This window comes from Phyllostomus discolor, chromosome X, assembly GCF_004126475.2.
Source record: "Phyllostomus discolor isolate MPI-MPIP mPhyDis1 chromosome X, mPhyDis1.pri.v3, whole genome shotgun sequence".
In the NCBI taxonomy this organism is placed as follows: Eukaryota; Metazoa; Chordata; class Mammalia; order Chiroptera; family Phyllostomidae; genus Phyllostomus; species Phyllostomus discolor.
In genome coordinates this window covers 7,760,528-8,048,885 of record NC_050198.1, presented here as the reverse complement: position 1 = coordinate 8,048,885, position 288,358 = coordinate 7,760,528, and the positions used below count along the sequence as shown (strand labels likewise).

The window sequence follows — 288,358 nt, the reverse complement described above, 5'->3', positions numbered from 1 at the left end:
CTTAGTTTCAGTTTCCCCAGAAGGAGACCCTGAGACAAGGATTCAACTGCAGAAAGTTGATTTGGGAGGTGGTCCCAAAAACTCTAGTTGGAAGTGAGATAGGGAAGGAAAGGCAGCCAATAAAAGGTGCAATCTTACTCCAGTTACTACTGTGGGCAACTGGAGCTTAATCCCACTTGGGAACTTTGGAAACAATATTGTACACACATCTCAGAATTATGCCACCGAAGAGGAGGGGAACTTGAGGTCTGTGGAAATCAACTCCCCTGTCATTGACTGACACTTCCCTTGGATGGCATTAATGCCCTCACAGTTCTGGCCTTCAAAGTCGTAGTCTCTGCCAAAAGACGAAGGTGCTAGGAGTTGGAGGTCAGGTTGAGGTGCACCCAAATGGTGAGAATTGAAGAAATATGGGCAAGGGCCTGACATTATCTGCTGTACCAACTAAATCAACACACCAGTCTGTAGAGCTGGAATCTACATTTGAAACAAGCTCCGTGCACTACAGTTGGAGAACATAGGGTATTAAGAAAATGTAGTACAAGTGGGATTAGATGTCTAATTTTCAAATGCCTTCTGTGAATAAGAAGACATTCCTACCCTAACATCCATCCCCCACCCCAAAAATATCCAATTTTAGTAAGCCCCCCTTTTCTTAGGATGAAAGTATAAAACTTAAATCTACCACTCACCAGTATAATTCCTGAACTGAATTTTCATTTTGTACCACAGGAGCTATTTTAGTCAAACCCTGTGAACTTAAATAGGGAAAGTGATTCATTGGCATGTAAGGTCCGTTTCATGTTGATGTCAGGATGGAGAAATCAGATGGTGCTAAATGTTTTCTCAGGTCAATACTTGATGACTTCATAGCTTTCAACCAGCAGTTTTAATGGTTCAACATTTAGCACTCAAATCCAAGAGCTTTTTGCCAGGTCTTTGTGATGGGGGAGACAGGGGGAGACGCTATTGAAAGGTTTTTTCAGAAGGTTAGTTAATGCACTAGGGCATGGATTTCATTACATGGTCGCATAACACTGAGTGGCAGAACATATAGTCTGCAATCTAAAAATAATTACTGCTCAGATGTCGATTAACCAAGGGTTGGCCCTGAGCCGGACTTTGGAAATGTGATGCTGGGGACTGAGAAAGCAGGTTCCTGGGATCCTGATTTTTGCTAAGACTGCAGGTTGGGAGGGAATATAATCAAATTCCTGCTACTGGAATTCTGACTCACTTTTTCTTTTCTCCCTAATCATAAACTACCCAATATCCATTGGAGTTTCAAAGCATTAATAATAGAGGGATGTCACAGTCCTTGTTTGCTAAAGTCAGAAGCCATCTTATGTATGATACATATCAATGTAGATTATTATTAATGCTTATCTGTGGTGGATGCCATGCTTTTTCTAAAATACTGCCCTTCCTAGAAGATTATAAGAATTGAACAGAGACCAAGGGAAAAAGAGAAACTAGTCCAGGATGTGGAGCTGAAAGTTCTCCTAAAAGAACCAGTAAGAAATGCTGAGAGGAGGTAGGAAAGTGAGTACATGCATCTGAGGCAGGAATCCTGAGCTTTTGTCCTCTACCAAAGCACTGACCATACTGTCTCATCTTTGTCTCTTTTCATGCCTCTCTCTCCTCCCTTCTGCCCCCATTGAGAGTTCCTTGAAGGCAGGGCTAAGTTCTGCTCATTCTTGAATTCTCTCTGCCTGGCATACAGAAATCTCACACTGCATTTACATAGTAAGGAAGTACCAAAAGGAAGGAAGAAAGGAAGGAAGGAAGGAAGGAAGGAAGGAAGGAAGGAAGGAAGGAAGGAAGGAAAGAAGGAAGGAAGGGTAAGAGCCAACTGAAAGAGCTCCCAATGGCCAAAGCTGTAACAGTTTTTTTAAAATATATTTTATTGATTATGCTATTAGTTGTCTCATTATTTATCCCCTTTATTCCCCTCTGCCCTGCACCCCCCCCCACCATCATCCTCCCCACTTAGTTCATGTCCATGGGCCATACATATAAGTTCTTTAGCTTCTCCATTTCCCATACTATTCTTAACCTCCCCCTGTCTATTTTGTACCTACCATTTATGCTTCTTACCCTGTACCATTTCCCCCATTCTCCCCCTCCCTGCTAATAACCCCCTATGTGATCTCCATTTCATTCTGTTCCTGTTCTAGTTATTTGCTTGGTTTGTTTTTGCTCTTGTTTTTAGGTTCAGTTGTTGATAGTTGTGAGTTTGTTGTCATTCTGCTGTTCATAGTTTTTGATCTTCTTCTTTTCCTTAGCTAAGACCCTCTATCATTTCATATAATAAGGGTTTGGTGATGATGAACTCCTTGAACTTGACCTTATCTGAGAAGCACTTTATCTGCCCTTCCATTCTAAATGATAGCTTTGCTGGATATAGTCATCATGGATGTAGGTCCTTGCCTTTCATGACTTGGAATACTTCTTTCTAGCCCCTTCTTGCCTGTAAGGTTTCTCTTGAGAAATCAGCTGACAGTCTAATGGGAACTCCTTTGTAGGTAATTGTGTCCTTTTCTCTTACTGCTATTAAGATTCTCTCCTTATCTTTCATCTTGGATAATATAATTATGATGTGCCTTGGCGTGTGCTTCCTTGAGTCCAACTTCTCTGGGACTCTTTGAGCTTCCTGGGCTTCCTGGAAGTCTATTTCCTTTGCCACATTAGGGAAGTTCTCCCTCATTATGTTTTCAAATAAGTTTTCCATTTCTTCCTCTTCCTCATCTCCTTCTGGCACCCCTGTGATTTGGATGTTGGAACATTTAAAGTTGTCCTAGAGGTTCTTAAGCCTCTCCTCCTTTTTTTATTTTGAATTCTTGTTTCTTCATTCTGTTCCAGTAGAATGTTTATATCTTCCTTCTGCTCCAAATTGTTGATTTGAGTCCTGGTTTCCTTCCCTTCACTGTTGGTTCCCTATACATTTTTCTTTATTTCACTTTTCATAGCCTTCACTTTTTCATCTATTTTGCAACCATATTCAACCATTTCTGTGAGCATCCTGATTATCAGTGTTTTGAACTCTGCATCTGGTAGGTTGGCTAGCTCTTCATCACTTAGATGTGTTTTTTCTGGAGCTCTGATCTTTTCTTTCATCTGGGCCATATTTTTTTTGTCTCACCACACCTGTTACATAGTAAGAGTCAGAGCCTTAAGTATTCCCCAAGGTGAGGCAACTCACATAGCTGCATTGTGGCGCCATATGTGGGGGAGGGGTCTTAAAGGGACCAGTGCTGCTTGCTAGTCTCTCTGCTGGCTTTCAGTCACTTTGTCCTCTACCCACAAGTAAATTAGGCCCGTCTGGTGCTAATTCACGGTTGGTGGGTTTGTGTACATTCTAGGATGCTGTGGGTCTCTCCAACAAACTCTTCTGTATAGCTGGGAGTTTCTCCTGCTCCCTCAACCCCCACAGGTTTTTTCAATCAGAGGTTTTGAGGCTTTATTTCCCCCCACACTGGAACCCTGGGTTGTGTGGTCTATCTCACTCCCCAGTTGTCAAAGCGGAAACAGTTTGAACAAAAAAAGTAAAGTAGTATTAGATTATATAAGTCAAAGTATGAAATAAATATTCATGAGTCCATACTAATAGAAATAAATGATTGAATAAATTAATAAGTGAAGAAAAAGAAACAAGTCTTTCATGCAGAAAAATTTAGAATAGAATCTAAATTTTATAGATACTCCAGCCTAAATAAAGTATACCATAACTTCCTACTCCTTAAGTGTGGGCTGTCCTCTTTGACTTCCCTTCAAAGAGGACAATGTGGAAAGGGGGAAAAGAAGAGTAACCTTGCATTGGAGAGACCTGACAAACACTACTTTAGCCAGATGGCCAAGGTTAACATCAAGTTATTAACCAAGTCATTACTTCTTTAATATAATATGATGAAAATGGCACCTTGTCTCTGTGGTATTCTGCCCCAAAACTCAAACCCCAGTCTAATAATAAAAAAAAACACCAGACAAACCCCAATAGAGAGGCATTCCATAAAATACCTGACCAGTCCTCCTCAAACTTCTCAGGGTCATCAAAAACAAGTAAAGTGTGAGAAACTGGCACAGCCGGGAGGAGCCTAGGGAGATGTGACAACTAAATGCTATGTGGTACCCTGGATGTGATCCTGGAAAAAAAAAACATTAGGGGAAACTAAGGACACATGAATAAACAATGGGCTTTAGTTAATAATCATGTATCAATTTTGGTTCATGAATTATAACAAATGTATCTTGCTAAGGTCAGATGTTAATAATAGTGGGAGATGTGTGCAAGGTAGTGGGGGAGGTGAGCTTAATAGGAACTACCTGTGCTCTCTGATCACTTTTTCTGTAAATATAAAACTTCTAAAAAGTAAAGTCTATCAAAAGGAAAGAAGGAAATAAGATTAAATGGGAGGGGAAAAAAAGGAGATAATAGGGTTTAACTCTCTGCTATAGGCCATAGGCAGGCCTGCTAATGAAAATGCGTAGTAGCCATAGATGGAAAACTCCTAGGGACCACAGTGGAGGCACAGATAAGAGGCAGTTCCCCCGTGGTGCTCCAGCAAAAATTACAGGGACCAAATCTGGGTGTTAGGCCTGAGTGAGGGGGCTTGCTGAGTGCAAGACTTGTGCTTTATTTGGTTGTACAAGTTGTTTCTGAGTGCAAACATGGCTGGATTTTAAAAGGCAATAGACCCACAATTCTGGGCTCCTCTGGCCTTAGAGACACCTCACTCTTGGACCACTAAAAAAAGCAAGAGAAGTGATGGGGCACTGCATCTACATATCTGCATTCCTATCTCCTGGATGTTGTTGGCATGGCTTATTAGCTGATTTTGGAGAAACAGAAGTAAAAGTAACTTTGACTTGAGCTCAAGTTGTAAAACTCGCTCATCCTTGCCACCCATATGGGAACCTGGCCTAGTCCCCCTGTGATTATGGACTAGTTTGGACCTGGGGTTGCTTCACCCAGCAACTACTGCTATCTTCTTCCATTCTGAATATCTGGCCTGACCAATGAAACACTATCTATTAAGGGCCTTCTGGGTGCTGGCACACTTTCCATGTTATTATATTAATACTACTGTTTATGCAGTGGGGTTGTCTTTCCCCACCTGGAGATGAGAATTTGATGTCCTAGAAGGAGTTGTCATCACACTGTTAGATGAGTTAAGGGCAGAGTTTATCTTTACACTTCCCCATTGGAGGGACAGCAGAGTAGAAAATGAGTGATCACAAAAACACCCAAGCCCCTGGTAGCCCCACACATTCTCCAATCTGTCGTGATACCTCCTTCTGCCCCACAATCCTGGGTAATTCCCAGATCAGTCAGATAATCTCATACAGTGATTAGCCTAACTATGGCCAAGAGTCAGAGATCCTTCATTTTATTGTAGTTCTGCCATTGACTCATTAGAGCATTCCTCAGTGTTGATGCTGACAGGCACACTCCACTGTGGTAACACCACAGAAAATGCTGATGAATCAGTCACATCTCTTTGTTCCATTCATTTTGATAATAACCAACATTTATATGACAGTTTGCAATATTCACACAAACCTTACCTAACTTAATTTTCCAAAGAATTCTCTGAGATAACCAGAAGTGTTGTTACTGTCTCCATTTTGCATAGGAGGAAGCCAAGGCTGAGACATATTACCATAAGCAGCTTGTAACAAACTGACATAGTAAGAAAGGCAGTAAGTAAGGGTGCAGGGAACCTAGCCAATGGCTCCTCCTGACACCTGTAGGAAGCAGGGTAATAGTGTGTCCTACAGAGCCCTCTCTGCTCCTTTTGTAAGTTCCATAGATTGCATTTTTTAAATCTCAAACTCGTTTAAGTCTACAAATTGGGGTCATTGTTAAAAATGATGAAACACGTTCAAAATTACTTGTCCACTATGATACAGCTAAGAAGTTCTCAGCAAGAATGGAGATCTAATAAGACAATATAACTCCTGTTCTTCCCTCTCACAGTCGTTTCTTAAAGTGACACTCTCCCTGGGTGATATCCTTTGCTCCTACAGCTGTCCAATCTATCTCTAGCCCAGACTTCTACTGAGCTCCAGTCTCATTTATACAACTGCCTGCTGGAAATGTCCATTTAGGTGCTACACATACAGCTCCAGGCAAACATTTCCTAAACTGAACTCAGTATACATCTCCCAAACCTGCTCCTCCTGGGCCACTTCTACCTGCATTTAATAGCACCACAGTCCAGTCCATTGCACAAATCAGAAACATGGAAGTTCTGTGACAGTCCTTTCTCTCTTTCACCCCTACACCCAATGGGTGAACCTTCTCGATTCTTTCTCCTGAACATGTCTCCAATCACTCTTCATCACCCCAAATCTCTCAATCTTTATTCTTTATATTCTGCAGTAGATTCCCCAGTGATCTTGCCTCGAATCTCACCCATACCTCAAATTCCTCTCTTCCTGGCAAAGTAGCCCACCCCCCCAGATCTGGCCCTGCCTAGCTGCTGTTCCAACCTCATTATCCTCACTTTACATCAGACACATGGTATTCCAGAAAATCCATAGTATTAGTACATCCAGTCCACAATCATGAATTTTCTGCCTAAAATGCCCTGTCTTTACATTCAAGACTCCGTTCAACAGCCATTGTCACTTCCTTATGAAGCATTCCACTCCCCAGGGAAAGATGATTACTGTTTCCTTTGTAAAACTATTGTACCTTGAACTTGTTAATATTGTGTCCCTTCTCACAATTATTTGCTTACATACCTTCCCTCCACCAGTACTTACTACCATGCTGGGAGAACAAAAACTAGGCCCTACTCATCCAAGCCCAGCACCCAACTAATAGGGGGCACTCCACAGATGTGCACTGAATGTATGCTGGAATTCATGATCACTCAATTTTAGAATCACTGAAGGAAATTTAGAAGGAATCTAGTCTATTCCCAACACTCATTTTACAGATAATGATATCAAGGCTCACAGAGGATGTGAATTGCTGAGTTACATAAGTATTTGGCAGCAGTGGTAACAAATCGCTTAAAATCTCCTGAACAGGTTCCATCCTTTATCAGCTCTTGTTCCATGATTCCTCACTGCCTTTCACACTCAAAGTAGAAAAGCCATTGCACCTGTCAGTATCTTTGTTTCCACTCATAGATGACAGAAATTACTAATGCCTTCCCTCTCTACAGTACAGGGATCTTATTTAACTGTGGATGAATACTGTCTCTAAAAATGCTTTGACTTCACAGAAGAAATACACCACAGCTGAGACTCAGCGGCCCACCACTTTGATTTCAACTTCTCAGTTTATTCTCTCGCTTCCTCTATTGACTTTTCCTCCCATGCAGCCGGCAGGCCAGCAGAGGCTGGAGGAGAAAGAGATTTGTGATTTCCTCTTCCACTCCAACTCCACTTAAGGAGAAAGATATTGTAAATAAAGTAAGACAAATGTTCCTGTACAGCAGTAGTAACAATATTGTCATTGATCAGAAGTTCAAAATTAGAATAAAAGGGCGTTCAAGTTGGAAGTCTTGGACTGGGAATGCTTATGACACTACTCAGAAACTCCACATCCTTTCATATGCATGTTTATAAAATAGCCTGCCAAACCTAGGAGATTTTTTTTAAATTCTGACACTCTTGTAAGAGGGAGAGTAGGGTTAACTTGAAAAAACACTGTCATAAAAGACGAAGAAAGGCTGTGGAAGTGTTCTAGATTAAACAAGGCTAAAGACATGACAATGAACTGCAATGTCTGATCCTATACTGGGTCCTGTACTGGAAGCAAATGATGCCAGAAAAGACATTATTGGCTCACTTGACAAAATTAGAATGGGAACAAATTATCAATACAAATATGTTGTATCAGCATTAAACTGACTGAAGTTGATCACTCTATTATGATTAGGTAAGAGACTTCCTTTCATTTAGGAAATTCACACTGAACTATTTAAAAGTAAATGCTCATGATGTATGTAAGTTACCTTCAAATATTCAGAAAAACATTGTGTGTACATGTGTAGAAAGAAAATAATAGATAAATAGCTAGATAATAGGTGATAGAGAGGTAGATATGGAAATATAAAGAAAATGAGGTAAAATGTTTGTAGTAAGTGAACAAGTAAATCTAGATAAAGCATATACAGATGTTATACTATTTTGTTCCTGCATTTTTCCAAATAATAGTTTTTTTGATCATGTGATGGATCAAAAAACTATGGTACATTTACAGAATGGAATTCTATGCAGCAGAAAGAAAGAAGGAGCTCCTACCCTTTGAAACAGCATGGATGGAACTGGAATGCATTTGTGATATTAAGTTCCATTTACTGTATCTCTATCTACCTATATCTATCATCTATCATCTATCTATTTTCAGTAATCATGCACCAGCACTATGTTAAAAGCTACAGGAATTAAAAAGATCAATTGGCATAATTTGGATCAATTTTTCTTTAAATAGTTCATTTCTAGCTCAGAAGAGAGGACATAAACACGTAAAAAAAAGATACATAATAATAAGCAGCAAATGCTGAAAGCCAAAGGAGTAGTAGCAACAAAAGAAAAGACAAAATGCGATTTCAGGGTTTTAGAAGGAAGATGGAATTTGAATCAGGGCTGTGAGTGGGCACCAGGTCTGGAAAGAAGCAGGAGAGGGGAAAAGACACCCCAAGTGGATGGTGCAGCGGAGCCAAGGAGTGTAAGTGGGAAAGCACACTGTGTCATAAACAGTATGTTTTGAGAAGTTTCATGAGGGCGGAGGCAGCAAAGATCAGAATAGGAATGTAGGCTGGGGCCAACTGGAGACACCTGAAAATGTCAGGTTAAGGAGTTTGGACTTTATTCCAGAGGTCAGCAATCCCTTTAACCTGGCTGACCTCTCTTTCTTGTGGACAACACAGATAAAGCTGGGAGTAGGCTGTGCCAATGATTACACAACAGATACCAAGAAGGTCTCTCTCAAAGATCCTACCAAGCAGGAACACATTTGAAAACATAACTATCTTTTGGGAGCTGATTTGGTACTTATTGCTCACAACTAAGTGCACTTTAATCAGATAATTATATATCTTTCCTTTAATAACACATGGCTATTTTCAGCTACATTGTCAGCCACATTGAGGGAGTGGAAATTTTTAAAGAAGGACAGAGAGCAGTAATTTTGGACAGAGTGAGGGGAGACTGAGAGGTTAGGTATATTAGTCAGAGTAATTACGGTAGCTGCTGTAACAAAAAAAACCTCAGTGATTTAACAAAGTAGTTCTATTTCTCACTCATTCATGTCAAAGACATGAATGGTACAAGTGGAACAGCTCTGCTTAGTAGGTCCTCTGTAACTGATGACTCAGGAATCCAGGCACCTGCTATCTTGTGATGCAGCTATCTTAAACACATGGCCTCTGAAATCATCATGGAAAAGAAAGAGTGAAATGATGATCACATCAGGAGTTTTGTTACCAGGCCTGGAGGTGATATATATCATTTCTGCCCATGTCTCAGAGCCTAGTCACTTGGGCTCAACCAGACTTCAAGAGCCACTGGAACATGTAGTTGTTTTGTGTGCTCAGGAAGAGGAAATGAGATTGTGAGTTTTGGGTTTCCCCAAGAACTAACTCTGAGACAAGGATATGAGACAAGGTTAATAGCGTAGGTGAGTGCTGGTCTCGGAACACCTAGGGAAAAGAGTAGGGAAGTGAGACAGAAAGAAGGAAGCTAATACAGAGCATGTTAATGACCATACTCTAGTACCTCAGACTCAGTCCAGCTGGAGACCACTGGAAAACAATATAAAACAAATATAAAACAAGCATTGTGTTATTCCATGTGAGAGGTTAGGAAGCTGAGATATTTATCCACCAACTTCTGTTCCTTGTCGGTTGAAAGCTATTCCCTGAGAAGTTAATCTCTGGCATTTCTGGCAAGCAGACACACACGCTTCAGTGGCCCAAGAAAGTCCCCTGCAAAGAGTCACATGTGCTTATGGATGACGCCAGCACTGTGTACCAAATGGTAGTGCTGAATGCATTTAAAAGGGATATCAAGAGCATCTGCTACAGTGAGTGCCCACCTGTAGCCTCTAGGCTTTCTGTGCCCCACAGTTAACCCTGATCAAAGCACTTCTCGGAGGCCAAAGTACAGCCTGAGGCCATGGCTGTGGGGTGAATCCTAGAACTGCATTTTCAACAAGCTTCCCCATGGGTCAAGGCAGTCCATTTACAGACGAGCATTCCATTCAGAAATACCTCTCATTTTCTACTTAAACTTCCTTCATCTCACTTCTCTTCCAAACTTCTAGTGAAACCACTCTCCATAAGCCCACCACTGGCCTCCCGCTTCAAATCTCAGTCTGTTCAAGTCCTCAATTTAGTCACCTGACAAATGTTATTTTCTCCTTGAAACACTTTTCTTTCTTCTATGAATCCCCACTCTCCTCAAACTCCCCCTGCCTTCCAAGGTGCTCTCTCTGCACCTAATAACCAGAGAAACTCACTCTTCCTTGGAGGTCCACAATTGTTCCTGGTCACCACACCTGGACTTTGAGAAGAAACCAGGACTGGTAAGTAGATTTATTGGTAATGGCTGCCTGAAGCCATGTGTTGAGAAGGATTTTGAGGCCATATGCTCAATGAGCTATGTCTGCCACGGGTGTTGACATAGGAAATGGCAGCCTGAATTCAGACATTAGTCAGCTCTCCTGTAGATCTTTCTCAAGTTTCCAGCTTACATGATCTCCCTTGACAATCATATCTACTCCAAAGGTATTAACTATCATTTCTCTATAGATGCCACCTAAATATATATTTCTATTTGTGACCTTCCTGAGAAGTTCCAAACCCATATTTCCAACTCTTTGGAGGGCATATTAACTTTGATATTTATTTTTAATTGCAATCTTATCTATTCTCCATGTCATATGAGAGCGTCATCTCAGCTTAGAACCTTAGCAGCATCTTCATTCCTTTAATATGTTCTCATCACCTTTCCCTATCATTTACCATGCTGTGCAACAAATTGTATTAGAATTATCTGTTTTATTCTCTGTCTTCTCAAAAACAGTGTGGATTCAGTGAACAAAATAACCAGATATAACTCATCTGGTACCTCAGTTTCCAGAACTGTTTGTAGTACAAAGTAGACACTAAGTAAGTGTCTGAGGTTACATTATGTATTTACATATATAAACAATGCATGTGTTTATATATGTAAATTGAATATATAAATTATGTATACATATATGTGTTTGTTTTGCTCCTTCTCTTTAACTCTGACATCCTTCCCACCCCACATCTCCAGTCTATCACTATGCTCTGTTCATTCAATTGCTCTGCAAAGATATCTACCTATGCCATCTCCATTTCCAGCCTCTTTATTTGCTATGTGTTAGGTCCCCTGTAAAACAGACTCTGAGGTAGAGATGTGAGTACAGGAATTTTTTAAGAACAACACCTATGGAGGAGTTAGGGCAGCAGGGTTGGACAAAGGCAGGAGTTGGGCTGCAATACAGTCACAATAAAAAACTCAGCTTTCAGGGAGCTCAAGAGCTGGAATGCCCCTTCACAGATATTCCAAACTGAGGAAGGTATCTGGGCCTTTATAACCACCCTCCCCTGGCACTGACCAATCATTGGATATAGAGAAAGAATGTGATTAGGGGCAAGCAAGATCTCCTCAGGTAAGTGTAAGGCCCAGAAGGAGACTCAACAGACATCCATCAGCCACCAGTATTTCCCACAGCTGGGGTAATGAGTGCCTCAGTTCTGAAATGCAGATCTTGGAAGCATACCACAGCATCCACTAGACTGCTGGTATCCTAGATCATGCCTGTATGACTTCTTGTCTACCCAGCTGCAGGCATTGCTAAACAGTCTTACTGCCCCCAACCTCTTTTTTACAATCCATCCTTGCTCTGTCACCCAGACTAATTTTGCACAGATCAATCTGATATGTTCAAGAGTCAACAGCTTACTTCACAGTGTACACAAATCCATTTGTGCGGGTGGGGGAGAAGCAAATATACATATAATTATATAATATAAGTATAATATATATTTGCCCGTATATGCATAGAAAAGTATCTTGGGAAAATACAGAGACAAAAAGTAGATTAGTGGTTGCCAGGAATTGGGGAGAATGGGGATGGAGAGTGACTGCTAATGGGTGGGGGGAATTCTTTTTGAGGTAATGAAAATGTTCTGGAGTTAGACAGTGGTGATGGTTGCACAGCCTTGTGAATACACTGAAGCCCAATGAGAACTGTATACTTTAAAATGGAAAGTTTTATGGTATGAGAATTATATCAAATTTTTTAAAAAGTATCTTAGAGTTGACATATGAAAGTGATAGCAATGATTCTATCAGGTTTCTATTCTTTGTGTTGAATTGGCTTCTTAGATTTTTCTATAAGTGAACATATTTTTTGGAAATAATTTAGGAAGGATAACAATTCTCCCTTCAAAATTACTCTTCTGATTTGAAATCTTTTAAACTTCATCCCTACAGGTGGAATGAAGGCAAAACTCCTTGCAACATAGTTCAGGACCTGTAGGAGCAGGCCCCAGCCTGCTTTGACAGACTCTTATTTGTCATTCCCCCATAACTCTCCCTGACTTTGGCCACTTCACGTTTCTTTATTTCATGAATGTACCCTGAACTTCCTGCCTCAGTCTTTGTTCCCCGCTACTCACACCCATCCCCTTCTTTATCTCCTCTCCCACCTATCCCAAACTGCAGAAATATTTCCAGGGCCAGATCAAATATCACTTTCTCAAAGCAGCAATTAAAATGTCTCTTTCTAGCTTTGCTAACACTGTGTTTGGCATCTGTTTTTATAGCACTTGTTACATGCTGCCATTTTATATGATCAATTGTGTTTTTCTCATTAGGCCAATTCACTTTTGATTCCATAGTGTATACAACACATAGAATAGATATTCAATAAAATTTGACTTGATTTTTTGTTTAAAAAATTTTTAAATGTAAATCCACATTTACTCACTTACTCAGCACAGTTTGATATCAGGTAATGTGATACTTCCAACTTTGTTTTTCTTTCTCAAGATTGCTGTGGCTATTCAGAACCTTTTGTGGTTCTATATAAATTTTTGGATTATTTATGCTAGCTCTGTGAAATATGCCATGGGTATTTTGATAGGAATTGCATTGAGTCTATAGATTGCTCTGTGTAGTATGGACATTTTAATGATATTAATTCTTTCTATCCATGAGCACAGTATATGCTTCCATTTATTTGTACCTCCTTCAGTTTCTTTCTTTAGTGTCTTATAATTCTCTGAGTACATTTCCTTTACCTCCTTAGTTAAATTTATTCCTGGGTATTTTTATCTTTTTGAAGCAATTGTAAATGGAATTGTTTTCTTAGTTTTCTTCCCTGATAGTTCATTACAGATGTATAAAACTGCAGCAGATTGGGTGTATTTTCCCTTCCCTTTCGGCTCAAAGATTCTCTATCTTAAAACATCCAACTAAATAGAAGCAGCAGTGCTTTTATTGGTTTGAATTATTAGGTATTGCTTCAGTTCTCCATTCCTGTATATGCAAACATCAAAGAAAGAATTATGGGAAGTGTGATTTCGGTCATGAATATCCCAACAGGCTTTAAAAGCATGATTGTCAGTCACTAACTGAAAGTTGATCTTGAACAGAAATAAAATGAAATCACCCACTATCTTTGAGTTTATTTATTTTAGTTTGTATTGGAGGAAGGGATGCTCTTTCTGTGTCTGCAGTCCTTATTGGAAGCATGGCAATGGAAGAGGTGTATAAATTTTGTATAATTAATGAAAAGGAAGAGAGGAGCTGCCATTATTACCACTGTTGCTATGGCCATATCATATTAAATCAGGATAGAGGAGGTTACTGAATCAGCTTTTCAAATAGGGCGTCTCTTCATGAGACATCTCTGCCAGTGACATCAGCAGGAACACCAAGTACAGAGTGTCCACTGGAGAGAACATACAAAATATTCAAGATTATGATGATCCTGTAAATCAAATGGCCCTGCTGTGCCCTACTCAATGCTATTTCTGTCCTGTGTGAAGTGTGTGTCCTGAATTTGATTACTATCTTTAACTCCATTCACCCACAGTGCAGTGTGTGGATGCAGTGAGGGGCTCCAATTAGGACCTGAAAATCCACTAAAGTGCAATTGAACCATAATGATTTGAAACAGAAATAAAGCTACAGAGAGGAAGAAGGATGTGAAGGCAACTCATTCCTAATTTCCTGCTGAGGGTGAAGGCACCACACAAAATGAAGATTAGGAAGCCAGGTTTCTGAGACAGTCCCAGATTGGAGTTCAGGTTCTGCCATTGCTCACCATGTGACTTTAGGCAAGTCTCTTATCCTCTTTAAGCCTCAGTTCCTTTATCTGCAAAAAGGGAGTACTGTTGAAACAACCTCAAAGGTTTAACTGAGGAGAAACAATTCCTATGTAAAACACTTCACAAGGTGCCTGGCACAAAGTAAGTGCTCAATAAATGTGAGTTATATACATTTTTAAACTGGAAGGGATTTAGGGGGTCATCCAATCCAAGCCACTCATTCAGAAATGAAAAACAGAGCAACAGAGTAGACAAAGATTACATGGCCAGTGGCGCATTCAGGGCTGATTCCTGTGCCTCTGCATTATCCCTCCACTTGCACACCCTGCTGCAGCCTACAGCCCTGCCTACCCTCTTCTACCAAGTGGAGCTTCAATACATAACTGGGGTTTTTTCCCTTTTCCCTTTCCCCACCTCAGGCGCAGGGAACTCTGAATGGTATAGAATTTTGTAATGCAGCACTCACTGCCCGCTCACTTATATCTGCTGCAAGTGTCTCTGGGAAATAAGATATTGGCAGGTTGGTCCAACAGCTGCTCAGCCTAGAGACCACAGCTTATTTTGGTCCATTTATGTTAACTCATCTGTCTTAAGCTCTTTGTTAGTGACTCACCGAATACTGCTACCAAAAATATACACCAAAATCCAAGAATCATTCATATGAAGGGCAAACTTCTTTCTTAAAATACCACATTTCTGCTGTCTTGTTTTTATGAAGTTTTTGCTTCCTCCCGCCTCCACATCGCATTTTCTTCTGTCCTTCCTTCCTCCTTTATCTTTAATCACCTTCAGTGGCATGGAAGCCGGATGGTGAGGTCAAGGGAATTCTAAAATGGGCATCAGAAGACCTAGTTCTGATAATGGCCTGGCATTCTTTAGCCATAAAAACCTAGCAAGCCACAACTGGTATGTGAATCAGTTTCCTTATCTGTGATATGGGAAGGTTGTATTAGCTCTACAGTTCCCACCAGCTCAAGTGCCAATACTTTCTCATTATTTTTCAAGGATTCCAAGCTTTCAAGGATTTTCATCTGCCATATAAGAAAAATTAATATTCCCCATTTTCTATTAATTGTAGGTATACTCAACCTAATTAATATATAGCAGAATCAGTAAACAATAATAAATAATTTTTTTGATTTTAAGAATCAAATTGACTTATTAAGATGTTGCTGTTTCAAAGACTGCGCCCAGGGTTATCACAGGAAAATATGCCATCTTTGTTAGACTTGGTGAAATATTGAAAATGGTTCATATACTATGTCATATATTTAAAAATAGACAGATGTAGGAAGACACACATCAACTTCAGGATGATGCTAATTTCCAGGGGGTGGAAGAGGAAGGAGAGGGGGAGAGGGCCTTAAAGTACATCTGTAATATTTCATTTATTAAGATCTGAAGCAAATACAAGTAATTATTAATATGTTGAATCTGAGTGGTAGAATAAAGGCTGCCAATTATTCATGTAATTATTTCTTTTTGTGTTTGAAACATTTCAAAATCAAACATGTTGAATTTAAAATAACATCATCAATCTAAATTCTTATACATTACTGGTGGGAGTGTAAAAGTGACACCTTGGAAAAGCGTGGCAGTTTCTTAAAAAGTGAAATCTACACCTATCATATGACCCAGCAATCCTCCTCCTAGATATAGACCTAAGATAAATGAATACATACAGTCACAAAAATATATGGGCAAGAATGGTTAAAAGAGCTTTATTCATAATAGCCCAAAATAGGAAGCATCCCAAATGCCTAATAAGAAATGAACAGGTAAACAAATGGTGGTGTATTCATACAATGGAATAGTTAATGATAGAAAAGAGAGAACTCCTTTTTACCATAATATGGATAAATCTCAAAAAAAGCATGCATAGCAAAAGAAGCCAGATATAAAGAATCCCTTCTGCATGATTCTATTTACATGAAACTCTAAAACCAGGCAAAATGAATCCGTACTGATAGAAATCAGAACACTTGTTTATCAGAAATCAGGTGGTTGACTATTGGGGGAGGAGACTGCTGGGAAATAGGTACAGGAAATTTCTGGAATAAGGGACATGGCTGGAGGAAATACTTTCATTGGAGTGGCAGTTACTCAGGTGTTTGTGTTTATCAAACTAAACTCTTCAAATTGTATATACAAGATCTGTACACTATATATACATTTTACATCAATTAAAAGAAAAATACCTAAAGACTTTAAACTCACATACTATCCTGATGGACTCCCAGGAGCTGGAGGGACCTTGGGATAGGAATCAGCTCTGGATTAAGGATTCCTGCATTCATTTTCCTCTATGAACAGTATAGGATTTTACTCTATTGCTGCTCACTCTCGTTACAGATGAAGTCTTTCTTTGAGTATATCTTTCAAAGGCGATGTGGTATAGTAGAAAGAATACAGGCTTTAGAATTAGCTGGAGCCCTGGACTTGAGCCTCTGCTCCAAGGCTCACTGGCTGTGTGACTCTGGACAAGAAAGTGACCTTGCTGGTTTTTTTTTTTTTTTCACCTGTGTGCAAGAGAATGTGAAGCTTACTTCCCAGGGTTGTTTGGAAGATTAAATTAGATCACACGAGCAAAAACGTATTGCACACAGCCAGGCTTGGCACAGATGCTCCATGTATTCTGGTTTCTTTTTCTTCCTTCTTTTACTTTTTATAGACCCTTCAGAAAACGGAAGTTTCATATCTCCTCCACCATCCCAGTTCAAATCCTGAGGATCTGAAAAATAGCTTCCTTGTTCCTCCTCAAGTGCAGCAGGCAAAACTGCCACACTCGGGTTCTCGCAAAAGGAGCCCACTGCCCCATGTCCCATGACTTTGAGGATCTTCCTCTCTCTGTAACCCTCAGCCATACCCTTCCCCACAGTGCAGGTTCAGTGAGGTCAAGGGACTATGCCTATTCAGAGCCCATGCCCCATCTAGACCACATCCTGGGTACTCAGGATCCATGAATATGCTGCCCAAATGGCCAAGAGCTGGCTTCCAAAGCCAGCCTGGTCCCCTTTCCTGGGTCATCTTCCCAAGAATAGACTGTGTCATGAGTGTGCACATCCCTAGTGCCAGGGAACAATCAGAGGGCACCTGATAGGGGCTGTATGGACAGAGCTTGGATGTGCAGGCAGTGCTGTCCACTCATATTGTGAAAGACCCCTCATGGTGATGGGAGAATCCTGGGGTGGGAAGAGAAATGGGGTGCACCCCTGGTGCAGAACCCTGAGGAGTCCAAGAATTTTACATCTAAACCTGACCTTCCAAGCCAACATTGAAGTATATTAGTCAAGTTTAGATGACAGGTTATTTTTTATAACTTTTAACATCTACATATGAAGTTCATGGTCCACCATTTGTTCTCTTGCCCTGCGATTCACAAATTTTAGGGACAGGCGTGCTGAGCACATTCCCCTCTCTAGACCTTTGCAGTTGGTGTTCTGATACCTAGAACATCCTTCCCCCAAGACATCTTCTTGGCCTCCCCCTTGATTTCCTTCATATTCACCCTTCCATCTTCCCTCTTCACTTCTCTAATCATCATGTTTCAAATAGCTCCCCAGCCCTCATGCCTCTATGCCTTTGCTATAATTTTTTTATTACAATTTGATATTTTATTTGTTAAGTGTCCAACTCTTCCATTAGAGTATAAATTTCAAACCATCAAAAATTTTTTCTGCCTTATTGCCTACTATATTCCCAGCCCCTAAAATAGTGCCTGGTACATAGGCAGGGCTTGGCAACGTATTTATCAAATTAGTGCATAAATGAATTCATGAATGGGTTTTGATTCCCATGCCTTGTTCTCTATTCTGGTTCAAATATTTTACATTAAAACCAAGAAAAAACAAAAACAGTTTTTAATAGGCCAACTCACTTACATTTTAGATTTTATTTTGGTTTTAATAAACCAACTGAATACAAACCTCCAATCTTCAAATTTTCTTGCTCTATTTTTACCATTATGTCTGTTCTTATTACAGAGACCTCTGGCCCCTTAACATCGCCTGCTTTCTCTTCATCTATCAGCCTTCCTCTGTCTCCCTGTCCTTCCCTCTTCTTTCTAGAATGCATCACACATTATTTCAACCATTCTTTTGCCAATAGCCTCAAGTACCTTGCCCTTTTGCCTCGCAAAAGCCTAACTCTGGATCAAATGAAGGAACTTTTCTATTTCTACACTTTAGCTACATCAAAAGGTAATAAATTAACAGAAGTAGCAAATGATCTAAAAAATAATAATTTATTTCCTGGCCAAAACCATTACCTACCAACTATTACACATTCTTTACATGGCTAAAATTAAATATGCAAGTCTTCCATGGCATTTAATTAGCAATTTGGCAGAAGGCAAATGCTGCTCTACTTTCATTCACAAAATTTAGCTTAATTACATTGCATACCCCTTTCCAATCCAAAATCATTTGTTCAAGTCTCTGGTTAAAAAAATCTAAGGTAAACGTTACATCACTCTTGAAAACCTTGAAACTCACACAATTAACACATGGTCCCTCTTTTGTTTTTTTCCCCAAACTGGCATAACATAACTTCCTTAGTCCTATTTTGTAATCTCTTTACAGAAATTCCAGATCTCTTTTCAAAAGACAATTAAGTAATAAAGCAGAATATAACGGACATATACTGTGATTGCTACTATGTTTAAAAATATACATGTACCTGGCTGGCGTGGCTCAGTGGATTGAGCACGGACTGGGAACCAAAGTGTCCCAGGTTCGATTCCCAGCCAGGGTACATTGCTGGGTTGCAGGCCATAACCCCCAGCAACCGCACATTGATGTCGCTCTCTCTCTCTCTCTCAATCTCTCCCCCTCCCTCTCCCTCCCTCCCTCCTTTCCCTCTCTAAAAATAAATAAATAAAATCTTTTAAAAAAAGCCTTTAAAAAATATATATATACATGTGTATGGGCAAAGAATAGAAATGATAGCAGTATTAAGAATATTCTTTATTTTTCTTAACACTCTGAGATTTTATAATATTGTTTTCACAACAAAAATGATGACAGGGTAGAAAGTAAGGAGAGAAAGCCAATTTTACTGCACAAAAGATATGATATCCTTGAAATATTCAAATTTATTTTGAATTTCAAATCAGCATTTGGTGTCATTGATACCTAGAAGTGGCCATTTCTCTGACCTTTAACAAATGTCCTAAATAAATCAAAATGGTCACAGTAGGACAATTATAATCCTGGGGTTTTAATGTCACATGCATCCTACTTATTACAAATGCCTTTGCAGCCTTTATTTTTTTTAATCCCAGAATACAGAGAATTTAAGCTATTTTGCATGATCCCAAAATCTGGATCAAGTTGCAAAAGAAAATCACTATAACCCTTCATGAAAAGACAACTATATTTTAAAGATTATAAATAATAGATGTGTTACTAAAATTACCTCATAATATATACATATTGCTTTTCCAAGGACAAAAAATATCGAAACGCAGAGTCCAGAGACTCAATTCTTGCATGGGAAACATGTCTTTAAAACTGGAGTCTCTAAACTTAGAAAAATGAAGAAAGGGCCCTACCATTCCCTTTAGGTCCAGGTCTGAAAGAAAAAAAAACAAAAACAAAACCCAAACCCTCAATGTTCCAGTAAACAAATGAGGTGAATAATCCATTTATGATAGCACTAATTTTATGAGGTTTCTTTCTAATCAACACAAAAGTAAATCCTAGACATAAATGCATCTTGCTAGTGGTTTCTCCATAAATAACATTGCAAATCAATAATTATGTTCATTTCCTTAGGAATACCTTAATTATCCCACATCCCACATTCTTGCATAGAAATGTGAGTAAAAACAAACAAAATTAAATAGAAAACATTCTAGCATCCCAGTAGACTCACTTCAGATATATCTTTCTTAGCAATTCTATCATTGTTATTTAAATGTCTTTTTCAAACATACCGGCTCATTTATCTTAAGGAATCCTTTGAGGGACAAGAAGACTAAATTAGTACAGCTTTTTATCACTGTGCTTTTTTTTTGCCACTGTGCCTTTTAATAAAGAATAATGGTAAATTATAAAGATTTTTAAAAATTTTATTGCTGTTCAATTACAGTAGTCCCCATTTTCCTCCCACTATTCTCCCCTGTCCTGCACACCCTCAATCCTCACCCCTCTTGTCTTTGTCCATGGGTCCTTTATAAATGTTCCTTGACTTGGCCCATCCCCTTCTTTCCCTGTTATCTTCTCCCCCTCCCCTCTGGTCACTGTCAGTTTTTTCTTTATTTCCATGTCTCTGGTTCTATTTTGCTTGCTTGTTTGTTTTGTTGATTAGGTTCCACTTATATGTGAGGTCAATATGGTATTTGTCTTTCACTGCCTGGCTTATTTCATTTAGCATAATAAATGATCAATAGTAACATGCCTCTACTAGCACTCAATTTACTCCAAGAGCAAGTTATTCATTGTTTCATTTATTTATTGTACTCCTTTATTTGCTACCAAAAATTCTTTAGAGAAGAAATAAGAGATTAAAATGAAAATGAAGTGCACAGGAACATTTGCAAAAGCAGCAGCAACAATGTGCCTTCTCTTTAGCATGCTGCTGCAATCATTTCTTAGGTGGCCAGCTTACACTCTGTGTAAAGCACTATTATTAAGTAATAAAGCATGAGCAGGGTGAAGGGTGATGGAATAATTCACACTTACCACTTTGTACTCCTTGAGCTCAAGACAAGGAACAGCTTTGCTATTAAATGTGTGTTATTAAGCAACTGTAAAGAGTCCTCATTTTTAAATAACAGCCAAAGAAAAAGAATCATTTCTAACAGCTCAGAAATCTACTATCATATTTTTATGTACATATCTTTCAAGTAAAAAGTAAATAGCACTCGAGAAAATGAAGCTAGCCCTGGGAGAATCATGATGGTGATTCCTCAACTACCTGTGGTGTGTCCTTAGGGCACTGGGCTTCAGTGTGGGCTGGTGTGTTGCTTTTGGCTTCTTGCTACTTTTAGATTTCCATTTGTGGTGGTAATAAAAGGAGAATAATCTAAAGTATTTTTATCAGGATTCACGTAAATTATTGAAAATAATATGTGGAACTTCACAGACAAGTTAGGGAAAAGTTTAAGGGCCACTGGTTTAACAGTTTCAAGTGCAATATGATTAACTCTCTTCAGCCAGCATGTCTTAATTTATCAACAAAATTCCCTTAAAGGCAAAGGGGTATAAACACTTAAAATTCTACCATCACCCCACACACTGTAGTCTGGGGGCTTGGTTCAGGTCAGACGCAGTGTCTTCTGGGAAGGTTGCCCCAGAAGCAGACCGAGAGATGAGGATTTGAGGAGTTTATTCAGGAGGTGATCGCAAGAAAGCTGGGCGTGTGTGGAAAATGAACCAGAAACGGAAGGAAGTCAGGAAGGAAGTCAATCGAGAGTGCATTAATCAGCACTTTGCCTCGGTAGGTATGGGGCCCAATCTTACTGGGAAGCTCTGGGAGACAGTGTAGAACATAAGTCAGTTTCCTTTCCCCTCCCCACTCTATTACCCTTGCCCACCAAGGTCAAGGAAACTGGGATATTTAAATTACAACTTGCAATCACCATTATCTAAGGTGGCAAACACAAGGCCCCGGGGCTGAATCCGGCCCTCTACCTTGTTTCATCCAGCCTGGCAGCTTGTTTCTACTCAGCGGCCGTACCAAGCTCTCACTTAAACTGTTAAGGAGTAGTTACATGTATACAGTCCTAAAGTTACATTCGGCCCTTTGAAGGCAACCACTAGGCTGATGTGGCCCCTGGTGAAAATGGGTTTGACACCCCTGATAAGGGCTGTTCCCAGGATTAACTGCCTGATGCTCTAATCAAGAGAAAGCCCTCAGGTGGAGAGTTGCAGGTGTTTGCAATAAGACACCAACACACTTCTACAGGAATGGTGGGTGTCATGGGGACATGGATAGTACCCGAACAGTAAGCTGCACTCTGCAAGCATGAAATTCCTCTCAAGACTCATAATTCATTATAAAAATTCACACTAATTTTGCATTTAATTCCATTATAATCTCCAAGTTAAAGTGATGCTCTAGGAATATGAGCCATATTTATCCTATGCCTTCAGTACCGTGCCTGACATGCCTTTGAGAGCCTAGGGTTACCACCCTCCAGTTTTGAGGAGATGAAGAGCAAAGGTAAATCAGCTTCTGGCTACACCCATTTGGGGAATTGAGGAGGAGCAAGCAATCTTCACAGGAACTTCTCTGTACAGGCTTCACTAGGGAGTATACTGAGTCAATGACTCCTCCCACTTTGATTTTCTGTTTCCCATGGAACTTTCTACTTCTTCATGGAGGCCCATAGTGTCTCAGCTTTGGCTAGCCTCCCTCTCCTAGAAGCTGAGAACTCCTCACCTTACATAGCTAATTCTAGCCCATCCTTCGGTAGTTCTTCTGCCTTAGTTCAGGCACTAGGGTATGCATTAGCCTTCGCCCCAGACTCCAGTTCTGGAAACTGTCTCATTTCCAAGACTCTGTCCACCATGTGCCCCTGCTCTAATATCCAAGTTCTTTCTTGGTTTCTGTGTCTGGATTCCTCTCTCAGGAACTGGCTTCATCCCTCAATCCCATGTAGTACTTGGGCTTCATCCTGTGTTCATCAGGTCCTTGTTATGAGTTGAATTGTGCCCCGCTCCCACTAAAAAAGAAATTCATGTTGAAATTTTGACCCTCATCAGAATGTGGCCTTATTTGAAACATAGGATCTTTACAGAGATAATCAAATTAAAATGAGTTCACTAGGACAGGCCCTAATTCAGTATGACTGGTGTCCTTGTGAAAAGGGAAACTTTGGACACAGAGACATGCATAGAAGGAAGATGATGTGAAGAGACACAAAGAGATGACAGCCTTGGAGAAAGGCCTGGAACAGATCTTTCCCCCACAGCTTTCGAGGAACCCTGCAGACACCTTGATTTTGGACTTTTAGCCTCTAGCACTGTGAGAAAATAACTTTCTGTTGTTTAAGCTACTCAGTCTGTGGGTGATTTCTGATGGCAGCTCTAGCAAACTTATACAATCCTGTTACAATACTCCAGCAGGAGGCCCTGCTACCAGCTTACCCTAGCTGCCTGTCTACCTTGACTCACCCTTGTCTCCCCTCCACAGATTTCCTCTAAATGTACTTAAACCCATTCATTAGAACTCTCAGGAATCTGCCCCTAAAATCCTAGGTGCTTGCTGCTTCCCTGGAATACATGTTTTTACTACCCCCTTTGGATACTGTATTTTATCTGCCAAACTCGATCTTCTCTATTCCCAACACCCACTGCTCTGCCCCTAGCAGGAAGGCCAAATCTCAAGTTTTAACTTGTCAATCTCCCCCCATACAACATTGACTTAATGGCCCATGCCGTATTGAATCATAGCATATGATCTTCCATACATTTACTATCATAGAATATTGGCTTTCTAGGCTCCTGGGTATTATTGCCTATTCCCAGGGCTTAATATCTCTAAAATAAAGTTACTCATACTCATATCTTGACAAATTATATGTTGTTTCCACCTCTCCCCTGTTTAGGAGACCCTCTCCTTTTATCTTTGTTAATATGAGTTAATCAAGTAGACGTAAATCAATGTTGTTCTAAAATTAAGAGACACTCTTGGTAGCAAATATCATTACCAAAAAAAGTTTCTATAAATGTCAATGACTATTTCTCCAGCATGGGAGAGAAAATACATTTATTAAAATGCTCTAAGAACATATCATTTGTTACATAAGAAGTAAAGAAAAAACTAAACTGTGGCTTCAATTGCCACTTTCTTAGCGTACCACAGTAATGTTACTACTATTTTAGTAACATTACCTGATCATGTAATTCTGGTGTAGCCTTGGGATATTCACTTTCTTTGCTAAATAGGAAGGGGCACGATAGGCCATAGTGTACCATGGATCCATCTTTGTATGTTTTCCATTCCTTTTACATTCTCCTCAGTGTTGTTGTTGAGTTTTCTGTGTGATACTGCAAGAAGGTGTAGATTATTTAGTATTTTTCAGCTATTATACAATATACTAAAACCAAATTATCCCCCACTTTTTATTGCCTATTCCTAGAGTACTCCATTGTACCCACTGATGCTGTTCCCTAAGGATAAAATGTCATGAATTTGGTGTTCATTAAACAGGAAGGTTTACTGTCTCTTAGTAGCTTGCTGAATCCTATGGTGAGGTAGCCTGAGAGGAAAATTAGAAGTTGCTTGAAATCATAATTTGAGTTAGACTCTTGTTTGGAATGTTCTGAACAATTTTTCTAACTCAGCTTTGAGTCATTCTTAAATTTTCTAATTGGGTAAAATAATAGCATCATACAATATAGAACCAAATGAAAGCTGAGATCATTAGTCTGAACCTCTTCTGACACAGGGAATGAGAACAAGCTCAGAGAAAGAAAATGGGTTACCCATACTGCAAGAATTAAGTAGTATCAGGGCTCCAGAACCCAAATATTCTATCCTGAACAAGAGATCTCTGCTCTGCATGTAGAGTACATACATCTGAACATAACCAACTTTAACAAAACTGTTATATTAGTAGATTTATCTTCTAAGCATCATCCCCTGTGACCTGAGCTTTTCCTCTCTCTTGAGAAGACTTAAATTTTCCATTACCTAATCTCCTTCCCAACTCCTGTCTCAAGGTTTCTTGTCCAGAGTCTTAAATTTGGGAGCTTCTCTTCTGTGTTTGGGGTGGCATCCAATTTAATCAAGTCACATGATAGTGTCAGATGGCTTCACGTTAAGCTTTCAAGTATGGATTCCCTACAGCATAAGTACAAGTTCATATGATAATTGAATGTTATGATTCATCTTTACAAACCATCTAATTATCTGAAGAAACTGGTTGTGGAACAAGAGTGATGAAATCTTCGCCCCTTCAGATGGATCCACTCTCCATCTTTCTCTACCCAGTTACGTGCTCCTGGAAGCTGACCTGTATGGACTGCATCACTGAGCTCCTTTGTCTTCTGGCTTCCAATTGGGTTTGAAGAATGTGCAGCATCAGAGGGCAGGAAAGACAGGAGATTGGGGTATTGACTCCCTCAGCTCTGTCTCTACAGAATCTCTACAGGTTGGCTGCATCCCTCCACTAAAGACCACAGCTACTTTCAGACAACCCAGACCACACATGTAGGTCCCAATAGCCACTCCCCCTCCTTGCTCCTCCAGGCCTAGAAATGGTAACAGTTTCTCAATAATACTACATCCAGGGTAATGCACTATCCCTTTCTGGTTTCCATAACCCCTGTGGATGCTTTTATAAGTAGCCCATCTATCAAACCCTCTTCAGTTACCCAGTTTGAATGTGCCATCTGTGTCCCGGCAAGACCCTGACAGTCAAATAGGACATTAAATAATTTGACTAAGTAATTTAAACATTCTTATATTATAATCACAAATGTGTACATTAAAGAGCAAGTGCAAAATATAAATTTATTGTTCTCTGCTAAAGGACATCTCTGTGGAAAATTTCAGGATGTGCTGACAAATGTAATCCTCTTTCTTTAAGGAAAATTTATGATAACCAGAAGGCGATTAGAACTTTTGCATTACCACTTCTTTTCTGGTATTTGGCTTCTAGTGAAAGAGGAAGAGGAAAGGAGAAAAATGAAAAGAATTTCATGCAAGAATTCACCTTACAAAAATGTTTTCAAATTATGCCCTGAGCTCAGAATACTTACTCTCCTTTTCTAAAAAATAATCTGGTATTCACATTTAAAATGTTTTCCTTTTTACATTTCTATTCACAAACATAATTTTATTAAAAGTCATACATGTGATCATATAACAAGCACTTGGATTTTTTAATTTTTTCTTTTTTTCTTCTTTTCCTGTTCAGCTTCCTTTCCCTCCCCCTATCTCTTGCCCCCATCTCTGTCATTTATCCCTCTTTCAAATAATCCATGACAGCAACTTAGTCTCTACTTGATACATATTTTCTCCAACATCATATTTTATACACACACACAAACACCTGCACATATACATTTAAGGGGTTGTTTTGATCATTGTTTTAGAAAAAGGTGATTATATTATACATGATTTTCTGTATCTTGCTTTCTCATTCAAAAACACCATTTGGAAATACCCACATTAACTGGGATACATCTCATTCGGTTTTTTAAATTGATTGTACAATATTCCACTGAATGGCTATACTATAATTTATTCAAGCATTACCTACTATTGGACATTTACTTTAATAACCATCTTTGCCACTAGAAGTAATGTGTCTGTGTGTACCATGTATGTTCACAATTGTTCTTTATTTCTAAGAGTTGGATACCCTGAAAAGGGATGACTAGATCAAATGGCATGGCTATTTTCAGTTTTAGTAGATGCTGCCAGATTGTTTTGCAAAAAGCTGTAGTAGGTCAAATTTCATCCAGCAATGAATGAGAGTTCTCTTTTCCCTGCATTCAGTCAGCAATAAGAGTTATAGATCCTCTTAAATTTTGTACCTGTTTCTGGAGCAATGTCTTATTCTTTTCTTAATTTGCCTTTCTTTTCGCTAATAGCATCTCTTCAAGTGTTGTTGACTATTAAGATTTGCGCTTTGGCCTTTTTTTCTATTGGCAGAGAAATTATATGCATAAAATAGAAATATAAAAATTTTGGGACATATAGGTAACTATAATTTTTGGATACTTATCTTCAAATTACCTATTCTTCAAAGAATATTGTTGATACATATATAGTGTAAGCTGTTCTAAATTTTTAAATATTTCTCTGTTGTTGAATAAAAACATATGCTCCTTTGAGAACATAGGTCAATAAATTATTTCCAAGAGTGAGTTTTGAAATAATTGCCTCTTTAAATTTGTTGCCCATTTTTACACTGAGTTAAAAAGTTCTTTTTATAAAATATATTATGTATGTCTGCTGTTGCTAATGTTTTCCTAAATATACTGTTTTTTTTCCATTAAAGTTACGGACATTTTTATAAATTTATAGTCAATTATACCTGGGCCCAGTTTTATTTAAAAAGGTCTAACCCACCCACCCACCCTACCTGCTACATGTAATTTCCTAGATTATCTAACAGGATGTTTATTATTTATTTTTAACATTTAAGAGTTTAACCCACCTGAAATTTATTCATGTGTACAATATATAAGGTCCAATTTTATTTTCTTCCAAATGCCCAAGTCAATTAAGCCTATCCCATGTATTTTCTTTTTTTATTTTACAGAATTTTATTTTTTATTTTATTTTTAAAATTTATCATTGTTCCGTTACAGTTGTCCCACCTTTTTCCCCATTGCTCACCCCTACCCTGTCACCCCACTCCCACAGTCAATCCCTTCCCATTGTCTGTGCCTATGAGTTCTCTATTCATGTTCCTTTGCTTGACCCCTCCTCTTCTTTCCCCCATTATGTCCCTCCTCCCTCCCCTCTGGTCACTGTCAGCTTGTTCTTTATTTCCAAGCCTCTGGTTCTATATTGCTCATTTGTTTGTTTTGTTGATTAGGCTCCACTTATAGGTGAGATTATACAGTATTTGTTTTTCACTGCCTTGCTTATTTCACTTAGCATAATGCTCTCCAGTTCCATCCATACTGTCATAAAGGGTAGGAGCTCCTTCTTTCTTTCTGCCGTGTAGTATTCCATTGTGTAAATGGACCACCATATTTTGATCCACTCATTTACTGATGGGCACTTAGGCTGTTTCTAGCACTTGGCTATTGTAAATAACACTACTATGAACATTGGGGTGCATGGGTTCTTTTGAATTGGTGATTCAGGATTCTTAGGGTATAATCACAGCAGTGGAATTGCTGGGTCAAAAGGCAGATCCCTTTTTAGTTTTCTGAGGAAATTCCATACTGTTTTCCACAATGGCTGCACCAGTCTTGATTGCCACCAACAGTGTATTAGCGTTCCCCTTCTCCGCAACCTCTCCAGCACTTGTTGTTTGTTGATTTGTTTAGGATGGCCATTCTGACCAGTGTGAAGTGGTATCTCATTGTGGTTTTACTTTGCATCTCTCTGATAGCTACTAATGCTGAGCATTTTTTCATGTGTCTATGGGCCCTCTGTATGTCTTCCTTGGAGAAGTGTCTATTCAGGTCCTTTGCCCATTTTTTAAAATTTATCCCATGTATTAAATAGTCCACCTTTCATACTTACCTGGCAGGGGAGATACCATGATCATTGGGAGATACCATGACCACTCCCAATATGGGAGATCCCCAGATACCTGGGAAGGTGGTTTTCCCAGGGCGAGGCTTATCCATTGCATTCCAGATGTGCTGACCCCTGCAATTTCCCCCAATGTGGGGAACTAGACTGCATAATTCATGGTAGTGGGGGACAGTGTTCATGATTTCGCCTAAATGAAGAAATAAATAGCCCATCTTTTCCCCATACTTCTTCCTTCTCTTACATTGCTCCATTCTCTTTCACAAATATATCTCTCCCACATTCTCCATTTTCTCCCATGATTCTCTGGTTTCTTCCACAGTTATTTATCTCTTCCAAAATTCATTATGTCTCCCACAATTTTGGTCACTCCCAAAACTTTCCCCTAATTCCTCATGTCTCCTGCAATTCTATGTCTCTCTCATCAAAATTTCTTCTCACATCATTCCTTGTTTCTCTTGCAATTCTCTATTCTCTCCCAGAATTACTTGTCATTACTAAAGTTTTATATATGTTGGGATCTTTTTCTGGACTCTCTGTATTTTTCCATTACACCATTTGTTTACTCTTATTCAATTACCATATTAATTGGGTCTTGTAATATTTTCCCTATCTGGCAAAATGTTGCCCCTTCTATTCTGATATTTTCTTTAAAAATACCTTGAAAAAAAAACAAAAAAGAAAAAGATAAAGAAAACACCTTGACTCTTCTCAGACATTTACTCTTCTACCTAAGGAATACAGGATATTTTGCCCTGACTGGTGTGTCTCAGTGGGTTGAGCATTGTCCAGCAAAGCAAAAGGTTGCCAGTTCCATTCCAGGTCAGGGCACATGCCTAGGTTTTGGGCCAGGTCCCTGGTTGGGGGCGTGTAAGAGGCAGCCAATGATTGTTTCTCTCCTTCTCTTTCTCCCTCCCTTCCCTTCTCTCTAAAAATAAAAATAAAATAAAGAATCCTTTTTTAAAAATATGAGAAATAAAGGACACTTTTTTCAGTTTTTTAAAAAGCATACAAAAATTCACCTATTGGCATTCTAACTAAAATTAATTGAATTAATATATTAATTTAAAGAAAATCAAGTTTTTTTATATTATCTCCTCCAAGATTAGAAGTGTCTTTTCATTTGGTCAGATCTTGTTTTATGACCCTCAATTCAAATTTATAAGCCTTGTATAGTAATTCTGAATTTTTCTTATTAGCTTTCTCTTATGAACTTTCTGTGTTTTTTCTAGTAATATAAATAGAATAGATTTTTTCCATTTCCTTTTCTAGGTACTGATTGCTAGAAAAGAGAAAAAAATGATTGATTTTTAAAATATATATCTTATTTTCATGGGTCAATTGAAGGAGTGCTTTATATAGAGAGTTGGGGTAATAGCCCTCCAGGTAAAAGGAAAAGAGCGCAGACATACTTAATGAGGAGGGGACATGCTTAATTAGGCAATAAATAACAAAAAGATCACCACGGCTGTAAGTAATGAGCAATGGGAATAGCGGAATAAAGTAACACAGTCAGAGAAGTAGCAGTGAGCAAGGTTACATAGTACCTAATGAGCTGCATTGGGTTATCTATTGTTACATAACAAATTACCTCAAAATTAGCAACTTAGAACAATAATAAACATTTTTTACCTCATAGTCTCTGTGGGTCAAAGATTTGTCAGTCATTTAGCTGGGAGGTTTGGGTTCCTGGTCTCTCCTGAGGTTGCAGTCATCTGAAGGTTTGACTGGGACTAGAGGATCCACTTCTAACACGGTTTACTTACAAGAACATCAATTCATTTCCTACCTGATATCTGAAGTAAAACGTTGAAGTGTGTGCATAGTTATCTTTCTCTGACTATTTTCCTTGGCTCCTATGTTAATTTTGAAAGACATGTTTTGAATATGAACCCATCTAAATGTCAGGCCCTAGCTACAATGTCATAGCCATGTACATTTCTAAAGCCTATAACTATTCTTTTTTGGAAACACATAGCATTTATGAGATCAAGAGGACAGTGAAAAAAAAGAACCGTGAATATTTTAAAGCAGGAAATATGAGGGGCCTCCAGATTTTTTACAAAATCTCTTTGATGAAATACTGCATGTAGTTTCTACTCTATTGCAAACATAATAAAAGGCAGTATCTCTCAGCATGGAGACTCTGTAACATCTACCAATTTATAAAAGGGAGGCCTCATGTTTTATTAAATGGGAGTAGACTTGGCTGGAAAAAATTACTCCATCATTAAAGAGCTTAGTCTCTCCTTTCAGAATTAGGTTACATGTTTGGTCTTAGGGTATGACCCTACAATTTACATAAATTGTTGTTCTATATTTTTCTTTTTGTTTTATAAAATTTATTCTTGCCCTGGCTGGCATAGCTCAGTGGACTGAGTGCAGGCTATGAACCAAAGTGTCGCAGGTTCAATTCCCAGCCAGGGCACATGCCTGGGTTGCAGGCCATGACCCCCAGCAACCACACATTGATGTTTCTCTCTCTCTCTCTCTCCCTCTCCCTCTCCCCCCCCCCCCCCTCTCTCTCTCTCTCTCTCTCTCCCCTCCCTTCCCTCTCTAAAAATAAATAAATAAAATATTTTAAAAAATTATTCTTATAGAAAGTAGAGCTGCTCACAGCAGTCAGCTTTCTGTGGACCTTCCCTTGGTCAAACCTGCTGGACTTGGAGAGTAATAAAGAGCTCCAGAGCCAAGAGATAAAAGCAAATATCAGAAACTACATGAATAGTGAATCAGTCAAAAGTAGAGAGAAGGCAATGTTTCTGATGCAAATTAAAAATTCCAGAAAATATCCAGGGTCCATCCAGCAGAACAGTTGCCAAGAAAAAAGTATATCAGTGCAATGAGAAGGATATCTAGATCTTTTACACTGACTGCAGCTCTGTTTTTGAGAAGAATAGTTCATTAGGATCTATCAAAGCCCAGATACTACATCTCTTATAATTATCCAATTTCTTCTCTGTGTAAGTCCACCCTCATCCACTTGACCTTCTGGTAAGATATTTCTAGGTTCACCAGAAAGGGAGTACCTTGGAGAGAAGACTCTGTGGCTCAAGTCACTAGAAATGTCTACACTCCTACATGAATTAATAAAATTTTCATCTGGTTCACAAACCAGACTCCTATAAATTTTATTTTATGGTTTGCTGGAACCTGACTGCTTCCTAGAGCAGGAGGAAATGAAGTAGCATGCTATTGTTTCTTTTCTCTCTCATTTTATATTCAAAAGGAAAATCAATACGTGAATGTTAAAAGCACTTCAAAAAACTTTTAAAAATTCTTGATAAATATGGATGGAGAAGTTTGAAATAGGAAAAAGTATGAATTGTAGGACATTGCTAATGAAGCAAAATTTTAAATTAAACACATATAATAACCTAACATGCTAACAAACTTTTGTAAATGTAAGATGTGTCAAATTTACTTTATTTAGTAGATAATTCATGTCTAATTAGCTAGAACCATTTCATCACAATCAATTACACAAATACAGAGTCCTTCACCCCTGGTAAATCCCCTCTATCTCTGTGTTGTAGGTAGTTCTCTCTCAGCTGTAAATGAATAACACTCAAACTAAACCTGTTTAAGTAGAAACAGGAAGTTAGGATAAAGATTTCATACAGAATCCAAAGTCAGAAATGTGATTGGCTGAGCCTTAGACACCTGTAGAGTAAGAGACATACTTGGTGAATTCTATCATACTTCTCTCTGCTTGGCTTTATCCTTGTCCCTTGCTGCAAAGGGACTGTCTCCATGTGATGGAAAACATGACTAGCAATGAGTTCAGAGCCTTACATCTTACTTTTTCAAATATTTAAAGGCAGACTGGTCCTTTTTCTCATTTTCTGCTCTAAAATGTTGGTCTTCAACGCTGATTAGTAATTTGACTTGAGACAGGTGATCATTTACTGACCAAACAGATGCAGCCATGAGTGAGCTCATATTGTACTGGTATTGGGGATCCTATGATAACCAAGTGGATGGAAAGGCAATTTCAAGAAGACAGGAGCTAAGGTGATAATCCCAATATATGTGTGCTATCTCAAGTATAGGTATTTTAGGGGGATAGATCCATAAATTCCTTCAAATTTTCTAGGGATCCTGACCTCAAAATATTTAAGAACTACTGCCTTAGAATAACATATGTCCTTCAACATTCTCCCACACCAGGGAAGCAAACATATACTCCCTTCAATATTTCTATACTATATTATTATTTAAACTTTCTTAAGGCTTATACAAAGTAAATAAAATAAACCCACAAATTCTAAATTATTAAAATCAAATTAGTAATTTTATCATGCCAGAGAGATACATTTCATAGTCAATCTCTTGACACTGTTTGACCACTTTTCTAGCTATGTGTTATTATTCCATTTACTGTAATGGGAAGCACCAATCAGGTTAGAAAAGAATCATTATTGTGTATGTGATCTTTGATTAAGGTCTAACAATGGTAGTTCCAAGATGTGTACTAGTAAGAAATGGAGCAAGAACTATTTTGGATTGAGAACCAAAACTCAACTAGAGAAGCCCTTGCCTCTGTCCTTGATTACTCTTAATATAGTTTATAGTTAAGGATTTTCCCCAATACCTGAGCTTCTTCTTAAGGTAATAATGTCTGGAAACTGCATCAACTCTCATGACCTCCTTATTCAGCTTTTATTATACAGTCCACAAAAAATTATGTCTTATTGATAAACTTGGCATACACACTTGATAAAATAGGCAGTTTTCTGTACTAATCTAAAATCATGTCTGAATAATATTCAAGTTAATGTAGATTATATCATATATGACTACACTAATTGTGAAACATTATCTTATAATCCAGCTGTTTTAGCCCAATTCATTGTCTTCATAAACAGAGACAAAATTCTGAGATTTTTTTAAGCATATAGCTAAAGGGTTAGTAGATATGGAAGAAACACCTCCTTTTTTATGAAATATTGAAGTCGATTTGTAAAAATACTGTTTATTTGTGACTGGTAATACCTGTGATATTATAACTAAAGTTAATGGGAAAATAGGGGTCAGATTACAATCAATTTTGATAGATCTGTTATTAAATAGGCAATTGAAGTAGTAATGAGATCTGAAATGAACTGGATTTTAGACCTGGCTTTACCTCCATTCCAGTTTTGTGACCTGGTTATTTAACCTCTTTGGTTATCAGCTGTCAAATGAGACTGGTGACCTCCCACTGAGCTATCTTCCTGCTGTTACATCCTAAAATCTTATCTCTATCAACTATATTAGATTTGATAGCAAATAATAAGGACCCCAAATAACTGTGGCTAAAACAAGTATAAACTTATTTCTCTCTCATGTAAAAACTGAGAAGTAAGCAATCCAGGGCTGATATAGCAGCCCTGCTTCACAAAGTCCCCAAGAACCCAAGCTCCTTACAATCCTAGAGTTCGACCCTCATCCTTGTGATTTAAAATAGTGACTAATGCTCCAGTCATCATACTTGTGCTTTAGGCAGCAAGATGAACAAAGGGAAAATAAGACAGGAGGCAAAAGGCACACACTGACCATCTTTTAAGGAAGATTCTTGGAAACTACCACCCATCATTTCTGCTAATATTCCATTGGCTACACTAAGTTGCAAGGGAAACTAGGAGATGTATTCTTCATGTTGGGTAGTCATGCTGTCAACTACAGATGGGGAGAGTGGTTATGGGGGCCACCTTGCAACATCAGTCATATACATTGTCTAAAAAAGAATCACGGATTGAGCACAGGCTGGGAGCCAAAGTGTCCCAGGTTCGATTCCCAGCCAGGGTACATTCCTGGGTTGCAGGCCATAACCCCCAGCAACCGCACATTGATGTTTCTCTCTCTCTCTCTCTCTCTCTCTCTCTCTCTCTCTCTCTCCCCCTCCCTTCCCTCTCTAAAAATAAATAAATAAAATCTTTAAAAAAAAAAAAAGAATCAACACTTCTAAAAGAGTCACAGTAAATCTCATTCAATATTTAGGAGTAGAGTTATCTATATCCATAGGATTTAAGACTTTTTCTATTTCAATTCACTTCAATAAACATTTCATTGTTTCCCTTTATCAGTCATGTGCCAGGCTCTGGGCATATAAAAATAAACAAATCAGGCTTAGTCCCTGCTTTCATGGGGCTTACATTAGAAAGAGGAAGATCACAAATAAGTAATTATCAGTGGGACAATTGTTACATAAGCAAAAGAGGAGAGTGCTTCTATATTTGTGACAATTTATCCACCAATTTTTCTAGACTGTCTGCACAGGGGAAGAAGATTGTATCTGTTACCCATATTTGTCACAAAGACCAAAAAGGAGTTTTCTATATTAACCAGTTCCTCATTCCCCTATCTTCTTTCATGCTCTTTCTAGCAATGTTGGGAAGTTGCCTGAGTTCAGCAATTTTTCATGAAACTCTGATAAATTACTGGTCAGTTTTTACCCTGAGAGTCCAGCATGTTAAAATCTGTGTTCATCTTAATATCTAAGAGGAGAACAATGATAGTGCCAGAGATATTTAAGAATAGGTTTCCTTGACTTTATATTTGTGAAAGGAAGAAGGCGTGGGAAAGATTGCATCAAGAATTTTACAACTGCCCTGGCTGGTGTGGCTCAGTGGATAAGGCACTGGCCTGTGAACAAAAAGGTCATAGTTTGATTCCCAGTCTAGGGCACATGCCTGGGTTGTAAGCTAGGTTCTCAGTAGGGGCTGCACAAGAGGCAACCACACATTGATATATCTCCTCCTCTCTTTCTCCCTCCCTTCCATTCTCTCTAAAAATAAATAAATAAAATCTTTAAAAAAGAATTTTACAACTGATTGGACATGTTTGGGAGAATTATATTGTATTGAGAATCCTCCTTTGTTAAATATTATTTAATCAGAATTTGCTATTTGTGTTTTTGCTTTCTTTTAACATAATTTTATTGAAACTTCATCAAATGCATATTTTCCATTAATCACTCACTACAAAACAAGCTGTCTGCTACCTACAGTACTCATGTAGTCTCACACATGTATACACATATGTGCATAAACATTATAGAGAGACTTGACAGAGTTGTATACATAGTAATGTGTTAAACATTTATGTGTGGAATGTCATTTTAAATAATTTTTAAAGTTGACTTTAGAGAGAGGAAAGGGAGGGGGAGAGAGAAGGAGAGAAACATTGATTGGTTGCCTCTCACATGCACCACTACTGGGACCAAACCTGCAACCAAGACATGTGCCCTGATGAAGAACCTGTGACCCTTCAGTTTACCAGCCAGTGCTCAACGAACTGGGCCACACTGGCCAGGGCTGGAGTATAGTTTTTAATAATGATGAAAGTTGGCTACAGTGTTCTTCATATCACTTTCCTTTAGACAGGCAACTGACTTTTCTTTGGAAAAATCCTTCTTTCTTTCCCATTAAGTTGCCAAGGGGTCACGTGGGTATAGAAAGTGTTTAGCCACTGTACTGGGTTAAATAGTGTTGTCCCAAAATTCATGTTCTCCTGGCCCCTCAAAATGTGGCATTGCTTGGAAATAGGGTCTTTGCAGATGCATTTAGTTAAGATGAGGTGATACTGGATTAAGAAGATCCCCTAATTCATTAACTGGTGGCCTTATAAGAAGGCCATGTGAGGAGACAGAGACACACAGGAAGGAACACCATGTTAAGATAGAGGTATTATTGGAGGGATGCATTTATAAGCCAAGGAACACCAGGGATTACTGGCAACCAGCAGAAGCTAAGAGAGAAGAAAGAAAAGATTCTCCTCCAGAACTTCCAGAAGAAATCAATCCTGCCAACAACTGATTCTGGACTTCTGGCCAACAGAACTACAAGAAAAAAAATATTTTGTCTACATATGACAGCAGAACTGTTGTGGTCATCTTGCAACCATGATATGACAAGCCTGAGGACCAAACCAATTATCTGAGAATGGCAGAGTAAAAAAATGGAAAGAGCCTGGGTTCTTAATAATATTGTCAAGTCATTGAATTAATTAACCATGCATTTTACTTTTAGTCCTCTTATTGTATACCATAATAAATTTCCTTATTCTTTAAACTTATTTTAGTTGGGTCTTCAGTTCTTTGAAGTAAAAAACATCCTGATAAGCTACCCCTGGTATAAATACAAAAGGGTAATACTTTAGCTTCATTTTATGTTAACTAGACTATTGTGCATTACTCTAAAAGCTTAACTATTGGGATAAAAAGATGAATAGAATTGAAACTGCATGAGGAGGAAAAATTCTCTCATGCAAAGTAACTTGAAGAGAGAAAAGATTATTCAACTTCAGTCAAATGTTTCTGTGCAGATAATCCTGACATCAGTGGTACTGAATTATTTAATACTTTCTTCCACAATGTCACTTACAAGCAATGTCTCCTGCAGTTCAAGATTAAGAACATCTTAACTTTACATTTCATTTACCCTGGTCACATAGTTTTCAATTATACATTTTCCACATTGGCTATTCTTCAATTCCTCTTTTCAATATATTAAAACTCTGCTTTGTTGAATCTGACCAAAATACAACAGAATACAAAAGTATATGCAAAATGCAAGATACAAAAGTATAAAAAATGCAACATACAAAAGTATAAAAAATGGAAATAAGTAAGCAAGCACCCCCAAATAAATAACCCACAGTCTAAAATATTGGTCTTGCTGTACCAAAAAGTCAATAAAGCAAGTAAAAAGAGCAAAAAATGACCAGCAAACTATGGCAATAAAATTTGTGAATAGTTCTACTAGATGAAAAATATATTAAAAAGTATTTCTCTCTGAGGTGAAGGTGTTATGGCATTAATAGAATTGGTGAATGAGTTTAGATGCTGAGTAGAGGCTTGAAATAGTACCAGGAAAAGGCATAATTCAGCAGCAAGGACTGTAAGATGAGAAAGAATAAGTAAAACAGAGCCAAGGAGGAAGATGAGATCATAAAAAGAGTCTATTTGAGGTTCAGTTCTGAGATTTATATGATTAAAGTGAATTTTTTTCCATTTCAAGAACTGGAATTATGTTGAAATGAATTTTGATAAAATTCACCATTTGAACTTTCTGAATATGAACCCATAATTGCTACCTATCCATTATATAGAACATACCCATGGAATTCTGCTGGCTGAATTAGTCATGACTCATTGGTGTGTTTTTGGAACACTTAGATATATTGGTTGCCTGAACATTTCAGGCAGCGTTGCTCAAATGTACCTCAATCAGAACACTGCAGTAGTTTTCTCCATTTCTAATTAAGCACTAAAACATTACAAAACACTTAAAACATTTCATAAAACAGATTTTGGTGAATTATGTTTTATTTATTCCAAAAGAATTTGGCAATAGCCTCACTAAGACAGTGCTGGCACTGTTTTTAATGTTAATGATACTCCCCTGTCAATAGAAATAAATATTGACTTGGCTATTTATTCATTCACTCAACACTTATCAACATCCCTCTGTGCAAAGCCCTGTAGTAAGCCATGTGGGAAATATTCTGATGAATCAGACAGGATTCTGCCCATTCTAACATCACAGTTAACTTGGGAAGATAAAACACGTACATAAATGACTATAACATGAAATACTGTAGAAAGTAGTAAATGCTAAAAGAGATGTGGACATAAAATTCAAGGAGAGTGAGAGTATATTGCTATCAGAGAGGTACTGGAAAGTCTTTGTGGAGAAAATGCATTGATGCTGAATTCATTCCATCCTTCAAAAAAAATTACTGGAAAGGTCCCAGCCCTCACAGAGGTTGCAGTCCAACATGGAAGACAGACCAAGCAACTAAAGATTTGAGAGTAGAATGAGTGCTCCAGTGAAAGGGAAAGAGTTTGGAGAAATCAAGAAATAGAAGTGGGGCGATGTGAACAGAGTGTAATGAGAAAAAGGTAGAATGATAGGAGATGAAGTCAAAGGGTAGGTAGGGTTCAAATCACATAAGACCATGTAGGGCATAGGAAAGAGTACTTTGAGAAACCGCTAAAGGGCTGAGCAGGAGGGTAACATGATCTGGTTTGCATTTTTAAAAGATCACTATGGCTGTAGGGTGGAGAAAGGTTTGTAGCTATGTAAGAATGGCAGCAAGGACACCTCTCAGGAGGCAAATGGGAGAGTTCAGGTGAGAGATCATGGTGACTATATTCTATTGGTAACCAGGGGGATAGAGAGAAGTAGATAGATACAAGATCTATTGTGAAGATAGAGCCAGAAAGACTTCCTGATGTATTGCACATAGAATGGGAGGAGAATAGGGGAATTAAATATGACTCCTAGGCTTTTGACTTATGAAGGGCAGTGATATTTAATGAAATTGAGAAGGCCTGCAGAGGGAGAGAGGCTGAGAGGAGAGAAAAACAAGTATTCTAATTTGACCATGTTAAGTTTGAGACATCTGTTGGACATCCAAGTGGAGATATCAAGTAGACAGTTACATATACAAATCTGAAGCTCAATGGAGACATTAGGGCTGAGGATGTAGATCTGTGGATCATTAGCACATATGTGTATTTAAATCCATGGACCTGGATTAGATCAAAAGGGAGAAAGTGTTGACAGAGTAGAACAGAGACCGAGGACCAGGCACTGGAGCACTTGAAAGATAGATAACATTTTGATAGACAGAGATTAGAAGGGCATTTAACAGGAAGGAACAAAGTAAACAAAAGCTCAGAGACAGGAAAGTGTTTAGCAGAAGTGGGGAGGCATGGGTAACACATTTAGTGAAAGTCTGTAATAGATGTCAAGTCCTAGATTTGTTCCACAGACTTCACTGAAGAATTATGGAAGGCTTTTAATTTGTGAAGCAATTCTGCTCCTGATAATGTCCACATGGCTCCTTTGTGATCATCTTTTTCTCTATAACAACTATATATGTTGGACAAAATTTTTTTGAGTCTTTTATTGTTTGTGCTATTACAGTTGTCCCATTTTTCCCCCTTCACCTCCTTCCACCCAGTGGACAAGATTTTTTTTTAAATCCTACCTGAACACACTGGACAGCAAATGAAAGCAGGCAGATGGTGGAAGGGGTCAACACTTGAAGGACAGCATCAGCTCTTTGTGAGTTTCCCATATTTATTTTACAACTTTTTGCCTGGAGGCAAGTCCCAGTCTTCACCAAGCAGGGCAGCTAAACTCCCAGTCTTATTAACTTGAAGTTAAGAATTTAGAGAGAGGTGGTGGGGGATGAAAATCTCTGAATGGAAAGAGACAGAAAGGAAGTACTTTAAGTTCTGTATTTAAACTTTGCTTAAATAGCTGGCTGATCCTGGAAGTACACATGTGCAGGGCAGAATCCAAGAAGCCTATGCAAGGTTTAAAAAAATCTGAACTAAGGTTTCAGCTGCTGCCCACCATGGGGGAGACAGTTTGGAATTTGACCTCAGCCAAGTTAACTGCCTGCAAAAACAAACAAAAAGTTCCTTTGGAGGAACAGAACAGAATCCAGAATCTCTAAAACATGTCATTTACAATATCCAGGATAAAATCCAAAATTATTAGTCATATGAAGAAATAAGAAAACATGACCCATACTTAAGAGGGAAAAAAAAAACAATCAGTAGAGAGAACCAATGGGGATGACCCAGATGTTGAAATAAACAGTCATAAGAAAATATGCTTGTAATGAATAAAGCTAAGGAGTGAACACATCACTCTGTATCTTAGAAGAATGAATTTTAAGCCATGGTTTAAGATTAATTTAAGGATGCAGAGGCCAGAGATGAGGGAAACAGTATGGAAGCTTTCATAAGTGAGTAGTTCTACAGCTATAAAAAGAGGGAAAATGGCAAAAAGTTTCTTGGAAAATATCATCTGACTGACTATGGGAAGAAATGAAAGGATGAAACTGACAACAAACTGACAGTGACCAGAGGGGAAGAGAAAGGGAAATAATATGAGAAATAAGGGAAAGGGACATAAATGAACATGAATGAGGGACCCATGGATGGAGCGGTTGAGGGGGGGGGGGCTTGAGGGTGGGAGGTGGGCTTGGGTAGGGCGGAGGAAAGTGGTGGTGGGAAAATGGAGAAAACTGTATTCAAACATCAATAAAGAAAGGGGGAAAAAAGAAGTGAAAGGAATCAGAGATGACGCTGAAGTTCCAAGTATGGCTGACTGAAAGAGTGGTAGTACCACCAATTGTAATAGAAATATCAATACAGGGTATAAGGCTTGGATATTTGATGATAATGTTATCTTTCACAATATTGTGTTTGAGGTGTTAACATGATATCCCAATAGAGTATCCAACATGGAATTCCGTATTCAAGATAGAGCTATGCAAAAATCAGAGTCAGTGCTAGGGAGAGTAATTTCGAGTCATTCAATGTAGATGTGATCATTAAAATCACTATGAAATTGGATTCGATTCCCAGGGAAACATACATATAGTTAAAAGAGAAATAATATGTATTAGTTATCTATTGCTATATAGCAAATCAAAAGTGCTTATGACAACAACCATTTTGCAGCTCATAATTCTGCGGATTAGCAATTTGGGCTAAGCACTTTCCCTCCTCTTTCAGGGATTGAGGAAGACACCACACAGACCTTCCCCCCATCCCCACTCAGTCCCCTCAGTCTCTTTCTCCCATTATCTTCCACCTGGGCCAGGCAGAGAAGGGCAACTCCTAACAGCCATTGGTACAACAGCTTGTTGGTGCCTCACTCTCCTACTGTAAAATGGGTATCCATAGCCATTGGTGGGACACTTTGGAATGTCAAGGGGCAGGCGTGCAGAGCACAAGTCACACCAGAAACTGCTTTTTATGTATTTTTGTATAAGGACTGCTTTGGAAACAGGTGTATTTTCCTCCAGTCAGTTTTAATGAATGGCAGGACTGCATCACATGCTATACAGTTCAAGGGTGAGAATTTTCTAATATACCTTTCTGATACTAAAACAAACAAACAAAAACATTTATACTGGCCTCTTGTAGGCTCACTTATGTATCTGCATTAGCCTCCAGATCAGCTTTGCTAACAATTGTCAGAATTGTGTTGAAATGGATTTTGATAAAACTCACCATTCAATATTATGAGTATGGCTCCATAGTTGCTACCTATCCATTATGTAGAATGCCCATCTTTCAGGCCTCATCTGAGATGGCTCATCTCTGCTCCATATGCTCTATCATCCTCCAATAATCTAACCTGGGCTTATTTGCATGGGTCCCAAGAGAGCAAGCAGAAATGTGTGTGAACTCTTAGAAGTCAGACTTGGAACCAGTAGTATATTGCTTCTGTCTCATTCCATTGGCCAAAGCTAATCATCAGGTTGGCCCAGATTCAAGTAGTAAGGAAATAGACTCTACACTTTGATGGGAAAAACTGCAAAGTCACATCACAAAGGCATGTAGATACAGAAAGAGGAATAATTTATGGCTATTTTGCAATCTACCATGTAGTAAAAGAACTTTGTATTTGCACACCCATGTTTCATAGAGGCATTATTTGCAATAGCCAAGAGGTGGAAGCAACACTAAGCGTCCACTGGCAGGTGAATGGGTATATACATGCAGTGGGATATTATTCAGTCTCACAACAGAAGGAAATCTATATATGCTACACATGTATTGACCTTGAAAACAGTATAAGTGAAATAAGTCAGTCACAAAAGTCAAATATGTTTCCACTTGTATAAGGTATCTGAAATAGTGAAATTTATGGAAACAGAAAGTAGAATAATGGTGGTCAGAGAGAAGATGGGAACTGTGAGTTGTTGTTTAATGAGTACTGTATGGAGTTTCAGTTTTGCAAGGTGAAAAAGTTTTGGAGATCAGTTGCACAATAGTGTGAATATACTTAACACTACTGACCTATACACTTTAAAATGCATTATGTTATATATTTGTATCACAATTAAAAATATTTTTTAAAGATAAAACTTTGATGCCCTGGCTGGCATAGCTCAGTGGATTGAGCAAGGGCTGCGAACCAAAGTGTCCCAGGTTCAATTCCCAGTTAGGGTACACGCCTGGGTTGCAGGCCATGACCCCCAGCAACCGCACATTGATGTTTCTCTCTCTCTCTCTCTCTCTCTCTCTCTCTCTCTCTCTCTCTCTCTCTCTCTCTCTCTCTCTCTCTCTCTCTCCCTCCCTTCCCTCTCTAAAAATAAGTAAATAAAATCTTAGTAAAAAAAGATAAAACTTTGGACTATCTTTCTTAAAAGATAGACCTTCCCCCCACCTTTTGGGGAGAGGAGTAAAAAGAGAACCAAAGGAAACAAGTTTTGCCCAGTTCAGAACTAATGGAAACCAGTCTAGCAAGTGGAGTTTTAAAATGGTTCACTTCTGTCTTTAAGGACCACTATCAGATAAAGGGTTCTAGAATGTAGCCTTTCCTTGGTGGAGGAAAGAGGACAACATCTGCTCTTGTGTCCTCTTCTCTCCAGGACTCGAGGTCACATGACTCTTCAATTATCCAGGTTTATATCAGTGGAAATTCCAATCCCAGATCCACCTTCTTTTCTCATTAATGCCAGCCCCATCTCCTGATGCTGGACCTCAATTCTGGTCTCTTGGTTTCTCGTCAAATTGATTATTCCCTATTAATAGGGGTTAACAGTCTGTCTCCAATCCTTCTCAGAACCACAGCCCCATCTTGCTCCCAGAGAGTAGACATTTCTGAGAGAGTGATACATACCTAGAGTGGTTTGAAAGTTCTGGTGCACTCAGGGACTTGTTTGCTGTGGGCTGTCCTTTTGCTGCCAGAAAAGAGACCCTTTTGCCATCCCAAATGTCCACATTTGCCTAGTTTTGCCTTGCTCTCTGCTTGCTCACTCATTACATTCAGTATGTCTTGTGGCCAGCCCTGGATCCCTCCTTTGTACCTGAAGCTGCGACAGATGTTAAACGTCAGGGAAATAGACATCCCAAGATCCAAATTGGATACCAGCGTGCAGTGAAATTTAAAAATCACCAAATTTCCATTCATAATCAATTGTCATAATTGTCTCAAAAATGTACTTACAATTGGCTTGCTCAAATTGGGATCCAAACAAGGTCCATGTATTACATCTACTTGTGTCTTTTAGTATAAAACACTACCTCTTCCCCCTTTTTATTCATTGCATTGACTTGTTGCAGAAACTAGATCAACTAAACCTAAAGAATATATCATATTCAATATATATGTCTATTTGCTTGCTCCTGATGTTATTTAATTTCTTTCTCTTGCCCCTTTTTTGCCTAAAACAGAAGTTAGCTCTAGAGCAGCACTGCTCAGTAGAACCCTCTGCCATGATGGAATGTTCTATAACATGCAGTGATACTGTAGCCACTAGCTACAGTGAAAATTGACACTTGAAATATGGTTACTGGGACTGTGGAACTGAATTTTTTAATTTAGTTTTATTTTACTTAATTTAACATTTAATAGTCATACGTGACAAGTGCTACCATATTGGTCAGTGCAACTCTAAATGGCTTGATTGAATTGCACTTTAGGTTTTGTTCTATCATAATACAGGCCAGAGATGGTGAGGGCCTGAACCTTGGGGTGGAGGGCGGGGGTGATGGAGTAGGAGAGTTTGACAGAATATAGAATAGAAAACGGAATCAACTGTCAAATAATGTAGAGGGTGGGACAAGAAGGAGTATGGTAAGATGACAGGCTGAACCCTAGATTTCTAATTTGGTGAACTAGATAGGTAATAATGCCCCAAACCGCCTTGGGAAGTACAGTAAAAGAAGTCACTTACTAAATAAAAAACTAAATTGGCCCAAACACGGACCTCCCAGACAGAAGGAAAGATTTGGGAAGCCATAGCATAATTTTTTCACTTTAGTCTAATAAATAATGGTGAGTGCACACTCTTCTATACTATGGGGAAATTGCTCATGTAGAATTGTCTGGATTCCACAGACCTATAAATAAAAATCAGGGATTATTTTGCTAACATTGTGTTTGATCTGAAAAAATTAAATTCTAGGCTCTGTTCATATCCATTTCAAACATATTCCAAATATCTTTCTATCATTATTTGCCCCTATTGCTTACAGGGATGTATCTATTATTTTAGGAAATCCATAACAGTTGATACAGTGGTTTCAGAAGTGAAAAACGCTATGCGAGTATATGAGCAAAAATCTTCTCAATGGTTGTATTAGTTTGCTAGAGCTGCCATAGTAAAGTACTACAAACTGGGTGCTTTGAAACAACAGCAATTTATTGCTCATAGTTCTAGGGGCTAGAAGTCAAAGATCAAGGTGGCAGCAAGGCCATGCTCTTTCCAAAACCTGTAAGGGAATCCTTCCTTGTCTCTTCCTAGCTTCTGGTGGTTTGCCAGCAATCCTTGGCATTCCTTGGCTCCGTAGATCCATCATTCCAATCCTCTGTCTTTACATGGCAGTCTCCCAGTGTTTCTGTCTTCACATAGCCATCTTCTTATAAGGTCACCAGTCATATTGGATTAGGGGACCACTCTGTTCAAGTATGACCTCATCTTAACTAATTATATCTACAATGACCCTGTTTCCAAATAAGGTCACATTCTTAGGTACTGGGTGTTAGGACTTCAACAGTTTACTGTGCAGGGACATAATTCAACCATGACAGTGATCTAAAGACTCATTGTGAACTACAGAAAAGAAAGTTTTCATTTGAAAATTATCTTTATATTGCTCTTTGGAGAAACTGAAACTTTCTTTTTTTCAAAATGACATTCACAGAATCTTGCTGTCTCCCCAAGGTGAAATGAAATAAAGAGTAAGAAAGTGATATGACATGAAGATAAATTTAATATAGATACTTTGATAAATACTTATCAAATTATAGTTTATGATAGGCATTTTCCCCAAGAATTTTCATGAAATGTTTTGAAAGAATTAATTATAGTGAAAACCATCCATTCTTTATCAGAATAAAACACTAACTTTTGGTAACAAAACCTATTGTTAGAGTGAAACAAGATAATGCATGTAAACCATTTAAGTTTGCAAGTACTCAGTAGGTGTTAAATGCCAAAGAACATAAATGCATATATACATAGCCCCATAGCCCATGGACACAGACAACAAAGAGTTAAAGGGGAGCTGCTGGGTGGAGGGGGGCTAAGGGGATGAAATGGAGAACATCTGTAATAATGTCAACAGTAAAAATTCTATTAATATATATTTAGTATTCTTAGGAGTGCATCAATGATTAAAGAAGTGAATACGCATGAAACACTTAAAATACTGCCTGACACATAGTATATACTCAATAAATATCTAGCTGTTACTGTCAACATAACCATCATATAAGAGGATAAAGTGTCCAAAATTGCCAATGCTATTTCCAGTTGGTTTATTCTTGCTTACACATGATCTCAACATTAAATCTAGATTCATTAGATGGGATTTCTTAAAATTCAATTTAATCTATAGAATCCACCCCTTATATTATTTAAATTTGATTTGATTTCTCCTTAATAAAGGAATTCCTTAATGTTTATTCCCCCCAAGTTGTTTATTTTACTAGTTACCAGGAACATGACTTGAAAATAAGCTACTGAAATCATAATTGAAGTGTTGTTTGTTTGGAAATGTACCTCATTAGCAAATTTAGCATTACTAATCCACAGCCAGTTTTTCCAGCAACAGACCTCATCTGATGCTGCCTCACTCACGGGATTTTTGTGACTGAAGCTGCCAATTTCCCAAGCATAGAGATTTGGGGTTGAGCTGGTGATCAAGAAATAAGACTTCCATTTCACTCCATAGTTTCCCCAAAGTCACTTCTCCAATTGAGGTCTGATTATGAGCTAGTCTTAAATGCAAGTCACTAAAAAAGTCAGGGTTTTTTTTTTTAAGTATCTTCTGTAGCTGCAGACTCGAATCTACATTCAAAAGCACAAATATAAACTTTTTTTTTTTTAAAAAAGAACATAACCACAATAACAGCCATGTTCTTAAACAACAGTTTCATAAAGTTCTGGGGTTTTATTCATAGTGATGAGTAGAACTGGTGGTCCTCGGGTTTTTGCTTCAAAATGGCTTGTGGATTGAAAAAAAATTGAGAACCACTGCTGTAACCAACCAAACTAAATTGATAGTTATAAAATGGGAATGTTTATCCTCTGAAGGAATACTTTATACTGTGATTTTTGGTTAATGTTAAGGCTGCCGTTTTAATATCAGTTTGAAAATAAGTTTATAATGTGTTATTGCTCTCTCATGAATAAGTGTTTATAAACAAGAACATTTAGTGGATCTTTACTGTTCTAGTAAAATGAAAACTAAAACACACAGACACGCACAAAAAACCCCAGTAGCTTATTAAAGCTCCAAAATGGCTTCTAAGTTCCTTGTCAAGTCTCAAAGCCCCATAATTCTTTCCCTTCAAACAACTCTGAAATAAAATGACACCTCTAAGGATTAAACATTTTGGAAACCAATAAAAGAAAACATTAAAGCATGTCTGACACAGACCTCTCCTCCATACTTCCCTGTTCCTCCCATACTCCCAACATAACTATGAGTCAGATAATGTTAACTTTGAATCATACATTTGTTAGTTTCTTTTGAGCATAACATAAACAAAGTTTTGATCATAGCCTATGAGGCAATTGACCTGTAATCATTTGCATTTCAACATATGTGGCTTGAAAAACAGAACAGTAAGTTACCCTACATACTCTTTTGTTGAATTCCACAGGAAGTTACTCACTATGGTTTGTGTGTATGTGTGTGTGTGATACAAGAGTGCCCTAAAGAAATAGATTATACCATAAGGAAATGCTCACATAGCAAATGGAAAGAAATAACTTTCAAGAGTGACGTATTTGAATTACAATATGCATGCAGGAATATTCCCTTTCTGAAACTGATAACAATAGCACCATTTATTTTTTTTAAGATTTTATTTATTTAATTTTAGGCAGAGGGAAAAGGAAGAAGAAAGAGGAGATAAATATCAGTGTGTGGTTGCCTCACCCACCCCACTCTGGGGACCTGGCCTGCAACCCAGGCATGTGCCCCTAGACTGGCAATGGAACCTGCAACCTTTTGGTTCACAGGCTGGTACTCAATCCACTGAGCCATACCAGCCAGGGAAACAATAGCTCCATTTATTGAGTGCTTTCTAGGTTGCAGGCACTGTGCTTAATGCTTTACAGACATTATCTACATTTAACCCTCCTAACAACTCTATAAGGTGGTTATTATTATCGTTATTTTCAGATAAGGGAAACAAATCTTATTCTGCAAATATTTGTTGAGCAACTACTCTGTGCCAGACCCTGTTCTAGGCCTTCAAGTTGAAGTTTGGAGATGTAAAGGGACCTGGAGTTTGGACATAGACCTGTCTCTGCTTTTATCATGATCCCATACTGCCTAACTGGGAAGAATGTTAAAGTAAACATTTCAAGTATTCATATCATAGAATGTCTCCCCCTTAGTCCCTTACAGATTTTGTTAGCATCTTTCATCATGTGCAACTCTAGAATCATGGAAATTTATGGAGTGATCTTCCTAGAGAAGATCATTAAATTTGTATTCTCTCAAATAGATGTAGATATTCCTGTTGTCTCCTGAGATGTGTGCCAATGAGGAAAATATTCTTAATTTTTCCTTGGGAAATTTCGAAGAAAACCCTAGGTTCACACACATGAAAGACATGTCACCATGTATTTTGTTTCACTGTTGTCTTACATGAGATAAAGTTTGAGTCTAAGCTGTATCGTTCTTTCTCTCTGGAAAGAGTTAACTACAAGATTTCTGGAGTGAAGGTTTCTCCCAATACACTGCATTTGAGATGCACTTCAATCTATTAATGTCAAAATGGAAGTTTCTAGTGATTACTTTTTCTTTTTGTGTGAAAAATAAACATGCACTCATAGACGTGCACAATGTGGTGTTGATTTCTGGGGAGAGGAGGGTGTACGAGGACTAAATGGTGATGGAAAAAATATAATAAAGATTAAATAAAACAATAAATATGCTTCAAATAGTGTAAAGGGAAAAAGCTTTTTCAGAGAGGTGACGATTACACTTTATGAGTTTTCTATAGTAGTGACAAACTCATATGTATAAGAGCTGTGAATTTTGGATGTATGTGATGTAGAGCCATAGTTAGTCATCTTGGAATGTTTCCAGACTGATGTAACTCCATTTTTTGGAACAAATGTTATTTTGTTAAGTAAATGCCCATTTAAGCTTGTATACGAAGATTATAATTATAGCAGGAAATTGTTGGAGATAGAGGAGGTTAAATGCGGTTGCCCTGTCATACATCAAGAATGATTTCATGGAAATCTAGTCCATATTTTTGACTGAGGTTTGCTCTTTACCTTTGCTGTAGTTTCAAGCAATAACTTTCCAATATTTTGGTTCTGAGAAGTTTATCTGTATGTGTATGTGTGTGGGCTGGTGATGGTGACATAGAATCAGTAGGTAACTGAATCAGCCCTTTCCGCCGGTCTTGCACAGAGAAGTCCAAAAGACAGTGTAATGTGAGGATACCACATTATATGACTTGTAGGAATACATAAAAGGCTTTAGTGTTAAAGGGAAGTTCTAAGGCAGCACTGTCCTATAGAACTATAACGCCAGTCTTGACAAATAAGCCACATAGGTAAAGATACATCTTATAGTAGTCGCATAAAAAGTAAAAAGAAACAAGCGAAATTAATTTTAACAAAATATGTATGTAACTAAATGTATTCAAAGTATCGCTTTACTATGTAGTCAATATAAAGATTATTAATGAGATACGTTACATCCTTTTCTGTACTAAGTCTTTGAAATCTGGCGTGAACAGTACACTTGCAGTACATCCAAACTGCAACCAGCTAACCTTATTTTAAGTGCTCAAGAGCCATATTGGCCTGCACAGGGTGATCTCTAGAGGCAGCTATTCTTTGAATAACTACACTTAGAGTTTTTCTTTCTTGAACAGGAAAAAAAAAAGTAATCCTGCTCAGAACAATATCAACTTCTATGTTCAAATAATTCCTTTCATTGCCACCTACAAGAAAAATCTCCCAGCCTCATTTGATTTCCCCAAATTCTTCCAGCCAGAGACAGCAGTTGCACCCACTCTTGCATTTAATGGAAGAAAGAAACAGCCCTGACCTGGTAGGTCAGTTTGTTAGAGTGTCGTCCCAATACACCAAGTGAGTTCAATCCCCAGTCAGGGCACGTACAAGAATCAACCAATGAAAGTACAAATGAGTGGAACAACAAATCGATGTTTCTCTCTCCCCCTGAAAAATCAATGAATTAAAAAAACTTTAAAAAAGTTTATTGTTAACCAAAAGAAAAAAATTGCTTTGTTTTCTTAGGGGCAAAAGGAGGGATAATAGTGTTTTTCTAAATTCACACATATTATCAAGTTGATCTTACTCGTAAGACAGCTAGCTGTTCAAGTGGTACTTCAGCCCATTATTAACAGTTCATTTAATGCTTAATTCCCGCATAATTCCCGCAATGTGAACACTATTGACATTACTTTTGCAGGTCAATTAACTTTGTTTTAAAACTTATTCCTTTAATCCTCAAGGTAAAAAGAAATGAATACAAGTTGACACTGAAATCAACTTTTCAGTATACAAACAATTTGATTTATTTCAAGATTAGTTCATTCTTTGAATGGAGTAATTAGCATTGAACAGTGCCGGACACGCAATAATTGTCTGAACTACGTATGTTTTTACTAAAGCAAGAATGTTAATTGATCACTGTGTGGGTGGCTAATTTACCTTTCACCAAATTGACCAACTTCTTTTTGCTATAGGAATGATAATTTGGCTTTGCAATGTAAATGAAAGCTAAATTAGGTACTTTGTACACAAGCGCAAAACAATACACAACTCATCTTCAAACTTCTGCAAGCTGGTTTTACGTCAGGAATTACAGAGACTGTGCTGAGTTAGGGTCCAGATTGGATTTGCAACACTCGAATCAATTATGTTGGGGGACGTGACAAATTCACGACCTAAATACTCCCCACCCCCTAGACCACGCTGAGACTGCCCAGATGTTGTTCCTAGGCTTCGGGAGAGGGAATGCAGAGGGGATTTCCGGCCCCCTCCTTGGGCTCCCTAAACAGATGGAACCTCCTCAGGTGGCCTGTGCCAAGGGGCGCGCAGACGAAGGCCACAGAAAGAGCCCAGCACCTAACTCTCTCGGACCCAGCGAGAAGCTTTGCACCACCCGCCAGCTAATTGTGGGGCTCTAATCTCATCCTCACACCTGCATTCGGAAGGAAGGCGAGGGCTCTTTAGGTGTCTGGGTCCCAGGACGATGAAAGAGAGCTGTTAAAAGGCTTGCGCCCAGAGCGCAGCGGGAGATGCGCTTGGTTGCTGGGCGTGGGAGGCCCGGGACGCCTAGGCCGAGGCCTGAGGGAATGAGGGTACTGGCCGGCCCGGAGAATTCTCTTTACTTTTTTTCCTTCTCTTTGTAAGGCGATTAGCCAATGGCTGCCCTAGCTTTCCGATCGGCCGGGCGACTTTTACACATTTCTGCCCGGGCGCAGTGAGCTCGCCAGAGCACCTGGCACGGGGCACTCGGGTCGCAACCCCTGTTCCCCCGAACCCACTCCAGATGCCCAGGCCTCTTCCTACGCTATCTCCTCCTCGTCTAGGGCGCCGCCACAGTCCGGGGATTGGGTTTCCTTAACTCTGGGCTTCCCTATCTTGGGAAGGAGGAGTTAGAACTCCTCCCTCTTTCCCCCTCCTCCACCCACGGCCTGCCTGATTTTTTTATCTAATCTTTTATTTAAAGTCAACAGAGTAGCGGGAACCCCGGCTCCTGCCAACAAGATATTTTAGAATAATTCCCCAACCTCTGCCGACAGTCGCCGTCAGCCTTAAGGAACCTTCTTGTTTTCTCCTTCGTGAAGAAGATATAAGCAGCAAGGAGTGGGGGGGGGGGGGGGGGGCGGGGTTAAGGACTCTGCGGACTTGGAGGGGGGCGACTCATTTAAGACGAATGAATTCCAAATACTAAAAATATGACAGAAGAGTGTTAATTTGGAAGGACTTGAATCAAACCGAGAGCCAAACCCTCAGGGGGCTCCCGGGCACGAAGCCTTCAGTGTACCGGTCGTGGGAGGAGCTGTGGGGAGGGGGGCAGGTGAATGAATGCCCAGCCTGTGATTCTACAGAGGGCGGGTCCTGGCCATTACGGGATGTACCCATAGACTCGGCATGCCCACACACACCCACGGAGGAGTCAGGCCGAATAGACACCGCACGTCCTTTGCCCGGTCCTTGACACCAGACTGCGCCCCCTGAGCCTTGCCCATCTCCCTCCCCAGCTGGGCGGGGACCACTGTTCTTTACATCCTCATGGAGCCTCCGACCTGCTCGGACCCAAAGCAATTAAAGGCTCCCAGCCTTTCCCCCCTCCTGCCTTTCCCCCTTTTCTTTGCCCCCGCCTCTCGCCGACGCCCCCAGATCTCTGGGGCTCGCCCTTCCTGAAAGTAGGCGAGGCCCAGAAGCTGAGGCTGGGGCGAGGAGGGAGGGTGGAGCAAAGCCTGGTGGCGGGGGCGTGTCTCCCCAAGCCCCGCCCCGGGTGCGCGCGCGGTGGCGGCGGCGGCAGAACCCTGCTCTGAGAGACAGGTACCGCTTAGGCGCCATGTTGTGAGCGGAAGTCGGGGAGCGCGCGGCGGCTGCTGGCTGCTGTTCTGCTGGGTGCGGGCGCGGGAACCGGCGGCGGGGGGCGGAGCTGTAGTCCCCGCGGCGGAAGGAGGAGAGGAAGAAAGGGGCGAGACCCGGTGCCGGGCAGCGGCGCGAGGCTCTCGCTTGGCGCGCGGGCGTCTCCAACTGGGCGCGCGGTGTTCGCGGGTCGGTGTCTACGCCGAGCCCTCTCCCGGGCAGTCGCTGCTGCCGCCGCCGCTGTTGCCGCCACTGCCGCCGCTGCCGTGGGGCTCGGGCGGCGACTGAGTGGGGCCGGCCGCGGGGCGGGCGGGGAGGGAGGAGGCGGTGAAGGCGGCGGGCCGGGGGGGAAGATGCCGCTGGCGCAGCTGGCGGACCCGTGGCAGAAGATGGCTGTGGAGAGCCCGTCGGACAGCGCAGAGGTGAGTGCAGCCGAGCGGCCGGGGCCGGCGCGCCCCCTCCCCTCTACCCCGCGGGCTGGCTCTCCTCCCCAGAGCTGGCCACTCGACCCCTTCTGCCGCTCGCGTGTATCCTCGCTCCGGGATTCCGGTTCGGGTAGTTGGGATTGGGCCGTTTGCCCTTCTATTGCACTCACCATCCCCTCCCCTCCCTCGCTTGGGGGGCTGTGGTGTGGTGGCGCGTGGGGTATGTAGTGGGTGCTGGGGCTTTGCAAGAAGCCGATTTAATCAAGTTTGCGTGGGGGAAGCGGGAGGCGGAGCGGGGTTTTGCGAGGAGTTGAGAAGTTTGGCCCTGAGGTTAGGGTCTTCGGTGGACCCTGGTGGCTTTGGGAGATGAGTGAGAGATGTGGATTGGGTTCACTGGGGAGCAGAGACTCTTGAGTCCGGCCCGGGAACGGGGTTGCTGCGGGGAGATGAGCGCGCGGGGGCAGGAACCGCCCAGGGCAGAGTTGGCGACCTGAGGGGGTTTCGGGTAAGGGGTGCAGGACAGCCAAAGGTTTTTGCCTCCCCCATCTGCTGCAGCGGTTTCTGCTGCTGCAAAGGAGAAAGTGGAAACCTGAGGTCCTCACCGCCCCCTCCCGCGTTTCTGAGGTCGCTGAGCTGGAGGACCCTGTTCCTGCGAGTTTAACTTGAGTTTCCTGACCGTGGAGGTGAGAGGGTGATATTCAAGGAGCTTAGCAGCCGCCGTAAAAGGCTTTCTGGTTTTCCTTGCCCGAGATCTGGTGACCGTCCCCGAGACACCCTCCCCAATACCAAAAACCCAAAGATACCCAGACAGGACAAAATAGAATTTCCCCGGACACACCGTAGCACTGAGCATTTCACCGCCGACCCCGTCCCAGAATCAACTCGGGGTCTGCGAAAATAACCCAGACAAGACCCATTCCAGGGCATCCGCGCTCCTCTCCGGAGTGGAAAATGAGTTCCTGATGGTGGCGCGTCTGTGATTCTTCCTTTTTGACTTTTTGCTGTCTTCTATCCCCGCAGCGGACTTTGGGGGATTACAGGATGATAGGCTGCGTGTGTGTAATAGTTACTGTGTGAGTGACCCCATTTCTGGAAAGCATGACTGAAACGCGGGGGTGGAATGGGGCAGGCTCTGATGAGTGGTGTACTTGGCGGCAGCCGCTGCCCTGCCGGCCTCCGCAGTGTGAGCGGTGGATAGGGTTACTGGTTACGTCAGTTAAGACCGAGGCTCAGTTTGATCTGAGATGCGGGACTTAATGTTCAGGGAATGATGGTGGGGAAGGGGAGAGGGATCAGTTCATATCGCTTTTCAATTTTTTCCCTAGTCACTTCCACTGCTGTATGAATTGTTTACTTGCTCTGCTCAACGCAAGTAGAGTTGTAATAGTGCTTAGGATTGGTACTTGGTATTTTGCGACTTGGATCGCATTTTAAAACCCTGAACTAAATGCTGTTCTTTAATAGGAAAGACGTCGATATGTGTTCCGAATGTTTTTTAAAAAAGGAATTCATGCTTTTAAGACTGGCATAATTACGAGAATTTAATTTAAAATTATGTTAGCCAGATTAATACTCTAAATCTTTTATAAGAAAATCAAATTTAGAATGTTAAATCATTCTTTGAATAGATAGTGTGAAAAAATAGTATTCAGGGGCTCTGTTAACCTTTTTTCCCTCTGAAATTTTTTTCATTAAGCAATATATCTAAAAGGTTAATATGTTCTCAAAAGTGCTGACCCTGTGGAGAGAATTTTAATTTGCTCTCAGCCTGATTTTTAGATGCAAATGTTAACATTTGCAACTCATAATCAGTCCACATTTCTGCTTGGCACATATCAATGTGTAAAAAAAAACATTTAAAATTCCATCTTATCCTTTTTCTATATATCATACATTTGGACAAGGAAGGCACAAAGCTGATATTTCTTTAGGACTGACTTACTATATGCCAGACACTATGTTACATGCTATTTCATTTTATCCTTCCTATAACCCAAGAAAGTAGGATTATGGACCCCAGATTAAGAAACAATCTCAGAAGGGCACAAATATTATAAATAGTAAATGGCAGAGCCATAATTCAAAGCCAGGTGGATATAATTCATGTGCTTTGCTTTATATGAGAGTAGCTGCTTCAAATCCTTTGTGGAAAAATTCATGGTATAAATAAATAAGGCAGTAGTTGGAGGTCATGTATTTTTTCAGAAACAATTACAGTACCTATTATAAGTCTCATTTGTTAAAGCCTAGTTATTTCAGTTACTGTCATGGTTTCCAGAGCCTGGCAGGTAGCATTACACAATTTGCCATTTTGAAAGAATTTTCTTGATATTCTGGCGTAAGTTATGGCAAACAGAGCCAGCATTGCCTAGATTTATTAAAACTAGATTTTAACAAATAGCCTTTAAATACTTTGTTGCCTTTGATAGTTCAACTGTTTCAAGTAAATTGCTTCTAATAAAAATTTGAAACATTGAAGCTAGTAAGGAAAAGGTTGAGAATTTTCATTCAGAAGTCTCATGTTGGACCTAATTATTATGCCTACTAATATTTCCTCCCCAGCAAATTCTTAGCAGAGAGTAATTGTATTTTACCAGACTAAAATTATTTTTTTAAATAGTCATTTACTTGAGTAGATAATCAAAATTTTTCTCTCCAGGCTAAAAGATTTCAGGGTTGTTCTCAACCAACTCTTGAAAGCAGAAACTTTTTTTCTCTGCATCCTCAGCATTTAACATAGTGCCTGGCATATACATATTGTGGATCCAGTAGATGTCCACTGAATGAATTATGAAGGTCAGGAAATCGGTGATTATCAGTCTTATCTCTGTTCTTATTTTAATCTTAGGTTGAAATACGAACAACTTGAACACACCTGAGTACCTCACCAAAATTACAGGCAGTTTCTTGATTCCTTTAGAGGGCCTTCCTGCTTCAAAACCTCACATAGGTCTCATGGTACTCAAAACAAAACAAAAACCCTTGTGGTTGAACTCAAAACATGGGTCAGAACATGATAGGCTAGAATAAGGCTGATGTTTAAAGAAGCAAATTTAGGATAATAAAGGAAGTACTATACTGAGAGTCAAGAGTAAAAACAAAATAGCTTCCTAAATACTCCAGGTGAATTCGGAACTCTTTAAGGAGTTATTTAAAGGTGATAAGTTTTTTTTTAATATTTGATTGTTTAGGAGATGGATTTTAAAGAATTGTGGCTATTTTGTTCTACAAATTACTTGCCACTGCTGTCAGGGACAATATTTACTAAATCATAAGCCTGACCTAAAGTGATACCTGTTTTGGAAAGTTTTAGTAGAGTAAGGATAAATGATAGTAGAGCTAAATATGAACAGTTTTCAAAAATAAAAATAGCCACCTTGAATTCCTTTACATAACAACTATCCATAATGCATTGAAAAAATAGTAACTACATATTTTCCTTATAAAAATGAGACCTGTGTGTTGGAAAACATCTTCAGTGGTTGTACAGCCATTTTTAACCTCAAAGATTGTATTGACTTCTACAGTATTTCTACCATATCAGTATTAGATTTCCTATTTTCTAGGGGAAAACATTCTCTTAAAGTATGGTCATTGATTTTGCAAAAAAACATGTTTTATTAAGTTTCTTTTCCTTTTCCTGTTTCATTTTTACCACCTTTCAGGTTTTTTTCTTTCCCCCAAGTGAAGATCTGAGGAGAGGACAGGTATTGTTACATGTCAACTGTCGAGTAACTGTGACACATTACTCAACACTTCATTGTTTTCAGTGATTATAATATAGGATGTCAGTCTTTGTTAAACTAAAATTAGGAAAGTTTGCTTTAGTTTGGCAGCTTGATCTAATACTAATAGGGTTGATCCAAAATGTGAAACTTCTTTGGTACATTTAAACTTTAAGAGAAAGAGATAAACTTATCTATTTAAAAAACAAGTATAGGCAGACTTTGCCTTTTCTTTAGTATGTTTCTGGAAATCATAATGAGTATTATCTATTTTATAATAGATAAGAGTGGCATAATTGGGATGTGTACTCTTGACCAAGGATATGACATTTACTAAATTATAGAATGACCAAAATTATAGCAGATCATTTATCAGAAGTCTGAATTGCAGAAAAATCGTTCTAAAGATTTTTTAAAAATTTATCATCCACTAAAAAATTCATACCATTGTGGTCATTGACAAGATTTGCTCTAAAGTTCCATGCTCAGGGACATGTGATCAGCCAAACTGGGAATGATGGGTGACATCAAGTGGCCCGGTTTACCAGTGCAGACCAGATGCTTTAGACCCAGTGGTTCAGATCACAGTGCATAATAGTGACATCTTGGTGGTCTTTTATCGGTAATACATGAGTGTGATAGTGCCTAGGTGTATATGTGCTTTGGTAGATAACGAGTATTCCCCAATTCACATAATAAAAAGACAAAACAAGGAACTATATTTTAAATCTTGGCATTAGATGCCCTCTCCCTTTCAGAGTTGATACAGTTTCCTCTATCATTTATCTGGAACATTATCAGATCTCAGATATTCTGATTTATCGGTATAATACAAAATAGCATAAAAGCAAAGGTAAAACAACTAATAATCTAAATTGTTAAGTAAAATGTGTTAACAAAAGTAACACAAATATAATGCATTTTGTAGAGATTCAGGATAAAATGTATACATATAGAACATCACTATTATGTAATACATTTGGCTTATTTTAAGCAAATACGTTAGTTACTAGCAGTTAAATTATTTCAACTTTACTTATCTCCTTAAAATTTGGAAGGCATTTTGTGGGATAATTTGGATGCATGGCAAAGAGTTAAAGAACATAGCTTTGGAGTCATAAACACCTGGGTTTGAGTCCTGGCTCTGCCACTTAATAACTTTGTGATCTTATGCAAGTTTTTTAATGTCTCCATGCTTCAACATCCTAGTCTGTAAACTAGGGATGAAAATAATATCTACCTCATGGGGTTGTGGTGAGAACTAAATGAAAAGCACTTGGTTCAGTACATGGTTTAAGTGTTTAATACGTAATAGTTATAATGAATCATCTCTGAGGAAGTTTTGCTTTTTTTTTCCTCCAGAATTAAGAACAATTAAAAACAATTGGCCGGTGTGGCGCAGTCTGGTAAACCAAAATATTGCAGTTCGATTCCAGATTCCCAGTCAGGGCACATGCCTAGGTTGTGGGTTGGTCCCTGGTAAAGGCACATACTAGAGGCAACTGAGGATGTGATATCGCTCTCTCGCTCTCTCTCTCTCGCTCTCGCTCTCTCTCTCTCTCTCTCTCTCTCTCTCTCTCTCTTTCTCTCTCTCTCTCTCTTCCTCCCTCCCTCCCTCCCTCCCTCTCTCCCCCCCCCCCCAAAATCAAGAAGCATGTCCTCCTCAGGTGACGATTGAAAAAAAGATTTGTTTGATCTATTTAAACAGAGCTATTATGATATCCGAGTATAATTGTGTAAGAATAAGGTGAACAGAAATCTCTTAAATCTTGTCCTTCTTTTATATTGTTACCCTCTTCAATATTGTTCTTTTTTTTTAAGATTTTACTTATTTATTTTTAGAGAGAGGGAAAGGGAGGGAGAAAGAAGGAGAGAAACATAGATGGGCTGCCTCTCCTACTTGCAAGGACCTGGGACGGACCTGTAACACAGGCATGTGCCCTGACCAGGAATTGAACCAGAGACCTTTCGCTTTGCCAGATGATGCCCAACCAACTGAGCCACACTGATCAGGGTTTGATATTGTTTTTAAAGAGAGAAAACAGATTAAAAAAACATTTTGAAGAATATGTTTGGAAGAAGGAAGAAAGGAAAGTATGTTCACATTTCAACATTGTTCACATTGGAAGGTGTCTTACAATCCATGGCATATCATTGATTAGGAGTAGACTTTTTCCTTAGTGATACATGAGATAATAGTGTTATCTTACACATAATGATGTCTTCTGATCAATGAAATGTGGTATATCCTGTCTGTCAACCTCTTGAAGAAAGTGTGTCCCTGAAGAAGCAGATAAACTCAATATATAGCACCAATAGGTTGAATTTTGACTTACTGTCTAAAACATACCAACAGAAAATATGTGCACAGCTTTTAATTTTTTTAATCAATTTTCTGTTAATTTCATTTTTAGGAGCAGAAATTGATATGTTATACCTACTTCTTCATTATTCTACACACATTTGTTTTGTTTCTTTGAATGCCATGAGTAACTGGATTTTCCTGTTTAGAAATATAATCCTTTGGATTTGATCTGTTATGTGGTATTTGCTATATAAGGAACTTTAAGTAGTACTTATAATATTTCATTTTTTAAAAGATTTTATTTATTTATTTTTAGAGAGAGGGGGAGAGAAACATCAATGTGTGGTTGCCTTTTGCACACCCCCTACTGGGGATGTGGCCAGCAACCCAGGTGTGTGCCCTGGACTGGGAATCAAACCAGTAACCCTTTGATTCTCAGGTCGGCATTCAGCCACTGAGCCACACCAGCCAGAGCCAATATTTTTAACCAAAAAGTCTCTGGAAATGTTAAAAGCATATTGGTGACCCAACAACCATCTCTGCGCCCCACCCCCCCCCCACCTTAAAAAGAAACAAAGGAGCGTGGCATAATCAATTAACTTTGGGAACTGTGGAGTTAAACAAGATTTGACCAATGTCTTTAAATGCATAACTTCTTAGAATTTTTAAGATGATGTTGTACCTGATAAATCTGCAAAAAGGATATAGCCCCAGCATTTGAGATCTGATGTCAGAACCCCTCTTTTTTCTGAGACAGTATAAAGTCTCAAAAGACACAAATGCATTGCAGAACACAGTTTTGGAAAGTCCAGTAAGTACAGTAACACGATCCAGTATTGCCTGGAAATGAGCCGCTGTGTTTATTTGACTGTATCAAGCTTTTTTCTTTAGCTGTCAAAAGTTTTTGTTTCATTTTAAATTGAAATTTTTGTAAATTGTACAACAATTTTCCATCTTAATAGTGAACTGAAAATTTAAAATAATGTAAACTTTTAAATTCAATGTTCTGAAAATTAATGGTCACCTTCTATCTTAAATATCAAACTAATTGCCCCTGCTAAATGGCCCTTACATTGACTTGCTCTGAAACTTATGTCTAATATTCATAGTTTTTAAAGACTTTCTTTTATCATTTACAACTTTATGCTACTGTCAATCTGCCTGCTTCTCCCATTTTTAAAAAAGATTTTATTTATTTTTAGAGAGAAGGGAAGGGAGGGAGAAAGAGGGGAAGAGAAACATAAATGTGTGGTTGCCTCTTGCATGCCCTCTGCTGGGGACCTGGCCTGCAATGCAGGCATGTGTCCTAGACTGGTTATTGAACTTCTGGTTTGCAACCCGTGCTCAATCCAGTGAGCCACACCAGCCAGGGTCTATTCTTTTTTTTTTTTTTTTAATTAATTGCTTCTAACTTGCAGTTACTAGAAAACAGATAGCTAGAGTTAATGATATTTTGATGTAGCCATTTTCAACAGATCATTAAAAAATGGCCCAATTACTGGTATTACCTAGTCTGCCTATTTACTTTCCTCTCTTGAAAGTGTCAGCTATGAAGGAATGTGAAGGAACTGAAAAACAAGCAGCTAGAAGACCAAAAGCTAGCCTATTCCCCCACCTGGAGTCAGGTCTCCATGTTGTCTTTTAGGTTGTTTTTTGGGGAGGTGGAGGAGTTCATGAAATAGTGCTAGTTTCCTAAATATTAGATACCCTACACTTATGTGTAAATCCAGAATGCTTTTATATTTCCTGTCATTCTTTTTCTTTGCTAATATAAATAGAATCACAGCAATACATAACAAATCAGATTTCCCATATTAACTAATATATCCATGGTGTCTTACATACCTTAAAAACAAAATATATTGTATACACCATGTAAATTGATTTTTATAATCTGACATGTGATGATGATCTCATCTTCAAATTTGACCTGGTCATCTAGATTTCTGAGAGCTTGGCCTCTAATCCTTTGGTCCATAAAGCTTGTCATAGGAAACTTGGTTCAGTCATTTGATATATGATAGGAGCAGATGTCAAATGATAGCCTGAAGCAAAAGATCATTTTGACATTAATAGATTGAAGTGCATCACAGGTGCAGCGTTTTGGGAGAAACCTTCACTCCAGAAATCTTGTAGGACCTACATCAAAAACCTCAGTTACCAGACTCTTATTTAACTTCTTCACATTTAGGGGCAAAGGTGTCTTCCTGAAAACCATATAAAATAACAGGAAAGATACACTTAAAATTTTTTTTAAACTTCTAGATTGGCATTGTTGAGCAGCCACTAGCCACATGTGGCTATTGAGCACTTGAAATGTGGCTAGTGTGGCTGAGAAACTGGATTTTAAATTTGTTTTTAATTAATTTAAATTTAAAGAGTCGCCTGTGGCTATTGGCTAATATATTGAACAGCATAGTTCTAGGTTACAGGATTAATACAAATTGAACCTTTTTTTCCTACACTGGTGTTTTTCAACTCTATCTTCTATTATTTATATATTAAAATTAATAAGCTAAAGCTTTTTTAAATGGAAAATATAGTTAATGTACATTTTCAAATTGAGGATTAATCAGTTTTGTTTTGTCTCTCTCTCCTACCCTGAAGATTTTGATAAGCCCTGCTAGGTGGTACATACCCCTCAAATCACCATTCTGCACTTTGTACAATTTCACTAGTTTTAGTGACATTTCTCATTCCAATGATAACACCAAAATATGTTGCATTGTTCACTATACTGTGCTATATTAACACTGGAAAGGAGGATTGATACATCTCAGAGACTAAGATATACTGAATGGCTTCTCTGACGACACACTTTCGTATACCCATTTGATTGAGGTAGACACAATTATTCCCAAACTTACTGATGAGGAAACTAAAGCCTACAGGGATTAAGTAACTTGATCATGGCTGCATAGCTAGTAAGTGGAGGAGGCAGAATTCAGACCCAAGTCTCACAGATTGTGAATTCCATTGGCTTTCCACTAGATTGCCCTGCTTAAGTTGAGTTATTCAGTCTAGATGAAATCTCCTACAGAGGAGAGAAGTTCCAGGTCATTTGTGTGAGCAGATATTTTTATGGGAATGTATAGGTAGAGTCAGAAAAATAAAATCAGTATTCTCCAAATACAGTGTAGGTTAAATAGGCTTTTGTGAGCTGGCCTGAGAAGCAACATGTGTGACACTGTATGGGAAAATGTTTTGAGATTTCTAAACAGTTATCTTACAAATGAACAGTTGAAACAAAAACTATGGTATTTGGAAAAGGGGAACTGCTTGGATGTTACTTAACAGCTCTCCATACAAAAGTGCCTACGTGTATGCTGAGTTACTATGCTCTGTTTTTTTTTTTGCAGTGTATTAAACCATTACCTCTTTATATTTGCCTCTTCTTTTCAGAAAAATCTATTTGACACTCCCTTAAAGTGCCAAAAAAACAGCATCTGGCTCAACCTGAAAAAGTTGCCAATTGTCTTGTTATAGTATAAGAAAAGGAAATTTAAAGAAAAGTTATAAAGTCATTGGCGTTTCTTTTTGGGGGGGGTTTTAAACATAGGTCAAATAGCCATTTAATCTTTTTAAAAATTGAGATGATTTACATACCACAAAACTCACCCTCGTAAAGTATACAATTCAGTGGTGTTTAGTATATTCACAAGGTTGTGCAATCATCACTACTATTTAATTACACAACATTTTTATCACCCCCAAAATAAATTTCATGCTCATTAACAGTCACTCCCTATTCCTCCTTCCCCCAACCCTTGGCACCCAAAAACCTGCGTTCTGTCTCTGTAGATTTGCCTATTCTTGACATTTCATATTAATGGGATCATACAATGTGTGTCTTTTGTGTCTGACATCATTCGTTTAGCATGTTTTCAAAGTTCATTCATGTTATAGTATGTATTAATGATTCCTTTTTATGGCTGAGTAATATTCCATTGTATGGATATACCACATTTGTTTATCCACTCATCAGTTAATGGACATTTACGTTGTTTCCACTTTTTGGCTATGAAGAATAATATTGCTGTGAACATTTGTATGCAAGTTTTTGTGTGATCATATGTTTTCAGTTCTCTTGGGTATATACCTAGGAATGGAATTGCTTTGTCATGTGGTAAGTATACATTTAACATTTTGAAAAACTGACAAATTGTTTCCAACTTGCTTGTATCATTTTACATTCTTACCAGCAGTATATGAGTGTTCTAATTTCTCTACATCCTCACCAACACTTGTTATTGTCCTTTTCATTATAGCCATCCTAGTGTGTGTGAAATGGTATCTCATTATTGCTTATAATTTGCATTTTCTTAGTGACTATGGGTGTTAAGGATCTTTTCATGTGCTTATTGTCTGCTTGTATACATAATTAACTCTTGAGTTACTATGTTACTGATTTGGGGGCTTAAATTGAGTTTCGTTCTAATGCTGATATAGAAGATCCTTAACTATGTTATGTACATAGTTCTCAGAAAATTTAGTTTCAGTTTGTGCTTTGAAAAGATTTCTTCACTTTTAGATGTGATAAATACAAAGCTCTTCCTAGTACAGTGATTTTTCAACTGGGTTAATAGAGTGCCATATTCTATGGAAGTACCTTAGGATACTTCATCACGTGGGACACCCCTTTCCCAGCCAAAGCAGAGTCCTAAAGGAACACAACAAAGAATTGAAGGTTAATTATAGAAAATTATAGAAAGAAAACAAAGATTGAAGCAGTAATATACAGGTACATAATATTACTGCACAAGATACACAGTAATGTTTTACTGTACATTTAATATACAGTAATTTATACAGTAAAATATACAGTATTATTTTTATTATAGTCTCCTCGGTTTTGTTATACTATTTTATAGTTATTTAATGCAACAATACATATATTAATTGAAGGTCAATCAAAACAAAAGGTCTAGCCCTGGCTGGTGTTGGCTTAGTGGATTGAGTGCTGGCCTGTGAACCAAAGGGTCACCAGTTTGATTCCCAGTCAGGGCACATGCTTGGGTTGCAGGCCTAGTCCCCAGTAGGGGGCGCAATAGAGGAAACCACACATTGATGTTTCTCTCCATCTCTTTCTCCCTCCCTTCCCTTCTCTCTAAGAATAAGTAAATAAAATCTTTTAAAAAATTTTTTTAAACCTTCAAAAAAAGGTCAAGGATATCTGGAATTAAATATGAGTTAACAGATCAATGAATTCTTTTCAAGAACTCATTTCTTTCAAGTGGAATATATAGGTATTTTATTCAAAGAAGTAAAAATGCACAATGAAATCCATGTTTGCCTCCTTTTCTTCAAGTTCCTGTTGGCTTTTGGTATAATTCAAGAGCAATATCACAATGGATGCTGATAGCAGTAAGGGGGAGAGGGTTACTTAAAGAGATAAATGTCACAGGCAAGTTAACCATAAGATTTCTCTTGGATTGTTGAAAAGAAGAGCTCATAAATGAGTTTTAAAGTGATCTTTCTCCCCTGGCTGTTCTGAGAGTGCATAGCATAGTACTAGGTGATGATGAATGAAATAGAATTCTTTCCTTTGGAACATTGTAATCTAAAGTACTGAGGTAGGCAGACAGTTGAAAAACATGAAGCAAACTAAATTAGCCAGGAATGATATAAATAAATGTAATTGGATCTTGAGGGCAAAATTTTGATCTATAATTTTATAGTAGTTTCCATAGTGCATTTTTAACCATAATGTAGAAAACTAGAAAATAAAAATTTTTACTCTCAACACCCAATAAAGTTACTTCTAACACACATGCACACACATACAGAGAAAGAGAGAGAGAAATAGAGCAAGAACCATCTGGTTCTGCCAAGGTAAAGGAGCCCTACTCCTCCGAGGTCCTCCTTTACAACTAAAACACCTCAAACATAACCCAACACACAAGCACAGGAATACCCTGAAAGGTGGAAACAAGAAGGCAGACGCCCACAGATTTCAGAACTCAAGGCATGATAACAAATAATTCTCTGGGTTTTCTTATTGTCTCATATATCCTGAATTGGCTGCTATAAAAGCCTCTAACCTAAAATCACCAATAGGTACAGACAAAATGGGCCCCAAGAAAAGCCTGTTCTCTTTAGCTAGATGACTGGGGAAAGGGTAGCCTTACAATAGTAAACTTTTTTTTTTGCACTATCCACCCTACTGTAGCCAGGTATCAACAGAGAAACACCTTACCCCAAGGAAGCAAGTGACAGTTGCCCAGATTCCCCCACCCACTAGTGTTGGCTGGGTAAATCAGGGACCAGGCCTCCCATTCCCTGCATAGCAAAAGCAGACAACACTTTGATTCCCTCTGCTGGGTGGTTTTGGCAGGGAGATCAGGGACCTGATCTTTCCTCATCCGCCTCATCCTACCCCCTACAGAAGGAGATGGTGCTTTCTGTAGGGTCCAGCAGCCAGTTGAGCCTTCACTCCAACCTGGAAGCAATGAGACTTACCGAGGTAGTGTAAGGCAGGGCTAGTCTCCACTAAGCCTTCCCCCACTCTGTGCCAGTGAGGAGCTGAGCCTCCACCCTCACCCAACATCAACAAAGCAGAACAAGATGGTTGGATGTGGGCTAGTTAACAGTGCTTTCCCCTCCGTGATGTCAGTGGCACCCACTGGGGAGCCGAGCTTCCACTCCCATCTGGCATCTACAAGGTAGAACAAAGCCGTAGATGGCAGGGTCACTTAGCACTCCATTTCCCCTCTCTCCTCCCCAGTTGTTAATGGAGCCCTTCGGGGAACTGAGCTTTCCACTCTACCTTACAGCAACAAAGCATTGTGAGTCAGCCCTGTGCTGCTGTCCCCCCTGTTGTCAGTAGGGTCTGTCAGAGAGCTGAACTTACACCCCTACACAGAGGCAATGAGGTGGTACAGGTTGGTGTCCCACTTTCGCTGGGACCAAGGGTAGAGCTGAACTTGGCATCTCACCCATCTGGCAAAAAAGCAGTGTGACTCATTGTTCCACTTTTGCCAGGGTGATGTTGGTGGAGCCCAGCAGGAAGTTGAACATACACACTCATCCTGCCCTCACACTACATCTCAACTGGTGGACAGCCTGCTAAAAAAAGATTAAATGGGATACAGAATCTTGTAATCTCCAAAATGTGCATTACACAATGGAAGACACTTACACTAAGACCCAGGAAAATACAACACAAATGAAAAAATAGTCAACAGATACCAGTCTAACAAGGATTTTAAAGCAGCCACCATAAAAATCCTTCCCTGAACAATCATAAATACATTTAAAACAAATGAAGTATTAGTCTCAGAAAAGAAATAAAAGACATAAAGCAGAAAATGGAAATTTTAGAACTGAAAACTACAATAACAAATAAACTTACATGGGATTGACAGAGGAATGGAGATGACAGGAGTTACAAAAATGAAGATAGACCAATAGAAATTACCCACTCTGAACAACAGAAAAAAGTAAATTGAAAAAATATGAAGAGAGCCTTAGGGGCCTGGGGGACATGTCATCAAAGTCTCAGAAAGCAAAATGTGGACCTGAAGAAATAATGACTGCAATATTCCCAATTTGGCAAAAGATGCAAGCCTTTAGAGTCAAGAAACTGAATCCTAAACAATATAAACCCAAAGTACTTCACACCCAGACACATCAAAATCAAACCTTTGGAAATGAGAAGTTGTTTAATGGGTATACAGTTTCAATATTACAAGATGAAAAAATTCTGGAGATTGGTTACACAATGTAAATATTCTTAACATGTTGAACTGTGCACTAAAACTGCCTCAGATAAATTTTATGTGTATTTTACTACAATTTTACAATATTTTAAAATCAAACTGGAAGTAAAGAGAGAGAATCTTGAAAGCAGCTAGAGAGAAATGAACTATTACCTTGAGGGGAACAATGATTCAAATGACAGGAGATCTCACATTAGAAACCATGGAAGCTAGACGAAATGGCACACTTTTTCAAGTGCTGAAGGAAAGTAACTGTCAACTCAGAGTTCTATACTCAGTGAAAGATTCATCAAAAATGAAGGTACAATCAAAGCAGTCTCAGATGAAGGAAAAAGCTAAGAGAATTTGTTTCTACCAGACCCTGAAAGACTACAGGTGGTTCTTCAAGCAGAAAGGAAATGGCAAAAGGATCTGGAACATCAAGAATAAAGAGATAAGAGTAACGTGAATTCTACACAGTCTCTTCCTGAAAATAGAAGAAGAGGAAACACTTCACAGCTCATTTTATTAGGCTAGTATCACCCTGATCCCAAAACCTAAAAATAGGACAGAAAATTATAGACCAGTATTCCTCAAAATATAGAATGTATAGTCCTCAACAAAATAAATCCAACAACATATAAACAACTATCTGGTGTGACCAAGTGGGTTTTATTCCAAGGATGTAAGACTGGTTCATTGTTCAGTGAATTGATGTAGATTGTGGGTTTAAATATAAACTGTAAAACTATAAAACTTTTACAACTTAGACATGGGGAAATCTTCAGGACAGTGGGCTAGAACCAGACATGAAATGCACAATCCATAAAAGAAAAAAAATAAATTGGACTTTATTAAAATTCACTTCTCTCTATGAAAAAGAACCAGTTAAAGGACTGAAAAGACAAGCTACAGATGGGGTGAGTATATTTTCAAACCTATATCTGAGACAGGACTTGTATCTAAATAGAATATATAAAGAACTTTCAAAACCCAATGGTAACAAAGACAAACAATGCAATTGGAAATTAGACAAAAGAGGTCAACAGACATTTCACCAAAGAGGATATATGGTTAGCAAATGAGCGTATGAAAAGATGTTCAACATGGTTAGCTATCAGGGAAATGAGCAAATCACGATGAGATACCACTACACATCTATTAGAACAGCCAGAATAAAAAATAGTGAAAATACCAAACGTTGGTGAGGATGTAGACAAGCTGATGGTGGCAATGTAAAATGATATAGTCTTCCTGGAAAATAGGTTGGCCATTACTTACATGACCTAGCAGTCATACTCCTGGGCATTTATCCCAGAGAAATGAAAATATATGTCCACTCAAAAGTCTGTACACAAATGTTCATAGCAGCTTTTTTGGTAATATCCAAAAGTTAGAAATCAAATGTCCTTCAATGGGTGAATAATTACCGTGTTTTGCCATGTATAATGCACTCCCATGTATAGTGAGCATCCACGTTTTTGGCCCAAACTTTTAGGAAAAAAAATCTTTTAATTTTTTGATTCAATTTTTTATTTCTATTTAGAAACAAAACTGATTATTATATTTCAGGTATTATTTTGCATATGGATACCATTACTGCTTTCTAGAGTTACACTTTTAACTCATAAACATAAGTAAAAGGATTAAAAACATTTATATAGATGCAGAATTAGTACTACCATGTATAATGTGCATCCTTATTTTTCCCTCAAAAATTTGGGCAAAAAAGTGCACATTCTACATAACAAAATATGGTAAGCTGCAGTACATCCACACCATCTAGTACTACCCAGCAATTAGAAGGAATGAATTATTGATACACACAAAAACCTGGATGAATCTCAAGGGAATTCATGCTGAATGAAAAAAAGGTTACATGCGCGATTGTGTTAATATAACACTCTTGAAGTGACAAAATGGTGGAAGTGGAGACTAGATAAATGGTTGCTAAGGTTAAAAAGAAGGGGGGAGAGAGGGAGGTGGGTACGGTTATAAAGGGGCAACACATAGGCCCTTGGTGGTGATGAATTGTCAGTATCTTTACAGTGGCAGTAGATATAGGAACCTATGCATGTGGTAAAATAAGTAGGATGTACACACATGAGAACCTGTGAAACCAGTGAAATCAGAATAAAGTCTGGGCATTGTACCAGTATACATTTCCTGTGTTTGACAGGGATTTATGTGAGATGAAACCACTGGGTTTTCTCTGTCTTTGCAACTTCCTGAACCTATAATCCAGGGGTGTCAAACTCATTTTCACCGGGTGCCACATCATTCTCGCCGTTGCCTCAAAGGGCTGAAATAATTTTAGGACTGTATAAATGTAACTACTCCTTAACAGTTAAGTGAGAGCTCAGCACTGCCACCAGGTAGAAACAAGGTGCCAGGCTGGATAAAACAAGGTGGAGGGCCAGATTGGGCCTATGGGCCTTGTGTTTGCCACCTGTGCTGTAATCATTTCTAATTAAAAAGTTTAAAAATCAAATCATTAGATAAAATCCAATGTCTATTCTCAATTAAAAATTTAGTAAAATAGAAATAAAAGGGTGTGTCCTTGATACTATTGAAAAATACCTCAGACCAATAGCCAGGATCATGCTTGATGGAGACATATAGGCAGTCTCATCAAAATTATGCCTGCTGTTTTCACCTCTATGATCTAGAAGAGGTTGCTATTGCAATTAGAGAAAGAAAATCAAAGATACTCAAAAGAAGGATAAAAGATTACTATTTGTAAATATATGTTTATCATCTACTTAGGTAATCTAAGGAAACCACTAAAAAGGTTTGTTAAAACTAACAATAGTCTAATAAAGCAGTATTATACAAAGTATGTTAAGCAATCAATAAATAGCTTTGCTAGGCAGAAACAATAATGGAAAGATCTCATTCAAACTAGCAGTAAAAATATTAAATGTCTGGAAATAAACATGAGCAAAAGGGTAGGAGCTGAATGAAACTCAGTTGCATTAAAGAATAATTTTAATAAATCAAGAGAAAAGCCATGGTTCTTTAAATTACTTGCAATAGGATTTGAGGTTTGTTTTTTTCTTACTGTTTTTTAAGAATTGAGGGTAACTTTTCCTTCTGTGTTAAATGTTCCCAGATTTTAGTTTTTAAAATTTCTTTTAATTATTTTATAGCTTATCTGAATAGTTAATACTAAGAATTTTTAGTAAAATGCTCTTGTTAATACTGTATGTGCATAAAATATGTATGTAGCTGTAATTAATCATGGAGTTGTAATTAGAAACTATATTTCTGATTACTTTTTCAGAAATAAGTCTTTTTGCCAGATTGTGTGTTTATGCTTATGGTAATTTTTAAATACACACACACTATTTAAAAAATGAGTGAGTAAGTTTGGATTTTTTTCCTGTAAACTGCAAACTTGTCTAAAACATTTTGTGTTAAGATACAGTTGAAGGATGGTGGTTACCAAAGGGGAAGTGGGATGGGGGGAGGTTGTAGAGAGTAAAGGGGATCAAATATATGGTGACAGAAAGAGACTAGACTTCGAGTGGTAAGCACACATTGTAATATACAGATGATGTATTATAGAGTTGTACACCTGAAACATATAATGTTATTAACCAATGATACCCCAATAAATTTAATTTTAAAAAAAGATACAGTTGAGCCCTGGCCAGGTGACTTGGTTGGAGCGTTGTCTCATATATCAAAACATTGCGGATTCCATTACCAGTCAGGGCACATGCCTAGGTTGTGGGTTTGATCCCAGTTGAGGTACATGTGGGAGGCAAACCAATCGATATTTGATTGATATTTCTCTCCCTTTCTCCCTCTCTAAAATCAATAAACAAATCCTTGGGTGAGAATTTTTAAAAAAGATACAGTTGATACTACACAAGAATTTTTCTTGGGTATTAAGCTCTGATTTATTGTGTATTTGAGCAAGTCCCATCCTGTCTTGTTTTACTTACAAGCTATTACTGCGCTCTTCTTCTTATTCATAGAGATGTCTGTAAGTCTCTATGTAAGTTAATTATATTAAGTGATTATTAGTAAACAGTTATCTTATCAATAAGGTAAGATGGTCAGTTGGGCAAACATTTAAGCACCACCTGTTTTACTGATGAGGTTCAGGTAATCTTGCCACAATCACATAGCTTGGGCTTTGAAGCCAAGCATAATGCTTATAACTATTTTAGAAAGGATGACTTCTTTAAGCCTCTAGTAATCAGAAGAAGTTATTACACTTGTTCCTGAGACTCTAAATTAGACAAACCAAGTAATGCATTAACCAGTTATCTAGTACTCAGAGTTTTAGCCCTATAAATGGAAGTGGACCCATTAGGGTAAGGGACTTACCAGAATCCCCTCAAATATTTATATTTGTCATTTTCTGTGGCAAGGTGAGCGAGAGGAAAGAAAAGCTAACACTTACTCAACAACCAACATGGCTAGGCATACTGAACTTTACCACAACTTCCGACATAACTAGCATCCAAATCTTGTGGAGAGAACTGAGATTCATGTTTAGTACTTGCCCAAAGTCATGCCTATAATAAGGGGCAAAGCCACGTTTTGAAACTTGATATGTCAGGCTCTAAAGCCCATGATCTTGTCTCTACACTGTGATTTCCCAGATTGTCTAATCACACGAAACATCTAAGGTGCCTGTAAAAAAATGAAATACTAGGCCATGTGGCTTCTGGAACTTGTGATTCATTTACGTTTGGAGTAAGGCCAGGTAATGTATCATTAACTGGAATCTTAGGTGATTCTGATCATCAGACAGGTTTGGGAAATACTGCCCAGTCTATGAGTACGAACAAGTGGGGTTTGAAGGTATTAGGAAGGCATTGAATAGGGCTGGCTGGGAGTAGACAGAGGCACTTAAAAAGAAAGTTGACACTTTAATAGTTTTCAATAGTAGCAAAGTAAGAATAGCAAGATTGGATTGTGTAAATTATAACATTGCTTTAGGTTCCTTAATCTTCACAGAAAAACAATGTTTTATTTTCTTTCTATTAGTATTTCTCTTTCAGGTGACAACATTTGTGCAGTCTGTTCTTTGGCGTTATTCTAGCTTACACTTGGGTACAAAGGCACCACTGAAGGATATAGATAAAACTGTTTGGGATACAGGAGAGAAAGAAGGAATTAGAAATAACATAAAAGAGCTTTAAATACAGAATCAGTAATTTCCTCAGGTGTAAAACCCCCACAAACTCTTAAATAACTTTAATCCTTAATGTCACAGGATTATAACATTTCCAAGCTGAAAGAGCTCTTGGGTATACACATATTTTATGCATGAAGAAAGCCACATCTCAAGAGAGGCTTAAGGGCTTGCCCACAGCAGTGGCAGATTTTCAAATACATCCTGGCCAAGGTTCCATCAAACTCTTATAGATTGCATATAAGTACCAGAAAATAGTGACTTTTCCAAGGTCACGCTGCTTTTTAGAAATAAATTTAGTGGCAAATCATGTTTGCTTTATCTTCCCTACGTTATCTAATTTTATGGCTTCTCCCTTTTTAATTGTCTTAGAATATAAATACAGTCAAAGGAATCTCTTTTAAAAGATTATACAATTTGAAATATTATATCTGATCAATGATATGTTAGAAAAATGAACCATTACCTTGTTACAATAGTGTGTTTAAATAATGGACACTTTAACAACATGTTGAAGGAAGAACTCTAGTTTTTTCCACTTTTTATTACAAAAGTTTTATTTATAAATAGAGAAAAAGGAACATAACTAGATGCCTATATGTGAATTCCAACAGTAATGTATGATAGCATTTCAGTGTAGTGGTATTAGCTTTGGATTCGGACTTGGGTTCAGTTATCTGCAAACTTAATAGGTCTGTGATCTTGAACAAGTTATTAAATATCAACCTAACCTTTTTTCTCTACATAATAGCATATCTCATTGTTTAATAATGATTAATTGGGATTCAGTGAGAAAATATGCATAACATAACTAACACTATACTTTGAACAAAATAAGCTTTGCATAAAATGATAGCTGTTATTAACATTTATTTCCTCGAGCCAGTAATATTTTACAAGAATATATTTCTGACCAAGTACTTTAGCTTATTTCTTTATTCAATCCTTAAATCATAATCAGAAAATAAGATCTGTATGATTCCTGCTTTTAAGAATTTTGAATTTACGTGGATTGAGCACGGGCTGCGAACCAAAGTGTCGCAGGTTCGATTCCCAGCCAAGCCACATACCTGGGTTGCAGGCCACAGCCCCCAGCAACCACACATTGATGTTTCTCTCTCTCTCTCTTCCTCCCTTCCCTCTCTAAAAATAAATAAATAAAATCTTTTAAAAAAGAATTCTTAACATCTGATTTAAAAAAAAGAATTTTGAGTTTACTTTATGGTCTAGAACACAATCAGTCTTTATAATTTCATAGGTACTTGAAAAGAACCTGTATTCTTTTTACACTATAAAATTCAGTATCTACCTATTTTAATATAACTTACATCATATGCTTTGTCCTTATTTTATTTATTATGCTAGCTGATATTAATGTGGTAAAGTTTTCCCTTCTATTTTGTTTCCATTTATTTCATGCTATAGTCCCCCAAGTATCTTTTCTGTTTTGTGGTTAGGTTAGTCTGTGCTTAAATGTTCAATATTGTTTTGCATTTATTATTTTAATGGCTTATTTCAAAAAAAAAATAATTTGCCAACTATAGAAAATCTGAAAAAGAGAAAGAAACAAGGAAATGACACATCTTTACCATTGGTATGAAATGTCATTATTTAAAAATTTAAATGTGGTTAAGAGTAGGGGTTTTAGAATCAGATTTCAATTTGAACTTAGGCTCTGCTTATTCACCTTAGACAGGATATTAGGTGTTTTCATTCAACAAATATTTATTGAGCACCTACTGTGTGCCAGGCATTTTCCTGGGGGTTGAGGACACAGTGCTTAAAAAGATAGACATGCTCATTTTGGCTTAATGTCTTCACTTGTAAATTAGTGATAATGCCTTCACAGAATTGTCAGAAGCATAAAAAATGATCTATAGTACTTAGTACTTGCGTGGTGTGTGGTAATTGCTCAGTAAATGATGGCAATTATTACTGTATGTATTAAGTACTAATTATATTTTTAGTCTAAATTAAGTGACCAGCTTAATCAGCTTAAGATTTTTGTCTCATAGTTTATTGTTGGCCTTAATCTTACAAACACTTGCTTTCTTTTTTATGCTTTTGTTTCATTTGGGTTCCTCTTTAAACTAGTAAGTGATTTTGTGGGTGTTTTTCACCTTTTATAACCTAAGACTCTTAAAGTTTTTGTTATCAAGCATTTTAAACACATGCCACAGTAGAGAGAATAGTGTAATGAACCACCATATTCCCATAACCCAGCTTCAAGAATTATCACCCCCCAACACAAGTCCTCTCTTGTCCTCTCCCTAGCTCCAGTGGATTATTTTGAAGCTAATCTAGATACATCAACTTAGATGTAGATATTCACGTTTATATTTCTTAAAATATAAAGACTTAAAAACATGTAACTACCATACCATCATAATTCATAAAATCATCAATAATTCTGTAGTAGCATCAAATATACAGTAAGACCCTTAATCTTAATTAGATACTTTAAAGTTTACATTTCTTATATTTGTTACGTTTGGAATTATTTCATTCATCTAAAGTTTTTATTTTTTACTTTTGTCATATGGATTGTTTTGTTGAGGAGATTTTGAAATAATGAAGAAAGAATTATGGAATTGGAAAGACCTGGGTTTTCTGCCATTCACTACTCTGCTAAGCCTTTGGTTCCTCATCTGTAAAGCAGGGATGATTAGACCTACCTCATGTCGTTATGGTTGAATATAATGCCTGCGTAAAGTACTATTCAGTCTCTGCCAGTTATTATCTTCTAGTGATTTGGACTGCAATAAATAAATAGAATTTTGGTTATTGTGTGGTTTTTGAAAACACTGCAAAGTTTATATTTACTAACGAATTACTAAAATAGTGGCTTTTAAATATCCTTTTAGGAAAGACAAAATTTAGAATCTTTGTTTCTCCCTTCTTCCACTCTTATTTTGAGTCCATACTAATTTAGCCTGAGATGACACATCTTACCTTTAACTTTCTCAAGTTTTACATTGTTTATATACTATATTTGTTTATTCTTCATTTGACCATTGCTGTTTTAGTGGGGTTAATTATTCTCTTCAGTGATTTCTAGAAATTAAATTGGTGTCAGTGTTCTTCACCTGGTCTTTCCTACCTCAGTATTCTTGAATTCTTATTTTGATTCTCTTTCAATGGTCTAGGGCACACCTTTGAACAATTTATGAAAAAAAGATACTACCAGGATGGTAACATTTTATAAGACTTTGCAGAGCTGAGAATAATTTTGTGGCCTTTGTATATGAAAAACTAGGACAAGGTATAAAATTCTTAGATCATAATTTTTCCCTTTCCACTCTCAGTAAGTCATTACTTCATTGTCTTCTGGCATTTTATTATTGCAGAGGAAAACTCTAAGGTCAATCGGATTTTAGTTCCTTTGAAAATAACCTATTTTTTTCTGCTTGTATGCTTGTAGGGTTGTATCTTTATCCTTGAAATTTAAAAACATTTGCCAGGACATGTCTTGGTGTTGATGATCTCTGTTGAACCTTCTCAGTCTCCAGTCTCAGGTATTTTTTTTTTTTCCGGAACTGGAAAGTTTTCTTGTACTTTTGATTGATTAAACTGCTCTGTTTTTTTTTTTTTTTTTAGGAACATCTGTTATTCATAGATTATTTCTATGTCTGTCCTCCATAGTTTTTAAATCTTTTCTTTCATTTCCTTTTTCATTTACTCAAGTTTGTCCTCCGTGGCATGGATTCCGTTTTCTGCAGTGTCAATTCTAATACTTGCTGTTCACAATGCAGATTTAATTTTGGCTACCGTGTTTTCTTTTTTTTTTTTTAATTCTTATCTCAACATACTCTTGCTTCATAAGCAGAATTCCCCTTAGGAGTACACTCCAAAAAACATGAGGTGGATTCAGGCCTAAAATGTATCTATTTTCTGAGACCACAACCACAGGACCAGAAAGGAAAGAAAAGACTCCTTAAAGTGAAGATAACCAGAGTTCATTCCTACTCTTGTCTAGAAAATAGAACAGTCTTGAGTACTGGCAGGCCTTTAGTTGCTGCAGGAATAGCAAAGCAAGCTTACGGGCACCTTAACTAGAATAAAGGGATTATTCTAATTACATTGATTGTTTTTTATCTTTATAAATTATATAATAAATACATATAATTTGGAAAATACAGTACAAAGAAGAAAATCCTATGACCCAGGTAACTACTGATAAAATTTTATATATGCTTTGCCAGTTACATGCACACATTTTGGTGGGGTACAAAATTGGGGTCCTACTATGTAGTTTTTATCCTTTTCAATTTAATATACTGCAAGCATATCTTTGCATCATTAACTTTTCTTTGAGGCCCTGGTTTTAACCATTGCATAGTATTCCTACATATGAATAGATGTATTATGATTTATTTAACCAGTCCCCTGTTGGTCATTTAGATTGTTTTCTATTTTTCAGTATAATGAGTATGATGACTATCACTGTACATAAGTCTTTATGCACATCTCTGATATTTCCTTAGGATAAATGAGGAGCTGATTCTTAATCCTGACACATTGGTAAGGATTATATACCTTCCTTATTAAGAATTTAAAATGCTTGTTTCTTACTGTTTCATTGTGATTGCATAGAAAGTTTTTGGATTCTGAACAATATGATGGTATCTTAACTGAAATTTGAGAGAGGTTTCTAATGCCTCCTCCTCAACACCTTCATGGAACTCCTGTTGTATAAGCTTTGGGCAGGAAAATCATTGCTGATATCATGGAGTTTGGAAGGCAAATATACTTGTGGAAACTTGAAGATGGTATAAAAAAAATGTGGCCCTTGCTCATTTCTACAACCTGGGTCTCCAACTAAGGCTCTGGACCCTTTCTTTTTCTCCTCCCTTCCTCTTATTTCAGGCTGTTGTTCTCTGTGAGGAATTCTTTTCTCCCTATGTTCATATGTACATTTCATTTCTAGGTAGGAAGATGTCAGTATCTGGTATGTCCTGCTAAGTTAAAATTAGCATTTATCAATCACAGATAATTTTTTTAGTCCTAGTATATTCGTACATGATGATCTCCTACTGAACTCAGAGCATTTTTAAAAATTTATTTTATGTTTTCTTCAAAGGTATCAAGCAGCAGCCTGGAAATATACATTGTTTAACATGACATTACAACAAAATCTGTTTAGTGGGGTTACTTAAAATGAAATTTTAAAATGAAGTAAAATGTTCTTATTTTTAACATTTCAGAAATTTCCTTGAAATTCTTGGGAATATTCTAGAAGTCCTAAATCCTTGATTAAGAATTACTGATTTCAATTGTTCATCCTCTTTAATTTAAACCAGGATAATGATCTTAAGTGATAAATTTATACCACAACATTGGAACTTATTTTGAAAATAATTCCTGCTGTAACTCAAGCCAGCAGTCTCCTTTATCTGATTTGCTCTGATGGGACCCATATTATACATTGTACCCATATTGTACATTATCTAATTTCTGACTTTTACACATTTCAGACTAACAGAGTAAAGTGTGATTAGAATTTTCTAACCTTTCCCAGTATTTCACATAATATTTGCATATGTACACTCTGCCAAGCTCTGCAGTTTTTTGGCTGGAAGGCATTATAGTGGGATGAGAGAGGATAATATATTGCCTCTCTTTTAAACTATTCTTTTTTGTCTGTTCTCATTCTTTAGCCACATTGTATAAAATATACCACACATATGAATGATTTCTTTGGCAGGAAATTGGCTGTACTAAGTGGTGAAACAGGTATCTCCACACTTTCCAGTACTTGTTCACTGCATTGCATTAGAAGTTAAATATAGAAATGTAAATGTTACACAGTGAAATGAAACAAAAGAGGGGACAGGAAGTAGCATTTACTGAGGCATCTGCTGTCCCTTGGTGGATCCTTTTAATTACAACATGCCTATGAGGTAGCTATTATATGCATCTTACAAATGAAAGAAACTGAGGCTCAAAATATAAGTAACTTACCCAAAGGTGGATAACTACAGCATTGACAGTACTGGGATTTAAACCTGGTACTAGCCAAATTCAGACCACCTGTTTTCTCTCTTTCGTAGAATTAGAGAAATACATTTTCCTGCTTAATAGGTACTATTTCTTGAACTTTTAGAACTATAGAAATTGCAATGAGTCTGACTGATGGTCCATGTAACCTAATCTCTAATGAAACCAAGGGTCATTTTTCAAAAGGGAAATTTCTTAGCTGCAGAAGTAATGTGCTCATTTCTAACAGATAACATCGGAGTCCCTGTTTCGATAAAATGAAACAAAACATTTGTTGAAGTAAAGGTGCTTTTTTTGATAGATCTTTGTACAGATCCTGCACGGGTATGTAGAATTAACATTGGCCTTCATCTTTTCCTGCTTTAAAAATTAAATTGTTCAAAAATTTAAATCTTTGCTAAACTTGGAAAGGAAGGAGATAAATATTTTTGCCAAAAGTAGAGCATAAAATACCTTTATAACATGTTTTCCTCGATTTTTTTTTCTTAGACTGCTTTGTTAGTATATTACTATTAATTAGCTGGGTGAGGAGTTTAGAAAAGAAAATGTATTATAAAATATATGAATCACATGAAGCTGAAAATTGTGAAGAGACTGATTTCTGAATTTGGAATCTAATCTATAGAGTCTATAGCAATAGATCAAAACTGGAAAAAAATGAAGCAAAATTTTAAAATAGGGCTTTATTCATGAGGCAGAGAATACATGGCTTAGTTGCCGTGTAAATAAAGAAGATGAGGATTAATCAGCAGAAAACTAAGTAGGACTCAGCAATGTGTTCTGGACATTCCAAAATACTGCATAGGTGACCTGCATTAATATAGGTTATTATCTAGGACAGAAGAGGTGATATGCCGTTTACTCTGCATTGGTCATATCAAGGTTGGAATGTTCATTTCATGCAAGTCTGTATATCACCCTTTAAGAAGAATTGGATGCATGCTCAGAAAGAAGATGGTCTCATCTGTCTAAAAGGAATGTTTGAAGGAACTTGAGCTATCTAGAAAAGAACAGACCCAGTTGGAGTGGTTTGTAGTTATAGCTGTAGATTTACTTGCTGTGACTTGCAGATATAGTGTAGGCAAGGTAGCCATCATATATTAGTAACTCTCTTAAACGGAATTTGTTACTGAGGAAAGTTACTATATAATAAAGAATTTTTTTCTAGCAGCCAAAGCTTTTTCTGAGATATGGTGTAGTCAGCTGCCTGCTGAAGTAGTGCATTCTTGTCTTGATAGTGTTCAAATATAGATGAGAATGGGATAGAAAGAACTGAAACATATGATGTATATTTGGAACAGAAGACCTTTAAGATCCCTTACCAACCTTAAACTTTTTGTGGTTTTAAGATCAAAAGGACTTTATGGAGTATTATTTTAACCTCATGAATTTACCTCACCTTAATAATAGTAATTTGCATTGGTATAGCTCTTTACAGTTTATAAAGTGCTTTCTTAGGAGTTAACTCAGTTTTCAGCCTAAGGATAACCCATTGGCTAGGCAAGGCACATATCCTCATTTTGAACAGATAAAAATAATAGGAGAAAATCTGAACTGCCCCAAACATAAAGCTTATAAGTGGCAGACCTAGGACTCTACCCCTTGTCCACCAATTCCAAGTTTAGTGCTATTTCTGCTGTACCAGTTTGCCTTAAAAAGTGAGTTATAAGTTGTGATTCTTGTTTTACACACATGAAAGTTGCCAGGAGTAGATGGTTCTCAAATTATATCCCCATGAAAAATGTAAGTGTAGCTCAAGTTAGACCAGGGGTTCTGAAAGCCAAATAATAGGGAAGCTGTTGAGCAGATTATAATAGAAAAAGAACTCTGTATACAATTAATGAGCAAATCCACTTTGGGTTACTAGATGAATGATGGTAACATTCACTAAGATAGCAAAGATAGGAGAAATAGCAGGTTGGTGGGCCACAGAGCAGGTGATTGAGTTGAATTTTGGACAAAATTAAAGTAGTTAACATTGATTGTTAACTAAGTGCCAGGCACTGTGCTTAGGGTTTTATATCATTTATGTCATTTAGTCTTTACAGCTCTCTGAAGATAAGTCTTTGTAATTGTCACTTTCCATATGAAGAAACTAAAGCTCAAAAAATAGTTTAAATAATTTGCCTGAGGCTTCATAATTAGTGCAAGAGCAGAAATCTGATCTAAATGTCGGACTCCAAAGCCAGTGTTCTTAAGAACTAGTTCTAGGTTTATCTGGGATATCTGAGTAAAGATAATCAGTATTCAGTTGAAAAATGGCTGTAGCTTTTAGGAGAAAGATGTATCTTAGAGTTGAGTCTTTAACATAGAAATAGGGCCTCTGAAAGTGTCTTGGAAAAATAAAGATTTTATACCTGTTCCTCCCCCTTTTTTTTGCATTTTGGCACCATTTCTGTACTTCATAATATTGTATAGGCATTTCCTAACTTAGAACATACTCGGTGAGTGTTTGAAAATGAAAGGTACCCTTTCTATGGGTTAGTAGACTTGTGAGATCCTCTGGAATGGTGGCCGTGTTTATTAACCTTTCACCTCCAACTTGGTGCCTAGAACATAGCATGAATGAAATGAAATACATGGATGAATGGATGAATAATAGGAATGGATAGAGTAGAGAGAGGAGTTCATATTTCAGAGCAGATGCCTCATGTGGGCTATAGGGTAATGGATGGTTTACCTTTTATTCTCCAGTTGATAGTGCTTCAAAGATGGTTAGCTTAGATTCTTGTGCATTTGTTGAATATAACAAGTAGTCAAGCGAATTCACCTCTTTTTCAAGTAAGGAAACTAGAGAAGACGCTATATGTTCCTGACTCTGTTTTATTTTGTTTTAAATTATACACAAATAATACATATTCATTGAAGACATTATAGGCACATTAGAAAATTCAAACAAGCAAAAAACAAACATAAATTTAAATTGTCTAAAATTCTACCACTCAGAGATAGCCACTGTTAACATTTTGGTGTATATCCTTTTCAGAGTTTTCCCATAGAAATATATACATTGAATCATGTATATATTTATCTAAAATGGGATCATTACAATCCATATTGTTTTGTAAACTGCTTTTTCACTTATTACATGCAACTGTCTTTTCATGTCAATAAATTACATCTTTATCATCATTTTTAATGGCTGCATAGTATTCCATAATGTGGATTGTACCAAATATATTTAACTGGTTCTCTATTGGTAGGAATTTAGATTTCCAATTTGAAGTTCTTTTTTGGAAAAAGTTATGGTGAGCATTCTTGTATGTATGTACATCTTTGCACACTTGTCCATTGTTTTAAAAAATAAATCAAAGTGATGGGCCATTTCAAACATTTGTTTCTTTTTTTTTTTTAAGTACAGACTTATATTGCCTTCCTGAAGGTTGAGCTGATTTACACTTTCTCCAGCAGTTTATCCTGAGTACTCTTTTCCCCATAATAGCACTTGGTGTTACTTTTTCTGTAAATCATTACCAATTTGAAAGGCAAAGGTGTCTTTCAATTAAATGCATTTCCTTGATTAGCACTAAGGCTGAACTCTTTTTTCCTTTATTGCTCATTTCTGTTGAGGTCCATCGTTTTTTTCTTACAGGTTTGTAAAACAAAGCTCTTTATGTATTGAAGATACCAACCCTTTGTCATATGTTGTTTTATTTCTCTTTGTAATTAATTTTTGTGTGTCTGGCAGAAGTTTTAAACTTTTATGGATTCAAATGTCAATTTTTTCTTTATGATTTCCATCCTCCTTACCCCATAAGTATTATTCACCTGTATTTTCTTCTAATACTTGTATAATTTTATTTTTGACATTTAAATGTTCAGTCCATCTGGAATCTATTTTGATGTAGAGACTAGCTTAATTTTCCCCCCAAATAATTAATCAGTTGCCCTGATTAATTATCAGTGGAGTTGGAATTTAGAATGTATTTCCCATACAAAGTATTGTAAATGCAATTTGATGAGGTTTGAATAGGACCATTTGTAATGCATTTAACTATTAAAATAAACTCAAGGGTTCCCCTGGAAAGGTAATTATCATTTATTATATCATTTCCATGGAAAAGTGTTTTTATAGTTTAAAACAAACAATTACATATTAACTTTTTGAAGCATAGCTTATTGCAAAGTGGCAACTGCATACTTATATGGTTGTTCTGTACTTCATTAGAACCCTTCAGGGGTGAAATACTCCTATATGAATTTGTTTTGTCTGCCTTCATTTAACTTTAACTGATGTGAGATCTGTTTTGGTAACTTTCTACTTGCTGTGCTTTTCGCAGAATGGACAGCAAATTATGGATGAACCTATGGGAGAGGAGGAGATTAATCCACAAACTGTAAGTAAAATATTGTATAATAAGAGATATAGATAAAAAAGATACCATAAAATATAAGTATTCTTACTTTTAAGCCGAGTAAAATGACAGTTTTATGGTATTCGAAATTTATTGATTGCTTCCACATGAATTTTACCAAAATACATTCTTGAATATGCCAGTGGCATTAAAAAAAACTGATAAGACTGATCTTAAGAGAATGAAAAACAATTGCTTTATATTGTTGACAAGTTTTTATTAGTACCTTAAATCTTAGTATTATTATTTTTAATCTTATTATTTTTTAAAAAAAAAATTTAGTCCTGGCTGACGTGGCTCAGTGGATTTGAGTTCCAGCCTGCCAACCAAAGGGTCCCCAGTTCGATTTCCCAGTCAGGACTCATGGGTTTCGGACCATGTACCCAGTAGGGGGCGCACCAAGAGGCATCCACATTATTGATGGTTTCTCTCCTTTCCTTTCCTTCTCTCTAAAAATAAATAAATGAAATCTAAAAAAAAAAAAATCCAACTAGCCATAGATTTATTAGAGGCAAGTTAATAAACTGTCTTCCTCTGCAAGATAACAGTTGTTAGCAGCTCAGGTATTATTTTCTTTTTCTTCTATGCATAGGACAATTGTTGTTGATATTTACAAAATATATATATTCTGCAACTTACTATTTTCACTTAATGTCTTAAACATCTTTTACGACAGAAAATATGGATCTACATCTTTTAAATGGTTGTATAATCTATATTATGCATGTCCACTACTTAATGACCATTTTTTGGACCATAAGATACACCTAGGTTTTAGAGGAGGAAAATAGGAAAAAGATTTTTGAAACAAAAAAATGTGGTAAAATATTTAATAACATAAATAACATAATATTTCACCAACATAAATGTAAACAGAACTCAACAGCAGCATTAATGACCATTATTCCTCCCAAATGGGAAGGGGGGTGTCTTATAGTCTGAATACTACCATAATTTTCCCCTGTTTATTTTTGTAAACATGTGTTTCATTAGGATATAGCCTTAGAAAAGGATGTGCTGGAAAAAAGGGTTTGAACATTTAAATCTCAGTAAACACTGCCAAATTGCCCTCCAAACCAAAAATTAATTCCAGTGTAGAATAGGGTATGGTCAAACAGGATATTCAACATTGAATATTATCAGAAATTATTTTACGCCCTGGCTGGCATAGCTCAGTGGATTGAGCGCGGGCTGGGAACCAAAGTGTCCCAGGTTCGATTCCCAGCCAGGGTACATTCCTGGGTTGTAGGCCATAACCCCCAGCAACCGCACATTGATGTCTCTCTCTCTCTCTCCTCCTTCTCTCTCTCTCCTCTCCTCTCCTCTCTCCTCCTCCCCTCTCCCCCCTCTCCCTCTCATCTCTCTCCTCTCTCTCTCTCTCTCTCTCTCTCTCTCTCTCTCCTCTCTCTCTCCTCCCTAAAAATAAATAAATAAATCTTTAAAAAAAAAATTATTTTGCCCTGGCTGCTGTGGCTCAGTGAATTGAGTGCTGGACTGCAAACAAAAGGGTCACTGGTTCAATTTGTAGTCAGGGCACAGGCCTGGGTTGCCAGCCAGGTCTCCCATAGGGGGTACATAATAGGCAACCACACATTGATGTTTCTCTCCTCTTTCTCCCCCATTTCCCTCTGTCTAAAAATAAACAAAATCTTTAAAACAAAGAAATTATTTTTAATTTGAGCCACCCTAAATAAAGAATACTTTCTCATTTTAACTTGCATCTCATTTGACTATTAGTGAAGTTGAGTATCCACATATGGCTTTTGTATATTTGTGTTTGTCCAACTTTCTTTGGGGTTACTTGTCTCCTTGTGATCTGTATTATCTCTGTATCTATTCTGGATATTAACTCCATGTTTGTAAAGTATCTTGCAAATATTTTCTCCCTATTTTTTAACATTGATTATGTTGTATATAATAGGACTTTTCATTTTTAAAAGTCATTGGATCTGGCTTCTGGGTTTTATGTTTTGGTTAGAAATCTTTCCCTGCACCGAGGTTATAAAAATATTCCCTTACATTTTCATCTACCAGTTTTGTGGTTTTATTTTTTGCACTTAGATCTGTGATTTACTTGGAATTTTAGCACCTGTTGTGATATAGAAATCTAACCTTCCTTTCCAAATAAATAACCTGTTGTCCTAATCTCTACTTATTGAATAAAAAAACCCCATCATTCCCATTCATTTGAGATCCTTCTTTATCATTGTATGACAATATAAAATTGTATGGCATTGCACGGCAATATAAAATTGCCAGACACCCTTGGTATCAGTGTCCTAGGGCTGCCCTAACAAATGATCACAAACTGGGTGGTGTAAAACAACAGAAATTTGTTCTCTCACAGTCCAGAAGACTAGAAGTTTGAAATCAAGGTGTTGACAGAGCCATGCTCTCCCCGAAGGCGCCAGAGGAGGCTTCCTTGCCTCTTCCAGGTTCCAGTGAAGCAGTCTTTGGTGTTCCTTGGCTTGTAGATGCATCACTCCAGTTTCTACCTCCTCTGTCAACGTGACATTCTCCGTGTGTGTCTCTTCAAAAATTTCCTGTTCTTTTAGGGACACCAGTCATTGCATTAGGGCCCACCCTACTCCAATTTGACCGCATTTTAATATTATTATATCTGGAAGGACCCCATTTTCAGATAAGTTCACATTCACAGGTTCTGGGGATTAGAACTTGAGCATACTTTTTCAACAGTTTTTTAAATTTTATTTTTCAATTATAAAACATACAATATTGATTTCAAGTATATGGCATAGTGATTACACATTTATGTACCTTATAGAGAGGTCACCCCAATGTGGTATCATGTAAAATACAGCATAGAGAATATTGAACATACCTTTTTGGGAGGACACAGTTCAACCTACAACACTTCTGCAGGTTTTGACTTCATATACAATTTCAGTTACTTTTATTATTTTTTTATAGATGGCAAGGCAAGCCTTCCTACCTTTTTACTTTTCAAAATTGTAGTCTTATACATCTTCCAAATAAATTTAACAATCAGTTTATCAAGTACTCCTGAAAAAGTTACTGAAATTTTCTATCAGAATTACATTTCACTTATAAGTTAGCTTAAAGAAAATTATTTTAATATTGGGTCTTCACATCCAAGGGCATTTATTATTCTGATATTCTTTTATAGCCTTTATCAAAATTTTTTCGTTTCTTAACATAATTTTGTGTATTTCTTATTAAGATAATTCATAGATATTTTATTATATTGTAAGTGGGATTTCTTTTCTACTGTGTCTTCCATGTGATTATTGCTAGTATATTAAAAAATTATGTTTCTACATGCTTTTTAACATCTTGGAAAAGTTAATTTTCAGAAACCAAACAAATTTTCATGAACATTATGTCAGTTATGGAGGAGTGAGATTATTGTACTGTTCTTAGAACCCTTTAATAGTTTTGTGCTCCCTTTAAATAAAGCCCACACTCTGCAGGGTTACCTACCAGCCCTGTATAATAAGGCCTTTGCATTTCCTCTACAGCCACACACCTCTACCTTCTAACGAAAGTCCAGTCACTCAAATGTATCAGGTTCTGTTTTGCCTCTGGGACTTCAGAGGCAGTATTCCCTCTCCCAGAATTTTTTCCCTTTACCATCCCATTCCAGTTAATTCCTGATCATCCTTCAGATCCAAGTTTTGATATCATTTTAAACTGAGACATCTTTCTGATACAATTATCAGTTCCGTTTTCACCTTGAGTTCAGTATTTTTCCTCTGTGCTGCCGTAGCAGTCTATGCATACCCTAAATGGCAACACCACACTAGATTCCATTGCTTTTTTATCTTGTTTATATTTCCCACTAAACTGTAAGCTGCATGAGGCAGTGGCCGTACCTGACTTATTCCATGTTTTATATCCAGCACCCCAATAAATGCTTGTTAATTAAATGAAGACATGAATTGTGTTCTGGCTAGCAAAGGGACCTGGGCATGGGGCCTAGTGCCCAAGGCTACCTTCACATTTGGTCTAGATTTCTGTACCTCCCAAGCCATCTGAAGCATTTTACTTCATTAGCCTATAGTATGCATTTATTAGCATTTAAGCAAATGTAAAGGCAATCAGCCCTGGCTGGTGTGGCTCAGTGGATTGAGCGCCAGCCTGCAAACTGAAAGGTTACCAGTTCGATTCCCAGTTAGGGCACATGCCTGGGTTGTGGGCCAGATCCCCAGTCAGGAGCATGCGAGAGGCAACTGATTGATGTTTCTCTTGTACATCAATGTTTCTCTCCCTCTCTTTCTCCCTCCTCCCTTATCTCTAAAAATAAATAAATAAAATCTATAAAAGAAACAATCAGTAAGTGTTACTCTTGATATTTCTGCCACCAAGTACCCTTTTCCTTCATGTAACAACTCCTTTAGAAGAACAACCTTCAGATTTTTTATTCTCTCTAGTCTAAAATCAAAGCATTTTCTATTGCAATATTATATGGCTCATACTTTTCCTCAGAGTATTCACAGCATTAGTGATATTTACCTCTGGAAGAAAACTGCTTTCTAGAGATAGGGTGAAAAGGTACAGGACTAAGACATTACCAGCAGTGTGGATGAACTTGTTGAGCAGATTATAGGAGTTGGGTTTTACTATAAGGTAAAAGCCTAATATTTAATATTTCTTTAATGGTATTAAACCTAAAACATTATCAAAATATATGTAAGCTTTATACTTTTAAATTATATTTGCCTTCAATGTACAATTAAGTTTTCATTTTGTCAGTTACCGATAATTAAATAAAGTTGAGATGTCACATTAGTTATCTATTTGATGCATAACAAATTCTCTCAAATTTAGTAGATTGAAACAACATATGCTTATTATCTCACAGTTTCTGTGGGCCAGGGACCTGTGCACATCTTAGCTAGGTTCTTTGGATCAGAGTCTCTCACATATTGCAGTTAAGCAGTTGGCCAGGGTGGGGTCTCATCTGAACGTGAAGGATCTCTTCCAAGCTGATGTTTGTTGGCCCAGATTCCTGGCCTATAGAACTTATGAAATAATAATATGTATGGGACTTGTCAACTGGAAGGCTTTTTTGTATGTTATAGCTCCTTTTCCATGGGCTAGAATGCAGAGTGTAATGGTTAGCCAGTTTTGACCATAGCTTTTCCCCACAAAGTGGAAAATAACAAGAGAGAAGAAACATGGGTCTTTTAATGGCCTAATTATATAGTGACACCTCTTCACCCTAACCTACCCTCTTACTTATGGAGTATTCCATGAGAGAAAAATAGGCACTTATTTTGTTTGAGTCATTGTATTTTGAGGTCTTTTTGTTATAGCAGCTTAGTCTGTAACTGCATCTAATCATTCATTAGCCAAATAGTTAATGAATGTCTGTTGAGTGCCAAGAACTCTGTTAGGTTGTTGGAGACACAAAAGCATACAAGGACAACTTTTAGTTTTAAAATGACAAGATAAAGCTGTTTTTGTTCTCTTCTCCTCTGGGAAATTATCACTGAAAATAATAAGGGGAATAAGAAACAGAAATGTGGTCTTTGAAATTAGAAGACTTCTGTAACTGAACCACAATGTAGAAATATAAAAAGCAAATAAAAGAGTCATAACAAGAAGAAGTTATAGGACCTAAGTGCTTTTAGATGAGTATACCAGCAGAAAGCAAGCCTTATTCCCAGCCCCCAAAGCCCCAGAAGAGCTTAAGAATGAGGTCACCAGGTACTATAGCAAGTGGAGATACAGCACAGGGCTAAAAAGACAGATTAGTTGAATGTCTATATAAAGAACCTCTACTTTCTCCTGTCTCCTACCCCTGGAGGAGACAGGAGGTATTTCAGAGAAAAAAAAAATGAACCAGAGAGGCTCCAGGCTTGGGAAACCCCAGGCATAGTAGGAAGTGGGGTGAGACACTGGGCTGGAAATAGGGAGATCAAGTGAAAGTCGCCTGCTGAATGGTGGAGCTGCCCCTGTGATGTCTCTTGAACATGTCCTCTGGCTTCTGTTTGCACCGGAGCCCTCTTATTTTGGCTGCATTTCCCTTCTTCGCACTTCATCTCTTCCTCTCTTTCCTTTATTCTTTGCACTGCTGTCTGACTCCTTCCCATATCCTAGATCCACTTCTCTTTCATCTTTGGAATTTTAATGCTGTTTTCCTTTCTTCTGGCTTTCTAAAGGTTTGATCTTTTCTTGTCTTCCTGTGCCTGAACTAAAAACTTTTATTTCCTCCATGTATCTCATAAATATATAAGAAAATTTACTGAATTAAATTGGTTCATTCCGGAATATAACAGTTATCACCTTTTCCCATCGTTCTCCCCAGGAATGTTTGCATATTAATCCATATTTATGTCTAATTAGTTGAATTTCTTACCAGTTAACTTGCTCCAGCCACTGTCTTGTTCTTATTTCCCTGCTGGAGAGTTGAATATTTTTATTCTTCATTTTGGTGGGGTTGTGGCGAAAGACTATCTAGCAGAAAGTAGAATGCTGTGTAGCAGCATCTCAAGCTTCCTGGGCTCCAGAATTTGCCATCCTTTGTCCGCTGGCCGAGAACTCCATGCTCTGCATAATCCATGCTGGAGCAGTAGGGATTCTTGACTGTTGAGGTCTCCATATTCATCTAAGAATCATTAAAGCAGTTTCTTGCTTTGTGGGAAATTATTCTCTTAGTGGTTCTTGTACAAGTGAACATTCTTCTGGGGCTTGAGTATTAAAGGAGGTAAATAAATACTTAGCACAAAGTAAGAGCCCAATAAGTGTTAATTTTCTTGTCTCCTTCCTTCCAGAGACCGATCCTGCTCTCTCAGGCTATTCACCAGGGATAAAGTAGGCCCCTTACGAATTAGGGTAGTAGTGGTTTTGTGGCGACAATAGGCCTGGCCTCAGACAAAATTGTGAAATGATGGACTTTCTCTTAACTTGGTCCTTTGATCCTTCTGTTACCTCTATCTGTCTTTCTAATGACCATTTATACATTAATTGGTCATAGCAACAACTTTGTAAATATATTTACTATAGTCCTAAACACTGTACATATCAACTCAGTCTTTGTAGCTCTGTAGCGCTTGTATCATAGTCACAAGCATGATTGTCAAGGATTGGAGAAACCTAGTTTAAAAAGATAAAGTGGGCATAGATTATAGATGACCTTAAATGCCAAATTAAGGAGCAGCACCCTATGAAGGACACAGGCCGGAGTACACTTGCAGTGCCTTGTTTAAAACTTGCATTTGAAGATCCAAAACGATACTCGTAGTCATGAGTCCAGCACATAACTTGAACACCTCCTACAGTCATCATGGCTCAAATACCAAATAAACTACAGAAAGCAAAGCCCTAGCAGAGTTGTCCATAGACTAAAGAACCCATTCAACACAGGAAAGCACAATAGAGTGCTCATTGGCAGGGGACGTTTGTGGAGTGGTACATTAATGGCACTTAACTGGCTATGTAGAGCACTGATTTTCAACCTTTTTCATCTCATGGCACACAAACTAATTACTAAAATTCTGCGGCACACCAAAAAGTAGATTTCTTGCTTATCTGACAAACAGTAGGTATAATTTTGACTCTTTCACACTGGGCAGCTATTGTTGCGTCGGCTGTTGTCATTTTTCAATTTGACAATGTAAGGGAAAAGAGGTTAATGCCCCTGAAAAAATAGTCAGGTATTGCATGTTTTAAAAATTCTTGCAGCACACCAGTTGAAAAATGCCAGTGTATAGTATTGTCTGTTCTAATTCTCATTGACTGAGAGTATATTTTAGCACTCAGAGCATGGGAAAAATATACTCTAGTAGAATTGAGAGTATATACCACAAAGGAAAATATTCTTGGAAAAAATAGCATTATAATTAGCACTGTATAGTAGCATTAAATAGAGCATCTCTATAATAGGTAGAATTTCCAAGCATGTAAGGTTTCCTTTTGCTACACTTTATTTCTCTTTGAGGGCCTTTTTTCACTTCCTAGCGTTCCTTCCTTCATACCTAAGAGCTCTTTAAAAAATTTAAACCCCCTCTTTTTTTTAAATTATGGTTTGCCTAACTCATATGGTGCCTCTGATCCAAAATTGCTTCTCCTCTACTCCAGTCTATTTATCACAATACCTATTTTTTCAATCAAGTGATCTAATCCATAATTGGAAAGAGAGCAAGCTGATTGATTAAGTTATGTTCAAGTATGAATGTTTCATTGAGTCAGTCTGTAATACTGGCATATTGAAAGTTATATCCCTTTACCTAAATGAGTTTCTAATTTAAGCCATTTTAGACAATATGACTTAGTAAAGAGAACATTGGTCTAAGCAGAAAAAAATGTGTGGATAGGGAGATGAGCAGTACCACATAGGGCAGGGGTGTCAACTCCTTTTCACCAGGGGCCACATCAGCCTCACAGTTGCCTCAAAGGGCTGAATGTAATCTTAGGACTGTATACATGTAACTGCTCCTTAACTAGGGGCAAGGAGCTTGGCACTGCCACTGGGTAGAAACAAGGTGCCAGGCTAGATAAAACAAGGTGGAGGGCCGGGTTCGGCCTGTGGGCCTTGTGTTTGCCACCTGTGAGTTAGGGGGTACTGCTACTTCAAGAGGGCACCTGGGATGTTGGTACTGCCACCGCCTTGCCCTCTCTCCATGCTCATGGGAGATATTGTGAGTGGAACATAACAAGCTTTCTCTTGAGACAGAGCCATTAGAAGCAACCCCTCTTGGTGCTCTCAGAAGCCACTACCTTTTGGTTCAGGTTGATGAACATGAAACTTTTTTCCCACCTCTAGTTTAAAACCTTACAACCTTAGCACTTTATAACATTATCTACTGATGGCTGTGTGCTCAAGAGTAATTCTCCTGTACTTAAATGGATATCCTTTGGCATCTGAAAAATTTAATGATCCATATAAAAATGTTTCCAAAGGAATTGGTCAATAACATATGAATTTTAAGTTGTTATCATAGAGGTTGATTTTTCTTTAGAAGGATTCAGCCATCTTGGAGTCATGAAGATGGTTGGTAATTGGGTTTGACCAGGGTTGGGGTTTTGCCAAACAAATGTATGGTATAGAACAGTGTTTAGAAACTCTGCTGTGGACCCTCTACTGAGCTTTCTTCCTTCATGGTCTTTTCTAAAGGGTTAGCACTTAATGGTTGCTGACATAAGTCAGCCACTGGCCATACACATATACACTCCTTTCCCAGATAGAATTACGTGGTTATACTCCCAGCAACATCTCAGTGCAAACTTGGGTAGCAGTTTCCTTAACTTCTCTCTAAGCCTCAGTTTCTTCATCTGTAGTGTGGATAATAATACGTATCTCAAGTGTGGTAAGAGTTAACTGAAATAATTTTATGTAAAGTGTGGTGCTTAGAATATAGTAGTATCTCACTTAATGATATTGTTAGAATTATGCTTGAAAAGACAATATATTAATAACAAGAATTCAAATAAAGGAACCAAGGACTTAGAAAAAGAACCACAAAGTAAACCTATGAAAAGCAAGGGAAGGAATTAAATATAAATTCCAAATCAGTGAATTAGAAAACAGAGAGAAAAAAAACAAATGCACAGCATTAGAAAAGCAAAATAAGATATAACCTCAGATAGGAAGGAGATTAAAACACCATAACAACTAAAATATTTACAGATAAAATGATATAATGTCTGGGATTTGCTTCAAAATAATGAAGTATAGGAGTGGGGGGAGTGAGTATATGAAGCAGGATTGGACATGAGTTGATTGTCAGAACTGAATGCTGTGTACTTAAGAGTTTGTTACTCTCTTCTGTCTACTTCTATGTATGCTTGAAAGTTTTTATTAAGTTTAATTTAAAATAGAATACAAGCTCTGGCTGGTGTAGCTCAGTGGTTTGAGCGCGGGCTGCGAACCAAAGTGTCTCAGGTTCAATTCCCAGTCAGGGTACATGCCTGGGTTGCAGGCCACGGCCCCCAGCAACCCCACATTGATGTTTCTCTCTCTCTCTTTCTCCCTCCCTTCCCTCTCTAAAAATAAATAAGTAAAATCTTTAAAAAAATAATAGAATAGAATACTAAGTGTAACTCTATACTAATATGAAAGTCTCTCTAAATATGTGGGTTTTTTGGAAAATCTAAATGATATCATTTAGGAAAGGATAGAAAAACAGAGTTATAACAACAGCAAGGGAGAAATTTAAGTTACTAAAGAGCAAGCCCTCCCTCACAACTACAGTGCCAACCCCCAATAATTTGGCAGGAGAAATGTTTGAAACTTTCAAAAGATAGATCATTCCTGTGGCCTTTAAATTGTCCCAAAACCTAGAGAAAATTTTCATTGCCTTCTAGTTTGTTCTGTAAAGTTAACATAGGTCTAAAAATGAAAGTTGACACAGAAAAGGAAACTGTTAATTTATGAATATAGATATAAAAATTCTAGAAAATTACAAATCAGATACAGACTTAAATTAAAACAATGGATCTTCCCAGAAATACAAGCATATTAGGACATCTCCTGATCTGTTATTAAATCAGTAGCTCAAAGGAGAAACACTAAGTGACCATATTAATAGATAATAAAAAGGATAGAACTATCTATCCTTCTATTAATAGATAATAAATTAATAGATAATAAAGAGTAGATCATAATTCTCTTATAAGAATTGAATATTCTGCTTTTAGTAAAGAGGAAGTAGTCTGACTTTAACATGATAAAACATGTCTAAAGCCAAATATTATCATATTTGAATGATTTAGTGAATATATTCCCGTCGGGATCAAGGTAGCATTTATAACTGATTGCTTTATGCTCCAGAGACTATGAGAAATTTGAGTTTTGCTCTGTAATGGGAGGCCACTGAAGAATTTGAGTTAGAAGCACGACCCAGTCTGATTTCTGTGTTAAGATTATTCAGGCTGCTGCGAAGAGAAGGGATTGCACAGGGAAAATCGGAAAGTGGATGGCACTAGATGATGAGGCTTTGTACTGAGTGTAGCAGAGGAACTAGAAATAGATTTGATGTTAATTTCAGAGATAAAATTTGTTGGTGGATCAATATGAATGGAAGGAAATTAAGAAGGGAAAGAGCCAAAAAGGACCTAAAATGTTTAGGGGATTAGTTATGATGCCATTGCCTAAAATTGGGAAGATTAGCTTTCCATTACACTTTAAATAAAATCCAGCTCCAAACTTCTTGATAATCTATAAGGCCTTATATAATATGGACCCATCCTACCTCCCCATCTTCTTCTCTTTCTTCAGTGTTTACATTCTACAGCCACTGAGGTCTTTCTTTTGTGTTTTGAATTCATTAAGTTGATTCCTATCTCAGGTCTTTTGCATCTGCTGTTCTTTCTGTTTGAGAGCTGTAGACCAAACTTTGCCTATAAAGGGCTAGGTAGTAAATATTTTAATGGCTTTGTGAGCCATATGGTCTCTGTAGCAACTATTCAAGTCAGCAGTAGACATTGTAGGGCAAAAACAGCAGGAGCTCACAGGTGAACAGAGATCGGCATGACCATATTTGGCCCTTTCCTGGCCTGGCTTTAGTTTGCCCCTGCCTGATGTCTTGGTGTGATTCCGCCATTATTTAGATTGTTTCTGGAGCGTGACTTGGCAAATAAGTTAGGATAAAAAAATTAAAAACTGCAAACTCTGCTTCTAGCAAGGCAATTTCACTCGTAGATAGTATTTCTAAATGCTTGTCAACGTCCACAAAGGATGGGGACATCCCAATGGTATAGAAGATAAATACCTGACCACAGGGGATTTGTATAGTAGAATCTCTGCAGTTGTGAATAATGCATTGGAGGTTATTTAATAATACAGAACAGGGATCCGTGAAGGAAACCCAAAATCTGCCTCCTGTTTTTGTCAATGAAGTTCTATTGGAACACAATATCACCCACTCCTTTCTCCACTGCAGCAGCAGCGTTGACAGAGACCACGTGGCCCGCAAAGCCAAAAACATTCACTGTTTGGCCCTTTACAGAAAGAAGTGATAATATATGTCGTACAGTTTAAGTGTGTGCATGTGTATATACAGAAAAAGACTGAGAAAAAATGCACCAAAATAGTGAGTTTTACTCTCTTGTTTTTTCCCTTTTGTGTATTTTTATTTTTTAGGTTTTCCATAATGGACATGCATAATTTTTTTTTAAATCTTCATCTGAGGGCATACTTATTGATTTTAGAGAGAGGGGAAGGGAGGGAGAGAGAGAGGAAAAGAAACTTTGATGTGAAAAACATTGATTGGTTGCCTCTCATAGGTACCCCAACCGGGAACCAAACCTGCAACCTAAGCATGTGCCCTGACAGGGAATTGAACCCATGACCTTGCAATTTATAGGTCACTTTACAGGACAATGCTTCAGCAGACCAAGGCACACTGGCCAGAGTGACATGCACAATTTTGTAATAAAAGTTACTGTTTGAATAATAAGGTAGATGAAACCAGTAAGGTATACAAATGAAGAAAAACTAGCTGAAAATTTTATTATAATAAGATAAATTTTCAAAAAGAGTTAGAGGCAGGAAAAATATGAACAATAATATTTAGTTTTATGCACACAACCCCACAAGTAATGTCCATTTCAGATTTCAGCATGTGATACTTATTCAGGAAGCCATTATTTCAGTTTCTTATGTGCTATTTACTATGGGAATGCAAAGGTAAGTACCGTGCCTGTTCTGAATATAAATCTGGTAGGGGCAATAAGATGTGCTCAAATGGTAATAAATGCCATAAGCAATGTACCAAAGGGCCTTAAGAGCCTTAATTCTGGTTCAGTGATAGCTAACACCCAAATAAAGGAGTTGCTGAGTCCTGAGAGAGTTGTAACAAGATTATAAGGGATTCTAGTCACATGAGCTAATCTTTCGATTTTGTTTATGGTGCCTTTTGATTAGAGAAGTTTTGAGTTTTATAATCAAATCTATATCAATATTTTGCTTTATGGCTTCTGTATTTTCCAAACAGGTAGCCAGATGTCCTAAGATTTCCCTCAGATGTAAAGTGTCACATGTATTCTTTTCTGTCCCTCTGTTTATCTTTTATACAGTAGTACCATGCTGTTTCTAAAATATACATATATATATACACACACACATATTCTATTGATTATGCTATTACAGTTGTCCCCCTTACAATTTTTCAATTATAACTTTCCCCCTTTGCCCCCCTCCATCTGGTACCCCCCTTCCCTCCAGCCCTCCCTGCCCCTTAGTTTATGTCCATGGGTCGTGCAGATGAGTGTTTTGGCTTCTCCATTTCCTATGCTATTCTTAATATCCCCCTATTTTGTACCTAACCGATTATGCTTCTTAATCCCTGCACCTTTTCCCTCATTGTCCCCGTTCCCCCTCCCAGCTGATAACCCTCCATGTGATCTCCATATCTATGATTCTGTTCCTGTTCTTGTTCCTTGTGTGCTTAGTTTTTTCTTGTTGTTGTTGTTGTTGTTGTTGTTTAGATTCGGTTGTTGATAGCTGGGAGTTTGTTGCCTTTTTAATGTTCATAGTTTTGATTCTCTTCTTTTTCTTAAATAAGTCCCTTTAACAGTTCATGTAATAATGGCTTGGTGATGATGAACTCCTTTAGCTTTACCTTGTCTACGAAGCAATTTATCTGCCCTCACATTCTAAATGATAGTTTTGCGGGGTAGAGTAATCTAGATTGTAGGTCCTTACTTTTCAAGACTTTGAATACTTCTTGCCGGTCCCTTCTTGCCTGCAAAGTTTCTTTTGACAAGTCAGCTGATAGTCTTATATGAACTGCTCTATAGGTAAGTCTCTGCTTTTCTCTTGCTGCTTTTAAGATTCTCTCTTTATCTTTGATGTTTGCCATTTTAATTATGATGTGTCTTGGTGTGGTCCTCTTTGGGTTGAACTTGTTTGGGACTCTGTGCTTCCTGGACTTGTATGTCTGTTTCCTTCACCAAATTAGGCAAGTTTTCTTCATTACTTTTTCAATTAGTTTTCAATTTCTTGCTCTTTCTCCTCTTCTAGTACCCCTTTCATTTGGATGTTGGTACTTTTAGGGATGTCCCAAAGGCACCTTACACTGTTTTCTGTTTTTTGAATTCTTTTTCCTTCTTGCTGTTCTGGTCAAATGCTTATTTCTTCCTTGTGTTCCAAATTGTTGATTTGAATCCCAGCTTCATGTCCTGTACTGTTGATTCCCTGTAGATTTTTCTTTATTTCAATTAGTATAACCTTCATTTCTGCCTGGCTCTTTTTTATTTTGTTGCTGTACTCAATGAGTTCTTCAAACATCCTGATCACCAGCGTTTTGAACTCTGCATCTGATAGGTTGGTTTTCTCCATTTTGTTTAGTTCTTTTTTCAGAGTTTTGTTCTGTTCTTTCATTTGGGCCATATTTCTTTGTCTGCTCAACTTGGCAGCCTCCCTGTGTTTGTTTCTGTGTATTAGGTAGAGCTGCTTTGATTCCCTGTCTTAGTAGCATGGCCCATTATAGAAAAGGCACCTGTAAATTGTGTGGGGTGGAACCTTAGGTAATCACCAGGGCAGGACAACCTGCTTCACTGCTTTGTGGCTCTGTGTGGGGGGAAGGGCTCGGAGAAGGGACCATGCCACTGTCTGGCTTCTGGAGGTTTGCCTAGCACTCGCCCTTTATGACTAATGCCCTTCAAGTTGTTGCACTGGTGTTGAGTCCCAGAGAGGGTGGTTCTAGGTACTTTTTAAGTCCAGGCAGGCCCTTTAAGTGGAATCTCATGAAAATCCAGCAATTTCCTCTGCCACCCCAACCCCCACTGATTTTATAGCCAGAAGTTATGGGAATTTATCTTCCTGGCACTGGAACCCTGGGCCATGCAGTCGGACATGGGTCTAGGATTGCTCACTCCCAAGGTATCCTTCCAGACTTTTATCTACCACATGTGAATGTGGGACCATCCATTCTGGCACTGCCACCTCTTATGCCAGATCGCATCTCCATGCCACTCTGCCCATCTCTGCATCTCTGCCCGGTCCGGATGATGTGGCTTCTTTAAATCCTTGGTTGTTGGGCTTCCATACAGCTTGATTTTCTCACATTTGTGAATGTCATTTGCTTTGAGGTCTAGTTGTAATTCTTTCTGTGGTTGTACAAGGAGGTGAAGCTTTTCAACACCTCCATCTTTATTGGAAGTTTTACGCTGTTTTAATTAAGGTATCATTTCAACTCAGGAAGACTTATGTCAGATTTTGCTCTCCGAAATATTGCTTCATTATCATAGAACTAATGTTAAGAGGCACAATGCATAGCAAATTGTGACTTGTTAACCTGAGTATCAGTAGTCACTAAAGCCAATTTAGACTAATCCTTTAAATTCCAAAAAAGGTTGTTTGGTTGCTCCTGTTCACAAGTATTACTTGAATAAAATGGATGACTGCTCCATACAGAGACATGTCTATTTTGTTTCGTATGTCTTAATCTATTGTGCAATAACCATGATGTTTGCTTCTTCTGGACAGTCAACCTTACAGCCCTTTTGCAACATTTTGAGGAGTCTTATGTAATTCTTTTTGGGAGATGGGAGGGTTTGTGTTCTGATGGTAAACTTTCTAAGTGCTATACTTGCTGAAAAATTTAGGTTTGCATTTTTAATCAAGAGAAATGCACAGTTTCCCAGGCACATTTCAAAGTTTTATTTTGGATATTTGGACTCTATTTGATTCTGATATATTTACTTACATAAGATTTTCTTTTTACTTGAGAAATTTTTCTTTTATTTTTTCATTCCTCACCCAAGGAATTTTTCATTACTCTTAGAGAGAGAGAGAAATATCAATGTGAGAGAGAAACATTGACTGGTTGCCTGCCATAAGCACCCAGACCAGGAATAGTATGCACCTGAACTGAGACTTGAACCCACCACCTTTAAGTTACTAGACTATGCTCCAACCAACTTAGCCACACTGGTCAGGGCTTGAGAATTTTTTTTTATTTTTTACTTTCCATTAGGTCACTTATATTGGGTTGGCCAAAAAATCTGTTAGTTTTGTTTTTTTTTTTCCATAAAATTAAAGACACATGTTTCGTTTTCAGCAATAACATTATTGATTTGGATATTTTGAGTATGTTGGCTATCTGCCACTATTGGCTTCTAATGAGTAGAGGCCAGGGGTGCTGCTAAACATCTTCCAATGCATAAACATCTTTCAATGCATAAGATAGCCCCACGGCAAAGAATTATTTGGCCAAAATGTCAATAGTACCAAGAAACTTTGCAAACCACTTCTGACGCATTCTATCAATCACAGCGCCTTCTCCATATACTGCACAAATCTCTTTTTTTTGCGTTTCAATTGTGTTTTTACCTTTCTTGAAATAATAAAGCATAATCTGCCAAAAATGGTGCATGTTTTCTTCCATGTTGAACATTAAAATGGCTGCACACAAATTCACCAATTTTGATAAGTTATTTTTAAATGCACGCTGATATGACAGCTGTCACAATACAGTCTAACAAAATTGTTTCAAATGAAGTTAAAAATAACTAAGCACTACTAAAGCCTGCACCTAATGGGCACCCGAATGTTTGCTCAATAAAGGAGTGCTGAACTGAGCTGCCATTATAGATAGCTCCATCATCAAATACATGCCTTCATCCAGAAAGTGAGCGGCTTGTTCATGGTGTTTTCAGAAGCTCTTTAGGTTTTGAAAATGTTGTAGTTTTATTAAATTTGTATTGGCTGCGTAGATTAATGCTTGAGGGTTTTGTTGGTTCCATATATTTGAACTGTACGTTAAGTACATTTCCCCCACAGCTCTCAATGCTGTGTCCTTTGGTTTTGTTTAAACACCATTATCTTGGTATAATTGAAAAAAAGTATTTCCCAAAGCAAAAATGCGTTAGAAGAACTTCTTGAAGCTCCTAAAGGATGAGATTATGGAATAAGGGATTGTCTGGTAGCTTCACCCCTACTTTTCCAGGTTGGCTTCTTCAGTAAGGGTTCCGTTTGTTCAGGAATAACCTAGTGATTGCAATTTTCATTTCGTTTTTATCAACTAGGAATGTGAGTTTTAGCTATGGGCTGTGAAATTTTTAACTTGGTTGATGATGTTTATAACAAATGTGGATGTAAATGTAATTTACTTTCACTTAAGATAGGAATAATATGTCCTTATATCACACAATCAAAAAGTTTCTTTTGCATGTGGTCATTTTCTTCCTATAGCTACAAAACTCTTCCTCATTGACTGGGAACGCCCATGACATGGCTATATATAGTCTTAAAGTAGTCTTGAGACTATGCTTTGGATTGTGTGTATAAACATTGCAAAGGATAAAATTTCACATGTACATTAATGACTTATTTTAATAGTGCTGGCTAGTTTCAGTTACTTTTAAAGAGTCACATGTTAAGAAATACTGGCATTTCTCAGGGTTCAGAAGTAAAATAATGTTCACGTCACTGGTTGTGAAAATTCACTGGATTTCTGGGAACCAGGAGTCAAGAACTATACAACAGGATTTTGCTATCAGCAAATCTGTTTTGGTTTCCTGTTCTGGCCTCTCTACCTATCAGCTACGTTAGTACCCTCGCCATTTGTTTCTCCTTTCTTTTACCACAGGAAAATTGTCAGGCCTCTTTTTCTAGCATTTCAGGACCCGCCTGACAGGAAATTTTCTAATTGCCGGAACAGCTGGTAGGAGAAAACTTTGCAGGGGCCTGGCCTTCCCTTTCTAACTTAAGTTTTACGGTCAGAAATTCTTTTCTCACCATCATGGTTTCGTAGCCATGTTTAAATTTCTGTCTTTTCGTGTTCGCTCTATACAGGTAAGCTTTATTTAACTTTATTAAAGACTAAAATGTTTTTCTTGATGCTAACTATAATTATACTAATTAAACAATTACTTTGTATGTTCTTTTAAGACGCTTTTCAAAATTCAAAACCAGTTTTTGTAGCACTTTTAAAGGATTATATTTCTATTTACTAAAAGCCATTTACAAGTATTATACATTTCAAGTCTGGATATTTAGTAAGTTTATTTTTACATTGACTTTTTAGAGCTGGAGTAATTTTTATCTTGCTAGTGTTTGTAATTTTGTGTAGTAAAATGGATAACTATAACTCTCAGTGTTAAACCAGGCATGAGCAGAATTATGAACTTATTAGTATTTAAGAGATTGCCATAATATAAGCAATATTTTGATGGATAAAAGAATGCAGACGGTCAAGAACTTAAAATCAGATTTTTGTTGAAAACGGTTCCTTTAAAAATGTGAAGTGTTTAATCAACTATATTTAAGTAACTTTAAGCAAGTAATTTTATCTAACTTAGAATAAGCACAGTTTTCAAAGCATTAGTGAATGGTAATTTGTACTATATTTACTCTACAATCCTGCCAAATCAACTTGATATTTTCCTGTGAGAATTGTGCTATCCTCCTGCTCTGTAAAGAGAATTAAATGTGTTGATTGGGAGAAAACTGTGCTTTTTGTGGCAGTGATTGAGAATATTAGTCTGGAGAACCAGCAATACTGTTTTTTCAAACATGGATATAAAAAGCTGGCTTGGAATAATCTTTTTAAGAATTTGGTTAAATGAAAAATGCTGATCGTATTTATCATTCATTAGCAAATCAAGTAAATTGGATTTGTTTGAATTGTAATCTAGAATAAATTAAAATGTGGTTTTTCACCATGGCTTGGATAAGTAGCCTAATTATGTGTCCCAACCAAATAATTTTTATGTATCTTGATCATCTAAAAAAATTAAGATAGCTTCTTAAAGCAAAAAGCTGTATTATAGAACTATAGGTTCTGTATAGGGAGTGGTACATTAATTTTTAGTTACTTTTAAGAGGTAAATAAAGTATACCTTTTTCATTTGTAGTCTTTATGTTAAGCCAAAAAAATGGTTACATATCTATGGTTAGAATATATTTATTGGCTTTTACTGAGGAATATTTCAATGTTTTACTTCAAGCTTCAACAAATATTTTCTGAGATTCAAAACAATTTAGAAAATACAAATGCCTTAAGAACACACTTCCTGACTCAAGGGAGGGGAGGAAAAGGAAATTATGTATACAAGGCAGGGCATAATGCCAAATGTTGAATCATTCTTTAAAATCAATTAATATCATGCAGTTTGTTTTTTAATGTTAGCATGTTACACCATTAGGTTTTCTATAACACAATAGACAGCATTGATTTCAGTTTCTTTTCTGTAATCTCTTTTACATTTTAAGAACAAAATTGTACTCTTTCCCTCTCAACATGAAAAAAAAAACATTGTCAATTTTTTTCCATTAAAGGACAAATCTTAAAAGACCATTTAAGAGGGAACCTACAGATCTTTTGTTGGTCTCAAGAAACAAACAAGGTGGCTTTCTGTGTGACTTTTTCTTCTGCCATTTTACTGTGATATCTGAAATAACACTATTTATAGAATTCCTAAAATTATGTATTTTTAACTGAATTGACTTTGTTTTATCTATCAGGGGTCAGTTCTCAACAGGTATTTAATCCAATAATAAATCTTTGAAATCCTAGGTAAATTCCTAGAGGGCAGATAATCTTTATTTTAGTATCTCTAACACCCGGCAGAGTACCTGGCTCATAATCTGAATTGCCTTCCAACAAAAACAAATGGACCTAAGATAGTATGTCATAGATCTGAAACATTTTCATTAAGGACTAGGCAGGCAATCAAAAAGAAGTGAAAGCATGAGAAGGGCCTGAGTTTTAGTCCTCTCCCAGACTTGTTCTTCCCTTCCTCTCCCTCATGAGCTCTGATCCAGAGACAGCCATTTCCATGTGTGCTCCCATACCAGCCTTCGCACTGGCTTGTCCTTTTGCCTGAAATGCTGTTCCTCAAGGTGGTTGACTCCCTCACTTCCTTTGAGTCTTTGCTCCAATAGAATCTTTTCAGTAAAACCTGCCCTGATGCCTTTCTTTAACATTGCAAACTCTCCATTCCTGCACTTCGGATCCCTGTTACCCAACGTACTACCTTTTCTTACCATGGTATGTACTGTGTTCTAACATGAACAATAATAATCATTATTGTTACTACTATTAAGTCTCTCCCCGAAACAGCAGGTATGAGCTAGTGGAAGATCACATTGTTGCTCTTCTAGCTGTTGTACAAGATTGCCCAAGCATGAGTAGTATTGTCCTAGCTGAAACTCAAATTCACTTCTAAAATACTCATGATCCTATAACTTGGAAAAATTAAGCACAGTCTGGGCATCAAGATACCAACCAAGGATATTTTGCATATTATGCTACTATTACTTAACATATACATAAAAGTAGACAGAAAATAGTTGGCTAATGTGTTTAGTAAAAACTGAACTTGGAGGGAACAGGAAAATATATTGAGGATAAAACAGTGACATGGTTTTGGAACTTGAGCCATAGGCATTGGTCTTTTTTATCCACTCCCAAGAACATTTTTTGTACTCTCTGAGCCCCAATTTAGAAAACGATTTTTAAATTCAAGTTTGTATCCTCAAAGAGATTTGAAATGATTGCATTCACTTTGTGGGAGAAAGGGTAAGGAGTGGAGGAAGGTGCCATTTTTTATTAAGAAAATGACTACTTGAAAATTGGTTTAAAAGTAAGATTTGCCAGAATAAAAAGTTCAGTATAAAGGTACGAAAATAAAGTCAAAGAAGTCTCAGAAAAATACAGACAAAAAATAGGAGAAAAGAGATAAGTGGCATGAAGGATTCCATTCCAAACATACCAGTTCCAACTAATAAAGGACCTGCAAAAAAAGAACCCCAGGGAATGGATGGTAGAAAATTATCAAAGGAATGTTAGAATTCCCCTAGAGGTAAAAAGCATTCTGGTCTTTAGATTATAAAGGTTCACCAAGCATCTAGCATTCTGAAGGAAAGAAGACCCATATTTATCTCACTAGTGTGGAATTTCAGAAGTACAAGGACAGAAAAAATTCTTAATGCTTCTAGAAAGAAAAACCAGGTCACCTACCAACAAGTACATATCAGGCTTAGCATTACCCACCTCATCAGCAGTCCTGGTTGCTAGGAGGTGATGGACCAATGGTGGTGACATTCTGAGGCAAGATTGTTTTTATGTTAGAATTTGGTACCAGGCCAAACTATACAAATGTGAAGACAAAATAAAGACATTTTCGGATGTACAAGGTTCAGAAAGTTTTCTTCTACATCACCTTTCTTAGGAAGTTACAAGGGAGTAATCCAAGAAAGAGAAAGACATGGAAACTAAGAAGAGTAGATTCAACCAGGAAAGAGATATCCCAAGATAATAACTGTGCAACAAGGCCTAGAAAACAACCAATCCCAATGGGAAGGCAAGAGAGGGCTCTCAGAAGAAGGGAAAGTGTGGATAAGGGCTAAGGAAAGATTAAGACTAATGGTCAAATTAACCTCTCCCTCCCCCCAAGAATGATGTGGGGCTGTTAGAGAGAGGAAAAATAGAAAACTACAAGAAATTCATGAAAATCAAAGTTAAAATATATCATCAATTTAAACATTTGATGAAGTGTTTGTTTGTTTTTGTTAAGTCTCCTTGGATTGTCTTGGCAGTCACTGTTATGTCCCATATGAAAGGAAAGTTAATATACTTCCTAGCCTGCGGTTGACCAACATATTGTCATGAAAATGTGGGTGCTGTTGTATAGGCTTTCAGCTTTTAGAATGAGGCTGTGGAGAGAGCATGAAGGATTGGGTTGTGGTTATAGGAGAGAATGTTAATTGTCTTAATATTAATAAAAATGTAAAAATACAGCTAGGAGGATGTGGGGGGAAGTTTGAGAGAAAGACTGTGTGTGTGTGCGTGCGCGCGCACACACACACACACACACACACAGTGAGGAATTAGGATTCTATCCAAAACTAATAGAAAAAACAGGAGGTTTATGTAAAAGTAGTATACCTTTCAAATAGTGGGGAGGAACTTGATGGAAGAAAGGTGCATAATATAAGTAAGCCCCTCCTCATCTTAATTTTTAAATTGGTAAACATTGTCTTAAAGTTTAACAAAGTAAGAAATAAATTTTTTCCATGTTTCTGACTTTTGTATATAGTTTAATAATACAGAAAGTACATGTATATAATTTATAAGCCAGTAAGTATACAAGTATTGGGTATATGCTGACTTTTATTACCAGTAAGAATGTGCTACCAAAAGTTCAGAGACCGTCTCTCTATAATCAGTTTTGTTAACTTACCTCCCAGGAGATACTGACCCATTACAAAGATGAAGGGAATAATTTCATTTGGATGGGTAACCACCAAGAGCCTCTGACGGTCTCAGTGTGGGGTAATGCTAAGAGCTTTGTTTTAGAATTCATTAGCGGTCAGAAGACCTGAAATTGAGACCCAAGTTGGGCAGTTACTTGCTTGTGATCTTTACTTAATTTCTTTAAACTTCAGACTATATTGGGGGAGTTTGCAGAGAATTCTGAAATGTTTTTGCATGCTCTGGGATGTATTCCACTGTGTTATCATAAACCCTCTGTGCAGTTGGTATGTAGTCAAAGATTTGTCTTGAAGCCTAAAGATAGACAGTGAGAAAGCACCTGACCTAGACTTGGCACATGGTAGGTACTTTTAATAAATATCTGCGGGCTTTTAATCTAAATCTTAATCAGTTGCACATATAAATTGTGTTTTGAAAGTTTTTAAAAATGAATTTGATAATTTGCTTCCTGCCTTTCCTAACGTAGTTACAAACAGCTATCACTCTCAAGCCCTTACACGTTGGTCTCATTTGGAGAGAAGTACCCAGGAAGGGTGGTATATCTTAGATTCAGCTGGTGCTGGATTCTACTCTGATACCTACTGCACAGGATCGTTATGAGAATGAAAAGAGATAATGCATTTGAAATGACAAAATAAAGGACTAATCCTTATTAGGGGATTGTTTTGTTATTGTTGCTAAAGTTTTGAGAGTCTAAAATGATTAAGCTGTGCTAAGTAGTAGGGGAGTCTACAAACTACAGCCTCTGTCCTGAAGAGTAAAATGGTGGGCCTGGATTCCTTTTTTGTCCTCTGACAGGAGCTTTTTTCCCTTTTACTGCCCATTTTCAAAAGGTACCACATTAGGGCACTCTGCTATCTCTTTCTGAGAAATCTTTGTAATCCCCCTAGATTGCCAACATTCTGTGAGTGTCTCAGAAAGTGCTACTTGATCTCAAATATTTATGTGGAATATAACAATAATAAAAATGTTTATGTTTGTATAACACATTTAGATTCTACTAGTAGTACTTACACACTAGAAAAATACTATTGTAAGCAAAAAGAAAAGATAGTCTTTGACAGACTTATAATTTCTGGTTTTGTTCGGTCTTGTTTTATTATAGTTTTTGGCTGTAACATAGAGTATGTGTCTTTTTAAAAATATATATATATTTTATTTATTTTTATAGAGAGGGGAAGGGAGGGAGAAAGAGGAGAGAAACATCAATGTGTGGTTGCCTCACATGCACCCCTACTGGGGACTGGGCCCACAACCCAGGCATGTGCCCTGGCTGGGAATCGAACCACTGACCCTTTGTTTCACAGTCCAGTGCTCAATCCACTAAGCCCACTATCCAGGGCCAGAGTATGTGTCTTAATTAAATAAGGTGTACTTAATCTGACTGATGGTCTCAGGGTAAATAAGTGATTGAAATTCTATGTGTATTTACATATTTTGTCAACCTTTCTTTTTTTCTGATACCTTCCCTCGAATATACTGAAAGGTCCACTGTTTTAAAAATCCTTCTCTTAACTCTGAGACCTTCTATTTTTCTGTTATGCTGAATAGTCATTTTTTTCTATGTCTAATCCTCCAAATGTTAAATATTTTTTGATTTAACATTTAAAGTTATTTTGTGTTACAGTTACTCCTTTTTCCCCACTCAGATCTCAGATAGTCCTAGAAACATATCATAACCTAGAAATTTCAAACAGAATAAACTTTAGCATACTACTTCAAATGGCCTTGCTGAGTATAGAAATCTCCACTTTCACCCTGGAATATTTTTCAATCCCTCTTCCCAATACAGGGCTTTTTGTACATAGCATTGGTCTACGTAATGCAACCACATGTCAGAACACAGCACGTTACTCTGATGTGTTTTCAGACTTCTTTACACCCTCTGCCTTCACCCCATGAGAACGATTTGTTGTAATTATCTCCCATAGGAAGAATGAAGACTTGGAAATACTCGGTGCTAATATTATAGAGAGGTTAAATTGGCCTGTGTAGTAAGTTGGTATTATTCTGTCTCTGACATTGAGCTTGAAAGTATATTTGCTTGGCATGTGTTTTCTGTTTACTTAGTAGATCAATTGAGGATGGTTTGTGTGTATTAATTTGAGGGTTTCTGATATATACTGAAGTTATATCGCTTGATTTATAGCTGGAGGAAGTAGCTCTGACTCTGTTTTTTCCCTTTTTATTTGTATCAACAGGAGGAAGGCAGTATCAAAGAAATTGCAATCACACATCATGTAAAGGAAGGACATGAAAAGGCAGATCCTTCCCAATTTGAACTTTTAAAAGTATTAGGGCAGGGATCATTTGGAAAGGTAAGTCATGAGTATGTGCTTTCTAAAAAGTTGGTTTTGGAATTTGTGTATATTTTATACAGGGGAGTGACAGAAATATTTTACGAAATACTACCCACCTGGTCTCCCTACAAGCTGTATTTTCTATGTTTCTACATTTCTCACTATCAATAAGTGTGGGGAAGTTAATAAAGTCATTCAAAACTACATTGACAATTTTCATAAATTGGCAATATTCACTTCATATTCATTTTATCTTCAAGACTGTATAGCCTCTCTCATCGCACTTCTTGAGTGATTAAAAATCACAAAATATGCCCTGGATACACTGTCCTCCCCTTTGAGTCTTCATGTAGAATTGAAAGGTGATCTTGCAATGCATTTCAGTCTTTCCTCCACAGTGTCTCAAATACCAGCAAGAAGCGAATGGGTACTCACTGCCAAGGAACTAGTATGGGGGGTTACCACTGCAAGCATGAAATTTGGGGAGTTACAGTTTATCTTTAAAATGAATGCAAAGGTTGCATTCTATCCAGCCATGTTTGTTTTTAACATGAAAAATATTTCCCAAAGCCACCAACTAAAAATTTTCTTCAGGTATTCCTTGCCCCCTGCAGGACACCTCAGAAGCACTTCCTGTGCTTCATTTGGAGAAGTACAGCAGTATAATCACTACTGCTTGATCTGTCTAGTCCCTTCCTTAGCAAGAGGAAAATTCTGAGATAGAATTCAACTTTCAACTCGCAGGGCTTCCTTACCACCTTTCTGTGAGGAAACATTTGAAGATATGCTTTGCAAGCTTTAAGACAGCACCAGTTTAAGCTCTCTTTTGTGTTTTTGTGGGACTAGTTGGCAACTCTTGGCTAACATAGATAATTTGTTATAGCCGTTAACCTTTCTCAAACACAAAATGATGCTTTTAATCCAAATATAGAGGCGGAACATAATGGTTGCAAGTTGGACTCTGGTCAGCTAGACTTGGATTCAATTTTTTTTTCTTCTACTTAATTGGCATGTGTGCTTGAGCAAGTTAACCTCTTGGAGCCCCCCTTTTTCCCCTTCTAGTTAATCAGCAAGTCCTGTTGGTTTAGTAAATATTTCTGCAATTATGCCTGCTCTTTCCTTCTCCACTGCCACTCCTCCAGTATAGGTATCACCATTCCTTCCTTGCCTCTTGAAGGTGCCTCCTAACTTGGGCTTCCCAAATTTATCCTTGCCTAAAGCCATTATCTACTTGACAGCCAACATGAGCTAGTCTGATATTCTACCTCCTTAACCTTTTAATAACCTCCCTTTGCTTTTAGGATAAAGATAAATTCTGAAGCTGGCTGAGGAGTCCCTAGGTCAAATCCCTGGCTACCTCAACATGACTTTATGTACTTTTCACTATCTGTGTTCTGGCCTCATTGGCCTTCTTTTTCAGTCCTTAAGCACCAGACTCCACCCCACTAGAAAGCCTTTGCACATGCTGTTCCCTTTGCCTGAAACACTCCGCCCCATCCCCAAGCCTTTCTCATCTAGTTGTTAGCTTCTCTCCTGCTAATGACCTCAAAGAAGTCTTCCCTGCCATCCTGACTAGTTCATATTTCTCTGTTTTACCCTCTCAACATTGTAAGCTTCATCTTCACAGCACTCATCACAATTACAGTTTCTCATTTGTATAATTATTTGTTTATTGGCTATCTCCCCCACTAGACTGTATGTTCAGTGAGTGCAGGGGCCATGCCTTGTACCATGTCCCAGCGTTGAACTAGTAGCACAGAACCTAGCATATGATCCTAGAAAGGAATTAATGAATAAATAATAGTCCTTGACCTCATAGGGTAGTAGCGATAATTAAATAAGGCCAAGTACATAACACCTGCTATGAAATTGTATTATCATGCAGTGTTTATGGATAAACACAAATAGAGGGGTTTATTTTTATACATTAGATTTTCAGGAACACAATATTTAAGTTCCCCAGTGTTAGCATGCTTCTCCTTGTATTTCTTTAAATACCTTACTATAAATAACAAACATTTAAAACAGGGCGTCTCCTTTCTTACTCATCGTAAAAAGCCAGTCCAAGCCAAGGAAAAAAGGATGACCTGTCAGAGCCTAGAATAACTTCATGGGGGAGTTCGAAAGGTCAGAAATGCTCTGGTGGGAGAAGATCCGATGACATCTGGGACTGCTGCTGTTTTTGCTATGCTTGACTGGTGAACAGCCAAAGGGACTGGATTAAGAGCGCCCTGAGCAGGGGCACAAAACTAGGTGGCTCGCTTGGTTCTTGTCCCAATATCTCCACTGTGACACTAGGCAAAGTATTTAACCTCTCTAATCCCTACTTGGGCAGCTATAAAACAGGCATTGCTTAGTAGGCCTACCTCCCAGAACTCTCATGATGATGTATTACAAATGCTTGTGAAGATCCTTTACAAACTAAAAAGTGCTGAAAAGTGTTAAGAATGTGATTTCAGAGAAGGATGAAAAAAGTTTGGAATCCACAAAGAGAATTTTTCTTGTACAATGACATAAAGAAGCTTGATTAGAGAATCTTAAGAGTGAATAAATACCAGATAAATCCTAATTACCTCTACCTAATTAGAATTTATTTCTGTTAGAAAATATTACCATGTTTTGTCATGTATAATGTACACTTTTTTGCCCAATTTTTTTAGGAAAAAATAAGGACACATATTACACATGGGTATAATAATGGGCATGATAATCCCGTGTATAGTGCACACAAAACGTGCACAGTATACACTGGAGTGCATTATGCATAGCAAAATACGGTAATAATCTCTGATATCCATTAACATTTGAACATTATTCCATTCTTAGGAATTACCCTGATTAAGAATGTTTTTCTTGTCTCTGGATAGATAGCTCAGTTGCTTAAAGCATGGTCCCAGTATCCCAAGGTTGTGGGTTCAATCTCCATTCAAGGCACATACAAGAAGCAAACAATGAATGCATAAATAAGTAGAACAACAAAGCAATCTCTCTCTCTCTCCCTCCCTCTCCTTCCCTCTCTCTCTCTCCTTCTCCTCTCTCTCTCTCTCTCTCTCTCTCTCCCCCCCCCTCTCTCCGCCTCCCCCCTCCTACCCTGATTCCTCCCTCCTTCTCCCCCTTCCCACTTTCCTCTGTCTCTCTAAAAATCAACCAGTAAAAAAAAGTTTTTTGAAGAATGCTTTTCTCTCCCTAGGTTGGCTCACTGCTAACTGGCTGGAAGTAATTAAAGGGTGGTGCATGGTGAAGGGGGCAAGCGGGAGTGGTTTGGGGAGAGGAACACACCCTGCATCAGGGTTTCTGTGCAAGTTCTGGTACTCTTCAATTGAATTGAAGTCATTGCCCGTTACCTTTGGCATAATTTCTCAAAGTGAGGTACTCTGCCCTAGAATCCATTGAATGAATCTTTTTTTTTTTTAATTTTGTGCTAATAGTCTGGCATGCTAGTGCAGATAATTGAGAGCTAAATTAATTCTTGATTGTAACTGTCTCTTCCCATCTGTGGCAGCTCAATAGCACTGCTAGAAAAGAATGGGTAGGAGAAAGGGCTCAAATTCAGGTCCATTTGCAGGTCTCTAAAGGTTTGATGGGAAAGACCATGAAACTAATGGTCAAAGGAATAGAAGAGATTTATTAATAGTTTTGTATTATCCATATTATAGCATAACCATGAACTATTTAGATCAGGCTTGATTCACTTTGTATGAATCCCACATTGTATGTTGAAAGGAGCTAAAAATATTTGGAAATTGAAGATGCTCAATATCATACCTAGGAATTGTGTTCTTCATATTTAAGTGTGTGTGATCATTTGATTTTTGAAAGGTAAGTTTTTACTAAGTTACATTAAATATTTGTGAATAGGCTTCTTCAATGTAAATGTTTTAAATTGTTCTGCCCAGCAGTGAGAAATTTATGTGTTGTTTTCATATATAGAAAAGACCATTCATCAGTGAATAAAATTGTGGTCAAGGGGACCTCCTATATGACAATTTTTATGGAATCAGGAGAATTTTTGTTTTGTTAAAAAGCAGAGCAATCACCATCTGTGTTATTCTTTAACCACATTAGACTTTTCTGTAATTGCTATGTAGCCTAAAGCTTTTTGTTTCTATTTTATATGTTACATGTTCTTTGGGATTTGGCAAACAACAAAAAGACATATCAGAATCTTTCTAGTAATAAGCGATACAGCAGGGGTCTTATTTTAACAGTGGCATACTTTGTGAAACTTTATAAAACTTATTTTCTCTTATTTAAACACAGGTTTTCTTAGTCAAAAAAATCTCAGGCTCTGATGCTAGACAGCTTTATGCCATGAAAGTACTGAAAAAGGCCACATTGAAAGGTAAGTGCTGCAAGTATTTGTAATGCTCATGTAATATAAATAAAAAGATCTCAGTAGACATCATGTGATTCCTAGGCCACTTACATTCTGAATCTGTTCCTGTTACTATCTTTAAATTTAGACTTTCTTTTAGTGAATTTTTCCTATTGGGCTAGGAATCGAGTGACTGGTGAGATGGGAGTTGCCACGTTATGAAAAAAGTATTATATTATAAATTCATCTTGGCTTTAGGCAAAAGAAGTTCAGAAGATTAAAACTGGGTTTGATATATCTTCAAATGAATATAATCATTTTGATGTTCTGAACTTACTGTTTTACTGGATGCAAAATAGATTTTATTCTAAGGACTCTATCATTTTGACTTTTGGTTTCCAAATACGTTTTATTCCAAGCCTCTGATTTTGAAAAAATGTAATGTAGGATTTGGCTCTTTTATTAAAAAGTTAACTCAACAGCTTCAAGCCAGCTTTTATTTAGTAAAGATTCATCATAGATCATGTACACTCGAAGAGCAATTGGGTTATTTCTCATTATTTTTTTCTTTCTTTCTTCTTCTTTTTTTTTTTTTTTTTTGTCTATTGTTCAATTATAGTTGTCCTCATTTTTCCCCCATTACTCTCCCCTGCCCTACCAAACCCCCAGCTCCTGTTGTCCCTGTCCCTGGGTCCTCTGTACATGTGCCTTGGCTTGCCCCTTCCCTTTCTTTACCCTGTTATCTCCCTACCCTCTCCCATCTGGCCATTGTCAGTTTGTTCTTTATTTCCATGTCTCTGGTCCTATTTTGCTAGCTTATTTGTTTTGCTGATTAGTTTCCACTTACAGGTGAGATCATATGGTATTTATCTTTCACTCCCTGGCTTATTTCACTTAGCATGATGCTCTACAGTTCTATCCATGCTGTCGTGAAGGGTAGGCATTCCTTCTTTTCTCTCTGTGGATTTGGCTCTTATAGGCAAACAATCATTTAGAAGAAATTTTATTTATTTATTTTTCAAGTACAGTTGTCTCCATTTTCTCCCTACCATGTCTTCTGGCCCCACCCATTCCCACCCTCAAACCTACCCTCTTTGGTTTTGTCCATGTGTCCTTTATACATATTCCTTGATGGCCCTTCCCCTATTATCCCTTAATCCCCTCTCGTCTTCCTCCTCTCTGGTTACTGTAAGTTTGTTCTTTATTTCAATGTCTTTGGTTATATTTTGCTTGCTTGTTTGTTTTATTGATTAGCTTCCACTTAAAAGTGAGAACATATGGTATTTGTCTTTCACTGCCTGGCTTATTTCCCTTAGTATAATGCTCTCCGGTTCCATCCATGCTGTCGTGAAGGACAGGAGTTCTTTCTGTGGATTTGGTTCTTAAAGGCAAACAATGATTTAGAAAAAATTGTACATAGATTTTTAAATACTTAAATCTTTTATTTAGTTATTCAGTTATTTTACCACAAAAATCTCTAGTTTTATGTCCTAATTTCTCATATCATTTTTTTCTTCTTTAACTGTAATTTCGAAATCTTTTAAAATATTCTAGAAGGGCCCTGGCTGGTGTAGCTCAGTGGATTGAGCTCAGGCTGTGAACCAAAGGGTCACTGGTACGATTCCCAGTCAGGGCACATGCCTGGGTTGCAGGCCAAGTCCCCAGTAGGGGGCATGTGAGAGACAACCACACATTGGTGTTTCTCTCCGTCTCTTTCTCCCTCCCTTCCCCTCTCTCTAAATAAATAAATAAAATCTAAAAAAAAGGTAGAATAAAATAAAATATTCTAGAAGGAACATTGATGATGATATTTTTATTAATTCTGATGTTATTCTTCCCAATTAGTCACCCACTTTGGCCATTACCATTATTCCAAGAAATTTCACCTTCCTCTATAAACATTGTTCTTTGCTTTCTTTCTCTTGCTCTCTTCCCAAATATATTTTGTTTCTTTCTTATCCATTCTCTACCCCCTGCCTTACTAACTTAATTCTTGCTAGGACCAGGGAATTACATTATGTCCACAGTGCCCTATTTCATATCACTACTTTATAACTTTATCTTCTTGAATCCCATGTTATAAAACTGCACAGATGGAACTTATGTAAGAGTTCATTCACAAAATCAGTAAAAGTAGTTTATTTTCATGTATCTAACATGATTTGTGTTATAGGTAATATATGTAATAGAAACTATGAAACTCTGAGAAACCAAAAGATACCAGGAAAAGAAATAAGTGCCCACTTCCTTTTAGAGAAGGCGAACTATTGTTGAAGAGTCTCCATATCCTCTAGCCATGCAGTTAGTTCCATATCCTCAAGATTCCAGTTGCATCTTTCCTTGAAATATTCAGAATTTCATTTGAAAAACATACACCTCAAAGAGTATTCTAGGAAAGAAGAAGAATGACAAAAGAACAAGCTCTATCAGAATTAAAGCTTACTTAAAGCAATAATAATTCAGTGTGTTGTTGGGGCAGATAATACAAACATACAAATCAGTGGAACAAAATAGTAGAAAGTATTTATATTAAATTATAATATATTTGTTACAAAAATATTGAGTACTTCCTGTGCTGTATGACAAAATAGTATATAAAACAATGGGAAATTAAATAATTATTTTGTAAATTTTGTCTGAAATATTCCTGAGCCACCTGGAAACAATTAGTCTTCTCTTAAACCCTATAATGTAATAAATAAACAACAATCTAAGTGAATTTTGCAAGTTAACACATCAGAAAATGTGTGAGGAGATATTGAGCAAATTACAAGTTGACAATGTAAAAAAAATTTTAGTCTTTCATACAATGAAAAAGTAGTATAATAGGAAATCAAGAAATTATATGCCTCAAATGTTATAAAATATTAATATAAGGGATTGATTAAAGGATTTTTAACTAGCCAAATCTAGGACAATTTGAATATTTCAATAAGTAATGGTAATGACAGATTATGGCCCCACTGAATAAAATAAGAATCCAGGAGTTAATATATAAATTAATTAATGGCAAACAAGGGAGAGAGAGTGCTTCCTCACAGTAGAATTTTAACTGATCATTGTAAAAGGTGTGATTGAGTTAGTAATTCCTAAGAAATAACATTACAACATCACCAAAGGGTTTCAGAATAAGTTTTTTGCAGTAGAATAAAAGAAATAATCTTTGAAAAAAATGTCCCATTTTGCTGATGAAGAAATGTATATGAAATAATGAGTTATCATTTCATGTGAGGGAAACATAAATTGGAAAGCACTTTTGCTATAAGAACAAAGAGCCATTATTGCACTTGAAAATTCTCATCATAACATTATTTACAATATCAAGAATTTAGACATCAACATAAATATTGAAAATTAGAGGAATATTTAGAAAATTATAGGATACCATTTAATAGGATATTATTTAAATGAAACATTTATAATATCACAGAAAGTAAACTTAATTGAGAATGTATAAGTTAACAATTATAACAGATTTGTCTATGATAAGTATATGAAATTATATAGATATAACCTGTAGAACAGACAATAGAAAAGTGAAAATATCTGACTTACTGGAATTGTAGGCTGCTGGATAATTCTTATATGTTCTTAAATTTGATTTTTATTTTATCAAAATAATATGTGTATAGAGTCTTATAAAATAGCAGTGCTTTTCCTACCCTCCTCCCTACCCCAGTTCTTGACTCCCAGACGCAATGACTTTTCACCTCTTTAGCTGCTGCTCTTGCCATTTACCTCCACATTCAATACTCTTATATTGCAGTTTTTGTTTTCATTTGGAGACATAATCTACTGATGCCCTAACATGGAAGACGAGGATTTAGTTCTCTTACGCTACCAGTGGCACACAGTTTCCCTCTCCATGTTTTGTTTTCATCATTACAGCTTTATAAAAATTGTTTCAGAGCTAAATGATATATTAGTCACATTTTCTTTATATCTTTACTGTATTAGATCTTTTCTAAATTCTGTATCTACCTGTTTCTCAGCTTACTTTCTAGTTTTGGTGGAACACCTCGTCTAGTAGCTACCTCAGGAAGGGCGAATAGATGGTAAATGTTTTGTGATTTTGCATGTCTGAAATGCCTTTATTCTGCCCCCGTCACTTAATTTATAATTTGGCTGGGTGTAAAATTCTAGGTCAGAAGTAATTTTCCCTTAGATATTTTAAGGCATTGTTTCCATTGTCTTCCAGTTTCCTGTGTTGCAATTATGAAGTGTATTGCCATTCTGATCCCCAGTCCATTGTGCATAAGCTGCTTTTCCTCTTTGGAAGTCTTTAGAATCAATCTACTCTCTATCCCTGGTGTTCTGACATTTGTATAGTTATTATTTCTTATTGTGGCTTTTTAAAATTCTTCATACTAGGTATGGGGTGCTTCTTTCTATTTAAAAACTCATTTCTTCAGTTTTGGGAAAGTATTCTAACTCTTCTAGTGACCATTTTGTTACTATCATATTTTTTCATTCCTAGATTTTTCCTTGTTGTCTCATTATTCCATTTTTTAAAACATTTTATTATGGTAAGTATCAAACATTTACAGAAAGAAACAGAAAATAATATCTGTGGAAGACAAAGACTCATAAAAGAAGTAATATATGACTGTCATATACCTAAAAATTAATATATAGATATCCAGTGTTCAAATTTCCAGTTGTCCCTATTGTTATGATTCATTTTTCTTTTGGCAATTTGTTTGAATCAGGCTGGAATGAGGTCCGTATTTTGCAATTGGTTGATATCTCTTCAAGTCTGTGTGAGCTCTGTCCTCGTTTCTTTTTTTTCCACTGTACTTTATTTGTTTAAAACAGTACTGCCTTTCCCCTACCTCTTTTAAAGTTTCTAGTTTCATGGGTGCCATATGGTCTTCCCTCTCTTGGATGTAAATTAGAAGGTTGTTTTTTGTTTTGTTTAAGTTCTTTTCTGTGCTTTATATTGTCTCTTTTTTTATTACTTTTTTTCTTTTTATTCTGATAACTGTTTCTCATGTTTAGAGCCTTTCTTCAAATGGTTTGGGATCCTTTGCTATCTTTTCCATATTTAAGAGTGAGGTGACAAAAAGCTGACTGGAAAAAAATCTATAGCAAGAATTTGCCTATTACTTCTGGGCTTCCTTTCCCTAGGCTTAGATTTTAGTTTTCTCTGATCTGCTGTGTGAGTTACCACTTACTCATCTTCTGCTACTGCTTCCTCTCCTGTTCTCTATTCTTGTGAGTTTGTGCATAATTTTTCCATTATTGTAATTTCAATAGCAGGTTGGAAGGAAGTAGAAAGTAAAACATCCATGTTTAACCAGAAGCTTCTTTCCATTTTAAAGTTCTTGTTAATACAATAAATGTGGTCAAATAAAGGTCAATAGCGTTAGGTTGAGCTTATGGGGATTTTTGTCCTAATAAAGTAGTTACTGAGCCTAAAAGGTTTTGTAAACCATTGTTTAAAGCAGTTTCTCAATACATCACCCCAGAAACATAAACAGTACTTTTTGTTCATTCTTATGTTCAAATCAGGGAGGGTTTAAAAACTAATAACTAGTTCATGAGAAAATTATTTCAGAGGAATGTAGTTGCTTTGACAGCATGAGTCATTATTAACAGGTTCTGTGTTAGGGTTTAGAATTTAACCAATTGTGAATGTAATTGAGTTTAAACTGTAATCAAAAAATAAAAGTAAAAATAAAAGTAAATAAACTTAGAAATTAAAACTGATTTATTGAGGTTTAACTAGCATATAATAAACATATAAAACAGGCCTTCTTATGAACCAGTATATCGTAATCAAAATTGCTGATCATAGGGTGATTCATATTTGTCATCAGGTCTTTACATAAGTAAAAGAAACAAAATGTTAATTATTACACAATTCTACCTTAGACAAAATGAAGGAATTCTTTAGTGAGTGAATCTCACTGCACATTTTCAACTGAAGAAAGTCTCATCAGTGTTACATGTAAGGAAACTATCTCGCAAGGTAATTATAATAGAAAGAAATCGTCTTGTTCTAGCCCCTCATTCTATAGAGAAGGTAGCCAGAAGCCCTTGTGAAAGGATTTGACCAAGCTAATTCATCTAGTTATTATTAGCATGGCCATTAAACTATAGCTTTTGACCCCCAAATAATTTTTTCATTGTGGTAGAATAATAGAAGAGGGATATACAGTAAATACGTTAATGGGTATTTTTGCTGCTTACTGAACACAGGAGTAATTTTTAAATGATAAGCTTTGTAAAGTCTGTATGATTTGTGAAGTAGGTAGAAATTTGAAATATAGCTTTAGGGTACTGGGAACTTAATCCAAGATTATACAGGTAGCAATAGGAAAAGGGCAGATTTGGGCTAGACTGGGACAGAATCATCAGTAGGCTTAGGTGATAAACCTCATTCACATAAGTTATAGAAAGGACCTATTGGCTCTAAGACACAGAAGTTGTAAATGATAGGACAAGGTAATGAAATCAGAGGTTGGTTTTGAATTTTATATACTATCTGGACCAAGTCAGTTAAAAAAAAAGCTACATAGACATCAAAAACAATTGATTTCTATTCCTGGTTTGACCATTTTCAGTCACTGGCACTTCCACTGAAAGTAGAACACTACTAGAATGGGAAACACAGGATTTTTTTAGCTTCTTTGTTTATTTTTCCCAGGGGTCTTATTTCTGTGTTTTAAATTTATCTGTTGTCCCTTTAAATTGAGAAGAAAAACCAACTCATCTTTCTCTTGATCCTCCAAAAAGATTCTCTTTACCATTCTTTCTATTTAATCTTCGGTGCAACCATTCAGTCACTCTGGCCTGAAAAAATAGAAGTTATCTATGATTTATCCTTATTACGCAACAGAAAAAAATTAAAACTATAATGAATGATCATTTTCACCTCTTCAATCCAACACAATTATAGTACTTAGAATGTGTTGTAACCATTTATTAACTTATCTGTCATTCCCGCCAGGTTATGAACTTCCTTTTTTTTTTTAAGATTTTATTTATTTATTTTCAGAGAGGGAAGGGAGGGAGAAAGAGAGAAAGAGAGAGACATCAATGTGCGGTTGCTGGGGGCCGTGGCCTGCAACCCAGGCATGTACCCTGACTGGGAATCGAACCTGCAACACTTTGGTTCACAGCCCGAGCTCAATCCACTGAGCTATGCCAGCCAGGGCTGAACTTTTTGAACATGATTTTATTTGTATTTGTCTCACAGTGCCTGGCACATAGAATTAGCTCAGGAAATGTTTGGTTGGTAAAAAGAGAACTTTGCCTGCAAACAGAAATTCTTTCTGACATTTCAAATTGTCCAGAGCCTGGATCCTCCCTACTTCACCTCCCCACTTTCCACACTGATTTGGTTTCTTCCTGTTCATCATGCATGCCTCCATGCCCCTGCTCCTGCTAGTACTCCATACAATAGCTTTTCTTTAGGCCCAATCCTTCCCACCCATCTAAATTCCACTCTAAAAGTTCCTAACCCTTCCTCCTCCCTGTAGCCTTCCTACACAAGTAGCACTGATCTTTCCCTTCTCTGAATTCCTGTACTGCTTATTGCTGGTAGCAAATCATTTTATCTCTTCATCATATCCAGTGTGCTATAGCTACCATCTAATTGAATATCTCTTATATACCAGGATCTGGGATATACAGACCTTATCTCAAATGGTTACACAACCCCCAGAAGTACAGTGGTGTTATCCCCATTTTATAGATGAAAGGTAAACTGAGGCTCAGAGAATTTAAGTAAATAACTTGCTCCAGATTACACAGATCTGAATCCAGATCTTCCTACTCCAGAAGGTTTTTGCTCTATCAGCTATACCACAGTATTTCCTCCCTCTCTCCCCCCCACCATCAAAATAGACCTTTGGGGGTATATCCACCCTTCCCCATGTCTACCACATGTTGTAGATGCTTAATGAATGTTTGTTTTATTTTTCTTAAGATTTTATTTATTTATTTTTAGAGAAAAGGGAAGGGAAGGAGAAAGAGAGGGAGAGAAACATCAATGTGTGGTTGCCTCTCGCGTGCCCCCCACCAGGGACCTGGCCTACAACCCAGGCATGTGCCCTGACTAGGACCTCAACTAGCGACCCTTTGCTTTGCAGTCCGGCGCTCAATCCACTGAGCCATACCAGCCAGGGCTGAATGTTTGTTGAATTGAGTTGATAGGGGTATTGAAACCTATTCCCTTTTTTATGTTTTAATATTTTATCAGGATACCTTTAATATTTTTAAAAAGGTGGTCTTTTTTGGTCATTTTTCATAACTTTTATTAAAATACTTGTAAATTTGATGTTAAAGTCAATATCAAATATGTTCTCTATATTTATTTTTTAAATTGAAGTGCAGATTTTTTTAAAGATTTATTTATTTATTTTTAGAGAAGGAAGGGAGGGAGAGAGACAGAGAGAGAGAGACAGAGACAGACAGGCAGACATCAATGTGCGGTTGCTGGGGGCCATGGCCTGCAACCTAGGCATGTGCCCTGGCTGGGAATCGAACCTGCGATGCTTTGGTTCGCAGCCCGTGCTCAATCCACTGAGCTATACCAGCCAGGGGAAGTGCAGATTTTTTTAAATATATACATTTTTTCTGGTTATATAATTTCATAAAATTATAGTTATTTTGAAAATTCAAGAGGAAGATGGATAAAACATGTTTTACATTTTCATAATATATAAGCACAGTTTTATTTAAAATAAGCACCAAAGACATTTTGTTTTCAAGATTGTCTCTGAAAGCTATTGCAACTGCCATTATTATTTTATAGTTCGAGACCGTGTTCGAACAAAAATGGAACGGGATATCTTGGTAGAAGTTAATCATCCTTTTATTGTCAAGTTGCATTATGGTAAGTTATAAACCAGCTCCTGCCTCACTGCTTCACCTCATCTACCACTCCCTGAGTGCATTCAGATATACTAACTTGTATAAATATTTATTTCTGTATATTTATATGTGTTTAGCAGACACACATAGTAAAGTCATTGAAATTAAATCATTACTTAAACAAGCTTTAGAAGCTTTTTATCACATTTAGCTTATGTTTATTTTAAACATTATACTGCCTGGGTAGCCATAGGAACAGGTAATAATAATCACTTTTATTATATTAATTAATAATAATGTACCGTCATTTTATAGCCCATATGTGTTAGCCCAACTTAAAAGCAAGAAAGATGCCTAATGTCCTGAACTTCTAATGACTCTCTTTTTTCCAAAGGCATATGTGTTTTTTCTCAGTGGGTAATGTATTGTCACTCTCATTATGTGTAATTAAAGCTAACAAACCCACATTTTTTCTGTAGTAAAGTGAGGTGGATTTTGTATTTTGTTTCATGTTTAAGAATGTCTTTTTCTTTTGGGAATTTTTCTTATTGATCATGATGTATTAGAGCTATTGTATTCCTGAGAGACTATTGCTTGTAGAAAATCTAACAAATGTTCTAGTGGTTCCATAAAAGGAAACACTGCATTTAACAATGCCACATGGAAACTAAGAAATCAGTGGCTATCTTTTAAACAAAAATTAGTTTATATGTATGTGTAATTATTAATTTGCTGAAAAAATCATTTCTGAATGAATTGACCTAATATAAGCCTAAAAAACTAAACTATGGTGGATTAAACAAAAATTTTTATTTCTTCATTCAGCTTTCCAAACTGAAGGGAAGTTGTACCTTATTTTGGATTTTCTCAGGGGAGGAGATTTGTTTACACGCTTATCCAAAGAGGTATATAATTAATCTTTATTTTTAATCTATTTATACTCATCCTGTTTCAACTAAAGCATTGTCTTATTCAATACTATGATTATCATATTTTCTCTAGTGGCACAAGATTCTTACATTGAAGAACCAGAGTTATAAAGAGTTCTTTTTGTACCTTTTGAATTTATTCTGAAAGTAGGACCTTATATCAGTTACTTATCTTAGTCTTTTGTCCTGCTTCATTTACTTATAGTTTTTCAGAAGCAACAATATATCAATAACATACCCTTAAACAACTGGAAGTAGAAAGTCAGATTGCATCTTAAAGATCACTTTTCATTTCTATCTTACCGTAGTGGGATGACAAGGACACAATCTGAACATAGCTGTTCCTTAACAAAATGCAAAATCATTTCCCCCATAGGGTGTATTTTGCATTTAGTAAGTGGTTAGTTAGTTGACTGATTTAATAATTTTTGCAAATTTTCATGAAGAAATTGTGGGTAAAATTACATGTGATAGAATAGTTATAATTTTTTAATATTTAAACTCTGGGATGGAACTTTAAATGAAAATTAGAGACAAAAAGAAAATAAAGACAAATATTATTTTATTTTAGGTGATGTTCACAGAAGAAGATGTCAAATTCTACTTGGCTGAACTTGCACTTGCTTTAGACCATCTACATAGCCTGGGAATAATCTATAGAGACTTAAAACCAGAAAAGTAAGGAATCATGCTACTAAGTTGAATACAATGTAATATCATGGTTTAGGAGGTAATAAAAAATAAAATTACTTCATACAACTGCCACGGCATTGCCTTAGAGTACCTATGCTTCACATTTCTGCTAACACTATGTTTTCCCATATTTTTAAATACCTGCTAATCAAAATTTATGCTGATGTTATCTTGCTTTCATTTGCATTCTTTGATTTTTAATGAGGTTGAAATCTGTATACCCACGTTTATTGGCAGTTTGTATTTTTGTGTGATTTTTCTGTTCATGGACTTTGCTCATTTTTCTTTTGGAATGTTATGTTTTCCCATTGATTTGTAAGAGACCTTTACAAATTAAGAATTTAACCATGTGACATACAGTGTGGAGCCAAAGTAGGTATACAGTTGTTAGTATGGAAAATAATGCAATAATAAATAATAATACCAGAATAGACTGTTTAGCATACTCACAACTGTAAACCTACTTTGGTCCTACCCTGTATATTAACAAATACATTTTTCTACTTTACTTTTTACTTTATATTATTTTAACCTATATAAGTATTTTTCCTAAGATCTATCAGTCTTTATTTTTTTTCTTTTCTCCTTATTTTTTTATTGTTCAAGTACAGTTGTCTCCATTTTTCCCCACCTTGCCCCCCATACCCCACCCATCGCCACCTCCCAACCTTGAACCTACACCCTTTTTCCCTGTGTCCTTTGTGCATGTTCCTTGATGGCCCTTCCTCTGTTTTCCCCTGTTATCCCTCTTCTTACCCGCTTTGGCCACTGTCAGTTTGTTCTTTATTTCCATATCTCTGGTCCTATTTTGCTCGCTTGTTTGTTTTTTTGATTAGGTTCCACTTATAGGTGAGATTGTATGGTATTTATCTTTCACTGCCTGGCTTATTTCACTTAGTATAATGCTCTCCAGCTCCACCCATGATATCACAAAGGGTAGGAGCTCCTTCCTTCTTTCTCTACTGCATAGTACTCCATTGTTTGAAAGTCTTTAAGCAGACTCATGAAGAAACAAAGAGAGAAGACTCAAATAAACAAAATCAGAAATGAAAGAGGAGAGATTATAACCGATACCACTGAAATACAAAGAATTGTAAGAAATTATTATGAAATTTGAAAACCAGGATGAAATGGACAAATTTCTAGAAAAATATAATCTGCGAAAACTGAATGCAGAAGAAACAGAAAGCCTGAACAGACAGATAACAGCTGATGAAACTGAAGCAGTAATCAAAAAACTCCCAGCACAGAAAAGCCCTGGACCAGATGGTTTCATAGAAGAATTTTTGAATCTTTTCTTTTGTGATTTTTTTCCATGACTTCTATTCTTAGGAAGGTTTTTCCAATCCCATGATCAGATTTTTTTTTCTAATTTTATTGTTTCTTTTTTTACTTTTAACTCCATTTAGAATATTTTTTTGGTGTAAGGTATGGCATAAAGCTAGTGCTCTTCTCCAAATATCATTTATTGAAATTTTTCTTCTCCACATGATTTCAGATTTTAAGTGTGAGTTGAGCAAATTTCTTTTTTTTTTCTTTTTAAAGTTTAAGGCTTTTTTTAAAGATTTTTATGTATTTATTTTTAGGGAGAGAAGGGAGAGAAGGGAGGGGAGGGAGGGGGAGAGAGAGAGAGAGAGAGAGAGAGAGGAAAACAGAGAAACAGAAACATCAATGTGCGGTTGCTGGGGGTTATGGCCTGCAACCCAGGAATGTACCCTGGCTGGGAATCGAACCTGGGACACTTTGGTTCCCAGCCCACGCTCAATCCACTGAGCTACGCCAGCCAGGGAGCAAATTTCTCATTGCTTTTATAATAGCAGTTATCAAAAAGCTAATGTTTAAATTGTACATCTGTGTTTTTAACAATTTGCCTGGCTGGTGTAGCTCAGTGGATTGAGCGAGGGATGTGAACCAAAGAGTCGCTGGTTTGATTCTGGGTCAGGGCACATGCCTGTGTTGCAGGCCAGATGCTCAGTGGGGGACATGTGAGAGGCAACCACACATTGATGTTTCTCTCCCTCTCTTTCTCCTTCCCTTCCCCTCTCTCTAAAAATAAAGAAATAAAATGTTTTTGAAAACAAATTTTTAAACAACTTTATTGAAATATAATTCACATAGCATACAGTTCATCCACTTAAAGTATACAATTCAGTGATTTTTTGTATATTCTGTGTTTGATAAAACCATCATCTTTATCAAGAATTTAAATATTACATTAAAATGTTACATTCAAAATTAACATAATATGTTATAACAGGAAATAGGAAATGCCCCTTTGGAATCCTGTTGAAGTGATCATTCAGAAATTATTATACTTCTACATTTTATGTTTGTTATTTCATGTATTGTGTTTCAGGATGTTTCTTATGATTGTATTTTTATTCCCCAGATAATTACTGAGTTTTTCTCATCATTTGCCCAATTTCTAACTATTAATTACATAAAATACAATTCCTGGTAAGAGCAAATATTCAAGTATATAATCCTTCAAAGGAAATAACTACTATAAACATAAGATTGAACATTCATATTAAAAATATGTTAGTGTTTTGTATCATTTAATTGAGTAGCCCTGGCTGATGCGGCTCAGTGGATTGAGTGCCAGCCTGTGAACCAAAGGGTCACTGGTTCAACTCCCAGTCAGAGCACATGCCTGGGTTGCAGGCCATGGCCCCTAGCAACTGCACATTGATGTTTCTCTCTCTCTTTCTCCCTCCCTTCCCTCTCTAAAAATAAATAAATAAATAAATCTCAAAAAAATAGAACATAGGAGTTTAAAAGAAATAAAATGAACTTAAAAAAAAAGAAATAACATTTGTTAAATGATACAAGTAAAGACCATCATACAGAACTTGGGAAAATTTAAATGTTTAGCCAATTGTTTTATGCACTGTGAGGATTTTTCCAGATACCTTTAAGGTGTTATTATAAATATAGCTAAAATAATTATTAATAGTTAAAGGGAATTTATTGAGAGGAATACAGTTGACTTTTTCTTTAAAAGATAATAGATAGACATGGTAACCTAAAAGAATGCTTTAGAAGGTGTAAGTAATACCCTTTTAGCCATGCTTTCTTTTTTTCTTTCAATATCAAGAATGGCTTGAGGTTATATTTTGTTTTTAGAACTGTCATATGTTTATTAGACAGAACAGGGGATGATTTCTACCATGCCTAATAATTCCCTTTATGTTTCCTAAATGTACTGATCTGCTTTATAATCAAGCATAATCAAGATTAGTATTTTTTTCCATAACAAGTCCCTTGTTATGAAGAGATTTTAGAAATATATCCCTACTGAATTACCCTCAGTGGTAAATTGTTTCATTGTAATCATAGTTGAATTGATAACATAGGAAAATTGATAGTATTTTTAACACAGTAAAATATTATAACAAAATTTGGCTTTCACATTTTTTAGTTAGTATTAAAAGTAAGGAAATGTCTGTATCATGGAATAGCTTTGAGTATAAGTGAAACTGTTTATTACTTGACCTTTCAAGTCAGTGTACCAAAATACCTATCCAGAAATACAATTGGCTTATAGCTTAGTACTTAACCCCTTTCTATATCTCCTTATTTAATGACATTGCTCTCCACTCGTGTATCTGCTAAAGCCAGAAACTTGTAGGCCTTCTCCATTTGTTCTTCTTTATCACAACCCATATCTAAGAGCTCACTAAATACCCTGTATTTTTCCCCTCTAAATTGTTTTTTAAATGGGCAGACCCATATGTGTAAACCTGTTGTGGTCTTCAGTGCCCTTGAAAAGAAGCCCAAACTATTTGGAATGCCCTATTGACCCTTTGTAGCCTGGCGCCATTCATTCAACGTGCATTTCTTATTTCTCTGTGCCTTGCTAGGCCCTGAGTTACAAGATGAAGAAGGTCAAACTCTCTAAGGAACTCACAGTTTACTAAGAGAAAACACTGGAGAATGTATACAGTGAAGGGATGGGTCCATAAAAACCAAGGAGTGTGAGGAAGGTGTGTTGAGGAGAAGAGGATTGTGGTGGTCATGTCAGAAAAAAAGTCTAGGAGAGAATGATTGAGTCAGATGCCTTGAAAATGACCAAGAGAATGACAACTCGAATGCATTTGACTTAAACATTTGGACCCTCGGTCTATTGTGCACGTACTAAGGAATTTAGTTAGGCCACCTCTGCAGAAAGGCATTAGAAAGAGCAACTTAGAAGAATACATAGGCTTTGGTTCTTTTTCTATTAGTTTTCTAGTGCTCCTGGCTCATTAATACAATTTTATAAAGCTTTATCTTTGGCATTTGTTATTTATGTGTGTCCAAAAAATAACTTTTTGCCTTATTTGCCTTTGCCTTCTTATTCACAGTCTAAAGCAATATTTTAGAATGAGTGTGATGAGTTGATGCTTAACAAAGTGATTTAGTTTTTAACCTCTAAATTTCTAGTGGTTTGAAAAGATCTTTTTAACTTTGTCTTTCTATTTCAGCATACTTCTTGATGAAGAAGGTCACATCAAATTAACAGGTAAAATTCCTCATTTTATTAAAATATTCTCTCCTACTCTATACATAAATTTCCTTTTAAGGTCAATCATAGTACAAACAATGTGTAACAATTAAAAATTTAGATTAGAATTTTTAATAATTTAAATATTGGAATTCAAAGTTTAAACTTTACATGTGCAAATTATTGTAGCATATTTATGAGTTCTATATGTATTTTGGCAGATTTTGGCCTAAGTAAGGAGTCTATTGACCATGAGAAGAAGGCATATTCTTTTTGTGGAACTGTGGAATATATGGCTCCAGAAGTAGTTAATCGTCGAGGTCATACTCAGAGTGCAGACTGGTGGTCTTTTGGTGTGTTAATGGTAAGGTTTGGGGTGTTTTTTTGTGTGGGGGAAGTTCAGTAATGAAGAGAATAAAAGTATAAATCACCTATTATATAGCAATTTTAAAAAATTTGGTTGTAATTAAGATGATGCTTTCTTACCTTCTAGCCTTGAGATTTTATACTTATTGACTAATACCTCTGATTTTTTTTGCCTTTTTGTAGTTTGAGATGCTCACTGGTACACTGCCTTTTCAAGGAAAAGATCGAAAAGAAACAATGACTATGATCCTTAAGTAAGTACTCCCTACTGGGTGTGTGATGATGAGATTTTAAAGTAAATGCCTCAAGCTAATTTAAAAAAAGAGATTTCAGAGTGTTGACTACAGTTTAAAAAACAATTGCCCTGTCTGGTGTGGCTCAGTGGATGAGCACCAGCCTATGAACTGAAATGTTGCTGGTTCTATTCTCAGTCAGGGCACATGCCTGGATTGTGGGTTGGGTCCCGGTTAGAGGTGTGGAAGAGCCAACTGATCATGTTTATCTTCCTTTCTTTCTCTCTCCCTTACCCCCTCTCTAAAAATAAATAAATAAAATCTTAAAAATAAAATAAAAAATAATACACACATTTATGTAAAAAGGCAGAAAGATTCTAGAAGGGTATCAGAGAATATCTATGTGACCTTGGGGTAGGAAAAGTAGTCACAAAAAGCACTAGCTATAAAAGAAAAAATTGAGATATTGTTACTACATTAAAATTAATATTGCCAACAAAGGGCTTATATCCAGAATATATCAAGAACTCTAGGCAATCCATAAGAAAAAGATAGCCCAATAGAAACAACATAGTTAGGAGACATAGGGACTTCAGTGGCCAATAAACTTTCAAAAGGTGCTCATCACCATTAATCAGAAAATGCCAGCCAGTTAAAACCACAATAGGCTATAACTGCATACCCACCAGAATGACTAACAGTAAAAAGACTGACAATACAAATGCTGACAGGATGTGGAGCGCTGGCAACTTTCATACATAGCTGAAAGGAATACAGATACTTGTATAAACCACTTTGGAAAGCTGTTTTTGGCATTATCTTCTAAAGTCAAATATATATACCTTCATCTAGTAATCCCATTTTTAGGCATGCATCCAATTTATATGCATCAAGGTACTTGCACATCAAAAATGAAGCACAAAGATATTCATAGCAGCATTATTTGTAATAGTCAAAAAGCGGAACCTGGATCCATCATTAACTGTAGAATGGATTGATAAATTATGATACATCCATACAGTGGAATACAGCAGGGGTTGACAAACTACATGTAAATATTTTAGGCTTTGTAGGCCACACACAGTCTCTGTCACATACTTTTAACATTTATCTTTAGTGTCCAATACTTCAAAAATGTAAAAACCATTCTTAGCTCAAAAGCCATGTAAAAACATAGTGAGGCCTTTAGCTCATGGGTGTAGTGTGCCATACAGCAAAGAAAATGGACAGACCACACTTATATGCAGCAATTTGTGTAAATCTCATAAGAATGTTGAGCAAAGGAAGTTTGGATACAAAAGAATGAATGCTATATGATTCTTTTTCTTTAATGCTATATGATTCTATTTATAAAGTTTTAAAAACAAACTAAAGCATAGTTTTTAGGATTCATATTTAGATCACAAAAGCCTGAGGCAAAATAAGGAAAGTGGTTACATTGGATGAGAGGTTCTGGCAATGTTAAATTTCTTGGTCAGATGACTCTTCATTTTGTGGTAAATCATTGAGCTTTGTATTTCGGGTTGGATTTTTTTTTTTCTGTACCTTATGTTTTTCTTCACAATAAAAAAGGTTACAAAATGTTTGCTATGTAAATGAATGTTCACTGAACCTTCATCACTCCATCTACTCTGGCCCTTTCCTTTCAGCTAACAAACACACTCTAGTGTTGAAAAAAAACACTAGAGGTTTTTTTTTCTTTTTTAATTTGGCTTTTCTTCCAAGTTTCTGCAATATCTTCCTGCATCCTTTCAACACAAAGCCTCTTTAAATAGTAGTCTTTCTGTTACCAGTTTTGGCTTTTTTTATTCCATAGTCTGTCATTCATTCCCACCACTCTATTGAAACTTCTCTCACTGTTGCCATCAGTGATCTGGTTGCTTAAACCAGTGGCAGATTGTTAGAAAGGTGATTATCATTTGTTCACACAGTTCATTCAACAGATGATTGAAGTGTTGCTACAGGTACTTAGGATGCAGTGGGAACAAGACTGACAAGATCTTTTGAGGTATCACAGAGCTTGCATTCTCCTGGTGGAGACAGGAATTAATATTTAAACAAATAAATATAATTTCAGATAGTAATAGGAGCAATAGAGATAATAAATCAGAGTGCTCTTAAAGTGTGAGGGCAGAGCAGGAGCCTTTTTATTTTTTTACAAATATTTTAAAAATTTTTTAGAGAGAGAAGGGAAGGAAAAAGAGGGAGAGAAACATTGATCAGTTGCCTCTTGCACTCTCCCTCCTACTAGGAACCTGGCCCACAACCCAGGCAAGTGCCCTGACTAGGAATCAAACTGGTGACCTTTTAGTTCTCAGGCCAGTACTCTATCCACTGAGCCATACCAGCCAAGAGCAGGAGCCATTTTAGATGGAAGAGTTAAGAAAACTCTCTGAGGCGTATTTGATGCTGCTAGCCATTCCCTCTACCCTTAGTTTTTTCTGTTCCCATTGGCTTCTCCTACCTCTCTAATCATTCCTCTTTTGGTCTCTTGCTTGACTATTCCTTCTCTGCCTGCTTTTCTCTTTTTAATTATGAAAACTTTCAAATATAAATTTGCAAAAATAGAATAATACAGTGAACACACATATACCAGTTACCGAAATTCAGTAGTCATCAAAATTTTGCCACATTTGCTTATTTCTTTTTTCTAATTTACTGAAATATTTTCAGCATTGCAAACATGTCATTTCTTGCTTCACTTTGCATCACTAAAAAATACAGATTTTTTTTTACATAACCACATCTAACAAAATTAGTAATAATGCTTAGATATTGTCCAGTACCAATTTTTAACCTGATTTTCTAGATTTTCTCCAAAACAGTGTTTAAAATATTTTTTTTATTTTGCCCTGGCTGGCATAGCTCAGTGGATTGAGTGCAGGCTGCAAACCAAAGCATCGCAGGTTCGATTCCCAGTCAGGGCACATGCCTGGATTGCAGGCTAGGTCCCCAGTGGGGGCCATGTGAGAGGCAACCACACATTGATTCTCTCTCTCTCTCTTTCTCCCTCTCTTCCCCTCTCTAAAAATAAATAAAATCTTTAAAAAAATTTAAAAAATATTTTTTTTTTATTTTGAAGAGAGTGGAAGGGTGGGAGAAAGAGAGGGAGAGAAACATTGATGAGAGACAGAAACATTTATCAGTTGCCCTCTGCCATCTGTAAGTGCCCCAACAGGGACAGAGCCCACAAGTCAGGCATGTGCCCTAACCAAGAGTCAAACCAGTGACTTTTTTATTTTCAGGACAATGCCCAACCAACTGAACCATGCTCAGCAGGGCTAAAACAGTGTTTTTATTTTGTAGTTTTTTAAAGATTTTATTTATTTTTAGAGAAAGAGGAAGGGAAGGAGAAAGAGAGGGAAACAAACATCAATGTGTGGTTGCCTTTCACATGCCCCCCACTGGGGACCTGGCCCACAACCTAGGCATGTGCCCTGACCAGGAATTGAACCAGTGACCCTTTGGTTTGCAGGCCAATACTCAATCTGCTGAGCTACACCAGCCATGTCTAAAACAGTGCTTTTATAGTCCCAAATTAAGTCTGCACATCTCATTTGGTTGTATTCCTTAAGCTTCTGTTCATCTAGAATGGCCTGCCTCTTTTTGCCCCCTGCCATTAGAAACCAAGTCAGTCAATATAGAATTCTACTTTCTGAATTTACCCTGTGAAAAGATGAGACCGCCTCTCAATATCTGAAACAAAAAGCATAAAGCTGGTTCTGTTGCTTACTGTAGTGAGAGAGAGCAATGCCGGTCCAGTGGGGTCTCCCCAAGCAGAGCAGACCACTGCTCTTACATAGGATTTTGGGGAAGGGTGGAGTTCAACAGTTGGCCACTTTTCAGAGCCATAAGTGGGTTGACATCATCTGTAAGAGTGTGGTTACTTGGGTGGGACTGTTCATTAGTTGGCATTCAGGTGTGGTTAGTGGAGGCAACCCACTGTCGTTTGGCTAATTTTCACAGAGAGCAGTTACTGATTGGTTGGTTTGCAAAACAAAGAAAAACCAGCAACAGCTAGGTTCACCTGGGCAGGTTGTCTTTGATCAATTGAATGGATTTAAAACCAGTTCTGGTTGCTCTAGTGTTACCATGGTTACACAACAATTAGTCTTTTTCTAGGGGTGTGGAAAAGTTTTTATTTACCTTGTTCCTTTATCCTGTTTTTGGCTAAACGTTTTTGTCAAGATTATTTCATAGCTTATGCTGTTGGACCACATCAAGAGGCTTACAACAGCTGGTTGTTTCACTTTAAGTGATGAGTTCCCATGTTGACAACTGACCCCTCCACTGTAAAGTTCCCTGTCAGGCTTTTATCTGTTAGTTTCCTCCTTTGATAATCATTACTTGAAACAATTATTTTACTAGGGATTCAAAACTGGTGGTTTTCTATTACTATTATTCTTTTATTTATTAGCTGGTTTTTTCCCAATGAACTGTCCTTCATCTACTAGTTACCATGAAGTGAGGCTCAAACAAGAAAGGCAGAATACATGCTTAATTCTTTTCTTAATTATTTCCATTTGTCAGAGCCCTACTTAACTTTCAGTGGGGGTGGTGTCCAATTAGTTGGGTTTTTATGTTAGTTTTGACTTTTCTTTTTTTTACTGTAATGAACTTGTGGGATTTAATAGTCAGTATGAATCAGCCAATTGCATTCATTATTTTAATGTCCAAATTATCCTTATTCTGATCACCATTCAAATGTCCTTGTTACCCAGTGTTTTATCTCTAATATGCTTTTCTTCCCCTCTGTGCTCACTTTTCCTTCGTTTTTGCTATAACTACTCTCACTGTTTTAAATACTCCCAAAGCACTCTTTCTTTCCTTAACTTACCATACATTAGACCTATATTTTCATTTACTTACCTCTGTAGCTCTCTCAAAACATGTGACTTGCATGACTTAACATTTTAATCTCTATTTGCTGTTCTTTCCTCTTGTATTCCCACTTAGTGGTGTTTCCATGCAGCCAGAAACCTGGGAATCATTTTTTATTCCTCTCTCTTGCATGTCCAGGTATTCACCATATTCGCTCTCAAAAATATTTGTGTCCCAATCTTTCCTCTGCATTGAACTGTTTGCAGTTGAGAACCATGGTGATCTCCTCCCCACACTACTGGGCCAAGCTCCAAAGTAGAATGCCTGTTACCTACCAACACTTCCCACCCCAGATCTTTTTAGACAATCCTTGGAGTTACCTTCTTGAAAATAAATCTGGTCATGTTAGTCCACTATTTAAAGACCTCTGCTATATCCCTATTACCTAACATGGCAGTGTTTCCCCAGATTTGTTCAACAGAACCCCAGTTCTACAAGATGTTAATAGATCCTCTCTAAGAAAGAGGTTCTGAAAAGAAATGTTTAGGGAAAATACTGATTTTTTTATTTTTACTCTAGATGTCTCAGCCTTTTATATGCAAGGTATTTAATTCTGTGTCTTCACCAGAGGGGTATAATAGTTAGCATTCCAAACTCATTGGATCATGAAAATATTTGTTGTTGTTAACTGTCTGGAGAGATTAATGTTACTCAGTAAAATGTTGGGGAACCACTGAACAAACAAATAAATTCTCAACCCTTTTTTTTATTTTAATTGTTGTTCAAGTACAGTTTTCTGTCCTTTACCCCCATCCCAGCCTACCCCCCGCCAGCCCTCCCTACCTCCCTCCCATCTCCACCCCTGCCTTGTTATTGTCCATGTGTCCTTAATACTAGTTCCTTCAAACTCTTCCCCCCTTCCCCTGAAATTTCTTCCCCACTCCCCTCTGGCCACAACCTTTAAATTGCATTGAAGGCCTTTCACAATCTCTGGTGCTAAATTAGATATCCCCTATTGTTCCCTTAGCACTCTTTCCATATGTTCTTCTGAATTTGTCTTTTAACCAGGATTATCTATATCCATCTTCCCCACTGATCATTGGGGACTATCTTTATCTTTGTATCCTCAGCAGTAAGCAGTGTCTAGCACATAGTAGTTCAGTTACACCACACTGAATAATAAATGGATCTATTTCTGAAGTAGAAATTTCTTTGCTAACCATTTCCCCAGCTCTGTCATTATTTTTATACTTATAGGTTCATTGGTTTTCTTAATTTGTAGGTTGAAGAAAAGATTAAAATTATATATTAGAGCTGAAACAGGCCTTCAAGCTCATCCAGGCCAGTGGTTTTCAGACTGTACCACAAACTCTTAGATATTCCACAGATCCCTTTCCCACCAGCTCCTCTTCCCTGCAGGACTATTAAAAGCAATGGGGGTGGGGGGGACATGAAGCACATGTTCTTTTAGCAGTTTTAAATGTTGGATTTTTAAAATTCTTTTTGAAAAAGGGTTCCAAGGCTACATTTTGAGAACCATTGATCTAACATCCAATGCTTTTGCTTATAAAAAATGAAAAAACACGGTAACAACCCCAAGGGAATTGATTGGCTTTCGCAAGGTCACAAAGTGCTTAGTAAAAGAGCCAGAAGTAAGGCTCAGATGATCTCATTCTCACAGTAGTGCTTTTTGCAAAATTCTGAAAAATGAAAAAGTTCGTTAGGACAGTATGGACTAAAATTATTATGTGTTCACACCAAAACCTATACCAGCTTTACTTGTAGTAGCCCAAAATTGGGCATGATCCAGATATCTTTTATAGATAAATTAATGATCAAACTCTTGTACATTCATGCCATGGCATACTACTTAGCAGTGAATAAGAATGAACTCTTGGTACACACAATACCTTGGATAACTCTCAAGGGAATTCATGCTGAGTAAATAAAATGATTACCTACTGTACGATTCCATTTACATTCTTAAAATGACAAAGTTATAAAAATGGAGAATTAGCTGAGAGGTTGCCAGTACTGTTAGGTATTGGGGAAGGAGGCAAGTGGGGTGTGGTTGTAAAGGGGCAGCATGAGTGATCCTGCTGGCAATCAGCTCTTCAGTGTCATTACTGTGGTGATGGATACAGAAACCTACACATGTGCACACACACAATGCAATTAAATGGAGACATCTGAATGAGATCAGTGGATGGTATCAATGTCAGTATCCTGGTTGTCAAAGTGTGCCATAGTTGTGTGATGTTACCTTTGGGGAAAACTGGAAAAGAGTACACAGGATCTCTCTCTATTATTTCTTACAACTGAGCATGAATCCACAACTATCTTAAAATAAGAAGTTTAACTTAAAAATTTAAAAGTAAAATACAGATATCTACAAAAATAAAATGTTATTTTATGTGGATTTATTATTTAGAGCTAAACTTGGAATGCCACAGTTTTTGAGTCCTGAAGCCCAGAGTCTTTTACGAATGCTTTTCAAACGAAATCCTGCAAACAGATTAGGTAAAATTTTTATTTTGTTTCTTTTGTGTGTTCGTTGGTATTTGGTTTTTTTCCAGGGATGGGGAAGTGGATATTTGTTTTTGTTGTGTGATTATGAACTAGTAGGACAAATATTAAAAGCAAAGACTAAATAAACAGTACATATGCCTCCTTGAAATAAAATTACCGTTTAATCAAAACTGGTTAATTTTTGATAGGCGCAGGACCAGATGGAGTTGAAGAAATTAAAAGACATTCATTTTTCTCAACAATAGATTGGAATGTAAGTATAAAATCAAAATTTGCTTGAATTGTTTTTATAATTAACACATGTCTAAGTCTCTCTCTCTCTCTCTCTCTCTCTCTCTCTCTCTCTCTCTCTCTCTTTTTTCCAGAAACTATACAGAAGAGAAATCCATCCACCTTTTAAACCTGCAACTGGCAGGCCTGAAGATACATTCTATTTTGATCCTGAGTTTACTGCAAAAACTCCCAAAGGTAAGAAGAAAATATGAAAACCCAAATATAAGATAAGGCATTTCCCTCATTCAATCAGAAAATCTTTTCCAGCTTAATTGTTTATGCTATCCTCATATCTCCCTTTCATACCCCATTCCTGCCGTAATAACTAGGTAATTAGTAAATCCTTTATAGCATTTTATAGCAGTTAAGATCCTTGTTAAATCTTTTAGCAAATTGATATTATTTATGTGGAAAAACTTAATGATATTATTTATGTGGAAAAACTATTTGTTAGTATTTATTTACCTGTAGATCTTTTTACATGAAATACTCTTCAGTATAAATAGTTCTCTTTAAGGCTGTAATATGTGGTATTCTGGAAGTACTTATAAAGTTTAAATCCCAAGTATAACTTTATGTGAGGATTGATAACTTCAAAATAAATCATATCCTGTATCATGGTTTATCCTAAAATTGCATAAACAGTGACTATTATAGAAAAGTAATCTTTGAAATGATAACCTGTATTTCATTAATTAGGATATGTATATATGTTATATAATGGTGTGTTTTGCACTCTAATACTTTCTCATTTAGGTGTACCAGACCCCAGATTTATCAACAAGCAAATAAATAAAAAGTGTACTTACGTATATTTCTATAAAACATTCCAGCCAAAATCTCCACAATCTATAATTGAGCATTGATAGGTGTTTATTATTTTTATAAAATAGCCTTAGAAATTTGGATTAATACATGAACAGAATTTTAGCAAATACATGGACAGTGATAGGCATAGAATTGATGATATGTAGTGATGTTTTACTTTGCTTTCTCAATACAGTTTGTCCTTATAGAGGAAAAATCTCAGAATAGAGCAGTTCTATATGTATTCTGCCTAGATAGGTTCTCTTAGCAGAAGTCTTCAGATTATTCTGTCACATTGATTTAAAATTTACTAAATATATATTGCTGAGCATATCAAGCTGATGTTCAAAAAGAGCTTTATATGCAGTTGATGTTTCAGTAGATTTACCTATTTGTTTTTTGCTTGCCCTTAGCATTTAGGGTATGTTTATAAATATTAGTGTGCCTAGTTATATGTTTATATTTATGAATAACACATATTTATTGTTTGTCTTTAAAATGAACATTAACTATATTATAAAAGTATTTTTCTCTTTTGTTAATGTCAGTGGATCCCAGTAAATAACTTGAATAACAATACATGTTATATCATGAATATATTTTAAGGACTGCATACCATGATTGTCCTGGAAATTACTTTTGATCCTTAAATATATATATATAATAGTTTTAACTAGTAGTTTAAATTTTTAGATTCTGACATTATGTACCAGGACCACTGAACTAAATTCTTTTCTCCTAAATGATCTGTAGATCAACCTTGTTAGGTTACCATTTAGGGTTGCACCATCCAATGTGGTAGCTAGTTGCCACATGTGACTATTTAAATTTAAATTAATTAAAATTAAAACTTTTGTTTGTCAGACACAGTAACCACATTTCAGATGTTCAAGAGACATACGGCTAGTGGCTCCCATATTAAATTAGCACAGAAAAAGGAAATTTTCGTCACTGCAGGAAATTCTATGGGACAGTGCTAATTTAGGATAGCATTAACCCAATAATTCATTGATTTATTATATTCTTAAATGAGCTAGCTATTTTCTGGGCTCTGAGGGACTAGGATATTAGGGTTGTGGCAGTAAACCATTAGGACAGATCTGATACAGTGCCTCACAGAGTTATCCTGTAAGTACTAGGTGCATGAGAGTAGAATTCCAGCACAAGTATAAAAGATTGTAATATGGACAATTCTTCTCTTACTTACCTTTCAAGGTTATTACCTTCTTAGTAATTTATTATTCTTTTCAGATTCACCTGGCATTCCACCTAGTGCTAATGCACATCAGCTTTTTCGGGGGTTTAGTTTTGTTGCTATTACCTCAGATGATGAAAGCCAAGCTATGCAGACAGTTGGTGTGCATTCAATTGTTCAGGTGAGTGAATGTCTAAGTAATTTTAAATTGGAAATGTTGTAAGATATAGTTCATTGTATGAATAATTACATTAGGTTTGATCTGCTGACTTAAGTGGGCAGCTTAAAATACATTTATATCATTGATATTACTTTTAGAAATTTATTTCATATGCCTTTGAAAAGGTTGCATACAACAGAATCCTGTATACCTATGTGACTTGAAAGGGGAAATTCTAAAAAAGTTAAAATAAGTATCACCATCTTGTCTCTCCCCTCTCCTGTGCCTCAAACTGTGTATCAGGCCTAGTTTCTTTCAGCCTCTGCTTCTTGTCAAGTCAGTTCTGATGAACTGAGGTCTGTCTCCTGGTTCCCTGATGCGTTAGAAGAGGGGTCTTTTTCAGTAAAGGGCTGATGATAAATATTTGAGGTTTTGTAGGCTATATAATCTCTGTTGTGACTACTCAGCTCAGCCACTTCAGCACAAAAGCAGCCGTAGACAATACCAAAATGAATGAGCATGGCTGTGTGCCAGGAAGACTTTCTTTAAAAAACCTGGTAGTGAACCAGATTTGGCCCACAGGCCATATTTTGCCAACCTCTGCCATAGAAACATAATAAGAAATAAAAAGGAACTTAAATCTTAAGTTTGTCAAGTTTTGTGTCCTTGTTCTTTTAGAGCCCCCATTGTCATTAGGCAGAAATGGTTATGGGTGCTGCCTTAGGGTGCCTCTTACCTCATTATGCCATCTGTTTATCAGAGTTGGAGAAAAATTAGGTAAAAGCTACAGAAGCAGGTTCCTAGGTGTGTGTTGGTGTTTGTAACAAGAGACCAGACTAGTAAATTAAATGTTAGTAAAGAGAACCAGTACAAAACAGTAGATTTATTTCTTCTCATCCTAGTATTATGGAAAGATAAATTTCATTTACCTTTTTAATCATAAGAGGGGATTGTTTTGAGGGTCTAATTAGTCCTTGAATTTCCTTGATAATTGCTTTCACGCTAAAGTTTTTTTCGTCAGCCAATCATCTTGCTTTCTCCACTTTCTAGAGAACCAATTTAAACACTAGTTTTTGAACAGAGTTTATGTTGAAATAGTTTGTCCCTTTTACTATGACAACCATGTGATGTATTGCAAGTTTGAAAGTCATAACTTCTATACCAAATATAGAAATTACAAACATATTCTATAGAACTCAAGTTTTAACCTATATGAAGCCATAGGCATGGGGGAGTCTCCTATCAGTGTAGCCCAGGGCAGCACAACTTCTCTCACCCTGTTGTGGAACCAGTAATTTGCTGTTCATCATCCTCCATGTTATTTGTCCTTAACCCAGGATTAATGGCTTCTTTAGAAGAAGTTGTATTGAAGCTATGACTTGAGGGTGGAGAAAGGAAGGTATGGCTCCTCCCGATAGTCCAAAATCTTGATAATGGGTATCACCTTCAAATGCATTATTTAATCCTCACCATTACCCTCTGAGAAAACCCAAGTTCAAAGTTATACAACCTACAAGTGGTACATCTGAGACAAGAATCCAGATGTTCTAATTCTGAATCCTGCTAAATTTTTTCTTCTCTACCAGAGGTTTCAAACTTCTCCCTATTTGCAGAGGTACTTCAAAGACCTATGGCCTTCTGGGGAGTAGAATAGGGCTCAGTCACAGGCAAGGCTGTCGACCCTTATGAAGCAGGTCTGCATTTTCTGTTGTACATATTTAATTTTTTCATTTTAATGTAAGCTTTTTTAAAGGGCATATTTTATGCTATACATTTTATTGTAGGCACTTCTAAAATATGTGGTATAGAATAAATGATTCAAAGATTGATTTTTATTTTTACTGATAGTCATTTATACTTAGTATCAACAATGCATGTTGAGTAACATATTCCCCTATTATGACATGTACCAAAGTCATTACAGAACTCTTTATCAATTTTTAATTGTGTTTGTAGCAGTTGCACAGGAACAGTATTCAGTTTACTGATGGTTATGAAGTAAAAGAAGATATTGGAGTTGGCTCCTATTCTGTTTGCAAGAGATGTATACATAAAGCCACCAACATGGAGTTTGCAGTGAAGGTAAATGTTTTTAGATATAAAATACAACTTTCAGCCCTGGCTGGTGTGGCTCAGTGGACTGAGCACCGGCCTGTGAGCCAAATGGTCACTGGTTTGATTCCCAATCAGAGCACATTGCCTGGGTTTCTGGCCAGGTTGGGCCCCCAGTAGGGGGTGCATAAGAGGCAACCACACATTGATGTTTGTCTACCTCTCTTTCTCCTTGCCTCCCCCTCTCTAGAAAAATAAATAAATAAAATATCTAAAATGCAACTTTGACAGTTTTTATCCATGGTAAATATGTCTTTTGTTATAAAAAGCTACAGTTAATTTAAATATCTGGCTAGCGATCATCAGGGAATCATGGATTCCCCTGTGAGCTAAAGGGAAGGTAGTGCACACCCAGTTTGCTCAGGACAGCACCAGTTTTCATCTGACCTGATTTTTTTGTGGCACCCCTGTTATTCTCAAAAGCCTCCCATTTTATGGTCAAGGTGTCAAGGAATTCCTCAAAATTGTATACCAAATTTTGTATGTTTACATTTTTCTAATAAAAAAGTGATTCAGCCCTGGCTGGTGTGGCTCAGTGGATTGAGCACCAGCCTGCGAACCAGATGGTCGCCAGTTTGATTCCCAGTCAGGGCACGTGCCTGGGTTGTGGGCCTGGTCCCCAGTGGGGAGTGCACAAGGGACAACCACACGCTGATGTTTCTCTCCCTCTTTCTCCTTCCCTTCCCCTCTCTCTAAAAATAAGTAAATAAAATCTTTAAAAAGTGATTCACACTCCCTTCACATTTAAAAGGATATGTAAACCAATAAAAAAATAAGAGCCACTGTCATAACATTTATTATCATTAGTTGTTTTAATTTTACCAGGTATTTAAGGCAGTAAGATTTTTCTAAGCCAAAACCAAGACACATAGCTCTATGATAAATTTTGAGCTGCAAACCTTTAGTTATATGTGAACAAATATGATATTCAAGTCTCTGCTTTTTCACTTCTTGGAATGGTAGCCTGTTCTCTCCCATCGCAGGCAATTCAAGTAATATCTAAAGCTTTCAACTAGTCAGTTGAAATAGTTATAACCTTAGAACTATTCTGTAAGTATGGGTAGCTTGTGTTAGTGGGAGAGAGGCATTAATTATGATTACTTCCATGGATCTATCTATTTATCTAGATATATAATATGATTTCATATATAAAAATAAAAATGAATGTTTCATATATGTATAGCAAATATCTGGGAAGACATACACAAAAAATTGTTCTTATTATTCTAAGCATATATCTAATTGCTCTAAACATGGATCTAATTGCTTTAAAAAGTCATCAGTGTCCATAAGGCTTTCTGTCAGTTCTCTTCTTTTTAAGATTTTATTTATTTATTTATTTATTTATTTACCTATTTTAGTGAGGGGTAAGGGAGGGAGAAAGAGGAAGAGAAGCATCCTGTGTGGTTGCCTCTCTTGCGCCACCTACTGGGGACCTGGACTGCAACTCAAGCCTGTGCCCTTGACTTTGATTTGCAGGCTGGCTGGCAGTCCACTGAGCTACACCAGCCAGGGCCACTTTCTGTCAATTCTAAGGATAAACCAGAAATACATTTTAATTTGCTCTTGTATTCGTTGCTCATAGTGAAATCTGGGGTACTTAGAAATTTTCAAATTGCTTACATGAAAGGAGAGAAGGTGAATTATGCACTTGGCAGGCAGTTTAAGGATGTATCTTATATCCATAAACGCAACAGAAAAAGGAAAAAATGTCCAGGAGCTACCCAAACCTTGAGATTATCTTGAAGCTATTTGTGGATTCTTGTGACTTAAATTAGATTCATAAAACCAATCCTAGCATAACTTGATTTCTGCTGAAATGACTACAAATCTAAGATCCACAAGCACAAGTATGGATTTAATGTAAGCTGGGATCAAATTAGCAGATCAGAAAGAATGTTGCCAAAAATGACACTTCCAGTGTGTTCCAATTTTCAAAGGACTAGCCACAAATCATATCCCTCGATTTAGCATGTCTATTCCTTATACCTTTCCTCTTAATCACCCATTTGCCTAATTCCACACTATCATTTACAGTTGATTACAGTGGACACCTATATGTTTGTCTTCCGTGTTTTCCAAACATAAAACTATTTTATAGCTAACTCCATTTTTAGACAGTAGATTTGGCTCATGTTGAGATTTTCAAGCTAGGTTGCTGGAGCATTTGGGTATTGCATACATTAATTACTAAGCTTTTATTTATTTTTAATTGAATTTATTGGGGTGACATTCTTTAATAAAATTGTGGAGGTTTCGGGGCCACAATTCTATAATACATCATTGGTATATTGTTACTAAGCTCTTTTAAAATTGAAAATATGAAGGTGACAGAATTTATTTCCAACTACCTTTAAAATTTTTTTATTGATTGATTTTAGAGAGAGAGGAAGTGAGAAAAACAAACATCAATTTGTTGTTCCATGTATTTATGCATTCATTGGTTAATTCTTGTACGTACCTTAACCAAAGAGTGAACAACTTTGGCTTATCAGGACAGTGCTCTAACCAGCTGAGCTGCCCACCAGAGTCCAACAACCTTTTGGACGAAGTAAAAGTAGATCTTATTTAAATACAGTATTACTTTAGCAGATTAAAACATTAAGAGAAGTATTTTTAAGAAGTTTAAGCCCTGGCTGGTGTGGCTCAGTAGATTGAGTGCCAGCCTGTGAACCAAAGGGTCACTGGTTCGATTCCCAGTCAGTGCACATGCCTGGTTTGTGGGCCAGGTCCCCAGTAGGGGTGCTCAAGAGACAACCACACATTGATGTTTCTCTTCCTCTCTTTCTCTCTCCCTTCCCCTCTCTCTAAAAATAAATTAAAAAAATGTTTTTAAAGCAGCAGCTGACATAAGAGGGTTGGAAAGCTACATTAGTATTTTAAAGAGCTTTATTATAATAATTAAACTTAATTCTAGCCCAGTAAAATTCTAGATGTGGTTTTCTGCTTAGCTTTCTGCCTAGCTTCAAAAATAAGCTTGTTCTATTTAACTGTTAATTAATTTTTTATAAGTAGCTTACAACTAATGGGATGGATATTCTATTGAAGCATTTTATTAAAGGAAGTTAATTGAATAAACAGATGCTAGTGGGTGTTTTATATAGTTCCATATATATATATATATATATATATATATATATATATTGCTCTTAATTATCTATATTGACAAGGCTTAGAAATTGACTGAGTTCCCAGAAGTTTATAATTGTTTAAGGATGAAAGAAAGCTGTTAACCATATTCTTGGTACCTTTTCCTGAGGCTTTTGAGTTTTTAGTAAGTCCTAAACTTATTACAAACTTAAACTGGAGAGACCTGGTAGGAATGTGACTCATGGCATAGAATTTACTTTGCAGCCTTGACATCTGCTGCAAGACTGGCATTTGAATTTTGATTAGACAGTCTGGCCATGTACTTGAATAAAACTGGTTCATAAATGGCTTATATGTACATTGTTTCCATAAGATGCTACACAAGGTCTGTGGCTATAAATGCTTAAGGTTTATAAATATACAGTTCATGAGATTTTGTGATTAATATTTGCTTTTTAGATTATTGATAAAAGCAAGAGAGACCCAACAGAAGAAATTGAAATTCTTCTTCGTTATGGACAACATCCAAACATTATTACTCTAAAGGATGTAAGTAGATTCTTTAATATAGACATTTAAATCAGTTGTCTAATTTGCATCTGGAATGTTTTCAAATATCATGTGGTAGACAAAGAACTGAATATAGTAAGTAAAAAAATAGATTGGAGGATAACATATATAGTATAATTTCAGATATAAAGAAAATATGTTTCTATAGTTAATTTTTCTAGTTTTGCTATAAAAAGAAAATTATTGACATTATTACTTTTAATATCTGCATTCACTGGAACATTTGGGTATTAATTAATATTCAAGATCAGCTAATCTCAGTCTGTGGACTCCCCAAACCGTCTTTCACAATACTGCCAGGGACAGCTGCACTCATATCTAACCATGTCACTTCCCTGCCTATAGTTCATACCCCTCATCACCTCTGGTTCCTGCCTCCCTCCATGAATAGTACTTTTCTCACACACCCTATGTTCCAGCCATGCTCCAGTATGTATAAATTTTTGAACATGCCTCATTTTTTCATGCTGCTCTGTCTTTGACTTTATGGTTCCTTCAGTTGAGAACATCATTCCTTTTCTTTACCTGGCTAACTACTGCACATCTAAGACTTTGCTAAAGCATTACTTCCTCCAGGAAGCCTGCTTTACCCATCACCATCCCGAGGACAAGTCAGGTATCCTTTCCCTACTACCTTTGACTTTTATCATAACAGAGCTCTTGGCAAAGGGTGCGAAACCCCCAGGCAGCATTGAGTCCTCTCTTGCTGATGGTGGCCACATAGACTCACGGGCCATTTGTGGTTGTTGTACACCAGGTGTCATGTGGGCGCTGAGCCAGAGTATTTCTTAAGAACCTTTCACCTTTAAGATTTTGGGAATTTCAAAGTTTACCCTCCCTCCTCCTTCTGAACCAAAACTCCGGTTTCCTCTAATTAATTTATCACTACTCATTGTTACAAGGGAAATGTTAGTTTAGTCCCTTTAGAATGTGAAGCTCTTCAGCCTAAGTGACTTTTTAGTTATATAACCTCCCAAGAATCCAACCAATAAATTAGAAAGGAAATGTAGAAAAAACTTTCTCTCATCTTTGCCTTGGAAACTCCCTAAGCTGTTGTCATTTTTCACATCTTTGCTCCTTCCCTCATTTCAAATTCCAAAGTCTCTAAAATTTTTCCCACTTTTATTACAGTATCTCCAATAGTTTTAAAATTCTTATATCTATGTCTCTTTTCTCCCTGCTGAAATAAAAACTTTCGTCTTGGCTGGTATGGCTTAGTGGATTGAGTACAGGCCTGCGAACCACAGGGTCACTGGTTGGATTCCCAGTCAGGGCACATTGCCTGGGTTGCAGGCCAGGTCCCCACTAGGGGGCATGTGAGAGGCAACCACACATTGATGTATCTCTCCCTCTCTCCTTCCCCTCTCTCTAAAAATAAAATAAATAAATAAATAAAATCTTCTTAAAAATTTCAGGGCAAGTACCTTGTTCTTTCCACATTTGGGGCCCCAGAACATGGTACCTCTTTTGAAGCTAAATAAAGGTGTGCAGTAACTCTGGTAAAGAAGGAATAGAAGGGACTGAAATTTAATAAAGGGGTTATTTCAGTTCAGGATTGCCTGGAATATAAATCCAAAATTACAGTGATCTCTTTCTACAGTAGGAGTAAACTGGTGTGCTTCTGGGTGATTGGATGGAATTTCTCTTTGCTACTTAATCTTCCTACTTAATTCTTGCCACAACTTGACTTTCAGTTTAACCAAAACCAGAATGATTCACTGTACTATGTATGTAAATATGGAATTTCTGGAATGGCAGAAGTTCCAGGAAAATCACAGGAGTGTGTCTTTGTATTAGTCCCTACCCTCACCAGAAGACAGAAGGATCAAGAGGAACAAACCTTAACTGCAAGAGTTTAGTGCCTCTTTGTATACAATGCCCACAGTTTCACAGGAAGAAATTACAGGCCATTTTTCTGACATTCAATCTCATCGATTCCTATTTTAATATTCTTGTGTGTTTAAAACTGCAAGATTTATATCCTCCATTGGTTGTGACAAGTAAAATTTTCCTTGAGTATAAAGTAACTTTTAATTTCTCTTCAATATGCAAAAGTTTGTTCTGAACACCTGTAAAGCTTCAAATAATTTTTTCATATTTTTGTGTTGAATTTTATAGGTATATGATGATGGAAAGTATGTATATGTAGTGACAGAACTTATGAAAGGGGGTGAATTGCTGGATAAAATCCTTAGACAGAAATTTTTCTCTGAACGAGAGGCCAGCGCTGTCCTGTTTACTATAACCAAAACTGTTGAATATCTTCATGCACAAGGGGTAAGTCTTTTTAACATTTTATATATATAAATATTATAAATATATATATAAGTATATGTACATGTATGCGCACACACAAACACCCTTTTTCTTATCTTTTATTCATGTTTGAGCTAAAATTACAAAGATAGAGGAATTACTTTATGCACATAATGGAAAATAACTACTATTAGCTCAATTATCCTACTATTCTTCCTCTACATAAATGTCTGCTGTTATGCTTGAAGAGCTACTTTGAAACCCTAGCTTGTTTATGTTAAATTCGTATGCTTCCAAGAAAAAAAGGGGTGAGATCTTCTGAACTGGAAGACATAGCATCGTTTTGCTAGGCCACTCTGTACTCTTGAGAAATTAGCCCATTTAAACTTTAGAAACAGAAACACAGAATCATGGGTTGTATTCACTTATAAAAGGAAGTTCTGGCCGGTGGATGCTCTCCTCATTTCTTCCTGCAAGTTATTAGTAAATAGTAAAAAAAAAAAATCATGTCTGTAAAAGAGGGGAAATCTGAGAGGGAACAAGGGCAAAAGGAGAAAATGCAGGGAGGGAGGGAGGAAAGGAAAACAGCAGAGATGGAGAGGAATGAGAAGCAAGAAAAAATAGATTACTTCTTAAGGAGTTTATTTTCAATACTTACTCTTATTTTCTTTGTCTTTGCCCCTAGAAGTTAGCAAGTGGACTATTTTGATTTAATTCTAGAGCTTCTTGACTTCTAGCAGGTCAAGAGTCACCTAGTACTATACCCAGAAATTAGTCAACTCAGTGTTTATGACTTTGCAGTTATCGAAGTCTTCTATGTTCTTTTCTCAGTGTTTCCGCAGTAATAAGTTGTTAAAATGGTCTGGAGAAGTCATGTTCAGGATGTTAGGAACTAAAACTGAGGTGACTGATCAGAATATAGACTCAGAATTTGATGATGGAAGAAACACATAAGTCTAATAAGGAGTGTCAGAGAGGCTAATGATAAAAGAAGTATTCAAGTAGGTGATTAAAGGAGAAAAACAATACAAAACTCTAAAGGAATGATATCTTTGTGTGTGTGTGTGACATTGTTGCATGGCCATCAAATAGGCATTACATAAAGTCTCGATTTTTTTTTCCTTTTTGCTCCTAAATCCTATGCCTGATCCATTGAGCCTGCTAGTATAAGTTTGTTGTGTACATCCATTGTACTTGTTGTTCCCTCTACTTAGAATGACTGTCCCCCACTGTTCTGGCTTGTTCATTGTGTTCTAAAGGTCTTAGCTGAGATGTTACCTCCTCTAGAGATCTTCTCTGACATCCCTAGTTGTGCACCATCTCTCAACTGTTCATTCTCTGACTCCCCACTCTGTTGTAAGCTCCTAGCATGCAAAGGCAAGGATCTTACAGGTCTTGCTCACCACAGTATCTGCAGCTCCTTATGTAATATAGGCACTCAATAAATATTTGTCTAATGAATGAATAACCTGGAGACAGCTATTATTGCTATTTGCACATCTCCTTTACCCACTTACTCAGTTGGATAAAGAGGGGGAAAGTAAATACTATTCATTCTTCCTCCTCTCTTTGCTCCAATTACATGTCGAGTTTTATACTTGCATTGTCAGTGTTTGTTTTATAATGTTGGGATACTTTAAAGGTCAGCACTCATTATCTCATTAAGTACATTGCCTGACAAGTTTTGAATAAAGAATTTTCTAAAATGGAAATGTGTTGTAAATGTACCTCTTTACTTTGTAGGTGGTTCACAGAGACTTGAAACCTAGCAATATTCTTTATGTGGATGAATCTGGCAATCCAGAATCTATTCGAATTTGTGATTTTGGTTTTGCCAAGCAGCTAAGAGCAGAAAATGGCCTTCTCATGACACCTTGTTACACTGCAAATTTTGTTGCACCAGAGGTAATTATGAAATAGTTTTCTTGCAGTATTTCAGATTATTTAAAAATTCATTTGTGGTATTTAATGTAGAATAATTAGTAGTTGTTTAACTGAAGACTTACTGAACAAATAATTAAAATAGCCGTCCCTTTTCTTCTGTTAATACTGTAGTTCATTCTGTCCTCAGTCCACTACTACCTGTAATCCTCTTCCTGACCTTACTTGTATCTTTCCACATAATGAGACATCTATAGCTGTCTATTATCACTAACAATATTGTGCTTGTCGGTACATGGAATTAAATGGAAACAAGCTGATTTTCCACCTTTCCTAATATCCTTCTAATTTCTTGGTTTTGTCCCTATCTTCCTGCATCTCCAAGGCGAGAATCATAGTCTCTTCTTGTCTTTAGCTACATAACTAGTAACTATCTCTGTTATCCCTCCAAAGCAGCACAGGGTTTTTCTGTCACAGAACTGCTCTTCTAGCCCGTTTCCATCCCCTCACCCCAGATGACCACCTAGGTGCCCATTGCTCCCTCTTGTCATTCTGCAGTCCTTCCACAAGAGAGCTGCAAACCTGCTGAAGTCTTCTTTAAACACTGCTTTGACCACATTGCTTCTTTTCTCAAGAAATAGCAGTTCCCTGTTGTAGTAAATCTAAAATCCACTGCTTTGCCCTGAAGATTTCTTACGTTTTTTTTTCACTATGTAAAAAAATGTAACTAGGAATAAGATATTAAAAAATAATAGTAAACCTTGATATAGGACTTACATGCCAGGCACATATGCTAACTGATTTCATCTTCTCAACATGTGGTTTACATACAATAATTCATTCTCACTATAACTATATGAGGTGAGTACTTTTATTAGCGTTTTATAGGAAACCAGGTACACAGAGAGAGGTTATGTAATTTGCTTGAGGTCAGATCTAGATTTGAGCCCAGGCCATCTGGCTGCAAAGTCTATGCTTTCACCACGCACTGATATTTCACAGAAACAGTAATAGTTGGTAATGTCAGAGTAGTTGGATTATAGAATTGAATTTCCCCCTTTATTTTTTCAAACTTTTTGTAATTTTGGTACTTTTTATTATTTAAAATTAGTCATCTGGCAAATTGATTTTCTTTTTTGTTTGCTTAGGGTTTGGGTTTTTTTGTTTTGTTTTGTTTTATTATTTTATTTTCTCCTTTACCATTTAGTCCCCTTATACCTCCCAATCCCCCACAATCACCACACTGTTGTCCATGTCCACGAGTCCTTTTTCTTTTTGCTCAATCCCTCCAGCTCCCACCTTCCCCGCGGCTGTCATTCTGTTCTCCATCTGTGAGTCTGTCTCTGTTTTGCCTGTTAGTTCAGTTTGTTCATTAGATTCCACATATGGGTAAAATCATATGGTATTTGTCTTTCTCTGATTGACGTATTTCACTTAGCATGATGTTCTCCAGGTCCATCCATACTGTCACAAAGGGTAAAGTTTTTCTTCTTGTTTATGGCCAAGTAGTATTCCATTGTGTAAATGTCCCATAGTTGTTTTATCTACTTTCTATTGATGGACACTTCGGCTGCTTCCATATCTTAGCAATTGTAAATAACACTGCAATGAACGTGTTCTTTCAGATTAGTGTTGTGTGTTCCTTTGGATGTATTCCCAGAAGTGGGATCACTGTGTCAAAAGGCAGATCCATTTTTAATTTTTTGAGGTATCTCCATACTGCTTTCTACAGTGGTTGTGTAAAATATTTTAATCATCACCTGAGGATATGCTTTTGGTTTTTAGAGAGAGGAAGGAAAAGACAGAGAGATCAATGTGAGAGAAAAACACCAGTTGGTTGCCTCCATATGTACCTTGACTGGGGGTCGAACCCCAGTTAAACCCACAACCTAGGTGTGTGTCCTGACCAGGAATCGAACCTATACCCTTTTGGTGTATGGGACGATGCTCCAAACAACTGAGCCACACAGCCTGGGAAGATATAAAATATTTTTATAAGACTAATGAGTCTGTGCTACTGATGACAGCAGAACTGATAAGGAACAGAGTTTTTGCTTATTTGTCCACATATCCACAGCCTCTGACATACATTGGTGCCACTTAATCCAGCCATCTCATTTTTCCTTGTGAGTACTTCTTACTTCATGCAAGTAATCTGCTTGTAGAAGTCACTATGTAGCTGTTATCCCTTGGCCCATTGGAATGTTTTTTGCTTCAAAGCCTACCTCCAAATTCATCTTCAGGGTATCCATGATTAAACTCTCCTTAGATTTGATCTTTTAATTTTTTTCCTCCTATTCTCCAATTGGACTTAGTCATCTAAGTCCAATTTTTTCCATCTTCCTGAAATACTCCCTATCTGTTTTCTACATCCAGTGTGTCACCAAATCCTTTCCATTTTGTTTTCTAAATATTTTAGACCCTTTCCCCCTTACCCTATATATTCAGTCTCTACTAGTGCAGGTCCTTAGAGCCTTTCACTTAGTTTCCTACAAATTGCTTCCTATCTGGTGGCCTTGTCTCCACTCACTCTTCTTGCCAGCATTTGCTCTATACCTTGAGTTACGGTATGTTTTTGGTATACGCATCTACCTCTTTTATTTTCCTGTTAAATACTTCAGTGACATCTGATTGCCTACAGATAAAAAATCTAAATTCCCTAACATCATGTGTATAAAAGCCCTTTAGTCTCTCTAGTATCTCCTGTCTGGAGATCTGGCCATGCAAAACTGTTGCTAACTACTCCTATGCTCTGCTCTCTTGCTTCTGCCCTCCCCCACCTCCTCCCTTTGTCTCCTGAATTCTTACTTCTAGGAACAGTACAAACAGGCTGTCCTCTAGCTTTCCTTCTTTCCTCATATCAAGAATGAATTGCTTCCTCATCATTATAGCCATAGTACTTTAGACATAATTTTATGAGACTTAACATGTTCCCTTGTTAACTGCATATTCAGGGTGGGGCAAAAGTAGGTTTACAGTTATGAGTATGCAAAACAGTTTATTTTTATGTTGTTATTCATTAGTCATTGATTATTTTCCATGCAAACAGCTATAAAGCTAATTTTTCCCCTATCCTGTATATTTATTTCTCCTGCCAGATTCTGATTTTCTTAAGGAAACCATAGTTGTTTTGTATTTCTCACGGTTCGTGCCTGGTTATAGTTGGTGATTATTAAATGTTTGAGTGAATCAAATTATATATATAAAAGTACAATTTTTTGGCCTGGCTGGGGTAGCTCAGTGGATTGAGCATGGGCTGCGAATCAAAGTGTCACAGGTTCGATTCCCAGTCAGGGCACATGCCTGGGTTGCAGGCCACGGCCCCCAGCAACCCCACATTGATGTTTCTCTCTCTCTCTCTTTCTCCCTCCCTTCCCTCTCTAAAAATAAATAAATAAAATCTTTTTTTAAAAAGTACAATTTTATACTACATCATTTGTACTGTTAAATGCATTCTTAAAAGTATCTCATTTTATGTGACTATTTCTGCAACCCCATACAAAATACACATTCATTTATCAATAAATAGGAAATTTGCCTTCAATTTATTTTATAGTACTTTATGTGCCAAGGAAGCATTCAATAAATGTTGACTCAAATACCAAAATTTATGAATATATGAATTGTTAGAAGGTTCTAGAATAGGATTAATAGATTATCTTTTTAAAATAATTTAAAAATATTTTTTAAAGATTTTATTTATTCAATTTAGAAGGAAAGAGAGGGAGAGAAACATCAGTGTGTGATTGCCTCTCACACATCCCCTACTGGGGACCTAGCTCACAACCCAGGAATGTGCCCTGTCAAAGGATAGAATCAGTGACCCTTTGGTTCACAGGCTAGCACTCAATCCACTGAGCCACATCAGCCAGGGCTATATTATCTTTTTTATTATATTTTTTCCAATATATTGTTTTGTTTGTTAATCATCTTCTGTAGAACATTTTCTTACATGCATTGACTTAGGAGATATAATTCCATTCCCACAACCTATGTAAATCTATATGATAAACAGTGGTGTGTTAATACTAATTTTTACATTTTCTAGGTTTTGAAAAGACAAGGTTATGATGCTGCTTGTGATATATGGAGTCTTGGTGTCCTCCTCTATACAATGCTTACTGGGTAAGCATATACTATATGTTACAAGCATTTATTTATCAATGTTTTGTTTATATTATTTAGGTTTGTTTCATAATCTTTGTTGTAGTATCTTTCTTTTCATGTTTCTCATTTTCTAACAATACATCATGTGCATGCATACATACACTACATTTATAGCTATAACATTACTAATTTTCTATAATGTACTATTTATTAGTATCTTAAAGTCTTAAGTTGATTTTTCTGTACATTTTTCACTTTTGTTATGTCATAAACATGCACTATTTTAAATATTTTATTTTATAATATTTCATATCTTAAAGTATTTGTATTTTTGTGTATTAAGTCTAATTAATATTTCGTAACATACCTTGACCTGATGGCTTTATGGAACTTCATATTGTTGATAGTTTTCACTTTAAATAAAGTAGTATATTAATTGAATCATTCAGAGTACTTTTTGGACACTGAAAGTAAATAGAAAGATTACTAACCAACAAAGAAATTTTATTCATTGATATTTTAATTGTATTATAAATTAGTTACACTCCATTTGCAAATGGCCCTGATGATACACCAGAGGAAATATTGGCACGCATTGGCAGTGGAAAATTCTCACTCAGCGGTGGTTACTGGAATTCTGTTTCAGATACAGCTAAGGTAATTTTTTTATAATCGTTGTTGAGAATAAAAAAAAAAAAGAGAATAAATAATATCAGCTAGAAACTTGTTCATAAAGTAGTATTTTGAAGTGATATTAGCAAATAACTTTAACTCAAACATGGACCAATTATTTTCTTTCCCAAAGACATTGGTTTGGCTTTGATATCTATACATGCTTTAGATGTATAGATAACATTTATCATGAGGAACATAATAAATGATTTGTATGTCTACGCTGTGCTTCTTCCTGCACTTCACCTACATTATCCATTTAATCCTCTTAACAACCCTGTGAAATAGGTGGTAGTATCCCCATTTCACAGAAGGAAACCAAGGCCCAGAATTTTAGTGTGAACTTGTCCATCATTACACCCCAGGTACATGTGGGCGCTTCAAACTAAATAGCTTATTCCAAAGCCCCTGATCCCTAGAATAACTGTACCATGTTCTACTTTTGGCCCATATTATAAAGAAAATGGTTTTATCTTTTTCACAATAAACAGTAGTATAGTTACAGTGTCAGCTTGAAATCCATTTAAAAAGCCTTTCTCACTGGAAGATCTGCCATCCCCTGAATGGCACTGACTTGCTTTCTACCTCAACTCTAGTTTCACTCTATTCATTGAAAATTCTCTTTTTTCCACTTCAATGTAAGAAAGACATAAAGGAAATGAAGAAGATACATACTGGTAAAAGTGCTTGCTGATTTTTCTTAGGGGTGGAAACTTGAGTTGCTGTGATTGCATAAGTAAATAGGGTATGACAAAATTTATATAGATACTTTTGGCCTCAGCTAATCAGCTTAATGTCTGTGTAGATAATGTTTTGTTTTATAACTGCATTTAAAATGAAATGTTAGCCTCTCCTTATTTAACAGTAAAATTTATTAAACTAGCTAATTCATTTTTTAGGTACTTGTTTCCTTTTTAATTCACCTGTTGAGCACCTACAATGTGCTTCATAAGTGAAGGCTCCAGAGATAAAAGATATGACTCAAAATCCCTGATCTCAGGGAGCTCACAGGCTACTTGGGAAATGGCCAAGTAGTATCACATATGCTGTTACAGTGGTATGTTTTCTGTGCTTAAGAAGTTCACGGGTGATGCTTGGTCAGAAAGATTTCAAGGAAAGTTTTCCAAAAGCAATGAAGGGATTTTCCAGGTAGCTTTGGAGAACAGAAGGATGTAGTCCATTCCAGGCTGAGGGATTAGCACACACTGTTTGTGGTCATGATGGCATAGGAAGGGCAGAACATCTCCAGGGAGCTGTGGGTTGTTTGTTATGACTAGTACAGGGTACAATGTAAGAGGGTCGCTGATGAACCCAGATTATGAAAGGCTTTCTAGGTCATGCTCAGGGTTTGGTGTTCACTCTAGGTATTGGGGAACTATTGAAAAATATGGAGCATTATGGTGATCAGATTTTCCTGTTTCAAGTTCACTCTGTGGAGCAGTTATTCTTACCCATGTAGTTTGCCACAAACTTTGTCATGATTGGTTGTGGGGCATATCAAGTAATGTTACCAAATAAAGTATCAGAACTTAGCTATTGCCTGTCAAGTCAAAGCTATCTCTCTAATTTCTATAATATGGTTCTTATTCACTTGAATTCCAGTATGCTTTTTTGAAAGAGAAACACACGTGAGGAGGATATACAACTAGAGCACAAAAAATTGCATCCATTTCACTGCCTATCTTATAAATGGCCATATTACTAATAATTTTTGCTAATTCGTCCAGTTAAGACTTGTGATTACAAGCATGAGGTAATATAGTGAATACCCACAAAATTGGGAGAGAAGACTGTCAGTATGGTGTGTCTTCTCAAGAGCAAGTTGCACATGTGACTGTCATCAAGTATATGAACCATATGTGGCTTTGACAAGAATAGGACCATAGCTACCATTTTGAGCACTTATGTGCCATGGACTGTGCTGACACTTTTACCTACATTATTTCGTTCAGTCTTCACTGACCCAATATTAGGGCCATTACACACAAGGTTTTGCAGTATTTCGGGTCATGAATGGTGAGTATCTAAACCAGAACAGTTGTAGTGGGATTTGAGCCAAACAGAAGACAAATTTAGGAGGCAGAATAAACTCTGGTGTATTGAACATAAGAAGCAAAGGAGAGGCAGATGTCAAGTGTGCAGTCTGCATTTCCACCTCTGGCAAATGAGTGAGTGGTAGTGTCCTTCACTAAGCTGTGGAATACAAAAGAAGTAGTTTTGATAGGAGTGATGATTGCACATTTGGACATTGTGAATTTGAAATGCTTCCATGATGTATAATTAAGAGCTGGATGTCCACTAAGCAACCGGCTTAGATCTTAGCAGTGAAGTCTGTGGTAGATACTAAAGTTAGGACTTGTCATCATCCGTAGTAGCTAAAGCTGTGAGCATGAATGAGCTTATCTGAGCAGAGCGAGAAGAGAGCCATGGAAGGAATTCAGGGAGTACCACCATTTAGAGAGAAAGCTTAGGAGGAGTAACCATTGAAGAGTAGCAGTAGGAGAAGTGGTTTTAAGTGACTTGGCCAAAAGTGCACTGGTTAACACGCAGATCTGATTAAAATTATAAGAGTCGCGTTGTACCTCAGGGCAGTTTTGCAACCTTTTCTTTATTTAAAGTACATTTGCCCACATTCAGAATTTGGAAGAGGAGGTCCCTAATTGTTTTGCTTTTTATTTCTAATTCTGTTCAGTTATTCCTGTTCTCAGCTGTTTTTTTTTAATATATTTTATTGATTATGCTATTACAGTTGTCCCATTTCCCCCTTCTCTCCCCTCCCCCCTGTACCCCCCTCCCACCCACATTTCCCCCTTTAGTTCATGTCCATGTGTCATACTTATGAGTTCTTTAGTTTCTACATTTCCCGTACTATTCTTGCCCTCCCCCTATCTATTTTCAACCTACATTCTGTGCTACTTATTCTCTATACCTTTTCCCCCTCTCTCCTCCTCCCACCCCCCTGCTGCTAACCCTCCATGTGCCCTCCATTTCTGTGGTTCTGTTCCTGTTCTAATTGTTTACTTAGTTTCTTTTGGTTTTGCTTTAGGTGTGGTTGTTGATATTTGTGAGTTTGCTGTCCTTTTACTATACATGTCTTTTCTTTATCTTCTTTTCTTAGATAAGTCCCTTTAGCATTTCATAAAATAAGGGCTTGGTGATGATGAACTCCTTTAACTTGACCTTATCTGAGAAGCACTTTATCTGCCCTTCCATTCTAAATGGAGAGCTTTGCTGGATAGAGCAATCTGGGATGTAGGTCCTTGTCTTTCATGACTTGGAATATTTCTTTCCAGCCCCTTCTTGCCTGTAAGGTCTCTTTGGAGAAATCAGCTGACAGTCTGATGGGAACTCCTTTGTAGGTGACTGTCCCCTTACCTCTTGCTGCTTCTAGGATCCTCTCCTTCATTTTTACCTTGGCTAATGTAATGATGATGTGCCTTGGTGTGTTTCTTCTTGGGTCCAACTTCTTTGGGGCTCTCTGAGCTTCTTGGATTTCTTGGAAGACTGTTCCCTTTGCCAGATTGGGGAAGTTCTCCTTTATTATTTGTTCAAATATGTGCTCAATCTGTTGCTTTTCCCCTTCCGATTCTGGTACCCCTATAATTCGGATATTGGAACGTTTAAAGGTGTCTTGGATGCTCTTAATCTTTTCCTCAATTTTTTGAATTCTTATTTCATCATGCTTTCCTGCTTGGTCGATTCTATCTTCCTTCTGGTCCACTGTATTGTTTTGAGACTCATATTCCTTCCTTTCACTATTGGCTCTCCTCCGCGTGTCTTCCTGCATCTGTTTTATGGTAATCTGCATTCTTTCATCTAGATTTCGTCCAAAATCCACCAGTTCCGTGAGCTTTCTGATCACCAGTGTTTTGAACTGCGCATCTGATAGATTGGCTAATTCTTGGTCGCTCAAAAGGATGAGTCCTGGGGGACTGATCTGCTCTGTTGAAAACATGGTTTTTTTTTTTTCCCCTGTCTCTCCTTTTTTTTTTCCGGTCCGGTTGCTCTTGTTACGGTGGGGGGCGGAGCCTTAGGTGCTCACCTGGGCTGGGCACCCCAGTCGCTAGGTTGTGACGTATATGTGGGGGCGGAGCGGGAGCGGGGCGGGAGAAAACAATGGCGGTAGTTCCGTTCCCCTGGACTCAGACCCTTGTCTGGGCTTCCGGGCTGCGAGTTCTGCCCTGGTCCACAATCGCTGCCCCTCTGGGTCTGCCGGCCGCAGCTCGCGTACTCAGGGATCACCGCTGCCTTCTTGCGTGCCGGATGGCTTTTGCGCCGATTTTGCGCCAAACCTTCCCCCAACCTCCGAGAGCCGCCGACCCAAGCCAGCCCCGCGCCCGCTGGGCTCGTCTTCTCCTACCAGTCTGGATGAACGCGTCTACTTCAACTTCTTGGCTGCCCGACTTCCATTCAGATAAATCCTCTGCCGGATCTGGGTGTTATTCTGATAGTAAATTATTGGTTTTCTAATCTTGGTTGTACAAGGAGGTACGGTGCGACCACCTATTCCTCCATCTTGCCAGAAGTCCTCAGCTGTTAATGTTAACTAAAAGTAAGAAACTATAAATATCTAATAGCAGAGGAGTACTTGGAATAACATCTCCCCAATTCCGAATATCCAGTCAACCACCAAGTTCTGTCATGATGTGGACCCCAGCTTGTGGGGTCTGCCACATTGTGGATGGGGGAGAGACATTCACCCGGACTACCAAGTCCTGTGGAGGAAAAGGGCGAGCATGGCTCTTCTCTCAAGGGGAGCAAAAAGCCACGGCCCTTGCGGTGACCAGCCTTTATTGGGTTTCTCCGCACATTACATGATGCTCCTCATTTACTATGCACAGGTTCTCTTTAGGTGATTACTTTTTACAGAAAACAAAGGAGCCGATGCCGCCAATCACATTACAGAAGAAGGATATTTGCAAATGCAAAGGGAAAAGTAGTTGAACCAGTTACACACTCCATACTGGGGAGTTTTAGCAAAAGCAAGTCTCAAAGTGGCCTAGCTACATTCTAGGCCTGATTCCCCACGGGAGAACCTATCCGTGGGCGTGGGTTCTGTGCATCTCCCCGTGGGAGCTGGGCCCACGGCACGCAGAATGGTCTCCTACACTGTCAGTTCTTTCTCTTAAGTATCTCAATTCCATCCATATTTCTCCATCTTTTATACCCACCTCCCAAAGCTGTCGTCTCTCAGCAGTCTCAAATTGTAGTCTCCAGGCTTGCCCCCTCTGATCCATTTTCCTCCACACCTAGTGAGTGTAATCTCTCTAAAGTATAAACCTGACCACATCATTCCTTTGCTTTAAATGATTTGTTACCTCCAGAAAAAGCCCAAATTTGCTAATATGGCTTATAAGGGCCTTTCATGGCCTGGTCCTTTCTTACCTCTGCCACGTTATCTGCTGTCATGTTCTTCACGATACATGCTTGCAGCCATATTGCATTTCTTTCAGTTCCTCAATGTGACATGTTCTCTCCCACCTGAGGGCTTTCCCTCAAATATGCTTTGCTCCATCTCCCTGAAATGCCATTTCTCCCTTCTCTAATCCAGCTCCTGCTTCTCCTTGAGGTCTCACATTTTCCTAAAGGAGTCACTTCAAAGCCACCCTACCCTATTCAGGTCATATCTCTCTCTGTGTTCCTCCAGCTGTACCTCACATTTATTCATCCCATCAAAGAACTTACTCTTTGCTTTGTAATTAATTCATTCATTGGGTTGAAAGCTTCCTGAGGTCACAGTTCCTTTCTGTTTTGTTCACTGTCAAATACCCAATGCCTAGCAGAATGCCTGGCCTTTAATGGGTACTCAGTAGATATGTTTTGAATGAAACAGGTGGTACATGGCTTATATAAGTCACAATTATGTTATTTTGGAGAGTATAAAACTATTATATAGCAATTATATGGATCTATGTTTCATGAATAGCAAAACATTTGGATAGACAGAAAGCTTTTGTCTCTGGAAGAGTAGGATTCTGCGTGTTCTTTATATTCTTTTGCTTCTCTGTATTTCTGATTTTTCTATAATGCCCATGAGTTGCTTATGAAGTAGAAAAAAATAGAATTCTGTAATCTGGGGAGAGGCATTTAGAACTCTCCAATTAAATTCCTATAATTGGACAAGTCTGTGTTTCAGTATTACCAGCAGCACAAAAAAGTGTTAAGTGGCTAAAAATTACTTAGAAATAAGCCTACAGAAATGTGGAAACCTCAGACTACCTAAGGGGGAAAAACCAAAAGATGCATAAAATATGGTAATTCACCCTTCGTAATGCACCAAAATTAATGTTCCTCAGGGAGGAGAGACTTAGGTTTTTCCTTTCTTTTTTTTTTTTTAAACAAATTGTCACATTGACCAAATTGCTTTGATCCTAAAAATCTACCTACTACCAGGGAAAAATAGTGTCATAGTAAGGAAAAATGCTCAACAGTATCTAGTGCTGTGGAAAAAAAATCAAAAGAAAAGGTTTAAGCTTGTTCTATTACTACTCTTCCCATTACAGGACCTGGTGTCAAAGATGCTTCACGTGGACCCTCATCAGAGATTGACTGCTGCCCTCGTGCTCAGACACCCTTGGATAGTCCACTGGGACCAACTGCCGCAATACCAACTGAACAGACAGGATGCACCACATCTGGTCAAGGTGAGCGGCCCCATTTAGACCCTGTTTTCCACATGTCCACCAGCACCTTTCCCTTTCACTTTCCTTCAGCCTGCATTCAGTTCTTCTGTGGGAGTCTCTTACAATGGGTGATTTAGCGGGGGTTGGGGGAGCCAAGCTGTGCCAAAATATTATAATAAATCTAGTTTAAGAATGACTTCTAAATTTCTGAATTTATCCATAAGTTTATGGATTTCCTATTTTCTTTTTTAAAATATATTGTGCAAGTTTTATAAAGATTTTATTGATTCATTGTTAGAGAGAGAAAGAGAGGGAGAGAAATACCGATGTACAAGAGATACATCAATCAGTTGCCTCTCATGAGCCCCCCAACTGGGGACCTGGCCCCGCAACCCAAGCATGTGTGCTGACTAGGAATTGAACAGCGACATTTTGGTTTGCAAGCCGGCACTCCATCCACTGAGCCACACCAGCAATGGTGGGTTTCTTATTTTCTTTATACTTTCCTTTTTTATGTACAACCCAAAGCAAACTACAAGTTCAAACAGAGCATACTTTGCTGCCTCTCAGAATAAAAGACTGCAAAGGAAGAAAAGTTGAATAGTCCTGGGAGAAGTGAGGACTGCTTGTTAGGAGCCTATCCCTGTCTTCTCTCACCCATCATTTCAACCTTCCATATGGGCCTCTTCAATTTTAGTTAAGAGTGTTTTGGCCAGTGTGGTTATTTTCATCATGAGCTTAATAATATCTACATAAAGTTGCTATTAAAGAAATTAGGGAAAAAATATTCATTTCATGTTCTGTGTATGTGACTACTCATTGTCATTTTTGTTTTGACCTTTCCTATTTTCAGGGTGCCATGGCAGCTACATATTCCGCTCTAAACCGTAATCAGTCACCAGTTTTGGAACCAGTAGGCCGCTCTACTCTTGCTCAGCGGAGAGGTATTAAAAAAATCACCTCCACAGCCCTGTGAAGTGACCTCAGTGAGATATTTGGTACCATGGTGTAAGCTGATAGCACAAGTTGTGGCGACAGGTAGCACATATCTGAGAGACACCTGCAAGCACACACTGTCCCAGCTGGTACCCATAATGCTGCTGCTCCTGCTGCTGCTCCCGCTTTCGTCTCTTCTCGCTTTACATGATTGTTAGCAAGTTAGATTTTCCTGGAGCTTCGGATGTGGTGATGATGGAAACATGACGAAGATATAGTCACTGAATCAATAAGAAGAATAATGAACATATGAATACCACCTAAAAATACACTGAATAAAGTACTTTACACCATATAGCATTATTTTTATAGGAAATATTTCATGTTCCTTAAATATTCTTTGTTAGTTATAGGGATGGACAGTTTATGTTAAGCACTTAGCTTAAACAATCCGTTTATATTAGCACTGTATCCCTTGTGCCATCCAACATTTTGTATGTTTTTGTAAACAGTTCATATACAGTACATTTCTGTACTGCTTTCTTTAATGTATACATGCCTTGTTTAACTTGGATTCTATTATTATTAATCAGTTGGCTATTAAATCTGGTTAAATAGTTCACCTGTATTAACAGTATTGTTGGACAGCCCTAAAAATGGCCAGATTGTGGAACAGCTGTTGAATGTAATGCTTCCAAAATGTACATATCTTTCCCTGTGTCTGTTTCACTGGTTCATTCGTTTGTTTGTTACTTAAAGTCAGGTGCTCTGTCAGGCTATCCTAGAAAGCTCTTAACAGTAGAGAAAGTTACATGTCTATGGCATGACATCAAGAGTACACCTATGAAGATAGTCCATATACTTTGCAACTCTTTAGGGTTCTTTTCTCTTAAATTTAGGAAATAGTTCTTACACTTTTAATCTTCCATAGTATCCATACTTAGTATTGGCATATAATTTGGAATTTTGCCAATATACATCAAAGGCCTTTTGAGAGTCATGGTGAAGAGACTGGCAAAGGAAAATTTAGCAACAGGTCATTTAAGTCCCATTGGATATTTCATGTTTAAATTGATCAAATTGCAGAATTTAGCATCTGAATAATAAGATACCTGTTCTTGTAGACCTGTGAGAAAAATATGCTTTTTTAAAAAAATGGTAAATCATAATGAATTTTTCCCATTACAATGCTCTAAATTAAACACTAACTTGAATGTAATGAAAGCCACAGACCTCTATATAAAATTTGATTAAAACTTTCTTATTCTAGGGAATAAAACATTGTTGATCAATCTCTGTGCTAACCTGAAATCATAGCTAAGGTAGGTTAAGTGAATGTCTAGCATTGAGTGTTTTCTGAATTCCTCCTGATGATTTGTAGCCATGTAACACTTCCTTTAACTTCAGATACAATCAGTTTTCACGATGGTCACTGAGTCTGCCTAAATTATCGTACTCATTATATACATCTAATGTGGTAGTTTCCATAATTTTATTTGATTAAAGGAATTTCTGTATCCATTATGACCTGTATCTTTGCCAAGTTCCCTAGCATACATCAATATGTAATGTGAAAAACAGATGAGCAAAGAAAAAGTGATTTCACTTACCTCATCAGGAATGTGCCCAAACAGATCTTCCTTAGTCATGAACTAAGCCTTTTTCAACTTCCAGAAGCTTTAAATCTTGCCCCTGAAAGTGCAAAGCCAAGGAAGTGTGGTTTATCTGTCTTGGAACACACTTGTTATTCCTTCATTTCTTCTCTATGCATTTAAAGAGAAAGGGAAAATCTGTAACATTCCTTTTGCCCAAGTGACACAGAATGATTATTCCATAGAAATCAAATGTAAGTTTATCTTCTTTAAAAAATGTATAAGAGGAGGGATTTCAGAAGATCCAGATGGAGAAAGTTTTTTAAATTCTTGAATATATGGGATGTACATATGCTTTCCATTGCCTGGAAAGAAAGCTTTTTTCTTTCTTTCTATTATTCAGTGTTTTAAACCACGGTCACCCCAAATTCTTGTCACTTTTAAAATGTTAATGTAACTGGGCATATAGTCTCAGATTTTTGACACTGATGCTATTTTGTAATTGCTTAGGTGTATTTTCTATTGTAGTTTTTTTAGAACCAGAAGTAAATGTGTAAATCCTCACAAGTTATCTAGTCCAACTTTCTCATACTGCAGGTAAAGAACCTGTGACTCAAAGCAAAGACTAGAATCCTTAACTTCCCATTCAGTTTTTTCCCCATAACACCGTGCTGCCTTCCCTTCACGTTGTCACCCAACCAGAAGCTGAGTTCAAAACTTACATATTTCTTGGGGCACTCCTCTACTGGTATATGAATGCCAAGTTTATTGCTTCCAAAGATACTGCTTTCTTTGCCTAGTCCATCTGCCAGTTTTATTGGAGAAAAGCAAGTTATATGTTTATAAAACTGAAGGCTTTCTGCCTAAAAAGCTATTCACGAGCTCAATTTATCTTATCTGTGATTCTGGTATTGCTATCGCCTCTGACTTACAGCAGACAAACTTGGCCAGCGGTGTGTTCTAACTATAGTGCTAGTGCTGGGTTAACCTTGGCATTAACTCAAGTCCAAATCTTCCAGGCCTCTAAAGTTGTGGTTGTGAGGCCCTTCACCAGGTAGTGTTGCTGGTTACCAGGGCTTCTCCCAGGAGGTTTTAGTTCAGGCTTAAAGATAATTTCCATGTTAAAGAAGGAACTAAACTACCAGGCCACATTCACAAACCTCCTCTTAGTTTATAATCCAAAATAATATCCAAAATGGTAGATTGCATTTAAGCATTGTGGTGGGCATACTGGAAAATACAGGTTATACTACCATGTGTTTTGTATCTTCGCTTGCAAGTGATGATGTTAAACTAAGGTAAGTTTTTTGTCCTTTTAATTTTTTTCTATAAATTATTTCCACTCCTAATTTATAGAGATGTCTTCTTTCAAAGTACAATAGGCCCTTGTCTTTAACAGATTTGATATGGATTCATTTATTCACAAGCAACCCCAAAAGTTCAAAAATGTAATAATTTTGACAAGGCAGGGTTGAGATGCTGTGAAGGTGACAGCCGGAAAAAGTCACTTAGCGAGTGTCTGGAGAGGATGTGTATATGGCAGAGATTCCACATTTCACATGTAGTGGGCTGCAAAGAGCCAGTTTGGGTCAACTATTTCCCATCTATTTTTAAAAAGTGGTTGCTGTTGGGGCCAGGGGACATCATGGGAAGTGGGATTGGCCTGTTAGCTGTGCCCTGCACTCTCGGCCCAGGGAAGACTTGAAGGGGGTGAGGGGTGCAAAGGCTTCACAAGTAGGCAGACTAGTTTGGGTAGGAAAGGGGCTGAGGTAGGTCCAGCCTGGGATGAAAGCAGAAAAACATTTAAGATTTGGCAGCCTTGGTACAGACATGCTTAATCACCATGGAAGCCAGCGCCAGCAATACACATCTCAACATGGCTTTGATATTCTCTACTTCCTGGCCTTTATAAATGTCCTAAAATTTTTCAGTTTACTATATTTTATAAAGAAAATCCTCTCTTATGATGGTATCAAGCATTTACGATTTATGAAGACATTAGGACAGATATCTCAGGAATGTGAAGGTCAGAAAAGGTCTGTTTTCTTTCCCTGGCTCGTGTGGCTCAGTGGATTGAGTGCCAACCTGTGAACCAAAGGGTTGCCAGTTCAATTCCCAGTCAGGGCACAGGCCTGGGTTGCTGGCCAGGTCCCCAGTATGGGGTACACGAGAGGCAACCATACATTGATGTTTCCCTCTCTTTCTCCCTCCTTTTCCCTCTCTCTACAACTAAAGAAATAAAACCTTAAAGCCAAGGTTGCAAACTGGTGGCTCAGACCTGAATCCTGAAAAAGTTTTAGGAAAAAGAAAAGGTCTGTTTTCTCTATCAAATACTATGGGTTTTGTGACTGACCCTTGGTGCTTAAACCAGGAGGTTTCTATCTAGTCCTAGAGTTCTGTCTCTCTGAAAGGTCCAACTCCATGTGACTAATAAACTGGATGTATATTTTGAGCCTTATTTAATTCACAGAGAGGTTGACTTAACTCAGTATTTTTATTTCAGTAAATGAAAATAGTCCTCCTTTCACCTCCAGATTGCTTAACATTTTGCCGGTCTCCCCAAGTGACCATTGGTGGGGGCCAATTAATGAAGGAATGACATTTGCTTTCTTGGGACTGTGGTATTCTAAAGAGCCGTGCTTAACCACTTTTTCTAGTGAAGAATCTACAGAATGATAATACCTAAATATGGATGGCCAAGAAGAGTTTGTTATCTACGGTGTGCTTTATGTATTTTTGACACTGCTGTATTCTGTGTGATCGAGTGACTTGTAACTGGTTCCAATGTGAGTGTCCTCAAAGAATTCTAGTAACGAAGTTGACTTAATTTTCTTAAGCCTTGTATTACTATTAGTCTCACATTTACCACTTTGATTCCAGTCTATTAACTGTTCATAACAGGGCATACCAAGGGTTGGGATAAGAGCCTACTTCCTACCTCTTAAGGCACTTTCCTCATTATTTTTCCATGTAACCTTGAAGTGCATGATAAGCTGTTGAAATGTCCATGACTTCTCCCAATGCAACTAGCAAAGTATATGACATTGAATAGAGATTAGTGGAAAGGAAAATTTAGAGACTAAGTTCAGAAGCGCAAACCTCAAGAAAACCTCTTTAGAGCACATACCATTTGAATACGATATACGTAAATGTATGTGAGAAGAGAGTTGCTATAATAGTCCTCTAAGTAGATTAGTTCATTATCTAAAGGAAGTGAAAATCTTTACTCCTATTATCACTATAGTACTGAATGAACTGTATACTGGGTTTTTCAAACAAGTATTTAAAATAGAACTTTTAAATACAAAGCAAGGGCATAAGGATAAAGGTTTGAGTTTGTGTTTCTCTATATTGTTTCATCTAAAGCTTTGTTTCTTAATCAAAAAATGCTTCAAGGTATTGCCATTTCTTAGCATCCTTAATAATTATGGGTGATGAGTTTTTAATTCTTAAAATTATGTACATGTATTAGGTTTATCTTAACTCTTACCCTACAGAAGGGAAAGTATCCGGTATACACCTACGGGATGTAATTATTTTGCATTTTTAGCCATGGGTGGGAATGGGGTGGGCATCTACTTAAACAGTTTTTAAAAAAGAAAAAAATCACAAATATTTTTCTACTATTATATATGATCTTACTTTATACTAGTTTCTCTCTAGTAAGGCATGCCAGAAGCCCAAGCTACCATATCATCAGTTCACATGTATTGTACCTTTTATTGGTGGTTAAATCGCATCAGATGCTTGGCACTGCTGCCGTAATTATGAAATGCTTGTAAAGGATTAAATATCACTGAGTACTTTAAATTGTTTTACTTAAGAGTCTAATCTGGGAAGTTTTCAAATAATACTATTAATGTGTAATCTAAGCTCTTTCATATGTATCCATGAATAATCCTGGAACAATATTGCTTGTATTCCTGTCACAGAACAGGTTTTGTAATCTTTAAAAGAAATGAAAATTTATATAATAAAGTTTCAAATAAATGCATGTATGTTCCTTTGTCAGATTATTTTGATTACATGATTAATCCTTCATATTACCAAATTCTATCCAAAGTACAAATTTATCAAGTTGCATTGGTAGAACTTAAAACAGGAATAGTGTTTCTGAGTTAAGAAGTACAAACTAATTTTTCTATGCAAAGTTTTGGTTAGCCTAAAGAGTTTGTCAAGTCAGACTCACATCAGTCCTAGATCTTACCCAATACCAAACTTGATTAATTATTCAAAGGATACAGGGTAATCCCCAGGCACAGATGAGAATCTTTTCTTGGAGAAGTCCAAGCTTACCAGATTTAGCTCCAGAACAACCTTTTTCTCCCTCACGATGGTACATTGTGGATTGATTCAAAGTCAATCCACAAATTGACAAATTTCCTCCTGAGTGATGTATGCGGAGACATTGTTTAAACAAAGGGAGTCATTTGGTTTTGCAACATCCCCTTTTTATGCCACATGAATTACACAATTAAAATGATGATCCCCCATTCTCCAGTCAACTCTGCCTCACAAGTCCATAAATTCCAGGTTTTATAATAAGCTATCTCTATAAATTAAGTGTCTTGCTAAAAGCATTTTAGAGATAAAGACTATGATGTTTCTACTAGTAAATATCTAGCACAGTTAAAAGGAAGTTTGAGCTCATTGATTGCTGGTAAAAAAGAAATGGGTTATAGGCCTGCAGTTATCCCTTTCTTTCCCAGTAGACATTTTTAGTAGTTTTATATTGTGATGGTGTATTAGTTTGCTACGGCTGCCCTAACAAAACAACTGACAAATTTGTCACAGTTCTGGAGTCTGGACATACTCAGTTCTTGGATCTTGACATATTTAGTTCAAGATCAAGATGCCAACTCTTTAAAAACCCTATCTCCAAGTACAGTCATATTCTGAGGAATTAGGGGTTAGGAATTCAACATATGAATGTTAGGACATAATTCAGCCCACAGCACTGAATTTAGGTCTCCCTCCCTTTCTTCCTTCGTTTGTAATGAGCACCTAGTGTGTGTCAGACATTCTGCCAAGTGCAGGTAGTAGTAAGCAACAAACAGATGGGGTCTCAGCCTAGTAAGGTGTACAGTGAGGTAGGGAAGACATATACTTATAAAGTAACAAGTGTCGTGCAGATATTATGCTTTGGTAACGGGGGTGGCAGGAAAGCCTTGCTGTGCCCCTCGGATTCTTAACCTGGTAGGTTGGGTGAAGGGGCCCCATTAAAACAAACGTGAGATTACAGCTGATGAGTCAGCTGCTCAAACTCGGAGAGGTAGGTTCCTCGCAAAGCAGCCGAAGTCTGGTACTACCCAGCCGCCAGTCCTACGTGAATCCGCCTTTTTCTAGAACTCCCGGGCCCTGCCCACTCTCTCCGAGACTCTGCCTCCTTCCAGCAAACGGCCCGGACCCCTACAGTGACCGCTCCGGGAGCGCTGGTACTTCTGCTTTAACAATAGGACTGAGTTGGCCACGCCTGCGCAAAAAAGACCGGGGGCGGGGAGGGGCGGGGCGGAGGCGGGGCGGGGGCGGGGCGGGGGCGGGGCGGGGGCGGGCCCGGGTGGCGTTGGAAGGCGGGGAGAAGCGACGCAAGCAGACGCGACGCCATTTGCTGCGGCCCAGCGTGGTGGCCGGCTGTTCTCGGAAGGGCTCGCTAGCGAGACTCTCCCGCGCACGCGAGCCGGCTTCTGGTGCCTGGTTTGTACCGTGCGGCTCCACGCGTCTTCTCTCGCGCCCTTTGGAGGAGTCGCCGCCGCCGCCGCCGCCATCGCCCGGATAGGAGTCAGAAAAGCCGCGAGACCTTCGTCACCGCCATGCCCAAGAATAAAGGTAATTGCAGCCTGGACCCCGGGACCCTGACTCCGCTCGCCCCGATCTCCCGGCGCTGCCTGCTGCTTCGGGAGAGCCCAGGCCGCGGTGACCTTCTCCACCCTGCTTGTAGGCGGCTGGGCGGTCCGGACTGGAGTCTGGGCTCGGGAGAGGAGCTGGGAAGTTACTCCTGTCTTCCAGTTTGGTCACATTGGGGTGGAGCCGACGCCATTTTTGTAGGGCCTCCTGCGGGAGAATGTGGGGGGTTTTGAGCCTGATTCGCGCCACACTGACCGCGGCGCAGTGGGGACCTGCGGGGAAACCTCCGCTGGGCACCCGGGGCTTCGCAAAGGCACGTCCTTAGGCCTTTCCCGGCAAGGGGAGTTAAACACTGGAAGCGGTTCTTAACTTCTAGGGGGTGATGCCTGCTTTAGTGACCACCATCAGGTAGGTACTCCTGCATGGGTTTCTTGATGGACAGTTGTTGAATATTGTTGAGGCTGCTCCTCATGTTAACAGTGGGCAAAACTGGATGCATTTCTGAGGTTCATTTGAAGAGATTTACCCTGCCCTATCCCTTTACGGGCTTTAACTTTTTTCCTCCCAGAACACTTGTTTCTTATTTGGCCGAGTTCGCCACTTTTGTTTCAGATCGCGCACGTATGTGTGTGTATACACACACAGACACACACACACACATATGCACGCATATACATACATAGTGCTGGGGGTAAAGACCTTTAAGTTCTCTCCATTCTGAAGTTAAACATTCACAAATTATCAGACTTGAGGATAAGGTTAATTGGAATTTCCAAAATAGCCTAATCCAGGTGAAAGCAGAACAGTACTAAAGAAATTCTCCCTTTTTTAGACGTAAGAGTGTTTCTGCTTTTTAAGCATCCTTGTAATTTCTCACAGGAAATTGCGCAAGTAGAAACTGGGAAAACTTTTGACAGGAGAGGAGCATCTTTCAGAACCCACCAGAAGTTTCCTTTCATTATTCATCCTGAGACCTCCCTCCTTCCCTCATCCCCCCAAACCTGGCCTACTTCTGTTCTCTTTCCTACTTCACAGCTGGCTCCAGGGATTCTTCCTCATTTCCTCTGTAGCTGTCACTACTCATTTTATCCCTCAGGATACTTCTTTGCTGTTCTGGGCAAAATTTAGTGCAGTTCCTTCAGTGCATGCTACCTTACTGCCCTTAGAAATCTAACTTGTAGGCCCACTTAGTAGCAAGGATTTTGCTGCTAATTATTTTGGGAAAGGTGAGTGTTATTATAGGGTTTTAAAAATCATAGTTTTCTTATAACCTATATAAACCTTTATTCCCTCCAAGATGGTAAACTCAGTCACTTGGATGGGTATCTTAATATCACTTTTATGTATAGCACAAGATACCCAATTCCTTCACTAGACTGTAAGCTTAGAGAGCAGTAAAATGGTACCTGCCTTAATCACATTGGATTGCTAGCACTTGACACTTAGTAGATGCTCAGTAAATATTTGCTGGTTTAAGTCACCCCCCTTCTGTTGAGTCCACACTTAGGTGAATAATAGGTTCCCCTTTGGTTCCAAGGGGACAGGACTGTTTTAAAATCACATCTAGTTCACTAACCTCTTTTAAAGGCCATTCCATTACATGGCAATAAGATAGAGAGGGGGTGATAAGGGTATGGTTATTTCTAGTAAATTAATAAGATGAATCACTTTTATAAGTAACATTTGAGGTGTGTAAAAATTACAGATAATGCAGTGTATACCTGGGAATCTATTAACTCTGAACTTGAGAATTACAACACAGATTCAGTTAAACCCTCTGTCTCCCTCCCCGATCCGCTTCCTCTTTCTGAAGGTAACCACCATTCCGAACTTAGTATTTATTGTTCCTGGGTATGTAAAAACAGTTATCTGACTTGTTCTCTTACTTAGAGGACTGGTACTTTTCAAGACCCCTGCATTTTATGAGATGAGGTTTAGTGTAGAAGTAAATTTAAATTTGTTTGTTTTCTTCATTGGAAAATCCAGAAACCCTGTGAATGAATATAATCTTGATGATGGTTATACAAGTAAGGATATAAATTACCATGAACTGTGTGTCAGAAGACTTCAGCTTTGGACTGATTGTTAACTTATTTCCTCTAGATTCTGTTAACTTACTACCTCAGGAAAAAGGGTATCCTTTGGCCCATTCAGAAGAGCCTGTAGAGTAAGGTGCTCCCACATTTTGAGGATGTTGTTACCTTTGAGTTTAAAATCACCATTCCTTTAGGAATATATGGACTACTCTTGACTGATTTATTCAAAGAATTGCCAGGTCCAGTATATAATTCAGCAAACAAAGTAGGTTTGATTCTTGCCTTAATGGAGCTCTCACTCTAGTTTGAAGATCTGGCATGATTAATGGCTTGAAGCAGAAGCTACTTTTCTCTTCTAGGAAATTAGTTTTGGTATGCCCTAAGAATGCCTCAAATACTGAATTCTAAGGGCTCTGGGTGGGTCAGGAAATTCTAGAGGCCCACCTAACAACAGCACAGAACATTGTGAGACTGCACCGGAGGTAAGTGCACTTGATGCAAGAAGTTGTGTCTTTTCTTTTTTTTTTTTTTTTTTTTTTAAGATTTTATTTGTTTTTAGAGAAAGGGGAAGGGAAGGAAAAAGAGAGGGAGAGAAACATCAATGTGTGGTTGCCTCTTGTGCGGCCCCCACTGGGGACCTGCCCTGCAACCCAGGCATGTGCCCTGACTGGGAATCAAATCGGAGACCCTTCGTTTTACAGCAGCCTTTGCTCAATCCACTGAGCCACGCCAGCCAGGGCAAAGTGTGTCTTTATAGTGGCCAGGTGTACATTCTTGATTCTGTTTGGGCTATGAACTTTTTGTTGCTTTCACCCTCTTTGTATGTGTCCCTTAGTGTCACTACCACTCATAGTCATTTTCGGAAATGGCTGCCAATGTGTCTTACATTTTGGAATTGGAACAAAATGCTGTGCAAAGATACCATAATGTGGAGGCCAAGAACAAAAGAAGGTTAGGTTTGAATATCATCACCAACACTTACTGAATGATGGTATACTGGTTACTTCTGTGAACTTGGATGAACTCACTGGTAAACCAGGAGTAAATGACTTATTACCTCATGAGATGATTGTGACAAGTAAATGGGTGGCATTGCATGGTGGTTAAGAGAATAGTCACTGGGGTTTCATAATCCCAGATCTCAGGTTACATGCTTATAGCCTTAGATATACCACTTAATAGTGTACTTATTATTAAGTGCAAAGGATAACGCACTTAACCTTTTGAAGTGCATTATCTTGTAAAATAAAGATAAATTAGTACCTGTCTCGTAGGCAGACTCGTTAGGAGCAAGTTACTAAAACAGTGAGTAGTCTACTGGGATTGAAGCAAAGGTAATAGAAGAGAAGTATTAAGAGATAGGTTGATGTCATGTTTACAGGTGGAGAGACTTAACATTCTGTAAGATAGTTATGGAACCACTAACTTAAACAAGCATGTGGATTGAGAACCAGATTTGTAAAAGAAAGTAAATGGAGTTTTGAATAAAATTGAGCTTTAGAAATAGGAGACCAAGGCTTAGTTGAAATAGGGGGGCTGATATGTAAAATTGATCAGCATAAAAGTGACAGAGGAGAGAAAAATAAACTTCTCTTAGTGGGTGAGGAGAAGGTAGGAATTTGGACTTAATGAAGTGCCAATGGGATGCACATAATGGGGGGGACTGATAAAGGTCAAGAATGATGTGACTGACACTTTAAAAGTCGTCAGAAAAGGGGAGTTGGGAAATGATTAGCAGTATCATTACTGAAAGTATGAAAAATGCATGAGGGTGGAGGATGACAGATTTTGAAGGACAACAGTAGCTAGGAGAGTTCTAGAATCATAAATAGTAGGTATCTTGGTCTTCTGTTCTAATTCCCTCATTTTACAGAGGCTGGAAGAGATCCTGAGGGGTTTTTGTGAAAACTCCAAGTATCCTTTACTCCTTCCTCCCTCTATATCTGGTCTCAATTCTCTTTGTTTCCTTCTCAGAAATAACTCCTTGTATTATTCCTCTGAATAATACTCCATTGTATGGCCATACCGCAGTTTATCCATTCACCCACTGAAGGACATCTTGGTTGCTTCCAAGTTCCTTTCCTGTCATGACCCAACTCAGCGTGCTTCATTTTACATGTAATAAGGACAGTGACCTTCCTACCAGTTTTCCCATCCGGAGGGGCATGTCACATCTCTGGTTTTTGTTGAAGTGTTTTCTTACTAAAATTGTTGGAATAGTAAATATATTCATGAGTCAAATTTCAAAAAGTATAAAAAAATGAAATCTCTCTTCCTGAATGTGTCCCATTGCCAACTAGTTCTGTTTCTCACAGGCATTATCTTTTTTATATATGCCCTTCCAGAGATATTTTATGTATATATAAGCAGATATGAATTTTTTACATTAATCGTGGCTTTATGTTTTTCACTATGCTCTATTTATTTTTAAGCTCATAATAGGAAGAATTTTGAATATATACAAAAGTTGACTAGTTTAAGGAACTTTCATGTACTCATGTCCTGGCCCCAGGCACCATCAATTCATGGCTAAACTTGCACCATCCACTCCAAATCAGGATCCAGAGATGGTCTACAGGTTGCCATTGGTTGGTATGTCTTTTAAGTATGTGTTAATCTGTAGGTTCCCTGTCCATTTGTGTGTGTGTGTTCTTTTTTTTTTTTTTTTTTAAGATTGTATTTTTTAGAGAGAAGGGAAGGAGGGAGAGCGATCAAGAGAGGGGCAGAAACGTTGCTGTGAATGAGAAGCATCAGTTGATCCGTTGCATCTCACGCTCTGCCCCTCAATGGGGGACCTGGCCTGTAACCCAGGCATATGCCCTGACTGGGAACCAACTGGCAGCCTCTCAGTTCCACAGGCCAGAGTTCAACCCACTGGGCCACACCAGCCAGTGTGAAAACAGACTGTCTTGTAGAATTGCCCCCACAATTTGGATTTTGCTGATTGCATTCCTGTTGTTCCTTGCTTTTTCTTGTTTTTTTTTAAATAAGACTTTATTTTTTAGAATAGTTTCATATTTATAGAAAATAGAGCAGCCCTGGCTAGTGTGGCTCTGTGGATTGAATGCCAGCCTGCAAACCGAAAGGTCGCTAGTTCAATTCCCAATCAGGGAACATGCCTGGGTTGTGGGCCAGGTCCCCAGTCGGAGGCGTGTGAGAGACAACCGATTGGTGTATCTCTCACACATTGATCTCTCTATCTCCCTCCCTTCCCCTCTTCTAGGGGTACATAAATAAAAGCTTTTAAAAAGTGAAAATGGAGCAGAAAGTACAAAGTTCCCATGTTCCCACCCCCAGCAGTTTTCTCTATTTAACATCTTGCATGAGCCAATCTAGATGCATTATTATTAACTCAAGTCATAGCTTATGTTAAGGTTCATACTTTATGTTATTACATTTGTATAGGTTTTGACAAATATGTAGTGACATACCCACCATTACAGTGTCATACAGAATAATGGTTTCACTGCCCTAAAAATCCCCAGTGTTCACCTACTCCAACTGTCCTTCTTCCTCCTCCTCCTCCCCCATCTCTTTGCAATTACTAATATTTTTACTGTCTCCATTGTTTTGCCTCTTCCAAAATGTTACAGCGTTATACTGTTTAGGCTTTACAGATTGGGTTCTTTTCCCCTAGCAATATACAGTTGAGGTTCCTCCGTGTCTTTCAGGGCTTTGGTAGTTCATTTCTTTTTATTATGGCTAAATAACATTTCATTGCATGGAAGTACCACAATTTATTTCTTTACTTAGTGAAGAACATCTTAGTTACTTACAAGTTTAAGCAGTTAGCACCTTCTTTTTTAGCTTCTGATGTCTTACTTAAATGTATACTACAGCAGTAGGATAAAATTCAACTTAGAATTGCCAGACTTGTTGCTTTTTCTCCACCACCGCAAAATCAGTGTGTCCCATTCCATAACTCTACCTTTTTTTTTTTTTCCCCCCCTTTTCAGTCATCTATACCTTTCATTGGGTGAGGAGGTCAGGTACAACAGAGATAAGGCATTTTCGTAAAATTTATGAAGACAGCCCTGGCTGATGTGGCTCAGTGGATTGAGTACCAGCCTGTGAACCAAAGGGTCGCTGGTTCAATTCCCGGTCAGGGCACATGCCTGGGTTTCACGAGAGGCAACTACACATTGCTGCTTCTCTCCCTCTGTTCCTCCCTCCCTTCCCCTCTCTAAAAAGAAATAAATAGTTTTTAAAAGACCCATTATATCTCCCACCTGCCTCAAGTGAGCCAGTGTAGGAGGGTTTTGCTGAGCAGTGTAGTCAACTTTATGGTCATCATCTTTATGATCCGTGGCAATGCAATCATAGAATGCAGGTGTCCTCAGAAAGGGTTCTATATACTTTTATATAATATCTGCTTTGGTTTGTTTGTATTTTATGTCAGAAGTATTCCAAAAGGAATATCTAAGAAGAGTGTGGGAATGGTGATATGTATATGTTTAATATGATTGGAGATTGTAAATTTAATATGATTGTGTGGCTAACTTAGGTTAATGGTTGAATGTGACTTTTAAAAAAATGTTTCATAAGCCTTAATTTAGTTTCTTTTCCCACTGTTTTGCAGATAATGTCTTTTTCTTTCTTTAAAACCATTAGGTAAAGGAGGTAAAAATAGACGTAGGGGTAAGAATGAGAATGAATCTGAAAAAAGAGAACTGGTATTCAAAGAAGATGGACAAGGTAAGCGTTTTCATAACATAGGTTTCTTTTAGTAATAGTTTTGTTTTTTGCATGTGGAATTTCAATGTCTAATCATGAGAGAGGTACTAGTCATAATCCACAGCAATGAATCACACATCCCTCTTGCTCTTCTCCATTTCTCATCCTCACACCTCTTCAGAGCCTTTGTTTTGTTAGTCATTTCTTGGTATACTTGGTGTGTCTGTAAATACGTAGATTTCATTGTTTTGTGTGAACACTCATTTCTAAGAATGAATTATACAGTTTAGAGGGAATTAAACCTCAAAAGTGATGGTTTACAATCCATGGTTTACTAGATCTGTTTTGATAGTAAATAGCACTACATAGTACGTGCAGTAGGCCATGGATGCTTGAGGGGTGAATCTGAAGAAGCCTTTCCCTCGTTTCTCCAGTGCCCTTAGCATATAATTTTCATAAAATATAATAAAATGGAACTGAACATTTGACTTACCTTTTCAAACCGATTAAGACTTTGTAAGTACCAGACCAAAAGATGTAATACTAGTTTCTTGTATTTTTATTTTGAGTAATTTTAAACCTTCAGGTAAGTTGCAGTATTTAGTACAGTGAACTTCCTTTAAATTACCCTTTGTCTAGGGTGTGTGTGTGTGTGTGTGTGTTTTCTGAACCATTTGATAGCTGCAGGCATCATAATACTTTTCCCTTACTACTTCATCATATGTCATTTAAGAACAGCTATAAACTCTTACATAACTAAAACAGAGCACTCAGGTGATTTTGAGTATATTATATAGCTAGTATATGGTCCATAATCAAATTTTTCCAGTTATTCAAATAATTTCCAGCAGTTTTTTCCCCAGAACTTTCTAACAGATTTTTTAAATTGTCTTTTTATAGGACTTTGGTGATTTGTTCATGCCATACAAAAATGAAACATGTTTTCTGGCATAGAGGCCTTTTTGTTTGTTAGGCTTAGGGGTGTCAAACTCATTTTCCCCAGGGGCCACATCAGCCTCACAGTTACCTTCAAGGGGCCAAAATAATTTTAGGACTGTATAAATGTAACTACTCCTTAATTGTTAAGAAGTTGAAATTATACTCGGCCCTTTGAAGGCAACCACGAAGCTGATGTGGCCCCTGGGGAAAATGAGTTTGACACCCCTTCCTTAGGTCATTCTAGCCCCTATTAGCAGTTGGCTTGATTTTGATCATCACTTTGGAAGAGAGGCGGTCTTTGAATTGACTGGCCATGTTGAGGTACTAGGTTCGCTGCATGTGGTCTAACTTCCACGTGTCAACCTCACAGTTGAGCTTTTCAAAATTACATGTCTGTATTTATCGATATTTGGATGTCGTCTTTGGGGGTTAGTCTAATGTACAACTTAAGTAAGCTAAAGGTTCTGAAGCCATGCGTGTGACGCCTGCCCACAACCCCCCCCCCATGTCCTTTGTCATTTAATGATAAAAGAGGCCCGTGTGCAAAGCTAATGCTCATAAATAATCTTGGTTTTTCAGGTGGCAGTGAAACCAGTTGGCTTCCTGGGTACCTTTTTGGAAAGATTTTGATTAATTAAAAGTTTGGTATTTTGCCTCATAACATCTTTGGTTTTACAAAAACTGTGGAATAATCACTAAGATACTCTAACGTAACAAAGACATAGTTAACATATAAGCTACTTTTATTTGCCAGATGTACTAAGTATTGTGTTGAGATTAGCCTCTAAAGGTTCTAAGGGAAAGGAGATCCAAGATTGGGAAAGGCTTCAAATATGAAAGATGGAGGAGGTGTAGCGTGTACATTTAATAAAAGTGAGTTCATAATTAAAACATTTCTGATAGCAGAGGGACAGCTTGTCAAGAGTCTTGGTCGTGGTTCTGCCATTATCTAGCTTGGGGTTTATCATTCCCTTGTATTTTTTTGTACTTGTGTATATTTATTCCCAAGTAGTATACTTATACTTAGTTTTATGTAGACTGCTAAGTTGCTTTTATCAAAAGTTTAACATTATCTTACACCCTATTCTTTTCCCTCCCCCAGAATATGCTCAAGTAATCAAAATGTTGGGAAATGGGCGCTTAGAAGCAATGTGTTTTGATGGTGTAAAGAGGTTGTGTCACATCAGAGGGAAATTGAGAAAAAAGGTAGGTGTGGGGATTTGTTTTAGTTCAATACAAAATTGTCGTTACGGGACGGGAAAATGGCTCTACAGTTTTTATGTGCCAGGGGCGTCATAAGTTCCCAAAAGGGTTCAGTAGAACAGTGATTGACAAATTCCATCTAAAGACTCATTTGCATGACATGCTGCATTGCTGCCAAAAATGTTTAACCTGAATCTAATCGTGAGGAAATAATCAACAAATCCAAATTGAGGGATTCTGCAAAGCAAATGGCCTGGCTTTTAATACATTGTTCATGTCAGGAAAGAGGAAAAAGAGGCGGGGGTGCTATTGAGGGTTATATTAATGTTAAATTTCCTGAATTTTGTGACCACAGATGGGCTGCCTTAGAAGGTAATGACTAATTTCCCATTAGTCATTAGTAGGTATTCAGGCAGGTTTATTAGATTGGTTAAGAGTGCCTCCAAGTCTGATTTTATGATTTTTAAAAAATGTTTTTGGTTTGTTAATCCTTACATTACCAAAGTAGAGGGGAAGGGGAAGTAAGAGGGAGGGAGGGAGACGAGGCTACATTTCTAAATTTTTTAAAATTGTCACCTGAGGATATGTTTTTCTTGGTTCAAGAGGAGGGAGGGAAGGAGAGAAACATCAATTGGATGTGCCCCGACTAGGGATTGAACCTGCAACCTTCTGGTGTACAGGACGCTACAACCAGCTGAGTCACCTGGCTAGGGCCACATTTCTAATTTTATACTCATAATATGTAATGAATGGCTAACTAACCACTTAGAGTGGTTCACTATGAAAAAAATCCCTTGATTTTTAAACTAATCATCATTTCTGTGGACTTAGTAAACTGCCAAATAGTTAAGTTAGAGTATTGTTTCAATATCCCAAATTACAGAAAAGTTTAAACAGGCACAGCTACTTGGCTATAGATTTTTGTTTTGGGGGTCCCCCCCCAAAACAAGTACTATTCTAAATAATACGTACTTTGCCCGAAGTACGTATTATTAGCATTTTGGGTAATTAGAATTTTATGAGAATGCTGGCTAAGTGTTGCTCTTGATTCTTTATTTTCATTTCTTTTATAGGTTTGGATAAATACGTCAGATATAATACTGGTGGGTCTACGAGATTACCAGGTAAAATAAAATAAAGTTTTTGTTGTTCACTTGCTTGATTGTGATCATCCATTAATGTTAGGAACATGAGCCATGACCATATTTGACCAGTCCCAGCCCAGTATGCCCTTTACCACTGGATCAGCAAACATTTTGTAAGGGCTAGTTATTTATGGCCAGGGCATGTGCTAGAATATGCTCACCACTTTGGAAGTACCCCAGGTACCCCAAATGCTAGTCTGTGGAGTTCGTATTTTCACTGTGGAAGAAATAATTTTTTTTAAAGATTTTATTTTATTTATTTTTAGAGAGGGAAGAGACAGACAGAGACAGAGACATCAATGTGCGGTTGCTGGGGGGTCATGGCCCGCAACCCAGGAATGTACCCTGGCTGGGAATCGAACCTGGGACACTTTGGGTTTTTTTTGTTTGTTTGTTTGTTTGTTTTTTGTTTTTTGTTTTTTTGTATATTTTATTGATTATGCTATTACATTTGTCCCATTTCCCCCCTTCTCTCTCCTCCACCCTGTACCCCCCTCCCACCCACATTTCCCCCTTTAGTTCATGTCCATGTGTCATACTTATGAGTTCTTTAGTTTCTACATTTCCCGTACTATTCTTGCCCTCCCCCTATTTTCAACCTACATTCTATGCTACTTATTCTCTATACCTTTTCCCCCTCTCTCCTCCTCCCACCCCCCTGCTGCTAACCCTCCATTTCTGTGGTTCTGTTCCTGTTCTAATTGTTTACTTAGTTTCTTTTGGTTTTGCTTTAGGTGTGGTTGTTAATAATTGTGAGTTTGCTGTCCTTTTACTATCTATACATGTCTTTTCTTTATCTTCTTTTCTTAGATAAGTCCCTTTAGCATTTCATAAAATAAGGGCTTGGTGATGATGAACTCCTTTAACTTGACCTTATCTGAGAAGCACTTTATCTGCCCTTCCATTCTAAATGAGAGCTTTGCTGGATAGAGCAATCTGGGATGTAGGTCCTTGTCTTTCATGACTTGGAATATTTCTTTCCAGCCCCTTCTTGCCTGTAAGGTCTCTTTGGAGAAATCAGCTGACAGTCTGATGGGAACTCCTTTGTAGGTTACTGTTCCCTTACCTCTTGCTGCTTCTAGGATTCTCTCCTTCGTTTTTACCTTGGCTAATGTAATGATGATGTGCCTTGGTGTGTTTCTTCTTGGGTCCAACTTCTTTGGGGCTCTCTGAGCTTCTTGGATTTCTTGGAAGACTGTTCCCTTTGCCAGATTGGGGAAGTTCTCCTTTATTATTTGTTCAAATACGTGCTCAATCTGTTGCTTTTCCCCTTCCGATTCTGGTACCCCTATAATTCGGATATTGGAACGTTTAAAGGTGTCTTGGATGCTCTTAATCTTTTCCTCAATTTTTTGAATTCTTATTTCATCATGCTTTCCTGCTTGGTTGATTCTATTTTCCTTCTGGTCCACTGTATTGTTTTGAGACTCAGATTCCTTCCATTCACTATTGGCTCTCCTCCGTGTGTCTTCCTGCATCTGTTTTATGGTAATCTGCATTCTTTCATCTAGATTTCGTCCAAAATCCACGAGTTCCGTGAGCTTTCTGATCACCAGTGTTTTGAACTGCGCATCTGATAGATTGGCTAATTCTTGGTCGCTCAAAAGGATGAGTCCTGGGGGACTGATCTGCTCTGTTGAAAACATGGTGTTTTTTCCCCTGTCTCTCCTTTTTTTTTTTTTTCCCCGGTCTGGTAGCTCTTGTTACGGTGGGGGGCGGAGCCTTAGGTGCTCACCGGAGCTGGGCGCCCCAGTCGCTAGATTGTGGCGTTATAAGTGGAGGCGGGGCGGGAGAAAACAATGGCGGTAGTTCCGTTCCCCTGGACTCAGACCCTTGTCTGGGCTTCTGGGCCGCGAGCTCTGCCCTGGTCCACAATCGCTGCCCCTCCGGGTCTGCCAGCCGCAGCTTGCGTACTCAGGGATCACCGCTGCCTTCTTGCACGCCGGATGGCTTTTGCGCCAATTTCGCGCCAAACCTTCCCCCGACCTCCGTGCGCCGCCGACCCGAGCCAGCCCCGCGCCCGCCTGGCTTGTCTTCTCCTACCAGTCCGGATGAACGCGTCTACTTCAACTTCTTGGCTGTCCGACTTCCATTCAGATAAATCCTCTGCCGGATCTGGGTGTTATTCTGATAGTAAATTGTTGTTGTAAATTATTGGTTTTCTAATCTTGGTTGTGCAAGGAGGTACGGTGCGTCCACCTATTCCTCCATCTTGCCGGAAGTCCGAACCTGGGACACTTTGGTTCCCAGCCCGCGCTCAATCCACTGAGCTACGCCAGCCAGGGCTTTAGAAATACATTTTTAATGAAGCCAAATGGTTGTTCCTCCTTTTTTGATAGTTAAAGTTTCCTTTTTGAAATGAGTGATAGTGTATAGTAATAGTTTTGTTGGTATTCTTAGTTGGCAAAATAAAAATCACCTTGTATTGGCCCTCCCACCCTAATTTAAAAATATATATATACGTCTTAAAATCAAAAATTGGAAACCATTATCCATGGGGCTACAGCTAAATTATTCGTCTTCCCATCCCACAAGATGCTTACAGCCTAGTGCTGGGGAGAATAAGACAAGGACACCGGTAATTGCAGTATGTACTCTAAATTTAGATAAGTACTTAGGTCAGAAAATGGTAGTTGCCCCTCCTGATCTCGACCTGAAGACATGGTGGGTCTGTGAAATCCATTTGGCTCTACCTGTTAGAACTCATCACCATGTGTTAAATCACATTGTGAGTGATAAAATGTTTCTGTTTTTATAACCTTGGTCATAATTTGATTTTTTAATAATACATATATATATTCCAGAATAAAAAAATTAAAATCTTTACTTTCATCAGTGGTTCTCAACCATGGGTGATTTTTTAAATGTCCAGTGGCCATTCGGCAGTGTCTTTAGACAGTTCTCGTTACGACTGAGGGAGGGGGACAGTGCTCCTGGCATCTAGTGGGTAGAGACCAGGGATGCTGCTAAATATCTTAACAGTACAAAGGACAGTCTCTACAACAAAGAGTCATCCTGCCCAAAATGCCAGTAGTGGTGAAGTTGAGAAAGCCTGCCTTAAATTCATATCATTTTAATGTCCATTTTCTTATTTTGATCCCAAAAGTAACCCCAGAAGTAGGAAGAATAATTAGTTCCCTATTTAACAGATAGGAAACCAAGGTTCTGCAAGATGTAACATTCTAAATGGAAAATGACAGCCAGGACCAATGTTTTTTGATTCTTAATCTCTCTGGTGATCCTTCCCTGCCCCTGCCACTTAAAGAGGTGGTCCAGGGACCAGTAGCATCCTTAAGTTTTGGGAACTTCTTAGAAATGCAGATCCTTGAACCCTACCCCAAGCCTCCTAAATCAGAATATGCATTTTAACAAGCTCCCCTGGCTTTCTAGGTACATTACAGTTTAGGAACTGCAGGCCTGAGTCACACTGCCCTTGCATCACTGGGATCATTTTTGTTGCCTTTGAAACAAATCAGCTTCAACCCTTTTTTGTTACTTAACTGAGTCATATTTTTTTTCAAATGGGGAAGTATGACTTTTAAAGCAGTAGTTTTCAGTGGAACCTGTGCGGCAGAAACACTCAAAAAGCTTTTTAAAATAAAAATTCATGGCTTCACTCCACATCTACTAATCTATCTTGTGGAAGTATAAAAGTTCCATTGGCGATTCTGATCAATTCTACCCTAAGAACCACTAGTATGTGGAAATGTGTATTATTAGTTTCCTTAGGTCATTATACCAGTCTCATTTTTTTTTAGTTTATTTTTAGAGAGTGGGGAAAGGAGGGAGAAAGAGAGGGAGAGAAACATCAATGTGTGGTTGCCTCTCGCGTGGCCCCCACTGGGGACCTGGCCCAAAACCCAGGCACATGCCCCAACCAACCAGGAATCAAACCAGCGACCCCTTGGTTCACAGGCAGGCACTCAATCTGCTGAGCCATACCAGCCAGGGCCCAGTCTCAATTTTTTAATTACCTGTAAGTTATGGTCCCCGAAGTTTCTGTATTTCAAAAGACTTCTAATCAAAGGATAATGATGAATAATCTACAACATAAGGTCTGCACAGTTTTGCTCTTATTAAAGTGAAATCTGTGAATATCTTCCCTAAGCTGGTTTATCATTATTCATTTCTGCATGCAAGCTTTGTACTGGATTAAATCCAAGGATGTTTTTCATAGTGTAGGAGAAAACTTAATATTTTGCCATAATTAGATCTAAAAGTTTTTTTCTCTTTTCAAGGACAATAAAGCTGATGTAATTTTAAAATACAATGCAGATGAAGCGAGAAGTTTGAAGGCGTATGGCGAGCTTCCGGAGCATGGTAATGTCTGAGTTACTATATTAGCCTGTCATGATGCTATTACCTGGTGGTATTAAGATGAATGAATTTCAGTAGAGTTTTGTGGATTCTGCATATTTACTTTCGTGCTTACATGATTTGATTTAAGTCTGACTGCCTATACTAGATACCTGTACTAGATGCCTTAAGAAAATAACTGGGATTCTGTTTCTAATAAATATATAATACAGTTCATGAGAAGTTAAGTTTTGTAAACCCTGGGCTTCTGCATAATAGCAATCAAAGAAAAAATTGTGTTACAGTATTTCTTTCAAAATTCCTTTCTCAAAGAGACTGTCAAGTGTTCCTCTACTTTAAATGTGAAACAAGTATAGTAATTAGGTACTATTGTCAATTTTTATTAAAAAGTCAATCTCCATCTTACCCTAGTATCATAGTATCCCATAGGATTTTTTAAAGCCAGTATTCTTTGTTTCCTCTCCTCCCAATACAAAAGTTATGTGTGCTTAATGCAGAAAACTTAAGTAAAGCAAAAATAAGTCCCTCAGAACTTTATCAAAGAGGAAATACACTTTGCATACTATTTTGTAAGCCTGCATTTTTCACATGGTAGTTGACTTTGGGAGAAACTCTATTGTATGTTATCATGAAAATAATGTGACATTTTATATTTTGCTGTATCTCCAAAACATTAGGATACATACATTTATGCCCAGGATGAGTAGCTCAGTTGGTTAGAGCATTGTCCCCATTCACCAAGGTTGCCAGATGGATCCCAGGTTAGGGCACATACCGGAAGCAACAGATGGCTCCACCCTATGGGATCTAGCTGTTTGGGTGTTGTCCTATAAAGCAAAAGGTCACGGGTTCCTTTCCCAGTAAGGACATGTGTCCAGGTTGCAGGTTTGGTCCCCATTTGGAAGGCAACCAATCAATGTTTGTCTCTCTTTCTCCCCCCTTCCCCTCTCACTAAAATCAAAAATGAAAATTAAAAAAAAAATTAAGATTCTATTTATTTTTAGAGAGAGGCAAAGGAAAGGCGAAAGGGAGAGAAACATCAATGTGTGGTTGCCTCTCGCACATCCCCTACTAGGGACCTGGCCCACCAGCCAGGGCTAAAAAAAAAAATTTTTTTTAAAGACGTAACCAATGAATGCATAAATAAGTGGAACAACAAATTGATGTTTCTCTAAAATCAATCAATAAAAATATTTAAAAAGGAATACACCCAATTACAAATTTGTAAACAAGTATTGCTACTCTACTAATGCTATATACCTTTCAAAGCATACCCTAAGACAGAAAATGAAAAGGGATAAGAAATAAATACATCATTCTATTATTTTTTTAATAAATTAGAGACCGTGAAAATGCTGCTGAAATCAATTATCTGGCATTTCCAATCTAGTTAAGTGCTAATATATCTGGGAATAGGACTAGCACTTTATGGTTCATTTTCATTGCTTTGGGATAGCATGACTTGACCAGATCTTTCTGATTGATGAGTCTGATGATTGGTGAGTTGTTAGGGTGTGCTTAAACCTTTTTTAAAGCTTAGCTGGAGGTTGTAATAGCTTCAGAATTTATGTAATTAGAGCCTGCCTTACTAAAAATACCTTTACAGACAAAAGAAAATTTTAACACAAGTACATTCCATTTTGACTTAGTCACTTTGTTAACAAGTTTTGTTGTGTGAAATACTATTCTGTATAGTAGAATTGTTAGGTCAAAATTAGGATCTTTCTGATAATAAAACTTAGATTTAATTAAATTAGAAGTTTGCGTTGTAAGTGTCTCCTTTTATAGTTCAACATTTGACATCAGAGCACTTGTTTTCATGAGTACTTATTTATTTTAATAGCATCTTGATTATGTTAAACGAGTATATTTGTTATTGTTTCTTCAGCTAAAATCAATGAAACTGATACATTTGGTCCTGGCGATGACGATGAAATCCAGTTTGATGACATTGGAGATGATGATGAAGACATTGATGATGTAAGTAGATGCACCTTGCATTTTTCAACATTTGTTTATGAATTATCCATAGAGAAACCAACTCTTTATACCCTAACTTCCTTTAAGAATGTTGAACATTTAAATAAGAATATAAACACTCAGTAGACAACTAGTCAGACTGTTTGTACTGTGAGGATTCATCTGTTTTCAGCATTTCTTCCTAGAAAGATCAATCTTTGCTTTGACAATATAAATGCTAGGCATTGGAAGCATACCTTATTTAATTAAGAGTGTCTGAAGAGCCGTGACCTTTGTGACTCGGTTGGGTGCCATCCGGCAAAGTGAGAGGTCGCCGGTCACATTCATGGTCAGGGCACATGCCTAGGTTGCAGGTTCAGTTCCAGGTCAGGGCACGTAGGAGAGGTGACCGATCAATGTTTCTCTCCTTCTCTTTTCCCCCTCCCTTCCCCTCTCTCTAAACATAAGTAAATAAAGTCTTTTTTAAATGTATCTAAAGCAATAGGTATTAAAAACTTTAGTTGTAAGAAATATAAGATCTTGCAACAGACACATGCCTTCTCTCAGTTGAAGTACTAGTATGTTAAAAGAAGAAACGTGTGGACCAGCTTAATAAGAAGCTTTGAAATTACAACATACATTAAAAGCTGTGTTAAAATCAAGGTCTTTTTGCCATTATGTGATTTTTATCTGTTGGAAGTAGACTATTGGCAAACTCTTGGTTTGGAGTTGGTGTGTATATTTTGAGAAAATTTTTATTTTTGTTTTTTTCTTTTAAATGTTTTAGCAGCAAAGCAGTGATGCTCACAGAAACAAACACCTCATTGCCATTCTCCTCTTACCATATTTAAGTGAAATTCAAACTTTGTTTTTGGCAATACAAATTTATTTAATAATTGGGGTATTATAAATTACTCATATTTGGTATGGGCTCCTCAACCCCCTGTAAATAAAAAGGTAGTTCAGAAACCACCTGTATATATAAGTCTAAAATTAATGCTAATGTTTGATTTGCTTCAAAGAGGAAATTTTCATGCACCTAGAGCAATTGTTCCTGACCAAGACTGTGCAACAGAATTACCAGAGCTTTTTAAAAATACAAAGACTGGTCTTGGGCTGAGTTAGGCATCCCAAGTGATACCCACCACTAAGAGTCTACAATTAACTTTTTCCTATACTTGATTTATCACATATCTATGTTTTTATTTATGTATCAATCCATCTTATATTTTGATACATCTTCAAACTATTAGGACGTGCACATTTATGAATTTTTAAACATGTACTACTATTATGCTTTGTACATCATTCTATTATTATTTTTAAGATTTATTGATTTCTTTTTAGAGAGAGGGGAAGGGAGGGAGAGACATCAATGTGTGGTTGCCTCTCACGCGCCCCCTACTGGGGACCTGGCCCGCAACCAAGGCATGTGCCCTAACTGGGAATCAAACCAGCAACCCTTTGCTACACAGGCCAGTGCTCAATTCACTGAGCCATAACAGCTAGGACTATTTTTTTTAATGTTGCTCCTTTGCAGACCCTGAGCCACAGAATTCTTGAAACTGAACTGTTAATGATACTTAGACAAGTAGATTTATCTATTATGTTTTCTGACAAGAACCTGACACGGAGCTACTGTGTTGTAGAGTAAGGTGGGATCTAATCATTTGGACAGCTGAGCTGGGATAGAAGGCCTCTTCAGAAATTAAGAGCCTAACCAGAGAACACACCTGAATAGGAGACCACATACAGGGGTGATAGGTCGAGGATCTAGACAGGGGAAAGATTTTCTAAGAAGAAAATTTCTGAGTCTTTCCCAGTACTTCCTCAGAACTGGGCCTTGCAGGCTGGTGGGGTAACAATGATAAAGACAGTAGTTACTAAGGGAATTGGAGTTATATTGAACATTTGTAAGGGTGGCTTTATCACCTGAGAACCTTACTTCGAGACATTTCTCTAGATGATTTATAGGTATTCTAGCTTTCATTCCTCTAACCAGGTTGACTGGAAGGAGAATTTGGTCAGTACCACATGTGGTCCTTTCTTAAAGAAATAATGTTCCCCCATGTCTGTTCCCACCCCCAGAAGATGACACTAAACTTTATTAAGAATATTCAATATAATGTGTAACATTCTGATGGAGGTTGTGAAGATTTACTGGCAGCAGACCAGAATTGAGAAAAACATGGTATATAGAAATTCCTCTTCAAACTGGGTTTGTTTCCCAGATAACCTAGGGGAAGAGGGGTCTCCCTTATGTGATAGGCTACTGCAGTATAAGGATTTGTTTTTCATTTGATTTGATGTTCTTTTTCCTTTTCAGATCTAAATTGACCTCGACATTTTACATTCCACCTTCTCTGAGGATTGATCAACAATTTGGATTTTGGCTGTTGCCTGTTAAAGAAGATTAAAATTATCTTTAGTTTGAGTACAGTTTGTTAAAGCAGACTGATTTGTTTCTAAGGTATTTCTTTAAAAACTGGTAGTGCTAAATTAAAGTAAATTTTAAGTCCACTTCGTTCTTTGGTGTAATGGAGCTTATGGGTAAAAGAGCACATCTACTATTTTTCAAAAGAGGAAAAACTTCATTACCTTTCCTACTTCGACCACTTCAGTAAGTAAATGGATGTTTTGAATAAACCATTTGCCCTATACTTGTGGATTATGGTTAAGCCCTACTTTTGACTGGCCTGTTGACTGTACAGTGACTTTCTGTATATTTCAGTTACCTACATGTCCCTTTGCGGTTTTGATAAAAATTAAGGCAGCAGAAATTTTCATTTGAAGTCAAATGATTAGGTCTCTTTCATATTTAAGTATCATGTGACTATTTTTATACTGATTTTGATATTACATATTTTCTTTTCATGACCCTATTTTGCCACTATAAACATCAACAAAAAAAACGTTTCCAAGATGCAGATTTTGGAACCTGGGTTTTAATAGCAATTTTTATTTGTAAGGTTAGTTGCAGAGATTGAACACTAGGTGGCACCCAGTTATCTTAACATCAGAAATACTGATATAGTTGTCAACTTTTTTTATTAACTTACTGTGCATAGGAAATTTCTCAACCAAGAAGATTGTTTTGATCATGTGCATGTATGTGGAATATTTTTGCAGAACAAAGGATTACATTGTGTCATTTTATTTCAGAAGTCATATACATGTGAGCTACAATTTTGAATGCTGTATAAATGAAAATTAATCCCATAATAACTTACATAAGTTAAATGTTTTTCAAACTATCCCAAAGCTGGGGAAAGAGGAGGGAATAACATTTAATGAAAAAAATGGTCTCCTATTTCTGAATGAAAAAGCTACAGTGGAGAAATATAATAAAGACAATGTCACATTGCAAACTGTATTATATCTTACTTTGTGTTTAGGATGTATTTTATTGTGTGTTCAGATCTTTTTTTGTTTGTTTATATGTTACTGAGAATTTAGATTCACCCTTCTTTATTTAGTTTTTTGTTTATCAACGCTAGTAAAATGAAATTAAGGGGTGGACTAGTTAGACCTCACTAGTCACATTGAAATCGTATGCAACTTTAAAAGAAGAGATCCATCATGTAGCACGTGAAGATTTTATTCTGCTGGTCTTCAGAGAACTTTGCCATGGTGAAAAGTAACATAAAGGGGAATAAACTTTCATGTGGCTTCTAAGAAAACATCTTATCACATTCCATGCTTAGTATAATTTCCTAAGTGCAAATTCTGAAATCAAAATCGGGTTCTATAAAACATTTTTTTTTAAGATTTTATTTATTTTTTAGGGGAAGGGAGGGAGAGAAACATCAGTGTGTGGTTGCCTCTTGTGTGTCCCCTACTGGGGACCTGGACCACAACCCAGGCATGTGCCCTACCTAGGAATTGAACCAGTGACCCTTTGGTTTGCAGGCCTGGGCTCAACCCACTGAGACACACCAGCCAGGGCCTATAAAACATTGTTAAATCAAAGAAGAGAAATTAAGGGTGAACATTTGTGGTTCATGTTTCTTATTTGGTGTTGCTGAACACTTACCTAGGTGGGATGTATGTGAGCCCATGGGCTAGTTTTTAATATTTACAAGAAACCAGCCTCGAAGAATTGTCAATAGTTAACTCTGCCTGGGATGCAGTTCATGGTAGGGGTAGTGCAACATCAGTTTTTCTACTTAACTCCTCTAATATGGTTTATCTAAAGATTCTTTAAAAATTACAATAGCCCTAAATCTTCACGTGTTAGCTAGCGATTTCTTTTTTCTTGCCTTGGTAGTAACAGCTCAATGTAGTGCTGTTGCATCCTGGAAAATCAGAAATAATTAAAATAGGTGAGGTAAAGTTGTGGCTCATATGCATCACTACTTGGAATTATTTTACTAACTTGTCTTTAATGTGGGAATAATACTGTTTTCATTGATTTGATTATATTTCAAAGGAGGAATGGAAGTAGTCCTTAAGGAAATTTTGTTTTTGGGGTTTGGGAATTTTTTTTTTTTTTGGATATACTCTGATTCCTAAAATACAAAGCTATAAAGTGTGTTGTGAGAAAATAAAATGTTTGAAATCCAAGGATAATAGTTCTTACTGCTAAGAGGCGTAATAGTTAATTACTAATGACTTTCATAGGCTTGCTTTTTTCATGTAGTGTTAATTCCACTTCCAGTTAGAGTATAAACATGTTGTATTACTAACTTGGCTAAATAATCAAACCAAGTGTTTGTGTAAAAGAAAAAAAGTCTTGCCAAGATTTATTTGACTGTTGAATCTTCCTTGAACATCCAGCCTCTTAAAGAGACTGCCTCTTACTATGCATGATGAAAATTCTTGTGTTAAGGAATGGCCATTGGTTAACTCACCGCATCTGTGGTATCGTGGCTATAAATATAGTTGCTTACAGAACTCTTTGTGACTTGTGGTTTAACTTAGTTTCACCTATGATGTGTAAATATTAAATTATAGGATGCTATCAGTATTGACTAAAGAGCAAACCAAGTAATCAATTAGGTAAAAGCATGTTTCAAATAAAATACCTAGCTGGATTTATACTTTATTTGTATTATATACAGATTTAACAACATTCACTATTAACTGTGGCTTGACTGTTAAAGTATCAGAATGCAAGTAAGGTTCTTTATGTTACCTGGCTGTCATAAAGATAAAAGAACTGTATTGGTACGAGATGTTTAGATCTTTGTCCTGCTTCACAAGAAGTTTCATTTATGTTGTTTGGACTCCCATGAACTTTCACACACCAGTTTGTGTTTTTGATTTACATTAAACTACCATCGTTTTTATCCTTTTTTTTTTCTTTCCATTCAGAAAAGTACACAATCTGAATTGTCTTAATACAAGTATAAGAAGACACTAGTCTCTCAGGTATAGAGAAGCAAGGAATTTGGAGAGAGTACTGGACTGTGTCCACTCTTCCCCCCCAGCTGCCAGGTACTGAGGAGGCAATGGGGCAGAGAGTGAAGAGTGTGGGCCCTGGGGTCAGGTGGCCTGTGTCCCAAAACCCATTCTTCCCTTTACCTGCAGGTGACCACTGGTATTTCCAGCTTGTCTGAGCTTCAGGCTCCTCGCCTGTAAATGGGAATGCTGAGAACAGTGCCTGCAGAATCACAGAATTGTTGGGGACTAACAAGTATTTGTTCATACATGTAATGCACTTAGAGCATTGGCCACCTCTTTTCACTCGATATCCAGGATTGTGTAAGATAGAATATGCATGTTTTTTCTATTCCCTACCATTTCTTTTATGTGTAGTCTTTGGTTTCTGTGATAAAAGAAAAACATACAATATATATTTGTATATTCATGTTGACACTATTTAAAATAATTGCTACCATACTTGTTTAATTCAGTGTAAGACTAACAGATGGAAGCCTCTAAATTGTTTGAGGTGTTTTGCAAAATACCAACTGCTCTATATTTCTTTAGAGAAAGTTTATAATTATTAATAGTGATAGCTTTGGTCATATTTCATTCTTCAGTCTTTAATGAGTCCTTTTACATCCTTTTATTTTCGATTCATGAAAGCTAATTAGTACTGACTGATTTGGAGGTTTCCGTTTTCATCATGTGGAATTATGTAAAAAAAATCAGATGCAAAATAATTGCAATTAGAAAATAAAATATAAAATAACTTGGAACACTGTATGCAACTGATTCTTTTCAAACTTTGACATTTCACTACTTAAACTTTTATTCATGATTCTTCTCTGAAGATTTTATTAACTTATTTTTAAAGATTTTATTCAAGAGAGGGAGAAAAACATCAAAGTGCAGGAGATACATCAACTGGTTGCCCCTTGCACACCCCCAACTGGGTACCTGGCCCGCAACCCAGGCATGTGCCCTGACCAGGAATCAAACCAGTGACCTTTTGGCTCACAGACCAGCACTCAGTCCACTGAGCCACACCAGCCAGGGCTGAAAATTTTATTTTTAAAAAATTACATGTGATGTATGAGAAATATTTACTTACCTATTTTAATTTTGTGTTTTTGGTTATTTGATTTGAATAAATCCAATGAGACTTCAAATACAGAGTTGTGTTTTCTGGGTGAGTAAATTTGATACATACCTGTGGTGAAGGTGACATTTTTCTAATGTTAAATCAGTTGTCCCCAGAGTGTCTTCAAATTGCCAAGATCACATTCAGTGGACCTTATTTTATATTATGCAATATATGGGGATGTGGTAGATGATAAAAGTAGTTTGTTTCAGAATCATTGGGGCAAAGATAATAAATAGATGGGAAAACCACTTTACAGAGAAAAGTAAATATGGGTCTCTGTCACCCCATCTACAGGAAGTGCATTGCTTTAGACTAAAGTAAATCTGTGATGAAGGAAAGTACTCTTGGTACTGGGGAAGTGTATACTAAACAAGACCTCTTTCATCTGTAGATTTCCTTCTATTGTACAACTACCCGCTACTGCAGTTTGAGTTTACCCCTTGACTCTCAACTTCACTGGAGTTGAAGAGCTGCAATAAATGTCCCTCAATTTGACCTTTTATGTCTGCATTTTGAAAAGATCTCTCAAAGCATACACCATGAGAGGAAAAAAATTGATTTTATTTTGTGACTGAGAAAGATTGGATCAAACAAGAACTAGTAATAGATGCTGAGTCTAGGGGGAGGTTTTGACAAGGAGTAGGGTATTTGCATGGCCTTAAAGTGCCTCCCTACCAATTGCTTATAAAATTGAAAGAAAATAATACCTCTACCATGGAGAAAGCCACTTAGATAAAATTATAACTGTTCTACTTACTGAAGTTGATAACGTGGTTGTGCAAGAGAATATCCTTATTAGGAAACACTGAACTATGTAGGGGGGAATAGCCAAGTATATACTCATGGCAGCTTTCAAAACAGTTGATAAAATAGAAGTACAAATGATAAAATAAATGGGGTAAAATGGTAATGATAGGTAAATTTGAATAAAGGGTATATAAGTGTTTTTTGTAAACTTATTGAAACTTTTATGTAATTTGAGATTGTTTCTATATAAGAAGCTTGTAAAATAGGTTACTTTTGGCATAAAAATAAGGTTTACTAATCTTAGAAAAAGTTGACTAGTTTGCAACATTTTTAAACACAAGGAATTATCTAGAATACTGGAAACTCCTGGAAATCAAGAGAAAAAGACAAAAGCCCCAATAGATGGACAAGTATTTGATAAGCAATTTTCAGAAGAGTAAACCACTAGGAATGGCTTATCTCTCCGATTTGTATACAGCTGCAAGGAAAAACAATCTTTAAGTTGTGCAATATCACTTATATACATTAAAACCATGCATATCTTCACAATATATGTTTGAAAAATACATTAAACAGGAGGTGTCTATTAGGATGGAGTGGAATAGAAAGTACAAAGAAAAAATAGAGAATAAAACTAGAGAAGGATGCTACTCTGGCATGTCAGCAAGCCATGAGCTCAAAATTGGATGTATTACAAACTCATACCCAAGATCTGTAAGAAAAAGAGGGAGGACAGCCCTGGCTGGTGTGGCTCTGGATTGAGCTCTGGCCTACACAAGCTCAAGGGTCGCTAGTGCGATTCCCAGTCGGGGCACATGCCAGGGTTAGGGGCCAGGCCCGCAGTAGGGGGCGCGCGAGAGGCGACTACATGATGTTTAAGTCCCTCTCCCCTCCTATTGCTAGAAATCTTCAAAAGAAAGAGCAGGGGTGGAGGGGTGGAAAACAGCTCCATGACCTAATTAACTTAAAAACAGCTTTCTTTACAGCCAAGGGACCAGGCCCCACATGCCCGCTTACCTGCTCAATTGTGTCTAAAACTCCCCTTCTGGCTTTCTTACCAGAGTCTCACCCTACTCCCTCCACACCTTTGGGAGTGTCATGAACACAGTCATCCTATTTTTGTGACACAAAGGGGCTCTTTCCAAGATTTTTGGTTCCTGAGGGGTTCTGCTTGGGTGTGTTTTTTTCTTCTTTCATTGAATTCAGTGGTGTTGAGTATACTTGCAGTCAGCCATCACCATAATCCAATTGTAGAACATTTTCATCATCCCCCCCCAAAAACCTTTTATCTTTATATTCAACTTAATTCGGCTTTTTAATCATGTATTTCTCCCCTATGGGTGAGAGTTAGAACCTCAGAGGGCTGGTCCTGCAGAGAAAATGAAGCCTGGGGCTCCGCTGGAACTGAGTGTCATCTGGCAGAGACTATACCTGAGTAAACACCTGGAGGCTTGAGCTGGCTCTGCAAAGATGTCTTTTTCAATATTTATGATTTCAAAAAGATGATAAATGCTTATGGTAGGTGTAAAAGGATGTCCAGGGAAAAGACACCCTCTACACACACACCTCGACCCTATTCCCAAGACAATAGGGGTTCTTGCAGATTTCTCAAGTGTCTGTTATTTGTGCCCCAGGATCAGCCAGGGATTGGGGGTATGGTTGGAAGGCCGAAGTCCGTCAGACTGGTGCCACTGCCCTTCCTCGTCCAGGCTGGCTATGCTGGAGTCCCACCCTGGGTGGCCCTTGCACCTGGCTGGGGTGAAGGAGGACCCAGCGTCAGCCACTCGGGCGTCTAGAGAACTGGCACCTAACTGTGCTTGTTGGGAGGGTCCACCGCATCTGCACACGTTAGCACTGACCCAAGGGAGAGCTGCAGCGCTATGTGTGTGGGGGTTCCTGGTGTGTGTGAATGCATGCGAGCCGTGTGAGGATGAGTGTGTACGGTGTGTGAGGAGAACATGTTCGTGCTGGGTGAGCAAGTGTATGTGCGCTTTGTTCACATGCTGTGTAGGAAACCATCCTATGTGTATAATGCTTTGAGTGTGTGCACTGTATGAGGAAGTGTATTTATACTGGTGTGTGCATGTTGTGTGTGCAGGCGCGCTGTGTTACCTGTGTACACATCACACGTGCACGCGGTATGTGCACGCGCTGTGAGAACTATTGCACACATTTGCAAGTGCACGAGGTACGCGCCTGCTGCATGAGGACCCTTGTGCACTTTGCATGTGCACGCGGTGCGCGTGCGCGGCGTGAGAACCGGTGTGCACTTCGCACTTGCCCGCCGTGTGCGCGTGCCGTGTGAGGACGCGGGCGAGTGCGGGCGCGGGCGCGTGAGGCTCCGTAACTGTGCGGCGCAGCGGCTCTGTCAGTGGGCCTGTGCTGCCAGCACGTCGGGATGGAGCGCGGAGGGGGCTGCGGGGCCGGAGCCCGGACGCAGGGGACTGCGCGGGGCTCTCCGCTCCACGGGAAGACGGCTGAACAAAGTGCGGTGCGGACCTCGCCGTCCAACCATCGGTGTTCAGGTAGAGCCCCTGGTTTCCGCGGGCGCTTGGGCTTCAGGACCCCAGGGGCGGGGCGGACCCCGCCACAGACCTCGCAGGCACTGATCTGGAGTTCTTGGGGTGGGGACGCGGCGCGGAGGTAGGATCCCCGTCCTTCCTCTTGACACTGAACGGAGGGCCGCGCCCCTCGCGGTGCGGGGGGCAGGGTCCCCTCTGGGCTGGCCTGAGTGGATGAGCTTGGGGGTGGCTAAGGGTGGGTGGCAACCGTGTTTAACGTGGGCTGCCGAGGCCCACGTCTGATGCCCAGGGGGCCCTCCTCCTGAGCAGCCGGTGTAGGGGGTACTGGGGCAGACCGAGCGGGCTGTGGGGGATCATCCCGGCCTGTGCTCCCGCCCACTCTGCGTCTGGGGAAACGCGCAAGAGGCGGCTGCATCTCCCTGCAAAGGTGGCCCAGCTGCGTGCTCTGCGGTGTTCCCGGAGGGGGGTGGGGGGGCAGAACCCGTGGGTCACCCACTGGCAGGAGTGGGTGGAGCGCTGCCTGGGCAGCGGGGCGTAAGCCCCTGGCCGGGTTCCCCTGCCCCCTGTGTGTGCTCCCCAGGGGTCTGGCGGGGCCGCGGACCACTCACGTGGCAGCTGCTAGGACCTATGGAGGGCTAGTCCCCGGACTGGCTGCCCGTTAATGAGAGGAGCAAGGGGAAATTTGAGGACATTTGGCAGAATTTTAGATAGGCAAATCTCGCGTCTTTTAATCTGTAAAGTGGTTGCAGGTAATGTGGAGGTGTAAGCAACGTGGAAACTAATTTCATGCTGTTTCTCTTGGCAGAACCTTTTTTTTTTTTAAAGTTAATGTGAGCTATTTTAAAAACACTTTTCACTGCAGTAAATGCGTACCACCAAAGCGCACAGATCTTAAGTATACGATTTGAAGAACTATTGCATAGTGAAAATCTGATCATTTTATAAAAATTGTACAAAGGAAGGGAAACAAATCAGGGGAAAGGCTTATTTTTAAAAAACAACCTTCAGTTTAAAAAAAAAACTTTTGAGAGAGAGAGAGAGACCTCGAAACATCTATTTGTTGTGCCACTTATTGATACATTCATTGGTTGCTTCTTAGTATGTGTCGTGACTGGGAAGCAACTGCAACCTTGGCTATCAGGAAGATGTCGGGGCCTAAGGGAAATGTTCTTTAGTCAGTAAAAACATGTTTTTAATTGGAGGGAGGTATGTATGATTGAGCCTTCAGCTGCATCATTCCTGAAGGAGGAAGTGGCTTAAATCTTTCCCAGTTTGCGTTTTTCATCATGCATATTTTTAAGGCAGAATTTAACAAACATCACAGGATAGTGATATTAATACTATAAATATATTACCTCTGTTTTCATTGTTTTTTGCTTGAGAAACTGCAGCATCTGCTAGGGAAGAATCCAGAATGCACTGTGGTGGGGTGTCAAAAAATTACTTTACTCCTACCTTCTAAATTCTTCTAGCTGGGCTAATAAACAAATTAACAGAGACACATTAGCAAGAGAAAATGGACAAAGTTTATTATGGATCTACATGCATGAGTGCCGTAAGGTATGAAACCCCAGTTGAGGCTTATATGGCATTCTGGACAAAGGAGAAGAGGGGTAGAGATTGGGATTTCAAAGAAGTGGGTAATTCACAAGTAGGAGAAAGAACAAACATATGGTAAACAAAGTCTTGCAGAGCCACCCAGAAACAATGGGACACAAAGGAAAACACACTTTGCTAGATTTCTTCCTGTCCCTCACATGTGCTAATTGATACGTGCTAAGGATTCTGTTGATTCCCTTCCTAATGCAGGTTTTTCTATTTGAATTCCTTTAGTAGGAAGGGGGAGAGTCAAAGGTTCTTTCTGAGGCTTTTGTTCCTTAACAACCAGTTTAAGTCAGTATCCCAAAAGGCACATTTTGGGGTGGCAAAACTTGGTTTCGCCTCACCACCCACTTGTCCATCAGAGCCACCTGTCAGGGAGAGTGACCTAGCAGAATCAAACATTGGAAAGGGGAGGTTGTTGAAGTTTGCATTTTTATTTGGTTGAAAGTTTAAATAATAGGTGATTTCAGTGTTTATAGGCAGGGAGACGCTATTTGGTTGGGCCTGCAATTTATTAGAGGGATTTTAATTTACTTGAAGGAATTTAATAAGGGGCCAGTCTTAGGAAGTTCTAGTTGGAAACTTTATTGTAGAACCGTGTAATGCACTCTGTACTGATAGTAAGATTAGCTTAAAGCCATTTTCCTTCATTTGAAATTGGAAATATGGGGAGACGTGTGAACGTTTAAAATGTGAAATAAACTTCTATGTGCATTAGGGTTGGTATGGAAAAATTGGAGTGTTCAGTTTTGGTGCCAGGTAGTACCGTGGTTTGTGCTTTTGAGGGTTTGTGAGGTCACGTACTTAGAAAACGAATGCCATCATCAGAAAAGTACTGATTATTGAGGTTTTATTATAATCCACCCCAGAATCTGATCATTCTTTGGTCACCCAAGGCCGTATCATTCCTGAATTCAACCCTGCATTTCTTGAGGGTCAACCTTTGATCCTAGGTTTGTCCTGAAGTGATGTGACTGTGACGGCCAGAAAAGACCGGAAGACCTTGGCTCTTTGAAGATGTCATGTTGATATAGGGTACAGCCAGGGGGCCCCCAAATAGGGATTTGTAATGGGGTCCAGAACTCAGGGTGTCCAGGATGGAGATATATATATATATATATATATATATATATATATATATATATATATATATATATATATATATGATGTCCCACCCCCGCAAGTCTGAGCTGGGGGAAGGGACACACGGAGCAGGGCCATTGAGAGCTGTTTTGCATAGCAACAGTTTTGCAACTAACCTCTAGCATGGTCATTTAACATATCTATAACTTTTAACTGGTTTCATGAATATGTTAAATGGCTGTGGCCACACTTAGAGCCAGGGGGATGGGAGTGACTTGAACCCTTGAGGGAACTGGGAGGCAATTCCCCCTGACTACAGTGCCTGCTTGAGGGAGAAAAGGACGGTTGGGACCACTCGGCTTTGGGGTGCTCCCTTTTGCCTGTGGCTTAGGAGGCAGGAGAGACCTTGTTGGGAAGCAAAGGGGTGAAAGGACTCTTGCTGGTGGGCCACAAGAAGGTGCCACATGGTTTTGGATTAACTGGAGACTGCAGCAGCGACACAGCTGATGGTGCCGGGAACCTAGGGACTGCCTGAGCCACAGACTTCTACTTCTTTTCCTGAGATACGGTACCCCGGACTGGGCAGAGGGAGAAGGAAGGACTGTGTTCATTTGTGGGCATTCTAAAGGACTTTAGTATTTTTTTTTAAAGATTTATTGATTGATTGATTGATTGATTGATTTTTAGAGAGGAAAGGGAGGGAGAAAGAGAGGGAGAGAGAAACATCAATGTGCGGTTGCTGGGGGTCATGGCCTGCAACCCAGGCATGTACCCTGACTGGGAATCGAACCTGTGACACTTTGGTTCGCAGCCCACGTTCAATCCACTGAGCTACACCAGCCAGGGCGGACTTTAGTATTTTAATGAAGACATTAAGTCATTACTCTAAGTCTGTATAACTTTGAATAAACAATTCCTTTCCTTTTGACCAATCTCTAGCATTGAGAGACGTGGCAGGCCATGTCTTTCCCTGGTGGCAGGCAAGGTGGACCTAGTACAGGTTGGGGGGCACCCCCGGAGCAGGGGGGCGTCCATTCAGTAGCAGTATATTGTTTACCACCCCTGACCCGGGTCTGTTCTGTAACAATGTGGGCACATTGGGGGATGGATATGAGTTGGTGAGTGGTTTTCCTGGAAGCTGTTGTAGAAGGCCACAGAGGACTACCTCTGGTTGTTTCCTTTAGCACAAGTTGTTCTTTTTTTTTTTTTTAAGATTTTATTTATTTATTTTTAGAGAGGGAAGGGAGGGAGGGAGGGAGAGGGAGAGAGAGAGAGAGAGAAACATCAATGTGCGGTTGCTGGGGGTTCTGGCCTGCAACCCAGGCATGTACCCTGGCTGGGAATCGAACCTGGGACACTTTGGTTCCCAGTCCGCGCTCAATCCACTGAGCTACGCCAGCCAGGGCCACAAGTTGTTCTTATAGGGAAATCCGGTGCATGTTCCCTTTATTCACCAGTGATGTTTTCTTTCCTTTTAATTACCTCCCTGCATGGAAATGACCGGATGTACTATTCTTTTTAATGCGTGTGTTATGTGCACGGTGTAATGAAAGAGGAGCAAGCACCTGTTGCTTGGATCTGGTTAAATACCTTCGGCCAGCAGGTAGAATCACCACGTCTCAGCTGTCAGACTGCCTCAGTGTTACAATAGTTCCTGTGCTCCCCTCAGCCTGAAATGCCCGGGTCTCCATCCCTCTTTCCCTTTGGGGATTCACTTCCTCTGGGCTCCTCATGGTCTGAAGTAAGGCGCATTGTCTTGTCTCTGCACTTCCAGTGAAACACTTTGTATTCTGCCGTTTGTCTCGCTAGAGGCCAGTAGATTGAGATGCAGACTGCCTGAGTACGATGCCGCCTCATTACCTTCCTGCTGCCTCACCTCAGGGAGGCTATTTGACATCTCCGAGCTTCAGCCTTTTCACCTTTAAAATGAGCTGAAGAACAACACAGGGAGACAGCACCGCTTTGAAGATGAAGGAATTAATGTCCATAAGTCAGTGCCTGACGCATAGGACCTGCTCAAGCTCGTTAGCCTTTATCTTCTATGAGATCACTGGCTTGAGCGCAAGGACTGGGTCCAGGTTATGTGTGCCTTCCTCAGTGCCACCCCAGGCAGAGCGAGGCTGGGTGATTTATCCAGCCCCTTCTCAGAGTCTTTGCATGTAGTAGGTATGTAACACGTTTGACAATTGCATTCTGCTAGCAGCAGCTACACCTGGTACACGGGTTGAGAGTGCTCAGCAGATACTCACAAGGTGGATTAGGGAAGTGTGTCAAGTGTGTAGGTAGAGGAGTTTGAAATCGTGCAATTACGGAGCATGTTTCGTGAGGCCCGTTGAGCTTTCCAAGGCATTCTGTGGGTCAAAATTGTTTACTGAGTTGCCCATTGTTCCCTAGTAAGGAAGGATGGCTTTGAGGTAAGTTGAAGGTCCCTGCCATCCTTTGGCCTGTGTATTTTCCATCCCTTGCCCCTAGATCAGGAGAATGTAGGGATGCAAGCGGGAAGTTCAAGAGCACCGCCCCCCAGGCCCATAGAAGGATGTGGCTGAGTAGGAAAGGTTGAGAGTGGGTCCCCAAGAAATCAGGGTTCTTCATCCTTTCTCAAAGTTGCATTTAAAACTATTCTTGAACACTTGAATGCTAAAGCTGCTTGGACCTAGGAAGAGCAAATTCAGTTTGTGCAGGTGGATTAACATCTCCAGGCCCTTTGGGTGCAGGAAGGACCCCCAGGTCAGTAGGCAAAGACACAGTCATGTTTGCTTTGGGGCTTCTGGCTTTGTGTAGTGGTGGCACCGAGGACTTGGACTTGGCAGCACCTTCAGGGCAAAGTGCTAAAAGTCTGCCTGACATCAGTGGTTTCTCTTCTGATGTCCTGACCCTGCTGACACAACTGTCAAAGTCTGTCATTTCTATTTCTCATCTTTCTTCCTCTTTAAGATTAAAGCATGCTTTCCTCTCATTCACATGCCCCCATCTTCTGCTGTAGTGCATTTTTTTGAGAGAGCATCTCAACTTCTGTATCAATAATGCTGATAGACTTATAAAGCACAAAAGATTGACTTATAACACAGGTTGACTGGGGCAGGCGAGGGATGGGGATTGGGAGGGGCGGTTATTGGTACATGCCCTGGTGGGCCTTGTTGGGAGGACATAAAAAGCTGTAACTTGTATTGCTTGGCCCAGTAAGCGCCCACAGGGCAAGCGGTGTGATGACGCTGATGATGACGTTGCCTGGCAGTGTGGGGCCGTCCCTGAGCTGAGCTGGCTCTGTTAGCAGTTCAAGGGTTTGAAAACTTTGCATGGCCCTGCCCTGCAGCCTCTTAAGAACACAGTACACCAGAAGAAGGGAGAGGCAATGGTTGAGGGTGGCTGACCTTGGGGCGCTGTGGTCTGGGAGCGCTTGCTCACTGCCCGCCTCATAGCAGGGAACCACCTTTGAATGTGGAGTGTGCAGGCTGAGCACGTGAGGCTGTGGGGTGTGCTAAGCCTCCGGGTCCCCTCCTCCTGAATGTAGGCCTCATCTGCTTTTCTGTCAGGAAGGGTTGCTTTCCTTTTGCCTAGGAAGTTCTCTTTTTAAAAGCCTTGTGATTTGCCGAATTCAGATTGTGATTTAAGTGAAACGAAACCAGGTATGAGTGAGCCATACACACACACACACACACACACACACACACAGTGTTTGAAGGAGCAGCTGGCAATGGTCATGCCAAACGACTGACCCCTCAGAATGGCAGGGTGTGTCCCCAGGGTACATGGTCCCGGCTCTTCATCTCGATGCCAAATAGTCTGGCATCTCATAGCCCCCAGGTGACACTATGGAATGCTTCTTGATCCTTTGTCCTCTCACCCCTTCATTTTTACCCCCCCTTCCCCCTTTCTGTAACAATAGCTTTATGGAGACAATACCCACGCACACTACACATTTCAGCCATTTAAAGCGCACAGATCCATGGTTCTCAGTGTATTCACAGAGTCGCTCAGCCATCACCACAGTCCATTTGAGAACATTTTCATCACCGCACAGAGAAAGCCCGTCCCCATTAGCCTTTGTTCCCCATTCCCTCTTGCCGTCTGCTCCCAGGCCCTGGCGGCTACCCTGTCTACTGTGCTTCTGTAGTGACCACTGGGCTTCTGCCATGGTGGCCTTCAGCCTCCGGGGTATGCGCATGATGTGGCTGCCCGGAAGTCCACAGGTGTTCGTGCACCAGAGGTTTAGAAATCACCATGCTACATTGCCCATCCTTCAGGTCCAGGCCGGACTTTCCCCCACAAAGCCTTCCCTGTCACCTCCTGTGCTGTTGCCTAGGGCCCCCCAGCCCCCTGAACCTGAATGTTCGTCCTCGGGCAGTCTAACTTTGGCTCCTCAGGTAGCAGCCGCCGCTCACCGTCAAGCAGTGCTGTGCCAAGCACCATTATAACCACTCATCACAACTCGTTTTTATTTATCTATTTACTTATGTATTTGTTTATTTTAACCCTCACCTGATGATATGTTTATTGATTTGAGAGAGAGAGGAAGGGAGAGAGAGAGACAGAAAGAAACATTGATTAGTTGCCTCCCATATGTGCCCCAACTGGGGCTTGAACGTACAACCTTAGGTGTGTTCCCTGACAGGGAATCAAACCTGCATCCTTTTCGTGCATGAGATGATGCTCCAGCCAACTGAACCATCTGGCCAGGGCCCTTTATACTGTTTTTATCCTCCTTTTAGTGACGTTTCCGTTATCTATGCCTATGTAACAAACCACTGCAAGCATATTATTTCTCAGGATGCTGGGGTTGGTTGGCTTTAGCTGAGCGGTTAGCGGTCTTCTGGTCCCTCTGGTAGCAGCTGAGTGGCTCCTGCTATTGCAGTCATCTGGGGGCTCAATGACCTTGAAGTATCCAAAGTGGCCTCTCACAGTGCAGTCCAGGGAGTCCGTCCCTCACAGTGCGGCAGCTGCACATCAAGAGTAAGGAAGCAGAAGTTGTCAGTTCTCTTAAGGCTTGAGCTTGCAAGTCACAAGGCCAACCCAGATTCAAGAGGAAGGGAAACCTACTCCACTTAATGATATGAAGAGTGGTAAGTGCCTACTTAGGAGAAGAGGAATCCCAACTTTTTGGAGATTCTCTATTGCAAAATGTAAGTCCATTGAAATGGAGAGAGGCTAAGTAATTTGTTCAAAGTCACACAGTAAGTGGCAAGCGAGACCTCACACCCAAGTGTGATTGGCTCCAGAGTGAAGTAGGTTTAGCTTCTGTGCTGCTGTGCCTTCCCTAACGGATTGTAACCAACGCCTTTCATACATGGGCCATGCTGCCCATGTCTCCGGCGCCCTTTCAAGATCAAGCTCGCTACTATCAGTCCACATTTTATGAGGATTTCGTGTGCCTTTTCCTTGGTACACAGTTGTTTTTCTCCTCAAAGGTGATAGGGCCCCTCGTTTCTTAGAGCAAAAATTTTCTTAACTAAAATGCTTACAGGAAGAGAAGTTCCATTTAACAGAATTTCTGGTTTGCTAGGAATTAGCACCCCCTTCCCCTCTCCACCGGCATTTATTGGTGGGGTCTGGGAGATCTCCTTAGCTCTCTTTCTTGTCATGGAACACTGCACTGGGTCTGGCTGAGGACTGCAGCTCTTCGCGCATCACTCTGGAAAGCCCACAGAAAATTCTTTCTTGTAGTCTAGGCCAATAGGTCTCAAACTAAGTCTGGAGAAGGACCTTTTTTGTTTTTGTTTTTGTTTTTTCGAATTTCCAATCTGTTGTTGACCGATATCCTAGTAAAATACAATAAAAAGACTTACAAGAAAAATAAAATATAAAAGACATGGGAAATAAAAGTCTCAATTTTTAAATATTAAATGAGCTTAGATATTAGGTTCCAGAATATCAATGGGTATCAGAATACTGTGTCAAATTGCTATAAACGTTTCTAAATGCACACTTTCAATTTATGTCCTTACTGTGGATGAAAAGGAACAGCGAAGAGATTGGCACCTGTCCCTGGGCCAGCATTTCCCAAGTGGTGTGGTACACAAGGGGGTTTTCGGTTCCCCATGGACAAACTTATCTCTTATATTTTAGACGGAAAGTTCTGTGGATTCTTTACTTGTAAAAATACAACTAGTACACCGCACTGTCATTTTTTAAAAGATTTTATTTATTTACTTTTAGAGAGAGAGACAGACAGAGACATCAATATGCGGTTGCTGGGGGCCGTGGCCTGCAACCTAGGCGTGGGCCCTGACTGGGAATCGAACCTGCGATGCCTGGTTCGCAGCCCGTGCTCAATCCACTGAGCTACGCTAGCCAGGGCCGCACTGTCATTTCATGTATATTTTCAGAATATACATTTCAGAATATGTATATGTATACATTCAGAATATACATTTTCAAAAGTGAAAATTCAACATAAAGAGAAATACAAAATAATAGTATAGGCTGGAGCTGGCTACTACAAAAGAATGCTAGTCACATGTGCAATCCTAAATTTTCTAATAGCTGCATTAAAAAAGTAAAACAAACAGGAGAAATTAATTTATAATTTATTTAGCCTGGTGTATCCAAATGCTATTTCAACATGTAATTATTATATTATAAAGAATTAGGAATGAGATTTCTTACCTTCTGTTCTTTGCAGCAAGTCACCCAAAACCAGTGTGTATTTCACCCTTCCAGCCACAGGCCAAGTGCTTGGCAGTCACCTGGCCAGCAGTAGCATACCGGACAGCACTGATCTGGAACATTTCCATCCTGGCAGAAAGTTCTCTTGCTCTAGAACGAGCCCCCGGTCACATAGGGCACGGAGGTACTGAAGTGGTCAGTCACATGCGGGGTGAAGCACAGAGTGTGCGGTGGTACTCAGTCCGCCCTGGATCTCTGCAGGGGGTGTGCTTAGTGGAAGTGGAATGACACTTTCACGAAATGGTCTCTCCTACCTCTACAGTAAGGCAAAGTGGCCAGACCCCTAGGCCCTCAGGGAGAGAAGCTTCTTTTGTTTTCCCCAGAGTGGGCAGAAGGCAAGGTTCTCACACAGATCTTTGTCTTGAGGACCTGGCAGGCTGTGGAAAGGGAGTGGCCTTGACTTGGTGGTCATTGTTGAGCTGACATCCAGGGGAAGCATGGTAGGTGACTGATGGATGGCAGGAGGAGAGGGTGTGGTAGCTGGCCCCGGTCTCCAGGTTCCGTGTTGGAACCAGTAACAATCTTCTCTGCTTGTGGGGTCTACCAGCCTGGTTTGAGATTGGCTCTGTGAGGTCAGGTATGGTCATTTCCCCCAAGGCTAGTGTTGTGCCTTGCTAGCACCTGTTCACAGATACCACTCACTGATTGTGAGCAACTAGTTCATGTTGTCCCTAGACAGATGCCCTAACTCTGGCAATATATTCCAAAGAAACCTGAATCACTAATTTGAAAGAATATATGCACTCCTATGTTCATTGCAGTGCTATTTACTATAGCCAGATTTGGAAGAAGCCCAAGTGCCCATCAGTAGATGAATGGATAAAAAAAGCTGTGGTACATTTGCACAATGGAAAACTATGCAACACAAAGAAGGAAATCTTACTCTTTACCACAGCATGGATGGACCTAGAGAACAGTATGCTAAGTGAAATAAGCTAGTCAGAGAAAGGCAAGTGCCATATGATTTCACTTTTTTTTTTTTAAAAAAAGGTGGTATTTATTTTTAGAGGGGAAGGGAGGGAGAAAGAGAGAAGCATCAGTGTTGTGGTTGCCTCTTGTGCACCCCCGACTGGGGACCTGGCCTGCAACCCAGGCATGTGCCCTGACCAGGAATTGAACCGGCAACCCTTTGGTTCACAGGCCAGTGCTCAATCCACTGAGCGACACCAGCCAGGGCATATTATTTCACTCTTATGTGGAGTCTAATGAACAAACTAAAATAACAAACAAAATGGAAACAGACTCATACAGAGAACAGACTGACAGCTGTCAGAGGGGAGAGGGAGGGAGGACTGGGTGAAATATGTGAAGGGATTAAGAAGTACAGATTGGTAGTTTCGGAATAGCCACAGAGGTGCTGATTGCAGCACAGAGAATATAGTCAATAGTGTCAGGATAACGGGATATTGGGGCAGATGGGAGCTCGGGGCCGCGGAGGGGACCACTCAGTAGGGTGCGTGGTTTTCTGGCCACTTTGCTATACATCTGAAGCTGGTGCAGAAGAGTATTGAATGTGAAGGGTTCAAAGTTTACAGTTGAAAAATAAAAAAATCGCCCTGGCTGGCGTAGCTCAGTGGATGGAGCACAGGCTGCGAACCAAAGCATCACAGGTTCGATTCCCAGTCAGGGCACATGCCTAGGTTACAGGCCATGACCCCCAGCAACCGCACATTGATGTGTGTGTGTCTCTCTCTCCTTCCCTTCCCTTTCTAAAAATAAATAAATAAAATCTTAAAAAAAAAAGAAAAATAAAAAAATAAAATGTTTAGCCAAAGTCAACGAGTGTGGAACCCCAATTGCTGGGGTAGATACGCTGGATTAATTTCTTTCTTGTCTCCAACTTTGTATCCCTACTAATGTTTTTCTCCTCACTCGCTTTTCATATTTATTTCTGCTATATTTTGTGTGAGCAGGAGGGCATAAATGAATACGAGAAACACAGAGCAGGAAAGGCTCCTGCAGCTCGAGTCTTTCACCAGACCCTTAAAGGCCTTCATTAAACAGGGCTCAACAGGGCTCTATTTGTTTGCTTGTTTGTGTGTGTGTTTATTAGTTCTAATCTCGTACATAATTGGCTTGAGATGGGAATTTGTATTATTATTAATTTTGTGTGAATCATCTGATTATGCTAATAATCTCAAGATATATCTTACAGTATTTCTGTATCCTCTTTAAAACGTATTCATGTTTCTTTAAATAAGAATGTATCTATGACCATGTAAGTTAATACAAAACCCTCAAGATATTTTTCTTTTGTTGAACAACAACAAAACAATTTTTTAAGATTTAAATAAAAAGAAAGCAGCCCTGGCTGGCATGGCTCAGTGGATTGAGTGCCAGCCTGCACACCAAAGGGTTGCTGGTTCGATTCCCAGTCAGGGCACATGATTGGGTTACAGGCCAGGTCCCCAGTTGGGGACATGTAAGATGCAACCACACATTGATCTTTCTCTCCCTCTCTTTCTCCCTCCCTTCCTCTCTCTCTAAAAATAAATAAATACAATCTTTAGGGAAAAAAAGAAAGCAGGACTCTGTGCTTGTGTTTCATAACAACTTTATTTTTTTCTTTTGTTTTTTTTTAAGATTTTATTTTTAGAGAGAGAATCGATCTAGACTGAGAATCAAACCGGCAACCCTGTGATTTACAGGCCCGTGCTTAATCCACTGAGCTACACCAGCCAAGGCTCATAACAACTTTAATACGTGCCCTTCACTTGAAATAACTGTATGAATTGTGAACTGGGCAAAACAGGATTTTCTTGCTGTGTTTATTTTTTACACTCCCCCGCTTCCCACCATTCCTGTGTGTTCTCTTTTCGTAGCACGTGGGCATGTATTTTCAGCATTCCACTATCTGTGTGCGTGGGGGTAGTGTTGGCTCCTCGCAGGTTTTCCTCTTCTCTCCGTCATTAATTGTGTATCCAGTTCTCTTGAGGACCAGTCAGGGGTGACAATTGGTGGTGAAATATTGTGACAGCCTTCAGTGGACGCGTTCCTCGCACTTGGGTAATTTTTCCCCCAGTGGAGTTCTGTGTTATGAACACAATTTAGCAGTGATCATTTTTATTAGCTGGGTAACCGATATTATGTAAACAGTTTTAGTTCCATCTTCAGACTTAAAAGCTCTCTTGAAAACGTTACTGATTGTAATTACAGTTTTCTTACTGCAAAGCATGTTCCTGCTCTCCTTGATTCCCTCCTCAGCCACCCTGATTTCCACTTCACTTGATTTTGTTTTCATCAGCCACAAATTATTTCTAAAGAATAGTTGCTTCTCATTAATGATCCATTAATTTGCACATATTCCTAATCTTCTAGGATAAGACGACCTGTTCTGACAGCAGAGCAGTCAAGAGAGCAACGTGGACTGTTTCACTCTGCTCTGCTCAGCTCTTGGTTCCCGTAGTTGTCTTTTACTTTCTCTCGGTTTCCACTGAAGGACCGGAGAAGACTCGGTGCCTTTGAGCTAAGGAGCGTTGAATGTCGTTGGCGGCGCACGATTTTCTCTTTATTAGTTAAAAATGGAAAGAATTCTCGCTACTTTGGCACGTAAAGATGATTTTCAGAGTGAGTGGCTCTTATGATCAGGCCAGTTCAAGCAGGAGATACCACACATGGGGTACAGCCCTGTCCACTAGAACTTTCTGTGAGAATGGAAATGTTCTGCGTCTGCTCCATATGGTAGCCACCAGCCATATGTAGCTGCTGAGGACTGGAGAACTGATTTTTTTAATTGTATCTGATTTTTTTAAACATTTTTAAGATTTTAGTTATTTATTTTTAGAGAGGGAAGGGAGGGAGAAAGAGAGAGAGAGAGAGACATCAATGTGCGGTTGCTGGGGGCCGTTTCCTGTAACCCAGGCATGTGCCCTGACTGGGAATCGAACCTGCGATGCTTTGGTTCGCAGCCCCTGCTCAGCCCACTGAGCTATGCCAGCCAGGGCTTAATTGTATCTGATTTTAAATAATTTAAATTTAAATAGCCACATGGAGTCGTGGCTCCTGAATTAGACTGTACAGTTAACTAGATGTTGACTTACCTTGCCAGATGAGGAACAAAAAATGAGGAGCGAGTTTCAGGCCTCAAAAAAGTCACTTCAGATCCATCTATTTTTGGTTTCTCCTCTGCAAGCTCTGGTATTGGCAATTGTCACTCAGCCACGCTCAGATGTGCGCAGGCCACCAGGAACAGAACCAGAGGTTAGGTCCTGTGCTTCATACCAGGTCTGTAGGCCGTGGTGGAACCTAGTAGTCGAGACTTATGTTTGACTCCTGGTAGCACTGGTCAGCTAATCCCTTTCTGTCCCTGCCTCTGTTTTGGTTATACAGCTTGGTTGCAAAAGAAACCAAATCGACTTACAAGACAACCAAACCATTACCTGGAACCGTTAACTGTACAGGATTTGGGTGGGCTGTGGGGAGAGCTTTTCCAGTGAGAGGTTGGCAGGAACGGACACCACAGGCCTACGCTGGAGAACCTTGTGGTGGGAGGTGAGGCTGGTGAGGGCATTTGAGGGCATAGGGCACCACAGCCAAATGAGTCCTCTTCTCTCTTCTCTAGGACGTGCTTACTAAAGTAGATAAGCCTCAGCTCGCTCATTCTAGTTTGTTTTGCACAGACTGTGGCCTCAGATGTTGGCCTATGAGAAGAACTGGTTGCTTGTCTATACATGAGATGGTACACTTGGAAATCTGGCTGGTGCTTTCCAACTCTGAGATGCTACGATCCTCCCCTGCCGTCTGGTAGTCTGGTCTTCACCCTTTGTGTTAGTGGAATCACCAGCCATGTAGACTTGGAGGCAACAAACCTAACAGCCTCTCCCACCCTTTTTCCCATTACATCCAAGACAGGGAGTTTTGCCTCCTTCATTTCTCATGACCCCATCCCTATCATCTGGGTCTGACCCTGTCATCTAGGGCCGGACCATTATCACAAGAGCCTTAGGAGTCTCTGTCCACATGTCACCCTCTCTGTCATGGATCCATCATGTCACTCTCTGGCTTAACCTCCTCTGATGTCTGCCTAGCTTGAGTACAGTCTAAACTGCTGCTGGGGATTCCCAGGTGTGTGGGCATGGGCTCCCGCTTACCCTTCTAGCCCCATGTCTGTTCAGTGTCCACCCCCAGCTAGTAGTGTCCAGCACACTATGTACATGCTTGCATCTCACTGCCTTACATTGTGTGACTGTACTACATTTGTTTTATCCATTCATTCTCTTGCTCATGGACAGTTGAGTTGTTTTCACTTCTTTATTCTTTTGACTAAAAGTGCTATGACTGTGCTTGTACACGTCTCCTGGTGCCCATACAGATGCATTTCTGTTGTGGACATGCCTAGGAGTGGTCTTGCTGGGTATTATGGTAGGCATATGTTCAGCTTTGGCAGATAGTGCGAACCATTTTCTAAACAGTTGGAAGTAATTTTCTATTGCTGTTATAACAAATTACCACAAATGTACTGGTTTATAGCAACATGACTTTATTATCTTATTCTGGCAGTCAGAATTCCTAAAGTCAAGGGGTCACCACAGCCTTTTCTGGACGCTCTCAGGGAGAATCTGTTTCCTTGTCCTGTCTGGCTCCTGCGGGCTGCCTGCGCCTTGGCTCATGACCCCATCCCTCCACCGTCAAGGCCAGCAGCATAGCATCTTCCGATCTCTCTCTCTCCAACTTTTGCTGTCATTGTCACATCTCTTCTCTCACTTGCACTCTCCTACCTCCCTTGTGATTACTTGGGGACTGCCTGGAAAACCCTGGATAATTTCCCCATTTTAAGAGCCTTAACTTAATCACATCTGCAAATGCCTTTTTATCACATAAGGTGACATTCACAGATTCCAGGGAGTAGAATGTGGGCATCTTTGAGGGGGGGGGTATTTATTCTGCCTACCACATGGCCTTATCATTTTACACTAGACTTCCAGTTCCTCCACATCTTTGTCAGCACTTGGTATTGTCAGTCTTTTTAATTTTAGCCATTCTGGTGGGAATGTGGGGGCACAGCCATAGCCACCACCTCCAGGGGTCTTCCTTTGGTCCAATGCAGCTTTACTGCAACGCATCAGCAGTATATTTATAAATATTTGTTTACATGCCTCTGTCCTGGCCAAACTATACACTCCTTTGTGAGGAAGTCAATAGTAGCTGGTTCAATACATGCTCTTTGAATGGTAAGAAGTATCTGAGGGCAATTTTCAACGGAGACGTGAGCAGAGCTAAAGATGGAAGTGAAAGCCCATGCATACAGCCCCACCTCTGGCTCCAGGTAGGGTTTCTCTGAAATAAAAACAGGACCAGAGCAAAGAACCTGGTTTCTAGCTTCTGCATGCTGTTGCCTTTCGTAAGGTAGTTCATCTATAAGTGAGTAATGCCCTAGAAGGAGATATGGGCCCCAACTCCTGAGGGCATTGGCTGCAATAACTTCATCATGTATGTAAATAAGGAGGGAAATGCAGTTCTGGGGAGTGTAATCTTGGATTCTTTTCCTGGACTCTGCTCACGTACCAACACACTGCAGTGTCTCCTTTGCAGAAGGAAGGACTGGAAGGTAAGTAGGCCTTCTAGATCTCTTGGAATGTCATGTGTGTAGACTCAAACCTGCCTTGGAAACTTGAGGCTGGAATTTCTGAGGAAGGTGAAGCCAGAGTAGAAATGCATTTCCACTGCCCCTGGAGGCATGGTGGTGGATGCCCCTGTCTTGGCGCCAGGGAGATAAACCTGGAAGGGTGGTGAGTATCAGACAAAAGGCAGGCAGGATCATGGCTTCGCTTGGGAACATCCTCATGTGAGTAAGCACTTTCTGTGTTGTAGTTTTTTTTTCCCAGGTTACTTTGCTGGATACATACCTGGTTTCAGGAGGGCCGGCAGGTTTCAGGGCCTCAGTCTGATCTTTGCAGGCTGCTGAAGTGGTGGCAGCATTCTTGCAGCTTGGCATGACTTTGACCCTCTGGCGTGGGGGGTGTGTGTGTGTGGTGGCGGGGGGGCCTTGCCCTTGATGTAGTGGAGGATTTCTTGTGCCCTCACAGAAAAATCTCTGTAGTCAACCAAGAGCTGGCTGGTTGATATTTTTAGATCATAAAGGAATTGGTCTTTGGAGAAAAATCTCATCTCAGGGTAGGAGATACAGTGACAGGCCTATTTTGGGGTTACTGGCCCCTTTTTAAAGACATATTGACTGTCACAGCTTTAGTTGTTTGAACCAGTACACGTGTGATTCACAGGCTGACCTGAACACAAGCCAGCTGTGCCAGAGTGGAGGCGCATCTGCGCCTCGAGGGGTTTGGCCAGGACACACACCAGGAGGGTTGGGATGGGCTGACCAGGGCCGCAGCCCTGTGTTTATGGAGTCCTGGCGACTTCCTCGACATTCTCCTCTCTGCCTGTTGTATTCACATTGTGGGGAATGTCAAGTAATGGCTGTCCTGCTGACAACTGTCCCTCCAAGACTCAGCCCCAGCTTGCTCTTCACTCTCCATTATCTTGGATCAAGGAGGCCGAGGGCCTGGCCTTTTGGAGTTCCCTCTGTGGATCACAGGTCAGAAGAAGAGCTCGAGAGAGAATGTGGGGTGAGATGCCACCCAGCTCCACATTCTCTGAGGCTGCAGGGGCACTCCTCACCTCCTGGGTCAAGAAGTCCTTTATGCTCATACAAACATCTGTCCTCTAAAGGCCTGTCCTCTTGCCCATGCCCTCTGTGGACAGGCAGGACAAGCACTCAGCATCCTTTGCAGAAAACCTCCCAGTCTCCGTAAAGAGACCTGGGACCTGTGGAGCCCAGTTCCCTGAACCCTCCCAATGTGACTTTCTGAGTGGCGTATACTCCTGTGACATTGGCGTTTCCCTTCTCTAACCTTTTGCACAAATTGCAATGGAATACTATCCAGCCTTAAAAAAGAAGAAAACTCTACAATATGTGACAACATGGATGGACCTTGAGGACATTATGAAATAATAAGCCAGTCACAGAAAGACAAATACTGCATGATTCTACTTACGTGAAGTCTCTATAATAGATTCATAGAATCAAAGAGTGGAATGGTAGTTGTCAGGGCCTGGGGCAGTGGGGGAGCGGGGAATGGGGAGTTACTAACCAACAGGCATAAGGTTCCAGTTAAGCAAGATGAGACCGTTCTGGAGACCTGCTACACAGCATCACACCTGGAGTCCACAAGACTGTACTTTGTGCTGGAGAGTCCGTTAAGGGGTAGATCTCATGTTACGTGTTCTTAACGCAAAAATTTGAAAACAATTGAAAAGAATTTACCACTTAAGACTTTAATCTGATCAGATACTGGCTTGACCACTATCTAGCAATGGGGTCATGGGTTAGTTTTTTTGTGTAGTCTACCCTCAGTTTCTTTGCTTATCAAATGGGAGTAATAACAGAAACTCGTGGGGAGGTCGACAGGAGGATTCTATGAGGCAGTGCAGGCAAAGCGTCTTGCCCATAGGTGGTGCTCTGGTGAGGTAGTGTGATCCTTGATGCATCTGGTACAATCCCCACACCCATGCCTGTGAATACCAAAAACTGTATTTTTGTGTATAGTATACATTTACATCAATATATTTACATGGATATATTTATGTACTGGTTTTGCCTTCCTAGGAGCTAGTGACCTAGTGAAAATAGGCTTTCTCTAACTTACTGTGAGCTAAGTCTAACACTGAAAAGTACCATACAGGGAAATAGAAGAATGGACCGTGAGGACGTACAGGAGCAAACAGTTCGTTCTTGCTGGAGGAGAAGGGACATTCTTTGTGCATCTGTGTGACCCATAGTCATTTACCCCTAAGTGCCCCATGGTTAGCGGGACGGGACTGCCAGGTGCTCAGCAAATAGTGGAGGCCCATCATTGGCCCTGCTCTCCAGTTTCAGAGCAGGAATGGTGCTTTTTCTCCCTCTCAGAGCTTAATTTACATATTCAAATATTTAAAGCATACAGTCATGCCCTACTCAGGAGCCTCGCCTCAGGAGCCTGCACAGCGAGGCTCCTTTTCCTTTAAGTACGCGAGAGTTGTCCTGAGTCCAATTTCTCATTGTCCCACGTGAGCTTTCTTCTCCCACTTTGTGCACTGAGCATTTTCCCACAGAGAACACAGGAGAATAGAGGGACATGCTCATGTTTTGCCCTCTACCCTTCTTTGATAGCCAGTGCTAGGAGCTTCACCCCACAAAAATGGCCCAGAGCTCAAAGGAAGATCATCCGAGTTACTGGAACTGTGGAAACTGCATGTGGCTTCTGGCAGTATAAGATAGTTGTATGGCATGCTGTAAGTATTGAAATGTAGGATTTTAGGTTCTGCTGGCCTGTATGGCAGCCCGTTGCCACATGTGGCTATTTAAATTATGTAAAACTTAAAATTCAGCTCTTCAGTTGCCCAAACCACATTTTAGGTACTCAGTAGCCCCATGTGGCTAGTGGCTATTGTATTGGAGAGCACAGGTACAGAATATTTCCATCATTGCAGAAAGTTCCAGGGGGCAGTGACGATTCTAGAGGGTTATCTTAAGCTACTTAATCAACTGAAACTTGACTAATGCAATGAAAACGTTTTGACCTCAGATTTGTAATACAAAAAGGGTGCTCATTTTCTGAAGTCTTTTTTGTACCGTCTTTTTACCCTGCAGCAGATATTGAGTGTGCAATCTTGGATGAGAGGGCCCTGATTTTTTTGATTTGTCTTTTTAACTGTTTTCAAATGTACAGTTCAGTGCCATTAAATGCATTCATAATGTTGTATAACCATCGCCACTATTTCCAGAGCTTTTCATCATCCTAAACAGAAGCTCTGCAGCAACTAAATAGTAACTCCCCATTACCCCTTCCTCCCCCTAGTCCCTGGTAACCAGTATTCCACTTTCTGTCTCCATGCATTTGTCTGTTCTAGGTACCTCATGTAAGGGGAATGAAGCAATTTGTGCCTGGCTTATATCACTTAGTATAGCGGGCTCAAAGTTCATCCATGTGAAAGAATGTTTCATTCCTTTGTGAGGCTGAATCAGATCCCATTATATGGATGTGCCACGGTTTGCTTGTCCACTCACTTGTCGATGGGCACCTGGGTTGCTTCCGTGTCGTGGCTCTTGTGAACAGTGCAGCTATGTACGTGGCTGCACAAGTATTTGTTTCAGTTCCTGCTGTCAGTGTTTGGGGGTGTATAACCACAAGTGCAATTGCTGGGTAATAATGGTAATTGTATGCTTGGCAGTGATTTTTAAAAGATTTTATTTATTTATTTTTAGAGAGAGGAGAAGGGAGGGAGAAAGAGAGGGAGAGAAACATCAATGTGTGGCTGTCTCTCACACAGCCCCCGCTGGGGACCTGGCCCACAACCTAGGCATGTGTCCTGACTGGGAACCAAACTGCTGACCATTTGGTTCGCAGCCCGAGCTCAATCCACTGAGCTACACCAGCCAGGGCTGGCACTGATTTTTTTTTAAACAGTTTAAAAATTATTATTGAGATATAATTCATATAACACCAGTGTCACCCTTGTGACCAAGTGTGCAGTTCAGCGGGGTTTAGTATAATCACGAGCCTGAGCAGTCATCCCCAGTAGTCACTGATTTTTACAGCCTCTCTTGGGAGCCAGAGGGGCTGGGAGAGAGTCTTGAAGGTGGCTTGGGTGTAAGGAAGGGAGTTTTCAGGATTCTATGAGCCTCTTTAAAAAGGATATTTTTACCAAATCCTTGAAATGCCATGCAGTCTAGCAAGAATACTCTGCCCAGTGTGAGGCTTTCAGACCAAACTTCAGAAAGACTCCCCTGCTACCTGACATATTTTCATTCCTTGGTTTATGGAATGGGGCGTTGAATAACCTCACAAATGGGTCAGAGTCCTCAGGAATGCCCTGGAAGCCTGGTTTCGTAGGGTCAGACAGATTTTTAGGTGGCTTCTTTCTGCTTTGTCGCACCCCTCGTGTGCTTTGTCAGATGTCCTTCCCTGGCCTGGTACTGGCTCTGCTTCTTCTCTGGTTCCGATTCCAAATTCTGCAACTACTTGCGTGTCCAAACAAAGCAGGGCATTTATAATAAATGCCTTAATATTTTATTTTTTGAGTTCAGATTGCTCTGATTTGAAGCAAATCAAACTCACCCCCTTTTGTGATTCAGTGCCATTCGTAGGGACCAGAGTACTCCAATTGTCACCTGCTCTTGCCATGTAGTGGTGGTTTTAGTTTTTTATGCTTTGGGGATGGTTTCATTGTGGTCTTCTAATACTTGGCCAGCTTTCTTTTCCCTTTTTTTAATGCCATACATGCAGTTCACCCACTCAGCGTGTGCAATTCAATGTTTTTTGCATTTCACACACTTGAGCAATGGAAAGTCAATAATGCCACAGTCAATTCTAGAACATTTTCACACCCCCTAAAAGAAACCTTCACCCATTGGGTGTCACTCCCCATTTCCTCCCTAGCCCTAGCCCTAGGCACCCAGCCACTAAATTACTTTGTCTCCTCTTTGTCTAAATTACTCAGCCACCCTTTGGTTTGCAGGTCGGTGCTCAGTCCACTGAGCCACACCAGCCAGGGCGATACTGTAATTTCTTGTGGGCAAATTAAAGCATTTTATCATTTATTATTGGCAGCTGGTTGCTTTAATCAAGGCAAACCATCTTGCTCAAAACAAATAACCTTAACAAAAAAGGATAGTCGGAGTCCAGCTTAATGACTCTGCTAAGTGTTTTTGGTGTTAAAAAGACATCAGCAGTGTCATTCCCAGGCATGCTATATATATATATCTCCTGTTCTGTTCCAACTGCATGTTGCTGCAGATGGGCGAGCACCAGCAGGCCCTTCCTATGGAGTTTCCCGAGCCATGTGAGAGAGAAGCAGAGCCGACTCTTCAAACAAGATCTGTCCTGACTCTCCTTGTGTTCTGGAATATACATTAGTTGAAATAGAATAAGCTCCTGTTTGTTGGGGAAGGGAGAACTTTGGGGCCTTGATTATTTCTTAAAATAGAAAATGGTGAGCATCGTGATGAGACAAGGCTCTTACCAGGTTCAGCCTGAAAGGACCACTTTCAACCTGGCTCCAGATGATCCTTCAGCTGCAGTCTGGTGCAGGCTCAGCCTTCAAACCCCCAAGGACAGGGCCAGTGGCCAGGTGTTCGAGCGCCTCCCAGGGGCACCTTCAGGTATAGCCTGAGCCTGTTAACTTAGTGCTGTCTTGGGCAAGAAATACTCAGTTTCCTGTCAGTAGAATGGGATCAATAACACCGACTTCTTGGGGTTGTATTAAGGATTAGGAAAAAATACGTCTAAAGCACGCAGCACACTGCCTTTTGTGGGTCAGAGCTCTCAAGTAGCCATTCCAATGAGCTTCAGATGAGCACAAAGACCAGGGCTGCTGATTCTTTTGGTCAAGATAAACATCCCATGGTTATTTCACCCAGGGAGAGCGAAATGTGTGACGCTCCCCTGTCCTGTCCGCCCCTTGCTGTCTCAAGTCCTCACCTGGATGTGGCCTCAATAGTGATCAAGGTCAGCAGGAGAGACGTGGCCTGGTTTGCTGCCCCTGGAGCGTGTGGGGTGGGTGAGGTTGCTGACCTCCACCCCAGCTCCTCCGCGCCAATGTCTTTTGAATGTCCTGTCTAGACACGAGCCTGGCTGAATCACAGCCCTGGAACACGGCTCTGTTTTTCTAGCATCTAGTCACTTCTACTTACCATCCATGTTGGTTCTCATTTCCTAACAGCTTCTAATGCAGCAGCACTTCCTCTAGTGTGAAAATCCCCAGAAGGTATTTGCATTAACGGCCTTGGCAGAGTAGACAGGTGCTTAAAAGAAGGTTTGGTCCCACTCTGCAGCATTCACTGAGTCGCCTGACCTGTGCCAACCTGTGATCCGGGATAGAGCCAACATAGTCCCTTGCTTTCCAAAGCTCAGTATGGTAAAGATAAAAAGTGGGCAAACCCATTCTTTTATTTAGTTCTCCCCTCCACTGTGTGATAAAGGTAGAACTAACCTTTTACAAGGAGAAAGGAGGCGGAGAGAGCTAAGTCTGTTAGACAGTTAGTACATGGAGGCAGATAGGTTGTCAGCAGCATGCTGGCGGGGGCTTTGTTGGGAGCCACCCTCTTACTGGCTGGCAGTGGGGCATCCACGCGGGAGCATGAGCGAGGCAGGCTGTTGACTGCCTACCCAACAACCACTCTTCTCTTCCAACAGAGCCCAGCGATTGGGGCAGACAGCAATGGGGCCAGATTATGAGTCACTTCATGCCTAAGTCGTTGTTGGTGGTTCCATACCCCTTTGCCATGTATTCACTCTCCTGGCCTCCCTTTCAGCCAACTGACCCAGTACCAGCTGAGAAGACTTAAGGGGAAGATGCCTAGGGGGCTTTCTGGGACCAGAGAGGAATTAGTATGAGGAGAGGGCCCCTCCCTCCCTGATTCGCCTCCTACTCTCTTCATTCCGCTCCACCTGCTCTCCTGTGAGAATGTGATGCTGGAACTGTGCCAGTCATCTTGTGATCACGAGGCAGGACACCCTGAGGATGGCTGAGTGAGGAGCAAAAGGGTCTTGGGGGTTCTTCATCTTCCAGCCACTGAGGGAACCCCAAGACTCTTTTCCTAAATACCTCATACATGAGATCACAAATGTCTCTGTGGTTTAACTTGTGTGAGCCTGGGCTTCTCAGAGTGTGGTCCGTGGTCAGCAATGTCAGCATCACTGGGAAGGCTTCAAAATGCAGACTCTCTCCTCGCCCATACCTGCTGAGTAGAACCTGCATTATAAGGAGATTCCCGGGTTATAAGGAGATCCCCAGGGGATTCTCACCAAGGTTGCACAGCACCCCCTTAGTTTTCATTCTCCTGAAGCAGGAGTTTTGGGGCTTTTTGAGTCATGCATAATTCCACAATTAGACACATATTGCAGTGTACATATTGGTACAGCTGAAACTGAAACGGGATTTTACAAATGCCTACCCTTCCTAGATTTGTACTTGCTTTTCTGTTCCTTTTCCTTTCCTCTCCTCTCTTCTTCTCCCCTATTCTCCCTTCCTCTCTTTCTTCCCATTACAGCCTTCTTGAGGTATGATTTACATTCTGTAAAGTTCACTCATTCTAAGTGAACAGTTTAATAAAGTTGTTCAGCTATCTCTTGAAGTAAGTTTTAGCACACTTCCATCATCCTAAAACATTCATGTTTGCCTCTTTGCAGTCAACCCTATGCTATTTATTTAAAATAATGACAGCTAGCCCTGGCCAGGTACTGCAAAAGCTTGCGAGTTCGATTCCTGGTCAGGGCACATACCGAGGTTGCAGGTTCAATACGGGAGACAATGGATCAATGTTTCTCTCCCCGCCCCTTCTTCTCTCTCTAAAATCAGTAAAACATATCCTTGGGTGCAGATTTTTAACAAAATACCTACAATGTGCCAGAGCCCCAGACTCAAGTGGACCAGCCCTGCAACAGCAATGCTCACGCTTGGCTAAAAGTGCCACCTTGTTGGACAAGGGTCCTGCGGCGTACTTCCAGGCACAGAAGCATTCTTACACAGAAAGCTGTGCTTATTAAATTTCTGTCACATAGTAATCCGTCATATATTGACTGGCACTTTAACGTGTAGAATTTATTAATGAAAAGAGGCCTGACCCTCTTAAACCCTTGCTGTTTTATGTATGTCGTTTTGAGCCTGGACTGGCTGATTGTGAGTTAGAGCAGGGGTGTCAAACTCATTTTCGCCGGGGGCCACATCAGCCTCACGGTTGCCTTCAAAGGGCTGGATGTAACTTTAGGACTGTATAAATGTAACTACTCCTTAACAGTTAGGTGAGAGCTCGGGGCTGCCATTGGGTAGAAACAAGGTGCCAGGCCTGATAAAACAAGATGGAGGGCTGGATTTCGTTTGCAGGCCTTGTGTTTGCCATCAGTGACTTAGACCGTGACAGTGTGCACACAGGTGAAATGATTTCAGACAGTTTGCACAGCAATAGTCAGTCACATGTGTGTGAAGTATTGTCAATTGTAAAACCACAGAAGGCAAGATTTGTGAGGTTTTATCATCCAAGGCAAGTTCCGAAAGTCCTTTCCTTACATGCAGAAGCCCAAGCTTGAGTACATGTCGTAGGTTTCCATGGTGAATGTGGAATATAGTTTCCTCTGTTACCCATGCCTTTTAAGGCAAGACCTTGCCTTTCATCTCTAGGCAACCGTCACCCTCCCCCCTTCCCCCAACCTGCAGCTCTACAGTGAGACTGGCTGAGTTTTCATCTCACCTCTGCCACTTACCAGTTTTGCAACCCCAGGAAAATGATGGACCTCTCGGTTTTAGCACCTGAAAAATGGGGATGATGACAGTGCTTACCGCATAGATTTGTTGGAAAAATGAAATGAGCTGAACAATGTAATGGAGAACTGGGCCTGGCATGGTCAAGGCTGGTTGTTCTTATCGTCATCTCTAGTGTCTACACTGGCTGCTGGCGAAATCTCCCATTTAGATATTTTCCAAGTTCCCCACATTCTTGAACAACCAGACTTAGCTTGTCTCCTGCCCCTCAAGTGTCCTGAGGCTACTTCTGTGTTTGTGCATATGGTGCTGGGCACCGTGGTCCTGGGTCTGCAGGCCCAGGACCTTCCGCCTGCATTCAGTTGCCTGTGTGTATAGCTCACCCACCCCTGTCTGGGCTCGAATCCACCCTCTGTGTTTCGTTCCATTCCACTGTGCTTCAAATCCTCATGGACTTTCATCTGCTTTATTTATTCACCATGGAGGATTTCCGAGGGCTGGGCCCTGGACCCACCTGAGTGCACTGGGAGGACAGGATTAAGTGCAGGGTGGGCCTAAGGGGGGCAGGGCGAACAGACAGTGGGGAGAGGGCTCTGAGATGGACTAGGCTGCACCTCAGGACCCCCATGTATTCGAACTGCCTTAGGCTTTGACGTGTTTCTGGTGGCCGCCTGTCTCCATAGAGTGAAGGCCATAGACTGAATTGGAGAGATGCCTCGTCATCAGCTTGAATGATCACCTGGAGACAAACTTCCGAAAGTGTTTTACCCCAATAGCTGTTCTTTATCTTCGTTTCTGACATTTGGCGACCATCTCGGCTCTGGTGTGCAGGGGATGTCACACCCTGTCCTGGGCTCAGTTTGGAAGCTGCACGAGATTGCTGCTGTGCTGGATGACAGGACGCAGTGCTGGATGGATGAGTGAAACCTCTCATTGCCTTGGCAACACAGACGTCCTTCCTGTTACTATAAAAAGGGATGCAGTGGCTGCAGTCGCAAGGCAGCCTCTATTTTATAGATTCTTTGTGGTAGAAAAGTGCCCAAAGGGAAATTCTGTATTTTGTAATAACTCTGATCAGATACTTAAGACTTCCTTTTGGAACTGATCAAATCAAGTAAACCTAGTTTTCAAATGCTTATTAGATTTTGCAGGAATCAGAGCTGCCTCCATCCATCTCTCTTCCCCGGTGCCCCTGGTAAGTGGGCAGGACATTTGTGAATCATTTCCATCAGCAGCGATTATGATTAAGGGTGTAATTTGTAGTAAACTCTTTAGGAGGGAACCTCTTTGCCCACAGGGCCTGTGAAGGCACGTAGGAGTGTTCTGCCTCCCGGGCCGGCCGGTTGCGGGGTGACCGTGCCTTGTGAGCCTTTTCACTCCACGTCCCAAGGGCAGCGGGGTTGTCTTCGCCTCTGCTGCAAATTCACACCGTTTTCACTGCAGTGCTGTCCAGGAAAGTGGTATTGGGGCAGTTGTTTCCATCATGATTGTTCTAAAACCCTTACCGCTACTACTGATGCATTTAGTCACAGTCCTGCCTAGCGAACAAATTCAACACCTATAAGAGTTTGAGAGGCTCTCTATTTTTGAAGAGATACAAATTTTTATACTACAATGGATATTACTACAAATTGCTATAGTTTCTTAATGGAGCTACCCAAGTGGGAATCGTGTTTATTCTGTATCTATCATGCTTTTTAGTAGCTTTTTTTCTGAGTGCTGTATATTGATAATGGTGTAAATCAAGGTGTATGCAGTGTAAGGATGTTTTGCTACTCGTCGAGTGCGTGCAGCGTACTGGAGCAGGGTTCTCCAGCGTGGTGCTGCCGCCGCCGCCTTGGGCTGGATGGTCCGTGTGTGTGTGTGTGTGTGTGTGTGTGTGTGTGTGTGTTGGAGGGGGGTGTCCCGTGCACTCCAGGACGTTTAGCAGCTTCCCTGACATCAACCCGCTAAGACGCTGGTAGCATCCCCCCAAGTTCTGACAAACCAAACTATCTCTGGACATTACCAGGTGTCCCCCCTAGGGGCACAATCACTCCTGGTTGAGAACCAATGTATTAGGATGGAAGGTTTGTGTAGCATGCTGTTTTTAAAGGCACTGGTCATTTAAACACTGGTTTTGGGTCAGCCGTAACAGAAATGGGACAATTCGACCAATTCAAAATGATGGGGTGATGCTAAACTGGATTGCCAGAATGGGCTAGCAGGCTTCAATAGCAACAGTATATTGTTGTTCTTTGATGATGGTTTTGGCGAGTAAAAAGCAACAGGCACAATTTGAAAATACGTGTATCATCAGTTTTTATCTCCCCGCCTTGAAAAGCAAGGAAAGACTCAGTGACAGCCACAACAGGCAAGGCCCCTATGCTCAGACAGAGCTCCGGTGCACAAAGGGGCATTCCTTCTGTGCCGCTTTGCATGGTGGGGAGCTTCTCTGCGGAACGGCCGAAGGAGAAGCCGGTGCCTGTCCATAAGCCTTGAGACTTCACCTCTGAAGGCCTTGTCCTGTTGCTTTGCAAAAATCTTTCCCAGACACAAATGTCAAGGCTCATAACTTAAATTCTGCTCTTGTTACTATCACAATCTGTCATCTGTTTTTATTTTGTATCTTTTAATCTTTTTCTTTTTTTTTAATCTTACTGTCTTTAAAATAAACTTTACAGCACCAGCAGCAGTTAAGTAGAGCTTGAAAATTCATGTGCCTTGTGTTTCTACAAAGAGGTGTTTAGGGGATGAGCTTGGTGGGGCGGTGAGCTTGCAGGGGAATGGGGTGAGGTCAATGTCATCAACAAGCAAGAGGTATCTGCAAGGCTGTTTTAACAGGCAGCTACGCCCTGGCTGCTGTGGCTCAGATGGTGGGAGTGTTGTCTTCTTGACCGAAAGGTCACCCGTTTGATTCCTGGTCAGGGCACACACTCAGGTTCAGGTACCCTAGTCAGAGTACGCGTAAGAGGCAACCGATCAATGTTTTCTGTCTCACATCGATGTTTCCCTCTCTCTGTACCTCACTGTCTCCCCTGCTCCCTTCCCCTCTCTCCTGAAGCAATAAAAAACGTCCTTGGGTGAGGATTAAAAGAAATAAGAGGCAGCCAGACTGCCCTGAACACGGTGAGGGAGGGGGCACACGTTTTTGTGCTGCTCTTATGGTTTGAAAAGAATCTATTTGAGCCGAGAAGCTGTTTCTGCCTCAAGGCTTCAAAGTGCCCTTGAAGATGTCCTTGTTTAAGAATTATGGCTGAGCTGCAGAGGCCAGACGCAGAGCCTGCAGGTGGGGGCGGGGCGCTACGACCTTGCTCAGAGAGACACGGGACAGGAGGTTGCAAATTTCAAAGTTCTTAATATGCCTGCAGATTGTTTGCAATACAAGAGTGATTTATTTTCTAGGCTCTCTATTCCCCCTTTGTATTTTTGTTTTTAAACTGAGGAATCTTTTCAGAACGGAGGCCAGCTGGTCAGGAAGCACACCTGAGCACCACACTGATGACTTGGATTCGATGTCAGGGACCCCTCCACTCACTGGCTGGCTAACTGCAGCTCTTTCTGATGTGCGGCTCAGCTGCCGCCAGCCGAAACTGGGAATAGAAGGGCCAGGAGTGGGAGGGCTCACTTTGGATGGTTGGGTTGCTCAGCAGTGGTCAAAGTTGAGGTTTGGTACCCAAGTGAGATGGCGGGGAGGAGGAGGGAGCCTGCGAACCCGGGAGTGTTAGGGAGGGGACCTGCAGGCTGCAGCCAGTTCTGTAACAGCAAGGGTGGAAGGACCGCAAGGGCCCATGAGCATGTCAGTGTGTACAAATACTCAGGATACAGGGAAAAAATAAGGGGCTTGGGACAGGGAGCTCTCTGGCCTGCCTCACCCATGCTCATGGGCACAATTCTTCCCACAGGAAGGACCTTATGGGTAACTGGGCTAGGAGTGGCATAAAGATTGTCCAGAAGGTCTTCCATGACCCTCAGGGATTCTTTATACATCTTTTGCTTTCATGGTCTTTAAACACACACCACCCTGAAGAGAGCATCAAATGTCAGTGCTAATAAAGGGGAGGCCATGGTTATTTTTTCTTTACCAGCTAGATTCTGTCCCCAGTTCCAAAGAGAGGTTTGTAAGCGTCTGGCACTTTCTTGAAAAACGCGAAGGAGAACAGTCATCTTTTTCCCATCTCTGGCCCTATTTCCCGATTTCAGGCCTTTCCGAGTCTTCTCTCAGGATGGGGGAGTATGGGGGATTGTATTTTCACACTACACAACCTTCACTGTAAACAACCACTTCCCTGGTGTGCAGCCACTGAACCCGCCTCTGCCCCACTGCTGAAGGACCGTCCTGGCTGGGCTGGGCTGGGCTGGGCTTAGAAATAACAGTGCCTGACATTTATTGAGCAGTGACTCTGCAGCAGGCACTGTTCTGAGCAGCACGAGCGCGCACACTCACACACACACTCACACTCACACACTCACTCACTCACTCACTCACTCTCCTCCTTCTCTCTCCCTTCCCTGTCTCTCTTCCTCTCATTGATGCACCATGATCTCTGAGGGAATGGCACCCAGGCCTGCTGGCTCCCCGAGCTCTCACAGCTCAGGCTCCTAGGCGCTGGGCCCAGCTACCATCTCCATACTTCCTGGGGAGTGGGAGGTCTTTTCAAGGGTCATTCTGCCTGCAGATTGGAGCCTAGCCCCTTGATTAGGGCCCTACATCAAGTGAGCCTCAGGATACTTTTGCCAAAGCCTCACATGGCAGAGCCCCTCTACCTCCAGAGGACCCGGAGGCCAAGTTCAGACGCCTGGCCTTGTGTGCTCTGTCCATGGTAGAAACCTGTACACTTGCTCTGCTGCCCACATTCGCTCCCTTTTCTGCTGCCAGCTCTCACTTAACTGTTTTGTGTGATCAGCCCTGATGAGATGGGTAGGCTCCAAACTCTTGTGGCTGCAAACAGTTCTGTGATAACCAGAGATGCACGGAGCAGGGCAGCACGGATGCCGAGGAGAGGTGATGGTGCAGCCACCACGCAGCAAACATGGCTGGGCGGGCAAACCTCAGCACAGAGCCACCCAGGTAGCTGGGCAAGCCATGTGCTTGGCTGTTAAAGGGGGCCGAATGCACCACCCAATATAACGCCCCTTTGGCATAAGGATTATTTTGAGAAAGTGCAGATATCAGACAAGCTGTGAAAACAGTAGACATTACCCTTTTGTAAGGAGGTGTACATCTGTGAAGAAAACGGACATTAGAAATGGGCCTGGACCAGGAAGAGAGCTATCACCAGAGTTCACTTCTGCACCTGACTTATCTGCACAGTAGGACAGCCTTTGTTGAACCAACATTTCCTCCTCTTACCAGCCAGGAATTGGAACCTCTCCCCTTTCTTTTGTCTTTAACTGAAGACTGGTGGTGGTATGAGCCATCTCAGAGTTTTACTGTTTTCCTTGGACCCTCCTGTGTTTACAGGAGGTGTACATGTTAACTAACCTCTCTTTGTATTACAGGGGGCCCCAGCCAAGAACTCAGAAGGGTAGAGGGAAAATTAGATTGCATTTAACTAGCAAATCATGTTGTGAATAGATATGGGTCCTTTTGAACTGCTATTAATACATCCGTGAATTTAATTTATTGTAGAAGCACAGGAATCCAGTTAACATCTGCCTTCTGTGTGAGGAGCCAGAGTGCCAGGGAAGTCTGTGTATCACGGTGCTCAGTAGATAATTAAGTTGAAATGTTTAGCCAATTATTGTCTTCTTTTTTGTCGGCTTCTTTGTTTTTTTTTTAAGATTTTATTTATTGATTGATTTTTTTTTTTTAGAGAGAGTACAGGAAGGAGAGAGGGAGAGAAACATTGATGTGTGGTTGCCTCTTGCACACCCCCTACTGGGGACCTGGCCCACAACCCAGGCATGTGCTCTGACAGGGAATTGAACCAGCGACCCCTTGGTTCTCGGGCCAGCACTCCATCCACTGAACCACACCAGCCAGGGCCAATCATTGGCTTCTTTTTGCTACCTTTGACTTTGTCCATCTCACCTTCTAAGTGAATGATCAGCTAGTCAGAGCAAGTCTTAAATGGAAACTGTCACCTCATAGGAAGTTGTGGGAGGGTTTCCTGGGGGAATTTTGTGGGGTTCTTTTGTGGGGGAAGACTGGATGGACTATGGAGCTTACAATTCCATGGCCTGGGACTTAGGGCCCCAGTGAGTGTCTGCCACAGCGTGTTTGCTCTGTGTTCTCATTTTTCATCAGGGGAAGGGAGCCGCCTGTGGCTACTTCCCTGCCAAGTGTTTTCACAAGCACCACCTCCCCCACCAAACCCTGAGAGGTAGGTAGTAATATTCCTGCATCACGGATCTCTTAAGATGTTAAGGAATTTACTCAGGTCCCTTGACTGGGGTACTGTTGGGCAGGCCACACAGAGGGACCCAAGAAGCAGCCCTCAGGGCTGAGCTTTACACCTGAGGGGGACGTGATCCAACAGAGGCAGTGTTACTGGTGGCTATAGACAGAGCCAGGCCACTTGGGCATTGGCGGCTGGGATCCGGTGTGGGACAGAGGTGGTTAACATCATGAGAAAGGCAGGTTAACAGTGGCCCTGGAAGAGAACACTTGTCAAGGTCCAGGCCCAAGGAGCGGGCTTGCTGCACCTCCTTTATCTCCTGAACACCAGGTGCTCTTTAAGAGCCCTGCAGCTCGAGCTCATCCTCTGATCTTTGGATGTGACTTCAGTTTCCGTGGTGACCCTAGCGAGGCATACCTCCTTCCTGTCTTCCATGCTGGCTTAGAGTCCGGGTCCCCTCACCTACTCACAGGGCCACAGTAAGGATGTGGTTACCTGGGAATTCCAGAGTTATTCTCTGCCGCTTTGGGCACTAAGGACATGTGACAGATCACTGAATTCAGTGTCTGAAAAGACACTGAATTTTTGTCTTTTCTATTTGTTGTTGCATATCGTAGCATTAAAAGTATCATAAACTGAACTGCACATGTTTTAAGTGTACCGTCACGTGATTTTTGACAAATGTGTACATTGCCTTGGCCCAGCCCTGCCTCTATTAGCATAGTAGTCCTCAGACTGTCAGGGTCCCAGACAGGAACAGCAGTTCCTAAGATACCCCCATGGGTTCCCCACTGGCGGCCTGGTGCAAGCCAAAGACATTGCTCATTGGAAAGCAGGGTTTAAAGATGGGAGGGGGTCAGCGTCTAGTTCTAGACTGCAGCAGTAGCCATGGTGGTGAGGGTGATGATGTAGATAGTAGTGAATGCTAATGCTTTCTTTCTGAGAGCTTAATATGCCCTGAGCACTTGTATTTACATTCCTCTTGAAGGACCATATCTAAACCAATGACGATGATGATGATGATACCATTAGCTAATAATTAGTTAAGCATTTAATATGTGCCAAGAGTTTTACATATAGTTTTCTTCACTTTTCCCATTACAACACAGATATTACTATTATACCTATTTAACAGATGAGAAACTTGAGGCTTAGACACTTCTCCCGTGGTTATGCTGTCAGGGTGTGCTGAGCAGGGGTTCAGCCGATGTAAGGCTAAGCCCATTGTCTTACCATGCTCCCCGTGCGCCCCAGCAAGAATAGCTCCTAGCCTCTGGACATCGAGATTCCTAGTCATTTAGGTGCCCTTCCTTCCCTCTCAGAATTGACTTGATGCTGTCCGCTCATGTGTCAGTCAGACTGTGACTTTGGACAGATTTCTTAACCTCATGGACTCTCATTTTCCTCATCTGTAAATTGGGGGTGCCTGCTACCTCTTGGGATCATTGTGAACCTTAAATAACATTGGAGAGCGTAATGCCTGGCAGGAGATAGATACTTAATAAATGGGACCTTCAGAGAAAGAGAGTCTGGCCCATGAACATGCGTACAGTTCCCCAGACTAGGCACAGTTGAATTTTATAACTTGGCAAGTTTTTGCTTGGTTCTAGAGAAGCTCATCGGAGTTGCTGGTGCAGGAGTTCTTGGGATGAGTAGATACGGGTGTGAATATAATCAGGTGATTCACTGCGTGAAGTGGTAAAGAACAGCATGGCCCTACCCCACCTTCACAGTGAGTGTGAAATGTCATCTATTTTTATTTTTTAGTAAGACATTATCCTGCCAAAGACAGGATCTCGTTTCTACCAATTCACCAAAAGGGGCATGTGTCTGCATGTGCAGACACCAACAATGCTCAGTAACTGATACCCGTGGCAGAAGATGAAAAATCAAGGGGCTGCATCCCTGTTCTGGTACAATTTTTATGGAACAAGAGCCCCTGCCTTAGATTTAAGCTGGCAGTGTCGCGTGCCCTCTATCTGATCGCGCGTTAGGGAAGCTAGCATGCTTGGTCCTCAGACATGTGCGCAGAAGACCTCAGTGGCGGAAGATGAAGAGCGACAAATAGGAACAGGTGGGCTAGCGTAGCTAACGCGGACTAGATCGGTTTGTGCGACTCCCACTGTGAGCTGGATGAAATGAAGCGGTGCTTCCGATCGACTCAGACAGGCACCACCAATGCCTCCCTTTTACAGAAGGGGAGACTGGGAGCAGACTGGCTGGTGTGCCTTCTTCCAGTAACCCCTTGCAGAGGGTTTTATGACAGATTGGTGAGGGTTACAAGCCCCGGGGTCCAGGGTGAAGAGGAGTACACCCATTCTTATTATTTGACTTTGATGTGAAACTGCTATGTTCTTCATGATTGTTTGGACTTCACTCAGCTTGAAACTAAAAACAAAAGCCCCTAACAAAAACTGGTCATTGTCCTAGCTATGCAATTGTGATTTAAGAGAATCGTTTAGGAATCATTTGAGTCCTTTAGTAACACCCTTATCATAGCTGCATTTCTGGAAAATATAATTTAGCTGTTTTAAAGGAAACCTGTAAGAATTTAGCAAGCACGCTTTACAAAAACCATGATAACCACATAGATTCGTGTATATTCTTACGTGTTCCCTATTTCTCCACTTCTTTCTTTCTAAGGACTTTTTGGCATCTGTGTACATATTTTGAATGTATTTTGATACCTGGGTTATGGCAGGTAAGAAGTGGATTAGATCAGTGGTTCTCAGAGTGTGGTTCCTAGAACAGTAACAACAGCACCAATTGGGAACTTGTTAGAAATGCAGATTCTTGGCTGCACCCCAGATATGCTGCGTGAGAGGCTCTGGAGGTGGGGCCCTGCAATCAGTTTTAACAACCCTTCCAGGGGGATTTTTCTGATGTATGCTAAAGTCTGAGAATTGCTGGATTAGTGTCCCCTGCCCAAATTCTCAGCTGAGATACTAAGCTATTGGGAGAAATGGCATGTTGCAAAGACAAAAATTGCAATTGCAGCTACCTGCTTCACCTCTTAGCAGATACAGAAAATGGAATAAATGGCCCTTGAAGGGTCTCTGTAACACTGTAATATAAAATAAATATCTCAGCCCTGACTGGTGCAGTTCAGTTGGCTGAGCGTTGTCCGTCCCATAAAGCAAAAGGTTGTCAGTTTCATTCCCTGTCAGGGTACATGCCTGGGTTGCAGGTTTGGTCCTGGTCAGGGTGCGTGCAAGAAGCAACTGATCCTGTTTCTCTCTCACGCTGATGTTTCTCTCCCTCCCTCCCTTCCTCTCTCTCTAAAAACAAACAAATAAAATCTTTTAAAAAATCAGTATCCAAATGATAGAATGCCATGTGATAGCCAAAGAAACAGAATTCAGTAGTCAAAACAAATTAAAAGCAATTCGAATCTTTACAGAGATGTCAAAATGTGTCAGGATTGACTTCTAACCTGCAGCTCGTTGCCTGCCCCTCTGGCTCCCCAAATTACACACACACACACACACACCCATACCTTCTGGGAGTCATTCGAAACCCCTTCCAGTGGCTAGCTTCCAGGCATAATTCTCCCTACAGGCAGCCTGCCATGGCTCCTTGTCCTCCGTGTCTCACTTCCTTCTTTCTCCACCCTTCACACAGTCTTTGCTCTCCTTTCCAATGTCAGTAATCAAAGCTGATTCACTTCTTGCAGTTCTGAAACCCTTTCTACCTGAATTTCCCCATCTGTACAACCAAAGCCCAAGAACTGAGTCACCGTATTGGATGTGCAGAATGGAGAAAACTGAGAGGATAAAGGCAGTTCTATTTCTGGTGGAGGACGGGGAGCAACCGAATTGGGCTGCTGAGAGCTCTTCCTCCTGAAATTCCATCATTTGGGATTTTGAAAATGCCAATCATGCATTCAATGAACTTTTCAGGTTTTTAAAAATTTTTTATTTAGAAACTAATATTTTATTTTTATCTAGAAACTAATATTTTATTTTATTTTATTCAGGGTTTTTTTGTGCATTGTTCACTGGTATGACCTTTAACAGCATTAAGGGTTCATTTCTTAATATTCTCAGTGCCTCTATTTAATTAATTGCTCTTTTAATCCTCCCCCAAGGATATGTTTGTATTGATTTCAGAGAGAGGAAGGGAGACGAAGAGAGAGAAACATTGATGTGAGAGAGAAACTTGATTGGTTTGCCTCCCATATGTGCCCTGACGCCTGCAACTTTTTGGTGTATGGGACAATGCTCCAAACAACTGAGCCACCAGGCCAGGACTCAGAGTGCCTTTAGTGGATATGAATTTCATTTTGGAGAAAAATCAGGTTGCCAGACAAGAATCTTTTGCTGTGAGTGCTGCTGGTTTTCATCACGGCCCACTGCACTGAAGCGGTCACCCTGAGCTGTGGGTGGACACCGACAGGAGCTACTGGCAACTACGATTTCGCTCCACCAGGAAATAAATTTAAATGGAACATTTACTGACCCTTTGGGATTTGAATTGGTTTTGAGATTTTAATTGAAAATATGAGGTGGAAATATGTAATGCTTTCTGAACAAAAACAGTATACTTGCATGCAAAGATGGAGAAGGTTCTGCATTCTGTCCGTTGATTTTCTGTTCCCACTGGTAGTACTGGAGTTCAGTGAGATTTCCACTTTGATGATTATTCTCCAGCACATGTTGGCATATACCATTACCCCTTCCTGGAATTCCCACCTTCCTGCCCATCCCCCCACCACCCTAAAAAGCAGCAGAGTCTAGGAGAAATCACAACCAATTAAAGGATCAGAGAGACGATGAGAGTCCACTTAATATGACATTGGGTGGGTTACTTGACTTTTTTGAGTGTCTGTTTCTTTAATCTTGAAATATTGCCCTGACTGGTGTGGCTCAGTGGACTGGTGCCGAACTGAGAACCAAAGGGGTTGCTGGTTTGATTCCTGGCCAGGTCCCCAGCAGGGGGAGCACTAGAGGCAACCACACATTAGTGTTTCTCTCCCTCTCTTTCTCCCTCCCTTCTGTCTCTAAAAATAAATAAAATCTGTACAAAGGAAAAGAAATATAACCTCCCCCCTAAAAATAATGCCTACTAACATTTAATGAGCATTTATTATAATGAGAAGTTCTTCACATACATAATTTCATGTAATCACAGTAACTGTATGACAACATATTATTTATTGGCACTTTTTCATCCCTTTGCCCCTTTTTAACAAACAGTAGCAGACTTATTTTTCTTTCAACTTGCCAACATTCAGTTTTGCTCCCCAGTTTTATAAAATCTAATAACAAAGCTCTTGTAACTGCGTGGCAAAGACACTTTACAGGAACATCATTTTTGCACTCAAATGAACCACGTACCTTTGCATTCTATTAAAAATGCCTTCTTGGGTCACAAGCTATAAGGGAAATGCAAATCAAAACCACAATGCGATTCCATCTGTCACCTGTTAGAATGGCTATTCCCAGTAAGACCAGAACCAAGTGTTTGTGAAGATGTGGAGAAAAGGGAACCCTCATGCACTCTTGGTGGAAATGTAAACTGGTGCAGCCACTGTGCAAAACAGTCTAGAGGTTCCTCAAAAAAACTAGAATTAAAAATATTAAAAATAGAGTTATCATATGAGCCAGCAATTTCTCTTTTGGGTATATACCCCCAAAAGTTTTTAAACACTTATTCTTAAAAATATATGCATCCCTATGTTCATTGAAGTATTATTCACAAAATCCAAAACATGGAACCAACCCGAGTATCCCTCAAGAGACAACTGGGTAAAGGTGTGGCATATATACACAATGGAATACTATTCAACCATAAACAAGATGAATGATTGCCATTTGTAACAACATAGGTGGATCTTGAGAGTGTTATGTTAGTGAGGTCAGATGGAGAAGGACAAGAATCATGATTTCACTCATATATGGGCTATAAAACAAAAAGCAACAGACAACATAAACAAAAAAAACCTCACAGATACAGACAACAGAATGGTGGTTACCAAAGGAAAGGGGGGAGTGAGAAAATATTTTCACAGAAGAACACCAGACTTTGGGTGGTGAGCACATGATAGAGTTCAGATGTTATATTATAAAGTTATATACTTGGATTTGATATAATTTTATTAACCAATATTACTCCAATAAATTTAATTTTCAAACTGCTTTCTTGGAACCAGATCTATCATCTGGATATTTGAGAGGAAAAAGTAAAATCGGTAACAGGGGATTTGGAAGAAAGCCACAGACGTGATTAACTCTGTCAGAAACTCGGGGGGTGCTGTCCAGCAGCTTACAAGCCTTCCAGGCACTTCTGGTGCAGCTCCAATGGGAAGAGCAGGCCGAGGATGATTCTCAGTCCTGCTGCTGCACCTTAGCATCACAGGGAGGCTTTGAGCGCACCAATGCTGTGGCCGCACCTGTGTCGACTAGGCCAGCCTCTGGGAGATGCAGGCACCTGTAAGTTTTAAGCTCCCAAGTGACCGAATCTGCTGTGTGGCCGCAGTTCAGAAGCAGCGGTCTCCTTGCGCTTAGATCATCACAGCTGGCATTGGACTTCCCATTTGATGAGCCCTTCATTCTGGTCCCTTTTCTTTTTTGGAACTTTGCAGTTGCATGGATGTGAGTATGATTGGGAAGGGTACTTTAAAACTCATTTAACGCAATTAATTTTTAAAAGTCGAACACAGCTGGCTTCCCCTGAAAACTTTGTGTTTTGCTAATGGTTATTACCAGTACCATGAATAATTGACTAATATCATCTCATTAATATTCTAGTGGGAGAGTGCCTCAAGCTAATAAAATTTATTTTCAAATTAGTTTTCAAAAATGTGTTGCTGCAGACCAAGAACAACAAACGAGAAGTTATTCCAAGCAAGAGCAAATCAGTGAAGTATGGAATTTTTTATGCTCTTCTGTCAAGCCAGGATAGCTGTTCAGCAGCTCAGTATCCCTGCTTCATTCTCATTTCCTGTGGGGATGAACTGCCCAGGAAAAGGCCTCTGTTTCGGGGGGCCGGGGGGGCATGTCACCTCAATGCTATTGTCCTGGGAAATGAGACTGCATCAAGAATGGGGCAGGCATGTCTCTGACATGGGTGGCCCTTGTCCTTCTGGGTAGGACACCTCTTCTGCTCCCCCCCCCCCCCGGCTTTGAATTCCTCCCAGGGCTTCATACTTGGGCCAGATTTTTTTTAAATCAAACTTTCTATGTTAAGGTCACACTGTAGATTCATATGCAGTTATAAGCAACAGTACAGAGACACCCCATGCACCCTGTACCCAGTTTTCCCCACTGGCGCCACTGCAGTGCACTGTCACAGCCGGGGTGCCAACACTGGTAGGGTCAAGGTAGAGAACATTTCCAACACCACAGGGACCTGTCATGATGCACTTGTACAGCCCCTCTTCCCTGCCCCCTGGCAAGCATGGTTCTCCTTCTGTTCCCATGGGGTTCAAAGTTAAAGCTGGGAGTCTGGGTTAATAAAAGGGAGATGATAAGTGTGCACATAGAATACAAGGAACAAGAGACAAAGGACAATTAGGCAGGAAAAGTAAATACTTGAAGACTTTGGGCCATAAAGAAGGCTGCCTTTTGGAACCAAATTCAGCATCAATTCTTGAGTATACTGTGTCTTTAAAGGACGTCTCCTGGTATCGTCAGTGCTCAGGTAGTAAGGTCATTTGCTCTGGGTCAGTTAATCATCTTCTCCTTCGCTTCCTCTGGCCATGTTGCCGTAGCCGTAATAACTGGTCAGGTCCATGGCCCCTAACAAATAGGAGCTGTCTGGTTGGGCTGTACCATTTCTTCCCTCAGGATAAGCCCGGGGCCTCTCGCCAGGCGCCTTCCTTGGAGGCTCATCCAGAGTCACAGGTGGAAGTTGGAGATGTGAGTTAATTATTTGGCTTCCCTTCAAATGGATGTTCTGAGAATGTTTGCTTGACAATTTTTTTTAAGTTGAGGTGACATTGGTTAATAACACTATGTAAGTTTCAGGAATACAATATTATAAGTTGATATCTGTATATATTGTAACATGTTCATCACCAAAAGTCTTAATTTCTATCTATTACCATATAATTGACCCCCTTTATCCATTTCGCCCTCTCTCCACCCCTCTATCCCCTCAAGTTCCATCCATGTTGTCACAAATAGCAGTATTTCATTATTTTTTATGGCTGAATAGTACTCCATTGCCTATAAATACATCTTTATCCATCTGTGGAAGAACACAGGCCGTTTCTAAGTCTTGGCTATTGTTAACAATGCTTCAGTGAACACAGAGGTGCATATATCGTTTTGAGTTAATGTCTCCATATTCTTTGGATAAATACCCAGGAATGGGATTGCTGCGTCATACAATAGATCTGTTCTTAATTTTTCAGAGGCCATCATAGTTTTTTTTTTATAGTGGCCGCACCAATTCACAACCCCACCAATAGTGCACAAGGGTTCCATTTTGTCCACATCGTCCCCAACACTTCCTGTCTTTTTCATAACAGGTATTCGGACAGGTATGAGATGACACCTCACTGTGGTTTTGTGATTTGCATTTCCCTGATGATGAGTGAATTGGAGCATCTTTTTGTATACTTGTTGGCCATCGGTACATCTTCCTTGGAAAAATGTCTATTCAGATCCTGTGCCCATTTTCTAATCAGGTTTGGTTTTTTGCTGTGCAGTTGTCTAAGTTCTTATAACCCCTTATCAAAAATATCATTTGCAAATATCTTTTCCCATTTGGTTGGTTGCCTTTTTATTTTGTCGACGGCTTCCTTTGCTGGGCAGAAGCTTTTAGTTTGATGTAGTCCCACTTGTTCATTTAAAAAAATTTTTGTTACTGTTGTTCAAGTACAGTTGTCTCCATTTTCCCCCCACCACTCCCCCTACCCCCCCCCCACCTCCTTCTCCCGATCATACCGCTCTTTGGTTTTGTCCATGTGTCCTTTACAGTTGTTCCTGAAAACCCTACCCCGCCATTATCCCCTTCCACTTCCCCTCTGCTTACTGTCAGTTTGTTCTTAATTTCAGTGTCTTTGGTTGTATTTTGTTTGCTTGTTTGTTTTGTTGATTAGGTTCTACTTACAGGTGAGATCATATGGTATTTGTCTTTCACCACCTGGATTATTTCACTTAGCATAATGCTCTCCAGTTCCACCCATGCTGTTGTGAAGGGTAGGAGAGCCTTCTTTCTTTCTGTTGCATAGTATTCCATCCTGTAAATGTACAATAGTTTTTTGATCCCTTCATTTACTAATGGGCACTTAGGTTGCTTCCAGCACTTGGCTGTTGTAAATAGTGCTGCTGTGAACATTGGGGTGCATAGGTTCTTTTGAACTGGTGTTTCAGGGTTCTTAGGCTATAATTTCAACAGTGGAATTGCCGGGTCAAAAGGTAGTTCTGTTTTTCGTTTTTTGAGGAAATTCCATACTGTTTTCCACAGTGGCTGCACCAATCTGCATTCCCACCAACAGTGTACCACTTGTTTATTTTTGTGTTTATTTTCCTTGTCGTTAGAGTGCTTGACAATTCTTTGAATCAAGAGAGGCAGGTGCTGTGTGGAAGGATGAGGTCCTACGCCAGCGTTACTCAGCAAAACTCAACCCTGATCAAACTCTGGGAGCTGCCTTATACACGTGTCCCAGAGCAGCTAAACATGAAGGGAGAGAATACAGGACTGAGCCACCAAGCCACTCATTCAGAGCTGTCCAGTCCGGGAGCCAGCAGCCTCATGTGGCTAGTGGGTGCCTGAGATGTGCCCAGTGTGACTGAGGAACTGAGCTTTCCATTGCATTTAATCTCGATTATCTTAAATTTAAACAGCCTTCCATGGCCCATGGCCGGCATATGACAGCACAGAGACTCCAGGTTTACCCATGTTGGGCTATTGGTGTCCCTCAACCCTCCTCAGTGGGACAAGACAGAATGGCTTGCCGCAGCTGTTCCCAGGGTTCTGTGGCTACTGCTCTCCCCATCCAGCATCATCAGCCTCTCTAAAACATCCTTGAGCAAGTATTTCCAAACAAACAGTTTGCCTGGGCAGCGGCCACATGTGTGTCCAGCTGGCCCGTGCTTGGCTCACTGTAGTGCTTATTGATACTGCTGTGGTGAGTTAGACTTGCACTTCTCCCCACATTTGCAGGCTCATTGCTGGGACAAGGATGGGGTTTGTTGCCTGTCCTGGGTACTGGGTCACAGCTTTCATTCATGGGCACTAAGACCAAGCTGTTACACTTCCTCCTTTGTTGGAGAGCCACATAGGAAAGCAGTGATTAAGAGTGTGGGTTCTGTTGGTGCGGCCACTAGGGAAAAAGAGTATGGAGTGTCCTCAAAAAATTAAAAATGGAACTCCCTTTTGACCCAGTGATTCCACTTCTGGGAATTTATGCCAAGAAACCCGAAATACTAATTGAAAAGAACATAAGTACCCCTACATTCACTGCAGCATTATTTACAATCGCCAAAATCTGGAAGCAGCCCAAGTGCTCATCAGTAGATGAGTGGAGAAAAAAGCTCTTGGACATTTACACAATGGAATACTACTCAGTCATAGAAAAGAAGACAATTTTACCCTTTGCGACAACATGGATGGACCTGGAGTACATTATGCTCAGTGAAAGAAGCCAGGCAGAGGCAGACAAATACCATACGATCTCACCTATGAGTGGAATCTAATGAACAAACTGAACTAAAAAGCAAAATAGAGACAGACTCATAGATGGAGAGCAGGCTGACAGGTAGGGAGGGGCAGGTGAGGGGGTGGAGCAATTGAGCAAAAAGAAAAAGGATTCATGGACAACAGTGTGGTGATTGTGGGGGGTGGGGATAAGGGCACTAAGTGGTAATGGAGACAATATAATAAAAAACAAACTCTTTAAAATATGAAATTAAGAGAAAAGAGAGTGTGGGTCCTGGAGCCAGGTTGTTACATTGGAATCTGGCTTCTCCACATCTGACAGTGTGGCCTCACACAACTTAATTGACCTCTCTGTGCCTCCCTTTCTGCACCTATAAGGTGAGGGTCATGACAGTGATCCGGGCAGTACACTGGTTTCCTAGTAACTGCTCTGTTGTCACCTCCTATTATGATGAAACAGATGTTGATGACTCAGAATGCCCGTGAAGACTTGATGGGAAGGAAATGATTTGAAGTTGTCTCTGTCACAAGTGCCCTCAAGGAGGCAGCCTGCAGTCATGTATGTCCGAGGAATAGCCTGCACTCTGTTTGTAAAGCCTCAAGGTAATGTGGCCAGTTCCAGTGTGCTTGGCCCTTTTCCCTCAGTCCCGTTTCCTTCTGTTTAAAGAGCCCTCTCAGTGGCTCTTAGGCCCTACCTTAGATATGGGGCAGGCCTTTGAACACCTGGAGGGTGACATGGGCAGTAGAGAGAGGTGAATGTCCTCCTTGGAAGGACGTAAGCATCTGTCCAGGGTTCCTGGACTTCTCTTTGTGGCTCTTCACACAGAACCTAGTCTTACTAATCAAACTCATGTGGTAGAGATGAGGGCCTAGAAGTATTTAGAGAAAAGAGAAGCCTGCTTTTATATCCCCACTCCCCTTCCACCCACTATGTACCTACCTTTGAACACTGTATGTACCTTGGGACCGCTGTGGAGCAGGGGGCACTGGCCTGAGCTGGGTGACCCAGAGCTGCCGAGGCCACCGTAGCTCAGTAGCCGCTCTCTGTCCAGGGAGACCAAGTTAGAGGAGAGCACAACGACCAAGCAGAATGAAATTAGGCTTCCTCCATCGTGGGGGAGTTCACAGCAACCTGGGGCCTGGGAAACCTGTGGGGTCTTGAAAGCGGGTGGGGTTTAAATAGGCAGGGGTGGTGGGAAGAAGGGGTGGTTTCAGGTGTGGGAGGAGGGCAGTGCTGACGTCAAGCTGGGAAGAGAGTTTGGGGTTTGATTGTGGGGGGCCACCAGTGATGAGCTGAGAAGTCAGGCCTTGAAATTCTTTTATTGGGGGGAGGGACTCGAAAGGCGTGATGGCATCCATGTTGTTGGGAGCACTGCAATGATGAAGAGCTCACTGAAACCAACCATGGGCAGTGGTACTTGTCGAGGGTTGACTTTTGCAGTGTTTGTCTCTTGAGCATCAGTTTCCCCTATCTCTGATCCAGGCTGCAAAAGCAGATAATGGGGGGAATTATGACAATCCAGTGTTTTTCCCATCCATCCCTGTCCTTGTTGCCATGCCTACCCTGCAGTCTAAACCTGTAGGTCCCTCCTGGACAGTGTAGGAACCTTCATGGGAGGGGTGGGGCACAGGTTGCCATGGCAATGGGCACTATGAAGTCAGTGTGTGCGACGTTACCGTAGAGAAGAGCTCGGGAGCTCAGAAGACGATGTTTGTGCGAACACTGAAACCCATTGATCCCGGATGTTGTGTTGGAACATCATGTAAATAATCGTTATGAGTGATGGATGGTGATCCAGCGCTCTAAGTTATTTCTGATCCTGCAAGGATGGTGAAAGTCATTTCATTGTTGATTTAGAAAGCCCTTTAGAACTCTGTAGAAGACTGATAAAATGGCTGACAGTGAGGAGCCCTGGGATGCTTCCCGGGCATTTGGGGAGGGGACTGCATTTGTTCCATTTTATTTTTTGTAGATATTTCAGTGACAAACAGGAGAACAGAAGTATGCTACTTCCCTGTGATTCTAAAATACTAAGATTGACATCAGAGCAAACTTAGCAGAACCCAAGTCAGTGTTGAGTGTTGTGGTTCTCATTGTTCACCTGAGGAGTTTGCATGTTTCCCACAGCCGTTGGCCACCTACAGACACTAGAATGTTCCTCTGTGTGATCATCATGTCCACTCTCCTCCTTCTCCCTTCCCCCGGGAGCCAGGGTCGGGGAGGCCTAGTGGGCTTTTCTACACACTGCCAGGGCTCCCTGTCACTATTACACTTTCTGGCCCCTGTAGGGTCAGGCCCGGGACAGAAGACTAGGGAAAGGGCTTGGTTCCCGGGGCTGATGTTGATGGGCGGGTGTGGCAGCTGTGTGTGAGGCCAGCCACCCGTGGGGGAGTGATGGATCAGGCCTCTGAGGAGGAAGTGATGTTGATGGGTGATGTGTGCGTGTGGCCAGACCCGGGCACAGGCCCTGGCACTCAGCAGGTAGGGAAAGAATGAAGAAATGTGTCATCATGTTTTTTCTCTTGCAGCCATGGACGGGAACTTAAAATCCGATGAGAGACAAAGGCAGGCCAAAGAACGACGTGAAGAAAAACAAAAAAGTATGGGTACGTTGTGTACTTGGTGGTTTAGTTTTAAGGAAGTGGAGATGTGGTGGTATCTTTCCTAAAGAGCCTTAGAAATCTGTGACCGAATTGCAAGAGAGCTAGGACGATAGTTAGATGAATGTGGAGAACGGGGGGCGGGAGGGGGTTGGTGAATCCACGCTGCAGCTGTCATGTCCACAATTCTGCAATTCTCCAAACGGTTCCTTGACTCGCCTGGAGAACACGGGACGTGCGCCGTGCTCCAGGCACCATGCTAGGGGCTGTGGATAGCACGTAGAACGAGAACTGGAGAAGCAGTTGCTACCCCCGCCCCTCAGGTGTCCGCTGTGTGAACTCACTCAGGCTTCTCTATCTCTCCAGGGCATCTCAGAGGGCCAGCTGAGACATTATCTGTGTTAACCCTCAGTAGGGTTTCTCAATAGGGAACCCTGTTGAGAAAGGCTGTCTTACCTCTTGCAGTCAGGGCTATCAAACTAATTTTCACCTGGGCCACATCAGCCTCGCGGTTGCCTTCACAGGGCCAAATGTAATTTTAGGATTGTGTAATGTAACTACTCCTTAACTGTTAAGTGAGAGCTCAGCGCTGCTGCCAGGTAGAAGAAACAAGGTGCTGGGCTGGATTAAACAAGGCGGAGGGCTAGCTTTGGCCCACGGGCCTTATGTTTGCTCCCTGTGCTTTAGATGGATAAGTAGGGCATGTCCCCACAGAGTGCTCTGAGCTCCGTACACAAGTCATCTCCCCCCTGAATTGGGACAAATGAAGAACTTTCTAGTTCCCCTTCACTGCCTCCTGCTGGTCAGCTCAGGCATTGCACCCTCCAGGGAACCCTAGCCTTACTAGGCCAGGTGGAGTTAAGGCCCCTTTATTAATTGTTTTGTGGGGAAGGCCAATATTATTCATGTGTTTACCCCCTTGCCTAGCTAGCTCAGTGACTGGGGCGAGGTGCAGGCATACTTAATGTGTTTTGAATGAACGTACCCTTACAACTCTCATTTGTCAACCAGTGATAACAATGACAGCCATAGCTGCCATGTGTAGGGGCACTTGCTGTACACTTTCCATGGATTGTCTCATTCGATCTTCACAGCACCATGATGTTGCAAATATGACCGTCCCCACGTCACAGAGGAGGAAACCAAAGAGATTGCGTAGTTAGCATGCCCAGAGTCGCCAGCTAAGAGAGGGGCCAGAACCCCTCCTCTCAGTGACTGCAGTCAGCGCTCCCACTGGGCTCATTTTTGGTCTCGCTCTTGCTTCTGTGTTGGTGTTCTTGATCCAAACAGTGTAAAGTGCTCTGGTAATGCCTCCTCTCTTCTGTCTTTCTTCCCCCAGCTGCCCGGGAGCAGCAGTTCCTGGAGAAGCAGAGGAGAGCAGCACTCCAGTATGAAAAGCAAGTGATGGAGCGATGGCGGAAACTGGAGGAGCGGCGGTGCCGGGAGAACGAGAAGAGGGCTGCTGTGGAAGAGAAGAGGGAGCAGAAGCTCCAGGAGCGGAAGGTAAGGTCTCGGGACCCCTAGGCCATCTGAGCGGCTCACACAGGGTGTGATGCTCAGGGCACCTGTGCGTCCTGCCCCGCTCTGTGGTACAAAAGTGGTTCGCTCCGAAGCTCTCTCCTGGGTGGCCCACCGTACCATCTTTCAGCAGCATGCCACTGTACAGTGGAAGCAGCACTAGACTAGGAACAAAGACTTATCTATTCCACTCAGCTTTTCATCTGCTGTGTGACCTCAGACAAGCCACTTGGCCTCTCTGGGCCTTGAATGACTGGTCTCTGAAGTGAGTGGGTGGCAGTCTCCAAGGCTTCTTCCAGGCCTAACCGCCTCTGACTCTAGGACTCCGAGGGGATTGCGGGTAGGGGCCAGGTGATGCAGACCTGGGGGTTATGCTGAGGGTCCGAGCCTACAGTACAGACATGAGGCTCGAGGAACAGCTGTGATGGTAGAAGAGAACTTTCCAACAGTTACACACTGTTGGAAAAACCAAATGGTCTACCTTCAAATCCAAATATGCTAGTATATTTAAACTTGAATGATTTCCTTGCTTTAATCATCCTTTTTCTCCCAATTACCTTTTAACAAAGAAATGGAATAGTCGTATAATTACCCGTATAGAGCCTTTTATTACTAAACTTTGAAAATATATGTAGAAAGCATATTTAGGGTATAGCTTTTCTTAACAAGTATATTTTAAGTATGTAGTCATAGCCTTGTGTCAGGTGACGATCATTTTGTATTCATAAGGTATAGTGACTCATCATTTAGCATGGACAACATAGAGGTTTGTTAATTGCCAGCACTATGGGATATGGAAATGTTTCTATAAATTCAGCCTGTTTCAAGTCCGTGAATGCTTTATCATGATACATCTTTCCCCCTTCCCTTTTATAAAATTTAAAAACCATGAACATGTGCCCGCACACACAATTACATTCGTCTTTGCCCACAAAGCTCTCGTTTACATGGTAACTTCTTTGTTCCTCTTAACCAGCAAAGGTCTAAGCAAGGGTCTTAGCCATGGTTCGCTGTTGCTGGCTGCAGCCTGGTTGCTGCGTGGCTTCAGCTGCTCCTGACGCAAACCCTGGCTCTACCACTAGCCAGCTGGTAGCCAGGGCCAAGTTGCTGAGCCCCTCATGACCCTCTAACTGGGCCTCCTCGACCCAAAACACAGGTGATCACAGGAATCAAAGGAGGTGACTTTGTGCCCTTGCTGGTATGCCTCAGTGGACTCAGTGCCAGTCTGTGAACCAAAGGGTCGCAGGTTTGAATCCCAGTCTAGGGCACATGCCTGGGTTGCGGGCCAGACCCTCAGGATGGGGCACGTGAGAAGCAACCACACATTAATGTTTCTCTCCCTCTTTCTCCCTCCCTTCCTCTCTCTAAAAATAAATAAATAAAAATTTTTTAAAAAGGAGGTGACTTTGTGGAAGTGCCCAGCAAAGCACCTAGCACAGAGTAATGCTCAGAAATGTTTGATTCCCTTCAATGACTTCAGCTGACCATGGCTGAAGCAAGGTCAAGAGGGAGCTACCCAGAATAGATTATGGCGCAGTCTATAGACCTCAAAACAAAGCCACAGTGTGCTAGCCCACTTCAGTAACCTGGGGCAGATCTCTCCTTTCCCAGCCTGTGTGTATGTGTCGTGAGTCCCTGGACTCACCCGTTTTCTTCCTGTCCTCCATCCCTGACTCACACACCTTGTTCTCTTCCTCCCTGCTCTCTCCATTTTGATCTTCACATCCCGCAGGCTTGCTGATTTCCAGAGCAAGTCTGTTAACTCCTGCTTCCACGAGGGGTCAGTACGCAGTCACCAGAGACACTTCCTGAGCCTGTGACACACCTACAGTGTCACATGGGCCTCCCTTGAGGCACTTCCTGTGTGTTCCATTTCTCATTGAACAGTAGTGCCGGAGGCATTTTAAATCAAGCTCTCAGACTCCTGCTGTTGCAGATGAGGGAACGCCAAGCCAGATGGTTGGGCCTGATGTAGCTGAATCTTTAGTTGCTTGTATATCCAGCTAATTTTTTTATTTGCTTTGTGTGCTCCCTTTTATCTCTAACGTGGTGATGGTGGGGAACGAGGAATGCTACCTGGCCCTCGTCAGCAAAAACTCTAGCCGAGCTCACTTCCCTGTTCTCCCCAGACATGCAGGGAAGGGCTGAGAGCTGGGCCTCCCTCCGTTGTGTAGAAACGTAGCAACACTGGGAGGCAGTAGCCTCCTTCTGCCACCTGCTCCCACCCTCAGGGCCCAGAGGAGCCGAGGGACTTCCACGTGCAGGCTGGCCTGCTAACCACATTGGCTTCGGCTCTACCTGTGCAGAGGCCTGCTTGGCGTCCTTGTGGGTGATCTTTGGAGAGAACGGATAATTGTACACGGCAAGCAGCCCCATGGTTCACTGGAGATCAGTGGGAGGGCTGCTGCCTGCCTGGCACACGGCTGTGGCACACTCCAGTTCTTTTTGTCACACTCTGTCTCTGCCACCCAGAGCAGCCTCTGCAGGGGCCCATTCCACTGCAGCTCCTTTTGCTTCTCTAGCTTATTGGAAAGTGTTTGGGCTGCCTACCAAGTCCTGCCTCTGATGATCTCATACTGGGAGCTCATAAAAGGCCCACTGCCTACCCACCTGCCCCTAGCCCTGTCCTGGCACCATGCCCTTAGGGTTGCCTTGACATTGCTCTCAGGAACTTTTCACATCTGTGTGGGTAAGCGCCAGGCTCGGCCAGGAGGCCTCCTGTCTGCTGGCAGAGAAGTGGGCACCACAGACAGCCTGGCCCCTGGGGGTCTTAAGGGCTGGGAAGGCTGGAGGCTGGTCAGACCTGTGCTGGGGAAGGGGCAGCCCAGTGTCCACCAGAGGCTGCCTCTTCCTTGAGGCAGGCTTCTCCAACCCTTTCATACCCCAAGAATCAAGCTTCTGAGAGGAGCCCTTGTAACCTACCTGGGTTAGAGCTGACAGCACGCTGCGATCACCCATTGTCCACTTGGGGAGGATGGCTTCCTGCCTAGAGGTCCCAGGAAATGGGATATGGCAAAGCCAACTCTGTTCCTCACACTACACAGGCAACCAGGAAAGGCCTTTTTCAAAGAGTAGCTGCATCTCTGTAAGTTATTTGGACACCTCACAACTTCTCAGACTGTCATTGATTGATCTCCAACAAGACCCACCAAGCTGAGTGTAAAATGATAAATCTCTGACCTCAACCTGAACAAAAACTTCACTAAGCTGAGGGCTGGCCTGTCACAGGCAGTGGCTGGTGTGAGGCCATGGTGACTGCATGGCCTTTCTGGTCAGAGGTGAACATCTGTTTGTAGGGAGCAATACCCTCTACAGAACTCTGCTGAGGACCGTTTGGGGGCTTGTCCCATACTGCCATCAGAACACATGTAGTAAGGGCATTGGAAAAGACACAGCCAGCCCTCCTTTCCTACCAGAGCTGGCTGTGTGGGTAGCAGTGCCCAGACCAGGCCTTGCTGGACTCCTTGTATACTGCTAGGCCAGCTCACCAGGTCACCCTGGCCGTGACTCTCCTCTGAGTTCATCCAGGCAGATCTAGAGCGCAAGGGGTCAAGGGTGGGATCTCCTTATTTCTTCCTTCTACTAAGATCGACCCAATAGGGGACATTCTAGGGACAAGAATCTGCCTTGCCCTTTCCCCATCCTCTATCAATTGGCATGAGAAGCAGAGCTTGGCAGGAACTGAGGGATACGGTATACAGCTCAAATATTTATTAATATTAATGTCATTGATATAATATCAATATCAGTATCAGTGACAATAATATCAATGCTCTCTCACTCTCAGCCTTTCCTCTAACCAGTGCTTGTGGAAGTGTAGCCCCAGGACCAGCAGCACCGACAGTGCCTGAGACTTTGTCATAAATGCAAGTTCCCAGCAGATCGCACCCCAAACCTGCAGAATCAGAAACTCTGGGTCTGGGGCCCAGCAGTGGTGTTCCAACAAGTCCCCCAGTTTGAGAGCCACTGCTGAAACTGCCCTACTGGTGATCGTCTTCAGAGTCCAGTTCAGTTAGCATGGGCTCAGGATTTAGTATGCTATTGATAAGTTAGGACCCTGTAGACTGGAGTGGTCTGTTGATCTAGGTAATATCCCATTTTATAGATAAGGAAACTGATGCCCCAGGAAGTTAAACAATGGACTCAAGATGACAGAGCTAAAACCTGGCAGGCACAGGTGGCATGTCAGTCCATATCTTCTGACTCCAAATCTAGGATTCTTTCCATTTTGTCCCATGAAGGAACAGAAAGGTGCCTGTGTAAACTAACCTCTGAGAAAAGTGAAAGAAACCAGGTTTGGCTTGATGTTGAATCACCCCATTCTGACAACTTTTGATTCTATAAATCCCCTTACTGTAGAGCTTGGTTACTACCTACCTTCATCATCTCACCAAAAGTAGATGGCACAAAGTCATTGTGTCTTCTCTCAGGGATGGATTTATTTTCATAAGTCTACTAACTATTCAAAGAAATGAATCTCTAATGGTGGAATTTGGAGCCGCTCAGTGGATTGGCAATAGATGGAGAGGTATTTTTTCTACAGGTAACTTTCCAGTCTAAGAGTAAGTCTGGCTTTGGGTGGATCATTCCCTTCTAATTATGCCCCTAGATAAGGTTGGCCTGAAGATTCTTAGTGTTTTTTTCTTCTCATTGATCTCCTAGTCGATGAGAGGCTACCTTGTGAGGTCCTTCTGGAAGGTACAAAGTCTCTTATAACTGACTCAATACTAAATTTACTCTCAGGTGCAGGGTTTCAGCACTTAAATTAAATCATTGGTTAAAATTCGTTATGCTAAATTCATATAATGAAATACTATTCAGCCCAGTCTGGATCGACCATACCTCGAGTGACAAATACTCAAAATATTCAAATCCCCTCCCCCAATGCCCCAGCTTTTCTCTGACAGACCCCCAGGGTTGGCTGTCAGAATTTAACGGGCCAGAGTTCGAGGACGGGACTCAGGAAAGGGACACTCACGATTGTAGAATCTCAGCCAAAAAGTAGAGCAAATTCAAATCTGACATTCACAGGAGGAAAAAAAAAAACCCTTTTTGTTCTCAGGTCCCCAGAGAGGCTGTCTCTTAGCAAACGATCATTCAGAGAGAAATTATGCAGAAGAGGCTGAGATGTGGAGAATGCTCAACTCATCCCTCTAGTGTAGACAAAGGATAGGTCCAGGCACGTCCTGAGTGCCTTTTCTGTGTTTCTAGTGAGTGAAATAACAGAGCTTTTCCCCAAACCTTGAGTCACCGTTACTCAGTTGGTGCTGCCCCAAATTAATTTGGCTTGCTTTTTTTTTTTAAGGATTTTATTTATTTATTTTTAGAGAGGGAAGGGGGGGGCGGAGAGAGAGAGAAACATCATTGTGCGGTTGCTGGGGGTTATGGCCTGCAACCCAGGAATGTACCCTGGCTGGGAATCGAACCTGGGACACTTTGGTTCCCAGCCCGCGCTCAATCCACTGAGCTACGCCAGCCAGGGCTGGCTTGCATTTTTAAGCCAGGAGTAAAGACTAGCTTTATTTTGGAGTTAGGCTAGGATGAGCGCAGTTCCTGGAGCACCTCAGGGTGGGATTTTATGAGGTTGAAAGGGTCTAACTGTTTACCTTGCTTCAGCCTCCCCCACGAGGAGGCAGGGAGAGCAGTTGGTATTTGCAGTGTCATTGGGGCTGAATTCTACAACTGCCAAGGAGATACTTGCCTGCAGTCAGGCCCAACTTTATGAAAGTGACAGTTGCATTAATACAGGAGAGTGCCTTTGATAAATAAATGTTCCGTTTAATAGAGAAGTCTCCTTGTTTTTCTTTTCTGGCTGAAAACTGTTTACTTCCTCTTCCCCTTGTCCCACCTAACTCTGAGAATGCATAGATACTTCAGTGTGTGGCCAGAAGGTTCCCTACTCCTGTCTCTTTTAAATTTTGAAATATGTAGCATTATCCCCCTAACGCTGTACAGCAGAAAAACGTTACAGTGTAGAAAACAATTGATTCCCCCTTTAAAAAGATTATAAAATTACCCTGGCTGGCATAGCTCAGTGGATTGAGCTCAGGCTGCGAACCAAAGCATTACAGGTTCGATTCCCAGTCAGGGCACATACCTGGGCTGCAGACCACGGCCCCCAGCAACCGCACATTGATGTTTCTCTTTCTCTCTCTCTTTCTCCCTCCCTTCCCTCTCTAAAAATAAATAAATAAAATCTTTTTTTAAAAGAGTAAATAAATCTGCCCTGGCTGGTGTAGCTCAGTGGATTGAGCGTGGGCTGGGAACCAAAGTGTCCCAGGTTCGATTCCCAGCCAGGGTACATTCCTGGGTTGCAGGCCATAACCCCCAGCAACTGCACATTGATGTTTCTCTCTCTCTCTTTATCTCCCTCCTTTCCCTCTCTAAAAATAAATAAATAAAATATTTTTAAAAAAGATTAAATAAATCTTTGCAAAATAAATCTCATAGTCATGTACCACCCCAAAAAGTTAGGCTTCAGGTTGTAAAATTCAAATTATGTTTGAATTTAAATGTTCTCAAATCAGAATGTTTTATGCATTTCAGCTAAAGAGCATTCAGTTGGTTCTAGAGCCCAGTTCTATTCTTCTACTAGGTGGGGCAAACTGGCACTTGAAACAGGCCCCAAGGAGTTAATGCTTGTCTAGCATTATTATTAAATCAAGACCTGGCTGAGGCAGCCCCTCCCAGAGATGAGCTGTTGGTGCTGGGATCGTACCAGCCACATTGCTGACTCTCCATCCACTGAGAAGGTTCTCGTATGACTGAGAGAACGTGTGCCTGGGCTTTGGATGCTGAGCCCAGAGCCCCACTTGGTGCCTCGCCCCTGGGACTGAGGCTGGTATGTTAATGTTGTTCTCCCTCGCACCACCTGGCAGGAGCGGATGGAGGCAATTCTGCGCAGGTCCCTGGAGCGCACTCAGCAGCTGGACATGAGCAAGCGGTACTGGTCTGGAGTTCCATCACAGGTCTTGGCGCCTGGAGGACGTGATGGTGAGTTTGGGGCTGTGCCTGCATTGCAGCACCCCAGGGCAGGCGGGAGATCCTGAGCTCAGCCTGCAGGGTCTGGAGGGTGCTTTGTACCAATTGGCAGATACCTTTTTCAGGTGCGATGTTTCAAACTGCCAAGCTTCCCGTGTATGTGTTTCTCATGAAGGGGATCTGTGCATTCCTTTTGGTAGCAAACAGCAGTGGGCACAATACCCGGGCTGTGAGGTAAAGCAAAAGAAAAACAGAAAACTGAATGCACAGTCTGGTTAAGCAGATCCACCTGGCAAGCCCTGGGACAGTCTGATCTCAGGGAAGGTCAATTGGCAGTAGGCTAAGCTGCCACTGCAGCGAGCGTGACCTTGCAAAGGCTGAGCAGCAGTTACCCTCTAAAAAGGGGGGCTACGGATTTTCCCTCATTATTAATTTTTGTTGCTCTTTCAGTTTTGTTTCAAGATGACTTATTCATTTCATTATCCAGTTCACACTCATTTTTACATTTTCAAATCTTTAAACTATAGATTGTTACTAGTCTGGGTGACTTTCTCCCCTTCGGTGTCTTACTTCCTGTCATTCTATTATGCAGGAGTTGTATACTGGCTCTTTCTGAAAGCAGATGGGTTTACATTTATATTACAGTTTCTTGACTTTGCTGTATTGTGCATTTAACCTTTTATCAGTGAACATACTTTGTTGTGTGTGTGTGTGTGTGTGTGTTTGAGAAGTCAACACATTTCAGTTACTTTTTCTAATTTCCTACGTTAGAAACTAAGTCAACCAGAAATTGGGACTTTTTCTTTTACCTCTCTTTGCTCTGATCTTTTGCTGTGTAGGTGAATCAGAAAATACTCCATCCCCTCCTCTAGGTTTAGCAGCCAGCACCCTCCCTCCTGACCCAGGGACCACCGCTGCTGCCGAGTCCACCAATGGTATATCCGAGCATCACCATGCCATGGCATTTTGTGATGACTGTTCGCTCACCCTCCTCCGTCACCGTGTGTGTCTCAAGCACTTTTACCAGTGATTGCTTAGTCCAACTCATTAGAATTTGGTTTCTGGCGATGTGAATGACATGCTCATATTTCTTTGTTCCTGTCACTGCGGACCTCTGCATGCCTTACGTCCCAGTGCCTGGAGACATTTCATCCTCAGCTTGCTATCTTCCGCCTTGAAAATCTTGTCAGTGTTTGACTTTTGTGCATTCAGACCTTTCACTCTCTCATTAGTCATCGGTTTGAGCATTAAGAAATGTGCTTCAGTCACTTCCGGGTAAATCACCCAGAATTCTGGGTGTGAATGCCTGGGTTCCCGGAGAGGCAATTGAGAGGGAGTGGTAGGGAGTTTATCAGTACTAACACTGGGGATGCAAACGAGGCGATCAGTGGGCTGTCTTCTTGATTTCGCCTCTCTGATAGGCTCTCTGCTTTGGATATAGGCCTGGGAATTAGCAAAACTTTCGAAATTCAATTCCTCTTTGGCCGGCAAAGAAAAAAGCAGAGGTGAAAGGGATGCACTATTTACCAGCAATGCAGAAGGTCACTTGAGAGCAGTAGGAAGAAACATCCCTGGTTTCCAGCATTCCTTTGACAAAGAGTAATATTTATTGCTTTTACTGAGTAGCAGAGGCTTTGTTGCTACACATGCCAAGTGAACTGTAGTGTGGGCACTGGCCTTCCATGGACAGAAAATTAGTAATTACCCGTTGGGAATAACTCAGGGCCCAGGCCAGGGTGAGGCAAGTATACTTAACTTGGACACACAATTTAAGAGGGCACCAAAAATTTTACTTTATCAAGAGAATATCAAATTTCTAAAGAACAGTGCCATCCTGAGCCATAGCAGAGCCTGAGACAAAGGGTACCCCAATCTATATGCATGGCTTGAGGTAATTTCCAATAGTTAATTTTTTCCAGAACATTAAAGCAGTTGTAGAAATGCTGAAAAACATTGAAAAGTACGTATAGTAAAACTTACATAATTTTAAGTTTAAATATTTTATTTATACCAAAAACAGAATTTATCATAGTTTTACTTTGGCTTAACTCAATTAAAAAAATTTCTAAGATCATCACTTGGTCAGAAGACATAGTCGAGCCCTGGCTGGTGTGGCTCAGTAGATTGGGTGCCAGCTTGTGAACCAAAGGGTCGCAGGATCGAGTCCCAGTCTAGGGCACATGCCTGGGTTGCAGGCCAGGTCTCCAGCGGGGGGCGCATGAGAGGCAACCACACACTGATGTTTCTCTCTCTCTCTCTCTCTCTCTCTCCCTCCCTTCCCCTCTGTCTAAAAATAAATAAATAAAATCTTAAAAAAAAAAAAAAAGGAGACATAGTTGAACATGGCAGTTCTCTCACTGGAAAACATGAGGAGAGGGGTAGATTTTGAAAATCTCATTGATGAGCTTGCTTCCTTTTTAAGCTAGGGCACACATCTTTCCTTTTGCCTTAAGATCCAGTGTGGCTTGGCAGGGTGCTCTCTGTACCTCTCCATTTGCTGTACAGGTTTCATTTTAGAAACCACTCTGAACAACTGGAAAGTAAGAACACCAAACCTGGGACCACTTGTTGACATCCTAACCATAAGCAATCATAACATTTGAAAAAAGTCCACGGTGACCCCCATCTCTTGATTAAGAGGAAGAAACCAATTGCTATAGGTTGTTCTGCTCTAACTAGAGCTCCTTGCTTTACAAACAACTCCTCTCTCTAACCTGAGCTATAGATAACCTTAAGAAAAAGTCCGGTTCCAGCTCAGGCCATAGAAATTTTCTGGTGGTGATTTGTCTCTGAGTCCAGGTTCGTTGTGACTTCGTGTGGTCTGAATATACCAAATAAAAGCCCCTAGACACAAGGCAATAAGTGATTTCCTGATGGGATTTGCATGGCTTTAGTTGAACAGTTGAGTGAGGTTGGATGAAATTTAGAGGAAGTTTAGAAGCAGGAGAAAACGTGCTTCAGACTGATGGCTGCTGGGGTCTGGGCATTTCTAGATAGGCTAGGTAGCTAGGAGGATGCTGGAAGCAGTGTGCTGAGTCACAGTGGCTTAGAAGGCATGTGGATGAGGACAGGAAGAACACTGGGGTATGTGTTTCTCAATCTACAGTGGTGTGCGTACCAATGTCTTCAATGTGTTTCTCTGCAGCACGTGACAGCTTGTCAGCATCAGCAACGCATTTGTCAAAGCAGATGGAGAGTTCGATGAGTAAGCGCCCATCTTCATCCACCGTGACAAAATCGTATTCCCCACAACGAGGCAAGTGAGAATATAGACCTGATTTCTCCAGTTTTCTTCTTTCTAGTGTGAGCGTCCTAATGTCCTTACTGTTGGTCTTCGTGAGAGCCCCCCTTGAGCCTTCTGCAAACACCCTGGTCATCCTACTCCTGTGGTGTGAATGTGAGAGCCCCGGGGCCTCGCTAACAGGACTTTGGAAAGTGGCATCACCCTTTAGAGCCAGGTCGTAGTTGTACAGAGACAGGAATGAATGTTGTTCTCCTTGCCTGAAAGAGACGGTTCATCTTCCGCAGCGCATGCAAGAGTTAGCCTGCCCCAGAATTAATTGGCCAGTGGGTAGACGTGACCAGTAAAAAAGTAACTGCCCAGTTGTTGATGTGATATCATTGGTCAGGCAGAAACAGCACAATTGGTGAGGCAGAGGTACGTGGGAGACTTAGCTATGTGGAAAAAAAGTAGCAGAGACTTAGCTCTGCTACTGCTTGTGGTTTGCAGGCCTGCCCAACAGTTCAGAACTAATATGAACCCTTTAAAAGGGGAAGAGGATAGATGGCCTTTTCGGGCACTCTGCTTTGAGCTGGGAGGGTGACCTCTACAGAACGTGTGCCAGAGCTACAATCTGAATAGATTTAGAACTGCCAGAGTTCAGTAGAGGCTCAGATAGGTCACTAAAAGTCTGAACTGAGACCTTTCAGAGTATGTAGGTTAAGGAAGGTAGGGACGCTCTCCATGCATCAAACGTGTATTTTAAAGTGTCAATGAAGAGTCGGGTGCCAGTGGTGTGTTTAACACATCAAGTCATCATCAAAGGGCCAGCGAAAGGATGTTTGTGACTTTGAAGAAGCCAGTGTCTCCTCCTGGTTGTTTTTCAGCAGCATTGACCTTGCACCTCCAGCACAGAGGTCTGTCATGGGTATCAGTGACCTCTAAGTGTCAGTGTGGCTGATCTCTGATGTAGTTCCTGGGTAAGCACTGGAAACCTTGAATGAATTAAGAGCTGGACAAGCAAACATCTATATGCTTTTAACTGTATATCGCTAGCTATTCCATTAGTGAATGGATTCCATATGTTTTCATGAGTTTACATGCTTACAAACTGATGTTGAATTCATATTTGCATTGATTAATATGAAAAGATATCGGTGTGTTATTTTGTTGGCAACTGAATTATCTGCTTGTGAATTATAAATTGAAAATTTTAATTCCAAAACCATTTATTTACTGGCTCCTGGGTATCCAAAGAATACAAAGTAATGTGGAAGTTAATCCATTGCCTTATAATACATTCCAAAACCATCAGAATGACATTTAAGTCCCTGAATTTTGGATTATGAATATTATTGCTTCCATTAAAGCTGATAAGCACTTAGCTATGTTCATTTCTGTGCTTCTTTACCTTTGCCCTTATTTACATGGAAAAGGTATGAAAGAAACACAATTAGCAAAATCCGTGTATTACAAAATATTTCTTTACAGAGGACCTAAAACAAGCGTTATGTAGAAGTAATCCTTTTCTCAATGTTAGATCTAGCTGGAGAGTAAATGGTTTCTTGAGTCCATAGTATGTCATGGGAGGTGGGCTTCCAGCGATACAGGTAATACTGTAATAGCATATTGAATGAATATTGGCACCGCTACACAATTAACACACTCTTTCACATTCTAAATGTCATATCATTTGTTTTGTTTTGTTTTACTATGACAGAATCCAAAGCTTTACTGTGCTAGAATATTTTTCTTTTCCACATACGTTCTACCACCCAAAGGTTAATTTGCGTCATGTGCTGTGTTGTTTTAAACATTTCGTTTTGTTTTTATTTTGCTTGTTAAATTTTTTACCCCATTCCATTCCTCAGCTCATCGCATGCCCATTTCTTCCATGGTAATCTTGCCCATTGCGCGACTGTTGGCACCCACGCAGTCCAGAAGCACAAGTCCATTCATGTTTGGTGTACAGTGCACAAAAGCAGGTAAAGGAGGCCAAGCCGGTGACACAAAGGAAACCGCCAGAGGTGGTATCAGTCAGCCTCTGAGTTATTCCGGAATGTTTATATTTTGCTTCATCTTTGTTGGCTTCATGGAATGTTTTCAGCTATTACTAACATTTTCTACCCACCAGTGTTTTGATATTGCTGTTTCTTTTCTTTTCTTTTAAGATTTTATTTATTCCTCTTTAGTGAGAAAGGAAGGGAGGGAGAGAAACATCTGTGTGGTTGCCTCTCGTGTACCCTCTACTGGGGACCTGGCCGGCAACCTAGGCCTATGCCCTGACTGGGAATCGAACCAGTGACCCTTTGGTTCGCAGGCCAGCACTCAATCCACTGAGCCACCCATCCAGGGCTGTTTCTTTTCTTTTAAATGTCACAAAGGCGATTGAGTTATTTTATCATTGCAGGCATGTCAATTATGGAAAAATCATATTCGTGAGCTATGGAGGTTAGCGAGCTTTTATTAAGAGATGGCTTGGCAAAGTAGCCTTTAAACCATAGTCTCTGGAATCCTGTAGCCAGCTCTACCACTTACTGCTTTTTAACCACTTTGGATAAATTAATTAACCTCCTAGGCTGCAGTTTCCTCATTTATAAAACAAATTTCTTTTAAATTCTCATGAGGATTACATGAGATAGCACAATGATTGGCATAGTAAGAGAGCTTAACAAATGTCTGGAGCCTCGCTACTCACGGGCTGGTCTGTGCACCTGCAGCACCACCATCGCCTGGGAGTGTGTTAGGAAGACAGACTGTCTGGAGCCAGCAGACCTGCACACTATAGTCTGAGAAACGCTGGGCCATGCCATCGAAGCCCTTTCTTTTTTTTTTTTTTTAAGATTTATTTATTTATTTTTAGAGAGGGAAGGGAGGGAGACAGAGAGGGAGAGAGAGAAACATCAATGTGCAGTTGCTGGGGGCCATGGCCTGCAACCCAGGCATGTACCCTGACTAGGAATTAAACCTGGGACACTGGTTCACAGCCCACGCTCAATTGACTGAGCTACGCCAGCCAGGGCTCAAAGCCCTTTCTTGACCAAAGTGGGTCGGATCATCATGGCAAGGTTAATGAGGGATGGCGTCCTCTGTTTACACATGTCCACATTAGGGTAGGTCTGGTCTCAGTTCCCAAGATAGTGTATGTGGTGAGATGTCATATGAATGACGTATAGTTCTCTACCTAGTTCCAGTTGTTTCCAAGTAGTTGTCCTGTTTCTGCAAGGAAGATACACGAGTGGCCAATAAGCACATGACATGCTGTTCAACATAATTAGTCATTAGCAAAATGGTAAGTAAAATCACAACAAGGCCCTGGCTTAGTACCTCCATTTGGTTAAAGCATCGTCCCGCTATGCCAAGATTATAGGTTGGATCCCCGGTCAGGGCACATATAAGAATCAACCAGTAAATGCATAAATAAGTGGGCAACAAACCTCTCTCTCTTTCCCACATCTCCCTCCCTCCCTCTCTCTAAAATCAGTCAATACAAAATGCTTTTAAAAAATCTTAAGATAATACTTCACAGTTTAGTAGTATAGCTAAAATTCAGAGAGAGAAAGGAAAATAAGTGTTGGTGAAGATGTAGAGAAATTGCTGGTGGGAATGAAAATGGTTACAGTCACTTTGGAAGACAGCCTGGCCAAGTCCTCAGAAAGTTCAACACACTGTCACCATATGACCCAGCAATTCCACTCTTAGGTATAGAGCCAAGGAAATTGGAAACATATGTTCACACCAAAACTTGTACATGAATGCTTTTAGCAGCATTTTCCATTACAGCCACAAAGTGTGAACAACCCAAATGTTCATCAACAAGTGAATTAATACATGTGAAAGATCCATAAAGTGAACTACGTGACAAGCCCCCAATAAGTGACAAGCCCCCAGTAAAAACCTAGGCACATGTCACAGCTTGTTGCTGGGAGAATGTGTCCTGTGTCACTATTCTGGGACAGGACTCTGGAAGCTTGTACCTGGTCTTCCCCAGACTTTGTCCCATGTGCCTTTCCCTTTGCTGATTTCGCTCCGTAGCCTTTCCCTGTGGTAAAGGATAGCTCTGAGTTCTCCCAGCTATAAAAAGCAATGAATTTCTGGTTCATGGTACATGACGAACCTTGAAAACAATGAAAGAAGCCAGACACAAAATGCCACAAGTTGTGAAATGGCATTTCATTTCTGTGAAATGTCTGGAACAGTAGTTGCTAGGGAACGGGGTGGGGGGAGTGAAATACTTAATAGGTTATGTGGTTCTTTTTGAGGGTGTTGAGAATGTTCTGGAATTAAACTGTAGTTATGATTGCGCAACTTTGTGAATATACTAAAAAACACTGAATTTTAAAACGGTGAATTTTATGGTATGTGAATTATTTCCCAAACAAATAAAAAATTCACAGGAGGTAGGGATGTATCAGGAAGTCCCCAAGACCACTCTGAGGGTCAGGGATTCTCTGGGAGAACTCAAAGCTATCCTTTACCACAGGGAAAGGCTACGGAGCGAAATCAGCAAAGGGAAAGGCACATGGGACAAAGTCTGGGGAAGACTAGGTACAAGCTTCCAGAGTCCTGTGTCCTGTGTCACTATTCTGGGACATTCTCCCAGCAATGGGCTGTGACATGTGCCTAGGTTTTTACTGGGGGCTTGTCACTTATTGGGGGCCTGTCACGTAGGCACCCGCTGCCAGGCATGTACCCAAATCTAAACTCTCAGAAGGAAAGCAGGAGAAGCCATGTTGTTTGTACAAGCAGCTTAGGTAGAGTGAGCTACTCTTCACTCCATGCATGGTAGGAACCCTCCTGAAATTTAAGTTCCCAGACGCCAACCAAGGGCCAACTTTGTAAGCAGGCCTTTCCAGAGGCAGTAGTCACACCTGCTGTGTTAAGTCTCTATACACAAGGAAGTTGACATTTAGAGAGGTTAAGTCACCTGACCAAGGTGATCCACCTATTAGGTGATGGTGTTAGGTCTGTCTGGCTCCAAAACCCAGATTTTGAACTCCTGAAATGAGCTGGACTCTTGACCATTGAGTGCGGGAGTCTTTTACCTTGGAGTCCTTGCTATGCAAATGAGAAAAGTCTGGTGGTGTCTTGGGACTGTGGATTGCCCATGCCGCGTTTTAACAGAAATGTGTTCTTTCCAACTCCTGGCTCATCCTACTTTGTCCGCCTGTGCTCCCTGTGTCTCTGGCTGCTGTACTGTAACTCCAGTGTTACATACTGGTCCTCGTATATGTGCTGCCAAGCCTCTTCAATATCTCTACAAGTCTTCCCCCACTTGGATCATGGATAAAGAGACTACGCTGCCATCTGTTGCAGGAGACTCTGGGAAAGCAGCTCCTGTAAAAGCAGACTCCTCTAAGGTATGTGTACACCCACCACTCACCCTCAAGACACACTTCTTACCTCACAGTACAATTCGCCTTGCACTTGGCCTGTGTTGGGCCTCTGTTTGCCAACGTCCAACTGCTCAAGGGCCAGATTCAGTTGAACGTTTCACCCCACCTCTGATAGTGATGGTCATTTAACTTTTCGCACCCTCCTAAATCTGAGTGCCTTGGCCCAAAACCTTGTCCTCCTTACAGCCTGCCCTCCAAAGGACATGAGTCAGAAGAAATGTTCTTAGTGTCCTCTCTCTGCTTCTTTAAGGGCATCGGAACCTGGGCCAGTCTTGCATCTATAGGCAACCAGAACTGAGGTTCTAAGCCAGCCTTCATTCACAACAGTGGCCTTGAAACATTTTTTTCTGGCACACTGACACCGTCAGCAAAACAGATGTTGAGCAGATACCCCCAATTAGGTGTATCTATTTAGAAATTACACATGCTGTAATGTTGTTAGTTGTCACTTGTTACGTAACAAATCACTCCAGACCTTAGCAGCTTAAAACAAATGGTGTACTGCCTCACTGGTTCTTTGGGTCAGAAACTGAAGCTGGCTTAGTTGGGTGCTTCTGGTTCAGGGTCGCTCGTGAGGGTGTGGTCACAATCTGGGCCAGGGCTGCAGCCACCTGAGGGCTTGGCTGGGGCTCTTCCTGGCCGGCTCACTCACATGGCTGTTGGCAGGAGGCCTCAGTTCCTTACTGTGTGACCTCTCCATAGAGCTACTTGAGTGTCCAAATGACGTGCAGCTGGCCTCCCGCGGAGCAAGAGATTCCGAGAGCACAGGGGAAGCTGTAACACGTTTATAACCCAGATGTGGCACAACATCACTCTGGCAAGTCACTGAGACCAACCCACACTCAGGAACACGGGGGTTGGGCTCTACCCGTTGAAGGGAGAACACCCAGTGATGTGTGCACTTATTTTCAAACCTCCACCTTACTGTACTGTTGGGCATTTACTTTTTAAATCCAGTGTGGCCCTGCGGTTCTCACACGAAAAGTGAATGTTTCAGACCCTTGGCTTTTACTGTAGGGTGGATGACTGTGGAAGGAGGCCGATGTATGTGTGTGTGGGGACCAGGTGAGGGTTTGCCGCAAAAAAGTGCCAGTACAGAGAAAAGGGGCCACCCTTGTGGAGCGCCTGCTGTGGACCAAGCACTGAGGCCCATGTCTCCAGCCTCCTGCAGAGGGAGGCCAAGAGGAAGACATCAAGGGGTGGGTGGGGTCCCAGGGTCCACTGTTACAGTCCACAGCTCACTGTCTTGAGTGTTATAACTATTTTTTTTGTAGCAATTGTAGATCTTTGTACTCCTTCCAGTTTCTATATGCAGGGGTGGGGACAAGCTGGTTTGCAGTTGTGAGTACGTGAAAAATAGACTTTATTTGTGTATTATTATTTATTATTGAAATTCTTTATTTGGATTATTTGTCTTATTGTCATTATTTCATATCCTTACTTATGATTTATCTTTTGGGTAATGATGGCTGTTAATTTAACCTACTTTTCTTAACCCCTGCATCCAGGACCAGAGTATGGTTCTATTGTTTGCTGTTCTCAAGATGACAAGGACAAGGAAATCTTTGCATTTGGAGGCTGAATTTATTTTTTGTTTAACTGAGTCACCTAACTGTGGTGACCTCATGGTGCTTCTCTGCAGATACTCCTACTGTGGGAAGCACTGTAGCTTCAGACAGATCCTTCTGAAAGAAAGTTGTGCATTGTTTCCATCTGGAGTAGTTTTAGAAATTGTAACTGTGGGTCATGGCATCCTATTCTGTGTCCCCTACAGATGGAGAAGATCAAGTGGGATTCACTAACATCCATTTCTTTTTCCAACGGGAGCACTGGGTCCCTTGCAAAAATAGGCGATTCTCCCAAGGGCAATGCTAAGAGGTCATCTTCTCCTGTGACAACCAGGTAAGCATCTTTCCCCTTTGTCACAGTTGTATGATTAAAGGAGTTTGGGGGGCGGTGCTCCGTGCAGGGTGGGGTGTGCCTCTTGCACCCCCACCCACCGAGAGGCATGGCTGGCCCTGAGAGGTGAGCAGGAGGAATGCTGGATTTACCTCCTTCTCTCTCTGAGTACCTTCTGGGTAAATGATAGGCGTTTAAGGGATCTTGTTACCTGGTAAATATGGGACTCTAGCTTACTGAGATGATCCATTCAGCATTTCCTCCCCTTTTTTGAGGGGGCGCGGGGGATGAGTGTTATCTTTGTACTTGTCTGCATTTTAAAAAATCTAAATAAAAACGAAAATAATCTCTCCCCGACAGATTCACGTTGGGGCCTTTGTAGAAAAATTACTTGACGATGAAAATGTTCTGTATCATTTTCATCGATGAAAAATCGATGAAAAATCACGATAGGGCAATGAAAATGTTCTATATTTTGAAATCTTCTAATTGTAGTGGGTGTAAATGAGGCCTCAATTTATTAAAAAAAAAAAAAGCAAATTTTAGGTAGTGCGCATAGTGCCTGGGTCGTATGAGGTGCGTGGCAAATCACTGCTGAATGGAATGACCTTGGCCTAAGGGATGAAGATGCGTGGGAAATGGTTAAACGTTGGACTTTGCAAGGGTCGTGCTCCTCCCACAGGCAACAACTAGCCAGAGTGGGAGGCACTTAGGACCACCCGGCTGCCCCGCCCCCAAGGCCCGCCCCTTCCGCTTTCACCGCGTTCCCCGTCTGCGTTCGAGGTTGAAATGGTTTAATCCAAAACCAGATACGAGAGTTGTTTCTCCGTCGCAAATGACCCGTCGTCACATTTTTTCATTGTTAATTCTCAAATGTTCCCATTCGTGAAAATACCCGGGGTTTGCCCTGTGCACACTTAAAAAAAAAAAAGGTCCCACACAATGGTAGCGTCCGCTGAGCTGGGAGTCCCTCTGGTTGGAGCACACCATTCGAGGGGGGGGGGACTGAAATTTCCATCAAAACAAATACTCTCCCTTTCCTAAAGCCGTAATTAAGCACTCCAGGAAGAAAACAAAAAAGTAGGAGAGGAGGTTATCAGCCTCCTTCCACAAGTAATAGGAATCAGACCGAAAGATATTTCCTCTTCCTCCTTCCCTCTCATCAAGTAAATATGAACTGCTCCGAAGAAGAAAGAACCCGGAAATGGTAGCGCACGTGGCAGGAATGGGAATGTAGAGCCAAACAATAACAGGGCTTCCGGGCCTCTCGGACCAGGATAATCCCTGGTTTTGCGGGTAAACCTTTCGTTTAGCACTTCCCACTTCCATGGCTGACGGTATTTAATTGCATTTTCTCCATCTAGCGGAGCCGGGGGCTGGTTGATAACTTATTCCAGGAAAGACAAAGGTCCGGAAGTCATGGGACCTTCCTTAGCAGCGTGGACTCCCAGATCACCCCAAATAATATCAGAATGTAGCCCCCCGAGATTTCACCAGAATGCTATGTGCTTTAAAATCTACAGCCGTGAGTTCTGAGGTCCTAAAGTTTCAGACCCTGATGCTTTGTGCATCTGATTTCAGGATTCCCTACACCGGGCACTGGGATGGGAATGGGAATGCGAGGTAGGGAGAACCCCTAGGCCACGAGAAAGTTCTCTAAAGTTCTACTTCCCCGCCCAGGTGTTCAGGTTTGTGTTCGGCTGTTCTTAACATCCCGTTATCCACACTCAGGCCTCCCAACATTGCAGCTAAGCTTTCATCTGAACCCCCTTCCCCAATCGCCAAGTCCCCAATACCCAATCTCCAGCCCCCACTATTCTCCCTAGCTGAAAATACACAGGACCAAGAGCTCATGACAGAGAGGAATCACCATGCTCAGTCCACAGCTTACCTGAACCCCAGGGGAGCGTATCGCCGCCCTGGGAACCACACTACGAGACCGGATACCAGGTGACCCTGGAGGCCCAGAGGACACCTGCGTTCAGGACCGTGGCTACGGACTTTTGAGCTCTAAACTTTTAGCCAGCATTTCCTCTTTAGGTCCATCAATCCCTTTGTTTTTCTGGCATTGTTCTTTCTCCTGCATCTGGAGTGAAGTGATTCCATTCTGCTTGGGTCTGTCTCATTAAAAGAGGCAATAATAACTTGTCAGCCATCATTAGCAGTATGATTATTTATAGTGAAGACCTTTTTTATTCGTTTTAAAGATTTTATTGACTTTTAGAGAGAGGGGAAGGGAGGGAAAAAGGGAGAGAAACATCAGTGTGTGGTTGCCTCTTGCGTGCCTCCTACTAGGGACCTACCTGGCCTGCAACCCAGGCATGTGCCCTAAACTGGGAATCGAAACAGCGACCCTTTGGTTTGCAGGCTGGTGCTCAATCCACTGAGTCACACCAGCCAGAGCTAAAGCTCTTTTTTAAAATTAAGAACTGGGTGAACTCACCAGTGAAACTGTGTAGCTGAAAAACAAATCGCCTTGTAGCTGTGTCTTACTTAAGTCATTAACATATTTTAGTGATAGTAACTGACAAGAATGACTCAGTAACACAACCCAGCAGTGGAATGGAAACATCTTCTTCAGTGGGACTGAGAGAGGAAGAGAAATAGGATTTTAATTTGAGAACATAGGAAACTCTTTATAGAGAGAGAATCATATAAAACTTGCTCAGTGCATCAGTTTGGCTCAGTGAATGTAGGATAAAACAAATTGAATGAACACTTGGGAATTTCTTAAAAATATTTCAGGGTGATAGCAGCTCTTATTTCTAATTTGTTGTTTTCTACTACAGACATTTTCACTATTATTATTTTGCTCAGAGATCATGATGGTTTATATAGACTATGAATTCCTTCTATTGCTGTATCTGCCTTCCACAGTGCATAGCTAAATGAATAGTGTGTTGGTTTGTTAATTTTTTAAGCCCATTGTATCCTTTCTGTGCTTGTATTGCCTGCCTTTGATTATGTATGGTATTGCTGTCTTGTAAACTCTTAACTCTCTCAGATGGTCTTTAAGGTCTCTATTTGTCTCATTTCTGGGTCTTGCCTTCACAGGTCACTTACAGTGGTGATAGTTTGGGACACTGCCATTAACAGAGAGAAAAACCTGTTCACATTGGGGTTTTTCCAGATTCTTCTCCCTGTCTTTCCAGGATATTGACTGATGTTCTCTGCCTGGATAGTAGCTGGCAAGCTTCATCATCATCATCATTGTAAATTTCACTAAGATGAACAAGGGGTTGCTTGCCCTCTCTATAGAAAAAGAATTCAGTTTTTGGAAGCACGCTCTCAGTAGGCTCTGTGCTATACTTTTTAATGCTACAAGGATAGCCTTGTTTTAATAGTGCAAAGTGGAAGGCAACATAACTATTCTCAGTAGGGCATTGCTAAACAAATTATGACACATCCAAATAATGGAATACTATACAGCCACAAAAAGCCATGAAGAACAATATGTAATTGCATGGAAAGGTGATCAGGATGTTGTTATAAAGTGGTATATGGAACATGGTTCCATTTTTATCAAGTGCATTATTTTCCATATTTATGAATATTTCCTTAAGATGGATTTCAGGCATAGGATTAATAAATTATTTTTAAAAGATTGATAGGTATTTAATGTGCATATGCCTGATCACATGGGTGAATGTATACATGTGTATACAGTCAGTAGTTCTTGGGACAGTAAGGTCTTTTATCCACCCCCTCCGTTTCTTTTGCTTGTGTTTGCATTTTCAAAATGATCGACCAAAATCACATATTGCTTTTGTATTATCAAAAAAGGGGAAAGGGTATTTTGCTTGCCAACTTTACAGAAGAAATTTAAAGCGGTGTTAAGACTGGTAAGGACAGGACTTGGTGTAAAGGCAGAATTTTGGCAGGTGATGTGCTGAGAACATGGCTCTCCAAGTCCCATTGGAGGCAGGGGTGCACTGCCACTCTAGGTGCGACTCTGTCCGGGGCTCAGCAGTGAGTGGCAGCATTCTCTCTTCCTCCCCTTGACCCACTGGGGATGTCAGGTGCCACAGTAGGGGTCCCAGTCTCTGAATCCTTCTCTACATTTCAGTTTTCTGTGCTTTTTCTTTAAAGTTGAGAGTTGGCAGGAATCCCACGGGAGGGATGTCAGCTCCTTCTCAGTGCATCACATCAGGAGGCCAGCATGTCAGGTGGTTACATTCTTGGTAATGGAAACCTTCATCACTGTGTTGAGGTGGTATCTACAGGTTTGTCTGGTACAGAATTGTTCTTTTCCTCTCTAAGAAGGAATAAGTTATGACCATAAACATAGATTTTAAAGAATGCCAGCCAAGCCCTGGCTGGCATGGCTCAGATGGAATGTTGTCACATAAACTGAAAAGTCACAGGTTTGATTCCTGGTCAGGGTGCATGCCTAGGTTGCAGGTTTGGTCCCTGGTTGGAACCAAACCCACAACCTAGTGTGAAACATAACTGATAGGATGTTTCTCTCACATGTCTGTCTGCCTGTCTCTCTGTCTCTCTCTTCTTCTCTGTCTTCCTCTTTCTCTCTTCTTTTCTCTCTCTTGAATAAAAAAAATAAAACTAAAAAAAAAGAAAGGATATTGGCGGACTTGTGCTAACAAGGCCACAGACTCCTCCCATGCAGCGCGTGCGCTTTGTTTACTGTGCCTGGAGTCAAGGGGCTTTGGATAAACTGGACCTAGATTCCAAGCTGTGGAGAAAAGTCCTCTGGGGTTCTGCTTTGCATTACGCTCATGTTCAGAAATGTGACAACCCTCTCCTGAGAGTTATTCTTGCTGCCCTACTTACAGAGGTGTTTGTTCATGTTTTCTGCAGTCAGGAACCTTAAAATGTTACGTGATTCTCATTTGCACACCTGTTAGGGTAGCTCTACGACCCCAACAAAACTTGTAAGCCCCCTTTGTTAGATTTTTAATCACTGGGGGTATTGAACTTTTAAAAAATAAAGTAGAAGATCTATTACAAAGCAAGATGAAGAATCAGTGACTTGCATGCCAGCCCTGGCTATGTCATCTGTTGACGTATCTTGGGAAAGGTCACTTCAGCATTTAGGACTTAGGTTTTCTTATCTAAAATATGGTTAACAGTAATTTCCTACCTACCTCACTGGGTTCTTGTGGCAATCAAATGGATCCTTATTATCCCTATTAAATAGACGACAGCCCTACCTGGTGTGGCTCAGTGAATCAAGCAGGAGCCTAAAAACCAAAGGGTTGCTGGTTTGATTCCCAGTCAGGGCACATGCCTGGGTTGCTAGCCAGGTCCCCACTTGGCGGTGCAAAAGAGGCAACCACACATTGATGTTTCTCTCCCTCTTTCTGCCCCCGTTCCCCTCTCTAAAAATAAAATAAATAAAATCTAAAAAATAAAAATAATAAACTTTAAAAAGTAAATAGATGAAGTACTTCAAAACAAAACTCTATGAAAGCACAGTGAGTTCCCCCTGATTAAGTTGCATTTAATTTCTTTCGTCGGCCAAGATACTTATTTCTAGGAAATTGGCAGGAGGATGACTTTGCAATACTTTGTGTGAGCAGGGCTGGCCAGAGGGCCTTAAGGGCTGTGAGGCTCACATCACCTCCTGATTCAAGATGCCCAAGCTTAGAAGGTGCCTGGTAGGGGACTAACACATACAGAAGTGAACAGACAGGATGAGCAGGGAACTCGAAAGATACGCAAATAAAACGGGAAACTTATAAGATTTTCTTCCGTGTTTGGTCACTCGCTGTGAAAAAAAAAGTCAGTGAGTTGCCTGTACTTCTCTCATTTGAAGGGTGTGCATGCTTTCTTTCATTTTCTGTTTATTAAGCAGGAGCTGGGATAGGGGATTCTAAACAGACTTCTTAATGTTTTGAGTTGTTTTCTAAAATAGCCCATCCTTACTTTCCAGGTAGAAACTATCTTTAGATGTGTGCTCGTGGATAATTGGCCTAGTTTTATTTAGAATAATAGTGTGTGGTGTGAAGGGAAGCTACGTGACTGTCCTGTTAAAGTGAGTGGAAGCAAGGCTGCTTTGGGGCTGAGCCGACCCAAGCTGTCAGAACCTCTCCATCCAGGCCAGTCCTGCCTTTGCTCCCTGGGATTGTAATCCTGCCGCATATTGCCCTTTGTGGGCTCCAGGCTCACTGATGGAGGGTGTAGCTTCATCATGCTCCATTCCCTTCTGATAGTGAGCTATTTAAACCAGATCCAAGGGGTCATATTGGGATCCAGATGCTGGCTTTCTGCTGCTGAGAGCTGTCAATGGATTTGGCCTGCAGCCAGTTCTGGCCTCCTAACTCCCTCTGGTCCAGCCCTGTGGCCCCTCATGGTGAGAGTTGTGTCTGCAGAAGAAGGGGTGCTCAGCCATCTACCTTGCAGGCCCCCAGGGGTGTGGCTTGCCGAAGGCAGGTCCAGTGACAGCACTTGAAGGTGCCCAGCTCTGATCACAGAGGAGGAGGAGGAAGGCAAGGAAGAAGAACAAAAGGCTTTTTGTCAGTGTTTCTAATACCAGCAATTCTTATTGCATGTGTCAAGGTAGGAATGCGTACGGAGGGGAACCTCTCTCTGTTTGGCATCATCTACCGTCAAACGGCACTCTTTCCGTCACCTCTCTCCAAATCCCAAAGCCAGAGTAATTCTTGGCTGTTCCCTGGCCACACAGCGTGGGTAGACCAAAGCCGCACTCAGCCTGCACACAATACTCCAGGGAGTAGGTAACTCATTTTGATCTTCACGAGGCATCACAACTGGTCTCTCGAGACACCCTGCTAGCAGTTATGACAATAGTACTGCCCTGGACAACAACACGTAAGGAGTGCGTTGCTCAGCAAAAGATCACCAGCCGTATGTTTGTACAGTTGATTTGAACCTAAACACAGGGTTTTTCAGCTGAGTGGAAAACTGCTCAGTGGAGCATTGTCATCGTGATAGGGCAGGTCTCAGCCTCCCCCAGCACAGTTCCTCCTAGTTTTGTGACAGTTTGTTCTTATCTGTGTGGAGAATTCAGATTTGGGGGATCATATATGTAATTAACACAGGTAGCTATTGCGTGCTTACTCTGTGCCCGTTCTAAAACGAACACCTGAGGTGACCTCACCAAACTGAGGCTTGGCTACCACTGCAGCGTGGAATAGGGCCGCACTGTGAGAAGTGGAGTCAGGGAGATGTAGGCTGAGACCGCAGCTCCGTGGCCTCCTTCACCTTGCTCAGCCTGGTTTCCTCACCTGTTAAGTGACCCTAATAGTAGTACCTGTGTCATACTGTGTTTTCACAACTAAAAGACACCCATATACACAAGCACGTACACTCATTTGTCTACACACCAGCACAATGGCCAGTGTGTAGACAGCACCCAGGAAGCATGGACCCAGTTTTCGGCCATGGGTGTTATGGAAGTCTGAGCTGCAGGTCATGCAGGGAGGGATCAGGTGGGACCCTGTCTGTTAAAACACACAGGGCCCTAGTAAGCACCTCTCCAGCTCAGGCTCTCAGGAAGCCCATGGCTGCACGTCAGAGTGGACACTGCCCCTTCAACCACAGCAGTTATACTCTCTCTGCTTTACACAAGCAGAAGGTGTGTAAGGTGGCGGGGGGGGGGGGGGGGGGCTGTACAAATGTCTCCTGTCAGTAGTTCTCAGCTGGGGGGGGACCTTGCCCCTGAGGGGACATTTGACAATGTCTGGAGATATTTCTGATTGTCACCACCTGGGGATAGCGGGTGGAGCTTGCTACTGGCATCTAATGGGTTACCTGCATCGTCAACACCCAGTGTTGCCCAGGGGCCAGGGCTAGCCCAGCATACCTGGGATGGGCCTTCTTCCACCAGACATAAGAGGAGCTCCTGGATTTTAACAAAACAGTGTTTTCCTGGGTAGAAACAGGCTTGTCCTCTCCTTTTACATCTTCCTTGCAACAAGAGAGTTTCTTTTAAACCTGAAGACCTTCCAGAAAAACATGTCTCCCCACTTGTTGACTGACTTTGTTCCTCAGCATTCAAAAAGGAACCTGATGTCAATTACATCTCAGTAAAGGTGGAAAAAAATTTTTTTTAAAGGAACCAGGGCCCTGGCTGGTGTGGCTCAGTGGACTGAGCGCCAGCCTATGAACCACAAGGTGGCTGGTTCGATTCCCAGTCAGGGCACATGCCTGGGTTGTCGGGCCAGGTCCCCAGTAGGCGAGTGCTTGAGAGGCAACCACACATTGATGTTTCTCTCCTTTTCTTTCTCCCTTCCCCTCTGTAAGAATAAATAAATAAAATCTGAAAACAAAAAGGAACCGGGAACTGTTACAACATTAATGCTGAGCAAAATGAGCCAGATACAAAAGGATAAATCCCATATGATTCCATTTCTGTGAGGTACCTGGAGTAGTCAAATTCACGGACAGAAAGCAGAAGGGAGCAGGTTGCCAGGAGCTAGGGAGGAAGGATGCGGAGTTCGTGTTTATGGGATCAGAACCCTGTAGAAGGATGGCGGTGACGGTTGCACCACAGTGTGAATGTGCTTAATGCCACTGCACTGTGCACTTAAAAATGGTTAAGGAGGTACGTTTTATGGTACATGTATTTTGCTACAATAGAAAAAAGGACTTGACTTGTCCACTGCTACATCCTAAAGCCGGATCCAGCTCTGGTGTTCATCTAAAAAGAAGTGGTGGGAAAATGCCTGGCACTCCATCTTTATGTTGTCATCCAAGTGAAATGGAATTAGGACATGGTGTCCCCAAATGGGCTTCCTACAATGTTGTCCCTTCCATCAGGGACACCTTAACAGATACCATATGTTCCTGTTAGGATGATAGTGCGCCAGGGACTTTTGAATGTATGCTAAGCCTTACATTTGCTCCTCTGAACGGGTAAAATTATTCAACTTTTTGGAACCAGGTGTCTTAGGAACAGAGTTCCGTGGTCAACTGCAGTAATTGTCTTCTGGCGTGTTTTTGGTTTTCAGGACCAGTGCTAAATTACACCCAAAGTCCCTTCTGAAACTGCCAGAGCCAGAGCCTATTGTGAAGTACCGTTTATCTGCCTTTTCCGGAGACGAAGTGCCCAAGATGAAAGAGCAGAGCAACAAGGATCGGGAAGGGAGCCTGGCTCAGCGATCAGGCAGCCTACTCAGGGACAAAGCCCCAGAGAAGAACATAGTAGATGAGCATGTCACCGAAAAGCGGGGGTCTGCAGGAGGGAAAGCTGAGGGCAATACAGGTAGGGTCTTCTTGCCGACACCAACCCGGCCTCAGCTGTCCTGGCCGGTTCGCCCACTGCCTGATACACAATCTATGTCGGAGTCTCGTGTTTGAGGGAAAGAGTGGGGAGGAGTTTTACCTCAGGCAGCTGCACATCAGGTGTTCTCTCAGGTTTGCATATTGCCCCCGAGGCCTTCCCCTCAGTCTCCAGAGTGTCTCCTGCTTCAGCACTTCCCGTGGAGAGGCTCTTCCTGTAGTCCTGTAAGGTGCCCTGAGGGCTACAGCGAGTTCAAGAAGGGGGCAGTAGTGGTGGCTGCTGTGGGACTTAGCAGCGACCCCGTCTTTCCTCCCTGCCTTTCCACTGCCCTTCACTATGAGGGTTATAGCTGCCCATTGCAGCGTCTCTGCTCAGTGGCTAATTGTGCCAGTCCTGTAGCATTTCCCATCCCCCACTGGGTAGGGTCTTTCAAGTGGCAGTTGCCATGTGAGTGCAATCGCTATTTATTTCCCATGATCTTTTCCTCTGGTGCATCCTCAGGGAAGCCTACTGCAGATATCACCAATGCAGAGGAAACCTCAAAGATCCTAGCCACAAAGAGACGACGGGCCCGGCTACAGAAAGAGCTAAAAGAGCCGGAGAAGATGGAAATGATCCAGCAAGACAGGTAAGGGAAGGCTCAGAGTTTTGTCGGAATATCATGCAAAACTCTGTGGTGGAAGAGTAACTGGCCTTTCTTTCTGGAGTTGTGGAGTGGACAAAGCTTCAGCGGAGGTCTAGGTCTGCTTGGCAGGTGTTGAGAGACTTCACCTTTTATTAGATGTCATTAACATCGATGGAACTTTGCTCTTTTCAGACCACCTGGAAACTCGTAGCTCCTGGATCTAAATGTTACCAGCAGCATCCCACTATCCTCTTGGACTGGAGGACCAGTCAGGCCTTGCAGAGCCATCAAAGGAGTTTGAGCTTTATTTAGAGAATGATATTGTCCCTGAGAATACAGCAGGTTCTGGATGTAAGGGTTTTGATTCTGCTTCTTGAATCATGCCCCCCCACCCCACCCAAATGATCCTAACTTGTACCCCCACGTGAGAGAGAGGAGGGGCTAGCAGGGGCTCCTGGAGGGGGTGAAAGCCGACCTCACAGTCCACGAGCTATGAGGTACGGGACTCCCACCCTGCAGCATGACAGAAGACTGGTCCCTAAACTTGGGAGGCTGTCCAAATGATCCCAAAAAGATACTGAAAACACACCGGCCCAGGCCCTGTTCTGCCTCACCACTCCCCAAAGTTTGAGGACCTCTGCATTGCTAGTACCGGGCACTTGGTCCAAATCTAGACAGCTTGCCTTTTCAGATCTCTCTGTATTCAGAAAGGAATGCACATTGAAGGACAAGGTAGATTTTCCCTCTAAATTGATAAGGGAAGCTTTTAGGATAATCACAGAGTGCAATCCAATACTATTTAGAGAATTAACATGACAGGATGCAGCACTTCTAGACCAGCACTGAATTGAGGGTAATAAATAATAGAGTAGTATTCTCAAGCCTGAAGTGACCTTGACAAGTCTTTTGTCTCTGATTACAGGTTGAATGATTTATTTTTTTTGCAAGTGGTGTGTGTGTGTGTGTGCGCGGGCGCGTGCACGCATGCATGCGCACACGCACACACAGGGGGAGGGGTTGGGTAGGTCTGGCTGGTTCCTTCAAACTCCAGACTTCCCTCTGGTGATTTCCCCACCTCCAGTGGCAGGTCTTTCCATTGGGTGGTGTGCTTGGGCTGGTTTGGGTGGGCCACAGGGCGTGTGAAGGGAGGTCGCAGGAGATGAAGAATTCCAGGACCTCAAATGACAGGCCTTGGTGATTGTAGGCCCTGAGCACGTGAGTAATACGATTGTAGCTGTGTGCTGAGGAAGGGGAAGTCCCTGACCTGCCAGCGACTGCCTTCTCTCACATTTTCTTCACAGCTCAGCTCCTGAAAGAATTGATTGTACTTCTTCAGCAGCACTAGCCACATTTCAAGTGCACAGCAGCTGCATGGCAACTAGCTGCCATGGGCAGCACCAACCTCTAGAACAGTGCCCTCATTGTAGAAAGTTCTATTGGATGGCACTTAGAGGTCCTGTTGCCAACTGCCTTTTACGTGTGCTTGCATGTGTGCCGCGTGCACCACAAATCAAGCATTGCCAAAGTAGGCCTTATTTTCTTTCTCCCAACCTTCCTTTTCCTATCACAAGCTCTCTGTCCTCATCTTTGCAGGCACCCAAATCAGAAGTCCCAGCCAGCTCTCAGCTCTTCCCTCTCCTTCCCCTTCAGTGTCCCATCAGATGTCAGGTGCATCCAGCCCACCTCTTTAGCATCTGTCTCCTGTTTCTTCCCCTCCAGCCCATCCTCTCCTCTGAGCTCCAACCCCTGTTGTCTCTCACCTGGATTGTCTGTGGCATCCGAGCTGAGCTCCCTGCTCTAGGTCTCCAAGATCTTGTCCACTCTTCACACTGTGTCCCCGGTGGCTATCCGCACATAAGTGTCATTGTCATGCTCCTGTTTGTTAACAAGCTAGCAACTCCCGTGCCTACAAGATCCATCCATACCTATCCATAGGCCTTCAAGGGCAGCCACAACCTGACCACCACCTGCCCCTCCACCTCCAGCATTCCAGACACCGGTGTCAGAGTTCCCTACCATGCCCCAACCATGTGATCCCATACATCCACTTTCCTTCCACCCTGCACGGACTCCTGCTCCTTGCCAGGCACATCTTTTCTCCAGGCTCCAGTCAAGCCTAGCTCCCTGTCTGCAGCCTTTCTGGCCCTGCACCTAGGAGACAACTGGCCTCTTCCCCTGTTCCCTCTTCCTGAGCCCAGCTATTGGGCTGACTAACACAGCTTCATTTGTTCCCAGGCCCGCTTCCCCCTAGTAAGCACCTTAAAAGGCTGAGGTACAGTCCGTGGACCACCAATGCTGGTGCCCAGTACATGTACAAGGAAGGCAGAGAAGGGAGAAGAGGCCCAGCGAAGACACCAGTGCAGTTATGGGCTAGGAGAAGGCGAGGGCTAACACTGTGGGGAAGGTAGACCTGGAAAAGGGAGGGTGAGTTCATATCAGGTGGTCTAGCTGCGGTCTGCGGACTCCCACAACCCAACAGACATGGGCCAATTCAAAGTTGATACTGAGGTTTGATTCTAAAGACTTAGGAGAACAGTAGGCCCAATAAGCAATAAAGGAAGGACAGAAGGAATTCATTTTAGAAGGTAAAAACTATCAACTTGATTCTAGGTAAGCTCAGTTGAAGGTATGTACAGAATGTTCAGGTGACTGGAAATGGAGTTGATGCCTAGGGCCTAAATAAAAATGACAGTCATACGCTTGACCCAAAACCAGTTTTCCTCTCTCTTGCCAGACTGTGAAGCTTTGCATAGCACCACGTGGGAGGTGAGAAAGCACCAGACAACCTGGGGCTGGAACACAACGGATATCACTTGGAATAAGATCATCCCACGACTCCTTGGTGCTTACACTCAATAGTCAAAGCCAGACACAAGCAGTGGCCAAATACAAGAACACAGAGCAAAATAAAGACTCTTGAGTCAAACCACGGAAAGCCAATTATTTGCCCAGACTGATGAGGGAAACATTCAGGATGACACTATTCAGAACAGAAGGGCTGACAAGAGTCCAGGTAGCTGGGGCCGAGGACACAGAGCAAAAGCTGGTCCATTCACCACTAGCAGTGACATTTGGGATTCTCCTGGAAGCACACAGAGTAGGGTGTATGGGCTCAAGAGGTACATCAGGATTCCTGGAGTTGGGGCAAGGAAGCCTGGAGCCCACAGTCCACCCTGGGGAAGGCACTGACAAACTAGCAAGCCAGAGATCCTACTGTGATTCCCAAACAACCTGTTAAGTCACATTAAGCAGTTAAAATAGCCCTGGCTGGTGTGGCTCAGTTGGTTGTTGGAGGGTTGTCCCATACATCGAAAGATTGTGGGTTTGATCCTGGGTCAAGATGTGCGTGAGAAGGCAACCAGTTGATGTTTCTTGAGGGAGAGGGAGAGGAAGAAGGAGATGTATATGTATGAATGTATACATATATATTCATCTCTCTCTTTCCTTTGCCCCCTGCCCTCCCACTCTCCCTCCTTCTCTTTCTAAAAAGAGATGAAAAAGTGTCCTCAAGTGAGGATTAAAAAATTTTTTTAAACAGGCTAAAATATCTCTGGGTGGTGTGGCTCAGTGGATTGAGTGCCAGCCTGCAAACCAAAGGGTTGCCAGTTCGATTCCCAGTCAGGGCACATGCCTGGGTTGCGGGCCAGGTCCCCAGTTGGGGGGGCGGTGGCTGTGGGAGGCAACAGATCGATGTTTCTCTCGTACATTGATATTTGTCTCCCTGTCTTTCTCCCTTCCTTCTCTCTTTAAAAATAAATAAAAATAAAAATGTAAAAGGGAGGCTAAAATAGCTGCTAGGGGCCCATGCGGAAAGACATTTAAGTTATGCAGCCCCCGTGAGCAAGGTGGCCGTGTCCACACAAGAGATCTTCTTCCTGTAGCTCAGACCTGGCGCCTCTCTGGCTGAGCCCCCAGGGGTTTGGCTGCTGGGGAGAGAGATAGGGCAGGCAGGACCTTTCCGCTGTGGGGATGTGAGTGGCAGGTGTGGCAGCAGCTGAGGCAGGAAGGGAGAGCCTCATGCGGAGCGCTGGGGGGAGGTCCTCACAGGAGGGACATTTAACCTTGTCTGTACATGCAAGACATGTTGAGGCTGAGAGGAAGCTCTTGGTCTTGATGGTCAGGAGATGAACTGCGATTTTGCAGGGAAACTGGAAACGACGGAGACCTAAGCCAGCTTGGAAGAGGTGACAGGGCGGAGGCCCTGAACTGTGAAGCTGAATTGCCAACAGTTAGATGTTAAGACGCTGTGCGTGGACGGGGGGAGTGGTTTGGGATGCCCGAGACCTGAGTGTCTGAAGGCCGAGGAAAGGTCTGTGTAGAAGGGTGAAATGATGGAAGGAAGACACGGGAGAGTGGTAGGAACACGGTGCGGGAGAGAGTGGAATCAATAGCACCAGTGGTGGCATCTACACTCCTTTGCCTCTAAGCAGAGGAAAAAAGGGGACATTTATGAGTAGCGACGCAATAGAGGAGAAAACTTGAGGCAGCTCACATGCGGTGGCCCCGGGCTTCTCTGTGAAGTAGGCAGTGCTGCCCTCCACTAAGGAGGACTGTGAAGACTGAGAAAAGGTGGTTTGGAGTGTTTCTACAGGCATCAGGAGAACGGATGAGGCCCAAATGCTGGAGTGGCAGCTGAGGCCCAGGGACAGATGACCAGTCAGCTTTGTTTGGGCCTTACTCTGACCAGTGTTGGCAGCCCAGCGGGGCACAGGTGCTCCTGGGGCCACCTAGGCCCGGAATTGGGTGGCAGCATGGGCTCCATGCCATCCCAGAAGGGCTCAGGAGGGGATCGGAGGCCTGGGGCACAGGGCGGAGGGAGCAGATACAGGTGACTGCACCGTGCTACCCAAGACAGATCAGGAGAGAAGGTGGTGGAGGATGGGGTGCCAGCAGATCATAGAATGTGAAGTTTAGCACATTAAAGGTTACACTTTTTTAAATAAAAACTTTCAAGCACTTGAGAGAGAATAGTGAACAATTCAAGGCTGAGCACGTGTCAGGGATGTGGCGTGAGTGTAAAATGGTGGGACGGGGCAGAGGAGTGCTAGAATCTGTGAGTTGTTCAAGGAAGATCCTCACCAGATGGGCATAAGGATGCATCTGCTGAGTGATGATCATGGTGCAGTTTTCTGGTACTTTCTTCCTGGTGAGGAGGGGGGGGGATAGGTTTGGGATAGGTGACAGGAACAAGGACAGACAGGGTGACAAACCGTACACAGGTGTGGTGAACTCAGAAAGGAACTGGGTAACAATGATAAGGCCAGTGGGGTAGGGAAATGACCAAATCCATATTCTCTCCGGTGCTTTAAGCAGGGAGAGTAAGGATGTTCGTTCTTGGAGAGGGTATTGAGGGGCTCAGTTTCACACCAGCGAAGCCAGTTCTGGGGGAAGCAGAGCGTGGCAAAGGGATGGAATTTTGTCTAATAGGAGGGACAAGCAGGGGCTGCTGGGCCTGTGCGGAGGAATCTGTGTCGTGGGTGATTATGGAAACTTAGGGGCGATAGGATATGTTAGCTGCTGTGTGTGCGCGCCCCGGGCACCTCTGAAGTCCTCGTGGTAAAACAGGAGAAACAGAGTGGCCACTGTCAATGGCTTTTCAGATTCTGAAGATACAGAGAACGGTGAAGCAACCTGGGCATGTGTTCACACACAACATATCCTTTGTGTATTAACTTACCCGGGACAATCGCAGCCGGCTCCTTAGAAGAGATGAAGGATGAAACAGCGCTCTGCTTAACGTCTGGAGAAATCTTGTTCTGCAAATGTCCACTTGTGGTCACCTGGGCTGGGTGTGCTTAGTTACGAGGAGCCTAAGGTCTCCAGAATATCTGTGAATAATTGTGGTTGTTGCAGCCATGCCTGTAGGCACTGCAACCTCTGCTTCTGTAGAATACGTTGACCACATACTATTACGGTCTTAGGCTAAATCCTGTCTGCAAGTATTTCTTTACCTTTTAAAATACCTCTTTTCTGACACAATTCCTGAAGCCGACCATTAGGATAGAAGGATCTTCTTTGTAAGTCTTGATCTTTTTAGAATAATATAGCAGCATCCAGTGAGCCAGTGACCCATGCTTCCAAATAAAGGTAGTTTCTGGAACACACACAAATTTATAGATTTACTTCAAAGGTTAGAGAGAGGATTCATTTTAAATCATAAGACAAACTAGCATTTGGGAATCTGCCCGGAGCTAGGCATTGCACGGAGTGCATCCCATGTGTTATCTCATTCAATTCTCACAGTGATGTCACGGAGCCAATAATATAACTATTCCCATTTTTAAATGGGCATCTGAAATGTTCAGTCACTTTCCAAGGAAGGGTCATATTGTGAGGGGCACAATCAGAACGCAGTCTTGGTCTTGCCCATATGTCGCACTGTGGTCGGGGCATTGCCAGGTGAGTGTGATTACTCGCATTTTTCCACAGATGAGAAAGGGGGCACACGTGTGAGCAAAAAGCACATTAGAAATGTAGAAACAGACACTGAGATGCTACAGAATTTTCCCTCACTGCCTAGAGCTCTTTATTAGCGCATCACCAACGCTTCATCTGTGGATGAAAACTGTCCAAATGCCATTTAATTTTCTTATGGCAAAGAATTAAAGCTAGAACAGATTTCTAAAGATTCCCAAAATAAACAGAAAATAGATATTTTGATTTCTGTGTTCAATGTCAAGCTTCTTTAGAGCATTGCTTCCATTTGCTGCTTCAGAAGTTGTACAGTGATTAAAACCCAAAGTGAACTTTTTGAGCCCATAGCCACTGCTCTCAGATTGCTACCTGGCACATTTGGGGCCAGTGAGACACTTAGTGTGTTATAGCTCCAGTTGGTTTTAAATCCTTATTTCGCTTTGCTTGTAAAGAATTGTCATTAAATAAGAATGATGGGGCTGTGGTCATTTGTACATTCACTGGGGAACATCTGTGCCTTCATTACAATATGTTCACAAATCAATACATGATTGCTCTTTGTATAACAGGAGGTAAAGTCAACCCTGGTTAGTAGTTTTTTCTAAGTACATGGGCTGGAGCGGCTTTCCGCGAAGGATGAGTCTCGAAGGGCACGTGTCTCTGTCGTGCGCTACGCCCTCCTGTCAGCACCTGGTTCTCTGGCAGTTTGCCTTTTGAGCGTCCTTGTCTTCTAACAACAGTTGTGTTCTCAAAAGGCTGGAGAGAGAGGAATTGGAAAGACAGGCAGAGGAGGAGACACTTCGCCTACAAGAGGAAACCCGTAAGCAGGAAGAGGAAAAGAAGTGGCAGGAGGAGGAAAAGAAAAGACTGGAGGAAGAGGAGGCCAGGAAGAAAGCCAAGGAGGAGTTGCTGTTGAAAGAAAAGCAAGAAAAGGAAAAGCAAGAAAAAGCCATGATTGAAAAGCAGGTACTGTCTGTGTCTTCATATAGACTTTCCTTAAGGGCTTTAGTTTATATTAGGTAAAATTAAATTTGAATGACTCCTAATATTTACCTGAAGTATCTTTTAAAAAGGTTTATATAAGCCCTGGCTGGCATGGCTTAGAGGATTGAGCGTGGGCTATGAACCAAAGCATCGCAGGTTCGATTTCCAGTCAGGGCACATGCCTGGGTTGCAGGCCATGGCCCCCAGCAACCGCACATGGATGTTTTTCTCTCTCTCTCTTTCTCCCTCCCTTCCCTCTCTAAAAATAAATAAATAAGATCTTTAAAAAAAAAGGCTTATATATATTTATTTTTAGAGAGAAGGGAAGGGAGAGAGGAAGAAAAACATTGATGTGAGAGAGAAATGTCAATCAGTTGCTTCTCTCACGCCCCCAGCTGGGAACCGAACCCACAACCCCGGCATGTGCCCTGACCGGGAATTGAACCAGGAACCTTTCACTTTGCAGGACGACCTCCAACCAACCAAGCCACACCAGTCAGGGCTGCTTGAAGTATTTCCTTAAACCAACTTGGGATGGTTATTAAATATGTGTTCCCTTGGGCAATAAAAGTGAAGTTGACGATGTTTGCTGTATGTTGGGTCAGGTCCCCCCAAAGGGATGAGAATTTGGGTGTCAGTAGTTGACTCAGGAAAAGATCCCGGGAGACTGGTCAGGGAATCGGGGGAAAGCCAATGTAAGCACATTGATGAGTGGGTTACTGTGGGCACCTGGAACTCACTCCTCCTGAGACTAAGAAACTATGGAACATGCCTTAGATTTGTCCCTCTGAGGGGCGAGGGAACTGGATTATTTATCTACCAACTTCTGTTCGAAGGTCAGCTGTTGGGGAATTAATTTCCTGAAACTCTAGCCACGTTCTACCACTTCATGGCGAGAAACTACCATCTGACACAGCCCTTGGCCACCAGTGGGAACTGCCTGCACCTGATTGCACGATGGACCAAGGGTGGATGAGTGAGGCCCAGCCATGTCTGCTGTGTCGTAGAGCCGTCTGTGTAAAATCTACATTGAATGTTGGTGCGGCAGCCGCTTTGGAGTAGATGATGTGGTCGAAGAACATGGGCCAACCCCAGGGAATAACTATAGTGTTCTCTTAGCTTAGTAAACCCTGTGCCTTGGTTTACCTGTTTCTAGCAGAAGGAAGAAGCAGAAGCAAAGGCCCAGGAGGCAGCTAAACAGATGCGTCTGGACAGAGAACAGATCATGCTGCAGATTGAACAGGAGCGACTGGAGAGGAAGAAGGTAAGAGCTAAGGGATTCAGAGCACCGAGGGTGAGGCGAAGCCAGTTCTCTTTTGTAGTTCTTGAGGAGAGTGATCTTAGAATTGTCACATTGGGATGGGTTCATTGATAGTGCTATTCAGATCTCGTATGCCTTTATTAGTTTTCTGTCATCTTGTTCTATCAGTTACTGACAGAGGACTATTAGAAGCTCCAACTGTGATTGTGAATTTGTCCATTTCTCCTTCCAGTTCTATCAACTTTTGTTTTACATGTTTTCAAGCTCTGCTCTGGGGTGAATATGTACTTCAGATTACTTCATTTTCCTTTTGAATGGATACCTTCATCATTAGAAATGTCCCTTATCTCTAGTAATACTTGTGTTTTTAAAAAAGATTGTATGTATTTATTTTTAGAGAGAGGGGAAGAGGTGGAGAAAAAGAGGGAGAGAAACATTGATTAGTTGCCTCTCATATGCCCACAGCCAGGTATCTGGCCCGCAACCCAGACATGTGCCCTGACCAGGATTTGAACCACCAACCTTTCAGGTTGTGGGCCGATGCCAAACTCACTCAGCCACACCCTGCAGAGCCAGTAATATTTGTCTTAAAGTCCACTAAGCCTTCGTCTTCTTAGGATTAGAATTTGCACAGTAAATCTTTTTCCATCCTTTTACTTTGATCTTGTGTGTGTCCTTATACTGTATCTCTTATAAACAGCATATAGTCAGGACTTGGTAGGCAGTCTTAGCCTTTAAATTGAAGAGTTTGGTCTATTTACATTTAATGCAGTTATGGGTGAAGTGGGATTTAAGGAGGCAGATTCCAAAAGGGTCCAATCTCCTGGCGTCCTAGCTCCAGCCTGGGCTTCGTGTTGCAGTAGGCCTGGGAGCCAGGAGACCAGTCTGTGGCCTCCCTTCCCAACTTGCATGCCAGCCTCACTTTGTGTAGGGTGGTCTTCTTGTATGGCAAGTGGTGATTGATTGATTTTTAGGTAACCTAAAAAGAGGAAGAAAGAAGAGGGGCTATAAACAAAACGTCGATTCCAGATACTAGTTCACTTTTCAAACATTTGACCTTGTTCATAGGGCAACGGTGTACATCTGCAGAACCAATGGAAACCCCTTCTACACTCCTTACCCTCTGCTCATGTTTCTCTTTTATGCGTTTGCTGAGAACCGTGCAATTTGCACACAGACCCAGCTACTTTTTTGTGGTTTGGGTCATGCATTCTCCTTACCTGATTCTTTTTGGTTTCCAGAGAATAGATGAAATCATGAAGAGGACAAGGAAGAGTGATGTGTCTCCAGAAGTGAAGGTAGGCATTCAGAATACCGTTTGCACAGTTCGTGGGCTGAGTGGCAGAATACATTCGGTGGCATTGTCGATCTCGGAGAGGAACGGCCAGACGAAATGGACCCTTTCTGCTTTGTTCCCAGCTGCATTAAGGAGATTGTAGGTACCTGAGAAGAAGAGGAGTTTCGGAGATAGGGTGGTAATTACAAATTTCCTCAGAGAAATGGGGGTGGGGGTGCAGGAGAGACACAGTAGTCCTCAATAAAACAGAGAATGGTTCCATATTAATACGAGAAACAGCTGCCTTGTAATAATAAGCTCAGAAGACTCAGAATTCTGTGGAGCAGGCAGATGGCCCAGCATGGTTCCAAATAGCCTGTGATGCTTTTCCAAAGAGTGTCCTTCTATGTAAGTCAGTCTTCTGTCCATTTGTTTTTAGAAAGAAGACCTGAAAATGGAGCTTCAGCCTGCTGTGTGTGTGGAAAATAAGACAAAAGCAGTTGTCCCAAACAAAATAGGTGAGTGTGAGGTCTGGTTCTTGGGTCCCTCTCTCAAGCAGGGGAGGGCTCGACATACTTCCTGCAGAGGACAAACACCCGTGGGTCCTAGGAGCGTGTCTGCTGGAGGGGGCCTGTGCACCTTCCCTTCCCTGGTGGAGTCTCCATCTCCAGCACAGGTCTGCCAGGTCCATGTGGAAAGCGCTGGGTTCCCCCATTATTCTAGTAATCCCGGTACAGGAGCCAGCTGGCTGCTGGCCCATGCTGCTTTCCAGGGAGCTTAACTACTGGGCAGGTTCTGTTAAGAACTGATGGCCCTGGCCAGTGTGGCTCAGTTGTTTGGAGCGTTGTCCTGTGCACCAAAAGGTTGGGGGTTCTGTTCCCAGTCTAGGGCACATACTTAGGTTGCGGGTTCGATGGTCAGTCAAGGTGTGTGGGGGAGGCATCCAATTGTTGTTTCTCTTTCACATTGATGTTTCTATTTCTCTCTCCCTCCCTTTGCTCTAAAATCAACAAATATATTTTTTTAAAAAGTACTGGGTACTGTTCTATGGTGGTTTCTGCTGCCTTCCACACTCCTGGGTAGTCCAGCTCTCATCTAGCACGTATACTTAAAACTCCTTAAGTTGGAATATTTCACGGCAGCCAAAGTCAGAAAAAGTGTATCCATCTCAGAGTCACTCCTCACATTTCTCCTTTGTCTCATAGCTCAAGGACCTGCTACCAGAGCCTGGGGACCCGTACAGTGTATGACACCAAGTCCCCTGGCTGGGTCATGGGCCGTGCCACACAGACACTGGCGATATGCCATTTGTCTCCCCTCCCCCTCTGTCAAAGTGATTACCTGGGATTCTTTTTGCAAAAGATTTTGCACTGTTGGTATAGCAGAGGATTACATTAATTGAGTCCATATGTATATTTCCTCTGTTGCTCCATTGTTTGAGATATTTCATGATTAACAGAATGGCTTTATGTTCTCAATCAGAAATCAATGGATTGAGCACCTGCCAGGAAGTTAATAGTGTGGAGCCTGCTGTCCCAGAAGCTTTTCCCGGAGACACTTTCTCCAACGTGCTTAAAGCAGTTGGGGGACCTGTTCATCTGGACACCCTTGATGGGAAATCGAACAATCTGGACCACTCAGCCGAAGAAGTTCAGTCTATGGATGTCAGGTAAGTTGGTTTCTTTTGCATTTGAGCCTCATCTCTTCTCCAAACACCTCCCCTGCCTTGTAGTTGATCTCTTCATTTTCTACACACCCCGATCACCTCCAGTAGGTTCGGTTGCCATTCAGGAAAGCTCTTAGTGGCACATTGGTGTCTTGGGTCAGGCTCCTTAGAAGCATATCCTGGGGTCAGGGGATCTAGGGCCTGAGATTTATGGGAGAGAGTTCACAGGGGAAAGTGGAGGGGGCTGGGAACCGGATGAGGCAGGGAATATCATTAGGCAAGGATGTAGTCCCAGCTGGTGCCATGGGAGCCCTGGAGGATGAATACCAATCAGACTGGCTTGAATGAGATAAGGGAGATAAGGCAGACTGCCCTCTCGCCTCTTATCTATCAGTGCTCCCTTATCTGTCAGTCCTGGCTGTGGGCCACTCAGGGTGGGGAGGTGGGGGCGCTTTGGGGGGGGGTACAGGTGTAACGTCTGTGGGCATGGGGCTCCTGTCAGCTGAAGGCAATTGTCAGAAAAAGGGTGGTGGCTCTGAATCCTCAGTTGCCCACTCTCTGCAGCCAGGGGATGGGTGCATTTGCAGGTGGAGGGGCACCAACAGGGCCCACTGCGTCTAATGTCTCAGGTTTAAGTGAATCTGTCATTGCAGACTTGAGAAAGGAACTAATTTGCTTTCAGATTCTAAAAACGGAAGGAGTTCCTCATACCAAACTGGTGTGTTTGCAGATGGCGCCACGAGGCAAACTAATCTCGGGCGGAAGGAGAACACAGTTAGCATGGGGTTGGGGCAGAGGCGCCAGAACAGAGAGCCCCAGGCAGGGCTGTTGGCGTGGGGGTGGGGGGGCTCTCCGAGTTCGGAGGGTCGGACAGTGTCATGCCAAAGCTCTCCCAGAGTTTCCTCTGCTGTCCTTGGCTGCGAATTGTCAGCATAGTCGGGGGGTGGGTGGGGGCATGGGGCGGAGGGTCTTTCTTAGGGCATACTGACTGTAAATATCCTGGCTGGTGCACCCTGGCCCCGAGCCGGATGTGTGAAAACTCAGGGTCCAGCAGCCCATCACCAGAAGAGCAAGTCTTGTGCAAACTGATAGCAGGCCCTCCTTAACCCTTGCCACCATCTCCCCTGACTCCACTCTGCCCCCAGGGGAGACGCCTGTTAGAGGCTAACACAGCATTCCACTCCCCACCCCTGTGCTGAGCCAGCTTTCTCTTTATATCTCTGGGTGGGGGAAGGGTACAAGATATGGCACCAGCCAGGGATCAGAACCGTGAAAGGACTTTGTGTGTGCACTGAGTTCTCCCGGTGGCCACCTCTGCCTTTGGACAGGGGTGGTTCCAGGAGGTTGCGCCCAAGCTGGTGGCATTCTCTCCTCCCCAAGCTCTGACCAGTTGTTTAAACCCAGGGAATGGATGGGGGGCCGGTGTCTGCTAATGAGGCAGTTTGCCCAGGCACCAGAAGTGGTATTAGGTCAGCTGCTGCTCCATGTGGAGGAGACGGATCCTCCGAGCTTCTACAGTTCACTGGGTTTTTCCAGATTCTTCTCTAAGATCTTATCAAGGACCAAAAGAACAGATCAACCTGGCAGCAGCCTTACTCTGGCTGTTAAGAGAGACTCCAAATGATGGGCCCTCAAATGGCAACTCACCACCCATCTGAGCTAGGCCATTGGTTGCTGCAGGCAGCCTTCCGTTTTTAGGACGAGGAGAAAGAGTGAGCCAGGCCCTCCGGGCAGGAGCTGCACAAGTCAGGGCGGTGGAGTGGAAGTCTCCCTTTAGACAGGAAGCCGTGGGAGAGGTTCCCTCCACAGGTGACTGGGTGAATGGTGGGGTCGTTGTTGATGATGGCCCCAACCTCAATTTGAACACTTAACATTACACCAGGTGGCACAGTACCAACGCTTCCACAGCATGAGCACATCCTGCTCAAAGAAGCCCTGGTGGGGAGAAATGACTTCGTCCCGTTTTACAGAAGAGGAACCTGAGGCTGGGGAAGGAAAAACAGCTCACTCAGGGCCACACTGCTACAGAGGGGCAGCACCCCTAGTCCTCCCCGCCATGCCCCGGAACCCCAGTGCTGATTAGCGCCCTTCCTCAGCTTGCTTTTAACTTCCAGCATTTGCCGTCTGTCTGGGTTTCCCATTGCAAAGGTTTGGGAAGTTCTTGGCTTCTCTGCAGTAGAGGGCTGGTGCCTGTGGTTCTTATTTTCTTCCTTCCTGTGGGCGGTGTGAGCCTGGCCTTCGCAGCCCTGCTCAGTCAGTCCCCTTCCCTTGCTCTCATCCATGGAGTCCTTGTGTCTGTCAGTGTCTCAGATCGGAACTAACATGTATCTTTTACAATGTGTTACACACAAGTTCTGGCTCAAAAGCCATCTTCTCTAGAAAGGAAAAGTAGTATACCAAAATATTAGAATTAATAGTTCTATCTGTCTGTGTCTCTCTCCCTCTCCTTTTCCCTCTCCCCTCTCTCTCTCTGCCTCACCCCCCCCCCAAGTCCTGTTTCAAAAGAAGAGCTTATCTCCATCCCAGAATTTTCACCAGTGAGTGAAATGATTCCTGGGGTGTCTCTGGACCAAAACGGAACTGGTAATGCCCGAGCTCTTCAAGATCTCTTAGATTTCACCGGCCCCCCCATGTTCCCCAAGAGATCCAGTGAAAATCTCAGCCTGGATGACTGTAACAAAAACCTGATCGAAGGATTTAACAGTCCCAGCCAAGAAAATACTCTGAACACCTTCTGTTGACAAATACAGCAGCTCTTTAATGAAAGGTACAGTCTTTTGATGATAGTCTAAATCCATAACTCTCCAACTGGGTTGTGAATGTAGGATAAACATCATTCAGCCTCCTGGATGGTCGGTTTTAATTTGAAAAATGCAAACATGAATATGAATATATGGTATATACTGCAACGCACATAAGAACTGGAGTGGATTTCAAGTAAATCCTTCACATGGGAGCCTTCAGCACCACACCCGGCCCTGCTGTGTAGGGTGTGTGTGTTGAGAAGCACTGCCTAAAACTTGGACCCACCCCCTGTCTAGACTAGTAGCTTCCCTAGAAGCAAAGACAGCATGCTATAGTGGTGCGGGGTGGTGTTCGTGAAATGAACTCATCCCCTAGTCTTCACCCAGCAACATTGCGCATTCTCTCCAGAATCGTTTGTATGCATTCCACGAGTGTTGAGCCAAATGATTTCCTGTTCTGTTGACCCATTCTGGAGTCTTCCAAAGCAAACATTTGTTTGTGGAGGAAACATACCTGAGGGAGTGGGGCATGGAGGCAGCTGAAGTTCATGCCCTGAAGCTTTTCTTCCCCATGGTTTTTTTCTTGCCAGAGTCCTCCTAAAGGCTCTTTTCATTGGAGCAAGTTATATCTGTGGGTTCTAGACACTCTGCATTTGTGTGGATTCGGTTATACACACCTCACATTAGATGGACTTCAGACCGGGGCTTATTTGTTTTTCAGTGATGAAAACGCAATTAGAATGTAGCATCAACTTTTTATAACTTTATAATGCCAATTTCCTGCCACTTTACACTCTTTTTAGATATTTTTATAGTCTCAGCCTTCTCTCGGCCCACTGTGTTTTTTGCTGCCGCTCCACTCCTATAGCAGAACTCCGCCGCCTGATATGATTTAGTCCCACCTGTGTCTTTCGCAAACGAGGAGACTGGTTGGGGAGGCTGCGTGGCCGAGGTCGCGGTGTTCCAGAGACATTTCTACCTGACAGCAGCTATCGGCTATAGACGGCGCATTTTAGTATTCTTGTCTCTTGGCTCTCGGGAAAGCTCCTTTCACACACACAAGGGCATGCGTGGCAGCTCATTTTAGAATACCTCTGGTTTGGAAGAGCCGCTGCCTTCTTGGACACTTCAAAAACAGAAGCCATTCACCTGAGCATTCTACTGAGCATTCATACATACAGCTCAAGACTCAGTAAAAGCTCTCTTTTGTTGTTGGCATACCTGGAACCCCTCAGTTCACTGACCTCCCTATCCAGCAAGGACCAAAAAATCCACAAACCTTAGGCTTCTTGAATCTATTTCCCACATCTCTAAAAGTGCAAAATCCCTGTCCTAAAGGAAAAAAAAATATCTTGGCTAAATAATTGCCTCCATACTGCTTGTATATTTTCATTTGTCTCATACTCCAGTTCTCAAATTCTTCTCAACCAGAAGTAGTACCACCCCTGGCAGAGGGTGGGGGGAGGGTGTTTGGAAATGTGTTGAGGGTTTTTGTTATCGCAGTGGCTCAGTGGCAGCACTGGCCTTTGCGAAGCAGAGCTTGGGACTTTAAACATCCTGCAAGCTTTAGGACAGTGCACACAAAGAAAACTTGCCCCCCCCCCCCCCCCGAAAGAACAGTCTTACACAAAATGCTGCAGCACTTCTGTTGAGAGATAGTGTGTGAGCCAAAGAAAATGAAATCACCAAGAAGGCCAAAAGTTTCATAGTGTGTGAGCATTTTAGTGTAAGGGAGTAGATGCTACAAATTGCCACTCAGTGTCTTCGTTGGTCTCACCAGGGTTTGTTTGTGAATTGACACAGGTGGTGTTTCGAGAAGCCATGAAGCTGCTGGTAGTCAAATTTGAGCTGCTGGCCCTCGGAAGAAACTTCTGTCGTCCTTAAGCACTGGATTCCAAATTCCTAGATGGAATTGTAACTGTATTCCTAGTTAAGTCTGTCAAACACTGGCCACTCTTGGTAGAAACCTTGCGAGGTTTTAGCAATGTTCCATGTCATGGTTCTATGTAGGAGCTTCAGCTGCTGATGAAGTGCTTCCTATAATATACTACTTATTCTGTTATAGCGATCACCCGCAACCCAGTCATTGCAGCTGGGAAGTTCACCTTGTAACCATTCGTATTCCCAAAGTTGGAGCACATAAACATTTAGATGTTGTTCCCTGTAAATATTCTAGACATTTACCCAGACTCTACTTAAATGTATACCGAACTTGGGCTGCATATCTCCCTGTCTGTGTTTGGGAGAAGAAATTCCAGAGGGTTTTCCCCCCTCTGTGGTTTCTTTGTTGGAAGTTACTATCAAGAAAGTGTTCTTTTATTATTAAGCTTAGTCACCTGCAAAAATGCGCTGTGCCACATTACTCCTTGGGGAGCTAACTGAATAAGTCTGGTTGAGTAACGAAGCCATTAAACAGTGTGGAATGATTTCTGTTTTCTTATGCATATCCCTACAGACATGAACGGCTGAATCTAGAAAGGATATTTGCATATCGCACCTTAAACTCTCCGAGCTCTAGGCACTCCAAACCATCAAGTGGCTTTTGGACTGAATGAATCGTATGTCTCATGCACTGGTTGTTGATTTTCATGTTGTTAATATTGAGGCTTTTGTTTGTTTGCTCCTGTGTTTGCGCAACTCTAATAAAAATAGGCACAAATGAAAACGCCAGTGCTCTGAAATCAGGGGACCCTGAAAGGGACTCACTGTGTCACTGCAATGAACTTGAACATAAAACATCTGAACAGAAAACAGATGTCGCTAGAATGTGTACTCCTTGCATATTATGCCGTATAATGTGTTTTTTTTTATTTTGTTTCTTGTGGTGAAATGTGATTTTGTGATTTGAAATGACCTTTCCTTCTTTGAAACTCTTGTTTGACTTGTACAATAAGAGTTTGGAAAGATCCATAATTCTGACTGAGGCTTGCAACCAGGAAGTGTAGTGTCAGTAGTAATCTTGTTTACATGCTTTCAAAAGCAGCTATAGTTTAAGGCTTTATTAATTATGGAAATTATGTATGTTTGTGTATGTATATATACTAAATAAAATATATGCCTCCAGGAATACAGTGCCGTTGATCTCGATGACTGCCAGGGAAGATCCCTTTTACGATAAGCACATAGAAAATCAGCATGGCCTGGCTTTCAAGAAATGCCTCGCCATCTTCTTGCAGCTTTATTTTGCAAAAGGTCTGCTTCGTTGTGATCTGTTATACCTCACAGCACCATTGTGATGTGGTGATGCCTCATCTGCATGATGTGCGCATTGTCTTTACGGTGAAATACATCGTCACTGAAGAGTTCGATGGCGTGCTATGTTTTGTTTGTTTCTGTAGGCTCAGTGGAGAAATCTGCTGAAACCAAACCAGAAATTTTCAAACCCCAAAATCTTGTGTGGCTGTCCTTTCCCTGTTGAACTCATTAAAATTCTTCGGTTGTCCACTGCAAGTAAAGCCGACTGTGGAAATAAGCTTAAGAGATGAGCTGCCCTAGGACATGGTGAACTTCCAAGTATAGTAAAGTTGCTGTACTTTCAGACCACGGATGGTAGGGATTTCTCGCTAGTTAACATTAGCGTGACCTATGAAAATGTTCCCCATAGCAATCTGACATTTCAACGAAATGATAATGGAATGGCGACCCTTATTTTCCAGTAAGCTAAATCCCAGAGCGGCTTGTTTGTATCTAATCCAGGGCTTGCCTGCAGCCTGGGAGATAACACCAACCAGGACCAGGAGTGGGGGACGCAGGGCTAGTGGCATGGAGATGTTGCAAGGCTCACGGTGACTTCTGGGTGGCAGTCTGCAAAGCTGGGGCTCGGTCAACGCAGCCCTCCCTACCTCTGCCGACAAAGGCTTTGGCAAGGGCACAAGAGTGGACAAGCTCTTTTCCATATGCTGGCCTTTGACGGTGGCATTGCACGTAGCTTCTGTCATCATGAGCCCTGGCCAGAAGGTCACAGTAGAGGCCAGTCATTCCTAAGAGCAATTGCCACTTTGTGAACATTCTAAATTTTTCTTAGTATGTACAGGTTTCCTGTTAGCAAAGGCTTTGGTAAACTAAATTTAGAAACCAAATGGAAAGAACTAATTTGTTTCTAGATGTATACCCACTGCTTTGGGGCACAATACAGGATGACCTCTATCCCCGGTCTTCAGCATCCTTCAGAAAGCATAATTATGCAATAAAATGGAGTGAGAACTGTCAGAAGCATTAGAAAAAAGAAACCTTTATAGATAGGCTCTTTTGGGGGAAGCCAGGAGAAACAACTGAAAAACTCTTAGAACTATTTCACAGGGGAGTCACCTACTAAATAAAGAAAAGTTAACAGTGTTCTTTATAGATTAATAGCAAGTAAGTAGATCCCAATGAAACACGTGATTTCTGGAAATAACAAGCTATGTGTAAAACTTGACTGCAGTCATTAGCACAGATGTAAATGGAAACACAAGCCATGTCCCCAAATGGGAAAACCTATGCTTGCGCAGACTAATAGTAGGTGCAGCCCTCACCTTTGTGCAGTCTTTGTGAACTAAATGAAGGTCCAATCAATGGGATTTCTTTTTGACAACTTGGGATTATAATTTTGCTGCTCATATAAGAAAATAAATACTCTTTCTGGCATCTTGGAGCCTGGGGAGGCTGCTGGGAATAGGACTTTTCTCAGGACAAATGTGTCTGGAAGGCGGTGGTCCGAGGCCATTTTGTTCAGCTCTAAGCGGGGTCTTCGGAACCAGAGGGAGCACACAGCTCTTCTTAAAATTGAAGGTGTCTATGCTCAAGATGAAACTGAATTCTGTCTGGGCAAGAGATGTGCTTATGTGTTCAAAGCAAAGAAGAACACAGTGATTCCCAGTGGCAAACCGAACGAAACCACAGCAATCTGGGGGGAAAGGTAACTTGTGCTCATGGAAACACTGGCATGGCTTGTGCTAAATTCCAAAGCAACCTTCTTTTTTTTTTTTTTAAGATTTATTTATTTATATTTTTTAGAGAGGGAAGGGAGGGAGAAAGAGAGAGAGAGAAACATCAATGTGTGGTTGCTGGGGGCCGTGGCCTGCAACCCAGGCATGTGCCCTGGCTGGGAATCGAACTTGTGATGCTTTGGTTCTCAGCCTGCGCTCAATCCACTGAGCTACGCCAGCCAGGGCCGAAGCAACCTTCTTGCTAAAGCCTTTGGACACAGAATCTGTGTAATGTTCTACCCCTCACGGATTTAAACTTATTGAAAAGTAAATAAAGAAAATGGATTTGTTCTCTTGTAACAAAAAATTAAAAAGAAACACAGCTAAGAGACTTACAAGTTTTTAAAAGGGAGTTTTTTTAATCCTCACGTGAGGATATGTTTATTGATTTGAAAGAGACAGAGAGAGAGAGAAACACTGATGTAAGAAACATCTACTGTTGCCTCCCATACACAGCCCAACCAGGGATCAAACCCACAATTGAACTCGTAACCTTTTGCTGTACGGATGATGCTGCAACCAACTGAACCAACCTACCAGGGCAAAAGGGAGTTTTAAAAGGGGAGAATTTCCCCCATCAAATAGTAAAAGGCATGATTAAACTTCCAAAACAAAAACAGTGCAGTCTAATAAAGAAATAGAATTTGGAATGGAAATAGAGATCAGCGCCATATCCAAGAATTGTAAGAATTTAAGCATGATGGGGCAGGGTTGGAACGTTCGTTCTTGTAAAAAGAGAACATGGGGTTTATGGTCTCCCGAGGGAGTGAGTTTAGCATCTCTGGTGGGGTGGGGTAAGGGCTCAGCAGTCAGTGAGGAAATGATAAAACAGGAGTGCGATCCAAGGTGTGGGTACAAATTATGGTTCAAGGTTTCAGTCAGGGAAGATTTTAGATACAAGGCTTGGTACCAGCCTTTAAAGATCCTAAAGTGATGCCCCCTCTCCCCAGGATGTGCTGTGACCTCAGGAGGTGAGAAGCAGTGGCTTCTACTCGCCGTGGTCTAAGCTTCTCCAGGAGTAGACCTTGACAGCCTGCACGTCCTGAGTTCCTGCTGTGCGTGAGATGGTCCTAAGGCTTCTCCGGCCTATGAGGTAGGTAGAAGAGGGTTATGTGCCTAAGGACACACAGCTGCAACTTGGCAGAGCCAGGGTTGATTCTAGGGCCCCATGAGACAGATGGCCCATGTTGACCCTGGGAGAGCTGACACGTTTTTCTGCCCCTGAGAACAGAGGAGTGTTTTGTTAGAGCAGGTGCTCATAGTCGAGAAGGGCCCCAACCCCCATGGGGAGTCCTAGTGGTAAGCGCGCTGTTATTAAAAAAAGATTGAGGTATCATTCACATACCATAAAATTACCCCTTCTAACGTATACCTCTCCACCTTCGATTTCTTCACAAAATTGTGCCACCATCACCACCATTTAATTCTAAAATATTTTCATCTGGTGTGGTTTTGCAAGCATTTCTTATTTATTCATCTCCTCAAACCAGCACCGCTTGGCTTTATCATGAGTTCAGGTTCCCTGTGTACCTGGAAGCAAGAACATGGGGTTTGAGAATAGTATCGCCTGAACCAGTCACATCCTCTTCTCCCCCTTCCGATGGGTCAAACTAGGAGTATGTGTATGTAACCTAATTCATGTGGGCTGCTTTGTGCTGTTTCACATTCTCTGTGCATAAATATTGCATTAAATGTCAAATACAGGCTCACTTAGCAGATACAAAGCATGGGACTTCTAGGTTGATGTGAGACAGAGTGGGTGAAACATTTAAAACGCTTTAAAAATCCTGAACCTTTGGAGACGCGCTTTTAACTGTTGCCATAAGAACAGGAGGGCGAGGGCTGGCTCTACTTGTCCTCGTGTTTCTGAGACAGATGGCCCATGTTGACCAGGAGGGAGAGAGCATTTCAGTGCTGCCTAGTTTGTTTCTTTCTCCTAAGGTCTAGGCCAGGGTGCAAGACAATGGGCGCTTGTGTGCACTGTGGAAAGAAATCACTCCTTCCACAGCCCAGAGCCCGAGGGGAACCTTGCAAAAGGCGCAGGAATCAGATCGGCTTCAGGTGTTGCTCCAGGGGAGCTCACTCCCTACCTCTTACTTTAGCTCTGCGGTAAACAAGCAGGAAGCTTCTATGGGGCAATTAGGAAATGCCAGTGTTAAATGCGCCCATGGGCACGGGGATGGTTGGCGGGATGGTTGGCGTTAGGGGAAGCCTCTAAAGTGGCCAGCCTCCTGCATGTCCAAGAAAGTATGAAGGCAGCCTTTCCCTAGCTTACCAAAAAGAAATGCAAACTGCAAGGAATAGAGTCCCAAGGAATTGACTTTTTACATAAAGTCACTTCTTTCAGATTAGAGCCAACAGCTTGCTGGTGCCTGTCCTTCTCTTTTAATTACATTTTCTAGTAGTATATGGGCTCATCTTTTTTTATATTACATATATTTTATATATAAATATATGTATTTTTTTATCCTCACCCAAGGACATTTTTCTCATTGCTTTTAGAGAAAGAGGAAGGGGGAGAGAGAAACATTGATGCAAGAGAGCAGCATCAATTGGCTGCCTTCTGTATGCATCCCAACCAGGGATCATTCATGCCAGGGCCAGAAATCAAACCCACAACCCAGATGTACCCTGACCGGGAATTGAACCCACAACCGTTTGGCCACAGGATGATGCTCTTACCAACTGAGCCACACTGTCCAGGGCTGGGCCCATCTTTGCAACACCCAGAAATTTGTCAACAAAAAAGTGAGAGCTAGGAAAGGGCTAGGTCATCTGCAGTAGACATGCCAAGAGTTTATTGGATCCATGCAGTCCCCATGGTGCTACTCAAAGGCTGTTCTAGAACAAAAGCTGAATCTTACTGGTACCACTAAGAAGAAAGGATAAATTCCATTTCCTCAGTGGACCTGGCCTTCTAAAGTGTTCTCAGAAGCCACCCTGTACAGAGACAGCCCCGATAAGCTGGTATCTGTTCAGTGTTCACCAATGGTAAGAAATCATCCAGAATGTGGAAATAAGGCCAAAAAATGACTGTACACTCTGTCAAAGCCCTGCCATATCATGGCCTCAATGAGGCAGCCCAACAGGCTACTGGGTCTCAGGGATGTGGCTCGCTATGACTGACCATGTGCTATTGACTAGGACCCAGTCTCTGGAGTTACTCACTTTAGCCAGAAAGTTGCAGATGAGCCTCCTGTAGAAAAGGTAACTCCAAAGGTTATGTGTGTTTGTCCCTGTAGGATGCTAAGCAACCTTGTATCTAACTTTGCAGCATTTCCCCTCCCACTAAATGTATATGTGTGTTACTGTGTGTATAACACCTGTGTGTTGTGTGTGTTGCTGTGTGTAGACCTATATCAGCGTGTACATAACTGTCAGCTCCCAGACCCTCCCTTCATCGAGCTTTGTCATCCTGCTCCTTAATGAGTTAAGCACATTTTTGACACATATATTTAGATCACTCTATATTTACATCACAGTTATGCTTTGAACCTTTGGAAGTTATACTTCGACAATGAGGAAGCTTTCAGTCCTCTGTAGGCTTTGGGAAATTTTATTTATTTATTTATTTATTTATTTTAAGATTGTATTGATTTATTTTTAGAGAGGGGAGGGAGGGAGGGAGAGGGAGAGAGAGAGAAACATCAATGTGCGGTTGCTGGGGGTTATGGCCTGCAACCCAGGAATTGTACCCTGGCTGGGAATCGAACCTGGGGCACTTTGGTTCCCAGCCCGCGCTCAATCCACTGAGCTACGCCAGCCAGGGCTGGCTTTGGGAAATTTTAAACAGCTGCTATGGCTTTAAAGCTTCATATTAAGTGCTGCATATTAAGTATAGTGGATGTCGTAGCGTGCCACCCAGATGTACCTCCCCTTTAGGACTGAGGTATTTGGCCTTCCAGATGCTGCAGGTAGTTTCTGAGTCTTGCTGATAGAGTTCCCCTCTGAGAACTTCCCCTGACTGAAGGAGGCTGACTCATCGAGGTCAAACGTTCTCACTTAGGCAGCCTGTATCCAGTGACTAGATAACTGGGTGCTTTGCCTCGAGGTGAGACAACTCAGAAGGGCTGTCCCAACTTCAGAGATCCCTGTGGGTTCACCTGAGGCCTTTGTTGAGACCACAGTGCAGCCTAAGTTCTCCTTCTTGCTTCCTTCACTCGCCGGCACTCCCCATGTATTTCCTACATGCTAATTGGTCTCTGAGGCTGTTCCTGGAGAACCCGACCTGAGCCAGCTAGGCACTCTGTGCTAAAGGCTTCATGTGTTCTCTCTCTTGACCTTAAGAACGACTTTCAGAGAGGTGCTGTTGTTGCCCTGCTCACTTCACCATGAGGACCAAGATAGATGAAGTCCCTTGTCCGAGGTCACACATACAGCCAGGAAGTACTCAGCTGGGCTCCAAGCCCAAGATTTCCTTTGGAGCCTGTGCTTGCCTTGGCCCACCACACCTCAAAGTTCCTGCCTGGGGAAATCATAGGTATCCAACCCCCCAAGTCTCTTGCCAGTCTACACTCCTGGCTATATTTTGCACGTTTCCCGGTTGAC

General features: G+C 40.6%; 3 protein-coding genes and 2 pseudogenes across 10 annotated transcripts; all 5 read left to right on the top strand.

Moving 5' to 3' along the window:
• Positions 1-28,479: 28,479 nt before the first annotated feature.
• Positions 28,480-28,692, top strand: LOC114505910 (annotated as a pseudogene).
• A 23,364-nt stretch (positions 28,693-52,056) lies between these two features.
• RPS6KA3 (ribosomal protein S6 kinase A3) lies at positions 52,057-163,640 on the top strand. Of its 5 annotated transcripts, none has more exons than XM_028523339.2 (24): positions 52,059-52,498; positions 74,802-74,895; positions 75,865-75,901; positions 81,658-81,714; positions 106,082-106,198; positions 110,441-110,522; positions 119,257-119,337; positions 120,141-120,220; positions 120,816-120,922; positions 125,404-125,441; positions 125,645-125,787; positions 125,973-126,043; positions 133,275-133,363; positions 133,561-133,625; positions 133,738-133,840; positions 135,704-135,828; positions 137,764-137,889; positions 141,469-141,558; positions 143,698-143,856; positions 145,579-145,740; positions 149,765-149,841; positions 150,363-150,480; positions 156,999-157,139; positions 157,972-163,640. In XM_028523339.2, the coding sequence occupies exons 4-24, from the start codon at positions 81,673-81,675 to the stop codon at positions 158,092-158,094; spliced, it is 2,139 nt and encodes a 712-aa protein (XP_028379140.1). In that variant the 5' UTR covers positions 52,059-52,498; positions 74,802-74,895; positions 75,865-75,901; positions 81,658-81,672; the 3' UTR covers positions 158,095-163,640. The 5 variants fall into 5 exon arrangements, with proteins under 5 accessions (XP_028379139.1, XP_028379140.1, XP_028379141.1 ...); XM_028523340.2 differs by having other exon boundaries at positions 75,801-75,901; XM_028523342.2 differs by lacking the exon at positions 74,802-74,895 and having other exon boundaries at positions 52,399-52,498.
• Positions 163,641-165,216: 1,576 nt separating this feature from the next.
• On the top strand, positions 165,217-187,262 carry EIF1AX (eukaryotic translation initiation factor 1A X-linked). 3 transcript variants are annotated; one of them, XM_036016751.1, is made up of 8 exons: positions 165,232-165,472; positions 170,039-170,118; positions 172,138-172,221; positions 174,242-174,345; positions 175,416-175,466; positions 179,726-179,807; positions 181,693-181,784; positions 184,090-187,262. In XM_036016751.1, the coding sequence occupies exons 2-8, from the start codon at positions 170,052-170,054 to the stop codon at positions 184,093-184,095; spliced, it is 486 nt and encodes a 161-aa protein (XP_035872644.1). In that variant the 5' UTR covers positions 165,232-165,472; positions 170,039-170,051; the 3' UTR covers positions 184,096-187,262. The 3 variants fall into 3 exon arrangements, with proteins under 3 accessions (XP_028378202.1, XP_035872644.1, XP_028378201.1); XM_028522401.2 differs by lacking the exon at positions 170,039-170,118 and having other exon boundaries at positions 165,217-165,472; XM_028522400.2 differs by lacking the exon at positions 165,232-165,472 and having other exon boundaries at positions 170,001-170,118.
• A 4,026-nt stretch (positions 187,263-191,288) lies between these two features.
• On the top strand, positions 191,289-281,678 carry MAP7D2 (MAP7 domain containing 2). 2 transcript variants are annotated; one of them, XM_036016749.1, is made up of 17 exons: positions 191,289-191,546; positions 235,586-235,663; positions 236,997-237,160; positions 244,054-244,168; positions 244,996-245,091; positions 247,302-247,412; positions 252,585-252,736; positions 254,547-254,674; positions 263,602-263,855; positions 264,375-264,501; positions 271,668-271,878; positions 273,056-273,160; positions 274,399-274,455; positions 274,873-274,951; positions 275,916-276,102; positions 278,591-278,866; positions 280,647-281,678. In XM_036016749.1, exons 1-16 carry the CDS (start codon positions 191,420-191,422, stop codon positions 278,838-278,840), a joined length of 2,241 nt encoding a protein of 746 aa, XP_035872642.1. In that variant the 5' UTR covers positions 191,289-191,419; the 3' UTR covers positions 278,841-278,866; positions 280,647-281,678. The 2 variants fall into 2 exon arrangements, with proteins under 2 accessions (XP_035872642.1, XP_035872643.1); XM_036016750.1 differs by lacking the exon at positions 244,996-245,091.
• A 663-nt stretch (positions 281,679-282,341) lies between these two features.
• On the top strand, positions 282,342-284,103 carry LOC114505582 (annotated as a pseudogene).
• The last annotated feature ends 4,255 nt before the right edge of the window (positions 284,104-288,358 follow it).

Coding starts and splice junctions, on each gene's coding strand:
- RPS6KA3 (XM_028523338.2), top strand. CDS start 52,430: ATGCCGCTGGCGCAGCTGGCGGACCCGTGGCAGAAGATGGCTGTGGAG. Junction 81,715..106,081: donor AGGAGATTAATCCACAAACT/GTAAGTAAAATA, acceptor TTGTATCAACAG/GAGGAAGGCAGTATCAAAGA. Junction 126,044..133,274: donor ACAATGACTATGATCCTTAA/GTAAGTACTCCC, acceptor TTTATTATTTAG/AGCTAAACTTGGAATGCCAC.
- MAP7D2 (XM_036016749.1), top strand. CDS start 191,420: ATGGAGCGCGGAGGGGGCTGCGGGGCCGGAGCCCGGACGCAGGGGACT. Junction 245,092..247,301: donor TGCTGCCGAGTCCACCAATG/GTATATCCGAGC, acceptor GTTTCTCTGCAG/CACGTGACAGCTTGTCAGCA. Junction 274,456..274,872: donor ATGTGTCTCCAGAAGTGAAG/GTAGGCATTCAG, acceptor ATTTGTTTTTAG/AAAGAAGACCTGAAAATGGA.
- EIF1AX (XM_028522400.2), top strand. CDS start 170,016: ATGTACTCATGTCCTGGCCCCAGGCACCATCAATTCATGGCTAAACTT. Junction 172,222..174,241: donor ATTCAAAGAAGATGGACAAG/GTAAGCGTTTTC, acceptor TCCCTCCCCCAG/AATATGCTCAAGTAATCAAA. Junction 174,346..175,415: donor GAGGGAAATTGAGAAAAAAG/GTAGGTGTGGGG, acceptor TTTCTTTTATAG/GTTTGGATAAATACGTCAGA.